The 277,431-nt window shown below is 40.4% G+C and overlaps 18 protein-coding genes, 1 long non-coding RNA gene, 5 other non-coding genes and 9 pseudogenes across 24 annotated transcripts, besides 68 other annotated features; 18 read left to right on the top strand and 15 right to left on the bottom strand.

Moving 5' to 3' along the window:
- Positions 16,451-17,650: an enhancer, noted in NCBI's record as "BRD4-independent group 4 enhancer chr6:27982765-27983964 (GRCh37/hg19 assembly coordinates)". NCBI's record gives its function as "activates an origin of replication core promoter dependent on BRD2, P300/CBP, MED14 and CDK7 cofactors, and independent of BRD4, by STARR-seq in HCT116 cells {active_cell/tissue: HCT116}" and the evidence as "EXISTENCE:reporter gene assay evidence [ECO:0000049][PMID:35650434]".
- Positions 16,860-17,069, bottom strand: LOC124901506 (small nucleolar RNA U3). Its single transcript, XR_007059937.1, has one exon. It is a non-coding gene; the product is annotated as a small nucleolar RNA U3 (small nucleolar RNA).
- IQCB2P (IQ motif containing B2 pseudogene) lies at positions 19,735-22,086 on the bottom strand (annotated as a pseudogene).
- Positions 24,294-24,363: an enhancer, noted in NCBI's record as "active region_24340". NCBI's record gives its function as "activates an Ori minimal core promoter by ATAC-STARR-seq in GM12878 lymphoblastoid cells {active_cell/tissue: GM12878}" and the evidence as "EXISTENCE:reporter gene assay evidence [ECO:0000049][PMID:35858748]".
- OR2W4P (olfactory receptor family 2 subfamily W member 4 pseudogene) lies at positions 54,564-55,486 on the bottom strand (annotated as a pseudogene).
- Positions 65,581-65,739: a silencer, noted in NCBI's record as "fragment chr6:27934676-27934834 (GRCh37/hg19 assembly coordinates)". NCBI's record gives its function as "represses an EF-1alpha promoter that drives an FKBP-Casp9 reporter gene in an ReSE screen in HepG2 liver carcinoma cells {active_cell/tissue: HepG2}" and the evidence as "EXISTENCE:reporter gene assay evidence [ECO:0000049][PMID:32094911]".
- On the bottom strand, positions 67,105-67,509 carry RPLP2P1 (ribosomal protein lateral stalk subunit P2 pseudogene 1; annotated as a pseudogene).
- On the bottom strand, positions 74,455-75,396 carry OR2B6 (olfactory receptor family 2 subfamily B member 6). Its single transcript, NM_012367.1, has one exon. It carries the CDS (start codon positions 75,394-75,396, stop codon positions 74,455-74,457), a length of 942 nt encoding a protein of 313 aa, NP_036499.1.
- On the bottom strand, positions 94,236-95,233 carry OR2W6P (olfactory receptor family 2 subfamily W member 6 pseudogene; annotated as a pseudogene).
- On the top strand, positions 120,241-121,452 carry OR2B2 (olfactory receptor family 2 subfamily B member 2). Its single transcript, NM_033057.2, has one exon. The coding sequence runs from the start codon at positions 120,318-120,320 to the stop codon at positions 121,389-121,391; it is 1,074 nt and encodes a 357-aa protein (NP_149046.2). The 5' UTR covers positions 120,241-120,317; the 3' UTR covers positions 121,392-121,452.
- Positions 129,235-130,307: a transcriptional cis regulatory region, noted in NCBI's record as "candidate enhancer chr6.1315 targeted for multiplex CRISPR interference". NCBI's record gives its function as "positively regulates OR2B6 gene expression with high confidence in K562 cells {active_cell/tissue: K562}" and the evidence as "EXISTENCE:mutant phenotype evidence [ECO:0000015][PMID:30612741]".
- Positions 129,659-129,729, top strand: TRG-GCC2-3 (tRNA-Gly (anticodon GCC) 2-3). Its single transcript has one exon. It is a non-coding gene; the product is annotated as a tRNA-Gly (tRNA).
- Positions 130,073-130,144, top strand: TRX-CAT1-7 (tRNA-iMet (anticodon CAT) 1-7). The gene has a single exon. It is a non-coding gene; the product is annotated as a tRNA-Met (tRNA).
- Positions 130,533-130,791: a transcriptional cis regulatory region, noted in NCBI's record as "candidate enhancer chr6.1314 targeted for multiplex CRISPR interference". NCBI's record gives its function as "positively regulates H2BC11 and H2BC12 gene expression in K562 cells {active_cell/tissue: K562}" and the evidence as "EXISTENCE:mutant phenotype evidence [ECO:0000015][PMID:30612741]".
- On the top strand, positions 135,072-135,131 carry RNU7-26P (RNA, U7 small nuclear 26 pseudogene; annotated as a pseudogene).
- Positions 136,829-137,113: a transcriptional cis regulatory region, noted in NCBI's record as "candidate enhancer chr6.1313 targeted for multiplex CRISPR interference". NCBI's record gives its function as "positively regulates OR2B6 gene expression with high confidence in K562 cells {active_cell/tissue: K562}" and the evidence as "EXISTENCE:mutant phenotype evidence [ECO:0000015][PMID:30612741]".
- Positions 137,517-137,566: an enhancer, noted in NCBI's record as "active region_24339". NCBI's record gives its function as "activates an Ori minimal core promoter by ATAC-STARR-seq in GM12878 lymphoblastoid cells {active_cell/tissue: GM12878}" and the evidence as "EXISTENCE:reporter gene assay evidence [ECO:0000049][PMID:35858748]".
- Positions 138,449-138,588: an enhancer, noted in NCBI's record as "active region_24338". NCBI's record gives its function as "activates an Ori minimal core promoter by ATAC-STARR-seq in GM12878 lymphoblastoid cells {active_cell/tissue: GM12878}" and the evidence as "EXISTENCE:reporter gene assay evidence [ECO:0000049][PMID:35858748]".
- Positions 138,746-139,212, bottom strand: H2BC17 (H2B clustered histone 17). Its single transcript, NM_003527.4, has one exon. It carries the CDS (start codon positions 139,172-139,174, stop codon positions 138,794-138,796), a length of 381 nt encoding a protein of 126 aa, NP_003518.2. The 5' UTR covers positions 139,175-139,212; the 3' UTR covers positions 138,746-138,793.
- Positions 138,979-139,218: an enhancer, noted in NCBI's record as "active region_24337". NCBI's record gives its function as "activates an Ori minimal core promoter by ATAC-STARR-seq in GM12878 lymphoblastoid cells {active_cell/tissue: GM12878}" and the evidence as "EXISTENCE:reporter gene assay evidence [ECO:0000049][PMID:35858748]".
- Positions 139,239-139,782: an enhancer, noted in NCBI's record as "NANOG-H3K27ac-H3K4me1 hESC enhancer chr6:27860633-27861176 (GRCh37/hg19 assembly coordinates)". NCBI's record gives its function as "activates a minimal SCP1, AML or CMV promoter by ChIP-STARR-seq in primed H9 embryonic stem cells {active_cell/tissue: H9 hESC(primed)}" and the evidence as "EXISTENCE:reporter gene assay evidence [ECO:0000049][PMID:30033119]".
- On the top strand, positions 139,452-139,938 carry H2AC17 (H2A clustered histone 17). The gene has a single exon (NM_003514.2). It carries the CDS (start codon positions 139,488-139,490, stop codon positions 139,878-139,880), a length of 393 nt encoding a protein of 130 aa, NP_003505.1. The 5' UTR covers positions 139,452-139,487; the 3' UTR covers positions 139,881-139,938.
- Positions 139,783-140,326: an enhancer, noted in NCBI's record as "NANOG-H3K27ac-H3K4me1 hESC enhancer chr6:27860089-27860632 (GRCh37/hg19 assembly coordinates)". NCBI's record gives its function as "activates a minimal SCP1, AML or CMV promoter by ChIP-STARR-seq in primed H9 embryonic stem cells {active_cell/tissue: H9 hESC(primed)}" and the evidence as "EXISTENCE:reporter gene assay evidence [ECO:0000049][PMID:30033119]".
- Positions 140,129-140,178: an enhancer, noted in NCBI's record as "active region_24336". NCBI's record gives its function as "activates an Ori minimal core promoter by ATAC-STARR-seq in GM12878 lymphoblastoid cells {active_cell/tissue: GM12878}" and the evidence as "EXISTENCE:reporter gene assay evidence [ECO:0000049][PMID:35858748]".
- Positions 141,575-142,219: an enhancer, noted in NCBI's record as "H3K27ac hESC enhancer chr6:27858196-27858840 (GRCh37/hg19 assembly coordinates)". NCBI's record gives its function as "activates a minimal SCP1, AML or CMV promoter by ChIP-STARR-seq in primed H9 embryonic stem cells {active_cell/tissue: H9 hESC(primed)}" and the evidence as "EXISTENCE:reporter gene assay evidence [ECO:0000049][PMID:30033119]".
- On the top strand, positions 141,811-142,322 carry H3C12 (H3 clustered histone 12). The gene has a single exon (NM_003535.3). It carries the CDS (start codon positions 141,845-141,847, stop codon positions 142,253-142,255), a length of 411 nt encoding a protein of 136 aa, NP_003526.1. The 5' UTR covers positions 141,811-141,844; the 3' UTR covers positions 142,256-142,322.
- Positions 141,839-142,058: an enhancer, noted in NCBI's record as "active region_24335". NCBI's record gives its function as "activates an Ori minimal core promoter by ATAC-STARR-seq in GM12878 lymphoblastoid cells {active_cell/tissue: GM12878}" and the evidence as "EXISTENCE:reporter gene assay evidence [ECO:0000049][PMID:35858748]".
- Positions 142,220-142,864: an enhancer, noted in NCBI's record as "H3K27ac hESC enhancer chr6:27857551-27858195 (GRCh37/hg19 assembly coordinates)". NCBI's record gives its function as "activates a minimal SCP1, AML or CMV promoter by ChIP-STARR-seq in primed H9 embryonic stem cells {active_cell/tissue: H9 hESC(primed)}" and the evidence as "EXISTENCE:reporter gene assay evidence [ECO:0000049][PMID:30033119]".
- Positions 142,279-142,578: an enhancer, noted in NCBI's record as "active region_24334". NCBI's record gives its function as "activates an Ori minimal core promoter by ATAC-STARR-seq in GM12878 lymphoblastoid cells {active_cell/tissue: GM12878}" and the evidence as "EXISTENCE:reporter gene assay evidence [ECO:0000049][PMID:35858748]".
- Positions 142,865-143,509: an enhancer, noted in NCBI's record as "H3K27ac hESC enhancer chr6:27856906-27857550 (GRCh37/hg19 assembly coordinates)". NCBI's record gives its function as "activates a minimal SCP1, AML or CMV promoter by ChIP-STARR-seq in primed H9 embryonic stem cells {active_cell/tissue: H9 hESC(primed)}" and the evidence as "EXISTENCE:reporter gene assay evidence [ECO:0000049][PMID:30033119]".
- Positions 153,819-154,043, top strand: HCG13P (HLA complex group 13 pseudogene; annotated as a pseudogene).
- Positions 158,823-158,872: an enhancer, noted in NCBI's record as "active region_24333". NCBI's record gives its function as "activates an Ori minimal core promoter by ATAC-STARR-seq in GM12878 lymphoblastoid cells {active_cell/tissue: GM12878}" and the evidence as "EXISTENCE:reporter gene assay evidence [ECO:0000049][PMID:35858748]".
- Positions 158,904-159,541: an enhancer, noted in NCBI's record as "H3K27ac hESC enhancer chr6:27840874-27841511 (GRCh37/hg19 assembly coordinates)". NCBI's record gives its function as "activates a minimal SCP1, AML or CMV promoter by ChIP-STARR-seq in naive H9 embryonic stem cells {active_cell/tissue: H9 hESC(naive)}" and the evidence as "EXISTENCE:reporter gene assay evidence [ECO:0000049][PMID:30033119]".
- Positions 158,953-159,122: an enhancer, noted in NCBI's record as "active region_24332". NCBI's record gives its function as "activates an Ori minimal core promoter by ATAC-STARR-seq in GM12878 lymphoblastoid cells {active_cell/tissue: GM12878}" and the evidence as "EXISTENCE:reporter gene assay evidence [ECO:0000049][PMID:35858748]".
- On the top strand, positions 159,103-159,489 carry H4C13 (H4 clustered histone 13). The gene has a single exon (NM_003546.3). The coding sequence runs from the start codon at positions 159,127-159,129 to the stop codon at positions 159,436-159,438; it is 312 nt and encodes a 103-aa protein (NP_003537.1). The 5' UTR covers positions 159,103-159,126; the 3' UTR covers positions 159,439-159,489.
- Positions 159,423-159,472: an enhancer, noted in NCBI's record as "active region_24331". NCBI's record gives its function as "activates an Ori minimal core promoter by ATAC-STARR-seq in GM12878 lymphoblastoid cells {active_cell/tissue: GM12878}" and the evidence as "EXISTENCE:reporter gene assay evidence [ECO:0000049][PMID:35858748]".
- Positions 160,291-160,792, top strand: H3C11 (H3 clustered histone 11). The gene has a single exon (NM_003533.3). It carries the CDS (start codon positions 160,322-160,324, stop codon positions 160,730-160,732), a length of 411 nt encoding a protein of 136 aa, NP_003524.1. The 5' UTR covers positions 160,291-160,321; the 3' UTR covers positions 160,733-160,792.
- Positions 161,457-162,094: an enhancer, noted in NCBI's record as "NANOG-H3K27ac-H3K4me1 hESC enhancer chr6:27838321-27838958 (GRCh37/hg19 assembly coordinates)". NCBI's record gives its function as "activates a minimal SCP1, AML or CMV promoter by ChIP-STARR-seq in primed H9 embryonic stem cells {active_cell/tissue: H9 hESC(primed)}" and the evidence as "EXISTENCE:reporter gene assay evidence [ECO:0000049][PMID:30033119]".
- Positions 162,095-162,734: an enhancer, noted in NCBI's record as "NANOG-H3K27ac-H3K4me1 hESC enhancer chr6:27837681-27838320 (GRCh37/hg19 assembly coordinates)". NCBI's record gives its function as "activates a minimal SCP1, AML or CMV promoter by ChIP-STARR-seq in primed H9 embryonic stem cells {active_cell/tissue: H9 hESC(primed)}" and the evidence as "EXISTENCE:reporter gene assay evidence [ECO:0000049][PMID:30033119]".
- Positions 164,790-164,859: an enhancer, noted in NCBI's record as "active region_24330". NCBI's record gives its function as "activates an Ori minimal core promoter by ATAC-STARR-seq in GM12878 lymphoblastoid cells {active_cell/tissue: GM12878}" and the evidence as "EXISTENCE:reporter gene assay evidence [ECO:0000049][PMID:35858748]".
- On the top strand, positions 165,049-165,845 carry H1-5 (H1.5 linker histone, cluster member). The gene has a single exon (NM_005322.3). The coding sequence runs from the start codon at positions 165,108-165,110 to the stop codon at positions 165,786-165,788; it is 681 nt and encodes a 226-aa protein (NP_005313.1). The 5' UTR covers positions 165,049-165,107; the 3' UTR covers positions 165,789-165,845.
- Positions 165,120-165,229: an enhancer, noted in NCBI's record as "active region_24329". NCBI's record gives its function as "activates an Ori minimal core promoter by ATAC-STARR-seq in GM12878 lymphoblastoid cells {active_cell/tissue: GM12878}" and the evidence as "EXISTENCE:reporter gene assay evidence [ECO:0000049][PMID:35858748]".
- Positions 166,781-167,302: an enhancer, noted in NCBI's record as "NANOG-H3K27ac-H3K4me1 hESC enhancer chr6:27833113-27833634 (GRCh37/hg19 assembly coordinates)". NCBI's record gives its function as "activates a minimal SCP1, AML or CMV promoter by ChIP-STARR-seq in naive H9 embryonic stem cells {active_cell/tissue: H9 hESC(naive)}" and the evidence as "EXISTENCE:reporter gene assay evidence [ECO:0000049][PMID:30033119]".
- Positions 166,800-166,849: an enhancer, noted in NCBI's record as "active region_24328". NCBI's record gives its function as "activates an Ori minimal core promoter by ATAC-STARR-seq in GM12878 lymphoblastoid cells {active_cell/tissue: GM12878}" and the evidence as "EXISTENCE:reporter gene assay evidence [ECO:0000049][PMID:35858748]".
- On the bottom strand, positions 166,839-167,320 carry H2AC16 (H2A clustered histone 16). Its single transcript, NM_003511.3, has one exon. It carries the CDS (start codon positions 167,280-167,282, stop codon positions 166,890-166,892), a length of 393 nt encoding a protein of 130 aa, NP_003502.1. The 5' UTR covers positions 167,283-167,320; the 3' UTR covers positions 166,839-166,889.
- Positions 167,140-167,229: an enhancer, noted in NCBI's record as "active region_24327". NCBI's record gives its function as "activates an Ori minimal core promoter by ATAC-STARR-seq in GM12878 lymphoblastoid cells {active_cell/tissue: GM12878}" and the evidence as "EXISTENCE:reporter gene assay evidence [ECO:0000049][PMID:35858748]".
- Positions 167,500-167,569: an enhancer, noted in NCBI's record as "active region_24326". NCBI's record gives its function as "activates an Ori minimal core promoter by ATAC-STARR-seq in GM12878 lymphoblastoid cells {active_cell/tissue: GM12878}" and the evidence as "EXISTENCE:reporter gene assay evidence [ECO:0000049][PMID:35858748]".
- Positions 167,630-167,699: an enhancer, noted in NCBI's record as "active region_24325". NCBI's record gives its function as "activates an Ori minimal core promoter by ATAC-STARR-seq in GM12878 lymphoblastoid cells {active_cell/tissue: GM12878}" and the evidence as "EXISTENCE:reporter gene assay evidence [ECO:0000049][PMID:35858748]".
- On the top strand, positions 168,236-168,575 carry H2BC16P (H2B clustered histone 16, pseudogene; annotated as a pseudogene).
- Positions 168,360-168,539: an enhancer, noted in NCBI's record as "active region_24324". NCBI's record gives its function as "activates an Ori minimal core promoter by ATAC-STARR-seq in GM12878 lymphoblastoid cells {active_cell/tissue: GM12878}" and the evidence as "EXISTENCE:reporter gene assay evidence [ECO:0000049][PMID:35858748]".
- Positions 192,787-192,986: an enhancer, noted in NCBI's record as "active region_24323". NCBI's record gives its function as "activates an Ori minimal core promoter by ATAC-STARR-seq in GM12878 lymphoblastoid cells {active_cell/tissue: GM12878}" and the evidence as "EXISTENCE:reporter gene assay evidence [ECO:0000049][PMID:35858748]".
- H2BC15 (H2B clustered histone 15) lies at positions 193,527-194,068 on the bottom strand. Its single transcript, NM_003520.4, has one exon. It carries the CDS (start codon positions 193,973-193,975, stop codon positions 193,595-193,597), a length of 381 nt encoding a protein of 126 aa, NP_003511.1. The 5' UTR covers positions 193,976-194,068; the 3' UTR covers positions 193,527-193,594.
- Positions 193,817-194,026: an enhancer, noted in NCBI's record as "active region_24322". NCBI's record gives its function as "activates an Ori minimal core promoter by ATAC-STARR-seq in GM12878 lymphoblastoid cells {active_cell/tissue: GM12878}" and the evidence as "EXISTENCE:reporter gene assay evidence [ECO:0000049][PMID:35858748]".
- On the top strand, positions 194,262-194,757 carry H2AC15 (H2A clustered histone 15). The gene has a single exon (NM_003510.3). It carries the CDS (start codon positions 194,298-194,300, stop codon positions 194,688-194,690), a length of 393 nt encoding a protein of 130 aa, NP_003501.1. The 5' UTR covers positions 194,262-194,297; the 3' UTR covers positions 194,691-194,757.
- Positions 194,357-194,446: an enhancer, noted in NCBI's record as "active region_24321". NCBI's record gives its function as "activates an Ori minimal core promoter by ATAC-STARR-seq in GM12878 lymphoblastoid cells {active_cell/tissue: GM12878}" and the evidence as "EXISTENCE:reporter gene assay evidence [ECO:0000049][PMID:35858748]".
- Positions 194,517-194,626: an enhancer, noted in NCBI's record as "active region_24320". NCBI's record gives its function as "activates an Ori minimal core promoter by ATAC-STARR-seq in GM12878 lymphoblastoid cells {active_cell/tissue: GM12878}" and the evidence as "EXISTENCE:reporter gene assay evidence [ECO:0000049][PMID:35858748]".
- Positions 194,897-194,946: an enhancer, noted in NCBI's record as "active region_24319". NCBI's record gives its function as "activates an Ori minimal core promoter by ATAC-STARR-seq in GM12878 lymphoblastoid cells {active_cell/tissue: GM12878}" and the evidence as "EXISTENCE:reporter gene assay evidence [ECO:0000049][PMID:35858748]".
- Positions 195,017-195,106: an enhancer, noted in NCBI's record as "active region_24318". NCBI's record gives its function as "activates an Ori minimal core promoter by ATAC-STARR-seq in GM12878 lymphoblastoid cells {active_cell/tissue: GM12878}" and the evidence as "EXISTENCE:reporter gene assay evidence [ECO:0000049][PMID:35858748]".
- Positions 195,195-196,132: an enhancer, noted in NCBI's record as "H3K27ac hESC enhancer chr6:27804283-27805220 (GRCh37/hg19 assembly coordinates)". NCBI's record gives its function as "activates a minimal SCP1, AML or CMV promoter by ChIP-STARR-seq in primed H9 embryonic stem cells {active_cell/tissue: H9 hESC(primed)}" and the evidence as "EXISTENCE:reporter gene assay evidence [ECO:0000049][PMID:30033119]".
- Positions 195,727-195,776: an enhancer, noted in NCBI's record as "active region_24317". NCBI's record gives its function as "activates an Ori minimal core promoter by ATAC-STARR-seq in GM12878 lymphoblastoid cells {active_cell/tissue: GM12878}" and the evidence as "EXISTENCE:reporter gene assay evidence [ECO:0000049][PMID:35858748]".
- Positions 200,768-201,593: an enhancer, noted in NCBI's record as "NANOG-H3K27ac-H3K4me1 hESC enhancer chr6:27798822-27799647 (GRCh37/hg19 assembly coordinates)". NCBI's record gives its function as "activates a minimal SCP1, AML or CMV promoter by ChIP-STARR-seq in naive H9 embryonic stem cells {active_cell/tissue: H9 hESC(naive)}" and the evidence as "EXISTENCE:reporter gene assay evidence [ECO:0000049][PMID:30033119]".
- Positions 200,768-201,626: a biological region, named in NCBI's record as "NANOG-H3K27ac-H3K4me1 hESC enhancer GRCh37_chr6:27798822-27799647".
- Positions 201,077-201,463, top strand: H4C12 (H4 clustered histone 12). The gene has a single exon (NM_003541.3). It carries the CDS (start codon positions 201,110-201,112, stop codon positions 201,419-201,421), a length of 312 nt encoding a protein of 103 aa, NP_003532.1. The 5' UTR covers positions 201,077-201,109; the 3' UTR covers positions 201,422-201,463.
- Positions 201,517-201,626: an enhancer, noted in NCBI's record as "active region_24316". NCBI's record gives its function as "activates an Ori minimal core promoter by ATAC-STARR-seq in GM12878 lymphoblastoid cells {active_cell/tissue: GM12878}" and the evidence as "EXISTENCE:reporter gene assay evidence [ECO:0000049][PMID:35858748]".
- Positions 203,897-204,538: an enhancer, noted in NCBI's record as "H3K27ac-H3K4me1 hESC enhancer chr6:27795877-27796518 (GRCh37/hg19 assembly coordinates)". NCBI's record gives its function as "activates a minimal SCP1, AML or CMV promoter by ChIP-STARR-seq in primed H9 embryonic stem cells {active_cell/tissue: H9 hESC(primed)}" and the evidence as "EXISTENCE:reporter gene assay evidence [ECO:0000049][PMID:30033119]".
- Positions 205,823-206,466: an enhancer, noted in NCBI's record as "NANOG-H3K27ac hESC enhancer chr6:27793949-27794592 (GRCh37/hg19 assembly coordinates)". NCBI's record gives its function as "activates a minimal SCP1, AML or CMV promoter by ChIP-STARR-seq in naive H9 embryonic stem cells {active_cell/tissue: H9 hESC(naive)}" and the evidence as "EXISTENCE:reporter gene assay evidence [ECO:0000049][PMID:30033119]".
- Positions 206,467-207,108: an enhancer, noted in NCBI's record as "NANOG-H3K27ac hESC enhancer chr6:27793307-27793948 (GRCh37/hg19 assembly coordinates)". NCBI's record gives its function as "activates a minimal SCP1, AML or CMV promoter by ChIP-STARR-seq in naive and primed H9 embryonic stem cells {active_cell/tissue: H9 hESC(naive and primed)}" and the evidence as "EXISTENCE:reporter gene assay evidence [ECO:0000049][PMID:30033119]".
- Positions 207,751-208,392: an enhancer, noted in NCBI's record as "NANOG-H3K27ac-H3K4me1 hESC enhancer chr6:27792023-27792664 (GRCh37/hg19 assembly coordinates)". NCBI's record gives its function as "activates a minimal SCP1, AML or CMV promoter by ChIP-STARR-seq in naive H9 embryonic stem cells {active_cell/tissue: H9 hESC(naive)}" and the evidence as "EXISTENCE:reporter gene assay evidence [ECO:0000049][PMID:30033119]".
- Positions 208,157-208,545, bottom strand: H4C11 (H4 clustered histone 11). The gene has a single exon (NM_021968.4). It carries the CDS (start codon positions 208,510-208,512, stop codon positions 208,201-208,203), a length of 312 nt encoding a protein of 103 aa, NP_068803.1. The 5' UTR covers positions 208,513-208,545; the 3' UTR covers positions 208,157-208,200.
- Positions 208,686-208,825: an enhancer, noted in NCBI's record as "active region_24315". NCBI's record gives its function as "activates an Ori minimal core promoter by ATAC-STARR-seq in GM12878 lymphoblastoid cells {active_cell/tissue: GM12878}" and the evidence as "EXISTENCE:reporter gene assay evidence [ECO:0000049][PMID:35858748]".
- Positions 216,957-217,006: an enhancer, noted in NCBI's record as "active region_24314". NCBI's record gives its function as "activates an Ori minimal core promoter by ATAC-STARR-seq in GM12878 lymphoblastoid cells {active_cell/tissue: GM12878}" and the evidence as "EXISTENCE:reporter gene assay evidence [ECO:0000049][PMID:35858748]".
- Positions 217,097-217,156: an enhancer, noted in NCBI's record as "active region_24313". NCBI's record gives its function as "activates an Ori minimal core promoter by ATAC-STARR-seq in GM12878 lymphoblastoid cells {active_cell/tissue: GM12878}" and the evidence as "EXISTENCE:reporter gene assay evidence [ECO:0000049][PMID:35858748]".
- On the bottom strand, positions 217,148-217,615 carry H2BC14 (H2B clustered histone 14). Its single transcript, NM_003521.3, has one exon. It carries the CDS (start codon positions 217,591-217,593, stop codon positions 217,213-217,215), a length of 381 nt encoding a protein of 126 aa, NP_003512.1. The 5' UTR covers positions 217,594-217,615; the 3' UTR covers positions 217,148-217,212.
- Positions 217,267-217,386: an enhancer, noted in NCBI's record as "active region_24312". NCBI's record gives its function as "activates an Ori minimal core promoter by ATAC-STARR-seq in GM12878 lymphoblastoid cells {active_cell/tissue: GM12878}" and the evidence as "EXISTENCE:reporter gene assay evidence [ECO:0000049][PMID:35858748]".
- A 244-nt stretch (positions 217,616-217,859) lies between the features above and the next one.
- H2AC14 (H2A clustered histone 14) lies at positions 217,860-218,335 on the top strand. The gene has a single exon (NM_021066.3). It carries the CDS (start codon positions 217,897-217,899, stop codon positions 218,281-218,283), a length of 387 nt encoding a protein of 128 aa, NP_066544.1. The 5' UTR covers positions 217,860-217,896; the 3' UTR covers positions 218,284-218,335.
- Positions 218,077-218,226: an enhancer, noted in NCBI's record as "active region_24311". NCBI's record gives its function as "activates an Ori minimal core promoter by ATAC-STARR-seq in GM12878 lymphoblastoid cells {active_cell/tissue: GM12878}" and the evidence as "EXISTENCE:reporter gene assay evidence [ECO:0000049][PMID:35858748]".
- Positions 221,577-222,248: an enhancer, noted in NCBI's record as "H3K27ac hESC enhancer chr6:27778167-27778838 (GRCh37/hg19 assembly coordinates)". NCBI's record gives its function as "activates a minimal SCP1, AML or CMV promoter by ChIP-STARR-seq in primed H9 embryonic stem cells {active_cell/tissue: H9 hESC(primed)}" and the evidence as "EXISTENCE:reporter gene assay evidence [ECO:0000049][PMID:30033119]".
- H3C10 (H3 clustered histone 10) lies at positions 222,101-222,586 on the bottom strand. The gene has a single exon (NM_003536.3). It carries the CDS (start codon positions 222,561-222,563, stop codon positions 222,153-222,155), a length of 411 nt encoding a protein of 136 aa, NP_003527.1. The 5' UTR covers positions 222,564-222,586; the 3' UTR covers positions 222,101-222,152.
- Positions 222,249-222,920: an enhancer, noted in NCBI's record as "H3K27ac hESC enhancer chr6:27777495-27778166 (GRCh37/hg19 assembly coordinates)". NCBI's record gives its function as "activates a minimal SCP1, AML or CMV promoter by ChIP-STARR-seq in primed H9 embryonic stem cells {active_cell/tissue: H9 hESC(primed)}" and the evidence as "EXISTENCE:reporter gene assay evidence [ECO:0000049][PMID:30033119]".
- Positions 222,343-222,632: an enhancer, noted in NCBI's record as "active region_24310". NCBI's record gives its function as "activates an Ori minimal core promoter by ATAC-STARR-seq in GM12878 lymphoblastoid cells {active_cell/tissue: GM12878}" and the evidence as "EXISTENCE:reporter gene assay evidence [ECO:0000049][PMID:35858748]".
- Positions 223,604-224,202: an enhancer, noted in NCBI's record as "NANOG-H3K27ac-H3K4me1 hESC enhancer chr6:27776213-27776811 (GRCh37/hg19 assembly coordinates)". NCBI's record gives its function as "activates a minimal SCP1, AML or CMV promoter by ChIP-STARR-seq in primed H9 embryonic stem cells {active_cell/tissue: H9 hESC(primed)}" and the evidence as "EXISTENCE:reporter gene assay evidence [ECO:0000049][PMID:30033119]".
- Positions 223,604-224,320: a biological region, named in NCBI's record as "NANOG-H3K27ac-H3K4me1 hESC enhancer GRCh37_chr6:27776213-27776811".
- H2AC13 (H2A clustered histone 13) lies at positions 223,970-224,464 on the bottom strand. Its single transcript, NM_003509.3, has one exon. The coding sequence runs from the start codon at positions 224,425-224,427 to the stop codon at positions 224,035-224,037; it is 393 nt and encodes a 130-aa protein (NP_003500.1). The 5' UTR covers positions 224,428-224,464; the 3' UTR covers positions 223,970-224,034.
- Positions 224,121-224,320: an enhancer, noted in NCBI's record as "active region_24309". NCBI's record gives its function as "activates an Ori minimal core promoter by ATAC-STARR-seq in GM12878 lymphoblastoid cells {active_cell/tissue: GM12878}" and the evidence as "EXISTENCE:reporter gene assay evidence [ECO:0000049][PMID:35858748]".
- Positions 224,661-224,890: an enhancer, noted in NCBI's record as "active region_24308". NCBI's record gives its function as "activates an Ori minimal core promoter by ATAC-STARR-seq in GM12878 lymphoblastoid cells {active_cell/tissue: GM12878}" and the evidence as "EXISTENCE:reporter gene assay evidence [ECO:0000049][PMID:35858748]".
- Positions 224,661-225,402: a biological region, named in NCBI's record as "NANOG-H3K27ac-H3K4me1 hESC enhancer GRCh37_chr6:27775013-27775612".
- On the top strand, positions 224,708-225,158 carry H2BC13 (H2B clustered histone 13). Its single transcript, NM_003519.4, has one exon. The coding sequence runs from the start codon at positions 224,731-224,733 to the stop codon at positions 225,109-225,111; it is 381 nt and encodes a 126-aa protein (NP_003510.1). The 5' UTR covers positions 224,708-224,730; the 3' UTR covers positions 225,112-225,158.
- Positions 224,803-225,402: an enhancer, noted in NCBI's record as "NANOG-H3K27ac-H3K4me1 hESC enhancer chr6:27775013-27775612 (GRCh37/hg19 assembly coordinates)". NCBI's record gives its function as "activates a minimal SCP1, AML or CMV promoter by ChIP-STARR-seq in primed H9 embryonic stem cells {active_cell/tissue: H9 hESC(primed)}" and the evidence as "EXISTENCE:reporter gene assay evidence [ECO:0000049][PMID:30033119]".
- Positions 225,141-225,240: an enhancer, noted in NCBI's record as "active region_24307". NCBI's record gives its function as "activates an Ori minimal core promoter by ATAC-STARR-seq in GM12878 lymphoblastoid cells {active_cell/tissue: GM12878}" and the evidence as "EXISTENCE:reporter gene assay evidence [ECO:0000049][PMID:35858748]".
- Positions 225,300-225,470, bottom strand: H4C10P (H4 clustered histone 10, pseudogene; annotated as a pseudogene).
- Positions 225,403-226,003: an enhancer, noted in NCBI's record as "NANOG-H3K27ac-H3K4me1 hESC enhancer chr6:27774412-27775012 (GRCh37/hg19 assembly coordinates)". NCBI's record gives its function as "activates a minimal SCP1, AML or CMV promoter by ChIP-STARR-seq in primed H9 embryonic stem cells {active_cell/tissue: H9 hESC(primed)}" and the evidence as "EXISTENCE:reporter gene assay evidence [ECO:0000049][PMID:30033119]".
- On the top strand, positions 236,705-236,776 carry TRQ-TTG3-3 (tRNA-Gln (anticodon TTG) 3-3). The gene has a single exon. It is a non-coding gene; the product is annotated as a tRNA-Gln (tRNA).
- Positions 239,561-239,630: an enhancer, noted in NCBI's record as "active region_24306". NCBI's record gives its function as "activates an Ori minimal core promoter by ATAC-STARR-seq in GM12878 lymphoblastoid cells {active_cell/tissue: GM12878}" and the evidence as "EXISTENCE:reporter gene assay evidence [ECO:0000049][PMID:35858748]".
- Positions 239,861-239,940: a silencer, noted in NCBI's record as "silent region_17041". NCBI's record gives its function as "represses an Ori minimal core promoter by ATAC-STARR-seq in GM12878 lymphoblastoid cells {active_cell/tissue: GM12878}" and the evidence as "EXISTENCE:reporter gene assay evidence [ECO:0000049][PMID:35858748]".
- Positions 241,163-241,332: a silencer, noted in NCBI's record as "silent region_17040". NCBI's record gives its function as "represses an Ori minimal core promoter by ATAC-STARR-seq in GM12878 lymphoblastoid cells {active_cell/tissue: GM12878}" and the evidence as "EXISTENCE:reporter gene assay evidence [ECO:0000049][PMID:35858748]".
- TRQ-CTG6-1 (tRNA-Gln (anticodon CTG) 6-1) lies at positions 241,210-241,281 on the top strand. Its single transcript has one exon. It is a non-coding gene; the product is annotated as a tRNA-Gln (tRNA).
- RSL24D1P1 (ribosomal L24 domain containing 1 pseudogene 1) lies at positions 251,480-252,154 on the top strand (annotated as a pseudogene).
- Positions 254,695-254,754: a silencer, noted in NCBI's record as "silent region_17039". NCBI's record gives its function as "represses an Ori minimal core promoter by ATAC-STARR-seq in GM12878 lymphoblastoid cells {active_cell/tissue: GM12878}" and the evidence as "EXISTENCE:reporter gene assay evidence [ECO:0000049][PMID:35858748]".
- Positions 260,979-261,618: an enhancer, noted in NCBI's record as "OCT4-NANOG hESC enhancer chr6:27738798-27739437 (GRCh37/hg19 assembly coordinates)". NCBI's record gives its function as "activates a minimal SCP1, AML or CMV promoter by ChIP-STARR-seq in naive and primed H9 embryonic stem cells {active_cell/tissue: H9 hESC(naive and primed)}" and the evidence as "EXISTENCE:reporter gene assay evidence [ECO:0000049][PMID:30033119]".
- Positions 261,619-262,259: an enhancer, noted in NCBI's record as "OCT4-NANOG hESC enhancer chr6:27738157-27738797 (GRCh37/hg19 assembly coordinates)". NCBI's record gives its function as "activates a minimal SCP1, AML or CMV promoter by ChIP-STARR-seq in naive and primed H9 embryonic stem cells {active_cell/tissue: H9 hESC(naive and primed)}" and the evidence as "EXISTENCE:reporter gene assay evidence [ECO:0000049][PMID:30033119]".
- LOC100131289 (uncharacterized) lies at positions 269,450-270,893 on the bottom strand. Its single transcript, NR_038929.1, has 3 exons — positions 270,796-270,893; positions 270,274-270,335; positions 269,450-270,117 (listed from the first exon to the last, which is right to left on the bottom strand). It is a non-coding gene; the product is annotated as an uncharacterized LOC100131289 (long non-coding RNA).
- Positions 270,894-277,431: the final 6,538 nt, after the last annotated feature.

Below are 277,431 nucleotides of genomic sequence, written 5' to 3'. Positions count from 1 at the left end.
ATATTTCAAACTGGTAGATCAATTCAAAAGTCATTCCTTTGAATGTGTCAAAGACACTAAAATCAGATAATTTAAAACACTCAAAGATAAATTTATGACCTGTTCTGTAATAGGATGTTTCTCAACACCTTAAGTTAATAAAGATGCTTCCTGTACTCTACCTACAAATATGGTGCTTGATTCAGAAGATCTTAGCTCATTATTCTATTAATATTTATCATCTTGTTAAAAAACAATTTCATTACCTCACAGGGTTGATGTGAAGTTACAGCTTTCAGTGTAACCCCTTTCCTGGGTACATAAAGATCTTTATAACTCTATCAGTTACCGCCTTAACTAGTTATTGTAACTAGTTTCTACTATAACTAGCGTTCTTTTCTGGCCATGTAAGTGTAAAACAGATCCAGGAGAGGCAGATGAAAGTGAAGGAGCTACATCATCTTTCCATTTCCACCTCTACATCAAGGTCTCACGTGTATTGATATATTTACACACCATTATATATATTTGTAAAGTGCCTTGTGCTTGATAAACCATGTTACAGGTATCAGAGATTATTATAATAATTTAAATAGGAAAGACAGCTCTGTGTCATACATGATCAAGAGGAGAATCTTTTTCATGCTATTTTGAATATTATCAGTGTTATTAGCAAAAACTAGCAATTTTAGCCAGTTTAAATTCATTATAGCTGTTTAGATGGCCCAAGAAAAAAACTTTTGACTGCAAGTTAAACTCCAGTGATTCTCAAAGGGCTCAGCTGATAAAATGTTGACACAGCCTTATTTCAGATAAGATTATCATTTTTGAAATGAAAATTACTGAAAATATTTACATTGATGAATAATTTCATATTTAACAAATATTTATAGAGCTCCTATTATATGACAAACACTGTATTACATGCTAGAGATATAATAACTACTAAACTAGGTAGTAATTGATCTCATTGATTTCTAGTGTAGTGAGAGAAAGGCATTCACCAAAACTCACGAAAACGAATGTATGACTATCAACATCACTGAGCCCTTACTTAGTGCTGAAGACTGTGCTAAGTGCTTTCTTCAACTGCTTTATTTAATCCTCATACTTGAATTTGGAGGATATAGGCATTAAGTAACTTACCAACAAATATTCAGCTAGGAAGTTATAGATGCGCAATTTGAACCTAGGCCTGTTTGACTCTTAATCCAAGTTTCTAAACACGATGGGACTAAAACAGAAAGATAACGTATTAACCCATGAACCCAATCTCTGCCATTGCATTCAGTTAAAGTAAATTGAGTGCTTCAAGTTCTTTAATCGCTGGTATGGTTCCAATGGAAGGAAACATCAAAGAGGTGTAGGGAAGATAAATCAAGTGAAGAAAATGTCTCCAAAACTCAGTTTTCTAAGCAAATGAAAGATATATCCATTCTTTCAAAAGTTTCTGGATTTTAGAGGGATGATGATTCACATCCCAGGTGGGATGGAGAGGACTGGTGTGAGATTTCATCACCCTACTTAAAATGGTGCAAATTTAAAACTTATTAATTGTTTATTTCTGGAATTTTCTACTTAATATTTTCAGACCAGGGTTGACCACAGGTAACTGAAACCGCAGAAAGAGAAACTGTGGATAAGGGGGGACTGCTGTACAGGCATACCTGGGAGATATTTTGGTTTCAGTTCCAGATAATTGCAATAAAACAAATATCATAATGAGGTGAGTCACACCATTTTTGGCTTCCCCAGTGCATATGAAAACAAAGTTACACTATATTGTAGTCTATTACATGTGCAATAGCAAAAAAAAAACCTTAATTAAAAATACTTTATTGCTACAAAATGCTAACAATCATCTAAGCCTTCAGAAAGTTGTAATCTTTTTGCTGTTGGAGGGTCTAGCATATGATGTTATTTGATAGCATTTTACCCATTTTGAAAGCAGAACTTCTTTCAAAATTTGATTCAATTCTCTCAAATTCTGCTGCTTATCAACTAAGTTTATGTAATATTCTTAATTTTTTTTGTCATTTCAATAACATTCCAGCATCTTCACTAGGAGTAGATTTCATCTCAAGAAACCACTTTCTTTGCTCATCCCTAAGAAGCAATTCCTCATTTGTTCAAGTTTTATCATGAGAATGTAGCAATTTAGTCATATCTTCAAGGCACCACTTCTAATTCTGGTTCTCTTGCTATTTCTACCACATCTGCAGTTACTTCCTCCACTGAAGTCTTGAAGTAAACCATGAGTGTTGGAATCAGCTTCTTCCAAATTCCTGTTAATGATGATATTTTGACCTCCTCCAATGAATCACAAATATCCTTAATGGCATCAAGAATGGTGAATGGTGAAGCTTTTCAATCTACTTTGCCCGGATCCATCAGAGGAATCACTGTCTTTGGCAGCTATAGCCTTATGAAATGTATTTCTTAAATAAGAAGACTTTAAAGTTAAAATTACCTCTTGATCCATGGGCTGTAGAATGGATATTGTGTTAACAGGCATGAAAACAACATTAATCTCCTTGTATATCTCCATCAGAGCTCTTGGGTGACCAGATGCATTGTCAATGAGCAGTAACATTTTGAAAGGAATCTTTTTTTCCTGAGCAGCAGGTCTCAACAGCGGGCTTAAAATATTTGGTAAACCATACTGTAAACAGATGTGCTGTCATCCCCAGACTTTGTTGTGTTATTTCTAGAGCACAGGCAGAGTTGATTTAGTATAATTTTTAAGGGACTTAGGATATTTGGAATGCTACATGAGCAATGGGTTCAACTCAAAGTCACCATCTGCATTATCCCCCAACAAGAGAGTCACCCTGTTCTTTGAAGCTTTGAGGCCAGGCACTGACTTCTACACTCTGGCTATGAAAGTCCTAGATGGCATCTTCTTCCAATAGAAGGCTGTTTTTTCTACATTGAAAACCTGTTGTTCAGTGTAGCTACCTTAATCAATTATCTTAGCTAGATCTTCTGGAAAACTTGCTGCAGCTTCTACATTAGCACTTACCTTGTGGTTTTATGTTATGGAGACACCTTCTTTCCTTAAACGTCATGAACCGATCTCTGCCAGTTTCAAACTTTCCTTCTGCAGCTTCCTCACCTCTTTCAGGCTTTACAGAATTGATGAGAGTTAAAGCCTTACTCTGGATTAGGCTTTGGTTTAAGGGAATATTGTGGCTAGTTAGATCTTCTATCCAGATCACTCAAACTTTCGATCAGCAATGAGGCTGTTTCACTTTCTTGTCACGTATGTGTTTAGTAGTGTAGCACTTTTAATTTCCTTCAAGAACTTTTCCTTTGTGTTTACAGCTTGGTTAACTGGTGCAAGAGGCCTAGCTTTAGGCCTGTGTTGGCTTTTGACATGCCTTCCCCATTAAACTTAATCATTTCTAGCTTTTTTTTAAACTTATTTATTTATTTTTATTATTTTATTTTATTATTATTATACTTTAAGTTTTAGGGTACCTGTGCACAACATGCAGGTTTGTTTCATATGTATACATGTGCCATGTTGGTGTGCTGCACCCATTAACTCGTCATTTAGCATTAGGTATATCTCCTAATGCTATCTCTCCCCTCTCCCCTCACCCCACAACAGTCCCCGATGTGTGATGTTCCCCTTCCTGTGTCCATGTGTTCTCATTGTTCAGTTCCCACCTATGCGTGAGAACATGCGGTGTTTGGTTTTTTGTCCTTGCGATAGTTTGCATTTCCAGCTTTTGATTTAAAGTGAGAGATATGTAACTCTTCCTTTCACTTGAACACTTAGAGACCATTTTAGGATTATTAACCAGCCTAATTTCAACATTTTTGTGTCTTAAGGAATACAGAGGCCCAAGAAGAGGGACAGAAATTGAGGAATGGCCAGTTGGTAAAGCAGTCAGAACACACAAAACATTTATCAATTAAGTTAGCTGTCTTAATATAGATGCAGTTTGTGCCCCAAAATATGGTGTCCCAAAACAATTCCAATAGTAACGTCAGAGATTACTGATCACAATCACTTATCTGAGATATAATCACAGATCACCATAGCAGATATAATAATAATGAAAAACTATGAAACATTGTGAGAATTACTAAAATGTGACACAGAGACACGACGTGAGCACATGCTGCTGGAAAAATGGTACTGATAGACTTGCTCGACAGAGTGTTGCCACAGACCTTCAATTTGTAAATAATGCAATATCTGCAAAGTACAATAAAGTAAAGCACAATAAATCAAGGTGTGCCTGTATGAATTAAAACAATTATTGAAAGGATTATAATTAAAATTATTAGAAGAATGGTGTGACATAATGTATAACCCATAACCAATGAGTAAAAATTATTTAAACATGTAAAAACTCTGTATGCAATTTGCAAATATTTTAAATCAATAATTACAGGCAGAATATATATTATGTGCAATAGAGCACTGTATGTAGCAGATATTATTGTTCACTCCTACTCTTTCCTTGCTTGCTGAACATCAATTTTCTTAGGTGTCAGGTGGGTGGAAATGTCTTCAGACACATGGGAAGAACCATGCTTTTTTCTACACCAGTTTTGCTAATCTGATTCCTTCTTTATCAGGGATAAGGTTTAGAGAAGTTAGAGAATTAAGATCAATTTTGACAAAGAAAGAGTTAACTGCTGGCAAAAGCTTGGAGGTGTACAATAGGAGGAGAGGTTAAAGGAAAGCAAAAGAGACAAGAAATAGTTCTAAATGTGGTAAAACAAAGTAGAGAAGTTTGAATATATCATAAAAGTTACACAATCAACAGAAGAATGACAATAATAATAAGATAGCTGGTAGTCAGAGCACTATCAACAAATACTGGAATTGGTAGATCAAGAAATCAAGATATAAGAAAATATTTAGAATTATTAAAATAAACTAAAATAGAAAGTTAAAAATTTTATCACTGCGGTGTGCATTTTAGTGTTGAAAGGTACTATATAAAATTATTTTTTCTGGCTGGGCATGGTGGCTCACGCCTGTAATCCTAGCACTTTGGGAGGCCGAGGCAGGAGGATCACTTGAGGTCAGGAGTTCGAGACCAGTCTGGCCAACATGGTAAAACCCCATCTCTATTAAAAATACAAAAAAAAATTAGGTGGGTGTGGTGGCAGGTGCCTGTAATCCCAGCTACTCGGGAGGCTGAGGCAGGAGAATCGCTTGAACCTGGGAGGCAGAGGTTGCAGTGAGCCGAGATTGCTCCACTGCACTCCAGCCTGGACGACAAGAGTGAAACTCCATCTCAAAAAAAAAAATTATTTTTTCTTTTTATTACAGACCTTTCTGTACTTAATGTTGCTTTAACTTTTGCATGTATTACTTTGATAAAAATATGCATTATAATAATGAAACAATCTAGTTTCTTAGAAAAACATATATATAGGATGTATATTTCTATATATATATACAAAATGTACAGCTTAAAGCAATATATTATAATAATTGTTGCAAAATGCAAACATACATTTTTCAAATCAAATGTGGTTTCAGGTCATGGCTCTACCCTTACCAGGTATATGACCTTATTCAACATATTTAACTGCTGTGTTCTCAGTCTTCTTATCTGTGAAATAGGCATGGTAAAGTAAATATCTTATAGGACTATCATAAGAATTAAATTATGTATGTAATTACATTGAAGAGTATATTACATAGCAACAATGTAATAAAGATTATTTTGTTTCTATTCCATTATTTTTTTTTATTGTTTTATTTTTTATTTTTTATTTTATTATTATTCTACTTTAAGTTTTAGGGTACATGTGCACAATGTGCAGTTTAGTTACATATGTATATATGTGCCATGCTGGTGTGCTGCACCCATTAACTCGTCATTTAGCATTAGGTATATCTTCTAATGCTATCCCTCCCCCCTCCCCCCACCCCACAACAGTCCCTAGAGTGTGATGTTCCCCTTCCTGTGTCCATGTGTTCTCGTTGTTCAATTCCCACCTATGAGTGAGAACATGCGGTGTTTGGGTTTTTGTCCTTGCGATAGTTTACTGAGAATGATATTTCCAATTTCATCCATGTCCCTACAAAGGACATGAACTCATCATTTTTTTGTGGCTGCATAGTATTCCGTGGTGTATATGTGCCACATTTTTTTAATCCAGTCTATCATTGTTGGACATTTGGGTTGGTTCCAAGTCTTTGCTATTGTGAATAATGCCGCAATAAACATACGTGTGCATGTGTCTTTATAGCAGCATGATTTATAGTCCTTTGGGTATATACCCAGTAATGGGATGGCTGGGTCAAATGGCATTTCTAGTTCTAGATCCCTGAGGAATCGCCACACTGACTTCCACAATGGTTGAACTAGTTTACAGTCCCACCAACAGTGTAAAAGTGTTCCTATTTCTCCACATCCTCTCCAGCACCTGTTGTTTCCTGACTTTTTAATGATTGCCATTCTAACTGGTGTGAGATGGTATCTCATTGTGGTTTTGATTTGCATTTCTCTGATGGCCAGTGATGGTGAGCATTTTTTCATGTGTCTTTTGGCTGCATAAATGTCTTCTTTTGAGAAGTGTCTGTTCATGTCCTTTGCCCACTTTTTGATGGGGTTGTTTGTTTTTTTCTTGTAAATTTGTTTGAGTTCATTGTAGATTCTGGATATTAGCCCTTTGTCAGATGAGTAGGTTGCGAAAATTTTCTCCCATTTTGTAGGTTGCCTGTTCACTCTGATGGTAGTTTCTTTTGCTGTGCAGAAGCTCTTTAGTTTAATTAGATCTCATTTGTCAATTTTGGCTTTTGTTGCCATTGCTTTTGGTGTTTTAGACATGAAGTCCTTGCCCATGCCTATGTCCTGAATGGTACTGCCTAGGTTTTCTTCTAGGGTTTTTATGGTTTTAGGTCTAAGTTTAAGTCTTTAATTCATCTTGAATTAATTTTTGTATAAGGTGTAAGGAAGGGATCCAGTTTCAGCTTTCTACATATGGCTAGCCAGTTTCCCCAGCACCATTTATTAAATAGGGAATCCTTTCCCCATTGCTTATTTTTCTCAGGTTTGTCAAAGATCAGATAGTTGTAGATATGCAGCATTATTTCTGAGGGCTCTGTTCTGTTCCATTGATCTATATCTCTGTTTTGGTGCCAGTACCATGCTGTTTTGGTTACTGTAGCCTTGTAGTATAGTTTGAAGTCAGGTAGTGTGATGCCTCCAGCTTTGTTCTTTTGGCTTAGGATTGACTTGGCAATGTGGGCTCTTTTTTGGTTCCATATGAACTTTAAAGTACTTTTTTCCAATTCTGTGAAGAAAGTCATTGGTAGCTTGATGGGGATGGCATTGAATCTATAAATTACCTTGGGCAGTATGGCCATTTTCATGATATTGATTCTTCTTACCCATGAGCATGGAATGTTCTTCCATTTGTTTGTATCCTCTTTTATTTCATTGAGCAGTGGTTTGTAGTTCTCCTTGAAGAGGTCCTTCACGTCCCTTGTAAGTTAGATTCCTAGGTATTTTATTCTCTTTGAAATAATTGTGAATGGGAGTTTGCTCATGATTTGGCTCTCTGTTTGTCTGTTGTTGGTGTATAAGAATGCTTGTGATTTTTGTACATTGATTTTGTATCCTGAGACTTTGCTGAAGTTGCTTATCAACTTAAGGAGATTTTGGGCTGAGACAATGGGGTTTTCTAGATATACAATCATGTCATCTGCAAACAGGGACAATTTGACGTCCTCTTTCCTAATTGAATACCCTTTATTTCCTTCTCCTGCCTAATTGCCCTGGCCAGAACTTCCAACACTATGTTGAATAGGAGTGGTGAGAGAGGGCATCCCTGTCTTGTGCCAGTTTTCAAAGGGAATGCTTCCAGTTATTGCCCATTCAGCATGATATTGGCTGTGGGTTTGTCATAGATAGCTCTTATTATTTTGAGATACGTCCCATCAATACCTAATTTATTGAGAGATTTTAGCATGAAGGGTTGTTGAATTTTGTCAAAGGCCTTTTCTGCATCTATTGAGATAATCATGTGGTTTTTGTCTTTGGTTCTGTTTATATGCTGGATTACATTTATTGATTTGCGTATATTGAACCAGCCTTCCATCCTGGGGATGAAGCCCACTTGATCATGGTGGATAAGGTTTTTGATGTGCTGCTGGATTCGGTTTGCCAGTATTTTATTGAGGATTTTTGCATCAATGTTCATCAAGGATATTGGTCTAAAATTCTTTTTTTCGGTTGTGTCTCTGCCTGGCTTTGGTATCAGGATGATGCTGGCCTCATAAAATGAGTTAGGGAGGATTCCCTCTTTTTCTATTGATTGGAATAGTTTCAGAAGGAATGGTACCAGCTCCTCCTTATACCTCTGGTAGAATTCAGCTGTGAATCCATCTGGTCCTGGACTCTTTTTGGTTGGTAAGCTATTGATTATTGCCACAATTTCAGAGCCTGTTATTGGTCTATTCAGAGATTCAACTTCTTCCTGGTTTAGTCTTGGGAGGGTGTATGTGTCGAGGAATTTATCCATTTCTTCTAGATTTTCTAGTTTACTTGTGTAGAGGTGTTTGTAGTATTCTCTGATGGTAGTTTGTATTTCTGTGGGATTGGTGGTGATATCCCCTTTATCATTTTTTATTGCGTCTATTTGATTCTTCTCTCTTTTCTTCTTTATTAGTCTTGCTAGCGGTCTATCAATTTTGTTGATCCTTTCAAAAAACAAGCTCCTGGATTCATTAATTTTTTGAAGGGTTTTTTGTGTCTCTATTTCCTTCAGTTCTGCTCTGATTTTAGTTATTTCTTGCCTTCTGCTAGCTTTTGAATGTGTTTGCTCTTGCTTTTCTAATTCTTTTAATTGTGATGTTAGGGTGTCAATTTTGGATCTTTCCTGCTTTCTCTTGTGGGCATTTAGTGCTATAAATTTCCGTCTACACACTGCTTTGAATGTGTTCCAGAGATTCTGGTATGTTGTGTCTTTGTTCTCGTTGGTTTCAAAGAACATCTTTATTTCTGCCTTCATTTCGTTATGTACCCAGTAGTCATTCAGGAGCAGGTTGTTCAGTTTCCATGTAGTTGAGTGGTTTTGAGTGAGTTTCTTAATACTGAGTTCTAGTTTGATTGCACTGTGGTCTGAGAGATAGTTTGTTATAATTTCTGTTCTTTTACATGTGCTGAGGAGAGCTTTACTTCGAACTATGTGGTCAATTTTGGAATAGGTGTGGTGTGGTGCTGAAAAAAATGTATATTCTGTTGATTTGGGGTGGAGAATTCTGTAGATGTCTATTAGGTCCACTTGGTGCAGAGCTGAGTTGAATTCCTGGGTATCCTTGTTAACTTTCTGTCTCGTTGATCTGTCTAATGTTGACAGTGGGGTGTTAAAGTCTCCCATTATTATTGTGTGGGAGTCTAAGTCTCTTTGTAGGTCACTAAGGACTTGCTTTATGAATCTGGATGCTCCTGTATTGGGTGCACATGTATTTAGGATAGTTAATTCTTCTTGTTGAATTGATACCTTTACCATTATGTAATGGCCTTCTTTGTCTCTTTTGATCTTTGTTGGTTTAAAATCTGTTTTATCAGAGGCTAGGATTGCAACCCCTGCCTTTTTTTGTTTTCCATTTGCTTGGTAGATCTTCCTCCATCCTTTTATTTTGAGCCTATGTGTGTCTCTGCACATGAGATGGGTTTCCTGAATACAGCACACTGATGGGTCTTGACTCTTTATCCAATTTGCCAGTCTGTGTCTTTTAATTGAAGCATTTAGTCCATTTACATTTAAAGTTAATATTGTTATGTGTGAATTTGATCCTGTCATTATGATGTTAGCTGGTTATTTTGCTTGTTAGTTGATGCAGTTTCTTCCTAGCCTCAATGGTCTTTACAATTTGGCCTGATTTTGCAGTGGCTGATACCGGTTTTTCCTTTCCATGTTTAGTGCTTCCTTCAGGAGCTCTTTTAGGGCAGGCCTGGTGGTGACAAAATCTCTCAGCATTTGCTTGTCTGTAAAGTATTTTATTTCTCCTTCACTTATGAAGTTTAGTTGGCTCAATATGAAATTCTGGGTTGAAAATTCTTTTCTTTAAGAATGTTGAATATTGGCCCCCACTCTCTTTTGGCTTGCAGAGTTTCTGCCGAGAGATCTGCTGTTAGTCTGATGGGCTTCCCTTTGTGGGTAACCTGACCTTTCTCTCTGGCTGCCCTTAACATTTTTTCCTTCATTTCAACTTTGGTGAATCTGACAATTATGTGTCTTGGAGTTGCTCTTCTCGAGGAGTATCTTTGTGGCATTCTCTGTATTTCCTGAATCTGAATGTTGGCCTGCCTTGCTAGATTGGGGAAGTTCTCCTGGATAATATCCTGCAGAGTGTTTTCCAACTTGGTTCCATTCTCCCCGTCACTTTCAGGTACACCAATCAGACGTAGATTTGGTCTTTTCACATAGTCCCATATTTCTTGGAGGCTTTGTTCGTTTCTTTTTATTCTTTTTTCTCTAAACTTCCCTTCTCGCTTCATTTCATTCATTTCATCTTCCATCACTGATACCCTTTCTTCCAGTTGATCACATCGGCCCCTGAGGCCTCTGCATTCTTCATGTAGTTCTCGAGCCTTGGCTTTCAGCTCCATCGGCTCCTTTAAGCACTTCACTGTATTGGTTATTGTAGTTATACATTCATCTAAATTTTTTTCAAAGTTTTTAACTTCTTTGCCTTTGGTTTGAATTTCCTCCTGTAGCTCGGAGTAGTTTGATCGTCTGAAGCCTTCTTCTCTCAACTCGTCAAAGTCATTCTCCGTCCAGCTTTGTTCTGTTGCTGGTGAGGAACTGCATTCCTTTGGAGGAGGAGAGGCACTCTGCTTTTTAGAGTTTCCAGTTTTTCTGCTCTGTTTTTTCCCCATCTTTGTGGTTTTATCTACTTTTGGTCTTTGATGATGGTGATGTACAGATGGGTTTTTGGTGTGGATGTCTTTCTGTTTGTTAGTTTTCCTTCTAACAGACAGGACCCTCAGCTGTAGGTCTGTTGGAGTTTGCTAGAGGTCCACTCCAGACCCTGTTTGCCTGGGTAACAGCAGCGGTGGCTGCAGAACAGCGGATTTTCATGAACCACGAATGCTGCTGTCTGATCGTTCCTCTGGAAGTTTTGTCTCAGAGGAGTACCCGGCCGTATGAGGTGTCAGTCTGCCCCTACTGGGGGGTGCCTCCCAGTTAGGCTGCTCGGGGGTCAGGGGTCAGGGACCCACTTGATGAGGCAGTCTGCGTGTTCTCAGATCTCCAGCTGCGTGCTGGGAGAACCATTGCTCCCTTCAAAGCTGTCAGACAGGGACATTTAAGTCTGCAGAGGTTACTGCTGTCTTTTTGTTTGTCTGTGCCCTGCCCCCAGAGGTGGAACCTACAGAGGCAGTCTGGCCTCCTTGAGCTGTGGTGGTCTCCACCCAGTTTGAGCTTCCCGGCTGCTTTGTTTACCTAAGCAAGCTTGGGCAATGGCAGGCGCCCCTCCCCCAGCCTCGCTGCCGCCTTGCAGTTTGATCTCAGACTGCTGTGCTAGCAATCAGTGAGACTCCGTGGGCGTAGAACCCTCTGAGCCATGTGCGGGATATAATCTCCTGGTGCGCCGTTTTTTAAGCCCGTCAGAAAAGCGCAGTATTAGAGTGGGAGTGACCCGATTTTCTAGGTGCTGTCTGTCACCCCTTTCTTTGACTAGGAAAGGGAACTTCCTGACCCCTTGCACTTCCCGAATGAAGCAATGCGTCGCCCTGCTTTGGCTCGCGTACGGTGCGCTGCACCCACTGTCCTGCGCCCACTGTCTGGCACTCCCTAGTGAGATGAACCCGGTACCTCAGATGGAAATGCAGAGATCACCTGTCTTCTGCATCGCTCACGCTGGGAGCTGTAGACCAGAGCTGTTCCTATTCAGCCATATTGGCTGCCCCTCCATTATTTTTATTAAACTGTTTTCTTTTTTTGATTCCCCTGTTAACTCTTTCTGAACCCCAGAAAACATTTCAAGATTGAAATAGATAAAAGTATCAAATGCTGCCAATGTGTCATGTAAAGCAAATAACAGCATCAAATAACAGCTCAGATTGCTCAGCACAAACCTTGAAGGTTAATACTTCCCATACTTTGGACGCAATCCACTTCAAACATTGTTTTAAGTGATATTATCCTTTGCACTGGATTCAACTACCACTCATATGCTGATGATTACTAATCAATAGCTCTTACATTTTTATTCTGAAATACAGACCCGCACATTCAACTTTTTCTAAATATCTTTGTGTAAACAACAAGATAGTTGAGACAAGGGCAGTGCAGTGGTAAAATGCCCAGACTCTGCATCCTGGTTTTAGATTCCAGTGATGTTATTAAGTAACTAACAGACCTTGGATGAGTTAAACACCCTGTGCCTCAATTTTATCATTTGTAAAATAGGTATAATCGTTTTTAAAAGAGTTGTTTGGAGGGTTAATGAGTTAGTATTTGATATGCTTATATTTTGGTTAAGAAGACAGACATCAAACAAAATAAATGTATGTTTTTAATTTATTGAATTATTTACCAGAACTTTCTAAGTCTTTCAGGCAAATTGACTCTAGACATGCCCAGATATGTCCTAATCACAGGGCCAACAGTGCTTTGGTTCTCAATCAGACTGTTAAGGCAATGAGAAATTGTTAGGCTCAGGATACAAGTCAATTTTTAAAGAACTACTATGAAAATTTGGAGATGAAATAGGTTCTGATATTTGGTAACACGGGATGTACTGTGCTGATGGATAGCTCCAGGTTGATGATTCTTTCCCATCATCAGTCTGTCTCTATGTTCTCAGTTCTTGGGAAGGAAGTAAAGAATAATAGGCAAGGTAGCAAGACCTAGTCTCTAATAAAATAAATAAATAATTTAAAAATAAAAAAAGAACAATCAGTAAGTCCACTTTGGTCAGGCTGATCTTTGTTTGAACTAACGCTCAGCCCTGGTATGTAGATATGTGGTCTTAGGCAAGTTATACTAAATTAGTGTTTTTATCTGTCCAGTGGGGATGACAACAACAACGACAACATCCCTAAATGGGTGTAAAGATAAAGGAGTTAATTTAGAAGATGTTTATTAGTCTGAGAGTATTAATCACTCAAAGGTTGAATATTACACTCCTCATAAGTGTTCTTTGACATGTGTGGATCAAGAACTGCTGGGCTTTGAAGAAGGGTTACTTTATGGTGCTTACATGTGGCGTTCGTGGTGTTTATCTCTAGTCAACAGCTTCATCAAAGCAGTGTACTCGGACTAGAGCTGGGAAGTCCACTATGTCCTCTACATAAAGTGAGTTTTTGGCCCATTATTGTTAGGGATAAAGAAGTGAAGGGAAGGTGCTTCAAAAGTTCCTTCTGCCTTATCCTGTCTGTACTCTTATTGTCATATTTCTCCTGTCCCTATTATTGCCTGTCTTAATGCAATAAACTATACTGCTTGTCTCCCTAATTTTTAAATTTCTTTTTCATCAATAACCTCTTTATTTATAATTCCTTTGCCTTTTCTAAGCTAGTCTTTATTCAAAAGACTCTAATGGTTTAGTCAATTGCAGGTTCCCTGTTTGAACAGAATGAAAGATAGGGGAATATTTGGGAAGAAATAAAACGTGAGTGTCTACCACATAATTGACACTGTGCTAAATGCTGGGGGTAATCTGACAAACAAAGTATAGACAATCTTTGTCCTCACCGAGATTATAGACCAGTGTGTGATTCAGAGAATAAGGCAACTATATTGAAGATTATTATATCATGTGATTGGAAACTATGTAGATGTGGTCTGGGTACTTACCTGAAACCCAGAAGATGAGAGATGTGTTCTTGAAAGAAGTGGTACCTCAGATAAGAGCTTTATGATGAGAAGACTAGAAGCAAGAAAAAATGTGGCACATGGGAGAAATTTTAAAAACTCAGTACTATGCAGTGTGGTGAGGGAATGACATTCACTCTGACTAGTTAAGGAATAGGGACCAGAATATGCATGATCTTGTAGCTCATGTTAAGGAGTTTTGTCATTATGAAAAACAAACAAACAAAAAAGAAGTACTGAGTTATTTAAAGTAGATACATGAATGAATTTGGAATTTAGAACCTAACTCCAGCTGCAGCAAATTAGAAGAGAGTGATACTGGAAAATGAGAGACAAACAGGAGATGGCTGCAGTAATCTAGGAGAAAAGCAGTGGTGATCTGCTATGGTATGAGAGCTGTAATAAAGGCAAGTGTACAGATGAACAAGCCGGGCTAGAGGGAGAATTTGCGGCACTGGGAGATTTATCAGATAAGAGGCAGGAGAGTGGTGAGGCGGGGTCTGCAAGTTTGTGTCTGGCTGATTGCACAGATGTTTAATGAAGTAGATACACAGAAGGAAAAGGAGCATATTTGGGTTGATAGAGGTAATGAATTTGGGAGTCAAGTGAGTACAGGGAGTCTACAGGACCTCTCATAAACAGGTCTACTAGGCAGAAGGACATCTGTATCCTTTCTCACTTTTCAAGGCACGAATATTTAATTGCCACTGTGTGTGTGTTTGTGTGTGTGTGTGTGTGTGTGTGTGTAATTTGTGTATCTAGAAAGCAAAAGAAAACTTTAGAGAAATTTTAAATTTTTAAAAAAATTAAAATGATTAATCTATTTAGGCACAATAAGATCCATAGATTGTTATAAACGTTTAAGAAACAGTTCATTTTGCTAATTGGTTCAGTATTTTATGTTCCATTTGTTTAAGATTAGAGTCACTGGATACAAGGAAGTGCATGAATTATCAATCTGCTTAAGAAGTTTAAGAGAGTCAATTTGTTATCAAAACTGAGACTGATATAAAGAAATGGTGACATCAGTTCATGTTTAGAGATAAGAATAATGGCATCCAATACAATCAAGGACTTTTCCAATATCAATATAAAAACCTCCTTCCGCTTTAGCTTGAAGTGATGAAATCTTAACCAGATAGAAATTTTATCCAGTGTGATGAATTAGGGTTATTACTGATGCATTTTTGCAAATGTCTGAAAGACTTTGTCTTTTTAATAAAGTTTTCTTAAGGCTATGGCGTTTTCAGCCAAAGGAAATGTTTTGAAATAAATTGTATTCATACAATTTATATCAAAAACATGAATGTTCTACAAATAAGTTTTTAACAATACTAAGCATGGGCCCAAAAATGAAAGCTGAAGAATTTTAGTATAGCTTTATGTTTCTGACATAATAATTCACAACTGATGAATATAATATATAGGATTGTTGAAGTTTGGGTAGAAGTTCTGTGTGGGAATCCAGGAGTCTGAACTTTGACAGTCTGCAATTTTATAAGAATGAGTTTTTAGTACTTTATTTGTCTACATAAATTCTACTTCTATTATTATCTGGCTTGTTTCTATTATCAACTATATTTAAAGTTATGTTTCAGTCTAGTATTTCCTTTCTTATGTAATTGTCTTTATTCCCCTCTTTTTTCCTAGATATTTCAAACGAAGTATCTTCAAAGGAATACTTCAAAGAAAATATAGCCCTTATATTAAGTATAACTGTCAATCGTATTTTTATGGTTAATAGATAATAAAAACAATTTATTGTTAGAAAATACAGAAAAAGTTAAATAATTAAAATTGTACTTGCCTTTTCTTAAAGTATCCATGAGGAAATAGTGTCAGGACTTACTTCCGTTCTATTTCTTCATCTCTTAGTCTTCTTTTCTTACTTCTGAAGATTAGTTTTAGTATTAGGAGCTGGTCAGTGGTCTCTGTTCTTGAGAATATTTGCCCTTTTGTGACTTCACCTTGTAACTTGCTTCTGAACTTGCATAAATAATTCCTACAGGGAGGCCAGTCTGAAAGAGAGAGACCATTCACCAAACAAATGTGTAATTCACTACCACAATCCTGACTTCAGGACACTGTGACCCTCAACTTGTGTTAAGCTGAAACACAGTGGCAGGATTCCTGTTAAATTGGTACATTTTCCATTTGTGAAGTCATCCTGAAGTTCTTGATAGTCTTCGGCATACCCCACAGTAGGAGTCTGAGAATCTGATCTCAGACTCCTAAAGAACTATTCTGAAGTAATAAGGACAATTTATACTTTAACATTTCACAAAACATCTCAGATTGGAGAGCTAAAAATGTTTTATTCTCTTCACTGAAGCTTTCGGGAATATATGCTCCATTGAAGCAATTAGACAAATTTGCTTTTCTGTCCAGAAAGGAAGACCAGTGGGACATGTCTAAGAAAACTTCTAACATCTGCATTTCCCTTAGACTTTGAGTACACCTGCAGGGATGGGGGCAGACTTGTTTCATTTCAGGTAAGATGCTTATCTCCATTAGCTCATCTTTGAGGCTGAGGAGATTTAGCCAGTCCTGAAACCATTCCAAAAGATTTCATTTTGGTTTAGGTACCAGAAGGTTTTTTGTTTTTTAAATTCTATGATGATTTCAAACTTACAGAAGAGTTGTAAGAGTAGTACAGATAATTTTATTTTCCCTGAATCATTTAGGAGCAGTTTGCTCTATCACACCCAAATACCTTAGTGTATTTCCTACAAACAAAAAGATTATCCTACTTAACCATACAACCGTTAAAATAATGAAACTTACATTTACATATTACTATCATCTAGATTACACAGTCCATTCAAGGTTTTTAAAAATTTTTATTAATCTTAGTTTAATTTTACTTATTTTTGTTTTTTATTGAGACGAGGTTTCACTATGTTGCCCAGGTTAGTCTTGAACTCCTGGGCTTAAGTGATTCTTCCGCCTCTGCCTCCCAAAGTGTTGGGATTATAGGCGTAAGCCACTGTGCCCGGCCTCCATTCAAGTTTTAACACTTGTCCCAATAATTTTTGTTGTTGTTGTTGTTGTTTGTTTGTTTGTTTTAAACAGGAATCCCTCAGACTGGGTTCTCCCCCTCTTATTCTCCTAAAGGAAAAGAAGAATGATCATCAAAGGCAAATGGCAGTTGCTATGCAGCAACACCAAGAACTGGCTTCACGCTCCAGAGAAAATGCTGTGCCTCCTCCTGGTGGTTTCCGGTGCTCCACATGTTCAAAGAAATTACCCGGAAATGTAGAAATGATCCCTGAAAGTATAGTCTTCCAGTAATGTTTCTTTTAGCAAAAGGATCCAATCTAAGATCTCATGTGTTTTAGTTTTCTTCAATGTGGAAAAGTTCCTCAGTCTTTGCTTGACTTCCATGACTTTGATATTTTGAAGGGTACATGGTAGTTATTTTATAAAATGATCCGAATTTCTCAATTTGAAATTATTCAATATTTCCTTATGATTAGATAGAGGTTACACATCTTTGGCAGAAATGTCACAGAAATAAGCCTGTGTCCTCTTTGCATTGTATGGGGAAGACACATGTCAGTTTGGCCCATTACAAATGATGTGAACTTTGATCACTTGGTTAAGGTTTTTCCACTGAAAAGTATTCTTCTTTCTCATTGTAATTAATAAGTATTTTATAGGGCTATGAGATGTAAGTATCCCATTCCTCATTAAACTTGCCACACTTGTTTTAGTGTGGCAGCCCATTGATGTTTCTTGGCTGAATTAATTATGATTTTCTAATCCTATCGTTCTTTCTATAGTTATTAATTGGCATTCTACTCCAAGGAAAAATCAGTCTTCCTTCCTTCCTTCCTTCCTTCCTTCTTTCTGAATATATACGGGTTATAGTATATTAATATCATGATTTATTTTGATGCTCAACTTTCCCAAATTTGTACAGTGGGAATTCCTTTAACCTGGCTTTTATGTCCACTTTAAAGAAACATTTCATTTGGAAAAATTTTATATTCACAGAAGAGATGCAATATAGAACAGAGACTTCTCATATACTCTTTACCCAGCTTTTCTAATGTCAACATTTTACATAACCATGGCTCTTTGTCCTTTTCACATGTCCCAGTCATTCTTTGAACACTTCCTTACTTTTTAGTACAAGATATTTCAGGGCAAACTTATACTTCCCTTTTCCCACCTCTGGATCAGCCATTTCTCCAAAGGTCTATAACCCGTAGGGATCTGTAGCAATTGGACTCCATCTAGTTAAATCAAAATCCTTTTCCCAGTTTCCAGATATGAGCGAGGATCTAGAATAAGAGACCATGGAATGAAAGAAAGACCAGTTCCCACTGAAGAAGGACCTATAATACCACAGCATTCATATGAATCGAGACTTTGTTTGGTCTTTGGTAGCAATTTTCCCAGTTCTTCCGTACTTGGCACTGTAGTAATTTACCAGAATAACTACATATTGGGGAAAGAGGAATTCTCATATTTTCCAGGATTTTTGGATATGGGGGTCAAGATAGCATTGATGCCAGGAGACACAAAATGACATCGTGGACCCCCTATTAGAGTGAAGCCACTAGGACAATTGATAAATGAAGTTCTGGGGTAAGTCCATCCCCAAAGGGGGACTATATTAGATTTATATTGCAGCTATAACAAATTATCTCAAACTTAGTGAATTAAAACTCTACAAATTTATTAGAGTTCTGTAGGCCAAAAGTCTAACATGGATTTCACTGAGCTGAAATCTAGGTGTTGGAGGCTGCATTCCCTTCTGGATACTCTAGTGAAGGTTTTGTTTCCTTGCCTTTTCCATCTTCTGGAGGCTGTCTGCATTCTTTGGCTTATTGCCCCCTCTCCATCTTCAAAGCTAACAACGTCTGGCTCCTTCTTTCTCGAGATACATCTTTCTGACTTTTCTTCTGTCATTGCGTCTCTCTCTGACCACAACTGGGAAAGATTCTTGACCTTCAAGAACTCATGTGATTATCTTAGATAAGCCCATTTGGACAATTAAGACATTTTCCTCATCTCAGACTCTATATCCCTAGTCACATCTGCAAAGTCCCCTTTGTCATAAAAGAAACCATATTCACAGGTTCTAGTGACATCTTTGGGGGCACATCTTTGGAAACCATTATGCTTATCATAGAGTTCAGTGTGTCCACGGATGCACCCAGTGATCATTTTCCCAGCCCCGGTGAGTATACTGGGATGAATTTACTTAGTAGCTGGTAAAACTTTCACATTGGTTCTTGACCTGTTGACTACGGGACATTGTGGTATAAAAGGCTAAAAGGAAGCCGATTAAACTGCCCCTAATGTCTAGCCAAGATAGTACATCAGAATCAATACAACATCACAGGTGAAATGGCAGATGACTGTTACCCTTAAAGATTTTTAGGTAGGGGGATAGTTATTCTCATCGTATTCCCATTTCATTCAACAATCTGTCTCCTACAAAAATTAGATGGATTGTGATGGGAGATAATGGATTACTGCAAACTTCGCCAAATAGTAGCATCATTGCCACTGATGTGTGATACTATTTTTAATAAAACAGATCCACACAAACTCCTGTACTTACTATGCACTTATTGATCTTATTGAAAAGAATACTTCTTAAACCCCCATCAAAAAGAACAATCAGAAGCAGTTTGGGTTCACTTGGTATAAACAACAGTATACATTTACAATTTGTTTTAGGGCTATGTTAACTTTTTGGTCTTAAGCAATAGTAGAGTTTGACGAGAATTTGATCATCTGGAAATCCTGAAGAACACATCCTGTCACTATATTGATGACATTATATTAATTGGCCTCATGCACAGGAAGTGGCAACTATTCTAGATGCCCTTTAGAACATATGTACTGTAACATGTGGGAGATAAATTCCACAAGATACAGAGTTCTATCACATCAATAACTTTTTTTATATAGTCCTCATAGTTTAATAGAAAGAATGCATTTTTATATGTAGTTCCTTTTAGAAATAACAAAATAGAAAATGAATTTAACCATTGTTTTATAGAAAATAGGGAAATGTCCTTCAACTGAGCATTTCTTTTCCTCATATTAATAAAGTCTGCATCCACCTCCTACATTAATAGGAAATAGGAATTTCAGATAATAAATGTGAAAAGCTGAAATAATCCTGACAAATTTTTTCAAATCAATTGTTGAAAATATTTACTTAGAAAAAAATCTTTAGTTGGAAAACAGCAGAAACAAAAGAAAACTCACACTTCATGTAAACAACAGAACACTATGCTAAGTTTAGTTCTACAATAAAAGCCACACAAATCTGTGTGTGTGTGGCCAATGACAAGGATACAGAGAAAAGAAAAAGAAAATTTAGAGACAGGTAGAGTATAACTCTTTGCTTACTGCAAATCTTGTCTGGAGGAGAACCTCTGGAAAACAATAAGTTGAGATGGCCCTAGTCTACCAGCATGCCAGAGGCAGAACCAATATAATCTCCTAAAATATGAGATTTGTGTCAATTCTTAGGGTAACTCACTAGGTGGTTTGGTTACACCAATGAATAAAGTTTCTAATTCCACACTAAGCTCATCCTTTGGAACATCAATCTCATCTCCAGATTCTTCCCCAAGCTTCTTCAACCGGCGTGGGTTGTATATGCTTCAGGGTGGTGAGATGGGCCTGCTTGGCCTTGGCTGCCACAGGCCTGGATCTTAGGAAGAGCTCAGGTTCTTTCCCTTCTGCTTCCTTCAGACTTGGTGCCTTCATTAGCTGTTCAACGTTAGTGCTGATCTGTACCATCAGAGCTTCTCTGTGTTGCTGGGCTCACTCTTCCAGGGCCCTGCCCATAAAGTAGTGTTGCAGTCGTTCTTAAGCTCGGGCATGGGGCTCGCTACTGACCACATCTGACATTGGAGAGCCCGAATGTCTTCTGACATAGTCATCCGCTTGTTGCTTCAGTTCAGCTCGGCATGCATCAGTGAGTTCTTGGAGTCCTCACCAAGGAACAAATAGTTTCTGTTTCTTACGGCACTTTGCTAGGAATTTAAACACTGCTCTTTGAAGTATGACAGCTGCTTTATATTCTGTGAGAGACTGCCTCTGTTGGCAAAAATTTTTCCTTTCCCTGTACCCTCTCCAATGTTTCTGGATAATCAGTGCTGATTTCTCTTCCATTTCCCAATTGTGTTTCTCCACTTGACCTGGATGAACTACTTTGAGCATACTCAGCCACAATTCTTGGGAAAGTCTCATGGCTCTCTGTCTTTGAAGTTGCAATCACAATCTGAGGTCCTCTTCTTCCTTCTTCCTATTTATCTCCAGCAACATCTTTGCTCGTTTAGATCTGAAACTCCTCTGCAAAGCAATCACAGCAGATGGAAGCTTCTTTAATCTCTTTCTTGTCTGAAAACCCTTCCAATAGGCTTGAATCAAGCATGCTGCTTGATGTAGTTTCTGCTTTTCTACTTCCTGATAGACCGTTGGGCTTAAAAGGCCAATGAGCTGTCTAAGTTCTTGACTGAATTCTGTCCCAGTTTCCTGTTTACTTAGTAGACTTCTGAGTCCTTTGTAGCAGGCACTTTGTCTCAGTAAAATCAAAATTTCCTGATAGGATTCAGCCATCAACAGTAGGAGTTTTGCAGCAGTACTTCTTATGACTGGACTAGGAGTTGAAAAAAGCTTGAAAATAACTTCATCTAAAATTGAATGCACGGCTTTTCCTCCTGTTCTGAGTAAATCACCACTGTTGCTCTATAGTATATTCTGTAGCATCATCATGAGTGCTGATCCTATTTGGACATTGTCAACTTGCAGTAAGTGTAAGAAATGATCACTTTGTAGTACATTCTGAATAAGTTCAACATGGCCTCCCAAAAGCCAGAAGAGCCAATCAGTCACAATTTTTAGTAACTCATCTTTTTCTTCAGCCTTAGCTGCATTGATAAAACATGTTTGCCATTATCTCCCCAAAACTAGAAAATTTTCTGCAGCTGATGGAAGTAATTCATTGGAAAGTTCCTCTGCATCTTCTCCTGGCTCCAAGCCTGCACAGCAATGGCTTTTAACTTCAACAGTATAACAGGGACATTCCACTCAGGGCTTTTTGCAACTTCAGCAGCTAGAGATAAGATCCTTGGGTCTGCACCTGTTGGCTTCATTTCTCGTATTACCTGTTGCTGGGCCACCAGCTCGGTGCTTTGGGAATCATGTCTCCCTCGCGGCACCTTTTACTGCCTCCATGGATCATTCATCCTCACTTCACATTCTTCCACTAAAGAACCTGGCTCCCATGCCACACCACAGCGCCACAGTCTTCCCGGGGCAGCATGCCACATCAATAACATTTTTAAGAGTCCAGTGGTCTGGGGCAAATAGGTGGTCCAGATTCCTATGTCATTTACTTTTCATTCACCAATGCCTCTCTGTCAGCTTACACCAATAAACTTACGGGAGATTCGCTAGGACCACCTGAAATAGGAAGAAAAACACTGGCATGGTTAACAGATGACTAAGCTTGCTATGTTGGTGAGAGCCAAAAATGGAATGGTGCTGATATATATCTCCACTCAAGGGCATCCCAGAAAGACAGTGAGAAGAAATACTCTCAGAAGGCAGACTTTCAGTCAGCCCTTCTAGTCATCACCTTTAGGTATATAGTAAGTATATACATATGATCCTGGGCAGTGGTAAATGGGTTTGGCTGGTTTATCGTGGGCCTGGAAGGAGCAAGATTGAAAGTTTGAGGACCATGTTCACAGCTTAAAGTGAGAAAAAAAATCATAGGACAGATATTTCTCACCAAAAAAATACTTCACATAAATATAGACAGATTTGACATCTATCTTTTACCTCCTCTCTGTACATAAGTACATACACACTTGGCATATAATTTAAAAAGATTTAAAAGGATATAAAGTGAACAAGTAGATACCAAAAAGCATTCTATTAAATTTAACATTCACTAATGATTAGTACTATGAGTATAAGGTCTTTGAGGTAGGAACATACTCAGAGGCAAGGTACAAGAAAACCCATGTAGAGTGACTTAAACAATTAGATGTTTGTCTCATGTGCAAAGAAGTAGTCCAGGTTGAGGGGTCAACAATGTTATCTCTGGCCAGGCATGGTGGCTCACCCCTGTGACCCCAGAACTTTGGGAGGCCAAGGTGGGTTGATCACTTGAGGTCAGGAGTTCGAGACCAGCCTGACCAACATGGTGAAACCCCATCTCTACAAAAAATACAAAAATTAGCCCAGCATGGTGGCATGTGCCTGTAATCCCAGCTACCTGGGAGGCTGAAGCAGGAGAATCGCTTGAACTTGGGAGGCAGGGGTTGCAGTGAACTGAGATCGTGCCACTGCACTCCAGCCTAGGCAACAGAGTGAGACTCTGTCTTACAAAAACAAACAAACAAAAAAACCAATGTTACCACAGAACCCAAACTTTGTCTACATTTCTGCCCCTTTATCTGTGGATCATGCTTTCATCCTCAGGTGTGTCTCTTGTTTTTCAATAAGGTTTCAATAAGCTGGCTAATACTTCAGTCTCATGTGTGCTTCGCAGGTATGAAAAAAGATAAGCGAAGAAGAAATCAGTAAGAAATACTTGAGATAATAAAAACACTGACTTAAAAAATGTTATGATGATGTATCTAAAGAATCCTAAAAGTTTATCAAGCAAACTATTAGAACTAATGAGCATTTGCTAAAGTAAATAAACCAACACACAAAATAAGTAACAAACCTTTTTGTTGCTGTATACCAGATATGGTGAATTCTTATAATTTTATGTTGTCTTGACATCCATTCTAAATATAGGTTTAACTTTCTCATACCAAAAGCAGGGCTTAATCAATCTTGCACATTTTTCAGTTCTCCATCTCCTCCTAGTTCTTCAATGTGGCTGATCCAGAAATCTGTCATATATAATCACATCCTGGTGACCACCTCTGTATTGGATAGCAAGATTCAACCAACTTGACTTGACCCACTGATCACCACCCACGCCCCACATGGACTACTCAGACTTTCTGCATTGACCAATTCTCATTTACCTCTTGATGGAGCTCATGTGTGCTTGCTCCAAACCCACCAATTAGAACTCCCCACAGGAAATCTGTTTGGGTAATACTCTGGACCCCATTGAAGTCTTCAGCCCACAGATTTCTCACTCTCTCTTGCTTCTCACCTACTGGATGGCCCGCTTTCTGTTGGTCCTGTGAGGCATGCTGCCCTTTCCTCTCTGGGATCTGTAAGTAATAAAATGCTTCTTTTGTTTTATATGTTTTGTTGAGTTGCCTTTGCTGTGTCTTACCTGACCAACACACCTGAACTTAACTTCTTACTCAGCCAGAGCTCTCCTAGAGAGAGGGTCTCTTGGTTGAAATAAACTGGACACAGGTTAGATAAGAGCCATAGAGTCTCTGCCGGTATAAACAAGTGTCCTGTAAGAGGGACACGTGGTCATGGGTCAAATACATAGGCATTAGGCTGTCCACCAGAATAAAGAAGTATCCCATGAAAGGCACATTGTAAACATCTATGACCAAACTCCCTGGATCTCTGTCAGGGCAGAGCTAGAGTTTATAGCCACTCTCTTGAGAGAGACCTCAGGACTAAAATAGAAAGAAAAAAATACAACAGAAATAACGATTAGAAACTGAAAAAGGAAGTTCTATTAAGAAAAGTAAAAGTAATACAGAAAAATATCAACTTTAGCAAAGGCCTGAGTACTACAGAAATATATTCTTGGAAGAAAAGTTTCAGAGTTTAATTTCTTTCAAATGAATTTCTAAATTTATTTCCATCCCAATAAAACATCACCATAGGATTTTAAAATAAGCTCGACAAGCTAATTTTAAACTATAAATGGAAAATTAAATAAAAAATCATTGTAGGACATTTCAGCTGGGTGCGGTGGTTCACTTCTGTGATCCCAGCACTTTGGGAGGGCAAGGCAGGCAGATCACTTGAGGCCAGGAGTTCAATATCAGCCTGGCCAACATGGCAAAAACCCATCTCTACTAAAAATACAAAAAATTAGCTGGGTGTGGTGGTGCATGTCTGTAATCCCAGCTACTCAGGAGGCTGAGGCATGAGAATTACTTGAACTCACCCCAGGAGGCAGAGGTTGCAGTGAGTCAAGATCAGGCCACTCCACTCCAGCCTGGGCAACACAGCAAGACTGTCTCAAAAGAAAAAAGTAATTATTATAGGACACTTTAATAAACTCAAAAACCTTTTAATAATCTTTTAAATGTTAAATAGTTTTAAATTTATAGAAAAATTGTAAAAGTGGTACCAAGAGTTCCCATATTGCCCACATCCAGTTTCTCCTATTATTAACATCTTACATCATTATGGTACAGTTAGCATAATTAACAAACCAATACAAGTAATTATTATAAACTAAAGTCTGTATTTTATTCACATTTCCTTAGTCTTTAGCTAACGTCCTTTTTCAGTCTCAGGAGGCTGAGGCAGGAGAATCACTTGAACCCAGGATGCAGAGGTTGCAGTGAGCTGAGATCATGCCACTGCACTCTGGCCTGGGCAACAAGAGCAAAACTCCATCTCAGAAAAAAAAAAAGTGCTTTTTCTGCATCTATTGAGACAGTCATAGAGTTTTTTCTTTGCATTTGTTCATATGGCAAATTGCACTGACTTTTGAATGTTGAAACCACTTTACATTCTTGGGGTAAATCAAACTTGGTTGTGACATATCTTTTTATATATTGCTGAATTCAATTTGCTAATATTTTCTTTTCTTTTCTTTACTCTTTTTTCTTTTCTTGAGACGGAGTCTCGCTCTGTCACTCAGGCTGGAGTGCAATGGAGCGATGTCAGCTCACTGCAACCTCCGCCTCCCAGGTTCAAGCAATTCTCTTGTCTCAGCCTCCTGAGTAGCTGGGACTACAGCTACTGGGTGTGTATGCCACCACACCCACCTAATTTTTGTATTTTTAGTAGAGACGGGGTTTCACCATGTTGGCCAGGATGGTCTCAATCTCTTGACCTCGTGATCCGCCCACCTCGTCCTCCCAAAGTGCTGGGATTACAGGCCTGAGCCACTGCTAATATTTTCTTGAAAATTTTTACATCTGTGTTCATAAGAATATTGGTCTGTACTTTCCTTTACGCCCTTGTCTCACTTTGTGATTAGGGTAATCCTGACTTCATAAAACAAGTTTGGAAGTCTTTCTTTTATTTTCTGGGAAAGATTTTGTAGAATAGGTATTATCTCTTTCTTAAATGTTTGATAGAATGTGCCAGGGAAACCATCTGGCTCAGAGTTTTATTTTTTGGTTTGGAAGTTTTAAAAACAAACTCAATTTCTTTATAAATATGAGTACTAACGCTTTTTATTTTTTCTTGATTGACCTTTGGTCATTTGTTTCTTTAAAGTGATTGGTCTGTTTCATTTAAGCTGCCAAATTTATGGTTGTACTGAGTTGCATAGTATTTCCTAAAATTTTATGTTCACTTAGAACCTTCAAATGACCTTACTTGAAAACAGAGTACTTGCAGATGTAATTAGTTAAGTTAAAATGAGTTTGTATTGGATTAAGGTGAGCCCTAATAAAAAAAAAAACTGGTGCCCATATAAGAAGAGAAAACAGAGACAAAGACACAAACGGATGGAGAATGTTGTGTAAACATGGAGGCAGAGATCGATAGCAGTGCACCACTACAAGCCAAGGAATGCCAAGAATTGCTAGCAACTGTTAGTACCTTGAAGAGGCGAGGAAGGATTCTTCCCTATAGCTAGGAGGGAGCCTGGCCCTGCTGAAACCTTGACTTTAGACTTTTTGTCTCCAGATCTGTGAGAGAATATATTTATCCTGTTTTAAACTACCCAGTGATAATTTGTTAGTAGGAAACCAATACAATGGACATACAGGCATTCATAGCATTCCCTTATTATATTTTTTATATTTGCAATGTTTATGAGGTGAGGAGAGTTGCATTCACCAATGCCTTAAGGGTGACAGTGTTTGTTTGGCCCTCTCCCACAATTTAAGGCTCATTTATTCTGTATGAGAGTTGAGAGGGGACCATGTGGAGTTTCTTCCTTCTACAGCAGCTTGTCTTCCTGTCTCTGAACTGTCCCAATCTTTATTATGAGCCTGATGGAGTTTGTGGAGAAAATGTCTGTTAGAGCATAACCAGCAAAAGGGTCTGGCTGCTTGCCACTTGCAGAAACAAGCCAAAATAACGAAATATGATAAAGAAGAAGCAAGACTTTATTATCTGTGCCAGCAAGGGGAAGGACAGGAAAAAAATTCTACTCTTTGATTTTTGGAGGGATTGCAGGGGATTTTAAAGAAAGGGTTTGGAATGCAGAAGACACAGGGGGCTAGTGTAACTACTCAGTGGGTTCACCATGCCCACTGCCTAGACAGAGCCGATTTATCAAGACAGGGGAACTGCAATACAAAAAGAGTAATTCATTTGGAGCCAGCTGTGCGGAAGACCGTTGTTTTATTGTTACTCAAATCAGTCTCCCTGACTGATTTGAGCAGAGTTTTTAAGGATAATTTGGTGGGTAGGGGAGGCCAGTGAGTCAAGAGTGCTGATTGGTTGGGTCCGAGATGAAATCATAGGTAATTGAAGTTGTCCTCTTGCACTGAGTCAGTTCCTGGGTGGGGGCCACAAGATCACATGAGCCAGTTTATCCATCTGGGTGGTGCCAGCTGATCCATCAACTGCAGGGTCTGTAAAATATCTCAAGCACTGATCTCAGGAGCAGTTTAGGGAGGGTTAGAATCTTGTAGTCTCCAGCTGCATGACTCTAAACCATATTTCTAATCTTGTGGCTAATTTGTTAGTCCTACAAAGTCAGTTTAGTCCCCAGGCAAGAAGGAGGTTTGTTTTGTGAAAAGGCTGTTATTGTCTCTGTGTTAAACTATAAACTAAGTTCCTCCCAGTTAGTTCAGCCTATGCCCAGGAATAAACAAGAACAGCTTGGAGGTTAGAAGCAAGATAGAGTTAGTTAGGCCAGATCTCTTTCACTGTCTGTTACAATTTTGCAGTGGCAGTTTCACTAGGAGGTGCCCCATGACATGACTTGCTCTGATGGCTTATCTTGAATTATTGTTCCATCTGGTGAAGGGGCTGGTACCATCGTGGATTCTATTTATAACTGGCAGGTTATAAATTAATTGCAGTTAGTCTTGTAGTCAATCTTCAGCCAGGAGTGAATTCTGGCCTTGAAGTAATCTTTTGTTGGAGAGAGAATTCCGGAAGTGCCTGGTCCATATCAGGATCCGACCCTAAAGGTAATATATTTCCTTAAGCTTTGAAGGAAATATATGACCAGATAAGTGAGCATGGTGTGTGCTTAACCTACAGCTAGGTAAATAAATGTGCATAAGGCATGGGAGCACAGAATGGGAGAAGAAAGGGAGTGGAGGTTCACAGCACATTCTGAGGCTGTATTTCAAGATGGAAGGTAACACGTACGCAGCTTGTCTTAAAGTAATATCTTGAGATTGGGGAGAAAGGAGGAAAGAAAACAAAGTTTTAAAATGTGGTTTGAAGCCAAGTTGCTTGGTTACAAGAGTACTCGGACTCTCCCTATTTACTGCCTCCAGGTGAGACAGGAATAGCACTGGGTGGTTGCAGGAGGATGGAAAAACCTGAACAACTGCTAAAACAAGAACTAGGCAAAGAAACTACAGGATAACAGAAAACCCCAAATGAGGAGAGAAAAGAGCCAAAACCTTGGGTGGTGGAATAGCAATGCTGGATGGTCACAGGGGAAGCAGGAAAATATCAAGTAGTAATTTCACATAACAGCAAGAAAGGGGCTGTTCAAATTAGCTACAAGGATAAGGACATGGACGAGTCTTGGCTGATAAGACCCTAACAAACAGGATGGGGGCTAAGCTGCTTGAAACCAGCAGGGTCAACACTTGCTGGATTTCACCCATGCCCTACCCCCAGATCTAATTGTATGTTTATTACCATACGACATCACACACTCACTGGCATCCTGACAGGTTGGAGCATGCCCATATTTAGCATAACAATGGGTGGCACCTCAATTCTAAGAAATCTCCACCTTTTTCCTAGGTGACCTCATGATTATTCCACCTCCCAGTTAGAAGACCCCATAAAATTAGAAACCCAAACTCTGTTGTACATGACTCACTCTCTTGTACGCACTCTGCTACAGTGTGTCCTTTGCTTTGCAGTAAGAGCTTCTTGCCTTTCACTTCATTCTGGCTTGTCCCTGAATTTTTCTTGCATTGGAGTCAAGGACTTGGAACACTGTCTAGGGCTGGGGGTCTATCAGACCCCGGGGTCTGGGTCCAGCCTATGCTGAAGTCCAAGGGAGTGGGTGGATGAGCAGAAAGGACACTGGGGCGGGGCCATAGGCAGGTGAATGTGGTTTTATTCAACTCTCATCAACAGCTTTCTCACACTGTCTGCCCTGTCTCCACTGCTTGAGCCAGCAGCTCCCACATACAGCTGGCTGGGTGGCCTGCTCTCCCCTGCCTTCAGGGTCAGCAGCTTGACTCTCTCTCTGAGCACAAGTGAGCCGAGCTCTGTCCTGGCTCCTCTCTCTCCGTCTGCAAAGAGGGACAGCTCTGACTCTCTCTTTCTCTGAGCACCCACGCACCTGCACAGTGTCAACAGGGCAATTATACGTTTTATAGACAATAGTGGTGTAGAGCCAAGTGATGGCCTTCCCATGTTATGGTTACATGGCTATGATAACAAGTGGAGTTATACACCTGTGCTCTAAACTCACTGAGTCATGCAGGATGTAAATATCCTACCTCGGCCTATCTTTGACCAAAGCACAGCCATATTCCTTACACTCCAGCCCCAAGGCAAAGGGAGACATAGATTTTGGATGCACAGATTTGATACACAGGTTTGACACACATGCTTTGGGCACACAGGCCTGACACATAGGCTTTGGGCACGCAGGCCCAATATATATAATTCTCGATAAACTGCTCAGCTATTGGCGCAGATTACCATAGGTGTCACCCTCTTGGTGATTATTATTCACACTTCCCTGAGTTGAGCTCATTAGCTACTTTGCCCACACCTGGTTTCAAACCTTTGCCCACATCTGGTTTCAAACTAGACTGGACTGCACCAGCGGTCCAGGCATCAGTAGCACCCAGCTAGACCTAGCTGTGTACAATGCCCTATTAGGAATGGGGGGATGCCCTTCCTAACGGTGAAGTCTCAGGGTCTAGGGGTGCCTCAGGCCCCATGGCCTTATCTTGTATTAAGAGTATAGGCCCTAAGATCTCTTGTAACTCTGCTGCTAAGGGACTTGTACTCAGTGTACTTCACTGTTCTAAATAGGCGCTCCACTTCACTAAAGTGGATGTCTGTGCCGTCCCTGTCCAGGGTGGGGACTGTTACACATGAATGCACCCATCCCGCTACTGGGTAAATCATCTGCATGAAGACCGTAATCCATCCTACTATGCTCTCATGAGCCTGAAGGGCAGCATATGCAGTTACCAACTGCTTTCCCTATCCAAGGGGTGGTTATCCATGAACGCACCCATCCTACTATGACTAACTGCTCCTGTATGAGTAAACACAGGAGCTCAGCTCCCTTCCACAATTGGGACTAAAAGCTTACTGGTGTTTTCAAGCACTCTATGCACTGCTATAGGCCCTTGCTGAAACTATCTGTGGTTACATGTAACTCTAGTGTAAATGGGCACCCTTGGTTTACTACCTATAAGGGCTGTCTCAGCCTCATCATCCCAATCCCAGGAAAAAGGGGCACTGCCACTTTTAATCCTGCAAGAGAATTACAGGTTAACATAACATTACAAGACTATGACATAAAATGGGCTATGCAAATAGCCCTGTGGCAGCATGGTGAAATTCCATTGTCATCCTTCCCATGAGGGCAAAACTATTCCTGGCTCCCTGTGGACCGTCCCAGTTCCGTTGTCAAATGGTCCATTAAGTCTGTGACAGACAGCACAGCTGCCAAGCCGTGCAAAACGTCCACCCCTAGAATGTCCTCAGGCATGGGAGAGACACACACAGTGCGTAAGCAGAGAGCCAGGCTGACAATTCCAAGATGCAAAGACACAAGCTTCACTTTCACTGACCAGTCTTCATAGCCATTAATAAATGCAGCTCTGCCCAGAAACTTATCTGGGTTCAGTGACCAGTGGATTGCCAAGTTCACAGATGGCCTTTGGTTGTCCGGTGCCCGTGCCCGACCCCCGGCCCCCTTCCACCAAGCCAGACCCCTCGGCCAGTCTCTTATCAAACAGAAAAGGCTTTTCACTTCCGACGACTGCGGCAGGTACTCTTTGACCTGGAATGCTCGGGTCAGATTGGGTTGCGCAGCAACATCTTTCTCCCAGATGACTTGCACGAAGTCTGTACATGACTGCCGACATTACTTACTTAACTCCCGCAACTCAGCAGGGGTACAGGCACCATAGGAAGTGTCCTCCACCACAGTAGGGGGTCTCTGGGCCCACCCTTGGGGCCCAACAGCTGCTCATGCTCTACGCGAGCCTGCAATAGAGGTTCTTCTTCCTCCCTGCGCTGCGTCTCAAAAGGACTGGGCATGCACTGCCCGCAGCAGAGTCACAAACGCCCATCTGATTCTGCCGGTAAAGGCATGCTTCTTCTTGGTGCTGTGCACTACCAGGTGCTTCAGCGCCTTCTCCATGCTCACGGGAGACCCGTCCCGTGCCTCCCACGTTCCCTTTAGGGCCCATCCAAGCAACACCGCTGCCACTGGGCACCACAGCCCCTGCTGCAGCCACATAGTCGACCCGGGAGCCTCAGGGGCTAGAGACCCACTCACCTCATCCCATCCTCATCGCTAATTGTCAGATCCCGGGGTCCGGGTCCAACCCATGCTGAAGTCCGAGGGAGTGGGTGGATGAGCAGAAAGAACGCTCTGGGGGCGGTAGGCAGGTGAAGGTGATTTTATTCAGCAGAAGCTCTCATCAATAGCTTTCTCACACTGTCCACCCTGTGGACTGTTTGAGTTGGCAGCTCCCACATACAGCTGCGCGGCCTGCTCACCCCTGCCTTGAGAATCAGCCGCTTAACTCTCTCTCTGGGCACGAACAAGCCAAGCTGTGTCCTGGCTCCCCTCTGTCTGTCTGCAAAGACGGACAGTTCTGACTCTCTCTCTCTTTCTCTGGGCACCCACACGCCTGCACAGTGTCAACGAGGCAATTATACCTTTCACAGGCAATAATGGCATAGAGCCAAGTGATGGCCTTCCCATGTTATGGCTACATGGCTGTGATAACAAGTGGAGTTATAGGCCTGTGCTCTGAACTCGCTGAGTCACGCAGGATGTAAACATCCTAACTTGGCCTATTCTTGACCAAAGCACAGCCATGTTCCTTACTGGGTCTCACCAGCATCTGGAGACCCACCTAAGCCCTCTGGCAACACGGGAGCTTCATGCTGTCTTGACAGTGCACACACACCTAACCTCCACCAACTCACCAATCAGCCTAGCTGAACTTTTCTTATCAGTGTCATGTTGCATCTTTCCAAGATGAATCAGTGCTCCTGCCTCATTTCTCCCTGCAGGCCTGAGGGGTTCAAGGAAAGTTTTGAATTTGCTCTTCATCCAGATGTGTTTTTTTTTTTTCCTTATGAAATTGAGAGTGATGATCTTTCTAGCTCTTTAAGTCTCCAATCAGAATCCAAAAGTCAAGTCAGGATATTTTAAAACAGAATGTTGATAACGTGACTGGGTTGTTGCTAGCTATATTTAATAAGCTGCTATGAGAAACAAATATGCTTAGAAAAGCACTAGCTGATTCACAAATAGAAATTAGAGGGAATATAAAAAGCTCAGAAACTATAGGATTTGCATGATTGGAAAACGAAGCTGTTTATCATCATGTAAAGGACTTGCCTCAAGGCAAGCATCAAAGTCAGAGTAACGACATTAAGAAACAGCCCCAGGACAAAAAAGAAACAAAGATGTTACCCTCTATATTAGGTTTTCTGAAGGGACTGAGATGATGCTTACTTTTCATGTAGACATAATGGCTTACAGAAAGACTAAGAGTATAGTCTCACAGAAGCCTCATAAACATGAAGTACCTATAATAAAAAGAGAAATATCTCAAAAAGAACTGTAGGTGTAGCCTGTGGCTCTTGGCATTGGCTAGATTTATGTAATAAAAGTTCCACAAAGTTTATGAGAGCACTCTACTGGCAAACTCTCTACCAACTTGGAGTAAAAGAGACTATGAATATTTGATGTATGTATTTTAAAAACTTCTGTGAACCTACCTTTCTGCAGACAGGAAATAATATACCCAGAAGTCAGGGTATATTCACCCATGCCATCTACAAGTATAGCCAAGTAGAATAGTAGAAAAGAAAACAACTTGAAAAGGGCATTGCCAAGAACTGATTAGAAAAGTGGACCAGAGTGATACTCCCAGAGTGCAAAACAAAGATGGAATCAAGGAAAAATCCCTACCCAAAGTGGGGAGATTTGGAAATATTTGCCTGGAGTGATTTGAGAATTGCCCTAAACATGTGCAAGTATTAATGAAAGTATCCTTGTCTTTGTTTCGCTGTTGTTATAGTGGGTATTTGGAGAACAGTCTTTTTAGAGTTCATAGGACTCTTTATTAATGAAAATGCATCTAGATCTGATGTAGATTAGGAGATCCTTTACTTCAGATGTCCTCAATAGTAATGACACTTGCTGTCATTACAAAGGATGGGAAGTTTGGGGATTTTATAGATTTTATTTTTAAAAAATGTTTAATCTTTGTGACTACAAAGTAGTGATACAGAAGTGCTGGGAAGGGAAGAGTGAGGTCCCTTTAAATGATATGGAAGAGAGGAAGGGAAGTGCTGGGTAGAGGAGAGTGTGGTCCCTGGCTAGGGCTCTACCCTCACAGATCTAGATGAAGACAGGCATTTCCTGCCCAAATGTTGCATTTCCCAAGACCACCTTGGCCTGCCACGCCCCCATCCTGTGCCTATAAAAACCCAAGACCCTAGCAAGGTAGGTACAAAAGCGGCTGGACGTCATGGGGAACACATTGGCAGAAGACACAAGCAGCTGATCATAGAGAGGTCATCAACTGGTGGAACGATGCAGAGTTTGGCCGGAGGGGTGGGAGAAGAATCTGGTCACTGAGTGGCCCGACTCCAGAGGAAAACGCATCTCCCTTCTGGCTCCCCCATCTGCTGAGAGATACTTCTACTCAATAAAACCTTGCACTCATTCTCCAAGCCTGATTCTTCTGGTACACCAAGGCAAGAACCTGGAATACAGAAAGCCCTCTGTCCTTGTGATAAGGAAGGGGGTCTAACTGAGCTAACTCAAGCCACCTACAGATGGCTAAACTAAAAGAGCAAAAGCAAAAGAGCATCCTAACACATGCCCACTGGTGCTTCAGGAGCTGTAAACATTCACCCCTAGACACTGCCGTGGAGTGGAGCCCCACAGCCTGCCCATCTGTATGCTCCCCTAGAGGTTTGAGCAGCAGGACACTGAAGAAGTGAGCCACTTCCCCTGTCACACACCCTGTGAGGGGGCAAGAGAACTTTTCCCATTTCAGTAGGTGTATATATTTATAGGGTACATGAGATACAGAATTTGGGGGATTTGGGCATGGAGGTTAGTGTCTGCACATGAGAGAACTGAGAATAACTGTGACAAAATGAAAGACTGACAAATTCGTTTTCTTTTTTTCATTTGACCTTGCAATTCACTAGAAGTGGGGGAGGTTGTTTCCCTGCCACATTGATGTTGGACTTGATCATGTAACTTGCTTTAGCTAATGGAATTGTAGTAGATTCAATGCAAGTAGAGGTTTTAACTGTGCCTAGGTAACTTTTTTTTTTTTTGAGACAGAGTCTCACTCTGTCACTCAAGCTGGAGTGCAGTGGCGTGATCTTGGCTCATGGCAGCCTCTGTTTCCTGTATTCAAGAGATTCTCCTGCCTCAGCCTCCCAAGTAGCTGGGATTACCGGTGCCCATCATCATGCCAGGCTAATTTTTATATTTTTAGTATAGATGGGGTTTCACTATGTTGGCCAGGCTGGTCTTTAACTCCTGACTTTGGGTCATCTGCCCCCCTTGGCCTCCCAAAGTGCTGGTATTACAAGCATGAGCCACCATGCCCGACCTGCAATATAACTTTTATAATGATCGTGTAACCTTCAACCCTTTCTAAAGTCATCTTTTAATCTAATAGCTTTTGTTGTAGATTCTATCAAATTTTCTGTAAATGATAATGTGGTCAATGAATAAAAAGAGTTTTTCTTTTTAATATGAATGCTTTTTATTTTATTTTCTTTCCTACTAGACTAGCTAGAACTTCTAGTACAATGTTGAATTATAGTGGCAAGAGTAAACATAATTGCTTTTTTTCTGATTCCAGGAGAAAAGCATAGCTGTGGTTTTGTTTAGAAATTTTTTTTCCAGGTTGAGGAAGTACATTTTTATTCATAATTTGATCGTAGATGGATGTTGAATTTTGTGAAATGCATTTTTGCTTCTATTGAGATGATCATATAGTTAATTTTTTAATCTGTTAATCTAGTAAATTAGATTGGTTGGTTTTTAAATGTAAACCCACCTTTCATTCCTATGATAAATGCTACCTGGTCAGATTGTATTATTCTTTTTATTATGGGATTAAATTTGCTAAAATTTTGCTAAAAATTCTTGTATCTATGTTCATGAGTTATATTAGTCTGTAGTTTAATTTTCTTCCAGGGACTTTGTCTGGTTCTATCAGAATAGTGTTGGCCTCAAAGGATGCATTTGGAAGTATTTAATCTGCTTCACTTCCTGGAAGAGTTTATATAGAATTGATATTACTCTTTACTTAAACATGTAGTAGAATTCACCGGTGAGACTATCTGGTCCTGGAGTTTTCTTTGTGGGAAAGTTTTTAATTTCAAATTCAGGTTCCTTAACTGGTATTCAGATTTTCAATTTCTTCTTGAATAAGCCTTTGGTATTATGTACATTTCATGAAATTTTCCCATTCCATAGGTTGTTGAATTCATTGGCATAATTTGTAATAACTTTATTTAATACGATTATTTTATTATCCTTTTAGTATCTGTGGCATCTGTAGTGACATCACTTCTTCCATTCCTGATATTGGTAATTTGTATCTTTTCTTCCTGACTATTCTAGGTAGAAACTGCTTTTGGTTTTATTGGTTTTCTTTTTTGTTTTATGTTTGTTTGTTTTCTAACTGATTACTTTTTGTTATTTCTTTTGCTGTGTTCATTTTAGGTTTCTGTTTGCTCTTCTTTTCTAGTTTTGTTTTTCTTTTATTTTCTTTCTTGTTTTGAGACGGAGTCTCACTCTGTCACCCAGGCTGGAGTACCCTGGTGTGATCTTGGCTCATGGCAACCTCTGCCTCCCAGGTTCAAGCAATTCTTCTGCCTCAGCCTCCTGAATAACGGGGATTACAGGCACCAGCCACCACACCTGGCTTAATTTTGTATTTTTAGGAGAGACAGGGTTTCACTACGTTGGCCAGGTTGGTCTCAAACTCCTGACCTCAAGTGATCCACCCACCTCGGCCTCCCAAACTGCTGGGATTTCAGGTGTGAGACACCATGCCCAGCCCTTTTCTAGTTTCTTAAAGTGGAAGTTGAGGTTGTTGCTTTGTGATATTTCTTCATTTAAATTTAATATAATTATCAATATGCTTGCATTTGAATCTATCATCTTAGTTGTTATTTCCTATTTTTCATCTATTTTTTGTTCTCTTTTCCTGCCTCCTTTTGTATTAATGAATATTTTATGATTCTATTTTATCTTCTTTTAGTCTTATTAGCTCTACCCTCTTTGTTTCACTTTTTATTTTACAATATACATCTTTAACTTATCACAGTCTAACTTAAAACAATACAATTTCATCTACCTGTTATGCTAGATGAAATGTAAAAATTATTGTTTTATATTTTACTTCCACATATATACATCTTTAACTTATGCTATGGACTAAATGCTTGTCATTTAGTCAAGCATAAATGACAAAATTTACGAGTTGAAATCCTTACCCCCAATGTGATGATATTAGGAGATGGGGACTTTACGAGGTAATTATATCATGATTGTGGAGCAGTCATGAATGGGATTTGTGCCTTTATAAGAACAGAAATGACATGTTGCTCATCCTTTCTGTTCTCCACCATGTGAGGATACAACAAGAAGACAGTTGTCTGTAAATCTAGAAGAGGGCCCTCACCACAACCCAACTGTGCTGGCACCTGCATCTCAGACTTCCCAGACTCCAGAACTGTGAGAACTAATTTCTGTTGTTTGTACTACCCAGTCTGTGGTATTTTGTTGTATCAGCCCAAACTGGCTAAGATGACTTATCATGGTCTAAACTGCCTTTAACTGTTTCAGACAAAGTATTTCAAAGATATCCATTTTATTTGTAAGTAAGAAGTCTATAATTGAGGGAAGGCATTCTTTTCTTTTTCACAACAACGTATCTAGGCAGCTTGAGCTCTAGAGAGCCTTCTCCAGATATGACAGGTGACATACAGGTTTGCTCAAGGAATCCCTGTTTCTCTTTTTTACTTTCCAGTAAAAAAGAAAGCAACTTGCTTTAAAAAGCCACATTTAAAAAGATGTTCCCATGTTTTTATGACTTACCTCTAATTTCTTTGAAGTCATAATACGTTCCTAGGACTAATGGGTTAGAATTTACTTGAAATTTAACAATGTGTTCCTCTATAAGAAAATAGAACTCTCAGTTGCAGCTGAGTAAGCTTCTCTTTCCACAAGGGTGCAAATGCCTGAGTGTTCTAGATGTCTTGGATTTGTGTGGGTGCATGTACATCTCAAACATGAGAAGAAACCATATAAGTGCCTATGGCATGAGAAGTAGAACATTTTTCTAACATGGACAAGGGAAAATAAGCTTATACAATATAAAAAATTTTAAAGCAACGTGATTTAAAAAGACATTTCAAAAGATGTTCCCATGTTTTTATAACTTTCCTCAAATTTCTTTGGGGTCATATTGAATTCCTCCTTAATTTATTTTACTAGAGCACCATCCAACTTAGCATATGTTTTTCATTAGAACAACTGGATTCTTTTTGTAAACAAATGCTTCAATTGAAACTGCATGCAGTACGATTTTGATATCCTTCACATTTCCCAGAAAGTTTTATAGAACAAGAAAAAGTAAAAATTAGAAAGCAGAGCCTCCTTCTCTCATGTGTTTTATGTTTGGGGTAATGTGTGTATGGTCTTTTAAATAAAGTACTCACTTATGTTACCCAAATGCAGCTATTTCCTAAGCTCAAATTGTCTATTTGAACAGATAGGGAAGCCATTTAGACCAGTGATCCCAAACCTTTTTGGCACCAGGGACTGGTTTTGTGGAGACATTTTTTCCACGAATTGGTGGGGGTTTCAGGATGAAACTGTTCCACTTCAGATAATCAGGCGTTAGATTCTCACAAGGAGGATGCAACCTAGATTTCTCGCATGTGCAGTTCATAATAGGGTTCATGCTCCTAAGAGAATCTAATGCTGCCACTGATCTGACAGGAGGCAGAGCTCAGGCCATAATGCTAGCTCCTGCCACTCACCTCCTGCTGTGCAGCCCAGTTCCTAACAGGCCACGGACTGGTACTGGTCCATGGCCCAGGGGTTGGGGACCCCTGATTTAGACAATCAGGTGACTATGAGAATGGAATTGTAGAAGAGCTATCATTTTACTTTATATATTATCATTAGGTACACTTTAATTTGATAATTTTCACTTACGAACATAGATCAGGAAGAATTTCCGTGTCATCTTATCTACCATTTCTTTTTCTTTTTGCCCCTCACTTTACCTATTGGGGCAGAGCAGTGATTTTCTTAGTCAGTTTAAGCTGCACGTAATATATAATTTTTTTCAATAAAGCAGATATCTATGAAAAACAGACCCAAATTCCCAGAAGACATATTGATAAGAAGAAGCAATTAAGAGTATTTATTATAACATTGTTAGTATCCACAAAAGTTTAGACATATGGATGATTATATCAGAGATTAATTATCTGAGTAAGAATTAAGGACTTGAGGAAATTCAAAGTACACAACTCTTAAAATTCAACAATAAAAAAATGAACAGCCCAATTAAAAATGATCTGAACAGTCTGGGCACGGTGGCTCATGCCTGTAATCCCAGCACTTTGGGAGGCCGAGGCAGGTGGATCACCTGAGGTCAGGAGTTTGAGACCAGCTTGGCCAACATGGTGAAACCCCGTGTCTACTTAAAGTACAAAAATTAGCCGGGCATGGTGGTACGCATCTGTAATCCCAGCTATTTGGGAGGCTGAGGCAGGAGAATTGCTTGAACCTGGGAGGTGGAGGTTGCACTGAGCTAAGATCGCACCGTTGTGCTCTGGGGACCAGAGCGAGACTTCATCTCAAAGAAAAAAAAATATCTGAATGGATACCTCACCATACAAGATATATACATGGCAAACGAGCATGTGATAAGATGCTCAACATCATATATGATTAGAAAATTGCAAATTAAAACAATGAGATACAACTACACACCTATTAGAATGGTTAAAATCCAAAACACTGACAGCACAAACGAAGCCAATGATGCGGAGCAACAGTAACTCTCATTTAGTGCTGATGGAAATGCAAAATGGTACATCCACTTTGGAAGACTGTTTGACAGTTTTTTCTAAAACTAAACATATGCTTACCATGTGATCCAGCAGTCACACTCATTGGTATTTACCCAAATGAGTTAAGAACATGTCTACATACAAATCTGCACACAGATTTATAGAAGATTTATTCCTAATTGCTAAAATCTGGAAACAATCAAAAATTTTTTTAGTAGATGACTTGACAGATAAATTGTAGGATATCCAGACAATGGAATATTTCTTGCTAAAAAAGCTAGCTATCAAGCCATTAAAAATAGGGAGGAAACTTGAATGCAATGCATATTATTAAGTGAAAGAAGTCAATCTGAAAAGGGCTGCATACTTCATGATTCTAACTCTCTGACATTTTGAAAGAGTCAAAATGGTGAAGATAGTGGAAAGATCAGTGGTTTCCAGGGATTGGTGGGAGGGAAGGATGATTAGATAGAGCACAGAGAATTTTTACAGTAGTGAAACTATTGTGTACAATACTGTAAGAGGGTATAAATGCCATTATACATTTCTCAAAACCCATAGAATGCACAACACCAAGAGTGAACCCTAATGTAGACTACGGACTTTGGGTGATCATGATATATCAATATAAGTTTATTGATTATAAAAATTGACTACTCTGGTGGAGTATGTTGATAATGGAGGAAGCTATGCATGTATGGGGTGGGGGTATTTAGGAGCTCTGTAACTTTCACCCAATTTTGCTGTGAACTGCAAACTTCTTTAGAAAAAAAGTTATTAAAAATACCACTCTGGTGCAGGATATTGATAGTGAAGGAGTTTGTGTATGGAGAGGGTGGGAGAGACAGGGGGAATAGGGGAACTCTCAGTACTTTCTTAGTTCAGTGAATCTGAAACAGCTCTACAAAAATAGTCTATTTAAAAACTTGAATTTTTCATTTTAGAGTCTCCAAATGTGCATCAATCTATTATTAATTCTAATATGCTTCCAATAATCTCATCTGTTTCCTTTCATTTTTGAAGATTCCCTGCCAATCTTAGTATTCTCCTTGAAATATCCTTTATATCTTTATTCTTAACAGATAAACTAGAAGTTTGAGACTTGGAGTTAGTATAGTGTAAAACAAGATAAAGAATCATTTCTTGGTCTTGGGAGGAGTTGTTACCATCTTCAAGAGCATTTACACAATGATTCCATAGAAGATTGAATCTATAATGAAATGACACCTATGATGATGATGATGATACTGATTTCTCAGCTTGCTTCTAATTTAATTACTAGTATTCATTCTTAGTGCACCTCAATGTAGCCATAGCAGGTAAAATTACTGATAAGGCATATTAGGACATTTACATTGTATTAACACAAATACAGACATTTCTTCAATTGTAGCATCTAGAAAAACTGTTTTCAGCATAGCTAGCAACACATGGAGGGAATTATCCTGAAGGTTTTTTTTTTTCATACCTTGGGAATTTTAGGATGAGAGTATACATGATGACAAAAATGAATGAATTATCACTCAAGTATTAAAGTAAGATTAAGGAGGAGATATAGGTTCATGATTAACAAATATTACAAAGGATGGCATATAATTATAAAATAATTGTAGAAATTATATAGTGGCACATAACTACAGAGAGACAAGGAATTGAATGGTGAGTTCACGTAACTTGTGGTCCTATTAGGTCCCCACCAATCTGTCAGCATCTGATTTTTTTTTTTTTTTCCTGAGACTGGAGTTATTTTTCTCTTGTGACCCAGGCTGGAGTGCAATGGTATGAACTTGGCTCATTGCAACCTCCACCTCTTGGGTTCAAATGATTCTCCTGCCTCAGCCTCCTGAATAGCTGGGATGACAGGCATCCACCATCATGCCTGGCTAATTTTTGTACTTTTAGTAGAGATTGGGGTTTCATCATGTTGGCCAGGCTGGTCTTGAACTCCTGACCTCAGGTGATCCACCCGCCTTGGCCTCCCAAAGTGCTAGGATTACAGGTGTGAGCCACTGCACCTGGCCAGCATCTGATTTTGAAATAAAGATGTAGGAAGGATGAATTTCTTAACACTTCTTTCTCCTTCACTCTCAACATTTAATCTATCACCAAATTTAGTCAATTCTAATTATAAAATAGGTTCAATCCCTCTACTTCTATATTTCTTTGCTACCATACAAATATAAACCACTGTCATCTCTCTGTTTCCTATGATAGTCTTCTATCCATATATCAATTCTTTTTCCCTTACCGTCCATTCTTCACACTATAATTACAGTGTCATTTACAAATGCATTATTATCATGTTATCTGCTATAGACTGAATTGAATATTTGTATGCCCTAAAATTCATATGTTGAAATCCTAATCCCCAAGTGTTGGTATTAGGAGATGGGACTTTTGGGAAGTGATTAGGTCATCAAGGTGGAGCCCTCATTAGTTTGATTAATACCCCTGTAAAAGTGAACTGAGGGAAATTTCTTTCCCCCATACCATGTGAGGACATAAGAAGTCAGAAGTTTGCAACTCAGAAGAGGGCTCACGCCAGAACCCAACAATGGTGGCACCCTGATCTTACACCTCAGGCTTCCAGAACTGTGAAAAGTAAATTTCTGTTGTTTACAAGCCACCCAGTCTATGGTATTTTGTCATAGCAACCTGAACAGATTAAGACTTTATCCCTATGCATATAATATTTCAATGGCTTTTGTTATATTTAACATGTCCTTCATGGTCCTGTGTGATTTGGTTCCTATCTACTCCAGTCTCTTCTGTCTCCCCATTGCACCACATGCTGTCCTTGTCTAAATTCTTTGGCGTTTAAACCCTTTTCCCACCTCCTGTCCTTGAAATCTGTTATTCCCTAAAACTGTAAGTCATTCTCTCTCCACTCCTTTACCTGTATAATGACACTTTATCCTTTAGGTCACCACTTAATTCTCTTAATAGTGAAGTTCTCACTTAGCCCACATCTACATCTTACTGTGACACCTTATATTTTGTGGCTACAGTTCTTATACTGAGCACTTATCGACTTAGGAAGAGAAGTCACAGAAAGTCAGTGCTGGATTCAGATGGCTTGGATTAAAACCCAACTCTGCCACTTAGTTGTATGATTATAGATTTTTAACAGTTTTCTTATCTGTAAAAATAATGATAACTAGACCTAAATCATGTATTTTTATAAATATTAAATAATATATAAAGAACTTAAAACAGTTGTTGGCACTCATACATGTTCACAAGTATCACTATTGTTGGTGTCATGTCAAATTGAAATTGTGCTTTTATCTATGAATTTTGTTTATTGTCTTCTCCCACACTAGTCCAGTAATTCTAAGGAAGCAGAAGATATGTTAATTGCCTTCCAATATATTTTAAGTGGTGTCTAATAAATATTTGTTGAATTATATAATTACAATGAAAATCATGAAATCATTTGGGCTTTTTAAAGTGAGTTAATAACAACTTAACCTTGGAAACTTAAGTTCCAACAACTTAACTTTGGAAGATAATATTTATGAGTGGGTATGAGTGAAAAATTAGGGGCAATGAGAAGAATGAAAATTACTTGAGCTTTTCAAATACCCAAAAATTTATTCAATTGGGTAAAAAGTTATTAATAACACTATTTTCAGCTATTTCTGTTTATAAAGGATTAATATGATCAATACTTTTAAAGAGTATGCTGAGGACCAATTCTATTAGTTATACATGAGCATGATTATGTTGCCATTTCTGAAACTTAAGTGTAAAGGAGTTGTGATTAGGTATAATCTGAATTCAAAATATGAAATGTAGGGTTTTAAAAAATTCCCAGTTACTAAACTGATTATTTCTTACACTCAGAAACAAAGATGACATTTAAAGAGACACTGTTAAAACAGACACAGAAAAGAAATCACTATCTAATATAGGCTGAATATCAGACTGTTTGTGTGGTGAGAACCAAAGCCAACGTAGTTTCCTGTCCCTGAACTAAATGGACCAGACACAATTCCCAATCCCTCCTTTAAACAGTATGGAGACCAGCAATAGTAACTCAGCTGCTTGCTCCAAGAAATACCAATAGGTCACTTGTCAAGATTTTCTTCAAGACTTTTGCTTTGCTGTGCCCACCAGTCCAAAGCTATCAACTTATAAACACTGCCCAACACTAACAAGTTCCCTGTCTTGCCAAATTTACTTTATTATCACTTATCTTTTTCTCAAACCTTATAAATACTCTTCCCCAGTTTTACCATTTTGAGACACCATTAACAGTGTTAAGACAATATTTTCCCTTTCTGCAATAGGTCCAATAAATTCAGCTTTGATCAACAGGTTTATATGGTGATCTTTTGGGGATCTGAGAGTCAACAGTAGACACAGTGCAAGTTTTTTTGTGAACATACACATTCATTCTCATTCCTTTTGGGTAGATGCCTAGGAAATGAATTGTTGGGTTATAGGTAGGTATTTGTGGTATATTGTTAAGTAATGGTCTCCTTCCTAAATCCAGGTTGAATTATAGTTCCTTCACATATTGGCCACATCGATATCTTTGGCCAATGTGACATTAGCAAACATGACCTAAGCAGAGATTTAAGAAGTGCTTGTACATTGGGGCTTGCCCATTAGAAACACTGATGCCATGTAAAGAAGCCTGGGCTAGCTTGCTGAAGACATGCAGCTCAATCAATAACACTTACCAGATATTTGAGTGAAGCTATTTTAGAAAATCTGGTCCCAGTTGAGCTGTATTACTGTGGTGACACGAGTGATTCTGTGCAAGACTAGGGGAAGAACCACTTGGCTAAACTCAAACCGAGTTACTGACCCAGAGAATCATAAAGAAAGAATTATTAGGCTGGGTACAGTGGCTCACACCTGTAATCCCAGCACTTTGGGAGACCAAGGCAGGTGGATTGCTTGAGCTCAGGAGTTTGAAACCAGCCTGGGCAACATGGCGAGACCCTATCTTAAAAAAAATACACACACACATATATATATATATATATAGTTTTATGCTACTAAACTTTGATCTGGTTAGTTAAGGTGGCAATAGATAACTGATACAGTGTATGATTAACTTTATAAGAACTGCTGATCAGCTTTCCAAAATGGTTGTACCATTTTAATACTCCCATCTGCAATGTATGAGAGTTCAAGTTATTCCATATTTTCACCACCACTGGGTATTGTCAGCCTTTGTATTTTTAGCCATTTTGTTTACTGAGATCTTATTGTACTTAGAATTTGTATTTTTTTAAAAAAGTACTGAATTGAGTACCTTTTCATATGTTTATCAGCCACTTGGATTTCTTTTTGCAAAAGTTCTTCTAATTTTTGGCCCATTTAAAAAATTTTTGCTATTTTTCTTTTTTATTTATGCTGGAGTTCTTTACAGGTTCTAAATATGAGTCACTTAAAAATTAGATGTATGTATGATAAGTATTTTCTCTAGTACTCAGTGGCTTGCCCTTTGATGTTCTCAGCAGTGTCTTTGATTACAGAAAGTTTTAAATTTTGATGCATTCTCACTTACCATTTTCCCCCATATATTGTTAGTATCTTTTGTGCCCTGTTTAAGAAATCTTTGTCTATATTCTCTTTTCCAAGCTTGTGGTAGATTGTGTCATTGCACACATAATTCTCCCAATAATAGAAAGAATGTATTCTTTCTTTCCCCTTGAATATGGTCTGGCTGGCCTTAGTGACTCACTTGATTGACAGAATATAGTGAAAGTTACATGCTGGAATTATGGAGCCTTGGTCATAGGAAGCCTTCAAGATTCTGCCATGGTTTCTTGGAAGGAACACTCATGCTAGAGGAAACCAGACATCATGTTAGAAGTCTAACTCCCCTGAGACCACCATGGTGGAGAAAGAGTTGTCCCAGTAAGCACCCAGCTGTTCTAAGCATCTCAGATCAAGCATCAAATGTAAGTGAAAGCTAATCTTGGATGTTTTACTCCCAAAAGATGCTATGTGGAGAAGAAATGAAGCCCCAGACATTTGGCCCCAGATAAGCTGTAACAGCCATTTTTAGCCTTTCAAGCTATCTTAGCTGAGGCCCCAGATATCATGGAGCAGAAATGAGACATCTTTATTGTGTCATGTCCAAATTCCTAACTCATGCAATCATAACATAATAAATAGTTGCAATTTTTTCACCTCTAGAATTCGAGGTGATTTGTTATGCAGTAATGAATAATAAGAACAAAACTTCGTAGATTTATCTTTCACATTTAGTTTTATGACTCATCTCAATTTATTTTTTGTGAATAGTGTGAGGTAGGATTTTCTTCCCCTACATGGATATTCAGTTACACCAGCTCCATTTATTCAAAATTTTTCTTTTTCCATTAAAATGCTTTAGTAACATTTTAAAGAAATGGAGTGAGTATTTATGTTTAAATCTATTGATGGAGTTTATTCTGTTCCATTAACTTATTTTGTTTTATTCTGTTCCATTAACTTTTTCTTCTGAAAAATTTTGGCTCTTTAATCTGTTGCATTTTCATGTAAATATTGAAATCATTTTGTTAATTTCTATAAAAAATCTTGCTTGGATTTAGACTGGGATGCTATCAATAGGTCATTTTTGGAAAAAATGTATATCTTAAATGCAGAACTTCTAATAAAAATATGTTATATCTCTACATTTATTTAAATTGTCTTTAATTTTCTTATACATATTTGTTAGTTTTCAATGTAGAAATTTTTCACATCTTTCATTGAATATCAAACCAACATTTCATTACTAAGAAAAATACACCCCATGAAAAGATCATAGTACATAAATGAGAACTTCAGCTGGAGTGTTCCAGGATTAGACAACTTGACTATCAGGTATTTTAATCAAATATAAAATTAGCACCATCTGGACTGATCATTTGCAATGATTTTAAAGTTAGCTTTGAGCTCAATGTGTTGATTAGACCTCTAAGTCAGAAAATTTTATAAAGATATTGTTTGTTTACAGTATTAAAGGGTTTCTGCTCCAATTTGGTCAGGAATTTGGATAGCATATCTAAATAGATAGGTAATCAGTTCCTTTATGCCAGAGGTTTTCCTTCATCTGTGACTGACCATTATTTTTTTGAGAGTGGAGTACTAATATGATGATGGGATAATGGGACAAGTGCTGTGTGGACAGGACTTGCAACTTGTTGGGTTTTGCTGGAGATGGCTCTGGCTTGCCATTCTCTTCAGAGATCCGTAACCATCAGTGTCAATAGGCCTTTTGGTGGGCAGGGTATGGACAATTTACTCAAAGAAGAACCTTTCAAAGACTCTGGTGGGATTCATAAACAAGTCTGATAGTGGTCTCAAACCAGTGGGAGAACATGGATTAGGGGAGTCTCACAATTCAATATCTAGACTCTCATTCATTCCCTCATTTTCAGTGGATTACTCAACTGGACTAAGCTTGGGATTTCAGAGTCTGATTTCCTTTTTGTTCAACCTCACAGTGGAGAAGACTACATTTTTGCCAAAGTTTGGGGAGAATGATCACTTGGCTGGTGGAGTGAGGGGAGAAATGGGTGTTTATTTGTGTCTTACACAGACTTTCAAAATAATCTCTCCTGAGACTTACTTGCACCCTCACATTCAGAAATCGCTAAAGCCTCACAATCCAACCACTATCAAAGGTTATACAAAATAAATCAGCTTGCTTGTGTTCTTCCACTTTCCCCACTCTCCAGCTGGGTTATTTTCAGCTTAATTGGATCCACTAACCTGGTTTCCAGCTTCCCAAAAAGTTGCTGCTTGTGTCTCTCTTCTATGTAAAGGTGTAAAGCCTTAGACTAATACAAATAATGTTATTTTAAAAATATGTCATGAACACACGTGAACCCACCATCTGACAAGAGATTCTGAATGTTGGTAGTAACTTATATCTGCACGTAGGGTTCTTACCTTTCCATATCCCTGTTCTCTTTCACTGGAAAAAATGACTACCCTAAATTTTATGTTTATCATTCCCTTGTATTTAGTTTTATGACACATATTGGTAATCCTAAAAGTACATGGTTTAGTTCTATTTGTTTTTAACTTATAAACAGGCTAGTATATTACTTGTATCTTCTGAGAATTACTTTTTTTCTTAATATTGCTACTAGATTCATTCATATTAGTGTGTATAAGTGAAGTTCATTCATGTTGACCATTGTATGGGATTCCTCTTAAATATACCACATTTATTTATTAATATTAAAATATCAAGATTGTTATACATCAATCAATGATACATTTGTATCATATCAAAAGATTGTGCTTAATGAAATTTTATGCACTTAATAAAAGAAATAGAATTTTGAGAAAGAAGTAGTCAAAGTTTGAGTACAGGATAGGTGATTAAAGTTTGGAAAGTTTTTCTATCATTTTCTTGCCACTAAATTAAATAGTATGGCAATGTCTGCATGTAGGATTTGAAGTATGGCCTATAATTATCTACCCTTATCAATTCAGATTCATACAGTTACTAAAGCAGTAGGATCACTTTTCAGTTTAAGAAGGAAAAACCAGCGGTCCGTGGATCATTCTCTCACCCTCCCAACTCCCTCTGCTGCTGGGAAAAAGGGACTGTCTGGAACCATAAACTACAGCAATATATATATGCCATACTCCTGAAGATATTTAATGTGGTCTTGGGAAGAGATATAACAGAATTATTTAGTCAAAAAAGTAGAACAATCAAGAACCTGACAATCAAGAACACAATGAACTATGATGAAGGTAACCCAAGGGAGGCAACAAAGGTACTGGTGCTATGCTATCTTCAATAAGAAAGGTATTTCTGCAGTCATCACAATGACTAATTGAGGGAACTGAGTAGCAGGGAGTCTTATTAAGACTCCACAACCCAGGAGGTAACCAAATGGTCATGTCATATTTGTGTTATTTGCTTGAAGATGTCACCTAGGATCCAAATTCCTGGAAGTCACCTCCCTGAGCCAAACAAACAAGTGCCTCTGGCCCCTAGGCTCATCTCCAGTGATCCTGCATGTAGAGTGGATTATTAGTGGCATCACCTTTAATGCTGGTTACTCTATTCTCTGTTGAACCTGAGGGAAAATTAAGGTAGGGCTTATTGTGTCTCTCTTACAGGACTCATAGATCTGCTGTTTCCATCCCTCTCAAAGAGCTGATATCATACTAATAAAAGTGTAGTATGAGTTTTCAGAAGCCCAAAATATGCAGTTCTTCAAACAAAGGAAATACTTATTATTCCCCAAATAATTCAAGAGGTTTTTATGGTTCAAGTATTACTAATGACTAATTTTGTTTGATTGTATTCCTTCTACTAACAGAGAACCAGTTTTTCTGAAATTATCATATTGTAATATGATCATGTCAGAATGTTTGCTATCACCCGGAATTTATCATAGCTAGGCCCACAGAAGTTTTATGTTGAGATTTAAAACAGGAAAATTAAATTGTCATTTCTAATAATACTAATGAAGTTTATAGACTTAAGTATAGATTGAAAGTTGAAGCAACTTAACAATGCGGGTGAATATTTCTGGAACCATTTAGGGCAATTTAACCATTTGTTTAAAGTTGCAATGACTTAAGGAGGAAGAGTAAAAATCTGGGAGTTATTCCTGTTCAGTTGGAGGAAGCTGGTTGTTTCCTTAGTCTAATGATACATTCTGATAGGTGAGGCTGAGCAGTAGTACAACCAGGGTGGCAGTGGGTCTGCAGTCATCCCTCTGCCATTCCCAAATCCCACCTCAGGGGAGCCTGCCTCAATAGCTACCTGTTCTCAACCACATTTGCTTTCAGACACCTACATAGATTGTCGTGTCTTTTTACAGTTAAAGAAAATTTTTACATTGATGGCAATATAGTATTAATTACTATAAAAATAACCCCATGAAATTTATATAATAATTCAGATTTTGCAGCTAAATAACTCAGGAATGAGAGAAATTAGGTAGCTTGGGGAAAGATGTAAATTTAAATATGGCAGAGCTGGGATCCAACTCTAATGTTCAGTAACTAAAATATCTCTGCTCTTTCTTCTTCCACTCTTTTTTGAAATAAAATACATATTGTTGAAGACCAGAAAGGAAAAAGGAGGATGTTTTCTAAAACCTAGGGCTAAATCTAAATGTAAACAATAATTTTATCCACTGTAAAAAATTAATGACAAAAGTCTATCCACAGGAGAAAAGGTTTTTTTAAATTTCTGGGTCATTTTATAATTTCATGAAAACCAGTAGGCCGGGCGCGGTGGTTCACGCCGGTAATCCCAGCACTTTGAGAGGCTGAGGCTGGCGGATCGTCCAAGCTCAGAAGTTCGAGACCAGCCTGGGCAACATGGTGAAACCCCATCTCTACCAAAAAATACAAAAATTAGTTGGGCATAGTGGCATGCGCCTGTAGTCCCAGCTACTAAGAAGGCTGCGGTGGGAGAATCACTTGAGCCCAGGAGGCGGAGGTTACAGTGAGCTGAAATCATGCCATTGCACTCCAGCCTGGGCTACAGGAGTGAAATCCTGTCTCGAAAAATAATAATAACTTCATGAAAACCTGCATCTACCCTATGGAAAGATTATAACCTACAAATGAAGTATTGAGCTGGAGTGTTTAAGAATTAGTTTGATCACACATGTTTGAATTAACTAAGAGTTAACACCATCTGGACAGATCATTTTCAGTGATATGAAAGTTAGTTTTGGCCACAACATGTTGATTATACCTCTAACTCTGATTATACCTCTAAGTCAATTTTATAAAGATAAAATCTTGATAGTATTTGTTCTTGGTTTTAAAGAGTGTCTGCCTCAATATGCCCCAATGTATCCAAATAAATAGTTAATCACTCCCTTAATGCAATTAATTTGATCAGTCTAAAAAGAATTAGGGCCAGAGGTAACTTTTTATGTGGGACTCAAAATCCTACCAGTGTTACACATTACAAATATTTATGATTTGCAGACATAACACATTCATTGGCAAGTAAGTGCAATAAATTTACAAGTTATTTTGCCAAAATATGTCAAGTAACATTTTTTTCACTTGCACAAAAATAAATATATCATCTGTGCAATAGAAATATCTGACTGAAAATTTCAAAAATAATTTAACTTTTTTTAGGTTTCTTAGGCAAGCATATGTTTGATGTCACAGAATAATTAAATTTCCTCATTGTATTATTCCATGATAATCTTTACATGGGCTCTTTAGATAATATTTTTGAAGAATGTTCCCATAGTCTTATAACATAGAGGTATATATAGCAGAGACACTAGCTGAGGGCATTACAAATTATAGTCAACATAGATTTTTGTTTTTCAGAGAACCAATCAATTCTGGAATTTTAGAAACAGTTACTATACAAGGTGAAACAGAATTTTTTATTTTTCTTCATAATCATGAAGAAGAAGATATTGGCACTTTTAACAAGAAACCAGAAGAAAGAAGCTACTTTTTATACTTAAAAAGTAAATATTTCCTGGGCGCCATGGCTCACTCCTGTAATCTCAACACTTTGGGAGGCTGAGGCAGGCAGATTGCTTGAGCCCAGGAGTTTGAGACCAGCCTGGGCAACATGGTGAGACCCCATCTCTACAAAATATAGAAAAATTAGCTGTGCATAGTGGGGCACACCTGTAGTCCCAGCTACCAGGGAGGCTGAGGTGGGAGGATCACTTGAGCCCCAGTAAGTTGAGGCTGCAGTGAGCTGGATTGTGCCACTGCACTCCAGCCTGGGTGACAAAGTGAGACTGTCTCAAAAAAAGTAAATATTATTTAAATGTTCTTATCAGTTATAATTGTGATATTTATTTTTACACAGAGTGAATGTGAACAGCTATGTCTTTGTGGAGGTTTGTGAGCCGTCCTCTCTTCTCAAGCTGATAACTATTATTTTTAATAAGTCTCATAATGATGAGTGATATTCTCACATTTTGGATTTATTCATTTTAGTGACTATTTCCACAAAAATGATCTCCTCTTACAATAAAATACTCTAGTAGAAAGAGGTTTGAATTAGTTTATCCTTTTAAAAAAACTACTAAAGATACTAAGAACTTCTGAGATCCAACAGAAGAATTTCTTTGGCAATGCAGTACAGATGCAGTAGATAGTTCTGTTGTGAAAAATTCTGAACACATTTACAGGGAGTATATATACCATGAATAAAAGGGAGATCTTATAGGATCGACAATCTACAAAATTTATTTTAGAACTGATACATGGCACTCATTCCATATTCATATTTCTTCTGTTACACCTTTACAAATTATTTTAGTTGGATTTTAGGCCTCGAATAGCAAAACATTTTTTTTTATTCTCGGTCTTAAGAATACTGCCAATATGTTATTTCAAGACAAATACTCTGTAAAACACAGAATATGAAAAATGAACATGGCTTTTTAAGATATTAAATTACTATTGATGTCTTCTGAAACAAATACAAAAAGCAGAGAAGTAGAAGCTGTTTGGAAATCACCAAATCTATAACACGTATTATGGGGGCTTGTACATTTATCACAAGAATAGAAATTCTAGATGTCCCCTAACTTAAATCTCTGTAGCTTTAAAAAATGGTATATGCAACTCTGCACCAGAGACAAAAGTAAGTTCATTTAAAGCATTTTTTCCACCTGCTCATTGCAGTAACTTCATTAAAAGTAATTTCTATTTTCAGTGTAAAATTTGGTATTATGTAAATATAATCACTCCCACTGGCCTTCATAACTTTCCAGCACATCTATGAATTGCAAACATATATTTTCCCACTTATATTTACAGAAGCTTTTTTAAAAAATATTTTTGCTGGTTTTAATGTTTAACAATGGGAAATGGGTAACAAATAGGGAATAATGAACTTGAGACCATAAAGAAATTGCATGAGAGAAAACCATTTTAATGAGGGGAGAAATATCCTTCTTATGCCAATCCAAAGAGGATTGGATGCACTGTTGTCACATGCATGCCAACGCTGCACTGTTGTTGTAGACACAGCTGGGGGTGCATAATGACCATATAGCACAAAGGTTTTGCAGACTGCAGCATAGCAGGGATTTTAGCAGTAATTTTATATCTATATGAGAGCCAATTCACCTTTCTTCTGGAACTGAGAATGCTGCACTGTTGTTGTCATCAGATATTTCTATTGCACAGATGATATATTTATTTTTGTGCAAGTGAATAAAATGTTACTTGACATATTTTGGCAAAATAACTTGTAAATTTATTGCACTTACTTGCCAATGAATGTGTTATGTCTGCAAATCATAAATATTTGTAATGTGTAACATTGGTAGGATTTTGAGTCCCACATAAAAAGTTACCTCTGGCCCTAATTCTTTTTAGACTGACCAAATTAATTGCATTAAGGGAGTGATTACTTATTTATTTGGATACATTGGGGCATATTGAGGCAGACACTCTTTAAAACCAAGAACAAATACTATCAAGATTTTATCTTTATAAAATTGACTTAGAGGTATAATCAGAGTTAGAGGTATAATCAACATGTTGTGGCCAAAACTAACTTTCATATCACTGAAAATGATCTGTCCAGGTGGTGTTAACTCTTAGTTAATTCAAACGTGTGATCAAACTAATTCTTAACTAACTCTCAAACTAATTCTTAAACACTAATTCTTAGACTGTGGCAGAATTCATCATAATTTCTCTTGAGTTTATAATGCATATTTAAGAAAAAAAGTTTTTATTCCAAAAATATGGGGATGACTTTTGATACCCATGGTAAGAAATTCCTTAATGACTATTTTTTTCTCTTATTGTATAGTTTACATTGAATTAAGAAAGAAAAGTATAAAACTTTTGACAATAGCTTTAAACTGAGACATTATATTGTTATAGATTTATTTGTAATTTTGAAGAACAGAGACAGAATTAGATAGTGGCATCAATTAAAAAAGAAGAAATAATTTATGGAAGAAATAATTAATCAGTTAAAATTAATAATCACCCCAAGCTACTATTGATCACTTACTATCTGCAAGGCACTTTGATATCAACTTAATACCTGGAATGATGCTAAGAGAGATTAAGAAAATAAATAGCCCTACCATCAAGGAACTTACAATCTAGTAGGATACATGAGAAATACATAAGTATAATATGGAGTAGAAAACCTGTCATTTCAGTGTATAAAAATGCCATATGTTAAAAGGAGTGCTAGAACATTTTTAAATCAAAGATTCTCAGACAATTTTATAAGTATGTTGCATTGAGCTGACCACCAAAACATGGAAAAGATTTGGATGGGGAGTTTGCATGGGACAATGTGGAAATGGCTGATATTAATAAGTGGTGAGAATTCTCTCAGAGAGTCTATTAGCATATCCCTCATGCTTGAAGGATTGTACAAACTGATGAAACAAACAGCCTGGGGCTGATTATTGAGTGATCTATGCACCAACACTCTATAACAAAGACAATATTATTCAGTGGTTAACAGCAAAGGTTCAGGCATCATATACACCATTTGCAAATCCCACTTATTCTCTGTGTGACCCAGGTTAATTAAGAGGCTTGAGACTATATACTTAGTGTTGTAACATGAATAAGATACAGGATTTAACTTACAGGGAAAAATTTATGCTTCAGTGAAAAATTATGCATTGTCCAGATTCTAGAGGACATCCCTTTGAACAATCTGATTCTGATTCTGTGGCAGATATTTTACAATTTTGTAAATTATTAACTGATAGCAATGTAAAATAATTCTTGTCTATGACATACAAATTCAGTCCTGTTGGGTAGAGATTGAATTTACTTCCTTCTCCCACAGTGGAAGAAGCAAGTTTAGCCTCTATTTGCACATGCATTTCCACATTGATTTACTCCTTATAAATTTGTGCTTCTTTGACTTTTTTTTGAACCACTTATTACATCTGTGTGGGCCCCTCATTGATTGAGTTGAATAAAAATCTTTAACACATTTATTTTATATCTATATGAGAGTCATTTCACATTTCTTCTGGGACTTAATTCTTTTTACTAAATATTATTAGGCTAAGACTTATTCATATCAAGTGTAGCTATGGTTGATTCATATTGATTTTGGATATACTTCAGTGTATTTATTCATACTTTAAAAATCCAAGAATGTTTGATACATTGGCTAGATTTCTTATAAGCACAAAATAAATGTATTTGGAAAAGATATTTTGCCTAAGACTTCACAACTTATCATATTTCTCCAGTTCATTATTGCCTCCCCAAAACCTTCTTCAGTGCTCCTTTCACCTCCTTATTCCTTAAAGTATAGATGAGCAGATTCAACATAGGAGTCACCAGGTTGTAGAAGAGAGTGAGAAACTTGCCTTGGTCTTGGGAAGAACTGTTTCCTGGCTGCATATACATATAGATGATGCTCCCATAAAACAGGGAGACCACTGTGAGGTGAGAGCTACAGGTATGGAAGGCCTTCCATTGCCTGGCAGCTGACTTGATGCTTAGCACAGCTGCAGCAATGTAGCCGTAGGAGACAAGAATAAGAGTGAGGGGCAGTAGGACAATGAGAACGGCAAAAGCAAAAGCCAGCATTTCCACTGCACGAACATCCAAACAAGCCATCTTGATCAGTGCTGGCTTTCACAGAGGAAATGGTTAACTCGGCGGCGGCCACTTCTGGAGAGGGTCATTGTTAGTGGTGACATGACAACGGCATTGACCAGTCCACTCCCCCAGGCTGCAGCCATCAGTCCTAGACACAGCTGGAGGTGCATAATGACCAGATAGCGCAACGGTTTGCAGACTGCAGCATAGCTGTCATAGGCCATGACAGCCAGAAGGATGCACTCAATTCCCCTGACAGAAAGGAAAGAGAAAAGCTGGACAACACAGCCAGCACAGCTAATAGTCTTGTCAGGGCCCCAGAGGTTTACCAGCATTTGTGGGATGCAACTAGTACTGAAGCAGAGATCTAGAAAGGAAAGATTTGCCAGAAAGAAGTACATTGGGGTATGAAGTTGAGAGTCTAATATACACACAAGGATTATGGTTGAATTTCCCAGCACAGCCACTGAATACAGAATAAAATTTACTGTAAAGAGCACCATCTCCAGCTTGGGACGATCAGAGAAACCCACCAAGATAAAACCATACACTGAGCTGACATTGGATTTTTCCATTGCCTTCCTTTCACATCATCTGTATAGCTAGTAGGGACAAAATGAAGAATATTTAATCTGCAATATGTGAATACCATTGAATGTCAGGATTTGGGGGGGACATATAACTATCAAGCCTAACAACCCATTCAATAATTGTAGCATATCTTCTGCCCAGCTAGCTATATAAGCTGTTTATCATTTGTTCAAACACATAAGGCAAAGTGTTTCATTGTTGGGAAATTCTTATTTATAATCCTCTTTTTATTAAGTAGACATTTTCTCCCTATGATGCACAAGACAAACTATTTTAAATTTATTGAATACACATCAATCTAATACCTCTTCCTATTACATCATTAACTGTTTTTTTGTTTGTTTGTTTGTTTTTGAGACAGGGTCTTGCTCTGTAGCCCAGGCTGGTGTGCAATGATACAACCTCAGCTCACTGCAACCTCTGCCTCTCAGGTTCAAACAATCCTCCCACCTCAGCCTGCTGAGTAGCTGGGACTACAGGCGCACACCACCATGCCCGGCTAATTTTGTTCATGTTTTTGTAGAGATAAGGTCTCACTATCTTGCCCAGGCTGGTATCAAACTCCTGGCCTCAAGTGATCCTCTTGCCTTGGCCTCCCAAAGTGCTGAACTGAATGGATGTTGGCCAGGTGTGAGCCACTGCACCTGGCCAATATCCATTAACCTATTATAGGCATTTACTACATCTTGACTAAATTTTCTGTAGTCTAAGACATTCACTTTCCTTCAACTGTTCTTATAAACAAGGTTAGCAAATGTATTGTCACCTAATAGCTGTCTTCTACATGCCCTCAATGTTGACAATGACCTGAAAATGTGACACCATGGCTGAGCTCACTACTTGCATTTTTGAAAAACACAAGACACAGGGAAATTACTGCCCACCATGAGCTGAACTATTATGATCTAATTACTGTGGCATAAGTATGCATCTACTTTACAGTGTTAATGTTATCTTTTCACTTAGGTTATAACTGTATCTACTAAATATCACAGTTCTTTATTCCCGTGAAATACTTACTGTCAACTTTGATCTCTACAATTCATGTCTTTGTAAGCAAGAGAATTTTGCAACCAAGATTGCCAAAGTCAGGGAGCATATTCTGTCCATTAATAAAATGGCAATTTTGAATATATTTTATCTTCAGTTAGCCTTTTGCAAATGTTAAAAAACAATGTGATTAGCTTACAGAGGAGAGGTGCACGGCAATAGGGACGAGTAGAGACAAAGGGAAGGAGAATGTGGTAAATAAAAAGGAATTTAAAAAGCATCATTTAAAAACATAAATTTAAAAAATGACCCTAACATGGCTAAGAAGAATAAAGTCAGATCGATTCATAAAGACACACACTCATAACTGGGTTAAAGGATACTAGGATAAAAGTGAAATAACAGAGAAAAGGAGAAGTGTGAAAATAGCAGAACAGCAGGTACAATATGGGTGTGAAATATACCTCACACTACAATGCAATCTACAGAATTAAGGGCTGCTTCTAATTAGTATATTCAATTAGGAAATGAGAAAAAATAAATACAGAGTAGGACTTAAATTTTTATCACAGATATTTTGATTTTCAAATGAAAAACTTGTCTTTGGTGAAAACGTCTTGACATTGACGTTCTTATAGTAAATTTATTTTCCATAGTCAAATACAGTATACCAAAGTAAAAGAAAAATTTCCCTATTTTCTCTGGTCATTTAGGCTTACCTGGTTTCAACTTTCCCAAAGTATACAGGAAGAAGAAATGTTCATGTTATTTCCTCTGGCTTGGATTGTTATCTAGGATTTTGTGGAAGATTATGTGGTTAATAGAAATAGAAAGTAACAGTATGATTATGATACGAATGCACCAGAAATCATATGGAAGTGATTACAATGATCTCAACTTGTCAAGAAACAAGGTGACAAGCCCCAAACTCTCTTCTCTGCATTAGATTCTAGTTTTTTTCTGAAGATAAAAGAGGAACAAAGCCATGTGATTCCTTTTCTTACAATTTGATGTAAGTGATAGAGTAATGATGTTGCACTACTTCAGAAAAAGGTAAAATGGAGTAATTGCAATGGGGTAATTAAATTATGGAGAAAAGAGGCAATTGTAATAGAAAACAGTGTTCACATTCTTCCTCTGTCTACCTGCCATTTGGGACAAATACCTGGTGTTCACCAGGCTTTCTGGAGTTGTCAACCAAAGCTCCAAGACAAGGATGTCCTGCTGACTCCAGAAAATAACCAAGGCAGATTTGAAAGGTCTTATAGACCCAGATGGGGAAGAAAATGGAGGGCTTATTTCTTAGGATCAAAAGTGGTACCTGAAAGTTGGCACAACGTATTTTCTTGCAAAGATCATGGGGGTTGCATGCTCCTTTGGGTAATTAACTAGTGCTGCAGAAGGAAATAGAAGAGTAAATTCTTATGGGAAATCATGGAGTCATCAGGGAAATCATCAGATGATTGGGAATAAAAACTCTTAGGACCATTTTTAGGTTTTAGTCTGGGCCATAGCTGTTCATATCCTTAAAATTTGACTTTTTATTTCTATGGTAAAATATTTTTGGTGTTTGGTGGGGCAAAAAAATACATTTGGCAACATAGGGCAAATATGAACAATATTTGAACACTTCTTTGTCCAAAATTGAGATTTTGTCAGTTTTCTTAGGAAATAATATTAAAGTCTAATTTATTTATATTTGAATATAATTTTCAATTGAAAATTATATTAAATCCAAAGAGTTTTTTTTTTTGCCATTGTCACTTCATTTGTAACTTTTATTTACAGGTTCGATTGGTAAAGTTACTGGAATGTATGACATACAAAATAAACACATGAAATTTGGTTGACTGATGCTCAATAAATTATATTCAAACAAAAAACTGAAGTCACACTGATTACCCTTTGGAGAAGGTAAAATTGGCCCCCAAGAACCTCCAAAATGATAATATTGTCTCTAAGAGAAGTGAAGGATTAGAGAGATTTCTTTAGGAAGGCGCATAGCTTAAGAAGAAACATTGAGCACATTCATTGCTGTGAGAGATGAAAGCTTGCGTTTTCATCAAATCGATGTTATTTGAAACTCATGACTGACCCTAAAAAAATTATTTCGGGCCGGGCGCAGTGGCTCACGCCTGTAATCCCAGCACTTTGGGAGGCCAAGTTGGGCGGATCATGAGGTCAGGAGATTGAGACCATCCTGGCTAACACAGTGAAACCCCGTCTCTACTGAAAATACAAAAATTCGCCGGGCAAGGTGGCGGGTGCATGTAGTCCCAGCTACTCAGGAGGCGGAGGCAGGAGAATTGCTTGAACCTAGGAGGTGGAGGTTACAGTGAGCCGAGATCATGCCATTGCACTCCAGCCTGGGTGACAGAGAGAGACTCCGTCTCAAAAAAAAAAAAAAAAAATTTCAGAAGCAGAACATGTATATGTTATCTGGGTTTAAAATTGTATCATTTCATAATTGTTATCAAAATAGAGTGAAGTAAAAAGGAATGTAAGAATCAAGTATTATGGCCAATGAACAAATCACAATGGCTCAATACGTTTCCAGATGAATCCTGCTCTGTTTTTGAAAACAGAGAAAAATATTTACAACACATTTGTGGAACAGACAGCAAATATTTTTAGTGATCAAAGAACTTTTTCCAATTTGTAAGCTTTTTCAAATCAAAAGGATTAAGCTTACCTGGGCAAGGCAAATGGGTAAAGGATAGTGAGATACAATTTACTGAAATTGTAATGCATATGGTCGTAAAACATGTAATATTTTTTCAACCTAATGCATAATTAAATAAGTACAAATTAACACAACAATCAGTAATTATTTTTCTGGTGTCATGTTGCACATACTTTTCAGTTGGGTCATATTCAGTCTATGATAATAGAGAATGGCACTCTCATAAATTGTGTGTGAGAATGTAAATCAGTTTTAAATTTTTGGAGGATAGTTTTGCCAGATTTTTGGAAATTTGGTAAATGCACAAGTCTTTAACCCAATAATTCCACTTTCAGGAATTTATTATTAGAAATACTTACATAAGTGCAAAAAGATATATACATAGCACAGTTATATTGTGGATAAAAAAAGGGAACAGACTAAATGTTCATTGACTGAATAATGGTTAAGTATATGTACATTCATAAATAAAAAGTATAAAGTCACAGAAAAATGTGGTGTGTGCGTGTGTGTGTGTGCATGTGTGTGTATGTGTGTGTGCGCATGTGTGTGTATGTGTGTGTGTGTGTGTGTTGATACGGAAGCTAAACAAAAATATTTTAAACATATTTTGAGTGTATTACATAGTAAATATTTCAAATATATTTTTAAACATATTAAAACGTATTAGAGAGTAAATATAAATTGTTAAAGAATACTATATTAAAATTGAAATTATTAAAATATAGTTATATATTAAATAAAATACATTAACTTTTGAAAAATTGTGTTTCAAAATTTCAGCTATAATGCATCCCCATTTCTAAAATATTATAATTTACATGAATATGCCAAGATAACTGGATTTTGAAGGAAGTGGATTTTCAATTTATGCTTTTTATTCTTTCAAAAATTTTTTGTATTAAAAAATATTTTTAAATTGATGCATAATAATTGTACATATTTATGGTGTATAGTGTCATATTTTGCAATGTATGCATTATATAATGATCAAATCAGGGCATTTAGGCCGGGAGCAGTGGCTCGCGCCTGTAATCCCAGCACTTTGGGAGGCTGAGGTGCAGATCACGAAGTCAGAAGTTCAAGACCAGCCTGTCCAATATGGTGAAACCCCATCTCTACTAAAAAAATACAAAAATTAGCCAGGCATGGTGGCACGTGCCTGTAGTACCAGCTACTCAGGAGGCTGAGGCAGGAGAATCGCTTGAACCCAGGAGGTGGAGGTTGCAGTGAGCTGAGATCGCACCAATGCACTCTAGCCTGGGCGACAGAGTGAGACTCGTCTCAGGAAAAAAAAAAAAAAATCAGGGTATTTAGCATGCCATCACCTCATATATTTATCATTTCTTTGTGGTGAGAACATTCAAAATTCTCTCTTCTAGCTGTAGAAAAATATACATATTTTAATACATAATATAATGTTTTAGCATATAATATAGAGTAATATTTAATATAGAATATTTTGAAATCTACAATACGATCTTATTAACCGTAAGTCACCCTACTGTGCAAAAGAACATTAGAATTTACTACTCTATCTTATTGCAACTTTGTATCAATTGACTGAATTCTCCTCATACTCCCCTCTCCTGGTTAACTACTGGTTTCCAGGAGTTTCTGGTAACTAATATTCTACTCTTTATTCCTATGAGATAGACTTCTTTAGATTCCACATATGAGTGAAACGTGGTGTTTGTCTATCTGTGCCTGTTTATTTCACTTAATGCATGTCCTCGAAGTCCAACAAATGCATGTTATTTGTTGCCACAAATGACAGGATTTCATTTTTTATGACTGAATAGTATTCCATTGTGTATATATGCACAGTCCTTTATCCATTCATCCATTGATGAATACTTAGGTTGATGAGATATCTTGGCTATTGTGAACAGTGCTGCAATAAACATGGGAGTGAAGATATCTCTTAGACATACTGATTTTAATTTCTTTGGATACATAGGCAATAGTGGGATTGCTGGATCATATTTTAATTTAATCTAATTTAATTTGATTTAATTTAATTTTAATCTATTTTCATTTTTTGAGGAAGCTTCATACTGTTTTCAGTAATTGCTGTACTAATTATATTCTCACCAACAGTGTATAAGAGTTCCCCTTTCTCCACATCCATGCTAGCATTTGTTATTTGTTATTTTTTACATAGTAGCCATTCTAATTGGGGTGGGGGGATATCTCATTGTGGCTTCGATTTGCATTTCCACGATGATTAGTGATGTTGAGCATTTTTTCATTAAATCAGATAATAATAATTAATTATTATTATTACTAAGGAGTGGTTTGAGTTCCTTATACATTCTGGATATTAACCCCTTATCAGATGAATAGTTTGCAAATATTTTCTCCCATTCTATAGATTGTCTCTTTACTCTTTGGATTGTTTCCTTTGCTGTGCAGAGACTCTTTCGCTTGATGTAATCTCATTTGTTTGTTTTGGTATTCTGGGCTTTTGAGGTCTTATCCAAAGATCCTTGCCTACACCAATGTTATAAAGCATTTCCTCTATGCTTTCTTCTAGTAGTTTTGTCATCTTGGGTCTTACATTTAAATCTTGAGTCCATTCTGAGTTGATTTTTGTTATATGATGAAAAGATAGGGTCTATCTAGCTTCATTTTTCTGCATGTGGATATCCGGTTTTTCCAGCACCATTTATTAAAGAGACTGGCCTTTCCCCAGTGTGTGTTTTTGGCACATTTGTAGAAAACCAATTAGCTGTAATTGTGTAGATTTATTTCTGGGTTCTCTATTTTGTTCCATTGGTCTATATTAATTTTTAAGCCAGTACCATGCTGTTTTGGTTACTATAGCTTTGTAGTATATTTTGAAGTCAAGTGGTATGGTGCCACCAGGTTTATTCTTTTTTCTTTTATTCTTCTTGTTCAAAGACCGCAAAAGCACAGTTCAAAGTGGCTTTAGCTATTTGGGGTTTTTGTGTGTGTGTGTGTGGTTTCACATGCATTTAGGAATTATTTTTTCTATGTGAATCATATCATTAGTATTTTGATTGCATTGAATCTATAGATTGCTTTGGGTATCATAGACTTTTAAACAATGTTAATTCTTTCAATCCACAAACATGGATATCTTCCCATTTATTTGTGTACTTTTTAATATATTTCAACAATGTTTTATAGTTTTTATTGTAGTGATCTTTCACCTCCTTGGTTAAATTTATTCCTAGGTATCTTTTTTTTGTAGTGATTATAAATGAGATTGCTTTCTTGATTTTTTTCAGATAGTTTGCTATTGGCATATAGATACACTACTGATTTTTGGATGCTGATTTTGTATATTGCAACTTTACTGAATTAGTTTATTGGTTCTGACAGTTTTTTTGGTGGTGTCTTTAGGGTTTCTATATAAAAGGTCATGTCATCTGTGAACAGGGACAATTTGGCTTTCTCCTTTCCAATTTGTATGTCTTCTATTTCTTTGTCTTGCCTACTTGCTCTGATTAGCACTTCAGTACTATGTTGAATAAATGTGTTAAAAATGGGCATTCTTATATTTTTCCAAATCTTAGAGATGAAGCTTTCAACTTTTCCCTATTCAGTATGATGTTAGCTGTCAGCTTGTCATATATGGACTTTATTGTTTTGAGGTATGTTCCTTGTACACCTGGTTCAAGAGTTTTTATCATAAAGCCTGTTGAATTTTATCAAATGCCTTTTATTTGTCATGTAGTTTTTGTCCTTGATTCTGCTAACATGATATATCATGTTTATTGATTTGTGTATGTTGAACCATCCTTGCAACCCTAGGACAAATTTCACTTGATCATAGTGAATGATCTTTTTAATGTGCTATTGAATTTGGTTTGCTATATTTTTAAGAGTTTTTGTATCTATGTTCATTAGGGATATTGGCCTGGAGTTTTCTGGTTTTGTTGCATTTTGTCTGGTTTTTGGTATAAGAGTAACAATGGCCTTGTAGAATGAGTTTGGAAGAATTTCTTCCTCTTCAATTTCTAAAATACTATGATTTACATAAATATGCAAAGATAACGGGAGTTTCAAAGAAGTGAATTTTTAATTTTCCCTGTTTAGTCTTGTAAAAATAAAAAAGTTAACATATAACCATGTGAAAATGTAATATATAATTATGACTATATGTTACTTTAACATTTAAAAGGGTTAAATAAATTTTGGAAGTAAATTTTTAAAATTAAGCTTCAGTTTAATGTCATTTGTTTTTTCATGTTTTCTCTGTCTTCTAAGTAAAAAGAAAAGATACTCAACCCACTAACTCATTTAACAATTGACTTATTGTCCCTGATAGTTAAGGAGTTGAGAAAAGAAAGATGGAATTATAGATTGGAGAGACTAAAGAATGAGAAATATTTGGATTTATTGATAAAATAAGTTTTTCTTAGGCCATTTTTTTTCTGGTAAAATTGAAAGATGGCTACATTTACTCATGTGATTCTCTCTGCATAACTGAAAAATCTTAAGGGATTCTGAGTGATGACATCAATGGGTAATATTTAAAACTAGAGCAAGTGGGAAATTGATTTTCACCTTCTGCAGTTCTTTATAAAAGTTGGAAGGAAGAACAAGACCCTAGATATCTCATTGTAATAACTATTAGAATTAAGCTACCAACAGCAATGATCTTGTTTTCTCCATGTCCACAGGGATCCAGCTCTTGGGAGAGTAGAACTGATTAACATGTTCTTCCTATGCTGCATGCAACTATTAAAAAGTTTCAAATGACTTTTGTTATAATTCATAAAATAGAACACTCTCTGGGGTTATCTGCCTTAGAAGAGAAACAGTCAATTAATGACTGATTACAGTGGAGAGCTAAAGTGAGTCAGCTCCTGTCACTGTTGTCTTCCCTTTGCTTTACAGTTGCATCTTAGAGCTATTCAGCAGCCCTGGGGATTTACCCAATATTATTATTCACCCCATCAAATCTGAAACTTTCCCATTATAACTCAAATAATCATCCCCTCACTTCTGGATGGCATTTTGATGAGTAGAGATTTAGTGAGAGTATCTAGGAGAGCTATTCTCTATCACTGACTTTTTTGTTCTATGCTTATCCTTCAGGAATAATTCCCATAAAATCTTATAATGCAGAATGACTCTGGGATATGCAATATATTTCTATTCATTAAACATTTTCAGGCACTGTGAAAGACACTTGGGATGTAAATAAACGTTACATATGTTCCCTCAAGGATCTCACAATCCAGAGAAAGGTAAGAATGAGGAAATTACAATATTGTGTCACAATTACTATCTTATCCAAGACAGTGAAAAAGATGAACATTGGATTATTTATTCTATTATGTTTGTTAACTGCTTATTATTTTTCCATTCTTTGATATTTTCATTTCCATTAAGTATTGTGTTTACTGCTATATTCCCCTCTGTGTAATCCCTTCTATTAAGTATGAGTTAGTCTTATTGATGATGGCAGGAGGCAGATAGGTTCCTAGGTGGGAAGGGGCGGGTCTGCAGTGAGGCCCGACCTTCAAGCCAAGGATGGCCTGAAGCCTGGGGGTTGGGTTGCCAGTTCCAGATGGAGTCCAAGACATAGAGTAAGAACTTCCTTGATGCCTTTTGGACAATCAGGTGATGCTTTTTCCTGGCCCACCCATTGACCAATCAACGTGCACTTTCTCCATGGACCAATTCTCCTGCCCAGCATGTACTTCCTCCTTTTCGAGGACGGGCTCATAATAACCTTCCTGGGGTTATTCTGAGCCCATAAAAACCCCAGATTCAGTCCAACCCTGCCTGTGAATAGGAGCTACCCACTTCAGGTCTCTGCTGAGAACTGTTCTGTTGCTTAATAAAGCTCTTCTTCACCTTGCACACCCTCCAGTTGTCCACATAACCTCATTCTTCCTGGACACAGGTCAAGAACTCGAGACCCATGGAATGGCAGGCGTGAAAAGGGCTGTAACACTTCCCTGGCTGGCTCGCTAAGCTATGTGGGCAGTGACACACTCCTGTTTGTCAAACTGTGGGAGTGAAGCCTGGTGACTAGTGACTCTTCTGAGGGCCCAGACCTCGGGATTCCCCCTGCCAGAGCTGTAACACTATAGCCCTACCCACCTCCACTGGTGTGGGGTGGCTGCCCCATGCAATGGGAAGCAGCCGTGTGGCTGGGCCAGCCCAAGAGCTGTGGGCTGGAGTGGGGTGGTGGGACTGAACAAGCCGCAACACAACGGGCTGAAACCCACCCTGCATCCATTTACCAAGCTGCAGGTGGCGGGAAAGAGAGAGATGTAGCACGTGCTCCGCCCAACACCCCTTGGGGCTCTGACATTGTGGCATCGTCAAGTTTTCAGGCGCCACCGCATTCCCCTCGTCCAGGCCCGGTGCCTGCAGGGGAAGCTGCTTGCCGTATACCTGGTCCAGCCACAGCCTTGCATGGAGCCGGCACTAGGAGCTGCTTACTCCGCCACAGCAGACGGTGCGCCTGGCTGTGTACAGTGGCCAGACACCACGCTCACTCACACACCCTTCACTGCTCTGTGCCTGGCTCACCCTCGGCGGGCATGGGATCTGGGCCGGTAGTGCAAACCGAGTGCAGCCTGCTGAGCCAAGTGGGCAAAATTAGCCAAGTGGGCAAAATGAGCCCAGTGGGCATGAGCTAAACTCAAGCAGAGGCGCCAACGGCCACAGAGGTTTCTGGCTGGCGAAGTGACACCTGAAGGATCCTGTGACATTATTGACTCACTTCTAACAATTAGAACAAAGCAGAAGTGATGTGATGTCACTTCCAAGATGTTAGGTTCTAAAAAGACTGGCTTTCATGTTAGGTGCACTCTCTCTCACTCTTTCTGATGGATTACTCATGGTGGAGAAAGATAGCTTCCATGTCATGGAGCAGCCGTATGAATAGGCCTAAATGAGTAACCCTGCAAGTAGGTCTTCTGAGACCAGCCAACTGGTAGTGGGTGAGATTGGAAACCCCATTAAGACCTAAGATGCCTGTAGCTCCAGCCAACACTTTGTATCCTTGTGTGAGACCTACCCGGAGCCAGAGGACCCCACTAAGCTGTGCCTCGATTCCTAACCTAAAAGAAATGGTGAAGTAATAAACGTTTATTGTTTTAAGCTAGTAAGTTTCGGGGTGATTTGTTATGCAGTAATAGATAACTACCATACCATACTGTCAGGGGAAATTGACTCTGATCAGCAGGAAGAAGCAGGGCTGATTTTAGACAATAGGGCCGCAGAATCATTCATGTGGAGCACAGGAGATCTACTTGGCTACCTCCTGTGTTCCATCATAACTATGAATAGACAGGTGCAGCAACTTCAGACTGAAAAGGTCATGATTACCAAGGGTTCAGACCTTTAGAAATGAAGGTTTGGGTCACAATCCCAGGTCAGCAACCAAGACCCTTCAAGATGCTAGATGAGGGTGGGGGAGATTGGAATAGATAACTAGAAGATACCCTTGTGAATTTCCACTCAGAAAGAGAAGTCCATGAAGACCATGAGAGATCTGCTTCCCTAACATATGGGGAGAAAAATATCTATGTGGGTCATGGAATGAATTGCAGTGATCAGGAAATTGATGTACTCTTCTGCATCTCACAAGAAATAAATGAGACTTTCTGCCACTCCGCATCCTTGCTAGCAATTGGTATTGTCGATTTTTTAGATTTTAGTCCATTCTAATAAGAATGTAGTGGTATCTCCCTGTTTTCTGGTTTGCAATTTCCTAATAAAAAATGACATTGACTATCTTTTTACATGCTTATTTGCCATTTGCATGTCTTCTTTGTTAAGGTGTCAGTTCAGATATTTTGCCCATTTTTTAATTGGTTTACATGTTTTCTTATTGTTGAACTTTGGAGTTCTTTGTATATTTTGAATACAAAGCCTCTATTACACACACACACACACACACACACACACACACTGGTTTGTTTGTTTTTTTTTAATGTGAAAAGTCTTTGTTTGTAGGACACCAGGAATTTAATTGAACAGGCCAACTCTTCAGATGACTCCTCCTTCTTGTCATCTTTCTTCTGCAGCAGGGGTAGAACCAGCAGCAGGACCTGCAGAGCCCAGAGAAGCAGAGAGGGCCACAGCCCCACCAGCAGGCACACTGGCAAGCTCACCAATACCTTGGGCAATGATATCTTCAATATTTTTTCCATTCAGCTCACTGATAACCTTGTTTAGCCAGTCATCAGTTGCCTCCATGCCTACTCTGTCCAGGATCTTCTTAATGTCCTTGGCACTAAGGGAGGTGTTGCTCATGAGGGAAGGTAATAGGTAGGAAGTGAGATACACCATCTCAGTGGCAGTGGCAGTGGCAGTGGCAGAGGAGGGGCCTCATGGGTCATGGTATATATGTTTTGCAAATATTTTCTCCCGATCTGTGACTTGTCTTTTCTGGAACTTTGGAAATAAAGCTAAGGCACAGAACAAACAAACTTAAATGGTCTATCCAAGAGAAACTGCTGAATCTTAGTAAGCTAGTAGGGGTCTGTGATATTTTAACTTGGGGATCCCAAGCTCAGTGGCATCGTATTCAAACTCTGGCAGCCTTGCAGTCAGTAGAGAGGTTTGACCTCTTTTGGACCTCTGTTAAAAGAAGTAAAAGTCGTGTTCACTGAAAACTATAAAACATTGTAGAAAGAAATGAAAGATTTAAATAAATGGAAAGTCATCCCATGTTCATGGGTTGGAAAACAATATTATTAAGATGACAAAACTCCCCAAATTGATCTATAGATCCAATGCAATCTCTAACAAAATCACCGCTGGCTTTCTTGTTTTTTGTTTTGTTTTTTTGCAGAAATCAACAAGCTGATCTTAAAACTAATATAGAAATGCAAGAGACACAAAATAGTCAAAGCAATGTTAATAATGAAGGACAAAGTTGAAGGACTCACACTTCCTAATTTCCAAACTTACTACAAAACTACAGTTATAAAGAAAGCACGGTACAGGCATAAAAGTAAACATATGGATCAATGGAATAAATTGAGAGTCCAGAAATAAACTTTCAGATTTACGGTCAATGGATTTTTGACAAGGGTGCCAAGATAATTTATTGAGGAAATAATAGTCAGTTCAACAAATGATGCTGGGACAAGCATCAAATAGATATGCACATCTAAAAAGATGATGTTGGACTCCTTCCTCACACCATACATAAAAATTAACTCAAAATGGATCATAGACCTAAATGTATGTAGAGGCTGAACTATAAGACCCTAGAAGAAAACCCAGGTAAAAATTTTTATGGTCTTCATTTACACAGTGGTTTCTTAATACTTAAATTGGGCTTCATCACAATTTAAAAACTTTGTGCTTCAAGGAACACCATCAAGAAATTGAAAATACAGAATAGGAGAATATCTTTGCAAATTATATCTCCAACAAAGTACTTGTACCCAGAATATGTAAAGAACTTCTATATCTCAATAATAAAAAGACAAATAACTCAACTTAAAAAGTGGGCAAATGATTTGACTACACATTTCTCCAAAGAAGATATACAAATGGCCAATAAACACATGAAAAGATGTTCAATATCCCTAGTCATTAGGGAAATAAAAACAAAACCACAAGATAACTGCTTTGCAACCAACAGCGTGTCTATAATAAAGAAAAATGGCAATACCAAAGTGTTTTCAATAAAGTGGAAACTTAGTATCCTCTTACGTTGTTGGTGGGAATTAAAATAGAGTAGCTGCTTTGGAAAACATAGTGGCTGGGTGCAGTGGCTCACGTCTGTAATCCCAGCACTTTGGGAAGCCGAGGCAGGCAGATCACTTGAGGTCAGGAGTTTGAGACCAGCCTGGCCAACATGGCTAAACACAAAAATTATCCAGGCCTGGTGGCGGGTGCCTGTAATTCCAGCTACTCGGGAGGCTGAGGCAGGAGAATCGCTTGAACTCAGGAGGCAGAGCTTGCAGTGAGCTGAGATTGTGCCACTGTACTCCAGCCTGGGCAACAGAGTGAGACTCTGTTTAAAAAAAAAAAAAAAAAAAAAAAAACCTAAACATAGTGTTACTATATGGCCCAGCAATTTCACTCCTATGTAGAATATATAACCAACAGAAATGAAAACATATGTCTACACAAACTTACACTTAAATATTCATAGTGACATTACTCATAAAGACCAAAAAGTGGAAACAACTGAAATTTTCATCAACTGATGAATGGATAAACGAAATTAAGTATATCCATGCAATGGAATATTATTTGGCAATAAAAAAGAAGGAAGTACTGAAACATGTTACAACATGAATGGGCCTTGAAAACATTAGTTAAGTGAAAGGAGCCAGTCACAAAAGGCTGTATATTATATGACTCCATGTATATGAAATGTCTAGAATAGGCTAATGTATCCATATGAAAAGTAGATTAATGGTTGCCAATGGCTTGGGTTGGAAGTGAAGAGCAGGTGAAATGGAAAGTGACTGCGAAAGTACACAAGGTTTCTTTGGGGGATAATTATAATTTCTAAAATTCAACTGTGATGATGATTACAGAATTCTGTGACTGTACTTGAAAACCACTGAACTGTACTTCTTATTTTATTTATTTTCTGTTGAGAGAGGGTCTTGCTCTGTCACCCAGATTGGAGTGCAGTGGCGCAATCAGGGCTCACTGCAGCTTCCACCTTCCTGGACTCAAGTGATCCTCCCATCTCGGCCTCTCAAAGTGCTGGGATTACGGGCATGAGCCACCCCACCTGGCCTGAACTGTACTTTTGAATGAGTAAGTTTTATGGTATGTAAATTATATCCCAATAAATGTGTTAAAAATGAAACAAGCTTGAACCTGGCAGGGCCTGAACAGTACTTCTAAATGAGAAAGTTTTATGGTATGCAAATTATATCTCAATGAAGGTGTTAAAAATGAAATAAGCTTGAACTCAGCCTCCAGAGGTTGCAGTGAGCCCAGATTGCACCACTGCATTCCAGCCTGGGCAACAGAGTGAGACTCTGTCAAAAATAAAAAAGAAACAAAAAAGCTACAGATTAGGAGAAAATAATTGCTAAATATGTATCTGATAAAAGACTGTGTCTACAATATACAGAAAACTCTTGATAATAATAAGACAATTCATTTGATAAATGGGCAAAATATTTTAATGTATATTTTATAAAAGGAGCTATATAAATGGCTAATAAGTGCATGAAAATATGCTCAACATCGTTGGCCACTTAGACAATGCTAATTAAATACATAATGAGATATTGTTACATATACTCTAGAATGGCTATAATCCAAAAGGCTGAAAACATGTGTCAGTTAGGATGGGGAGAAATTAAAACCCTCATGTGTTGCTGGAGAAAATATAAAATGGTATAATCCTTTAGAAAACAGCTTAGTATTTTGTTAAAAATGTATATACATGGATTTGCCATACAACCTAGCATTTCTACTCCTAGATGTTTGCTCATGAAAAATGAAAATGTATCTATATAAAACATTGTCTATGCATTTTCATATAAACATTACTCAAAATAATCCGAACTGGAAACAATCATAAAGTACAACTGGTGAACAACTGTATAAATTTACTAAAAGTCATACAACAATAAAAAGCAAGTTAATGTTATGCTGCTTAATCAGAGGATAATAGGCTACATGGCTTCAGCCTATGAATGTCTACAGATAGCTATTCATCCTAATCTTTAACTAAACATTCCAAAACATCAGAACTTTTGGCTCTAGACAGTTATTTTGTTCCTAAGTTAAATTCCTTCTTTATTTATACTCACATACTCACAGAATCTCTGGGTTAGAAATCATCTTATCAGTTATGTAATCCAACCATCCTTCCAGTATTTGAATACCATATGAAATATTTCCACAAAGTGATATACTTGAATAACTGTTGCTAAGGACATTTTATTTTATTTTTTAAATTTTTATTTATTTATTTTTTTGAGACGGAGTCTTGCTCTTGTTGCCCACGCTGGAGTGCAATGGCATGATCTTGGGTCACTGCAACCTCTGCCTCCTGGGTTTAAGAGATTCTCCTGCCACAGCCTCCCGAGTAGCTGGGACTACAGGTGTGCACCACCATGCTCGGCTAATTTTTGTATTTTTAGTAGAGATGGGATTTCACCATGTTGTCCAGACTGGTCTCAAACTCCTGACCTCAAGTAATCTGCCTGCCTTGGCCTCCCAAAGTGCTGGGATAACAGGCCTGAGCCACTGTGCCTGGCCGGGAAATTTTATTATTCATGAAGCCAAATCATTCAATTTTTGTCTTCTACTGACTGTGAGCAAGTCCGTCCATACAACCAATATTGTCTCCACGTACTTCTTACAAGTTCTTTCTATTTTAGAAACCAACAAGTAAAGTCTAACTCCTTTTCTATGTGACATTTTCCCAAATTTTTCAATTTATCTGTCATTTCTTTTTCACATTTTGTTTCTCTGGACCTCAATGGAAATGGTTATCATGGATGCAATTTACCATAAAAACTCCCTATTAGGATAGGTATATCTGTTATAAGGATTATTATGAATTGAACTGAATTCAATAATCTACATGTGGTACCATGAATATATGTCCTTATTTCTATCTTTATAAGAGTCACTGCCAATCTTATAATTTCTACTATTACATAGAATATAACATGTAGTAAAAGCTTTTGCATTGATGTTCAATTTTATTTTTTATTTTTTTAGAGATGGGTCTTGTTATATTACCCAGGCTGGCCTTGACTCTTGGGCTCCAGTGATTCTCCTGCCTCAGCCTCCAAAATATGATGTTGTTTTATTCCCTAGATTTAGTTTACCATTGGTGGTTGGACCCGATTGCTCTTATATTTGAATATTTATGTCCTAATACAATAAAACCTCTCTTCTTGAGTAATTTCCATTAATCAACTTTTGAGTGAGCATATAGAAATAGATATGAACAAATAGAATTCTACTATTTTCTGGTTATTCTCTATGTCATAAAATAGATATCACAAAACACTTTATAAAAATTAACTTTATTAAAATGAGCTATGTGGAGAAATTATAGCCCTTGTGGACAGTTGGTGAGAATGAAAAATGATGCCACCATTACAGAAAACAGTATAGCAGTTTGTCAAAAAATTAAAAGTAGAATTACTGTATGATCTAGCAATTCCACTTTTGGGTATATACCCTAAATAACTGAAAGCAGGAATTCAGACAGATATTTATACACCGATATTCATGGCAGCATTATTCAACATAGCCAAAAGGTGAAAGCAACTCAAGTACCTATCAACTGATGAATAGATAAACCAAATGTGGTATATACATACAATAGAATATTATTCAGTCTTAAAAAGGGAAGAAATTCTGACACATGCTACAACATGGATGAACCTTAAAGACATTATGCTAAGTGAAATAACCCACAAAGCAAAAACACTCTATGATTTCATTCATATGAGGTATCTAGAGTATTCAAAATCATAGATGGAAAATAGAATAGTGGTTACCAGAGGCTGGTGGGGACAGAATATGGAATATGGGTAGTTATTGTTTAATGGGTACAGAGTTTTAGTTTCAGGAGATGAAAAAATTCTGGAGATTGACGCTCAATGTGAATGCACTTAATGCCACTGGCTGTACACTTAAAAATGGTTAAACTAGCAAATTTTATGTATATTTTACTACAAGTATAAAAAAAATCCAAAATACATTCTCCTTAAAATACAAACCACTTAAAAACTTAAAAGTGGTTTGTATTAGAAAAATAAATTTCTCAGAATTGCAAAAAAGGAGAGATAGTTTAATATGTCTTGTTCTATATGAATAATTAATATATTTTTTATATTCTCAAGGTAACTGATAATAGCTTAGTTACAGAAGTTACCAGTATAAAATTATACACCAGCACACCAATATAAATACTAGTTAAAAACCAAATCTACAATTATAAAATTAATTAAATCAATTAACCTCTCAATTTAAAAATTAACTATTTCAATTTCTGGAATTCTGTTTTCTCTTCTATGTCCTCATAATTCACCAAACTACACTGACATTGGCTTTGAGATACACATTTGTCTCCAGTAATCTGATCTGTCATTTATTTGGACCTTTAGCAATGAATTAATTTTCAGTGAGAAAATTATTGTCTTAAGCTTTAAATATACTTTATCAGTATTTTGCTTCCATGTATGTTTTTTATGATAATTATCCCTATTAGGAGAGAAAACTGAAGTCAGAACTTGGCAAACCAGATTTATTTCTCTGTTAACATTTTATTATGGCAAAAGTACATGGAGTTACTGTAGGTTTTCATAAGAAACATGATAAATATATTTTAAGCTATTGTATTTTCTACATGTATAATGCATTAGTAGAAGAAAACAATGGATAAAGAAGGGTAGCAAGGTTGTTAAATTATTATAATGTAAATGAATCACTCAACAATCAAAAGAATCAACTAATAATGTAAATGCATGCTACTTCCTCAGCACTATGATGACTTCTAAAGGTGTTGTGGTAAAATGTATGGTATAGTTTTTGTACCCTCAAGAATAAAATATAATTAGACTATTATTATGCAAGACAAAAGTACTAAACAAGAACTCTTTGGAAATCATTACATAATGTGCTATTTTGGAATCTAAGCTGTTAAGTGCTTTAGGGTTTAAGAGAACGGTAGATAATATTGATAGTTGGGAGAATTATGAAAAAAAATTCATGTAAAAGAAAATTAGCTGGACCTAATAAATATCTAGGGTTTGATTTGCAAAGGAAGTAAAAAGAATGCCTTCATTTAGTAGGAAAAACATGAGTACAGAAATATGGTAAGAAAATGGAAAATCTGGTTACAATTTTAGAATAAAAATTATTATAGATTTCCTTATGCTGATGCGGGAGTGGAAAATTTAAAATTAGAATTGTTAACCTCAGATCCAAATTTGAAGTGGTGGGGTTTGAGAGTTTCAGTGAGCCTCGTTTAACTAGTGTGTGTGTGTGTGTGTGTGTGTGTGTGTGTGTGTGATATTGGAGAAAGAACTTCTGGCTTTTCTACGGATCTAATTTACATTGAATTGTACAAGCATTGATGGGATGTTTGACAAACCTTGAAGATGTTGTGATTACAATTTTTGGTGAATTGGAAGGTCAATTCTGGGGGCTTGTTCAATGAAAACATTAAGGCAACAGAAGTAAATATAGCTCTTCATCAAGGAAATTTTATTTGAGGGAGTTTACATTGTTCTCTACAGTAACAACAAAAATAGGGCAACTTACAGAGAAGTTAGTAAGCTAAGTAAACATTTTGTCTTTAGCAAAGCTTATCATTTGCATATTTCTTATTTCTTGATTAAGAAGACTCTTGCAACCAACCTTTTAAAGCCTTCCTTTACCTCCTTGTTCCTAAGTGTATATATAAGGGGATTCAGCATGGGTGCAATGATTCCATAGAAGAGAGAAACCATCTTTCCTTGGTCCTTGGAGCTGGGCGAAGGTGGTTGCAGGTACACAGAGACGGCTGTACTATAAAAAAGAGACACCACAATTAGATGGGAACCACATGTCCCAAATGCTTTTTGTCGACCTTCAGCAGACTGTATCCTCAATACTGCTCGGACAATAAAAGCATATGATATAAGGATGAGTGTCAGGGGTATTAGATGGAAGAGCTCACTGACAAGGAATAGTTCAGCCTCATTTGCTGTTGTCTCAACACAAGATAACTTGAGCAGTGCAGGGACTTCACAGAGAAAGTGATCTATCACATAGGGGTCACAGAGTGGCAGCTGGAGAGTCAGGGTAGACAACCACACTGAGTTACTAAAACCAGTAACCCAGGATGCAGCTGCCAACTGGAGGCAGAGTCTCTGGTGCATGATAACTGAGTAATGGAGAGGCCGACAAATAGCTACAAACCTATCAAAGGACATGACGGCCAGGAGAAGATATTCAGTAGCCCCCAAGGCCAGAAATATGAAAAGCTGGGCTACACAGCCACGATAACTGATTACTTTCCTGATGCTGCATAAATTTACTAGCATTTGTGGGACTGTACATGTGGTGTAACAAAGATCCAGGAGTGATAGATTGGTAAGAAAAAAATACATGGGGGTATGAAGTTTGGTGTCCAGGCGTGACACTAGAATAATGGTCAGATTGCCAAAGATGGTCACAGTGTAAGAAATCAAGAAGACCACAAGGAGTGGAAACTCCAGCCAAGGTCGATCTGAGAAACCCAGCAGAATAAACTCCTGTATGATGCTGTCATTTACCCAATTCATGATTAATGTTTCAACTCTTGGTTTCCTGAAACAGAAAAATTCAGGAAGTCAATTAACACATATTTGTTAACTATTTCAGTTACTTATAGTCATTTTACTACCTGTTTGAAGATATTTACAGAATTGATATTGCTTGTTTTATTACATGAAAAATATACAGTTGAAAATGCTCATAATTACCAAAGTATTTCTAAAATTTAATCTTTCTATATCTGTATCATCACTGCAAAAGTGAAAGCTAAAATGTAAAAAGTAGATTCCTGATTTTAAACAACTTTCACAAAATTTCTTCTTTGATTTTTTGTCATTTGGTTAATTTTTGTAATACTGTCCACATAGATAGCTATTATTAGATTCGGTCATAATCTCTAACACATTTTTTTCACTCTAATTTCTCAATGTTAAGGAAACTGCCTTGTCATCTGAAACAAACAATTTGTTAGTTTCTTAAATTTTTTTTTATTTCAATAGGTTTTTGGGGAACAGGAGGTGTTTGGTTACATGAATAAGTTCTCTAGTGGTGATTTCTGAGATTTTGGTGCACCCACCACCTGAGCAGTGAACACTGTACCCAATGTGTAGTCTTTTATCCTTCAGCTCCCTCCTTCCCTTTCCCCCCAGTCCCCAAAGTCCATTGTGTCATTCCTCATAGCTTAGTTCCCACTTATGAATGGGAACATACGATGTGAAACAATTAAAATTATTTAGACCGCCTCAAAAACTATGCATATAGGCTGTAGCAAGCTATTAGACACATCTCAGGGAAACATCTTTTGCCTTCTAAGACCTTATCAAATTAGAATAAAAAGATATTAGTAGCATGGAATTTGGAGGCAGACAAGTCTGGGTCCATGTCCCTACTACATAAGTCATTAGTTACATCCTCCTGGGAATGTTTCTTACTCTTTGTGAGCTTCAAGCTCCTCACCTATAAAATGAGTATAATAATACCTTCCTGGGATAGTGGTACAAAGTGTAGACAAAAGGAACTGTAGTCATCTTCTGATGCTCAGAGAAAAATTATGTATGATTTTCAGAACTTTAAATGTCCTGGGGTTGCCAATAAAAAATGACTCTGTGAGGTAATATTTATCTTGTTCTCTCCACAACTCCAATACCATCAACTTTAACAACAGAGATAATAATAACTATCTGATGTGAAGTATAAATGTGATCTTTAATGTAAATTACCTGGTATAATGGCACACAGCAATGTGAATGAAAGTATCATATGACACAGGAACTCTGAGACATTCGGGGCAGAGGCTGTTCAGAGCCCTAAATTTGCTAAGTACTAATATAAGTCAATGCTACCAGTTAAAAATTTCCAAATCATCTATCTTGCTACCACCACCCTCTATTGTTTTATTATAATTTTGTTAGTGTAAAAATGTCAATTTAAGGATAGGATCATAAATTTTAAACTATTATTCAATATGTATTTCAATTTTGCTCACTTATTCTACAGTTCTCAGTATAAAATGGCAGGGAAAGCTTTTATAGCCTCTCAAATGAGTCCCTGCATATTATTGACAGCTGCATATTATTGACATGCTATGCAGCTGTCAATAAAATTAGGAATGTGGTATAGATATAAATTCAGATATAGATATACATGTACAAAAACATTCAAATCCTTAAGGAAAAAAACAAGTTTCTGAACATGTATTTAGCATGCTTCCATGTGTTTACATAAGGGAATATAATCATATTGGTCAGTATTCATATATGTATAAAATTACCTGGAAGTATACAGAAGTGTTAAAAGCTGTTACTTCTGGGGAATGGAAATGGAAAGAGGGAGAAAAATCAGATTTTGATATTTAACTTTATCCTTGCTTTTTCTAATTTTTAACAAATATAATGCTTTTTATTATTAATAAAGATTATTATGTATTATATAATAACTTTAAGTGAGGACATATTCATACTGTATGTTTTACTATAAAGACAAGCATTGCTTTAGACTTTATAACTGAAACAATCTTATATGAATTTAGACTTTTATCTCAACAAATTTTTAAAACAGGATCTACATTAATCTACATGGACATTTTCTAAAGACTGGAATGCAAGGGCATTGGGCATTCGGCATCTTATTGACAAAAAAAAATCAAAAAGAGTTGCCACTCATTATAGGAATTCTGAAAAGCAGAACAAATGGAATCCATAAAAAGAGATTTCACAAGTTCACAATTTCCTTGAATTAACAAGTGTTGGAAAATACCCTCAGTCTATATAATTAGGGTCACTGCATATCTCAGTTTGCACAGGACTGCGAGTTTACTCCTGCTGTTCTGACACAATTACTAATAGAACCCTTCAGTCTTCAAAAGAGTTCATGTTTGGGTGATAAGTTATAAGGTCTCTCTAGCTGTAATATTGGAGACTAAAATAATTTTCAAATTATTGTTCAAGAGATACCTCATCACTGAGGACACTGCATATGCTTTCTCCTTACTTGGGCCAGTGGCTTTCCCTGACCAGCCCTGTATCTGGCATTTCTCTGCTAGAATACAGCCAAAAACAAACTCTCCAAGAAGCCCTGACTAATGAAAATTCTAGAAGGGAGGAATTCAATTAACTTCTACTCTTTCTCACTGAGGTTCAGCAATTACAAAAGTATTAAATGCACTTCTGTTATAGGTAATGTCCATGATCCACAGCAGTGAGGGAAATTTTGCCCCAAATTTCTCCTGCATGAGAACAAAAGTACTGGGGAGACTGTAGTACAACTCATTCTTATATTCTGCTTTGCTAACTTTTGGGGCAAAATTTCCCCATCTTTCAAATATCCAGTAACCTCTTTACATATCCACTCTAAAAGAGAGAACTTTTGTTAAAAAGTTGAAAAATTGTCTGGGTGTGGTGGCTCACGCCTGTAATCCCAGCATTTTGGAAGGCTGAAGTGGGTGGATCACCTGAGGTCAGGAGTTCAAGACCAGCCTGGCCAACATGGTGAAACCCCTTCACTACTAAAAATACAAAAATTAGCTGGGCATGGTAGCACACACCTATAATCCCAGCTACTCAGGAGGCTGAGGCATGAGAATCACTTGAACCTGAGAGATGGAGGTTGCAGTGAGCTGAGATAGTGCCACTGCACTCCAGCCTGGGCAACAGAGTGAGACTCCATCTCAAAAAAAAAAAAAAAAGTTGAAATATTATCTTGCACACAGAAGTTTCAAGTAATTTGAATTGTTATTCTTATCACTATCATTGGATTGGAAGGACTTGTTAACAATGGAAACAAGTAGGAATCTTGTATCTCTGAAATCCTCGCAGATAGCATAACCAATTATTTACCTGATTACACCTGTGCTGATGGTGGTGCCCAGTCATGGCTGAGATCGCAAAAGGCTACACAATCTATTTCTCTGGTCCTGAATAGAATTCTGTTTACAGCATCTTCAGAGGATATCATTCTCATTTTGAGTTAACGAGCTTTCCTTTGGTCAACATAGGAACATATTTTCATAATGTGAGACAAAAGGGATCAGATTGCATAGCAACTATCTTACAACTGCAGGTAAGAAAAAGTGAGTATTGGGCCAGGCACAGTGGCTCCTGCCTGTAATCCCAGCGGGAAGCTGGGGCTGATTGCTTGAGTCTGGGAATTCCCAGCATTTTTGGGAAGCTGAGGCAGATCGCTTGAGTCCAGTCCAGCCTGGGCAACATGGCAAAACCCTGTCTCTACCAAAAATACAAAATTAGCTGAGTGTGGTGGCATGCGCCTGTAGTTTCAGCTACTCAGGAGGCTGATGTGGGAGGATTGTTTGAGCCCAGGAGGTTGAGGCTGCAGTGAGACATGATCGCACCACTGCACTCCAGCCTGGGCAACAGAGACCCTGTCTCAAAACAAAACATAACAAACAAAGCAAAAACAAAATTGAGTACTGTAAAAAGCAACAGTTGAAAAGGGTTATTTGGACCTTTAGAACTTTTATCTATACATAACTCAGGATATTTCAATTTTATTGTCTGAATAAATACAATCACCACCCGTTTGCTTGTATATTAGTTGGGATTGCATCCATCAGCTACATACTGAAGTTATTCAGTATATGGCTGACAGAGGATTCTGAATGACGAGGTTCAACAAAGTCCTGAAAACTTTATTTTAAGCTGTTTACTATGCAGTGAGCATTGAGATAAGAAATATGACAACAGCTGTAGTTTAGATGCTGCTACTAAGTCACTTCACTACTGGGCAAGTTACTCAATGGCTTTGGGAAGCAGTTTAATCTATGGTAACACCAGAGTTTTCTGTTTTCCATTCGACATAAAAATTGTTTGCTTCTAAGTTTTCTATAATTATCATACCTCTGAGAATGTATAAAAAGCTTTAAATATACTACAGTGAACCCCCATGTTCCTGCTGGAGTATAAGGATAAATACTAGGAGTAATTTTTCACACAACAGTGCAATTTGGCTTAGAATAGATGAAAAGTTTGCCAATATTTTTTGTCTGTTTCACAAAAGGTTAATTATTCAGGTAGAAATCTGAATTTAGAGGTTCAGAGAGATTATTTTCATAGGCTAGATTATTTTCATAGGCAGACAGAAGGTTCAAATCTAAGACTGCTCTGCTCTCAAGTTTTAATTTCCAGTAGAGATAACAAAACATTGCAAATAGCAGTATAAAACAAATAAATGGAATTAAGAAACTGGAGCCTTAGTCAAATTTTTCTGAGTGAGATAATCATAAACGTCCATAAGTGCTCAAAACACCCAAATTTTAGCAGGTTTTATATAATAAATTTCTTAAATGTGTTCTACATACCTCTATTTTAAGCATTAGTGATAGGATGATTTGTGTGTCCAAGAAGCTTTAAATTCAAATAGGATGAACTGGAGGCATGTGGATTCAATAACCTCTTCGTAAGCTATTAATTGTAAAAACTGATATGGTGAAGTTTGTTCATTTTTCCCTTGTTTCACGCTGTAAGTGGCAAATTATAAGATATCCATTCAGGATTAATTTAGAAAATATGAGAATAGGTACAAAGCATTACAGATGATCAGACATGTTTTTCTGATATTATATTACCAAGTATGAAGGTATTTATTGATCTTTCCAGAATTCTCCTCACCAGGTTTACAAAATAAATGAGAGGGATAGGAAACTATTTTTGAATGTCGGGTGTTCTCTGGCTTACAGGGGAAGATAACAACCCTCATGTGGTTTATGGTAATTGACCATGGTATCTGATGGGAAGAGAGAAGGAGGAGATCTCTGTGATGTGATACTTCATTTTAGTTTAGATTTGCTCCCTGATACCCTTTCTCTGGGGATTGTCTCCTCAATTGTTTCTGAGACAAAAGGGAACGACAGCAGGGACTAAAATACTTTATCAAATAAAGTCTGGATTTTGTGCCATTAAACTGAGTGTTCGTTTCCTTTTTACTAATCAAGTTCTGTCAAGCCACAGAAAACTGTCCATTTACTCTGAAATCCTGAGGTCAGTATCTATGCAATAAAATAGGCTTCCAGTTAATTTGATGTAGAAATATTTTTACCTTGATTTACATAAAGTAGTTTTCTTCATTATATATCCAAATAGGCTTCTTTTCTTTCATAGATTTTGAATTTCTAGCCTTAGTTGAAAAGCTCTTCGGGTCAATGTAATTTCCTAGATTTTTTTCCAAGATTAAAAAGAGATTTATATTTTTCTATAGTTTTTCTATACAGGATTTGTTTTTATACATTCTAATATATAGTTTCCTCAGCTTTCAAGGATGAGTAGATATGAGAAAATATATTTGTGGTTATGTAAAAGGTTGGTATCTACAATATAAATAGAGTTTTTATAAAGCCCAAGAAAAACACAAATAACACAATTGAAAAAATGCTAAATAATATGACCATATACATACTGTGAACTCAGAATAGCAAATCTATATAAGATTTTAAATTCCCAAATATTCAGACAAATATATTAAAGTAGTAATGATGAGTCACTTATCAGATTGAAAAAACAATGTAACTAGCAGTAACTCCTGAATGTTGCTGAAGGAAAAAACCTCTCATAAATTATGGTTAGAAATTCAAAGTGTCACTGACATTTTAGAAATAAATAGGGCAGTTAATCTTGAAAAAAATACTCTGTTCATCAACATAGCAATGGCATTCATGGAAATCTATCCTATGGAATAAAATATACTGGTACACAAATCGTAGAAACAATAATTTTTATTGTAGCAATGTTTGTGGTGGCCAAAGTAGAGAAAAAATTAGTTTCTCAATAGGAAATTGACTAGTAATTAACCTAATCCAGAAGTATTTGCCTGTGATGTTGCTGAGTGAGAAAATGAAGATGTAAAAAAGAATAAATAACATGATCTTAATTATATAAACAATGACTAAAACACTCTCAATATAACTGTATGTATTGTGCGCCTGCATGGAATTATACGAGAGTGAAGAAGAATAAAGAACACTTGTTAGCTCCTTCATGTGGGCAATCTGGAGCACAGAGGCTGATAGCTGTGAAGGGAGAAGGAAGGGGCATCAAGTAAACCAGGGAAAAAGACTAAGATGTAATCCACAAAAAATAATGTATAGCATTTAAAACCTTCCCAAACTAATAACAGTGCTTATCTCTGAAAGTAAGAGTGAGCGTGAGGGCGGGATTAGTCAGAGGAAAATGTTTATAATGTTGGATTTTCTTTTTTCTCATAAATGCTTACAATAGATAATTTAAATAAAGGCAATAGTATTTAAAGAAAAAAAAACAGAGGGCTAAACAAATAAGAAAATAAAGACAAATCTTTAGTTTGCAGAGTGAACCAAGGTAAATAAACTAAAAAAATTCAGTAGTCCTTAAAGTGAAAAATTAAGAAATAATGCTCAGTTATCAAAGGGACTGGAAACAGGGAAGAATCTGTAGTTTAATAATAATAGTATCAATGTTTACTATGCTTACAATGTCCTATAAAATTGCTACACTTTATCTTTATTTTTTTAATGTGGAAATGGAGGCTTAGAGAGGTTAAACAAACTTTCCAAAATTAACATAATTTGTTAGAAAGCCTAGATATACTATGAATCTACATTTTGGTTTAAGTTTAATTTCTCCTCTTTGACTAATGCTTAAGGATGATTCTTGCCAAACTCAACACTCCCCACTTACTCTAATTTCCCAGAGGACCACTTACTTGATTAGTAGTGAAAGATCTCTTGAAACAATATAACTATAATTTTGTGTATTAATTTCTGACCATCTAATCAATTACCTCTCCTTATATCAGAATGAAATAGGCTTGGCTACAGTAATATTTTAGTGACTAGCCTTGGGGGTTGGATCAGTCAGGCTTAGCTCTCAGGAAGAACTTTGTATATAAGAGGGAACTGAGCATTGAGAAAGACAGTTTTAATAGTACTTTAGGAAACACCAAGTATTAAATATTTGAGAGACTAAGTAAAAATTTAACATGTTCTGAAGCAAGGCTGATTTGCAGTATAAATTAAAGTAGGATACCCAAACCTCATTCTTAGTTTACATTTTCCCTTTTATGATGGGAAGGTCAGCAACATCATTATGTTTAGTATGTAGAAGCTCAGATAAAACTTGGAGCATTCTTGGATTAGATGGGTTTCCATGAACTGATATTATGACTCAACAAATTTTAATTACTGCCCCCAAAATTAGAGTGGGCATGATTCTGGAAGAATTCAGGCCTTTTCATAAATGTAATCTTGGTATCTTATACCTGTATATTGGGTATATGTAGAGTTCAGGCAGGGTCTAGCTAGGCCCCCAAAAGCAAGGATTCAAGAATGGAAGCTAGACACAAATGCATAGGAAAATTTGGAAAAGTGTGACATTGAGAACCTTACAGAACTTAGTGGTCTTAGAAATAGTATTCTAGTTTGTGAAAGCATAGGAATGTGTGAATGTTTTAGTGGGGGAGCTGAATAAATCCTTAGCAATATTTATCTCATTCTGATGCCCATATTTGGTTGAAATATACTTTATGTTATTCTTTGCACTGAATGTTTTGCAAAAATTATTGAGTGGAAATAAGTTCTTTCATGTATATATATGATGAATGCACTGTGGAAAGGAAAAGTAATGAGGTAGAACATAATGTTTTATATAAAATTCTGTCTTGCAAATTTGCTGAAAATTAGAATCAAATTCTATGTCAATAAGGCAGGTGAGCCAGTTGTATTTTCTGTAAAAGAAATTCTATAACAGCAGAAAAGGCTGAAGATGTTGGCTCACATTAAGAGGAAATGAGGGTGGTGTGGGGAGATGCTGAAATTCTACAATTATAAAAACCTTCCATACTGAAATTCATAAGAATAATGATTTTAAAACAGTGAATAGTAAGATCACGTGATAAGAGAAATATCTGGAGTAACCGAAGACAACAATAAGGTTTCCTTCAAAACAGGACAGTCAAATTAGTGATTCACTTAATTTGATGCTGCAATTATCAAAAAGAAGTTATTTGAGTACAAAGATAAAAGTGTTCTTTTGAGGCTTCCTTTTAAAAATACCTCCTGTAGTAAAATCTGTCATTTTTATTGTCACAAAATCTTGATCAAATTGTCTCCCCATTTCATTTTACTATTTATCTGTTGCTGATATGTATAGATACAATTGATTTTTGTGCATTGATCTGTTTTCCAGTGACCTTCATGAACGCATTTAATTAGTCTAATAGTTTCTTTGTAGACTCTTTTGCATTTGAACACACACAATCATGTCATTGGGAAAAAAATGATAATTATACTTCTTTCCATTTCTAGTGTATTTTATTTATTTTTCTTGTCTTATTACACAAGCTAGGACCATCAGTATAATGCCAAAAAGAAGTGATGATTGTGGGCCTCTGTGTCTCATTCAATACCTTATAGTTGTGTATGATGTCTGCTGCAGGTTTCTTGTAAGTATTCTTCATCAGCTTAAGTGAGTTTTCACTGTATTCCTAGTTTGCTAAGATTTAAATAGGGGTTTGATTTTATCAAATGCTTTGTCCAAATCTGTAGAGATTTGCCAAATTTTTTTAAAAAATTGATAAATAGTACGAAATGATTTTCAGATGTTACACCACTCTATCCTGCGATAAACAACACGAGTGCAATATGCTATACTTCTTGTATAACACTAGATAAAATTGGTTAACAAAATTGTTTAGGATTTTTATATCTAGGCTCACAAGAGATTGGTCCCTAGTTTTCCTTTCTTGCAATGTCCTTATCAGATTTGGTATTTAAATTATGGTGGCCCTACAAAAGGAGTCATAAATTGTATCTGCTATCTATTTTCAATATAATACTATGGAAGAAATAACCACAAAATCCCTGGGACATCCAAAAATACTTATTTTTGCTTAGAAGTCCCTGGTTTAGCTGAGTGGTTCAGCTCCTCAGGTCTCATTCATGTGTCTGTGGACAATACAGTTTGGCACAATAATTTTACTAGCCTTGGCTGAAGCATCAGTTGAGAAAGAAAACTGGGCTAAAATAGCTCTACTCAGTGTATGTCATTTTTCACTTTGCTATCCTGAGCATGTTCTCAAGATAAAATTGGAGAAGCATGAAAGAGAGTTGGAAGCAGGCAAAGCCTCTGGCATATTCTGTGGACCAAAGAAGTCACAAAACAATTCAGATTCAAGGGCTCAGGGAATAGACTTTACTTCTTGATGGGAGATGCTACAAAGTTACATTGTAAGTGGCATAAACACAGAGAGGGCTATAGAATTAGAAATATTTTTATAATCAATCTATCATAGTTAACAATCTTTTCATATAAGAAATATGCTTACTTCTTTCCAAGATCCCTAAAAGTCTGTCCAATCATGGCATCATGCTCAAAGTCCAGGATCCTATGACCAGCATTGCATTTGGATGCAGCTCCTCTTATCCGCAGACCCACTCTAATAGATACCACGGTGCTCCACCCAGATAACATCTTCAGGGCCAAGGTACTCATCCCCAAGGTCCTAAGATACTGATGACTGATGAATCATCCCTAGAAATTTCTTTGGCCATAGGGAAATGCCTTGGCCAAGGTTTTACCTCCTCCACAGTTTACAAAGACTCATCTTCTTTGCTTCTATTGGGAAAACTCTGAAAGGCCAGCCTAGCTCCTAAGCTCCCCATAAGATTTTCCGAGTTGCAGCCTCAGCTATAAATGCATTTTGGATACTCCTCCAACCTATTTACCAATAGGGAAGGTTTCCATCTCTGAGTGGGCCCCAGAACAGGAAAAGGCTCTTTAGAAATTCCAGACTGCAACATAATTATAGTATTCCACAACTCTAGGCATCATGTGAAGCCACAGGTTAAACTCCAATAGTAGAATTGTAGTGCAGACCCTTAGGGTTCTTAAAGTTATCTGAAATAGAGAACTATAAATGTTTGTAAAACCAGTTTATGGCATGCTATTAGGCACCTGTAGAGTTACAGAGTCTGACCACATGACGTCAAGTAACTATGAGGCAAGAACTGCCCATCATGAGCTGGGTTGCATCCAGATTCATCAAATCATAAGATTGGGTGGGCCGTTGGCAATGCAATATTAGATGGAAATGGTATATCCTGGACAGGGCACAAGCAAGGCTGGCAGTCTAAGTAAGCTTCATGAGCAGGTAGCCTGGTCTTATATGTCATCTTTTTTGCATTGGGACCTCTCCTTCAGTTCATTTCTATGTCTGTCTGTGGCAGAGATTGGGGGTGGCCAATAACTAGCCTGCAGTAGAGAAGAAAGCTCATACATAGCTCATAGATGAGCCAGCCCAATGTGTTAACAGGAGCTGAAAATGGATTGCTGTTACACTACAACACCACTCATGAGTGGTCCTAAAGACACTGGTGAGAAATCTTCCCAATGGGCAGAACTCTGGGAAGTGAACTTGGCCATCTATTTCTGTGTGTGAAAAAAGAAGTGACCCAAGAAAGAATATAATGGGAGGTACAAAATGGCCTGGCTGATTAATTAAGGAGCAAGAATGGAAGATCTGAGACCAATTTGTCTGAAACAGGGATATGTAGATGTTTACATGGAAGTTAGTATAAGTGCGAAGAACTTTGCATTGCACCTTAATGTCCATGAGGGAATATCCATTATGGAAGATGGACTCAACATCTGGGTAGTTGCCTAAGCTAGCTGGCATCAGCCAGCCTCTATCATTAACCATCCCAGTCCTGGCACAACGGAGTTGTAAATGCAGTAGTTCTGGTAAAAGAGATGGAGGCAATGTGTGGACCGAACATCACTGGCTCCCTCTTATCGAAACTGATCTAGCAAGTTGGTGACCAAATTGGAGACAAGTTTACCACCTTAGACCCTTTCCAAATCAGAAGAGGCAGCAATTTATTTTGAAAAGTATAGACAAGAATATGCTAGGTATGAGCCTATCTTTCTTGCCTATAAGGTTTCAACCTTCTTTACTATCTGGTGGTTTATACTAGAGTGGCATGAGATTTCATGTAACATTTTGTAAGGAATAATGCAGTGAAGAACTTTTCAGTGAAGAAAGTATGGCAGTGGGTAAATGATTATGACTGCATTGGTTGTGTCATATATTACACCACACAGAAGCTGCTATGGGATGCAAGGCTGGTTCAATATATGCAAATCAATAAATGTAGTCCAGCATATAAACAGAACCAAAGACAAAAACCACATGATTATCTCAATAGATGCAGAAAAGGCCTTTGACAAAATTCATCAACACTTCATGCTAAAAACTCTCAATAAATTAGGTATTGATGAGACGTATCTCAAAATAATAAGAGCTATCTATGACAAACCCACAGCCAATATCATACTGAATGGGCAAAAACTGGAAGCATTCCCTTTGAAAACTGGCACAAGACAGGGATGCCCTCTCTCACCACTCCTATTCAACATAGTGTTGGAAGTTCTGGCCAGGGCAATTAGGCAGGAGAAGGAAATAAAGAGTATTCAATTAGGAAAAGAGGAAGTCAAATTGTCCCTGTTTGCAGACGACATGATTGTATATCTAGAAAACCCCATTGTCTCAGCCCAAAATCTCCTTAAGCTGATAAGCAACTTCAGCAAAGTCTCAGGATACAAAATCAATGTACAAAAATCACAAGCATTCTTATACACCAATAACAGACAAACAGAGAGCCAAATCATGAGTGAACTCCCATTCACAATTGCTTCAAAGAGAATAAAATACCTAGGAATCCAACTTACAAGGGACGTGAAGGACCTCTTCAAGGAGAACTACAAACCACTGCTCAAGGAAATAAAAGAGGATACAAACAAATGGAAGAACATTCCATGCTCATGGGTAAGAAGAATCAATATTGTGAAAATGGCCATACTGCCCAAGGTAATTTATAGATTCAATGCCATCCCCATCAAGCTACCAATGACTTTCTTCACAGAATTGGAAAAAACTACTTTAAAGTTCTTATGGAACCAAAAAAGAGCCTGCATCGCCAAGTCAATCCTAAGCCAAAATAACAAAGCTGGAGGCATCATGCTACCTGACTTCAAACTATACTACAAGGCTACAGTAACCAAAACAGCATGGTACCGGCACCAAAACGGAGATATAGATCAATGGAACAGAACAGAGCCCTCAGAAATAACGCTGCATAGCTACAACTATCTGATCTTTGACAAACCTGAGAAAAACAAGCAATGGGGAAAGGATGATTCCCTATTTAATAAATGGTGCTGGGAAAACTGGCTAGCCATATGTAGAAAGCTGAAACTGGATCCCTTCCTTACACCTTATACAAAAACTAATTCAAGATGGATTAAAGACTTAAACGTTAGACCTAAAACCATAAAAACCCTAGAAGAAAACCTAGGCATTACCATTCAGGACATAGGCATGGGCAAGGACTTCATGTCTAAAACACCAAAAGCAATGGCAACAAAAGCCAAAATTGACAAATGGGATCTAATTAAACTCAAGAGCTTCTGCACAGCAAAAGAAACTACCATCAGAGTGAACAGGCAACCTACAAAACGGGAGAAAATTTTTGCAACCTACTCATCTGACAAAGGGCTAATATCCAGAATCTACAATGAACTCAAACAAATTTACAAGAAAAAAACAAACAACCCCATCAAAAAGTGGGCAAAGGATATGAACAGACGTAGATTTGGTCTTTTCACATAGTCCCATATTTCTTGGAGGCTTTGCTCATTTCTTTTCATTCTTTTTTCTCTAAACTTCCCTTCTCACTTCATTTCATTCATTTCATCTTCCATTGCTGATACCCTTTCTTCCAGTTGATCGCATCGGCTCCTGAGGCTTCTGCATTCTTCACGTAGTTCTCAAGCCTTGGTTTTCAGCTCCATCAGCTCCTTTAAGCACTTCTCTGTATTGGTTATTCTAGTTATACATTCTTCTAAATTTTTTTCAAAGTTTTCAACTTCTTTGCCTTTGGTTTGAATGTCCTCCCGTAGTTCAGAGTAATTTGATCGTTTGAAGCCTTCTTCTCTCAGCTAGTCAAAGTCATTCTCCCTCCAGCTTTGTTCCGTTCCTGGTGAGGAACTGCGTTCCTTTGGAGGAGGAGAGGCGCTCTGCTTTTTAGAGTTTCCAGTTTTTCTGTTCTGTTTTTTCCCCATCTTTGTGGTTTTATCTACTTTTGGTCTTTGATGATGGTGATGTACAGATGGGTTTTTGGTGTGGATGTCCTTTCTGTTTGTTAGTTTTCCTTCTAAGAGACAGGGCCCTCAGCTGCAGGTCTGTTGGAATACCCTGCCTTGTGAGGTGTCAGTGTGCCCCTGCTGGGGGGGTGCCTCCCAGTTAGGCTGCTCTGGGGTCAGGTGTCAGGGAACCACTTGAGGAGGCAGTCTGCCCGTTCTCAGATCTCCAGCTGCGTGGTGGGAGAACCACTGCTCTCTTCAAAGCTCAGATGGAAATGCAGAAATCACCTGTCTTCTGTGTCGCTCACGCTGGGAGCTGTAGACCCGAGCTGTTCCTATTCGGCCATCTTGGCTCCTCCTCCTTGGCTGTTGTTTTAATTGACTTCTCCCACAACTGGCAGCTCAGTTCAGCTCTTGCTGGCCATGAGAACTCCTGTTTCCACAGAGCTTCACTAAAAGAACATGCTAATATTTTTAATGCCAGTCTAATAAGTGAGAAATTGTATCTCAATATTGTTTTAATTTGTGCCTGTCTAATTATACATGCATTTAAATTTTTTCATATGGTGAGAATAATTTTTTGTCTGGTTTGTTGATTGCTTCACTTCTCCATTTTTCTATTTGATATTTGGCTCTTCTTCCTTCAATGGTTCTTTACATATTAGAGATATTAGCCCTTTGTGCTAGACATTGTGAATATTTTCTCCTATTTTTGTCTGTTGCATTTTGACTTCATTTACAATATTTTTGCCACTTTTTAAATGTGTAGACAAATTAGCCAATCATCAAGGGGAATTCATCCATTTCCTTTTGATACTTTTATGTTTTCAATTTTATCTAGATCCCCAATTCATCTGGGGTTTATTCTTGTATTGGGTGTAAGGAAAGGATCTTATGTTTTTTAATGATGATCTAGATGATCCTGCACCAATAAAAATAATTCTATTTTTACCTAGTTATTTCAGATACCATCTTTGTCATATACTGAATTGCCATATATATTTGGATCTAATTCTGGGCTTTTTATTCTATTCCACTGGTGTAGTCACGCACTAGTACCACGTTATTTTAACTATAGAGCTTCATGATAATGTTTGGAAGGGCCGGTGCTCCTTCATGGTTTTTACTTTTCAGTGTCTTCTTAGCTATTCTTTCATTTTTTGTTTTTCCATCTGAACTTATTATCAACTTATTTCAGGCTAATACTGTTCTAACGGTCTTTATCTCTACCATGTTTTATATATTGTGACAACACTATAAACATGTACATTGTGCTTACAACATGCCAGGAACCATTCTAAATGCTTTCATGTATTAACTCATTTAAACATCAAAATAGCCCTTGGAGAATGGCAATATTATTATTCACATTTTTAAATGAAGAAACTGAAGTATGGAGAAGTTAAATCTAAAGTAGAGATGGAATTCCAATTATTCAAGGAAGCCCATGTTCTTAAACACTTGGCCCTTCTCTCTGCGGATCTATATAACCTCAAAGCTAACTTTATTTTTGACATATATATATCAGATTTGGGGGAAGGCAGAGTGGCTTGGAGCAGCGTGATTTTTCCTTAGACTCTGTATGCCTGGCTCCAGGTGAGAACTCTCTGAGTGTTGATAGGCTGGAGCTGCATGCAATACCACACCAAAGGGTCAGGTGGAGACCATAAGGTAACTAGTGAAAAACCCTGAGGACAAACTTAAGATATTGACTTCCGATACCAGGCCTGACTGCTTATTATTGGATGGAGTGTATTATGATGATAGGAGTGGAATTAACTAGGAGGAGCTTATGAAATCACACATCATGTGAAGGGGGCTTTACAAATCTTTCTCCTAGGAATTGCATATACATGATTCCCATTTACAGCATGAAACTTCTAATCTCAATTGACCTACCAGTCACATATTAGACAGTTGATCACTCCTTCCTTCTGGAAACACTTTCTGCTCTTTCAGGATACACCTGGTCTTGATCTTCCTCCTGCTCACTCAACCCCTTTCTCTGGTTCTTCTTCATTTTCCTGAGATAAAAAATACTGTGCTCGCTACTTCCTTTGCTGGGATCACTCTCCCACAGATGTGCTTTCTTATCTCCATCAGGTCTTTGCTTGAACATACTTTCTAAGGTCTTCCCTGACTTCCTCCATTTGAAATTGCAGCCCTTCTGTAATTCCTTCCACCCTTCCCTGTTATACTTATCGTCATAACACTTACAAAGGTATTACTATCATGTTTCTCTTATTTGTCAGTTTTCTTTCTTCTCCACTAGAATGCAAACTCAATGCTATGATGATTTTTTTGTGGGTGTGTATTTTTGTGTATTTTGTTCCAGTACCTAGAACAATGCCTGGGGCGTAGTAGGTGCTTAATATATATTTGCTGAATGGATAAATGAGGAAGAAAACCTTGAAAATGGACAAAATATGAAATAGGTGAAAGTTGTCTTCATGGCTGTTGTACTACCCATCAAGACAACAAGATGGAAAGTGATGTGCTAATCTGATTAATAGGCACTTATTGAGCTGTCCTCTTATAGATCATAATTTAAAATCACAGTGAGTAGAAAAACACGCACAGAGGCATGTATGTAATATTTATTTCTCCTGGAGTTACTTTCAGCACCATGGCTAAGAGATATGCAATTGTGCACAGTGAGTAGGATCCTGATGCTCTTCTATCTGAACCTCCATCTGCTCTGTCTCTGTAAAAGACCAGACTGTAAGAATGAGTCATAGATTAGCAAAAGGAAGAACCTGTAGAGAATAAAAATGAAATGTTTCTGATACTTTTTTAAATTATGGGCAGTATTATGTGATTCCCATGAGAAGGCAGAACTATTAGAATATATTTGATTCATCCCACTTTATGCCTAAGTAAACTATATCAACTTTATAAACTATCCTACAAATTAAGTAAAAGGTGATGCTGGGCCATGAGGATGTTATTAAGGACATAGTGACATTTTCCCCTGAGACCTGACACTCATTATTCCCTAAAACCTATAATAATGGTTCTAAGTTTTTTAGAGGAGAGTGTAATTAACATAAAGCTTGTGGAGAAAAAATAAAATTTTGAAGAAAATGAGTCAGAAATTCCACAGGGTGCTTCCAAAATCAATGTATTTTTGAGATTTATACTGTTTTTTTAATCTTCTGTCCTACCTATTAATTCTAAAGTAATGCATGTCTAAACAGTATGGAGATTATAAAAAATTAATGTAATCATTGTTTTTAGAGAATGATTCTAAAAGGATTTTTATTTATTTAGAAATGTATAGTATATACATGCTAGTAAGACACATAAATTGTTTTCTAGTAGAAGAGATGGAAAATGCTAAGCTGTGGGTCTCCAAATTCTGTTGGCTGAATTGATCCCTTTGATAAACATTATCATGGACAAATATCATATTTCACTCCGTGTAATAAAGTAGGAAAAATCAAACATATTCTAATTTTTCTGCCTTTTTATGGAAATAACAGAATATCTTCCACAATCCAAATCAAACCAAAACCCCGTTCTCATAAACCCTAACTAATCTAAATAAAATATAATGTAATCCACCAGATAAAATATAAGAGTTAGGGCTCAAAAAGTGGTAAATATGCACATTATATCTGACAGTTACATATTTTGAGGAAAATACATTAGCTATGTGGTACATTTTCTAAGGCTTCTAGATTAACCTGACCTTTCTTAAAATTTTTGAGGGAGTTTAAATGAGAAATTGCTAGACCCATTTTGTATCCAGTTCCTAATGATGCTGCTGGCAATACTCCCAAATTTTGGAATCCCTTATTCATTTGCAGAAATTTTAACATAATAGATGTTTTCCCAAGTTTTGAGATAAGATTGATTCAAATGATATGTCAGATCTGAAGAAACATACTTACCTTTAAGGTGGACATCCATTATTTGACACGAACCATTCAAATCAATTTCCCTGATGACTATTGAGGTACTGCTATCATTAATGTAAATGTGAAGAAATCAACACTTGGGGAATAACCCAATCATAAAGATTCTAACAGTCCCCCAGAATTAATCTCATTTCTCTCTGCCTCTATTCAAGGTTATCCTGATAACATATGGGAAAAGTGGAGACGGAATTATCTTCAAACATTTTAATCAAAAAGACTCCTTAGCTTTCTTTTGCCATTAACAAGTAATAACAAGGATTGAGTAGTAACAAGAAATTCTTCCTTCCACATAAAGCAAACACCTCATGGTCTTGCTTTATCTCCTTTCTTCTTGATTCTCTATCATCTCAGAAAATCAAACATGAATGTCATTAAGCTCAATTATATAAATGATTCAAAATGTGCAGAATCCACGGTTGATTATGGTGTTGGATATACTAAAGCTGGATAATTAAACAATTTATTTTGGCTCTCATTCAAGCATTTGGCACTATAAAAGCATATTTGAACTTTCTAGAAAAAAATAAGTGCTTCTTCAGCAAGACTTCGAAGATCTTTCGTTTCATATATTGCTGAGGACCTACTAAGTCCTTCTAAGATCTTTCTTTTCATACATCGTTGAGGACCTATTAAATAACTGTGATAGAAACTGGTATGAGAACAAAAATGCCTAGTGTCTACATTCACGAACAATATTTTGGAGGCTTCTGGTGATGAATGCTTGATTTAGAAGGACTTGAAAGGAATACAAGTGATTGTCAACTCAGGAGGAATATTACATTTTTTACACTCTTGCTTTCTTTCTTTCTTTCCTCTTTCTTTCTTTCTTTCTTTCTTTCTTTCTTTCTTTCTTTCCTCTTTCTTCTCTCTCTCTCTCTCTCTCTCTCTCTCTCTCTGACAGGGTCTTGCTCTGTCACCCAGACTGAGTGCAGTGGCACAAACACGGCTCACTGTAGCTTCAAATTCCCAGGCTCAAGCAATCCTCCCACCTCAGCCTTCTGAGTAGCTGGGACTGTAGGCATGCACCACCATGCCTGGCTAACTTTTTAAATTTTTCGTACAGATGGGGGTCTCACTATGTTGCTCAGGCTAGTCTCAAACTCCTGGACTCAAGCAATACTCCCACCTCCCAAAGTGCTGGGATTACAGGCAGGAGCCACTGCTCCTAGCCCCTATTTTCTTGACCTAGCTAAACCATTGAATTCCCCCATCTCATTAAATGCCTCTTCAGCCTGCAATGCCAAAACATTCCTATATTTGCTAGGTCTAACAACATATATAGAAGATGGGTCAAAATACAATCCCAAAGTTTAATCACCCCTTACTATATTTCTGCACTCCCCTTCCCTAGCACCTTCTTCATGGCCTCTTTAACATCTTTGTTTCTTAGTGTATAGATCAGGGGGTTAACACTGGGAGTGACAATTGTGTAGAAAAGGGTAAGAAACTTGCCCTGGTCCTGGGAATAAGTATTTGCTGGCTGGAGGTACATGTATATGATTGTACCATAGAAGAGAGAGACAACAATTAGATGCGAGCTGCAAGTGTTGAAGGCTTTCTTTCGCCCAGCAGCTGACTTGATCCTAAGCACTGTTCCTCCAACGTAACCATAAGAAATGAGAATGAGGATGAGTGGTGCCAGGATGATAAAGATTGCCAGGGCAAAAGCCAGTGCCTCAAGCATCATGGTGTCTACACAGGCCATACCAATTAGTGCTGGCATCTCACAGAGAAAGTGGTCAACTCGTCTGTGCCCACAGCGGGGTAGCATCAATGTCTGGGGTGCCATTATGAGAGAATTGCCAAAGCCACTCAGCCATGCCACTGAAGCCAGCTGTCCACAGAGACGTGGGTGCATGATGATGGTGTAGTGCAGGGGTTTGCAGACTGCAGCATAGCGGTCATATGCCATGACAGCCAGGAGGACACACTCCACCCCTCCCAGGGCCAGGACAAAGTACAGCTGGATGGCACAACCCACATAGCTGATGGTCTTATCTGGACCCCAAAGGTTGTAGAGCATCTGAGGGATGGAACCTGTGGTGAAACACATGTCCAGGAATGAGAGGTTTGCCAAAAAGAAATACATTGGTGTGTGCAGCCGGGAATCCAGAGCTGAAAGCAAGACAATGGTCATGTTGCCAAGAAGAGTCAGCAGATAAAAGATGAGGACAACCACAAAGACGATCAGCTCTAGGTGGGGACGATCAGAGAAGCCCACCAGGATGAAGCCTTCGAAAGAACTTGTATTATCGTTTTCCACACCTGCAGCTACATATTACCTGTTGAGAGAAAGATGAATGCCTGTGAATAGCAGAGATATAGTCCTTCAAAATTGAATGATTTGTAAAATAGTAGAATGGAAACTTCCTTGGATATGTGGGATGCTTGACCCAAAATTTTAATAGGTATGGATTAAATCATTATTTGGTCTGAGGAGCACCCAGTATTTGGGAGAGTTCCTTTTTTTTTTTTTGGCTCCTGGCTGTGATGATTTACCAACATTTTGCATCACTTTTTTTCAATTGGGCAGGATGTAAAAAATTACTTTCAGAAGCTGAGGGAATTAACACTCAAAATTTTCCAACTTTTTTAAAAATGGAGAAGTAGTAAATTTTTCTAGCCATACATGACCCTTGGATAGACAAAGTGGATTGGTCCAGGCATGGTGGCAGTTTACGCCTGTAATCCTAGCACTTTGGGAGGGCAAGGCAGGTGGATTACTTGAGGTCAGGAGTTCAAAAGCAGCCTGGCCAACATGGTAAAACCCCATCTGTACTAAAAATACAAAAAAAAAAAAAAAAATTAGCCAGGTCTGGTGGCAGGCGCTTGTAATCCCAGCTACTTGGGAGGCTGAGGCAGGAGAATTGCTTGAACCTGGGAGGTGGAGGTTGCAGGGAGCTGAGATTGCACCACTGCACTCCAGCCTGGGTGACAGAGCCAGACACCATCTCAAAGAAAGAAAGAAAGAAATAGTGGTTTGTATCTTTGGATCAGAGAACCAGACTTGCTATTAGGTGAAATCTCATTCTAAATACTGTCTCATAAATACTGGAAAACCTAGAGTCATATCTAAATTCAACAAGGTGCAAGTGATCAAGCAAAATTTTAGGAAGAAGATTACTTCATTATTATTTATATCTACATCTCTGATCCTATTCATTTTATTTACTGGGCATGACTCTGACATAGATGTGTCAGACAAGACAGCAATGAAAAGCTTACATCATCACCTCAATATTCTCAGCCTATTCAAAACCTCTGTGACCAATTATGTTTTATACTACTGAGGTGTATTTAAAACCTGGGATTGGGTGACTTTTCGGATGTTGGGAATGCTTTTCCATACAGATAGAAAGACAGAAATAAGGCAATTCCCCAAACTCAATTCCAATGGAACTAATATTCCGCATTTTATTCTCACAAAGAATCCACTTCTGAGAAGCCTAATTGAATATTGTATTTAGCTGATTCTTATGATCTCATAGATCAAAAAGATTTCATTCTTTACATTTTTAATTATTTGGTGGTGATTTTACTTCTTAAGGTGAATGTACTATATAATGTTAATTAACTAAAGGCAGAGTCCCACTTACTAATATTTTTGAATATTTTTCTAACTAAGCAGTTAGTAAAAAGTAATAGCATTGTGACTCTTAAAAGGGAATCTTTTATATCTCTCGGGTACATACAGGCACAAAATAGGGTTCAAATCCACTGTTATAAGAATGCTTTGCCATAATTAAATCATGTTGTGACATGCGTTCCCAGCAACAGCTTTAAGATTTTATACGTTAAAACTTTGACACTTAATTTAAGTAACCATCTTTGCAGAAACACACACTCATACACAAATGTTGACACTGGAAATTAAAGGATTGTCAAAATCATCGCTCCAGAGGCTGCAACAAGTTTCTACAGTAGTGAAGGATGGATGTGATAATATCTAGCTGGATAAACAAATATTTGATTTGATAACTAAGAAGTAATACTTATAATCAAGCCAGCATTGTTAGTAAGGGCATTCCCTCCACCTCTCATAAAATGGGAATTTTAAAAGATGATGTTATATAATGGTTAAAGAAGAACATATAGGTACCTATAAATGAACTGGAAAGGTATATACCAAACTGATGATAGTGGACACCTCTGGAGAGAAAATTGGATTAAGGACTTGGACTTTCTCTTTATCTAAAATGTTTTATTTCTTTAAAAATATCTGGAAGAAAATATGACCATAAAGGAATAGCTATTAATTCTGAATATCGGAGTATACATGTTTTTTCTATTAGTCTTTGTAAATTTCTATGTTTTAAATATCTCAAAATGTTTTAAAAATATAAATTACAAGTTATTTAAATATTAATGTAACCAATATGTACCTCTTATGAGCTAAGGCACTAATGTTAACTGTGTAATAGAGTTTACCTCACTTCATTCTCAAAGAAGTCCCAGGAGGTCAGCAGTTTTATTTGTCAACATTAAGCTATTGAGAGTGATGAAATAACCTGCCGCAGATCACAGGGCTGGGTCATGGAGCCGACTAGATCCCCTGTGATTTCATTCCAAAGATCACTTCATCAATCACAATTTTCACTGCAGAGTTGAGCAGCGCAGTAATTATACTAAATCTGCATATAAAGAGACTAAATAAGTTGTAAAATTGGACTAAAACTCATGTCCTTTGACTTGTTGCACAAAGTTCAACATAAAAAGACTTATTGGTTGTAAATTGAATAAGGTAGGTAGGTAGCTGTCTTGGTATTACTGGCAAAGATGTAGAGAAACAAATCACATTTTTATTCAGAAAATGAGAAATACAGTCAAAATTTCCCTGCTAGGATGGGTTAACACTAAGTCACTGGGCACAGAAACTCTGCCAAAATAAGCCTAGGCCTGGCATCATCTGTACCTACTGGAAGAAAGTGCAAGGCGACTGTGATTGGCAGTGACTGTCTCATTCCATAGTTATCATAATCATCATTTTCCCTATGACTTGTATGTATGTGTATGAATGTTTATCGACCATAAAGTGGAATATAATAAACCCAAGTTGTTTTATTTTTTTTCTTCTTTCTCAAATCAACCAGGAATTACTCAACTAGGATTATCCTCATAAATTTTTCATTCCGATTCAAAGTGGTTAAGCCATCTGTTCACTGCCTTTCTCCTTATATGGTCATATCAATTCAGTTATTACTCTTCCTTATCGAGTCTTCCCTTTGTGAGGATTGCATTCCTGTGTTTATAGACTTTAAATAACTAATGTATAATTTCTTTATGTGCCAAGAATATTATTTTAAATGATATGTGTATGTCTATCCTTATTTGAATTCAATAGAATGGCTTCTAAACACAGTGACATGACAGTTTTCTCACAAGAGCCATACACATTAACTATTTAATTATAGTGAAGCAGCTGATCGATTCTGGCATTTAAATGTGTTACTATTGTTTTGGAAAACAAGACAAACTTGTTTTCTTGAGTGACTTCTGTAACAATGACCAGGTAATTTAAATGTCACAATATTTTTTAAAAATTGAAGCAAATAATACTCCAACACCAACTATTAGCTAATAAGCTTATAAAGAACCAGAATGGGGATTTACTGCTTAGATAGTTTGGAGGAATGGATTATCAAGTCCCAGGGTTAAGAAACATGTGGGCACACTTCATAGCTAGATAGGCTGCTCATTCTGTGCCAAATGGAAAATGAGGCAAATTCAAAGTCATAAGAAACCTAGAAGAACATTTTGTTTCTTTCATTGACTCTCCATGTTGGAGTTCAAAGTCCCAGTATCAATTCTTACCACTCAGTTTCTGAGAGCTCATTATTCAACATACTCTCATGCAATGCAGAACTACAGTTCATAATTTTATTCTTAAGATTTTCCAATACAATAGGTTCTACTTTCTAAATTAAGTTTTTGGTAAGAACTCCACTAATAAGCTCAAAGCTCTCGCTCTAGCCTCCTCCCAACATTAATGATATTACACCGCAATCTTTAAAATTTGACCAAATCTATGTAAATAAAGTGCATAGACAGTCAGACTGTGCGATATTGGCATAATACATTTAATTGTCCGTGATTTGGCCACAGCCTAAGGTTCTAGGGAAACTAGATCCTCGGGTAGTTTAGAGGTCTAGGTCACATTTCTTGCTATACCATTAACTTACCAAATTTGACTGCAACCTCAGAAACACCACGTCCGTGTTGCTTCTCTTTTTGGGACTTCACTTGGAAGTCCAAATGGGATGACCAAAGTGCAGACAAGGAGAGGAGAAAGATGACATTTAAGAAATCCAAAAGAATGGGAAAAAGACAAAGGGGTAACAGTACCTAGCAGAGCTAAATCTGAGTGAATGAAGAGAGAATGTTGATGAGCACACAATAGTTACACCACCTGAGGTACAGATATGAGGTACAGCCACATACTCCACCTCCCAGCCCCAGATAAGGAGCCAGATAAGGAGCAGCATGAGGGAAGCTGGGGGTTCTCCAATGTACACCCAGCACAAGAAACACTTATTAAAGATTCAAGTCTGAGAAGGAAGCTCTCCTTATAGGGTTCAGAGTTGATATGGGATTGGATACTTCCTTTTCTGATCACCCTATGGAGTAAAACTTCCTTTTCAAAAACTCCCATCACTAATTATCCCTAACAAGGTTTGGGGGATTGTGTGGCCTCAGAGGAAATATCACTCTTCCCAGCACACACAGACACACACATAGATGTGCACACACACACTGCAGATTCACCCAAGAGAGACAAGAGACAGCACCAAATCTTCAAGAGTCTATTTTCATCATCAAGACCAGTACATAGTAATAAGCATTAAGGTATCAAAAGTGGCCACCTTATACTTAGTTCAGAGCAGAACCTAGAGTTATGGAAAAGATGTACCAGGATATATGTGTGCTTTGGTTTCTTTTTGTGTTACATATCCTCTACCACTTGCTTGGTGCATGCAGTGCAAAGAAGTGCTATTATTAAAGTGCTTTTACCATTTTGTTTACTTAAGATGAATTTTCTATGCAATTTTAAGATCCTTAACAATAAAGTTTAACTTGAATGTTTTCTATTTAAAACAAATATAGGTATATCAAGAGGAGGGTGAATTAAAAAAAGAAAAAGACTGATTTTTGACATTTAAAATTAATATCAAAAACAGGCCAAAAATATTAAAACAATTTTATTTCAAAATTGCCAAATTCACTATAAAATTATTTCAAGAGAATTACTATCAATCTGACTGACAAATGACATCAGCTAAGTCAGAATAAATTAGCAAGTTTTGGTTTTTTAAAAAGGCAGTAAATAACAGTATGCAATTGTTTCAGATCAGTTGATTATCTGTTATAGTCATAAGGTAAACAATATAGAAACAACTGCATCTCAAAAGCATATGTTCTATATTTACCTATCAAAGACTTCTAAGGGAGATAAATTTTACATTTTACCTCCACAGTCAGAGGTTTTAATTGATGATACACATGAGATACAACATATAAATGCACTTTGTACATTTAAAATGTTATTTAAATTTTAATAATATGCTATGGTCTACTAACTTCAGTGACTATTTCCAGATACTTTTGTCAATAGAACAGAAAATGCCTGGTCATTACTATGTCAAATACTATGTTTTAAATATAAACATTATTAAAGTCATGTAATCTTAATACCACTAACTATACAAGTAGGGATAGAATATATTAGCTAGAAACAATGATAATATTATCATCTCCATTAATTTACAAACAAATGACATACAACTTTTTTTCTTTAAACAGAAATACTGAAACACATGGATGTGCAGTCAAAATTGATAAATATTAATTCTGTATGTCAACAAACTTCTTGGCATGGTCAGGTGACTATTCCTCCTGATAACTGCTTTCTATGCTTAGATTCACTTATTAGCTCGTATTACTATCTCTGAGCTAATATTTTCTCTTGGAAACTAGCAGAAAATACCTAGAGAATTTGATGCTTTCAAGAATTTCCTATCTGAGATAATGATTCCCTCTGAGAAGTGAAGGAGATGAGGTCCTTATGGGGCAGTTAACTCAAGAAGGGATATTAAGTTATTAAACAAAGAAGAAATTTAGAAGGAATATTTAAATTTATTTTTTGCCACTTCACTTCTACCCCTTTTATTCACTTTTGGCCCACCACCATTCCTAACTCATTACAAATACATTTAAACTTGTAACTGAAGGAACTATTATAGTCATGGAAAGCTACTTTCTGTGAAATAAAATAATACAATCAAAGGGTAATATGTGATGCAAGAAGGGCTTCCCAACGTGTTACCATATGACTTCACATTTTGTAATATGACATCATAGAATGTCTTCAGGAAAAGAAATGAAAGCTACATCAGTCATCTTTTCCATCAGATGCAATTACATTTAATTCAATCTTTTTTATTGCGATTTAATTATCATTGTAGACTTTGTGGAAGAACAGATTACTTATAATAGTTATATCACAAGTATTTATAAAATTTGATGTCAAATGTCCATTATTTCTTCAAACTTTATTTTTCAAACCTGCTCTTTTTGATTTTCATCCCTTTGTGATTTGTCCAGTCTACAAGTCTTGAAACACCACCATTTTCTTAAGTCATTGCTTTCCCTGAATGCTCACATTCAATAAGTTTCTAGGCCTACCTATAACATCTGTCTTTCATACCTCCAACTAACTCTTTTGTTTTTACTTCTCTTGTCCTAGCTCAGTAGCTCATTAATTCTTGCATGATTTGTTACACTAGGCTGTTCCTTTGTTAATCTCTAGTATCTTGCTATTTCAAACCATCTTTTGCTTTGCTACAAAAGGAGGCTTCCTAAAATATAGGCTTTGTTATGCCCATGCTTAAAGTCCTGAAGTGACACTGTCTAGAGAAATACATGTATATTCTTTAATATTGATGTGGTTCTGTACCAACTTCACATTACAACTCTATCTAAAGAGCGCCTGTTTGTTGCATGCTCCAAATGCATTAAACTACTGACCATTTTTCATAAAGAATAAGAATTTAAATCATCTCTGGAATAAAGAGAAAGAAGAATAGCCTTTGGAGAATGGCTCAAACTCCAGCTCAGAAACAATCACTGCAGGCTTGAAAATTAGGAAGGCTCATTTACTATCATTAGAGAGAAAAACTGCTTTGAATAGTTGTTGTGAAAGTTAAATAAGGTAAGAAACACTAAATATTTAGCATTGTCCCTGACATACAGTAGCTCTTTGATAATTATAATTACTCCTTTATCTCCTTCCTTATGATGGTCTTTCAGATGAGGATGTTCATCTTATAAAAATAATACTGAAAGAATCAAGGCCCAGGTGAAAAATTCTTCCTGTTGCACTTGGCTATTGATATGGTTTGGCTGTGTCCCGACCCAAATCTCATCTTGAATTCCCACGTGTTGTGGGAGGGACCCAGTGAGAGGTAACTGAATCATGGGGGCAGGTCTTTCCCGTGGTGTTCTTGTGATAGTGAATAAGTCTCATGAGATCTGATGGTTTTAAAAATGGAAGTTTTTCTCCACAAGCTCTCTTTTTGCCTGCCACCGTCCATGTAAGACATGACTTGCTCCTCCTTGCCTTCCACCATGATTGTAAGGCTTCCTCAGCCATGTGGAACTATAAGTCCATTAAACCTTTTTTTCTTCCCAGTCTCGGGTATGTCTGTATCAGCAGCATGAAAACAGACTAATACAGTAAATTGGTACCAGGAGAGTGGGATGCTGCTGAAAAGATACCTGAAAATGCAGAAGCAACATTGGAACTGGGTAACAGGCAGAGGTTGGAACAGTTTGGAGTGCTCAGAAGAAGATAGGAAAATGTGGGAAAGTTTGTAGCTCCCTACAGACTTGTTGAATAGCTTTGACCAAAATGCTGATGATGATATGGACAATGAAATCCAGGTTGTGGTGGTCTCAGATGGAGATGAGGAACTTGCTGGGAACTTGAGCAAAGGTGATTCTTGTTATGTTTTAGCAAAGAGACTGGCATCATTTTGCCCCTGCCCTAGAGATTTGTGGAACTTTGAACTTGAGAGAGATGATTTAGGGTATCTAGTGGAAGAAATTTCTAAGCAGCAAAGCATTGAAGAGGTGACTTGGGTGCTGTTAAAGGCATTCAGTTTCAAAAGGGAAGCAGAGCATAAAAATTTGGAAAATTTGCAGCCTGACAATGCAATAGAAAAGAATATCCCATTTTCTGAGGAAAAATTCAAGCCAGCTGCAGAAATTTGCATAAGTAACAAGGAGCCACATGTTAATCACCAAGACAATGGGGAAAATGTCCTTAGGGCATGTCAGAGAACTTTGCAGTAGCCCCTCCCATCATAGGCCTGGAGACCTAGGAGGAAAAAATAGTTTCATGGGCCAGGCCCAGGGTACCCGTGCTGTGTGCATTATAGGGACTTGGTGCCCTGTACACCAGCCACTCCAGCTGTGACTAAAAGGGGCCAATGTACAGCTTGGGCCATGGCTTCAGAGGGTGCAAGCCCCAAACCTTGGCAGCTTCCTTGTGGTGTTCAGCCTGTGGGTGGACAGAAGTCAAGAATTGAGGTTTGTGAACCTCTGCCTAGATTTCAGAGGATATATGGAAATGCCTGGATATCCAGGCAGAAGTTTGCTGCAGGGGAAAGGCTCTCATGGAGAACCTCTGCTAGGACAGTGTGGAAAGGAAATGTGGGGTTGGAGCCCCCACACAGAGTCCCTACTGGGGTACTGCCTAGCAGAGCTATGAGAAGAGAGTCACTGTCCTCCAGGCCCCAGAATGGTAGATCCACCAACAGCTTGCACTGTGTGACTGGAAAAGCCACAGACACTCAACACGAGCCCATGAAAGCAGCTAGGAGGGAGGCTGTACCCTGCAGAGCCACAAGGGTGGAGCTGCCCAAGACCAAGAGAACCCACCTCTTACATCAGCATGACCTGGATGAGAGACATGAATCAAAGAAGATCATTTTGGAGCTTTAAGATTTGACTGCCCCACTAAATTTTGGACTTGCCTGGGGCCTATAGCCCCTTTGTTTTGGCCAATTTCTCCCATTTGGAATGGCTGTATTTACACAATGCCTGTACCCACATTGTATCTAGGAAGTAACTAACTTGCTTTTGATTTTACAGGCTTATAAGTGGAAGGGACTTTCCTTATCTCAGATGAGACTTTGGACTGTGCACTTTTGAGTTAATGCTGAAATGAGTTAAGACTTCGGGGGACAGTTGGGAAGGCATGATTGGTTTTGAAATGTGAGGACATGAGATTTGGTAGGGGCCAGGGGCAGAATGATATAGTTTGACTATGTTTCTACCCAAATCTCATCTTGAATTCCCACATGTTGTGGGAGGGACCCAGTGGGAGGTAATTGAATCATGGGGGCAGGTCTTTCCTGTGCTGTTCTCATGATAATGAATAAGTCTCCTGAGATCGGATGGTTTTAAAAATGGGAGTTTTCCTGCATAAGCTCCCTTTTTGCCTGCCACCATCCATGTAAGATGTGACTTGCTCCTCCTTGCCTTCCACCATAATTGTGAGGCTTCCTCAGCCATGTGGAACTTTAAGTCCATTAAACCTTTTATTTTTTCCTTTTTTTTTTTCTTTTCTGTGGGATGGGACAGAGTCTCACACTGTCACCTGGGCTGGAGTGCAGTGGTGCAATCTCGGCTCACTGCAACCTCTGCCTCCCAGATTCAAGCGATTCTTCTGCCTCAGTCTCCAAAGTAGCTGGGATTATAGGTGCACGTCACCATGCTCAGCTAATTTTTATATTTTTAGTATAGACAGGGTTTTGCCATGTTGGCCAGGCTGGTCTCAAACTCCTGACCTCAAGTGATCCACCTGCCTGGGCCTCGCAAAATGCTGGGATTACAGGCGTGAGCCACTATACCCATTCTATACTACCTTTCATATAATGTACTATCTTACAGTTCTTTCATATAAGAAAGAAGGACATGTAATGAACTATCCACATATCTGCCCCTTTATACAAAAAGAAATACAGGAATGATAAACCAGAAACTAATGAGATTAGTTACCCACAGGGTTGGAGGAGGTGGTGATTTGGAATAGAGTATAAAAAAATGGGAGAATTAGTGGAATGGAAAGGCTGAGGGGGAGTGACACTTTTCTAAGTACATATAACATTTTGTGTGTTCTAACTTTTATAGCCATAGTAATGCTTCACATATTCCAATTTAAATAAATAACTAAAGTCAACCGGAATGGGAGGTACCCAAAAGAAATACAGAGAATAATAAATTAACCCACCTGTATTACAAATGAGCAACAAAACCAAGTTAAAGAGGGTAAGGAAGGAAAAAAAACTAACCTAATTAACTTTGGGAAAAAGAGTATCTTGACTATTTTGCTAAGGATAGACTCATCTAAGGATAAAAGCAAAAAGAACTGTACAGAAATATTGTACTCTAGTTAGTAAAATGGTTATTCCCAAGAGTGTGGATTAGCAATTCTAAAGCTATTTGTGTATTAGAATTGAGAAAATAAGTAAATATATTATGGATAATGAGAGCCAAATTTCCCACTGTTCAACAAAGAAGGTACAAATAAGGAATGGAGGGAGTTTATGCAAATACTATGTGGTATTTGGATTGGAATCAGAGGCATTAGTATGAACTGTGGTCACACACACACACATACACACACACAGCTAGGTATATAAATAAAAATGTATGTGTATGTATATGTCAGTATATATATATATATATATATATATATATACACACACACACACTCTATTTGTAAGCTCTGTTCACTGAGAGAGTCTGGAAGCAATAACAAATCAGTAGCAATGAACACACCTGGTGCCTAGAACTTGATTTCTAAATATATTTCCAGTAAAAGGAACCAAGGATCCTTAGAAAAATTAGTAATTCCAGGGCTGGGGAAGTAAAAGTCCAAGATGACCCTAGAACAGCTGGTGGTGACACAGAGTATAGAAGTTCTCAAATAGTGATGGGGCATGTTAAAAAGATACATGAGTCAACTTGAAGGAGCTCCCAAAGGCCAAATCTAGGACAATTTTAGCAGTAAATTAAATAATGATAGTATTGGGACTACAAACAATAGAATAAAACAAATACCCATAAGTCTATATGAGTTTAAATAAATGACTGAACAAATAACAAATGGGGGAAAAATAACAGCTCTTCTTTACAGTAGAATTCCAATTAATAAATGTAGAATTAGCAATAGAAATAGAAAATAGATGCTACAGAAATAATTGTTGCAGGCAAGAATCACTGATGAACATCAATATAAGTAGCAAAAATATGATGAGAAACAGAATATTTTCATAATCTCAAAATATTCCCTCTCAAGATAATTATTAATTTAAAAAGGAAAAATGGTAACTTTACAGTGGAGAAACCTAGAAGACATTATCTTAACCAAGTGTTCAAAGTTATCATCATAGTAATACAATAAAACATTGTGAATATCTTGATATGATGTACTAAAAGGGGCACCTCAGCATTCCTGTGACATTCTTGCCAAACATGTATAACCTCGATATATACCATAAGAAAACATCAGACAAACCCAAACTGAAGGTACTTCTATAAAATAATTGGCTAATAATCTTCCAAAGTTTCAAGGTCATGAAAGACAGACTGAGGAACTGTCCCAGGTTGGAGCAGGAGACTAAGGAGATACAGCAACTAAATGCAATGTGGGGTCCTGGATGAGATCCTGGAATAGTAAAAGGACATTTGTGAATGAGTTTGCATTTTTTTCTTTTTTTTGAGACGGAGTCTCATTCTGTTACCCAGGCTGGAGTGCAATGGCTTGATCTTGGCTCCCTGAAACCTCCACCTCCCAGTTTCAAGCGATTCTCCTGCTTCAGCCTCCTGAGTAGCTAGGATTACAGGGAGTGCACCGCTGCAACTGGCTAATTTTTGTGTTTTTGGTAGAGAACAGGGTTTCACCATGTTGGCCAGGCTGGTCTCGAACTCCTGATCTTGGGTGATCCTCCTGCCTCGGCCTCCCAAAGTGCTGGGATTACAGGTGTGAGCCTCTGTGGCTGGCCCAGTTTGCAAAATTTTAACAGTATTTTATCAATGGTAGTTTCCTGTGCTTTGATAATTATGCTATGATTATGTAAGATGTCTAGTTGAAGGGTATACATGAATTCTCTAAACTATTTTTGTTACTTTATTGTAAGTCTAAAATTATTTCAAAATAAAAACCTAACAATCAATAAAATACACTCAGAGCAATTCATTTGAAGAGCTTTGCACTTAAATATGCACAGATATATGTGTATATAGCTATATACATATATCTATAATCTATATTTCTTAAGACAATTAAGAATGTGAGGTGTCCTTTTATTTTACTTTATTTTATTTTTTTTAGCCATGAGCCTGAAGATCTGAATGTCCTGTTTTTAAAGCAGTAATTTAGGATTCTCTACCTTTCTATTTCCCTCAGTTGATCATTTTTTGCTAAAGAAGGCGTGGCTTTGCTGCAGAAATCTGGTAGCCTTTGCTAAGATACCTCTATCAAGGCATGTACGGCTTCCATATAGCATTCCAATCTGCTTCAGACAGATCAAGCACTTTTGAATTTTCTTGGGTATGATAGCTAAAAGCCTCAATTGCTCACCTATAGATGGACAGGTTCAAGATCTTTCTCTTGCTTTCAGTCACACACAAAGCTAACAGTCTCATGAGTTGATTCAGAAATAGATAGAAGCAGAACATTCAAATACAGTTAATTTCTTTCCAAAGTTGAAATTTAGCTCACTTAGTTTATTATATCCCTATGGCAGCTTTTACAAATTGCCACATACTTGGTGACTTAAAACATAAATGTACTAGCCTACAGTTTCGGAGATCAAAACATAAAAATCTATTTCAGTGGGCTAAAATCAAGGTGTCAGTGAGAGGCTGCCAGGTGTCAAGGTGGTCAAATAGGACAGCAAGCCAAACTGAAAGTGACAATCAATTAAAATTGCCACCTTATGAAGCTTATAATAATCTATTTCATTCGCCAGTCTCATTTTGTTTTATGCACAGGCTAAAGAGATAATGCAACTGGAGTTCAATACATCTTTCAAGTCTTTAACAGAAACATTATTCTCTGAAATCTCCCCAGAAGGGAGATTCTACTTGGTCAATTATTGAGTGTGGAGATTCATGGCAGTCAAATGATAAATACTGTTTTCACCTAAATTCATTTCATGTGGGCCCTGGGAGTCCATAAATCCAGTCTATGGTCATTTCCTCTGATTCAGGGTGTTCACCTTTTCCTTTGCTAGGCAGAGAGGAATTTATCCAGGAAACGCCGGAGGTGAGGCAGTACTCGGTTGCTATATTGGAAAGGCGTGGCAGATCTCTTTTTAGTCCTCTAGGGCTTTCGACTGAGAGACTAGTATATTTGCCAGGGTTCATTCTCTGGGTTAGTCATAAATTCTAAACTTTAATTCCTCAGTACCTTAAGACAGTTGAAAATTCAGCTGCGTTTTTCAGAGGTTTTTGACATAGCTTGTTAAATGTTCTTCCTTACACAAAAATGTTTCAAATGCCTAAGGGAAAACTGCCTTGTATCATGCTCTCAATTGATGCTGTGTGACTTTAGCTTTGCAAAAATAACAAATTTCTGGGCTTTTCCCGTTTATTCCCTATTAGTGGTCCCTTTACCAGCTTCATGCTTGCATCCAGAATCAGCAAATTCCACAGGGTATGGTGGCTCACGCCTGTAATCCAAGCTCTCAGGGAGGCAGAGGTGAGAGGACAGCTTGAGCCCAGGAGTTCGAGACCTACCTGGGCAATACAGTGAGACGCTGTTCTCCATAGAAAGTGTATATTGGGGGAAAAAACAAAAAACAAGTGTAACTCCCCCTCAGAATCAGCAAATTTCCCCAGAGAAAAAGCAACTTCAGCTCAACTTCATAGTTCTTCACTGCATGGAATAAGAACTTTTTTGGTTTTTTGCTTCAATGGTTCTGTGATCTGATATGCAAATTATTTTTATATTTATTTTCACTTTTCTAGCTCTTGAAGGATGATTAGGCTTCCAAAAACTATTCTTTTTTGCCTGAGAGAGGAATTCATAATCTGGGTTTGAGCTAAATTTGTAATAAACACTGCAGATTTTGCTGGTGTGGGTGGCTTCATAGGCAATGTCACAGATAGATTTACCATGAAACCAATGTAGCATAATTTCATAGCGTATCACATGCATAGGCCCCTTCCAAGACCCTGGGAGAGATCCTAGTAATGTGTTCATATAAACGTATGTTTATGTAAAATTTGGAAAAATATATTTTATCCTTAATTCATTAGGGGCACTCACTTTTCCATTCCAACTTCTCTCTATCATAGTTCTCATGTCAATTGACAATGAAATGGCCTTGAGAATTTTCATCATCTGGCTAGGAGAAAGTGTATTAGAGATATAATTATGGGGTTAAAGTCATGTATACAGATAGGTGAGTTGTTGTTAGCCCTCCTGGTGTAGGAATGGTTTCTAGGAATGCTCAGACTTTTGACACTGCCTGCTGACATTGCCAACTCAGCAGCATCATGATGTAATGCACAGAGCAGGAATATGAAGAGGCCTGATGATGTCAGTTGCCATGCTTCTGCACTGTGAAGGCAGTGGACAGCCATAACAAATCTCATAAACATTAAACTTTTTTGCTCATCAAAAGATACTATTAGTAAAATAAGTAGGCAAACCACAGACTGGGAGAAAATTACTTGCACATCTGACAAAGGACTTGTAACCAGAATATATATATAAAATCACTCTTACAAATAAATGATGAAAAGACAAACAATCCTATTTTTTAAATGAGCAAAAGGCTTAAATTGACACAAGAGAAGTTATATGGTCAATAAGCACATAAAATAGGGCTCACCATTATTAGCCAATAGTGGAATGCATGTTAAACCATAATGAGAAATATCTACGCACCCACTAGATTGGATAAAATTAAAAAGACTGACAACATCAAATGTTGGCAAAGATATGAAGCAACCAGAACTCTCAAACCGCAGTTGGTGTAAGTGTAAAATGGTATCTCTAGTTGGGAAATTATTTGGAAGATTCTAATATAGCAATTATACACTTTGATACCTACCCAAGAAGAAGGAAAACACAAGTCCACAATCGATATTATACAGGAATGTTCACACTAGCCCCATTAATAATAACCCCAAACAGGAAACAATAAAAATATTGATCAGCAAAAGAATTGATAAACAAATTATGGTGTATTAATACAATGTAATTATTCTTGGCAGTAAAAAGAAAAAAACTACTGATAGATGCAATAATGTGGATGAATTTCAAAAACATTATACTCAGTTGAAGAATCCAGAGAAAAAAGTTTACATAGTATACGACTTCATTCATAAGAAGTTCCAGTGGAGGGGAAGAGTGTGGTGCTCATACTGAGTACCCAACATGTGTGAAGATATCAGGACTCAAATGAGATGGCCTGCATGGTAGAGAGATTGATTACATACAGAGGACTGAGAAAATAAGCAAATATATTGAGAAGTTAGGTTTCTTCTAGAGAAAGAAGGTGTAAGTAGGGAAAGTAAGAATTGCATAAACCTAGAGAATTAGATTGAAATTGAAAGTATCACTGTGGACTCATGATATTTAATATATGTAGATGTGTGTGCATAGAAAGAGACACAGTGAGTCTGTGAGTATGTGTGGGTATAAAATAGTAATAAGCCCACCATGTTCCTAGATCAGGTTTCTAATTACCCTTCTCCACTGAAAGAAATTAGGGCTCTTTGGATAAACAGCTGATTTCAGGCACCTCTTGTGCTTAAAGTAAGAAAGTGCCTATAGAAACAAGGAAAAATGACAAAATGATATAGGAGCTGGCTTGCAGAGGTTCCCACTAGCCTAACGTGGGAAAACTTGAGCATAAAAATAAAGATAGCAATATATTACAACCAACTGAATTTAATTGAAATCCATTAGTCCATACTGCTTTAAAGTTGTAAGTAAGTCAGCATTTGGTAAAATATAAACTAATAAATACAGAGGAATGGTGGGATTAGAAAATCATCATCATTTCATAATCATTATAATAATTGATTCAGATAAGAATCAATGAAATGCTAAATCTGGGGGTAAAATTTCAATAACAAGTGTGATGTCTATACGGTTTCAAAGTAACTCTCTACAAGATACATCTCAGTTATAAATGCAAAATACTTATTAATTAATTTTATAGCAGACAAACTTAGCAGACACTTTATAAACCAGGTAATAAAAGTAAAAAAACTCAAATAATGAGACACATGGACATCAGATGCCTCTTAATATGATGAATGAGAAGATAACAGTATTTCTGTTTGTTGTATTCCTGCCAAAAATAAATAATGAAGAAAAGTCAAATGCCCCAAATTGAGAGACAACTTACTAAGTGACAGGCCAACATTCTTGAAAAATATTATGTCATGAAAGATGAGGAAAAGCTGAAGAACTGCTCCTGATGTAGGGAAACTGAAGAGACATCACAACTAAACAAAACACATAACTCTGAGTTGGATCCTAGACCAAAAGGAAAAGTTTGATTATAAAGGACACTCCTAAGGCAACTGACAAAATTTAAATGTGGTGTGTAGATTTGATGGCAGTATTGCAATAGTGTGAATTTCCTAATTGTGATGGTTATGCTGGAAATGGAGAATATTCTTGTTTGGAGGATATACACTCTGAAAACTTTAGGGGCTGTGGGCATCAGGTCCAAAACACACATAAAAGCTTCAAAAAATTCACACACGCACATGAACATATACATACATACAGGACTTGATTCTTTGTATTGAAGGCTTTGCTTTTTTGGATTTCTTATGGTGACATGGAATTAGTTGAGGAAATTATTGTTGGACTAGCCATGTTTGGAGAAAGCTTCAGCATTCCCTTTGATTTCTTAGAATACTACCCACTCTCTTTGGACTCCAGTACTAAGGGTTCATTTTAAACATTAGTAAAATTTGGTCCTTATCCCATCTCCATCACTCCTGGGAAAGTTATTATATCCAGTCTTTCATGCTTCTATAACATTTATCTGACAGAAAACACTTTGCCCACCTTGCTACTTACAGAATTTTGTTCTAATATTCGATATATTTTCTATTTTAAAATGCTAATAAGTAAATTTCTGAAAAATAAGTCCTAGTGGTAAGAAGGAAGGCATGAAAAAAAAAGAACAACAAAAATACAAAATACAAAAAAAAAAAAGAATAAAAGTAGAACAGCCATATTATGTCACCAGTTTCCTGACACATTCTATTTTAATCACCCTAAGCCTCAGTTTCTACATCTATAGCATGGAAATCGTGCATTGCTTTCTCAGACGGCACTTATGAGGACTGAGTGAGATAATCCTTTGAAAGGATGGCACATATCTGGCTAATAATAATAAATTCAGCAGATCCTTTTCCCTACTTCCAGAACTTGCATAAATGGACATCACTTCATAATTTCTAAGTTTAAGAACTTTTGAAATAATTACCATTTATGCATAATTGATTCGTTCTACAGAATATTTATATTTATTCATATTTTCTTGCTTCTTTGTTTACTTTCTTTTCAAACTATACTTTTGTTTATTTAAATTACAACCTCTTGGCCAGGCCCGGTGGCTCACACCAGTAATCCCAGCACTTTGAGAGGCCAAGGCAGGTGGATCACTTGAGGTCAGAAGTTCAAGACCAACCTGGCCAACATGGTGAAACCCCGTCTCTACTAAAAACACAAAAAAATTAGTCGGGCGTTGTGTTGCATGCCTGTAGTCCCAGCTATTCGGGAGGTTGAGGCAGGAGAATTGTGTGAACTCAGGAGGTGGAGATTGCAGTAAGCCAAGATCGCACCACTGCGCTCTATCTAGCCTGGGCAACAAAGCAAGACAACAAAGCTAGTCTCAATCAATCAATCAAACAATCAATCAATAAAACCTTTTTGAAAATATTGTAAAAAAACAAAATTCACATAGCAGTACAATTTTCCCCCTCACCATCCTCACCCTTATTCCTGGTCTTCTATTCAGCGGTAACCATTGCTGTTACATTTTTAAAAAATCAAATGTATGTGAAATCTTAATTTCTTTCTCTTTCCAGTTTTACTTCATGTTCCATCTACCTCTTTCTCTTCCTCACCCTCCTTCTCCTCCTGATACTGCTGTCTGCCTCTCTCCAAGTTACTCTTGTTAATTATCTAAGAAGTAGCCTTTCTTATTATTCTGGGAAAAAAAACAAAGGTATTTTGTTATGTAATCTCACACAGACACGCAATACAGAAAATCATATTTAGGGTGCCTTAAATAATTATTTTATAAAACTGGGACCATGTTTTGTACCTTTTTTGCTTCTTTATTTGCTCACCCAGCCATACCCCAGGAAAATATCTCCAAGCCATCTGTTAGACCTATAGTTCCTTATTTTAGATGGATGCATATTATTCTGTTCAGTGAATGTATTATTTAGAAAGTTATCTACCAAAAAACCACATTTTTCTCTATCTTTGGTCATTAAAATAACTCTACAATAAACGTCATTGCCCATGTGTCCTTAGGTACTGTTAGTTTCCTTTCCCTGGGAAAGATTCCCAGTAGTAACAGTGCTAGATTGACAATATATATAGTTTGTAAGCGACTATTGCCGTATTTCTCACCAGAAAGCCTATAACACTTTAAATATCCACCAGTAATCTGTGAGTAACTGTCTTCCTTCATCTACTTTAGCAATAAAATTCATTTATCCTTTTGTTTCTGATCTGGTGAAAGTGGGGAGCTTTATCATCATTAATATATCCTTCTTTCAGAAGGAGATGTTGAACTAAAAATATTTATCTTTCTATATTTGATAACTTGATCATATTTCCTTATATCTATTGATCATTTGAATGTGCTATTCTCTGAACTGCCTATGTGATTTATTTTCCTATTGAGCTATTTGTAGTATTTTTTCAAAATTGTTAGAAGTTTTTTCTATTTAATAGATACCAAATATTTTTTCTAGAATTATAAATGTATGTCTTCTAATTTTATTAATCTAGAAAAGAAATTTAAATGAATCTGCACATTACAGCATATAAAAAATAAAAGTATTATGTTTGGATTAAATACTCTACTATAAATAAACTTTAAACCAGGCAATTTAAGGGGCCAGATACAATTCTGAACTGAAGAAGACCTTAGAAACTAAGACTGAAAACTCAAAATCCATGAAAGAAAATATATACTAGATACACTGCTGTACATTAAGTTTTTTAAAAGCCATTTTATATAAAATATACCATAAATCAAATTAATACACTATTTTCTTGTGATAAATGGTAGCTTATTTTCTGATATAGAAATCGAAGGTTTGGGAACATGACCTCGGATTGCATCTTAGAGATTTTACATATGAAATAAAAAATTTCTTCCCTTGGGCTGGGTGTGGTGGCTCACACCTGTAATCCCAGCACTTTGGGAGGCCAAGGTGGGCGGATCACGAGGTCAGGAGATCGAGACCAGCCTGGCCAACATGGTGAAACCCTGTCTCTACTAAAAATACAAAAAATCAGCCAGGCATGGTGGCACACACCTGTAGTCCCAGCTACTTGGAAGGCTGAAGCAGAATTGCTTGAACCAGGGAGGCAGAGGTTGAGGTGAGCTGAGATCGTGCCATTGCACTCCAGCTTGGGCGACAGAGCGAGACTCTGTCTCAAAAAAAAAAAAAAAAATTATTCCCTTGGCATGTGCAGCAGCTGTGATTTAAAAAAATAATAATAATAAAAATAAAGAATTCTTTCCTGATAGAAGTAATTAATTGGCTTTAAAGAACTCATGAAATAGTTTACAGAAGAAAACTAACTCCAATTCAATAGCACAAAATTCCAGTTTTCTTTGATAAAGTATTTTAGTCCCCATTGTCATTCCTTTTGCATTAGAAAGTTGAGGATTCAGTCCCTAGAGAAAGGATTTTGCTTAGCAAATCAGTTTTAAAATAGGAACATCACTTCATAGAGATCTCCTCCCTCTCTCTTCCCACTGGGTATGCTATTAACTACTATAAACTGGGGGGGAAGAGTTTTGCAATTCAGTGATTGAGATTTCTGCTGGAGACCAAAACAAACACTAAAATCAATAGAGAAAATTCTTTTATCCATTTTGCAAAACTGACTCAACAGAGTCTCCCAAAATAGCAGTTGACACTCTAAATTCCAGGTGATGTGATGCTGCACACCACATTCCGGTTGTCTGCAATATTTCATCCTTATTCTCTAGTTAACTCTGAGTAGAGACTTCGTGACTTGCTGCATATTGAGTGGAATTAAAATAAGTCAAAAAACTTCATGAAATCAATTATACAACTAAGTGTATGAAGACGTTGTATCTGTGCACTTTAAATTAGTCCTATTTGAACTCAAGGCTTCTTAGACAAAAAAAAAAAAATTGATCTACCTCTAATGCTTAAAATGGAGGTAAGTAGAATACATTTCTAAAAATTATGAAATAAAATTACATTAAAATTTGAGTGTTCTAAGTAAGCACTCATGTTATAGTCTGTAATTCAAATCTCAGCAAAGACCAAATTATCTGCTGGAAAAATCTGACTTAGCTTCATCTTTTATGCGCTTTATTGTTATATATAATGTTATTTTGAGCATATTTGTAATCTCTATGGGAAATAAGAACTTTAGAGAAAGTCAGTCTTTTGTTCTAATCGTCAGTTTGCTGCTTACAAGACCTAGGACTTTGGGAAAGTAATTTCTTTGAGTATATAATTTCAGGTTTCTACCTACAAAATTAACCTTTTATAAACAGGAATTTTTTTATTTTACAAACTTCCTTGTACAATGTATCAGCTGTATGGAAAAAATGGTCCCATGATTCATTCTCATACTCCAGCAAAAAGATGGTATCTGGAAATCTATCTCACAGGGATATAAGAAACTTTGAGAAAACATAGAAGTAAACAGTTTTTATGCTGTGAGGAAAACAGCAACCTTATAATGTTACAGAAAATAAAACTGACGGCCAAAGCTATTAACTAACTCGCCCAATTATACAGTGACTTTGGATGGCAGATTTGGGACTAAAACTCTTGTTGCCTCTCTTGTCTCGATTTTTGTTCCACAGTGCAATTTAAAAAGATGCTTTGAAGACTCTGTTGAACCTCACCTTTTTTAATATTAAAAAATATGTGCACAACGCGCAGGTTTGTTACATATGTATACATGTGCCATGTTGGTGTGGGTGCAGCACACCAACATGGTACATGTATACATATGTAACAAACCTGCACGTTGTGCACATGTACCCTAAAACTTAAAGTATAATAATAATAAAATTAAAAATAACTAAAAAATTTAAAAATATATATATAATCAGAAAACTCAAGAGGAAGATGACAAACATAAGGTCAACCAATACACAGGTAAGAAAGGAGGTAAGGATGTGTATTCATCTAGGTAAGTATTCTAAACTAGGCGTTAAAACATTCTAAAGTGATCACAGATAAAAACTATAAAGATCCCCTCAGCAGCTTTCTAAAATTCTCTTCCATTAACTTCTGTTTTAATCCAATTGCTATGGTCTCTTTCTGATCTGCTAGATATCTCATATAATTCAAATGTTTTGTTTTGCTAGTCAATGGAATGTTCGCTATTCAAAATGAGAATAATTGTATCTGGAGATGCTGGCAATGTGATTTTATTGGAAAGCAGAGAAATCTACCACCTTTAAGACATTAGCCACAATTGCAAGCAATTGGAGCAGGTGTTAACAGGTAAGCACTCAGTAGCCTATTTGATATAATCTTAAAGATGCAGATAAGGACTTCCTAGTTTTGTTTTGTTTTGCTTTTTAGTTGTTAACAAACACTTTAATCCTAAAATTAGGGATATGAATCAGAATTTAAATTACATAAAATGTCTGAAATACAAAAGGATACCACAGCTATTTAAAGATACCCTTTTAAGAGTGGATAAATATTTGAGGTAACTGTGTGTTTAGAAGATGAGAAAGTATGCAAAGATAAGTAAGACAGAATATTAGAATCCAGTGCTCTGAAATCTCCGGCTTCCTCCCCTCACTGCTTTCTGGCTGCATTATTGTTATTCAGCTCCAGGGCTTCCTACTAGAGTGATAAATATTTCCCCCCTCCTTGTGCCCTTACTACAGAATGTGAGGGGATATTACATAACAGGATACACTAATATATTATATTGATGAGAAAGCAGTTTATTTATTTTGTAAGGACTGAATCTCAGAGTGAGGCAGTCAATTAATTTAAAAAGAGTCAACGGATTCTCTCCTTCTTCTATAATCCTCAGTGAGAGGGCTTTTTGGTAAGGCAGTCTTTTAGCTGATTTCTAAGGAGAAAAGTCAGACAGAGGGCCTGGTCTGACTTTATATATATATATAAAATTACTAGTAAGATACAAAATGCTCCTACAATCCATCCTTTAAAAAACTCTTTGTACATTCAGACTGAATTTTAAGGAATTATCAAGAGCTAAAAAAATTACATATCTTATAATATTTTCACCCTCATGGAGATCAAAGTCTTAACTAAAGCAATGTTTGTCTGAAAGTAGAATACAGAGAATAAATTGGTCAGCAGAGTCATTTGAAAAAAATATATTACAAAAGTAATGCCTGCTTATTAAAAATTTGAACAAAAAATAGGTAAATTTATAAGTAAAGTCTGCTTTACTCACCCCCATTTTGATTTCCTAGGAGTAATACTTTCTTCTATATTATTCAAGGTAGCTTTTAGTTTATATATTAGTATATATATTATACTAATATTATATTCTTTTTATAAACTGATGGAATCATGCTATACAAATGTTCAGTAACTTCCTTTTTTCACTTAAAAATACCTTTGAGTATCATTTCTTATCCACATCTATGACTACAAATCTCAAATTTCTTTTCAGGTGAGAGTCAAGGAGACATTTTTTAGGGAACTAGTGGTTCTAAAATAAGTAGAAAAATTAAAATTCACATTGCTAACATTTTGCCGAACATGAATGAAATTGAAAAACAAATATTCTGATATTGATAAAGTAATAAAATAATTAAGTGTCCCATTAAGATTTTGGGGGGGATGAATACATGTTTAGCTGGTAGAGTTGGCATATTAGTCCCTCCAGGAAATTTATGAGACTGAATAGCCTCTACTCAAAGCATCTCAGAGTTCCTGCAGAACTGTTGTACTGTCTCTGACACAGCTGTGCATCCATGTGCCAAGCACTCTGCTAGGCAATTTACACTAAAGATCACATTTATACTCACATCATACGCTTACTATGACCCCCTCTTGTTGGAGTTGATGTTTGCGGGTTAAGAAGGAAATCAGATGTTGAGTTTTAACAGGCATAGTCATTTCCATTAGTAACCCTAGGAAATTTAAAGTTCTAAAAATCATAAGTAATTCCTTTCTGAGCACCTCAGACCTTGGATCACTATAGTTCCTTTCATCCACTCTTCTCCATTTCTAAAGGTGTAAGTCTAGGGTAGGTGTGTGCGTTAATACCTCACATCATTTATACTTCACATCAAGACAACTTAGAAAAACATTACAGTAGTCCTTCCTTATCTGTGGTTTTGCTTTGCACAATTTCAGTTACCCACAGTCAACCATGGTCTGCAAATATTAAAAGGAAAATTACAGAAGTCAACAATTCATAAGTTTTAAATACATGCCATTCTGAATAGCCTGATGAAGTCTTGTGTTGTCCCACCCAGTCATGGGAATCATCCTTCTGTTTAGAGCAGGGGTGTCCAATCTTTTGGCTTCCCTGGGCCACATTGGAAGAAGAAGAATTGTCTTGGGTCTCACATAAAATACAGCAACACTAACAATAGCTGATGAGTTTTTTTTTAATCATCAGTGAATGTCATGATGTTTTAAGAAAGTTTACAAATTTGTGTTAGGCCACGTTCAAAGCCATCCTGGGCTGCGTTCAAAGCCATCCTGGGCTGCATGCAGCCCGTGGGCCTCAGGTTGGACAAGCTTGATTTAAAGCATCCACCTGCCTGTTAGTCACTGAGTAGCCATCTCGGTTATCAGATCGTCAGAACACAGAGGGGTGAGTACACTAGAATAAGGTGTTTTGAAGAGAAAAAAAGAGAGGGACACCACATTCACATAACATGTATTACAATAAATGGGGGTCTGGAGCTGTTATACTTGCTGCATTTTATTAATTATTGTTCTTAATCTCTTACTGTGCCTAATTTATAAATTAAACGTTATAGTTGTGTATGTATTAAAAAACATAGTATATATAGGGTTTGGTACTACCCACAGTTTCAGGTTTCTATCCACTGGTGGTCTTGGAATGTATCCCCCATGGATAAAGGGGGAACCACTGTATCATCTTCATTTTACAAATGAGAATTGTGGAGATCAAAGGGTTAGAAGCATTCCAATATAATGAATGTAACTAATTAGAGAGGGTAGGGATATGAGACCAGCCTGTCACCTTCAAATATCATATTACTAAGGAATCTATACAAATTCTATGAGCTTCTAGAACGAAAAGGATATGTCTCCTTAAATTGTGTCTGATAACTTACTAGATACTGTCTACATGGCTTTTTTGAGGGAAGGGGAATAATGGGAGGTGGCTTTAACTAATGTTAACTGATTTCTACAATCAGGGAATCTCGCTGGCCTTGAAGAGAAATTAGAATGAATTCAAATGACAGGAAACTGTATCTACATCTACCTCACAGTAGATATCTAGGTAGGAAGAATGAGAAAAATACATTTACAAACAGTAAAATATCAAAGGATACATTATGTGAATTTGGAAACTGAAAATATGGCTTAAGATTTTTGAAATTAGGCTGGGCACAGTGGCTCACGCCTGTAATCCCAGCACTTTGGGAGGCTGAGGTGGGCAGATCACCTGAGGTTGGGGTTTGAGACCAACCTGACCAACGTGGAGAAACCCCATCGCTACTAAAAATACAAAATTAGTCGGGGTGGTGGCACATGCCTGTGATCCCACCTACTGGGGAGGCTGAGGCAGGAGAATTGCTTGAACCTGGGAGGCGGAGGTTGCGGTGAGCCGAGATGGCGCCATTGCACTCCAGCCTGGGCAAAAGAGTGAAACTCTGCCTCAAAAAAAAAAAAAAAAAAAAAAAAAAAGATTCTTGAAATTCGATTCAATTTGCTAATATGCTGTTACAGATATATAAACACTTTTTAAATACTTGGATGGATAAATATTTATATTTTTATCAATACTTTTTTCACATTATTAATTGGATCAGTCTGTAATTTTATGTAAATTGATAGCAAAATGATTATAGCTGACAAAATCAGGAAGTGTGTTGTTAACTTCCTGACTTCTTATATTTCAGAGAACGAAGAGTTGAACCATTTAACATGAATTGGGTAAATAAGAGTGTCCCACAGGAGTTCATTCTGTTAGTTTTCTCAGATCAACCATGGCTAGAGATTCCACCCTTTGTGATGTTTCTGTTTTCCTATATCTTGACAATCTTTGGCAATCTGACAATAATTCTTGTGTCACATGTGGATTTCAAACTCCACACCCCTATGTACTTTTTTCTTAGCAATCTCTCACTCCTGGACCTTTGCTATACCACAAGTACAGTTCCACAAATGCTGGTAAACATATGCAACACCAGGAAAGTAATCAGTTATGGTGGCTGTGTGGCCCAGCTTTTCATTTTCCTGGCCTTGGGTTCCACAGAATGTCTTCTCCTGGCCGTCATGTGCTTTGATAGGTTTGTAGCTATTTGTCGGCCTCTCCATTACTCAATTATCATGCACCAGAGGCTCTGCTTCCAGTTGGCAGCTGCATCCTGGATTAGTGGCTTTAGCAATTCAGTATTACAGTCCACCTGGACACTTAAGATGCCACTGTGTGGTCACAAAGAAGTGGATCACTTCTTCTGTGAAGTCCCTGCTCTGCTCAAGTTGTCCTGTGTTGACACAACAGCAAATGAGGCTGAACTATTCTTCATCAGTGTGCTATTCCTTCTAATACCCGTGACACTCATCCTTATATCGTATGCTTTTATTGTCCAAGCAGTGTTGAGAATCCAGTCTGCTGAAGGTCAACGAAAGGCATTTGGGACATGTGGCTCCCATCTAATTGTGGTGTCACTTTTTTATGGTACAGCTATCTCCATGTACCTGCAACCACCTTCACCCAGCTCCAAAGACCGGGGAAAGATGGTTTCTCTCTTCTGTGGAATCATTGCACCCATGCTGAATCCCCTTATATATACACTTAGGAACAAAGAGGTAAAGGAAGCCTTTAAAAGGTTGGTTGCAAAGAGTCTTCTTAATCAAGAAATAAGAAATATGCAAATGATAAGCTTTGCTAAAGACACAGTGCTTACTTACCTTACTAACTTCTCCGCAAGTTGTCCTATTTTTGTCATTACTATAGAAAACTATTGTAATCTCCCTCAAAGAAAATTTCCTTGACAAAAAGCTATATTTGTTTCTGTTGCCTAAACATTTTCATTGAACAAGCCCCCAGAATTGGCCTTCCAATGCACCAAAAACTGTAATCACAACATTTTCAAGGGTTGTCACACTTTACATCAATGTTTGTACAATTCAGTGTAAACTAGACCTTTCTGATCCAGAAATCATCTCTTCAGTAATACACACACGCACACACACATACATACATACACACACACACATAGAAACAAAGATGTAAAGGGAGCTTTTGAGAGGTTGCTTGCAAGGGTGTTAATAAAAAAAAAAGGAATTCTCAAATTATAGGCCTTTTAAAGACTTCAATTTTACATAGCTTATAATTTAATTCTCTCCAAATTGCTTTATTATTACTATTCTTAGAAAAACTATTATAGTGATCTTCAAATAAAATGTCGACAGAGAACTATATCTGTTTTCTACTGCCTAAATATATTCATTGCACAAGTCTTAAGAACTGATCTTTTATGAACTCTCAAAATAGCATAGCCTTGAAATCTTTAAGGTCTCAAACATCTTAGCACTAGTCTGTATACATCGGGAAGAGACTTAGACTTCTCTGAAACCAGAATAAAAGCCAGAAACAAAACATTTTGATACATATACACATGTCCTCATCCTTACACACACACACACACACACACACACACACACAAACTCCATGGCACAAATTATTTTTCAGACAATTGTAGATCTAACAGAAGTATCCAAAACCTTGTCTTAATTTTCTCTATAAGTTTAACAGCCCTAGCTTAAATTTTAACACTATTCGCACATCAACACAATACTAAAATCCACAACAATTCTGCACTCCCCAGTTTTACTTAGATCTTCTGTTGTTTCTGTACTTCCCACTTCTAAGTTGAAGTGTCCTATTCCATCTATCAAATAAAGTTGTAGCTACATTTTAGACTGAAATCGAATGCCTGCTTTTGACCTTTTAAAATGATTCCTCTACTGTATATATTATCTCTCTCCTTTTAACCTCGAAAGCACTTATAGGGGCCGGGCGCGGTGGCTTATGCCTGTAATCCTAGCACTTTGGGAGGCCGAGGCAGGCGGATTGCCTGAGGTTAGGAGTTCAAGACCAGCCTGGGCAACAATGGTGAAACCCTGTCTCTACTAAAATACAAAAATTAGCCAGGCATGACCGCGTGCGCCTGTAGTCCCAGCTACTTGGGAGGCTGAGGCAGGAGAATCGCTTGAACCCAGGAGGCGGAGGTTGCGGTGAGCTGAGGTCACGCCATTGCACTCCAGCCTGGGCAACAGAGCGAGACTCCATCTCAAAAAAAAAAAAAAAGAAAGCACTTACAGGTTAAGTCATTAAAAAAGCACATTATATAATGATGTCCACAGCTTGTTTAATGCACATTTCTTGTACAAAAAGAAATGCTTATTAATTTCATGTTAGTTCCCTTGAGGTAGCATAGATCATAATTTCAACTTCTTCCATATGGCCTTCAGAGCCCATAAAAGTGCTAAAGAAAATAAACACTATAAGTTTGTTATTTCGTTGACTTTGTGAGTTACGCTATAATTATATTAACTGCTTCTTCATTATTATTCTTTTTCCAATTTTTTCCTTTATCAAATATGTCATAAAAGTATAAAATGCAATAACTAAGAAATACAATTAGAATGTTTTACTTGAAAACCTTACAGTAACAACATAAATTTCAGCATAATTCTAACCCAACATGGTGGATCTTAAAACTTTAACTTGCATCAGAATCATCTGTAGAGCTTTTAAAATTCAGATTGGTGGGGGTCACCTACCCCCAGACCTTCCAATGTAGTAAGTCTGGGGTGGGGCCTGATAATTTGCATTTCTACAAATTTCCAGGTAACACTTATGTTGCCTGTCAGGAGACCACACTTTAGGAACAGCTGTGCTAACAGTTAAAATAAATAAAGTTATGTTGCTTGTTGAGTTTCTATCCTTTATTTTTAGAAATGAGTTATAACTTAAAGGAAAAATAGGAGCAAAACACTAATAGAGTATATTGAAATATGAGGGGACATTCCTTAATAAAAATGCATTCATATCTTAAAGTCCAACTAAATGATATACCAGATTTCCAGAGACAAATTTTGATGTCAGCTCAAAGGCAATGTCAGGGTCCTTTAAAGAATTATGAGAAAATAGTAGAGAAACCAGAGTGATGGAGATTGAAGTATTTTACATTTTTTAAAATGAGCCATCAATTGATCTAATAAATTGCATATTGGTAAGTTCTAAAGCCATATGACAAAATTTTATGTATATTTTGCCATCAGTTACTTGTGACTATATACATATATATTCTGGCTTCATTTAGAACGACAATTACTAAACTATTTTATAGAGGTATGTATAATAATTTTTTTTTTTTTTTTAGATGGAGTCTCACTCTGTCACCCAGGCTGGAGTATGGTGGCGCGATTTTAGTTCACTGCAACCTTCGCCTCCTGGGTTCAAGCAATTCTCCTGCCTCAGCCTATGGAAAGTAGCTGGGATTACAGGCAAGTACCACCAAGCCTGGCTAATTTTTGTGTTTTTGGTAGAGACAGGGTTTCATCATGTTGGCCAGGCTCGTCTTGAACTCCTGACCTCAGGGGTTCCACCTGCCTTGGCCTCCCAAAGTGCTGGGATTACAGGCGTGAGCCACTGCACCCAGCCTACAATTCTTGATTTCTGTTTTCTTTTTTTTAAATCCAATTTTTATTTTAGATTCGGGGGTACATTTGCAGGTTTGTTACCTGGGTATATTTTGTGATAGTGAGGTTTTGGGTATGATTGATCTTGTCACCCAGGTACTCAGCACAGTACCAACAGTTAGATTTTCAACTCTTGTCCCCCACCCTGCCTACCCACTCTAGTAGTCCCTAGTGTCTACTGTTGCCATCTTTATGTCCATGAGTACCCAATGGTTAGCTCCCACTTATAAGTGAGAACATATGGTATTTGGTTTTCTATTCCTGTGTTAATTAACTTAGGTTAATGGCCTGTAGCTGCATGTTGCTGCAAATGACATGATTTTTTCTTTATGACTCATAGTATTCTGTGGTATATATGTATACCACGTATATCTTTATCTAATTCACTGTTGGTGGGCACCTAGGTTCATTCCATGTCTCTGCTACTGTGAATAGTGCTGTGATAAACACATGAGTTCATGTGCTTTTTTGGTAGGATTTGTTTTCCTTTGGATATATACCCAGTAATGGAATTGCTGAGTGGAACAGTTTTAAGTTGTTTGAGAAATCCCCAAACTGCTTTCCACAATGGCTGAACTAATTTACTTTCCCACCAACAGTGTATAAGTATTCGCTTTTCTCCACAGCCTTGCCAGCATCTGTTGTTTCTTGACTTTTTAATAATAGCCATTCCAACTGGTGTGAGATAATATCTCACTGTGGTTTTGATTTGCATTTCTCTGGTGATTAGTGATGATTAACATTTTTTCATATGTTTGTTGGCTGCTTGTATGTCTTCTTTCAAGAGGTGTCTGTTCATTTCTTTTGCCCATTTTTAATGGGTGTTATTTGCTTTTTGCTTGTTCAATTGTTTAAGTTCCTTAGAGATTCTGGACATTATGCCTTTGTTGGATGCATAGTTTGCAAATATTTTCTCCAATCCTGTAGGTTGTCTGTTTACTCTGTTGGCAGTTTCTTTTGCTATGCAGAAGCTCTTTAGTTTAATTAGGTCCCAGTTGTCAATTTTTGTATTTGTTGCAATTGCTTTTGAGGACTTAGTCATAAATTATTTCCCAAGGCCCATGTTCAGAATGGTGTTTCCCAGGTTTTCTCTTCTTCGATTCTTGTAGTTTGAGGTCCTACATTTAAAACTTGCATCCATCTTTAGTTAATCTTTGTGGTGACACATAAGGGTCCAGTTTCATCAGTTTCATTCTTCTGTATATGGCTAGCCAGCTATTCCAGCATGACTTATTAAATAGGAAGTCCTTTCTCCATTGCTTATTTTTGTCAATGATCAGATGGCTATATGTTTGTGACTTTATTTCTGAGTTCTCTATTCTGTTCCATTGGTCTATGTGTCTCTTTTTGTACCAGTACCACGTTGTTTTGGTTACTGTAGCCTTATAGGATAGTTTGAAGTCGGGTAATGTGATGACTCTAACTTTGTTCTTTTTTCTTAGGATTGCTTTGGGCAGTGGGGCGTTTTTTTGGTTCCATATGCATTTTAGAATAGTTTTTCTACTTCTGTGAAAAATGATGTTCGTAGTTTGGTAGGAATAGCACTGAATCTGTAGATTGCTTTGTGTGATATGACCGTTTTAACAACATTGACTCTTCCAATCCATGAGCATGGAATGTTTTTCCATTTGTTTGTGTCATCTATTATTTCTTCAGCAGTGTTTTGTAGTTCTTCTAATAGAGAATTTTTTTTTTTTTTTGCACAGAGTCTCGCTCTGTCGTCCAGGCTGGGGTGCAGTGGTGCGATCCCGGCTCACTGACTGCACCCGGCTCACTGCAAGCTCCGCCTCCTGGGTTCACGTCATTCTCCTGCCTCAGCCTCCAGAGTAACTGGGACTACAGGCGCCTGCCATCACGCCCGGCTAATTTTTTTGTATTTTTAGTGGAGGCAGGGTTTCACCGTGTTAGCCAGGATGATCTCAATCTCAATCTCCTAACCTCGTGATCCGCCCACCTCGGCCTCCCAAAGTGCTGGGATTACAGGCGTGAGCCACTGCGACCGGCCTAATAGAGGTCTTTCACCTCCTTCATTAGATGTCTTCCTGGGTAATTTTGTGTGTGTGTAGCTATTGTACATGGGATTGCCTTCTTGATTTGGCTTCAGATTGAACATTATTTCTGTATAGAAATGCTACTAATTTTTGCATGTAAATGGATCCTGAAACTTTACTGAAGTAGTTTATCAGTTCCAGGAGACTTTGGGCAAAGTCTTCAGGGTTTCTAGGGATAGAATTACATCCTCAGTGAACAGAGATAGTTGCACTTCTTTTTCTATTTGGATGTGTTTTACTTCTTTCTCTCGCCTGATTGCTCTGGCTAGGACTTCCATAAATCTTGATTTCCGAATAGAATTTGCAAACAATTCTTATTCTACTTCCGTACAATATGGAGCAATAATGACCAAAATGTGAAAGCAGTTCCATTTGTCCCTATCTTTTTGTAAAACCTCACTCAGAAGGTGATTAATAAAACACTATCACCATGAAAATATTATTATTATAAGACTTAAATGTTTTATCCTACTAGAATATGCACTTATAAATAACTTGCATGAATTTAAAGAGAACAGACTTCATAAGTTAAAAATGACACTAAACTTTGGGAAAGTAATAATTCCAAAGAAGTCAGAAATAAAATTAAAAACTAAAAGCAATAAATAAAAGGATGAAATTTCACGTAAATCAAGACAAACACATTTACTTCAATTATATACTACATAATAGTATTAATAGAAATATGATTGGCAGTGAATCCCATACCAGCTAAGACATATGGATAATAAAACATGTAGATTATTGGCTTTAGTTTGAGGATTTATATTTTAAGAGATACATTATAAAACTAAAATGCCTACACAAAATAATGACTAGAGAATTGAAAAATCAGAACATCATGCCTCTTGAAGAATTATTGAAGGCATTGATTTTTTCAATGCTGGGTAGAAAATGCTTTGTCAAATCATGAAGCAGTAGCTTTCTTCAGCTATTTAAAGGGAAATCATGTGCATAGCTTAGTTTGTTTCATAAAGGTTATAAATTCTACTAATGCATAAAAATTAAAAAGTAGATCTGAGCATGATATAAGGACACACACACACACAAATAGATGTTATACCATGATGAAATAGCTGACCATTTCTGGCAATGAGGGAAAATAGAATTCTATATAAAATAGAGATTGAATTAAACAATCTACCTAATGTCTTTCCTTTTTAAATTCTGTTTTAGGAATTTCCTTTTGTGAAATAACATTTGTGATAACAATTTCTGTTAATGACCAAAGAAACAAAAGCAGCAGAGAAAATGATAGATATAACTAAACCTTTGGAATAATGTCATGTAAAAGAAATTGAGTTGATTCCAAGGAAAGAACTGGATGGAAGCTATTCTGATTTAGCATACAGAAGTCAACGCTAGAAAACATGAAATGGCTTGAATGGGTAAATATCTGTGGAGATGATTTTCAAATATGAGAAGCAGCCCAAGGGAAGTTGGACTGCGTGACTTATAAGATCCCTTTCAAGATCCCTTTCCATCCAAAAAGTGTATGGCTCTGTCAACTACAATATAGGAGAAATTTGGTTAGATTTTAAAAAAACTTCCTGAAGATAAAAAATGGGGTATAATGGAATATTTAAATAAAGGATACAATGAAGTAATCAACTGTATCAGTTTCCTAGGGCTTTCATAACCAATTGCCATGTGCTTGACGGCTTAAAACAATAGAAAGTTATTATCTCACAGTTCTGGAAGCCAGAAGTCTGAAATCAAGGTACTAGCAAGGCCATGTTCTCTCTGGAGGGTGGTGGGTGGGTGGGCAGACGAGGTGTGGTGGTGGTGATGAACTTGTTTCTGCTTTTTTTGGTTTCTAGTGACTATGGGCATGCCCTGCTCGTCCCTGTCTTGTGGCCACATCACTCTCAGCTCTGGCTTCATTTTCATCTCTTTCTTTTCTGTGTGAGCCTCAGTCAAATCCCTCTTTACCTGTCTCTTACAGGGATTCATGATGGCATTTAGAATTCACTCAGATAATCTAGAATAAATCCCTCCTCCCAAGATTCTTAATCACATCTTTCTCCATATAAGGTAACATTTGCAGATTCCAGTGATTATCACGTAGACATATCTTTTGGGAAGGGCCATCATTCATGGTACTGCATCATCTGTATCACTTAGGGCTATATAGTCCATCATCTTCCAAAGAAAAGAGCATAAAATTTACTTTTGAAGGATCAGATTTTTTAAATTTTAGATTCTTAAGGAAATTAGCAGGAATCCAACTTTATTCCTACTTGTAGTATAATTACTATCTATCATGAGAATTTGTAAACTGTATACATTTTCCTGTTTAAAACAACAAACACATAGATTATATCATTTTTCAGTACATACACTGAGTTGACCACAGGGCAAAAATTGGTGAAAAAATAAAATCTTTTTTGCAGATATAAGAGATCGATATAGTTTTTTAAAAGGTGCATAAGTATTAGCACCATATGGATAGTGGAATTATTAGGAAGATAATACCGTCTGTCTCTCTGTGTATAATTTAAATATAGACACAAAATACACTGTCATATTTATCGTATTTTACTTTTCTAAATTATTTACATTGAGTAACAATCATATTCCCATAAATATGTCACAGGTTTTTTCTTTAAACATCATTTCCAGTACCAAAATGTGTCCCACATTATGCTCCAACAAAAAGACACGGATCATCAGACTGATAAAAAAGCAAGGCCCACTATATGCTGTCTATAAGAAAGGTGCTTTAAATATAAGGACATTCGCCGGGCATGGTGGCTCACGCCTGTAATCCCAGCACTTTGGGAGGCTGAGGTGGGTGGATCACTTGAGGTCTGGAGTTTGAGACCAGCCTGGCCAACATGGGGAAACTCCGTCTCTACTAAAAATATGAAAATTAGCAGGACACGGTAGCAGCACACCTGTAATCCCAGCTACTTGGAAGGCTGAGGCACTAGAATCGCTTGAACCCGGGAGGCGGAGGTTGCAGTGAGCCATGAAACGTGCTACTGCACTCCAGCCTGGGTGACAGAGGGAGACTCTGTTTCAAAAAATATATAAAATAAAATAAAATAAAATACATATGTGTGTGTGTATGTGTATATAAATGTATATATAATGACACACATAAGTAAATAGTAAAAGGTTGGAAAAGGTAGCCACAATAATATTAATCAAAAGAATTGGCTATATTATTATATATAGTCAGAGCAGGCGCCCGCGACCCGCGGGGCGGAGGTGCTGGCCCAGCCAGAGCAGTCCAACCTCGCCGCAGAGACCGTGCGGGAGCCGGGCCGCCCACACGTGGGCCAGCCTCCAGTGTTGCAGGAGACGCTTTGAAGTTACAGTGAAAGGGATTTTTTTCTTCCTGAAAAGAAGGGAAGAAGGCTCTATTAAGAGGCTCTATTCAATAAGAACGGAAAGCCACCTAAATATCTTTTTGAAAACACAGCCTATGGTATTAGTTGGATTCCTGAAAGACGACAAAGCCTTCCTAGAGACGACAAGGCTTCTTTTGTACGCGAGGCATTGGTGGTTCAGTGGTAGAATTCTCGCCTGCCACGCGGGAGGCCCGGGTTCGATTCCCGGCCAATGCAACGATGACGTTTTATTCTTGAAAACTACGTATTCTATTTCAGAAGGTGGATATTTTCCCTATGCCTTTTTTGCCTTACCCTTACATTTTGACTACATGATAAAGCAGGCAGGCCAGCGACATGCTGTTTTCTTACAGAAACATCGAGGGTTTTTTTTGCTTTCATAATGTTTGATACCAATACACGCTGAACTCATCCTCATGTTTGCAGCATAAATAGAACTAGTGGCCCTTGGTGGGGTGTGGAAATCAGATTTGTTTAACCATACCAAAAAACCAGAATCCCCACCAAGTTTTGAGGAAAACATCATAAAGAATTCACTGCAAATATCACTACCGTATAGAGCAGAGTGGCGCAGCGGAAGCGTGCTGGGCCCATAACCCAGAGGTCGATGGATCGAAACCATCCTCTGCTATTTTTTTTTTTTTCTTTTTCTAAAAAGATACTTACGACTTACTCTCACCAACCTTCCTTCCCTTGCCAGCTCACTCAAAGGAAAAGTGACAGCAAATGGAAGTATTCACATGCCTTTGAGGAGAAAATCAGGAAGCAGCTTTCAGTTAAGAAATTAGAGGTACCCCATCTTAAAGAGCAGGAATTGATACTAAGTCCATGAGCTGAAATATCTCCACCTCAGCATACTACCAGTTTGTAAACTATAATTTAGTTTAGAGTTCCAAGTTTACAGGTAGCTAATTTTTAGAGATTCAGTTAAAGAGAACTGGAAGTATTTATTTTATTTTTATTATTTTATATTATATTATATTTTATATTTTATTTGAGACGGGGCCTCACTCTGTCACTCAGGCTGGAGTGCAAGTGGTGCGATCATAGCTCACTGCAACTTCGAACTTGTGGGCTTAAGCAGCCTTCTGAGTAGCTGGAGCTACCGGTGCTCCCCACCTAGCCCAGCTGAATTTTTTTCTTTTTTTTTTTTTTGGAGAGATGTGGGGTGGGAGGAAGGTGTCTCACTTTTTTTGCCCAGTCTGGTCTCAAACTCCTGCGCTCAGATGATTATCCTGCCCTGGCCTCCCAAAGTATTGGGATTATAGGCGTGAACCCTCTCGCCAGACCGTGAAGTTATTTTGAATAACAACTCTTCCAAAAAATGTCTTGCTCCTAGTCTGTTTTCTTCCTTAGCACTTATTACTATGCAGCATATTGTGTCTTTATTGATTTAGTATTTTCTCTCTCATGGGAAGTAAATTTACAAGGACAGATTTTTGTGTTTTGGCATTGTGGTTGCCATCATACCTAGAACAAGTCCTGGCACATCTTAGATACTGGTGAGTTGGTAAATATTAGTTAATAGCCACAATTTCCAATTCACCAAACCGAAACATCAGTATTCCTCATTACTCACGATCTTATTTCACCTTTTAAAAAAGTATAGAACAGTTCAAAAGTGACCACATGGATTTGATCTATTATTTAACATCATGACATGTAAACTACAAGTCTCTTTTATATTTAGAGAAAAGAGGAAAACACTCATGAAATTTAAGTATTCTTCAACTCCATCCCCAGACCTGTTATCGACTTTCTCAGGTCAAGTCTATTATGACTTTGATGTTCATCTGTCCCATTTCATTTTCACTCTTGCTTATATATAGGCCCATGGCAATACAATTTTTTTTCTGAGACGGTCTTGCTCTGTCGCCCAGGCTGGAGTGCCATGGCACCATCTCAGCTCACTGCAACCTCCACTTCCTGGGTTCAAGCAATTCTCCTGCCTCAGCCTCCTAAGTAGATGGGATTACAGGTGAGCACCACCACTCCCAGCTAATTTTTTTTATTCTTAGTAAGGACGGGGTTTCACCATGTTGGCCAGGGTGGTCTCAAACTCCAACACTGTTCTCAATAAGAAACTTTCTAATCACACAGATAATCAGAGGCACATGTGATTTATCTAAAAGAAAAAAAAAAAGCCAAGAAAAATGGAACTCTACTTTCTATTTTCTCCTGGATCCTATTTAAGAAATGAATTTTCAGTTTGTTCTTGGATATTGTGACTGCAGACAGAGCCTCCTTGCAAAGTAGTGAATTCAATTTACCTCCTAATCTTGTACAAGGCTGCCATTCTTCTTTCTGTATATAGTTTCCTATTAGCAAGCACGAAACTGAAAAGAGAGCAGCTATATAGAGATAGTCATTTTGTAAAGACAGACACTTTGGGGCCTGAGAGCACACTGTCACTGTATTGTGAAAGTTGTCAGAATCAAAATGTAATCACTAATGTTAAGAAAACTCTGACAAATAGATCCCAGGAAGGCCATGAGGAGTGGGTTTTTATATTTGTATGTCTGATCATAAAAACTATCACAAAACATTGTAAAAACCTCAACCTTGTATAAAGGCCCTTGCAAATTTACACAAAAATATTTTTATAAGGACATCCATCCAGTAACTGTCTGTCTAACCTTGAACTGGTGTTACCTTTGTTATTGATCTTGTCGATGAAAAGAGTCAAACCCTGTAAAATATTTGAAGAGATTTATTCTGAGCCAAATATGACCATGACCTGTGACACACCCCTCAGGAGGTCCTAAGAACACGTGCCCAAGGTGGTCGGGGCGCAGCTTGGTTTTATACATTTTAGGGAGGCAGGAGACATCAATCAAATACATTTAAGAAATACATTGGTTTGGTCCAGAAAGGCAGGACGCCGAGGCGGGGCAGGAGTATTGGGTGGGGGGTCAGGGTGGGGTGCTTCCACGCTACAGGTGAATTTAAACGTTTTCTGGTTGACAATTGGTTGAATTTGTCTAAAGACCTGGGATTGATAGAAAGGGAGTGTTCAGGTTAAGAACCTGAGACCAAGTTCTTTTGAAGTCTTAACAGTGGCTGCCCTTAGAGACAATAGATGATAACAAATGTTTCCTACTCAGATCTTAGTTAATCTCTTTAGGATTGGGAGGGTCTGGAAGAAAAAGATCTAGCTATGTTAATAGAGATTCTTTACAGACACAAATTTTCCCACACACAAAAAAACAATTTTGCAGGGCCATTTCAAAATATGGCAAAGAAACATGTTTTTTGGTGTAAAATATTTTGATTTTCTTCCTTGTCTCATAATGTTTTATGCCAGAGTCAGGTTGGAAAGTAAGTCATGATATATAGGGTTAAATAAAACCCATCTGATGAGAATTTATGATTTGTAGGGTATGACTCCCCAGACCCCTTAGATGGGAATTTGGGCAAGATAAAAATCAGAGTTTAGTCCTCAATCTTTATAGTCAAGGATAATTCTTTCTAAACAATTATGTAAATAATTGATTTTTTAACCTTGTCTTTTTTACCTTCTTATATACTCAACTTGTTTACTCTGGCATGCATATTCCCATTACAATGCTCTATTCCCCCAAAATATATTTTCTTTTAGAGAGCCTCCCTCTGTTATTTACGTTGGCAGTGTAGAACTACTTTTTCCATGATTGAAACAAATCTTATCATATGTCACATTTGTTAGTGATAGCTTCATGTGATCCATATGGATGAGATCTATTTTCAGAAGCCAACTATTTCTTCTGGAAGAGACTTTGGAAATCACTTTTAGTTGAGGAAAAAGAGACCAGGAAGAACAGACAATCCAGTAAATTACATAAAATGAGGTGATGGCAGCCAGGGTGAGTAGTGGATAGAACTTAAACTTTCTAATTCCTCAAATTATTAATCCTCAGTTGCCCATTTTATTCTTTTGGATGCCAACTAAAGAGATTTTCAAACCTCAGAATTTCTTAGACACACCTGGAGACTCCTTGTGTGGGAGACTATTTCTCTGGCCAAGAACTGGTCAGGTTTGGAGGAAAAGGGTACTGAGACTAGCTTTCCTCTCTCCCCACCTCCTTTCCACATTCATCACCGGAATCATTCAGCATTTTATCAACTCTTTATAACTTAAATTCTTTCTCTATTTAAATACAGGAGTAAGGAGAAAGGGGAGTTGGAGCGACCTAGGAAGGGTACTATAATGAAAACAGGAATGGACTTTCAGAATAGATAGTGGCCTATCTGGAGGAGGAGCCAATTTCTAGTCTTTTCTCAGTTCCAATTCTGTTGCTGTTAAACTTCCCAAGATAGATAAAAATTCCTAGGAAGAATTTTCATGATTAATTGACTTCTTTCTCCTGGAGAATCTGCATTTAGTCAAATAAAGGAGATTGAGAAAAAGCCCCTCTCTGTGCATTTGCTATTTCCCAAATAACTTTAGTGGGAAGTAATCAGCATAACAATGCGGCATACTTTGGGATGATATTTCCTGGACTCCTTCAGTATACATTATAGAGGCAAGAGGCCAGGCACGGTGGCTCACACATGAAAATCCCAGCTTTCAGAGGCCAAGGTGGGTGGATCACTTGAGTCCAGGAGTTCCAGACCAGCCTGGCCAACATGGTGAAACCCCTTCTATGAAAAGCACAAAAATTATCTGGGCATGGTGGTGCATACCTGTGGTCCCAGCTACTTGGGAGGCTGAGACATGAGGCTTAAGCTTGGGAGGTGGAGATTGCAGTGAGCCGGGATCATGCCACTGCATTCCAGCCTCAGCAACAGAGTGAAGGCAAAAAAAGGAAAAGAAAGAAAAACTCCTTGAATTACATTACACAGTAAAGGAAAGCTTCCCCTTCACCCTCTGAAGGTTTGCTGAAAATCACTGACTAAAGGCAGATGAATAGAAGAAAAAAAAATTATTTGATCACAGTTGTACGTGACATGGGAGCCCTTCAAAATGAAGGCCTAAAGATACAGGGGAAATTGTCCATTGTTTTTAAGGTTCTATAAAGTATGGACAGCCTTGTAGAAATGAATGGACATGAAGGGTAGGATCTAATGATAGTAAACAGAGTAGGGAAACCCAGCAAGGCCTGTCTGTCCAGATTCTTCTTGGCCTCTCTGAGCAGCATTCCTTCCTTCTGGGTATGGGGCAGGTCCCTCTCTGGAATAGGGGTCTTATGACCTACAGTCAAACAAGGTAGGGCAGATAATTTCTGACCATAAATGGCCAGTTTTCATACAAAAAGCCTTGGGGAATAGGGTGGGTGAGGGGAGCTAGAGTAATATTTGTAGGTTTTACGGCTGGCTTTGGGGAAAAAGGATTCTGGTTTTTATGACCTGCCTTGGGGAAGAGAGATTCTAGTTTCTGTGGCTAACCTTGAGGGAGAATGATAGATCAGAGACGGAAGGGCAGGAGGTCAGGGAAAAGCTTCTGCTTCTGAGGCTGCTGCTGAGGCCTTCATTTTGGGTTATAGTTTCTGAGCCCCAACAATATATCAAAACATCACACTCTGTCAAAAATGTATACAATTATGATTTGTCAATTAAGAATAATATTAATAATAAAAAATAGTGTTACAGCTCTTTTAGAATTTGTCTAGCAGGCCTTCTGGTTTTTGCTGGGAAGTCCCCACCCCCACAAAGAATAACATTAATAAAAAAGTAAGAAAATGTAACATAAATAGAAAAGAACTGGCTTATTTACCCAGGTAACTACTCAATCCACAATGAACAACTCCAAATACCTTTCACCACTTTTACCTCATAGCTGTGAGAACTGAATTTTTTGTTTTTTCTTTTAGTTCACTGTATCTGTTTACTTAACTAGCAGAAAATAACTCTTCAATGCCTGATGTATGTGAGGCCTGATGCTTTATCCAGAGGGGCCAAGTGAGGAATGAATTATTTTCAGCTGAGAATTTAGAAAGTTGGGAAGGCCGGGGCATTTGATCTGGGCCCTGATGGCAGAAAGAGCAGCTTGGTGAAAAGCTTGTCATGGATACAGGAGTCTTTGTTAATGTCCAGAGATCTCAACTTCAAGGATGAAGGGCTTCATGAGATCTCTACTTTAGAGGTGAAGGACTTGATGAAGTCAACAGACATTTTTTTTTAATAGTCTGTACCATGATATATATATTTTATTAGCTCTCAGTATTGAAAATTTATAATATTTCACATTAAGCTGCATATACTCTTGAAAAATTGGAAGTCACACTGTCCTTGTGCTTGCATTGCTAGAAGGGAGAAATCAGTGAAATCAAATTGCACAGGTTTTGTCTTCAGTTCTCAAGTTACCACTGGTCCTGTTAGTTTCCATATTAGTTGGCATTTATCAATATGCTTGTGCTATGGTTGTTCTTACAGCAGAATTAAGAAAACAGTGAAATATATCTTGGTCAAGTATCTCTATCAAAACTGGAAAAATGAAATATGCCAGAAGTCTGGGTGTTTCAAGAAAAATAGCAAATAGCACCTCTCTTTATAGAGATAAGGCGTGCTTTTTAATATCCAGCTGTTTTTGCTCTAATGTGCTGGGCCTTTGTTAGCAACTGACTTTTAACTTCTGGTTTAAGGAATATCATAACTGTCACCTTATCTGCAAATTAAGCTAAATGTAGATATTTTATAAAGGAGAACTTGGAATAGAAAGTCGGGATGAAAGCATGGAAAATGGTCTTAAGTGCTGTTATGGACTTCATTGTGTTCCCCCAAAACAGACCAGGTGCAGTGGCTCGCGCCTGTAATCCCAGAACTTTGGGAGTCCAAGACCAGCCTGGACAACATGGTGAAACCCTGTCTGTACTAAAAACACAAAAATTAGCTGGGCGCTGTGGCAGGTGCCTGTCTGTAGTTCAGCTACTCAGGAGGTTGAGGAAGAAGAATCACTTGAACCCAGGAGGTGGAAGTTGCAGTGAGCCGAGATTGCGCCACTGCACTCCAGCCTGGGCGACAGAGTGAGACTCTGTCTCAAAAAACAAAACAAAAGAAAACAACTTCATGTCGAAGTCCCAGCCCTCAGTGTGGTTGGTATTTGAAGACAGGGCCTTTAAACAGATAATTAAGGTTAAATTGAGTTGTAAGTGTGGGGACTTAATCTAATAGAACTAGAAAGCACGATCGTATTATTATTTATTTTAGGGTATAAAGCATTTTGGCTTTTTTTATTTGTTTATTTCTTTTGGACAGCTCTGACCAGATCACAAAGCTCAACAGGACTTTCTCCTTTACCCACTCCTCGCTCTTCCTATTAACTCCCCCGCCCCCCTCCCGCTCCCTTTTAACCTCCGCACTAACAACTCTTGAAGAAACTTGAATCCTGCAATTAAAAGGAGTGAAAAATGGAAACCCTGCCCTAGCCCACTGACTCAGTAGAAAGTTAAGAAGAAAGCATTTTAACTGGGGCTGGAAAACACAACGCCTTGAACTTGTGCTTTTGCTTTTTTGCCACAAGATGGCAGGAGAAGGCCACACGTACTCTCTCACCCACTCGGAGGATAATCACCCCTCAGATGTTCTCTCAAGGACGCGGGATGGGCAGGGAGAAACGAATCTCGAAAAAGAGAGCGAAGAGGAATGAAAGGAGGGGGCAAATGTGATGCCAAGTTAAAGAACATGATGAAATCAGGGGACTGCTCTCCAAGTAACTTAGCTTGTCGATAAGCTCTGTCGCCAAGCCCGAGGCACCAAACTTTAATGACAAGGTACGGGGACTGGGGAAGAGAACATTTTAGGGAAGTGAACGGCAAATCCTACAATGTATTTTGAACGACCCACTAACCAATTGGCATAATTCGGGGCTGTTTGTCACCTGTGACAGAGACGAGACTATTCGTCCGAGATAGCCTTCCACCCATAGCTGCAAAGGAAGTGACGTCAGGAAAATAAAGGAAAAGTTAAGGGGTGATTTTAAAGCCTGGAGTGGAATTGTGGAGGGGCTTGCTATTTTGCTGCTAAAGATTTACAATAGAAGTAATTTATTGAAGAGGGGATAACGCAGTGGCAGAGGATGCAATGCTATGAGAATTCAGGCACTGTTGAGAAGAGGGGATCATGCCTTGAAAAGTCTCCACTCCCTTGTACTCGCACGCTCTTGGTTTACCTCCTATTTCTGTGATCTCTTCTGGGGTCCGCTTCTCTTTAAACGCGGGGTTCTCCAACTTCTATCTCAGGATTCCTAATCATGGACTTTAAAATCCCAGCCTGAACGCTGCCCCCGCCCCAGCTAATCCTGGCACACCTCCCTCCCCAAGGCCAACTGATTAACATTGCAAAAAAGCGGCTTTCCCAAGTTGCCAGGTTCTTTGTTCAACATTTTATCCTAAAGGAGCTTCCTTAGCCTTTAATGTTTCCCGTCCCGCTTTGACACCAATAATTTCAACCCACCCTAACATATCTGCAGCGATGCCAGACGAGATGCCTATTCTCTAAAGTGTATGGAAAATGGACACCGGTAAGTCAATGTCACCCAGGATCCGTACAACTGCAGTAAGAGGGACGGTTAATTCACAGCTTCCAGCTCTTGGCGCCAGAGTCCGATGCACTCCTGCAGATAACGGTCATTTCCATTCCGGGAGAACCTCTTCGAAAAACAACCCGGATGAGACTATCTGGCAAATTGCAGCCCTTGGCGGGCTTTTCAAATAGAGCGTTGACCAATCAAAGAAGGGGGACGTTACAGGCACTGAAAGAATAACCCGGCCGCGCGCGATGGCTCACGCCTGATATCCCAACATTTTGGGAGGCCGAGATGGGTGGATCACGAAGTCAGGAGTTCGAGACTAGCCTGGTCAAGACGGTAAAACTCCGTCTCTACTAAAAATGCAATAATTAGTCGGGCACGGTGGCGGGCGCCTGTAATCCCAGCTACTTAGGAGGCCGAAGCAGAATTGGTTGAACCCGGGAGACGGAGCTTACAGTGAGCCGAGATCGCGGCACTGCACTCTATCCTGGGCGACAGAGCCAAGACTCCATTTAAAAAAAAAAAAAAAAAACAACACAAAAGGAAAGAGTAACCGAAAACCGAAAGCAAACTTGTAATTATAGCTTAAAGCACAACTGCAAGCCTTTTTCCCCAAGGGTATCTAAGAACCCAAGCTAAATTTGTCTGATGGAGCGTCTATACTCACACGCAAAAAGCCTAGGGAGCTTAGCTTACCTTTTCCCGCCGTCTTCCCTCCTAATGGAGGCCGGCCGGAGTCCACCCAAAAGACTACAAGCAAAATGCACAGGCTCTTTCTCTGGAAGCGTGAGTGGCTCTGAAAAGAGCCTTTGGATTGCTGGCAGCTGCGAGAGCTCACTTGGAGCTGGTGTACTTGGTGACGGCCTTTGTGCCCTCGGACACGGCGTGCTTGGCCAGCTCCCCGGGCAGCAGCAGGCGCACGGCCGTCTGGATCTCCCTGGAGGTGATGGTCGAGCGCTTGTTGTAATGCGCCAGGCGGGAAGCCTCGCCAGCGATGCGCTCAAAGATGTCATTGACGAAGGAGTTCATGATGCCCATGGCCTTCGATGAGATGCCGGTGTCGGGGTGGACTTGCTTCAGCACCTTGTACACGTAGATAGAGTAACTCTCTTTGCGGCTGCGCTTGCGCTTCTTGCCGTCCTTTTTCTGGGCCTTGGTTACGGCTTTCTTGGAGCCCTTTTTGGGGGCAGGAGCAGATTTAGCCGGGTCGGGCATGGCGGAGGAGAGTGAAAGAGCACTCAAATAACAAGAATGAGGACAAGCTGGGTTATGCCCTATTTATTTACAAGTCTATATGCAGATGAGATTGAGAAATTCTTCTGTCTGATTGGAAGTTACTCAGATGACGTTAATATCAATATAGTCCAATCAAAACACGTATATTCAGAAAGCTCATTTGCATTAAGAGGAAGCTGCAAGCTTAGCCAATGGCCCAGCTTCTTTTTCGCGCCCAGCAGCTGCTATAAAATGCGCGTCCCTGTAGGTTCCTTTCACTCACTTTCTGACTTAGGCCACAGGTCGTTTTACCATGTCTGGACGTGGCAAGCAGGGCGGCAAGGCTCGCGCCAAGGCCAAAACCCGCTCCTCTAGAGCTGGGCTCCAATTTCCTGTAGGACGAGTGCACCGCCTGCTCCGCAAGGGCAACTACGCTGAGCGGGTCGGGGCCGGCGCGCCGGTTTACCTGGCGGCGGTGCTGGAGTACCTAACTGCCGAGATCCTGGAGCTGGCGGGCAACGCAGCCCGCGACAACAAAAAGACCCGCATCATCCCGCGCCACTTGCAGCTGGCCATCCGCAACGACGAGGAGCTCAACAAGCTGCTTGGTAAAGTTACCATCGCTCAGGGCGGTGTTCTGCCTAACATCCAGGCCGTACTGCTCCCCAAGAAGACTGAGAGCCACCACAAAGCTAAGGGCAAGTAAGGGCTGAACTTTAAAAATGTAAACTTACAAGACAAAAGGCTCTTTTCAGAGCCACCCACCATTTCTACGGAAGAACTGAGCACTCTGTTCTCCAAACCTATCAGAAATTTGTGGCCGAGTTCAAGCACTGAGGCCATTACTTTCCTATTGGGTAAAATAAAAGTATTGAATCAGGCCTAGTAAATACTATCCAACTGCTACCTTATAACATGAAGGAACCTCCTTAATTGTCCCCTCCCCACAAACTGTCCTGGGTCTTTAAAAAACTTGGGGCCGGGCGCGGTGGTTTATGCGTCCTTAGCATTTTGGGAAACTGAGGCAGGTGGGTGGGGAGGGGAGAAATCTCTAGGGACCTGGAGTTCGAGACCACCCTGATAACGAGACCCCTGCCTCTTAAAAAAAAAATGACTGGGCGCGGTGGCTCACGCCTGTAATCCCAGCACTTTGGGAGGCCGAGGAGGGTGTATCACAAGGTCAAGAGATCGAGACCACCCAGGCAAACATGGTGAAACCCTGTCCCTACTAAAAACACAAAAATTAGCCGGGCGTGGTGGCGAGCGCTACTAAGGAGACAGGCAGGAGAATCGCTTGAACCCAGGAGGCAGAGGTTGCAGTGAGCCGAGATCACGCCACTGCACTCCAGCCTGGGCGACAGAGCGAGACTCCATCTAAAAAAAAGAAAGAAAAAAAATACCAGGCGCGAGGCCCTCGCCTGTATTTGGCGGACTGACAGCAGAAGGAACACTTGAGTCCCAGGAATTTGAGATTTCAGTGAGCCATGACCTCGCCACTGCACTCCAGCCTGGGTGACAAAGCGAGACCCCGTCTCAAAAAAAGAAAAACAAAACCCAAACAAAAGTATTTCTGGTGATCATTTGCTCCTGTGAATATAATAAATGTTAAACTAACCTTTTTGTTGTCTTTATGGGTCTTTATCAATACCAGAACCTGGTAGTTCTTTGATCAACTAAAATCTCCATCCTAATAAAATGCTGTTGTCAGAACTACCCAGATTCACTGGCAAAAATCTAATCACTGACCCAAACCTGTAATTCCGCGCATGCTAATGAAATTAAGCAATAATTTACATAATTAATCCAATCAGCCATTGGATTGCATTAAACTCAGTTAATGAAGAGGTCAGATACCATTTATTGGTATCATTTAGTCAAGCACCTATCAAACTCCTTCCCCACACCACACTGGACAAAACTAAAGTTTTGGTGTTTTAGAGAATGTGCCAGCCTAAGTTTAAATTGTTTTTGTTCTGGGTCTTGGTACAGTCATTAAAAGATTTAATTAAGCAGTTACAAAACGGAACTACTTTTTGGAAATACTAGCAAATACGTTGTTCTACTGTATGTATTTTTACACGATCCGAAATAGGAAAAATGACCCATTGGAAATGAGTTTAAGACTACGACTGACCTACACAAATTCTAGGTCAGATTATCTTTTCATTGGGGGAATCTTAACATGATTGGTTGAAAACAATAAATAAAAGTGGCGCGGAGGACGAGCGCAGTGGCTCACGCCTGTAATCTAAGCACTTTGGAAGTCCGAGGCAGGCGGATAACTTGAGATCAGGAGTTTGAGACCAGCCTGGCCAACATGGTGAAACCCCTTCTCTGCTAAAAAAAAATTAGCCGGGCGTCGTGGCAAGTGCCTGTAGTCCCAGCTACTCCGGAGGCTGAGGCAGAATCGCTTGAACCCGGGAGGCGGAGGTTGCAGTGAGCTGAGATCGCGCCACCACACTCCAGCCTAGGCGACAGAATTAGAAGCCGTCAGGTAAAAAAAAAAAAAAAAAAAAAAAAGTGGCAGGAACCAAATGAAGATAGTATTAACAACCAACCAGGTTTTTCCTACAACAGTTCTGACCAATCAGGATCAGATCATCGTTATAAATTCTGGTAGAAGCCACTGCTCATTCAGCTGCTTGCTTTCAGAGCATAGCTTTCTCAACTATGGCCCGGACGAAGCAGACAGCTCGCAAGTCTACCGGCGGCAAGGCACCGCGGAAGCAGCTGGCCACCAAGGCAGCGCGCAAAAGCGCTCCAGCGACTGGCGGTGTGAAGAAGCCCCACCGCTACAGGCCAGGCACCGTGGCCTTGCGTGAGATCCGCCGTTATCAGAAGTCGACTGAGCTGCTCATCCGCAAACTGCCATTTCAGCGCCTGGTGCGAGAAATCGCGCAGGATTTCAAAACCGACCTTCGTTTCCAGAGCTCGGCGGTGATGGCGCTGCAAGAGGCGTGCGAGGCCTATCTGGTGGGTCTCTTTGAAGACACCAACCTCTGTGCTATTCACGCCAAGCGTGTCACTATTATGCCTAAGGACATCCAGCTTGCGCGTCGTATCCGTGGCGAGCGAGCATAATCCCCTGCTCTATCTTGGGTTTCTTAATTGCTTCCAAGCTTCCAAAGGCTCTTTTCAGAGCCACTTACATTCTCACTGAGGATAGCTGTCACACCATTGGTCGACTGTCTTAAATCAACTTTAAAGCAGGGATAAACTGGCGGAAAGTCGTCAAGGGTTGTTCATTCTGATTCCTTGCAGTGTCCTTTGTCTTCTAAGACGGTCCTTTTCACTTGTCCTCTGTGACCCATCTCACAAGGGTCTCACTTTCTCCGAGGAAAGTCAGCAAATCTATATCCAAGGTCAATCCGCTTCAAGGGGAAAGCCAAAGTCCTTCCTGCACATGCTGTCCTTTGGGGATAGCATCTCCAGAACCCCATAACTAACAATTAGATTACAGGTTAAATGAGATGCCATTTTTAACTGAAACGGGCACTGCCCTTGGGTCCCCTGGAAGCTTGCTGAAAATCACGGACATGAGGCCGGTTGATTTAGCACATAGACACGGGAGACTTCAAAATGAGGACCCACCCACCAATGAGATACAGAAGTTTATATATCACCTTGAGATTATAGAAAGAGTGCAAGCTTGGAACCTGGGAAAACAGATTATAGGAGGGAGAAAGGAAGAGACTTGGCTAGCAAGGGGGGCGGGTCTTGTTATGTAGATGAAAACACATAGCTAGTAGTCCTCAGAAAAAATAGATGGTAAATGTCTCTTGTCAGGGTGGGCGTGGTGGCTCATGCCCTCCACTTTGGGAGGCAGTGGAAGGAGGATTCCCTGAGCCCAGGAGTTTGAGATCAGCCTGGGTAACAGCAAAATCCTGTCTCTACGAAAAACAAATAAAAAGAAAGGTGGGTGTTGCAGCGCACAACTGTAGTTCTAGCTGCTCAGAAGGCTGAGGCAGGAAGATTGCCTGAGCCCACGAGTTCAAGGATGCAGTGAACTATGATTGCACAATTGCACTCCAGCCTGGGTGACAGAGCAAGACAGTCTCTTAAAAAATAAAAATAAAAAAGGATCAGACTCTCAGTTAATCTCTCCTAGATCCAGGAAAGGACTAGAAAGGGAAAGCCTGGCAACAAATGGAAATTTCCCCCACAAAAGACTGATTTGCAGGGCCTCATCGGTCTCCGGGCCCTGAGGCAGCCATTTCAAAATAGGGCAAAGAAATATCTTTTGGGGTAAAATATTTTTATTTCCTTCACTTTACTTTCCTCAAGAGACTGCTTTAAAGGTTAAATGCAGTAATATATTCTAGGGCCTTGGACAGTGCCCCAGAAAACACATTAGGTACACAAAAAATATTTATTGAACCTGATTTTATCTCTGAATCTTAGTTTGGAGTGGCTCTTGTGGGAGACTAAAATATGCCACCCCGAAGTATACTTTGTCATATTTCAAGATGGCTATTCAGAGAAACTGCAGAAATAGGAATAGCTCTGAAAAGCTCTTTTTTGTAAAAGAATTGTATACCTATCAAGGAAATCTACATTAGTAAACAGTGGATGCAAGTACTGGCTTTCTCTGAGGCTCCCTTTCCTGCCTAAAGAGGAATCTAAGACTGACTCAAAGGAGAGAAAACTACTTTGTCACAGGCTGTCAGCTATTCTGCGATTACCTGAGAGACTTTATCTACATAACAAGAAAACCTTTGCCTTTCCTCCCCTGGTGCCTTTGCCCTTCCTCCTTCACCCTCCTACAACATGTGTCACCACCTCCTCCAAACCCCCAGAAGTCTCAAGACCTTTTTTCTTTCTGTAGTCTCAGAATGGCATAAAAACGTCAATTATTTGGCCCTTCTGAGAGAGAAATAATATAGGGTGGTCACAAGAGAATAGAAGATTCCATGCAGTAGTTTCACATGACTAGCAAAAAGGAAACTGTTGAAATAGCTGCACAAACTAGGAGCCAAAGAGACCCTGAAAACCGAAATGTTTGCCAAGCTGGCTAAGTCCTACTTGACCCAACATGGCACTGGATTTGACCTAGCTTTCACCTGGGACCTTATTATACACTTATTAACATACAAATCAGACATCCACCAACACCATGACAGTTCCGAGAACACCCATATTTCATGGAAAAATGGATGGCACCACAGTTCTGAGAAATTGTCACCCTTTTCCAGAAATCTTCATGGATATTCCACCCCTTGGTTAAGGAAACCCATAAAGTTAGAAGCCCCAATCACTCCTGGGCAAGACTGACTCTCTTGAGTAAGCCTGCACTTCCCTTCCTTGAGCATGTATTTTTCACTTTGCAATAAACCTCTGTACTTTTTCTGACTTGTCCTTGGATTCTTTCTGGCAGCAGTGGCAAAGGCCTGGACACTGGCTGGGATCAACATCCTAATGGCATTTGGGTACCTCCCCTAGCCCACCGGTATCATTTCTTGGAGTACTGTATTTTGTGAGGCTCCTGTGCATATGCAGGTAATAAATTTGTATGCCTTTTTTTTTTTTCCTGTTTATCTTTCTACTGTTGGTTAATTCCAGAGACTCAAATTATTGAAACTTCAGAAATCAAAGCAGAAGTTTAAAATGACCTTCACCCTCAGAAATGGGGAAATACACCTAAATTCTCTGATAAGATTGGATTGAGAAGTCACACTGGTCAAGATTTGGGAAATAATCCAGTTTGATCAGTAACACAGAAACAAATCACTTTAATGATGTCACTTCTGCTAATGGCCAGTCTTTCTTATTTTTTATTTTATATTTATTTATTTTTATGATTTCGGTTAGCTTCTGCTTCATAAAGCAACATTTTCCAATCTTGTGTTCCAAAACAGGAAACATTTCTGTTTAGGAGGCAGAAAAGATGAGAATAAATGCTTAAGAACCACTCCTTCCTCCCCAGAAGTGTTGAAGCCCTGAAAGGGTATAAAACAAGACAGCAAGCAAAGTCACCGAAAATATAAATAAAACTTCTTTTTTTTTTTTTTTTTTTTTGAGACAGAGTCTTGCTCTATCACCCAGGCTGGAGTGCAGTGGCACAATCTCAGCTCATTGCAAGCTACGCCTCCTGGGTTCACGCCATTCTCCTGCCTCAGCCTCCCGAGTTGCAGGCGCCCGCCACCATGCCCGGCTAATTTTTTTGTATTTTTAGTAGAGGCAGGGTTTCACCATGTTAGCCAGGATGGTCTCGATCTCCTGACCTCGTGATCTCCCCGCCTCGGCCTCCCAAAGCGCTGGGATTACAGGCGTGAGCCACTGCGCCCAGCCTATAAATAAAACTTCTGTAGATTTCCACTCAAACGGAATCTGCTACAAAAACTGTTTCCCAAAAATATGGTTCTCAATATGAAAGAGATTCTAGGCCTGACCCGGTGGCTCAGGCAAGTAATCCCAGCACTTTCGGACGCCAAGGTGAGTGGATCACCTGAGGTCAGGAGTTTGAGACCAGCCTAGCCAACAGGACGACAAAACCCTGTCTCTACTAAAAATACAAAAATGAGCCGGATGGGGTGACACACACCTGTAATCCCAGCTACTCAGGAGGCTGAGGCGAGAGAATCGCTTGAACCCACGAGGCAGAGGTTGCAGTGAGCCAAGATTGCACCATTGCACTCCAGCCTGGGCAGAGGTTGCAGTGAGCCAAGATTTTACCACTGCACTCCAGCCTGGGCAACAGAGTGAGACTCCGCTTCAAAAAAAAAAAAAAGATTCTAAAATGTAAAAAACATGTTTTTCTATATATCTGCTGATAATAATAAGGTTTGTTATCTGCACAAGACTAGAAATACTGAATTTTCTCAGACAGAAACTAGTACAAGCTACATTAAAATTTTAATCTACATAAGTAGTGTAGAGAAACAAGAGAAAAACTTCCCCTTTGCCCTCTGAAGTTTCACTGAGAAATCATCTCACAAAGTGAAGATTAATAAGAGAAATGGCAAATGAATTTATGATGTATACATGGGAGAGAATCACTGAGTGATCATCCAATATCCCAGTAAGGCCCAAATACTTATATAGCCTTATTTCAGAAGGGAGAGGAAAGATGGGAAATATAGGTAATTTTGTTTACGGGCAATAAATAATTAGTAGGGAGAATAAATGGCTCGGAGAACAGAGATTAATTGTAAATAATTCTCTTGGGAAATTGACCTAATCGCCCCCCAAAGGCCACATTTAATATCACCACATTGGAGACTAGGCTTCAACACTGAATTTTGTGAGGACACAAACTTTCAGTTTATAGCACTGGGTATAACTTAGTGTTGGATGGGAGATGGAGAAACACTCTCATGTGGTGGTTTACTGATGGTGGCTTTGCAAAAGACATTTTGGAGAACCATTCCTTCTGTGCCCAGGCCTATGCTCCAAGAAAACTCTCCTATAGACCCATATGAGGACATATCAAGAATATTCATCAAAGTGATATTTGTAATAACATGAAAGTAGAGGTAATTTAAGTGAATGAATAAGTAAAATATAGTGGATGAATACTAACAAATGCTCTCTTTTCTGAGGTCAAGATATAAGCAAACGTCAAAAACAAGAGCTGAACTCAAGACCCCATCAACCTTACTGTTGCCACTCAATTCATACTGTAAAAGAAAAGGGCTGGGCGCGGTGGCTCACGCTTGTGAGCCCAGCACTTCGGGAGGCAGAGGCAGGCAGATCACGAGGTCAAGAGATGGAGGCCACCCTGGCCAACATGGTGAAACCCCGTCTCTACTAAAAATACAAAAAATTAGCTGCGCATGGTGGCGCGCGCCTGTATACTCGGGCTGAGGCAGGAGAATCGCTTGAACCAGAGGGGTGGAGGTTGCAGTGAGTCGAGACTGTGCCATTGCACTCTAGCCTAGTGACAGTGAGACTCCATCTCAAAAATAAAAAATAAATAAATAAAATTTGAGGGACTTCTAAATTTATTATGCCAAAGGGGAACTTAAGCCCTGAAGACTGATTCATGTAGCATATTTTCAATTCTGCTTCTCAGATTATAGTTTAACTCTTTTCCTCATTGTTCTTGTTCTGTAAATGTCTAGCAGAGATCAGACGTCCCCACTTCCAATCACTGATCTTAGTTGTGCATTATCTGCCTCCTTCACTGTCCTTTACCTAACTCAGACCAGATGATGCTCAAGACCTAATGACAGTTACATCTTCTTGAGGCTCAGAAACTAATAACCAAAAATATTGTGGGTTGACATGCTGAACTGAAGAAGCTTCAAGTTCTCTCTGACCATGCCTTCCAAAATCTCTAAATCCTCTATCTCAAAGCACTGGATGAAGTTGTTCTCTGAAGTTCTTTTATCTGCCTAATGTCCCAGCCCACCAACGAGAACAATTGTTTTTTATTCTCTTCCCTGTAATCTCATTACCTATTATAGAAAAAAAATATCAAGAATGTAACCATTGACCGGGCGCGGTGGCTTACGCCTGTAATCCCAGCACTTTGGGAGGCCGAGGTGGGCGGATCACCTGAGGTCGGGAGTTCAAGACAAGCCTGACCAACATGGAGAAACCCCGTCCCTACTAAAAATACAAAAAATTAGCTGGGCGTGGTGGCGCATGCCTGTAATCTCAGCTACTCATGAGGCTGAGGAAGGAAAATCGCTTGAACCCGGGAGGCAGAGGTTGTGGTGAGCCGAGATTGCGCCATTGCACTCCAGCCTGGGTGACAAGAGTGAAACTCCGACTCAAAAAAAAAAAAAAAAAAAAAAGTAACCATACCTGAACAGACCCTTTCACAAGATAATGTTGTCTCCCAGGAGCATTCAAATTCCAAAGAGAACTATTTACAAGTTAATCTCTTTTCCCCAGTCCACTCATTCTACCTAGTAATCATTTATTGCTCCTCAACAGAATCCCTCTTCTCACAACCCGCCGGTAACTTGTTTAGCTATGACCCAAGCCCTCATTCTTTCTGTAACCTTTTTCTAGCTTAAGAATGTTTGTGGCTGGGCGCGGTGGCTCACGCCTGTAATCCCAGCACTTTGGGAGGCCGAGGCGGGTGGATCACGAGGTCAGGAGATCGAGACCATCCTGGCTAATACGGTGAAACCTCGTCTCTACTAAAAATACAAAAAATTAGCCTGGCGTGGTGGCAGGCGCCTATAGTCCCAGCTACTCGGGAGGCTGAGGCAGGAGAATGGCGTCAACCCGGGAGGTGGAGTTTGCAGTGAGCCGAGATCGCGCCACTGCACTCCAGCCTGGGTGACAGAGCGAGACTGTGTCTCAAAAAAAAAAAAAAAAAAAAAAAAAAAGAATGTTTGTAGGCTGGGTGCGGTGGCTCACGCCTGTAATCCCAGCACTTTGGGAGACCGAGGCGGGTGGATCACGAGGTCAGGAGATCGAGACCATCCTGGTTAACACGGTGAAACCCTGTCTCTACTAAAAATTACAAAAAATTAGCTGGGCGTGGTGGCGGGTGCCTGTAGTCCCAGCTATTCCGGAGGCTGAGGCAGGAGAATGGCGTGAACCTGGGAGGTGGAGCTTGCAGTGAGCCAAGATCGCGCCACTGCACTCCAGCCTGGGCAACAAAGCGAGACTCCATCTAAAAAAAAAAAAACAAGAAGAATGTTTGTAAACCTTTGTACACTGTTGGGAAGTGGGTAAATACTCTGTAGTTGTTTCCCATGTGCATGTTAACACATTTGTAAGGCTTTTCTCTTATAAATCTGCCTTTTGTGGTAAAACGTTGTAAATGACTACAGGACACCAGGGAAGACCCCTTATCTCTTCACTATTGATTCTTATTATAGATGAACTTCCCTGTTTTCTCTCTTACACAAAGACTTCGTCACTATCATATTGTATAAGATGGAATTTTAAATATACTCTTTTAAATGTGAAAGAAAATAAAAACAAGCTGTAACTAATCAAATTGTACCTCGTAAGCCACCTTTGTACAGAAACTTAAAATTCTATTAAATGTCTTTGTTTTCTATCTATATAAGCAAGATCTTTAGTTTTATCTTTGGAGCTCTGATTGATTCCATTGATCCTGGAGTCTGTTTTCCAAATGGCTATTTCCAGCTTTCCTTTGAATAAACTTAAAAAAAAAATTCTTCTTAATAGAGACAGGGGTCTTGCTATGTTGCCCAGGCTGGTAGGCTGGTCTGAACTCCTGGGCTCAAGCGATCCTCCTGTTAAAGAAAGGCTTCCCAATACAGACCCCAAGAGAGGGTTCTTGGATCTCTTGCAAGAAAAAATTCAGGACAAGTCCACAGTGCAAAGTGAAAGCAAGTTTATTAAGAAAGTAAAGGAATAAAAGAATGGCTACTCCATAGAGCAGCCCTGAGGGCTGCTGCTTGCCCATTTTTATGGTTATTTCTTGATGATATGCTAAACAAGAGGTGGATTATTCATGCCTCCCCTCTTTAGACCATATAGGGTAACTTTCTGACGTTACCATGGCATTTGTAAATTGTCATGACCCTAGTGGGAGTGCAGCAGTGAGGACGACCAGAGGTCACTCTCATCACCATTTTGGTTTTGGCTGGCTCCTTTACTGCAATCTGCTTTATTAGCAAGGTCTTTATGGCCTGTATTTTGTGCTGACTTCCTATCTCATGCTGTGACTTAAAATGCTTTAACCGTCTAGGAATGCAGCCCAGGAGGTTTCAGCCTTATTTTACCAGCTCCTATTTAAGATGGTGTTGTTCTGGTTCACACGCCTCTGACATTCCCGCCTTTGCCTTCCAATGTGATGGGATTACAGGTGTGAGCCACCACGCCCAGCCAAATAAATTCTTTACAACTAAATTCTGACCCTTTCAATGATAGGTTGAAAGACTTTCAGGAGAAACTAAGAGGTTTCCTGATAAAGAGTTTTGCAAGTCAGTTTTAAAACCATAAGCACTCGGCCAGACGCGGTGGCTCGCGCCTGTAATTCTAGCACTTTGGGTGGGTTGACTGAGCTCAGGAGTTCGAGACCAGCCTGGGCAAAACGGTGAAACCCCGTCTCTACTAAAAATACAAAAAATTAGCAGAGTGTGGCGGCCTGCGACTGTAGTCCCAGCTACTCGGGAGGCTGAGGCAGAATTGCTTGAACCTGGGAGGCGGAGGTTGCAGTGAGCAGACATCGCGCCACTGCACTCTAGCCTGCGTAACAGAGCGAGACTCCGTCTCCAAAAAACCAAAGCCATAAGCACTCAAAGAATATGGAACATATGGCATAGTAAACGTCAGGCAAGAGGGCGGAGGGCGGTCTCGGTGGCTCACGCCTGAGATCCCCGCACGTTGGGAGGCTGAGGCAGGTGGATCACCTGAGGTCGGGAGTAGGAGTCCAGCCTGACCAACACGGAGAAACCACGTCTCTACTGAAAATACAAAATTAGCCAGGCACGGTGGCGCATACCTGTAATCCCAGCTACTCCGGAGGCTGAAGCAGGAGAATCCCTTGAGATCCACCATTGCACTGGAGCCTAGGCAACAAGAGCAAAATCTGTCTCAAATAATAATAATAATAATAATAATAATAATAATAATAATAATAATAAAAGGGCACGGTAAGACAAAGAGAAATCAAGAAGGGCAGTGGATTCGGTATCTTCAAAGTTCTTTAATTGGTCTTTTTGTTTTGCTTTTTTAGAGACAGGGTCTCACTCTGTCATCCACGCTGAAGTGCAGTGGTGCCATTGTAGCTCACTGACACGTCGAAGTCCTGGGCTCAAGTAATACTACCCCCTCAGCCTCTGGAGTTGCTGGGACTATAAGCCAAATCACCGTACCTGGCATCTTAATTGGTCTTAATACCACGTGGGGGTATTATAAGCTTAAAGATGCAGGCAGGGCGCTTTGGCTCATGCTTGTAAACCCAGCACTTTGGGAGGACGAGGTGGGCTGATCACTTGAGGTCAGGAGCTGGAGGCCAGCTTGGCCAACGTGGTGAAACCCCGTCTCTACCAAAAAATAAAAAAATTAGCCGAGCATGGTGGTGCGCGTCCCAGCTACTTGGGAGGCTGAGGCAGGAGAATCGCTTGAACCCAGGAGGCGGATGTTGCAGTGAGCCGTAGACCACACCACTGCCCTCCAGCCTGGGCAACAGTGAGACCCTGTTTCAAAAAACAAAACAAAAACAAAACAAAAAACAAAAAAAAACACTTAAAGATGCTTTGAGGATGAGAGCAGAGATGGTGATTTCTCTGAGGCAGGGCCAAGGAAGAAGGAAAACTTCATGTTTCCATGTCTCATGTTTAAGTTTCTGACCTGGCAAAGGCCAATGAAGTAGAATGCAAGATTTCAGAGAATAAATTAATGGAGAGGAAAAGACTGAATAGCAAATGGTGTTTTGTTTTGTTTGAGACAGCGTCTTACTGTGTTTTATATATATATATATATGTGTGTGTGTGTGTGTCTTTGTGTGTGTGGTGTGTTTATGTGTGTGTATGGGGGACAGAAGAAGTGAGAACTAGAAGTACTAATAAACAATTTGTGGATGAAGACCAAAGAGGGGGAAAAAGCCATGTAAAACACAACCTATCAATCAACCAATTCTAAAGCCTTAAGAAAAACAAACAAAACTGGGTGTCAATGAGATAAATAGGTGGCATATCAGATGGAAATTTTTAACTATATTAAAAAGGATTGAGGCCAACACTGCAACCACCTTTGCAAAATTATGACAGTGAAAGAGATCTATCTTAATCAACTCCATCTTGCTTCTAACCTCATGGCTGTCCTTGTTCATTCCTGGGCATAGGCTGAACTAACTTTGGGAGAAACATAGTTTATAGTAAGCCCAGCACTTTGGGAGGCCTAGGCAGGTGGATCACGAGGTCAGGAGTTCAAGACCAGCCTGGCCAAGATGGTGAAATCCCGTCTTTGGTAAAACTACAAAAATTAGCCAGATGCGGTGGCAGGCGCCTGTAATCCCAGCTACTCGGGAGGCTGAGGCAGGAGAATCACATGAACCTGGGCGGCAGAGTTTGCAGAGAGCCGAGATCGCGCCACTCCACTCCAGCCTGGGTGACAGAGTGAGACTCCGTCTCAAAAAACAAAAAACCAAAGACCATAACAGCCCTTTCCCAGAGAAGACCTCCTTCTTGCTTGGGGACTAGACACAAACATGAGCCACAAGATTAGAAATTATGGTTTAGGAGACACGCAGCTGGAGGCTACAATATTCAGACCCTCCCTAAACTGCTTTTAAGATCAGCACTTGAGATGTTTTGCAGACCCTGCACTTGATGAATCAGCTGGCACCACCCAGATCGATAAAGTGGTTCATCTGATCTTGCAGTCCCCACCTAGGAACCGACTCAGTGCCAGAAGACAGCTTCGACTCCCTATGCTTTCATCCCTGACCAGTCAGGACTCCTGGCTCACTGGCTTCTCCCCATCCACCAAGTTACCCTTAAAAATTGTACTTCTGTTCCAAAGGCTGGGAAGAACTAAGCTGCCCCAGCTCCTCCCATTTCTTGGGCAGGGCTCTTTCCTGTTGTGTGTTCCTCCAGGGCCTGTCCTGTACCGAGCTCTGTCTGTTCCAGCCTTCATCCTTCCTGGCTGTTGCTTTTCCTCTTAAGGGCCTTAGAACTCTTGCTCTTCCTGGGCTGTGGGGGAATGAGTGTTCTTGCCATTTGCCAGCCTAATGCGCATGGTTTCTGCCCCTGATAACAGGAGTGAGTGAGCCCCTCAGACCTGCACTCTGGGTGTCTCCTGCTTTCAAAGGTTCTTAATAGTGAATGCTTTAAAATTAAAGTCACCACAAAATGGAAGTTTTCCCAGGGTGGAAAACAAGAGGAAGTGCTGCTGTAATTGGGAGCACAAGGGGCCTCCCAAAAAGGAGCCCCACCTCAGCATCACTGCCTTATTTGTGGCCTCCGTGGGGTGAGTGGGGTTCTCTCCTCCCTCCCTCCCTCCTCCTGGGGTGGGAGGGCGCTCCTATTCCCATCTTTGTGTTCCCTGGAGGCAGGTATCACAAAACATTTGTGAATTGCTTTAGGTGCAGGGACACCACCCACTCAGGACTTTTCCCCATCATCCCTTCCATTGCCACACCCTAGATCCAGCCTCAGGAACTAATAAGTTTTGAGAAAAGCAGGCGGTAGAGCAGCAGCTTGGTGCTCTCAGCGGTGGCTGGCTGGCATTTTTCTCTAGCATTGTGGTGCCACCTTCCCTCCTTGTCCCAAGGTTATAAGGCCTTGTCTTTCTCTTTGGAATCATAAAGTGGAACAGAGTCCCCAGAACTCGTGTGGCCATTTCCGCCAGCATCACTCCCCGGTGCCTGTGGGGTCCCGGTGTACCTAATGGGAGAACGATCCCATGTGCTAGCCAGAAATATACCGTCTCTTGAAGGAAAGCAGGAGCTCAGACTTTTAGAGCCAGCTGTGGCTTCGGACCCAAGGCCTGACCTAGGCTGCTATCCTAATATTGCAGAAGGGGCCTCTCTTCCAAGCCCCACCCTAAGGGTTAGCCCTTGGCCAAATCTTTTGCCATCTGGTCCCAGCTAGGCTTTTCTGACTAAATAAGCAATAACAGGGTCTAAGCTGACTGAGTTGCAAGGACCCTTTCCACCCTCCCTTGGATCTCCATGTTTTTCCAGATGGAGGAAGAGCATGTGCCACCCCCTGTCCTAACAGGCTTGTCCAAGTGCTTGGTGTGGGACCCAAGACCAAAGCCCAGGATGGCTTGGTGGGAGTGTCCCTGCTGCATCTGCATGAAGCCCCTGCTTTCTAGGCCTCACTCCCATCAGAACCCTGCCTGCCCACCTGCAACTCCCCCACAGCAATGCCATTCCCACTTGCCCCAGAGAAGCTACTCAGCCAAACCTAGCCAGGGTCTGTTCATGTAGACCAGAGCCAGCCTAGTCATTATTTGCTGTCGGGTTTCCAGTTTCACTGTGTGTTAGGGCGAGGGATGATTGTAAAATTTGCTCCTCAAAGGAATCAGGCCAGACTCAATTTTGGAGGGCAAGACAGGGAGGAGGCCGCTTCATCCCAGACTCTCTTCTAGGGCTTCCCACCATCAGCCCCTCCCACTTGAGACTGGTCTTCAGGAGGCAATAGGCCACCATGCCTGGTCAGCATCAATTCAAGCCATGCCAGGAATCTGCCTACCTGCCAGGTTCAGTTCCTTTAAGGTGCCTCTTAAGGGACACACTGTGTCTCTCTGATTGGGCTTCTAAATCAAAAGCCTGATGTTCGTGTCCCTCTCATAGGGGGAGCTTTGGATACAGGACCAGTTTGGAAAAGGGTCAGGTAAGGGTTTCCACTCTGCACATTGTAGAGGGGACGCTCGGTAGCCCATGGGTCCCTTACTAAAGAGGTTGAGTGAATTTGCCTTCAGTTAACCTGGGACCTTCTGTTTAGCTTCCTTCTGCTTCCCAAAGATTTTAAGCATTTTGTAAATGTATAAACTCACCTCTGGCAACAGTGGCCCAGATGCTGCTTTGTGCTATGTAAAGGCAGTCTTTCCCTGGGAAATGGATGCTATTCTATTCTGCTGCCCCTACCTGTTCCTGAGGCTTCATTTAGAAAGAAAATACCCTCAGAAGGCTGTCTGGCACCCAGTGTCCTAGCCAGGCCAAATATATGAGAAAGGTAAGTCCATTTTCCCCTTCAGGTCCTCAGTGGATGACTTAACCACTGCTGTCCCTTGGTCCCTTTTTCCTAAACAGGGGTTTAGTTCTGTCTTTTTATCCTTTTTTCTAAATGCTGGTAAATATCTACATTCAGCCAGGAAGAGGAGGCCAGAGGTCGGGCCAGCTGCCCCATTCTTTTAACGTTGTAGGGCCTGCCCCTGGAGTGGACCTTCCTCTTTGGGCCTCGTCAGCTTTTTTGCTTATCATATTCCATTTTGTGCCACTTTCCCCCTTCAAGATGCCATTTGGAGGGTAGGGGATCTGCTTTCCACTGTGAGTGGGCTATGAGATTCTGACTACCTTGCTTACAGATTCATGGTTTGATAAATTTGTTGCATTCAAAAACTTGTAATGCAGGACGCCATTAAGTGTCTGTTTAAATTTTTGGATTATTTATATTACTTACAATTAATTAATAAAAGTGGGTTTAAAAAACCTAAAAAAAAAAAATTGTACTCCCCGGGCAACCCCCTCGGATCCCCTTCCATGCTGTGGAAGCTTTGTCCTTTCGCTCTTCACAATAAACCTTGCTACCGCTAAAAAACAAAACTGTACTCCCCGAATGCCTGGCTCTGCGTGAGTTACTCTTTCTCTATTCCAATTCCCCTGTCTTGATAAATCGGCTCTGTCTAGGCAGGGGCAAACTTGGCGGTTAAAATACTCTAAAGTAAGGACATTAAGAAACTGTCAGAGACAACTGCAGATCAGCAAGCATCCCTCAGAACATCGAAAAGATAAGCACACTTCATTCATTCATTTGCTTAAGCATAGAAAGAATTATATGGAAATGAAAACATTGGCAACATTTCTCTTGGAAAAGTAAAAGTTTTTTTTTTTTTTAATTTTGAGACGGAGTCTCGCTCTGTCGGCCAGGCTGGAGTGCACTGGCGCGATCTCGGCTCACTGCAACCTCCGCCTCCAGGGTTCAAGCGATTCTCCTGCCTCAGCCACCAGAATAGATGGGACTACAGGTGCGTGCCACCATGCCCGGCTAATTTTTTTGTATTTTTAGTAGAGACAGGGTTTCACTCTGTTAGCCAGGATGGTATCAATCTCCTGACCTGGTGATCTGCCTGCCTCAGCCTCCCAAAGTGCTGGGATTACAGGCGTGAGCCACCGCACCTGGCCAGGAAAAGTAAATCTTTTAAATCTCTTTTTAAAATATCTTTTTAATTTCTATTATTTATTTCTTTTGTTTTCTTTTTTCCTAGTCAATCTTGAAGCATGGTAGAAGTACAACTTTTTTTTTTTTTTTTTTTTTTTTTTTTTTTTTTTTTTTTTTTTTAGACAGCTTCTTGCTCTGTCACTCAGGCTGGAGTGCAATGGTGCAATATTGGCTCACTGTAACCTCTGCATCCTGGGTTCAACTGATTCTTGTGCCTCAACCTCGCGAGTAACTGAGGTTACAAGCACAGGCCACCATGCCCAGTTAATTTTTTGTGTTTTAGTAGAGACGAGGTTTCATCATGTTGGGCAGGCTAGTCTCACTCTCCTGGCCTCAAGAGATCCACCTGCCTAGGGCAGTACCACTCTTTTTTAACGTGACGAGAATACACAATTTATCCCGATTAAACAACAAGGATATACTGAGCAACTGTCATTTCAATTAACATTATCATGTGAGGAAAACAAAAAGGAGTCATTTAAAAAGTACTTAATTTAAATGAAACAAACTTTCTTTCTTTTTTTTTTTTTTTTTTTTTTTGAGACGGAGTCTCGCTCTGTCGCCCAGGCTGGAGTGCAGTGGCGGGATCTCGGCTCACTGCAAGCTCCGCCTCCCGGGTTCACGCCATTCTCCTGCCTCAGCCTCCCAAGTAGCTGGGACTACAGGCACCCGCCACTACGCCCGGCTAATTTTTTTGTATTTTTAGTAGAGACGGGGTTTCACCGTTTTAGCTGGGATGGTCTCGATCTCCTGACCTCGTGATCCGCCCGCCTCGGCCTCCCAAAGTGCTGGGATTACAGGCGTGAGCCACCGCGCCCGGCCACAAACTTTCTTTTTAAATTAAAAAATCTATTTGTTTGCATGCTGGTAGGAGAAGAGAACTAACAAAGTATCTGATTTAACGATTTAACATAGAAAATTTAGTAGGGACCGGATGTGGTGGCTCACACCTGTAATCCCAGCACGTCGGAAGGCCGAGGTAGGTGGATTGCTTGAGCCCAGGGGTTTGAGACCAGCCTGGACAACATGGTGGAACCCCATCTCTACAAGAAGTACAAAAATTAGCCGGGAATGGGTGGTGGCTCACACCTGTAGTCCCAGGATCTGGGGAGGCTGAGGTGGGAAGATCGCACTCCAGCCTTGGTGACAGACCAAGAGCCTGCCTCAAAAAAAAAAAAAAAAAAAAAAAAAAAAAATTTACACCTCTGAAAAACACAGATGTCAATGCTGTAGGGTACAGAAGTTGTGAGACCATAAGGGTCACAGCCTGAACTAATAACAAAAAAGAGGTTAATCGCCGGGCGCGATGGCTCACGCTTGTAATCCCACCACTTTGGGTGGCCGAGGCGGGTGGATCACCAGGTCAGGAGATAGGGACCATCCAGGCTAACACGCTGAAACCCCGTCTCTACTACAAATACAAAAAATAAGGCCGGGAGCAGTGGCTCGCGCCTGTAATCCCAGCACTTTGGGAGGCCGAAGTGGGCGGATCACGTGAGGTCAGGAGTTCGAGACCAGCCTGGCCAAAACGGCAAAACCCCGTCTCTACTAAAAATACAAAAATTAGCCGAGCGTAGTGGCGGGTGCCTTTAATCCCAGCTACTTAGGAGGCTAAGGCTGAAGAATCGCTTGAATCCGGGAGGCGGAGAATCGCTTGAACCCGTGAGGGGGAGATTGCAGTGAGCAGAGAACTCACCATTGCACTCCAGCCTGGGGTGACAAGACCAAAACTCTGTCAAAAAAAAAAAAAAAAAAAAAAAAAAAAGGAAAAAGAGGCCAGCCTAGCTCAGTGAGAAACTGATTAACTATTACAACATGAGTATGTAATGTTTTGCACATACAGTAATCATAGAGTAGTTCATAATGTACTTGCAGAGACTGATTTTTAGAATAAAATTAGATATTTGCTAAAGAGGTAAATAATCATACACATTTGAAATATAAAAGGTAAACATTACTGAGAAACGAAATCTGATAGCTGGAAGGCAGGGCAAGGCAGAGCCAGCCTAGGTCAGGAAGGTCACACAACATTTATTTGAAACTTTTTTTTGAGACGGACTCTTACTTTGTTGCCCAGGCTGGAGTGCATGGAGTGCAGGGGCTCGATCTTGGCTCACTGCAACCTCCGCCTTCTGCGTTCAAGCGATTTTCTTGCCTCAACCTCCTGAGTAGCTGGGATTATGGGCGCCCTCCACCACGCCAGGCCAATTTTCTTTATTTTTAGTAGAGAAGGGGTTTCGCCATCTTAGCCAGGCTGGTCTCGAACTCCTGACCTTGTGATCCACATGCATCGGCCTCCCTTCTGGCTGGGATTACAGGCGTGAGCCACCGCGTCCGGCCATTTGAAACTCTTTTTCTTGGAATAAAGTCATCCTCGGTCTTTTCCTCCTGCACTTTATTTGTAAATGTAAAAGACAGGGTTTCTGGGCACAGCTGATTTCCTAGTTCAACAGAAAAGAGGAACATGAGGGAGCTCAAGCGGCACCTTCACAATTCTAAGGAAATACAGGGTAAAAGCCACCTTTCTTTCTCAAACAGCTTCCTGAAGTGTTTCTAGGTGGAATGAGGAAAAAAAAATAGAAAGTTCTTGCCCCAAAAATGTGGTTGGCGAGGGAGAGAAAGGAACAGAAAGGACAGCTACAGAAAGAGTAAAATATAAGGAAAAGAATAGAGAACCAAATTTGAGAAAGGTGAGGAATCCCACCTTGGAGCTATCATCAGGCGTCGTCTTTTGCAGTCAGCCACTCCATAGGCTGATCACTTCGAGTTTGTACGGAAGCAGTTTCTACACGCTATTTCACAAATGCCCGAAACGACTGTGATTACCCCTCTAGAGATGGCGCCATTTGATTCCAGCAGCCACAAAGCACTAGAACAATCGATGCTAAGAGGTGACAGGAAAAACAGGCTGCAAAGACCCAGACAATGGAATGCAGCGGTGGTCAGCCTAAAACACTGTAGAAGGGCAAGATGAGCTGAGTAATTTTTAACTGGGCATCATTTTTAGAAACTGGAGTTTAAGTACCCCCTTTTCCATTTTTTCCTGAAGTCGTGGGCAGGGCGCAAGGTCTGTGAATCGGCCGACCGGATGCAGCTGGTGTGGAGAGTTCCCAATCAGGTCCGATTTATTACTATATAAAGTACTGCTGCGAGGCTTGCCGTGTTGCATTTTGTTTAGTACAAGACATGTCTGGGCGCGGCAAAGGCGGGAAGGGTCTGGGCAAAGGAGGCGCTAAGCGCCACCGCAAAGTTCTGCGCGACAACATTCAGGGCATCACCAAGCCCGCCATCCGACGCCTGGCACGGCGTGGAGGCGTTAAGCGCATCTCAGGCCTTATATACGAGGAGACACGCGGAGTTCTTAAAGTGTTTTTGGAGAATGTAATCCGCGATGCAGTTACCTACACGGAGCACGCCAAACGCAAGACAGTCACAGCCATGGACGTGGTTTACGCGCTCAAGCGCCAGGGCCGCACCCTGTATGGCTTTGGCGGCTGAGTGTTTTACTTACTTACACGGTTCCTCAAAGGCCCTTCTCAGGGCCACCCATGAAGTCTGTGAAAGAGCTGTAGACTAAAGATAGTTAATTTCTTAAGAACACTTAAACGTATGGCAGTTTTGGCAAATTAGCGATTCCACATAAGCAGTCGCTGAAGTTTGAGGTTCGGTGCCCCTTTCAGCATTACTTAGTGGTTAAAAGTGCCGGCTTCTCTGATACACGGCCAAATCTATAACGCCTCTCTGGTTTTTGCAAAAGTCATAATGAAACAGCCGGTCTCATTTATCTTGTATCGATTACTTTACCGCTACCAATGCGAGGGCTGTGTAACTATGACACTGTGGTCCGCAACGCCCAAAATGTTTTAATATCGCCCTTTACAGAAAAAGTCGGCCAACTTCTAAAACATTAAGTACGTTTAAATTTGAGAAATACTGGCATACCACAACGCTCGAATTTCATATCCCCTTCAATGCCTCCATTTACAAATTTACTCTAGTTTCACTTTTCCTTTACGTTCTTTAACTTTTTGTCAAATCAGTAATGACACCTCGTAATTAAAATAGTGCAAGGCAAGTTTAGATTTATCAAGCTTATATTTAAACAGGATTTTGATGCATGAAAAATCCTAGACTTTTGGGGGATTTTTTTTTGTTTCCGTTTTTGTTTTTCTTTAGCTAGCAAAACCATTTTACGTTTCTTGACCCAAAACAGAGGCGGAATGTCTCCCTTTCACTAGCAGATTAAACTGGGAGCCAATTCCGTGTGTGAGACGTGGCATGGCACAGTCTACTGTCCAATCAGAACGCGAGGGCAGCTATAAATACCGGGATGATCAGTTTTTTTCTCTCATTTGTGTTGAGTAGGTACGTCTACTTAGCCATGGCACGAACAAAGCAAACAGCTCGCAAGTCCACCGGCGGCAAAGCGCCGCGCAAGCAGCTGGCCACCAAGGCGGCTCGCAAGAGCGCTCCGGCCACCGGTGGCGTCAAGAAGCCCCACCGCTACCGCCCCGGCACCGTGGCCCTGCGCGAGATCCGCCGCTACCAGAAGTCGACCGAGCTGCTAATCCGGAAGCTACCTTTTCAGCGCTTGGTACGGGAGATCGCACAGGACTTTAAGACCGATCTGCGCTTCCAGAGCTCGGCGGTGATGGCGCTGCAGGAGGCTTGCGAGGCCTACCTGGTGGGGCTATTTGAGGATACCAACCTGTGCGCCATTCACGCCAAACGCGTCACTATTATGCCTAAAGACATCCAGCTTGCGCGCCGCATCCGAGGGGAGAGGGCATAAATATTCCTATCAGCCCAAGAAGTCTGTCCAACCCCAAAAGGCTCTTTTCAGAGCCCCTCAATTGTCACCAAAAGGAAGCTGTAGCTTTTGAGACGTGTCTTAGCTCCATGTTAAATACAAGCTGTGGACAAAACGTGGTAGTGGCCCAACACACTATAATGCAGGAGTCAGGTCACAGGCTGTTGGTATGCTAAATCAATTTCACATACAGAACCTGTTCCTACTGATAAGGATTATCACTCAAAAAAGACATGTCATGGGGTCAATTTTACAGATGAAGTTTAGTTTTGAAAAGTATTCCTGTTTTTATCCTTGAGGAATGTGTCTCCTGCGTATCTACCTGCCCCTACTGAAGGGAACAAGTAGCACAATGAGTGTCCACAGGCTCTGGTGAGGCCGAGGCAGGCGGATCACAAGGTCAGGAGATCAAGACCATCCTGGCTAACACGGTGAAACCCCCCTGTCCACTAAAAAAAAGACTGCCGGCCGTGGTGGCACGCGCCTGTAGTCCCAGCTACTCGGGAGGCTGAGGCAGGAGGATCGCTTGAACCTGGCAGGCAGAGGTTGCAGTGAGCCGAGATCGCGCCACTGCCCTCCAGCCTGGGCTACAGAGCGAGACTCCGCCTCAAAAATACAAAAAACAACAGGCTCTAAAAACTACACACATGAGAGTGGAACAATAGACAATAAGGACTCAGAAGGGAGGAAAGAATGAATGATAAGTTACTTAATTGGTACAATGTAAGCTATTTAGCTCTTGTATAGCCCATGTAACTTGACCACCTTGGAGCATATGCACATAACAAAGTTGCCATCGTACCCCATGCAAGTAACAGTTTTGACAAAAAGCTCGACACTTTTGTTCTGTTTCAATGTAATGTTTAGCAAGCCATGTGTTAGGTAGTGGGCCTCTGAGGAGGGATACTTTAACCTACTGCATGCTGTCATCTATGAAATGAACTTCTAGCTCTAAGTGGACCTTAAAAAATATTTTCCTGTCATTTCACCATATGCTTGTCATAGACTGTGGAGTTGGATTTTCATGAGATTTTTTCTTTCTTTTTTTTTTTCAGAGAGAATCAGTCTGGGTATTAAACTTCAAGTGGTATTTTAAAGCTCTTCCTGGTTTCTAACCAAACTTTTCCATTATTTCCAGCTGTTTTAGAGTTTCCTCATGTGCTCTACATATGTGACTATCATGACCTCATTTTGCTCTTAAACTTTTTGAAGCACACATCTTGACCTAGGAGATATCTGGCAGAGATGTGAAGGCAATTTTTCTCCCTAGTGCTCTCAGCCAGCTCAGCCTCATATCTGTGCCTTCCTTTCTCATATTGGATTCACTCTTGCAAAGAGGCATGTATCCCAGCAACTGGTGCAGCGGTGTCCGATCTTTTGTCTTCCCTGGGCCACGTTGGAAGAAGAATTGTCTTGGGCCACACCTAAAATACAGGATCACTAAAGATAGCTGACGAAAGAAAACAAAGGAAGGAAGGAAGGAAGGGAGGAAGGAAGGAAAAAGGAAGGGCGCAGTGGCTCACATCTGTAATCCCAGCACTTTGCATTTTGGGAGGCCGATGCGGGCGAATCACGAGGTCAGGAGTTCCAGACCAGCCTGGCCAACATGGTGAAGCCACGTCTCTACTAAAAATACAAAAAATTAGCTGGGCATAGTGGCAGGCGCCTGTAGTCCCAGCTCCTTGGGAGGCTGAGGTTGCAGTGAGCCGAGATCACGCTACTGCACTCCAGTCCTGGTGACAGAGTGAGACTCTGTCTCAAAAAAAAAAAAAAAAAAAAAAAAGGAAGGAAGGGAAAGAAAGAAAAGTCTGTGCATAATTTTTGTGATATCCACCATCACAGATGAACAAAAAAGTCCTCACATTCAAAGGGTTGGATACAGGTATAAAGTTTTTGGAAACTTAAGATTTGATTCAGAAAAACAAACAACAAAAAAACACTTTTGATCCATGGGGCCAGAAGCCTCTTCCCACAATTAACTTAGAGCTCTTTTAGTGGCTGTTTGCTAGGTGTAGGAACAACTTGACACTGCCTCTTCCAAGCTTTGAAGATAGTTCTCTTCTCACCTCTTCAAGGATTTTCCCTCCATAATAGAGCTGAGGCCATGTTTCTAGGTTTAAAATTTAGAGCTGCCACTTCATAGCTGTATAACCTTTGACAAGTTATTAATTCTCTATCTGGGCCTCATCTTGTATAGCTGTAAATGTAGCAAATTAATAGAAACCTGTAGAACATATTTAAGATTACTTCCTGTCAGGTAGTAAATGCTGAATGAGTGTCAGCTCTTATTGTTATACCCTGGCTCCATTACACATGGAGTTTTGGGGTTTTTTTCTCCTGGACCTTCTAAGTTTTGTGTTTGGAACAGTGGAAAGTGCTTGGTTAGATCATTTGCTCATGAAGATCTCCTTTTCTTTAGTTCTCAATTTGCATTGTTCGGTAAGAGGCCTATACAATATCTGTGTCTCTGTGGAGAAATTTATAACACAGCAAAAGGGCTAGGTAATAAATAGCTTAGGGTTTAAAGGCCATATATAGTCTCTGTCACACACTCTTTAGTTTTTAGTTAGTTTGCTTTTTCGAGACAGGATCTTGCTCCATTGCCCTGGCTGGAGTGCAGTGCTGCTATCATTGCTCACTGCAGCCTTGACACCCTGAATTCAAGTGATCCTCCCACCTCAGCCTCCCGAGTAGCTGAGACTACAGGCATGTGCCACCACATCCAGCAAAATGTTTTGTATTTTTATTAAAGATGGGGTTTTACCAAGTTGCCCAAGCTGGTCTCCAACTCCTGAGCTCAAGCAACCCACCTATCCCAGTGTCCCCAAGTGCTGAGATTACAGACATGAACCACCGTGCCCAGCCTTTGTTTTTGTTTTTTTTTTTTTTAACAATACTTTTAAAACATAAAGACACTTCTTAGCTTGAGGGCCATACAGAAAAAAGCCATTGTCCAGATTTGGCCATAGTCTGCCAACTTCTCCAGGAGTTCTTAGAAGATGAAGTGCATTGGCTACTTTAAATTTTCTTGCACAGCATTTCAAGAATGAGAAATAAGTGACTGTTGATTTCATTAGGAATCCAAATCATCATTTGATCATTTTTATCATCCAGGCATCCTGTCCAATCCCCTCCACCTCCCATAAATTGTAAACTTCATTTATTTCAACCTCAGTGTATTTGCCTATGTTTTCCTGAGTTCCTCTGAACCTCTATAATGTGAAGTCGCTCAATATCCAATCCAACCTTTTCACAGTCAATAGCCAGATATTCTTCTAAAATATTAGCGCTAAAACACACAAAAATACCCATATTGATGTATCCTGGCTGCTCATAGAAGAGAGTATTCCTGATGGTGCAGCTTGTTAAATGTGGGTGGAGATTCAGGGGGAGCAGTGAGAACATTTCGAAAACCTGACAGTGTCCTGGGCCACCTAAACAGTTTGTGCATTTGAGGATCACTGGGAGCTCTTGAATAATTTTCCACAAGTTTGAGTTTTCTCTAAACTGAATTATCTATATTATTTTTCTTCCCCTTTTTTAATGGATTTGCCCAGGAACTAAAAAGAGAAAACACTCTAATTAGAAAACATAACACATTTAAGTTTGAATGTGAATCTGAGTAGTTAGATCCTTAAGTCAAAGCGATTTGTATTACTGGTGCTGCAATGCAGAAGAAGTCACTCTGACTGTGGAACTCTTCCAAGCTGCAAAATCCCATTCTGTAAAGACATTAGCACATGGAAACTCCTAGGACACAGAACCAGTTTGTAAAGTCAAGTCTATGTGGTTAAGTTGGGGCTGTAGGCAACCAGCTGTCCTGTGCCTGTGTTACTTGCTACAGTTAGAAACAAACTTCATGCCCAAACCAAGGAACCCAGTGTCTTTTCTCTTGCAAAAATCAAAGCATGAACTCATGGGCAAATTTTTAAAAATAACTTTCACTGGATACTTAGTAGAAATTTATCGCGACACGCTACTAACTAACATGATGCCCTCAGCCCAATGGATTCTTATGAAAAGCTGAAGGGATTTTTTAAAATATCTTTCATCAATTGCACAAGATTCTTGAAAACACAAACAAGTATGTGAACCTGGAGGCTGTTTTCCTCCTTTGGAGCTTCAAAGTGCCAAATTCTGTACCATTGTTTTAAGCATTTAATCAAATTTTGAGGACTAACAAACACAATTTGGGAGTCCAACCGCGAGCGGCGGCGGCCAGAGGGCGGTGGATTGGACGCTCCACCAATCACAGGGCAGCGCCGGCTTATATAAGCCCGGGGCCCGAGCATAGCAGCAACGCAAAACCTGCTCTTTAGATTTCGAGCTTATTCTCTTCTAGCAGTTTCTTGCCACCATGTCGGAAACCGCTCCTGCCGAGACAGCCACCCCAGCGCCGGTGGAGAAATCCCCGGCTAAGAAGAAGGCAACTAAGAAGGCTGCCGGCGCCGGCGCTGCTAAGCGCAAAGCGACGGGGCCCCCAGTCTCAGAGCTGATCACCAAGGCTGTGGCTGCTTCTAAGGAGCGCAATGGCCTTTCTTTGGCAGCCCTTAAGAAGGCCTTAGCGGCCGGTGGCTACGACGTGGAGAAGAATAACAGCCGCATTAAGCTGGGCCTCAAGAGCTTGGTGAGCAAGGGCACCCTGGTGCAGACCAAGGGCACTGGTGCTTCTGGCTCCTTTAAACTCAACAAGAAGGCGGCCTCCGGGGAAGCCAAGCCCAAAGCCAAGAAGGCAGGCGCCGCTAAAGCTAAGAAGCCCGCGGGGGCCACGCCTAAGAAGGCCAAGAAGGCTGCAGGGGCGAAAAAGGCAGTGAAGAAGACTCCGAAGAAGGCGAAGAAGCCCGCGGCGGCTGGCGTCAAAAAGGTGGCGAAGAGCCCTAAGAAGGCCAAGGCCGCTGCCAAACCGAAAAAGGCAACCAAGAGTCCTGCCAAGCCCAAGGCAGTTAAGCCGAAGGCGGCAAAGCCCAAAGCCGCTAAGCCCAAAGCAGCAAAACCTAAAGCTGCAAAGGCCAAGAAGGCGGCTGCCAAAAAGAAGTAGGAAGCTGGCGTGTGAAAACCGCAACAAAGCCCCAAAGGCTCTTTTCAGAGCCACCCAGAGACCTCTAAAAAATGGCTGTGCACAACATGTTAGATCAGGCAGCAAGATTCCTTGCATTCGAAAAATCTCGGGCAGTTCTCCCTCAACCCTAATCGAGTAACGCAAGGCAAGCAAGAGTCCAGGGTGTTGGTTGGACTCCCCACGTAGTTTACCCATGCAGTCTGTTATTAGAGTATGAATTCCAGCCGTTGGTTTTTGTTAAGTTGGTGTCAAGCTTTTTGTCAGACGCCTAGCTACAAAGAAGCTTCTTATATTTTAAAAAGCCCGCTCTATAATCTGATTGGCCAGTTTTTGTTCCATCATCTGTATGTGGTTTTTCCGCGTTTAAGCCATTTAGGCACCAGCTACTTCGGCGTCACTAATGTGTTCGGCATTAATATAATATGCTATCAACGCACAAGACAATATAGTAGCAAGTTTCAAGATGGGGTCTCTATTACATGCCAATTTGATATGACCGTGTCATTCTGTACTGGATTATTTTTTTTTCCTCAAGTCAGGTTCTCGCTGTCACCCAGGCTGGCGTGCAGTGGCGTGGTCTCGGCTCACTACAGCCTCAGCCTCCCCGGCTCAAGGGATCGTCCCACTTCAGCCTCTGTGAAGTGCTAGGACTAAAGGCGTGCACCACCCCGGTCGGCTAATTTTTGTATCCGCTATGATGCCCAGGCAGATCTCGAATTCATGAGCTCCAGCGATCTTCCCGCCTCAGCTTCCAAAAGTGCTGGGATTACAGGCGTGAGCCACTGAGCCTGGCTCTGGATTTTTTTTTATTGGTTCTAGTTCATATAACACGAGATGAATAAACACAGCGAACATTCTTGTAAGCCCTACATTAAATAACTAGTTCACATTCTGACTTAAACATGTCACCTGAATCCTGTAAGGTTTTTCCTAAAAGTCATTCCTAAGCTCTAGATGAAAAATGCTTTATCTTTTCATAACAAACGTTCCAAATGTTTAACCAGTGGCCCAGCTCTCCCGCAGAAATAGTAGGTGGCTCTGAAAAGAGCCGTTGTATTGGAAAGTGATTCTATGGAGACATTATTTGCCTTTGGCCTTGTGGTGACTCTCGGTCTTCTTGGGCAGTAGCACAGCCTGGATGTTGGGCAGGACACCACCCTGAGCGATGGTTACTTTGCCCAGCAGCTTGTTGAGCTCCTCGTCGTTGCGGATGGCCAGCTGCAAGTGGCGCGGGATAATGCGGGTCTTCTTGTTGTCGCGGGCGGCGTTGCCCGCCAGCTCCAGGATCTCGGCAGTCAGGTACTCCAGCACCGCCGCCAGGTACACCGGCGCGCCGGCCCCGACCCGCTCAGCATAGTTGCCCTTGCGGAGCAGTCGGTGCACTCGGCCCACGGGGAACTGGAGACCGGCACGAGAAGAGCGGGTCTTGGCTTTGGCGCGAGCTTTGCCTCCCTGCTTGCCGCGTCCCGACATGACGAAGAAACGATAAATGGAGGAACTGAGAACAGCCGAGAGAAGTTCACCAGAGCTCCACTACTTATAGTCAATACTGGGCGCGAAAATAAAGCTGTGCCATTGGCTCAAATTACAGTTTTATTTCAACCAATGGAATCGCTGTTATGAAACATGCTTCTTTGGATTGGACAAACGTGTATATGACGTCATCTAGAATCGCCACCAGTCCTACACACTATTTTATTAATCACCTCATTTGCATAAGAATTCGTGAACAGGACGTTACAACACACAGCTTTTTCTTCTTCTTCTTTTTTTGTTTTTTTAAGACAGGGTCTCCCTCTCGCCCGGGCTGGAGTGCGGTGGTACGATCTCCGGTCGCTGCAACGTCCGCTCCTGGGTTCAAGTGATTCTCCTGCCTCGGCCTCCTGAGTAGCTGAGATTACAAGCGTCAGCCACCATAGCCCGGCTAATTTTTGTATTTTTTAGTAGAGACAGGGTTTCACCATATTGGTCATCCTGGTCTCAAACCCCTGAGCTCAGGTGAGCCACCTGCCTCAACCTCCCAAAATGCTGGGATTAAAGGCGTGAGCCACAGCGCCCGGCGACTTTTTTTTTTTTTTTTTTTTTTTTTTTCCCTTGAGACAGGGTCTGGCTTTGCCGCCCAGGTTGGAGAGCAGTGGCGCGATCGTGGCTCACCGCAACCTCCGCCTTCCTGGCCGAAGCGATCCTCCTCCCTGAGCCTCCCCAGTAGCTGGGGTTACAGGAGTGCATCACGCGCCCAGCTAATTTTTTACATTTGTTTGAAGAGTCATGGTTTCGCCATGTTGTTCAGGCTGCTCTCGAACTCCTGACCTCAAGTGATCCGCCCGCCTCCGCCTCCCAAAGTACTGGAATTACAGGCGTGCGCCGCCGCGCCCGGCCGCTTTTTCCTATTCCTTGTACCCTTTCTGCAGTTAAACTACAACACGCCTGACCCCACCAAGTCGGCCACAGCCCCGAAAAAGGGTTCCAAGAAGACTATTACTAAGGCAAGAAGCGAAAGCGCAGCCGCAAGGAGAGCTGCTCCGTGTACTTGTACAAGGTGCTGAAGCAGGTCCACCAACACCGGCATCTCGTCCAAAGCAATGGGGATCTTGAACACCTTCGTTATGCCATCTTCGAGCGTATTGCGGGCGAGGCTTCCCGCCTGGCGCGTTACAACAAGCGTTCGACCATCACCTCCAGGGAGATCCAGACGGCTGTTCGCCTGTCACGCATGCTGTGTCCGAGAGCACCAAAGCCGTAACCAAGCACACCAGCTCCAAGTGAGCTCCTTGCTGGTTCGTCCACTTGGAACCCCACTAGGTTCTTCCTGACTCACACTCCACTAGGTTCTTCCTGACCCACACCCTAAGGACTCTTTTCAGAGATATTCACACTTCCTAAATAGAACTGACGCTCGTTTATCCCTAGTTTTGAAATGTTCAGTTAGCTTTAACCTAAAGCCTTTCATAAATGCTTCTTAATTTATGCAAAAGATACATTGTGGCCTTATGATATTTCCAATATTATCTGCTACTAAGTATTTTATGTTACAAACGTCAAATACACAAAACGGGAGTTTTATTGTGCGAATTTCACTTATCCAGGCTCAATTTCAACACCGAGAATCCCCTGTTGAGTTATTGTCTAGAAAACCAAGTATTTAAAGTAAAAGTCCTATCAACCTCTACTGAAATATCACTGGACGTTTTGCAGGTTACACCACAATTTTCAGGCCACCTGGTAGGATACTCAGTGACTACCATGTAATCCAGGTGGCATTCTCTTTCAATTTTTCTTTTATAACATGAAAGCAGGGAATGTGCTTTCTTGCCTAATTTGCACAAAATGACCTAAAGGTGTTGAGATTAAAATGGAGAAAGAGGAAGGAAAGAAATTAGAACCAATTTATATTACCTCTTCCCACCAGTTAGAAATGAGGTTTGGATCCTTCCTTGCTAATCCAGATGCCATGCTGGCAGATGGAATTTTTCTACTAATTACTTTTTTCTACATTTGTCCTAAGTAGACCAAAGTACTCCACGCTTCTCCCCACTTTCACACCTGTCCTATGAAGTTCCTCTAATTTAAGATGTAAATTGATTATGCTTCATGTTTTCCTCACCTTTAATGTCTCATCATTATAAGGAATGGCATTTGTTTACCATAATTTTAATATGATCAAATTTTTTCTTGGTTAAGAGTTTAGAATGTAGGTCAGTTTCTTTTCTGAGTCAGCTCCACATTTCATCTCACTCTATATTCTCCTTACTGTTTTTTTCTGTAATAAGGGGGAAATTCTAAACAAAAAGGCAATCTTTTTGAAATGTGAAAGTGGGAGAGTCATGAGAAGGCCTTTTCTCCAAGAGAGAAGTGCAGTCTCCCAGTTTTTAGGCTGGGAAAGCCATTTTGCCTTTTCCAGGAATCAGTGTGGAAATACAAGTCCCAATTGTTCTACAGACTGTCAGATACCAGGATCATGAAACCTAACACCTTTGTTGTTTTTCTAGGTATTAGTCAATCTTTTCTCATCAAAAAGCTGGAGGCCTTAGAAGGGCCTATGTGAATGAAAAGCACAAAATCTAGGCTGAATTTATGAGCTCAGAGAGCCAAGGACAGTTAAGGCGCCAAGGACAGTTAAGCAGCCAAGTCTGCAGACAAAGCTAGTGACTGTCTTCTCTCCAACTTCCAAAATGTTGCTAGAAACATTTACAGAAGTCTATTGCTAGGCCAACGCTGTGGCTCATGCCTGTAATCCCAGCCTGTTGGGAAGCCAAGGTGGGCAGATCACTTAAGGTCAGGAGTTCAAGACCAGCCTGGCCAACATGGTGAAACCTCGTCTCTACTAAAAATACAAAAACATTAGCCAGGCCTGGTGGGCATGCGCCTGTAATCCCAGCAACTCGGGAGGCTGAGGCACGATAATCACTTGAACCTGGGAGGTGGAGGTTGCAGTCGGCCAAGATGACACCACTCTACTCCAGCCTGGGCAACAGAACAAGACTCCAACTAAAAAAAAAAAAAAAAAAAAAAAAGAGAAAGAAGAAGTCTATTGCTTTACTAGATCCACCCACATTATTCAATCTGAAATTAGTACTGTTACTGATACAGTCAAGGAATGAAATAATATTAGGCTCACAAAGTACAATTATTATTCCCTGAAATGTTTCTTATAGCTGTCCTCCATTTCTGTAGTCACTGTTGGTTCACCATTCAAATTCTGTCCACACTTTGAGGCCAATCCCAAGTCTTACTTCCCCTGAAACCTTTTTTATGTCTTAAAATTTGCATTGTTTTTCTGTCTTGAAGCTTCTCTAGAGTTCCTTCCTGTTTGAACCATTCCCACACATATACACCCTGCCTATGAGCAAGCAGAGACCTTCTTGTCTTTCCTGTATCTTTATAATTTCAGTTCCTTTAGAACCAATAATCTCAGAAATACAATTTGTTTCTACATAGTCTTCTATTTGTCTTTAATATTTTTGTTTTGTAATCCATTTTTTTCTTTTTTTTAATTTTTGGTAATCTATTTTTAACCCACATTACCTGTCTTCTCTTTTATGGTTGGCCTATGGGACTTACACTGGTACTCAGTGTTGAAATTAGGAGACCAACTCCTAAAACAAATGACCACTTCAGGAGGTCAAGATTTTGGTTTCTTTGACACCCAGCTTCTATATTTGTAAGTTGGAGATAACAGCAATTCATAGTCATGTGACCATTGTAAGGATCAGTGAGAATACTTTGTGAATTATGATTATACACATATTTCATATATATTAAAGAGGAATCTTATATATTTATTCAGCATTTGAAAGGCTTAGGGCACCCTCGCCTATCTATCAAACTGAATCACAAAGCTCCGCCCATGCAGTGCTGCTTTCCAGTTCTTTTTTTACTTTCAGTAGATACTTTTTGAGCACATGCTGTGTGCCAGAAACTCTTCTAGACCAGAAATATTATAGTGAACTAAACAGACAAAAAGTTATGCACTCACAGTTTATTTTCTAATAAGGGAACAAAAAATATATATCTTTTATGATGTAAGATAATATTAAATGTTGGGGAGGAAAATAAAGCAGAAAAGAAAGATAGGCTTTGTATTTCTTATTTTAAATAACATAATTACAGAATGTTCATCAAGAAGGTGAAATTTTTAAAAAGATGAGGAGATGAGGGAGTGGGCCTTTGGGGATTGTAGGCAGAATAAAAAATGAATAAGTAAAGAGGCCCTGAGGTGTTTGTGGGAAGGAGAGATACTTGGTATTAGTCAAGGAACAGCAAAGTGGTCAATGTGGCTGGAACAGAGGGAACAAGGAGAAAAGTCGCTGGAAGTGGAGTAACAGAAATGGGGAAGCAGCTTCAAGAATGTGTAGGAACTTATATGACACTATAGTATCTTTGGATAGTATTGTCCTATATTTCAAATTTTTAATAGCTGTAGAAAGCTGTGGGTTTTGTGTGACCAGCTGTACTCATCTTAACCCCCTGATCCTGGACTTTAAAGGGACAACATGCAAGGCACTCCACATGTGTCATTACTTCTTTGTTCAACTTCTCAGAAAGGACATAAGGAAGGAAAACCTCCCAGGGTGAGTCAGGGTATGAAGAATCCCAAATAAGTGCCAGACCCTTCCCTAAAGATATGGGAACTCAAAGTCTTTCACTCTCAGCAGTTGCCTTTTTTTCCCCCAGAATAGTACTCTTTCCCCACAGCTTCCTGAACTAAACAAATGCTGGTGGGAGAATCACGAATTTTGAATGTGTGTCCAGTTTGGGAGCATCAGAAACACCACAAACATGGGCCTGTGACAAATAAGACTGTTTCAAACATTTAAAGCCATGCCCACCATGTGATACATGTCCCTACTTCTGAATTTCAGTGTTCTGCAACTTCTTATTTCTACCTGTCTCAGAGCAAGACAGCGAAATCTCTCATATTTCCTTGTGTAGTACATTATCCACATAATTAGGTAATAATCAAATGGCCCTTTCAATTATACATCAGTTTTTTTTTGTTTGTTTTTTTGTTGTTGTTTGTTTGTTTGAGATGGAGTTTAGCTCTTGTTGCCGAGGCTGAAGTGCAATGGCGCAATCTCGGCTCATTGCAACCTCTGCCTCCCGGGTTCAAGCGATTCTCCTGCCTCAGCCTCCAAAGTAGCTGGGATTATAGGCAAGCGCCACCACGCCTAGCTAATTTCGTATTTTTAATCGAAACAGGGCTTCTCCATGTTGGTCAGGCTGGTCTTGAGAACTTCCGACCTCAGCTGGTCCACCTGCCTCGACCTCCCAAAGTGCTGGTATTACAGGCGTGAGCCACCGCACCTGGCCGCATCTGGTATATTTGAAACTCCCCGGGTGATATTATGCCTGTAAGGGCTGAGAGACACATTTTTCAGTGTGTACTGTGGAAACAGCCTAAAAGATGGCATCTGATATTTGCATCTTTGGGTAGCCCTTTCCACATTGCACCAGGGTTGGTCAACAGAATATGGCAGAAGTGATGGTATGTCACTTCCAATATTAGATAAAAGATTTCCATCTTGATCATTGCCCATCTCTCTTGGATCACTCACTCTAGAGGAAGGAAGCCAGCCCTTATTAAGAGTAGCCCTCTAGAGATGTGTGGGAAGAAAATGAATCCTCTAGCCAACAGTGACATAAGGGAACCTCTTCTTGCAACTTGGAAGCTACAGTCCCAGTCAAGCTTTTAGGTAATCACAGTCGTTGACTGAAACCTCATGAGAGACAGACAGTGAGTAAAAACCATCTAGCTAAGCTGCTCCCAGATTCCTGACCCTCAGATAGCTCTGAGAGGTAATAACTCTTGAACAAAGGTAATAACTCTTGAATAAAGGTTGAACCTTGTCATAGCTCTTCCAAAAAATTTCCCCAAATTATAGCATTCCAGAATATTTACCCTTTCTGAATTCGTATAGCAGTTACAGTTAATATTACAGCATAATTTATATTTCATATAACATAAATAGACTTATAATTTATAAAGATAATGTAAAATACTGTAGTCTTTAGCGTCATGGGGAATTGGTTCCTCTAGCATGCCAAAAGCCCTGGATGTTCAAATCCCTTGTATAAAATGGTGTAGTATTTGCATATAACCTACATATATCTTCCCTATATTTTAAATCATCTCTAGATTACGTATAATACTTAAAACATGCAAATAATATATAAATAGTTGTTATATTGTGGTTTTTTCATATCACTTTTTTATTGTTGTTATTTTTGATGTTTTCCCCTAAATATTTGGATCCTTGGTTGGTTGAAACCATGGAAGCAGAATGCACATATACAGAAGGCTGGATGTATAACCATAGTATCTTTTGCCATTTCCGGTTTTATGACATTGGTTATATTATTTTATGTAGTATTGTTCAAACTTCAGTTACGTGAGTAGCACTTTAAAATTTTTTTTCTTTTTCCTGTATTTGGATACAAGCTACACTATGTAGAAAATGAAATCAATTTATTTTAAAAGCTTTACATCACTATTCTAGTGGAAAATTTCTACTTCTGATAATAAAGAGAAGGTAACTATAAAACAGCATAAAATAAAACAATAATATTCAATTATAGTTATATGCTCTTTGCTATCTACTACTTGGAGCCTAAAAACTGCTCTTTGTTATAAAATTGAAAAATAAAAAAGAGAGAGAGGAAAGATTAACAAGTGTTAGAGAGGCCTTAAACATCGACTAGCACCAAATTGACACTTTTCCAGTCAGTTAATCAGAAAGATTTAAAGAGAATAGAAAAGAGAATGATATTCTTATTCTCTGTTCCAACATTTAAAAAAGCAAAGTTCATAAACTACTTATAAACATTTTCCACAACTCTAGTGGTACTTGATACAGATCTGAGAAAACACTGGTTTCACTAATGTATTATTTATTTGAGCCACTATTGTATGCCCAACTCAGGAAATATAAAAATATATGACCTGGAGAAGCTTACATTGTGGTGGAACATTTACAAAATTATACTTACTTTTATTTCTCAAGCTTATTTTGTTGAAAGGAAAAGTAAATTGTAATGACTGTTTCACAGTAACTTTCATATATACACCTCATCCAGGTTCCAAGAACATGCTTGGAAGCAGGGACATCATCTCATAAAGTCCTTGTAAGAAAAGTGGGATTTTATTATTATCTCCATTTTGCAGACAATCAAGAGAATTACACACTCATTGAGGTATTTAAGTTACCAGGCTAGCAAATATGGAGTAGGATATCAATCTCCAAGGGGCTCCCAGGGCTATGCTCCTTCCCTCTGTTTAGGCAGCTTGGTAGGTTCTTCACTAATGTGGAATATCAGAACAACCTGCTTCAGTGCGACATCCACTTTTTCTATTTTCAATATTTTGTTATTCACATATTTATCTTGCTTATTTCCCTGTACATCTGAAAATTCTTGATTTAGTTTGCTCTAATACTCTGTTAGGGACTCCTGAATGTCAGAATTTACATTATGGCTCTGCATTTAATGATCTGCCCACAAGGATTAAACCATATGATACTTAAATCTTGCTTTTGCCATATTGGGGAAAAAATAACATTAGTCATCAGCTGCCATTTACTGAGTGTGTACTATCTTCTAGATATTATGCATTACTTAATTTATTTTTCCAGGCCTGGGAGGTAAGTGCTAGTGGTATCTATGATCTACAGATAAGGAGACAAAGGATTGGACCTGTAGCATTATATTGTATTAATGTATTGACTGCTGTATTAGTTTGCTAGGACTGCCATAACAAGGTACCACAGAGTGGGTGGCTTAAACAACAGAAATTAATTTTTTCACAGTTCTGGAGGCTGGAAGTCTGAGATCAAGGTGTTGGTTTCTTTGTTTTTTGAGACATAGCAGTGTTGGTTTCTTCTTCTTCTTCTCCTTCTCCTTCCTTCTTCTCCTCTTCTTCTCCTCCTTTTCCTACTCCTCCTCCTTTCTTCTCTCTCTCCTTAGCTTGTAGATGGCATCTTCTCCCTGTGTCTCCAGGTCATATTTCCTCTGTGCATGTCTGTGTTCAAATTTCCTCTTCTTATTTTGTAGTTTTTAAATTTTTTTTAAGAGACGGAGTCTTGAACTCCTGGTCTCAAGCTATCCTCCCACCTCACCATTCCAGAGTATTGGGATTACAGGCCTGACTCACCATGCCTGGCCCCAAATTTCCTCTTCTTAAAAGGAAACCAGGGCCGGGCGCGGTGGCTCACGCCTGTAATCCCAGCACTTTGGGAGGCCGAGGCGGGTGGATCATGAGGTCAGGAGATCGAGACCATCCTGGCTAACAAGGTGAAACCCCGTCTCTACTAAAAATACAAAAAATTAGCCGGGCACGGTGGCGGCCGCCTGTAGTCCCAGCTACTCGGGAGGCTGAGGCAGGAGAATGGCGTGAACCCGCGAAGCGGAGCTTGCAGTGAGCCGAGATTGCGCCACTGCAGTCCGCAGTCCGGCCTGGGCGACAGAGCGAGACTCCGTCTCAAAAAAAAAAAAAAAAAAAAAAAGGAAACCAGTCATACTGGATTAGGGCCTACTCTAATTACCTCGTTTTCATTTAATTGCCTCTTTAAAGACTCTATCAACACGCGGTGGCTCACGCCTGTAATCCCAACACTTTGGGAGGCCGAGGCGGGTGGATCACGAAGTCGGGAGATTGAGACCATCCTGGCTAACACGACGAAACCCCGTCTCTACTAAAAATACAAAAAATTAGCCGGGCATGGTGGCGGGCGCCTGTAGTCCCAGCTACTTGGGAGGCTGAGGCAGGAGAATGGCGTGAACCCAGGAGGTGGAGCTTGCAGTGAGCCGAGATTGCGCCACTGCACTCCAGCCTGGGCGACAAAGTAAGACTCCGTCTCAAAAAAAAAAAAAAAAAAAAAAAAAGACTCTATCAACAATTACGGCTACATTCTGAGGTACTGGGGATTAGGAGTTCATTTATTGGGGATGGGGAGGCACACAATTTAGCCCTTAATAACTGCCTTCCTACATGGACAACAGTCCACAAGAGTCAGAGATGGGTGACTCCCTTCTTTGGGCTAGGCCTAAGTTTGGTTATTTGATAATAAGCAATAAGGCAGACAAAAACAAAACAAAACAAAAACTAAGAATGAGGATATGTTAATGTTTAAACTGCTACATTTTTAAAAAATTTATTGCAAATAATTAAACATTTATGTCTTTTCCACAATGAGATTTTTCAGCTCTTTACTTGGGCAGATCTAACCTGCCCACCCTCCAGGAGGGTGAGCAAAGGGGTTCTTTCTACTGGGGCTACTACTTTAGACAGAGAGTGCTCATAATTCCCTATCTAAAGTTACTTCATGTTACTTCATCACTGCTTTCAAGACAGCAATAATGGTCAGCTGCAAGTTGGCAGACATTTTAGACAAATGACATAGAGGGCGTCTGCAGGCATTATGTGACCTATAAGTTGCAATTTTTCAATAGTCTCTTTTGAAAAAGTTTCATACAGATTTTAATGTGTCTTAATTTCAGTACAATACTCAATAGGCAGACTGCTATACATGCTTGTTTCCCACAGGAAAGGCAAAAGTTATTGTGTGATGATGATATGGTGAAATTGCTTGATCCTCCCTCACAAAGAGAATTTGTCCAGTGTTCTCTAAGAACAGATTTTTATTTGCCTTTTATCCTAAAATTTGGAAACAAAAGGGAGAAAAACATTTTTTTAGGTCTAGAATGACATCTTATTTGCACTATTAAAACAAAACAAATACAAATGGCTAATTCTCATTTGTTTGTAAGTATTTTATTTGATGGTACAAAAGATCATGGAATCTATCCTTTCTACAGTGAAGGCCACCCACCACCACAAGATTCATAGACTGACTCTGTCACTGATTCTCTAGGTGATATACTGAAAATGCTCCCTTTCTCTGTCCATCAATTTTTTCACCCATAAAATAGGCATAGGATGATAGCAGCCTCAAAAGGTTAGTGCAGGCCATCACCTTCATACATAAAATGGACTGAGATTCCCAGTTTGAGGAGTTGAACTTTTTTCTCACAGTGAATGGTATATATTTTTCAATATTTCTTAATTCCATCAATTATTATTATTATTATTATTATTTTTGAGACAGAGTCTCATTCTGCCACCCAGGCTGGAGTGCAATGGCACGATCTCGGCTCATTGCAACCTCCACCCCCTGGTTCAAGCGATTCTCCTGCCTCAGCCTCCCGAATAGCTGGGATTACAGGCGCCCGCCACCATGCCCGGCTAATTTTTGTATTTTTAGTAGAGACAGGGTTTTGCCATGTTGGCCAGTCTAGTCTCCAACTCCTGACCTCAGGTGATCCGCCTGCCTTGGCTTCCCAAAGTGCTGGGATTACAGGCATGAGCTACCACGCCTGGCCAATTCCATCAAATTACAACAGAAAAATCAAAGTCATGCCTTGTGCCTTGTAGAAGTCTGTGCTCCATGGGTGTGACCACTGCCAAAGTACAACACCAGGACAGAAAGAAGCAACAATTGCATTAAAAGACATGAAGGTAGCTGAAAGGGAGAAGCATCCCTTAGAAAGGCAGGATGGTCTTCAGGGATTGGATCCAGCAAAAATAGATTGCAGAATTACCCGAGGACAGAAGTGGTGAAGCCATTTCATTGCAGATGTCACTTAGTTCTCTGATGGCTTGAGAAGGATCATCTTAATGTGAAAAGTGGTGGCTATAGATAGTTCTGAAAAACAAGGCAGAAGTGAAAGTTCTTTCTGAAGTGAAAGATGTGATTGAACAGATGAGAGGTTTGATTAAAATGTCCCAGATGGTAAAGTGAATATATTTTGATGGTTCAATATTAAGCTCTTTGGTGACAAAAATATAGTCAAGATGAATTGCCTAGCCTTCAAGAGATTTGATTCAAATATGACATGTAGTTTCTAAGGTACCTACTATTTCTTTTACCACTAGCCTAGCCTTCAAGAGATTTGATTCCAATATGACATGCACTTTTTAAGGTACTTGCTATTTCTTCTACCAATAAGGTAGTGCAATTAATGTCTGTATTTTTATTTTAGACTTCACAGACACTTGAACTATAAAAGTCATTGATTTAAATTTTGAAACATGATTTCTTGATCCAACAATACATTGTTTAATCTTTTCCTCTAGTTCTATGGCTAAGTATTTATTTATATTTAATTTAGCAACTCACTTCTTTGGTGGTGATACACAACTGAACCAACATGGCAACTAATTTCCTAACTTAAACATCGTTAGTGAGAATTTGAATTATTTATATGGGAAACCCATCCCTGGACCAGAGAGTATGACGGCACTGATCTATATCATTTTATACAACTGCATTTTGAAGATTTTAAGAATTGGAAGCCCTATGATAATTTAGTTATTGATATTTTTAAAACATGTTAACAAATACTATACCATTGATTCTATTTTTAGTAATTATTTTCAGTAATGGTAGACCAGACATCTTAGATCAACCCTCATGCTAACTAGAAAACAATCTGATTGGAACTGTAGGGGAGGGAAGACTCCCTCTGCCCTCTGAGGGTTTGATAATTAAGTGTATGAAATAAATTGACAGCAGGCAGATTAATAAGAGAAAGATATAAAAATTTATTTTGTGGCCGGGCGTGGTGGCTCACGCCTGTAATCCCAGCACTTTGGGAGGCCAAGGCGGGCGGATCACGAGGTCAGGAGATCGAGACCATCCTAGCTAACACAGTGAAACCCCATCGGTACTGAAAACACAAAAAAATTAGCCGGGCATGGTGGCGGGCGCCTGTAGTCCCAGCTACTCAGGAGGCTGGGGCAGGAGAATGGCCTAAACCCCGGAGGCGGAGCTTGCAGTGAGCCGAGATCGCGCCACTGCACTCCAGCCTGGGAGACGCGGCAAGACTCCGTCTCGAAAAAAAAAAATTTTATTTTGTGCATGGAGGTATCACATGAAAAATAAGTGAATGCCCCCCAAGCCCAGTGAGATCTAGAAGCTTATATACTGTCTTCATAGGGAAGACAGGAAGGGGGATGTAGGCAATGTAGGGGAGAGGAAATTATTTTTGGGAAAGATGAATGGGCCCTCCAAAGAACAGGTGACTGTCTGTGACAAAGTTTATCTTGCATAGTATCAACTTCCAGTCTCCTCTCCTGTGATACGAGTTAATCTTCCCTAGAATACATATATATATGCTTATAATAAACAACAGAAGGATATATCATAACATTTAAAATTATTACTCTAAGGTAAGAGAGGCTATTAGGATGAAGGAGAAAGATTTCTTTGGATATAATTTGATTTGACCTTGGGACTATGTAAAAATATTTTATGTAACGGTAGAAACAAATATTAAAAAGTCCAATCCCTAGACATCAACAGCAAAATGAAGTTAATATTCCCTAAGAATACATACATATATGCTTATAATAAACAACAGAAGGATATATCATAACCTTTAAAATTATTACTCTAAGGCAAGAGAGGCTATTAGCATGAAGGAGAAAGATTTCTTTGGATATAATTTGATTTGACCTTGGGACTATGTAAAAATATTTTATGTAATGATAGAACCAAACATTAAAAAGTCCAATCCTAGACATCAACAGCAAAACAAAGTAAATGGATCTGTATATCTAGATCATAACATAAGTGTGCAGGAAGGGATACTCCAAATACTTTGAAAAATAGTCATTTGAACACAAATGAACATTACTAGTGTGGTATATACCCTAAGGCAGCAGTTCTTGAACCTTCTGGTCTCATGACCCACTTACACTCTTAAAAAGTAATGAAGTGATGCAGATGATAATTTGAGGATGCCTTGGGAATTAGAGTTCGGATGCCAGCAATGACAGTCATTAAAATAAAATATGTTCTCCTTAAATAATATTTCAGTGAACAAAACACCAAGGAGTTTTCCAGGGAGCTCTCTTTTGAACCTTGATCTATAGCATATTAGGTGGTGGAGCTTTGCAATCCAAAGAATTTGTGTTTCTGTAGGTTATAACTATTGACATTTACCGTATTATATAGTAAAACAAAAAAATTTGGTTAATTCATTTAAAAATAACAGTAATAAACCCATTTTATGTTAGCATACATATTTTATGAAAAATAGCTATTTTTTAAAATAAAAAGAGTGACACTGTTTTACAATTTTGCAAATCTCTCTAATGCCTTGTTTAATAAAAGAAAGCTGAATTCTTCTTTCTGCATTCAATCTCTTGCAATATAAATGTCATCTGAAAATAATAATGAAAAAGAAAAATTAGTGTCAGAATTAGTATGAAATAATATTAGCCCACAGACCCACTACAAGGGCCTCAGGGGTCCCCAGACCACATTTTGAAATTAACTGCAATTGTTGCCATTATAGAAATCACTGTCCTTAGGACAAAAAAAAAAGCAAACATTTTTTGAAAATTATTTTCTTAGTAACAATATTGTTGGTGACACTGGTGGGGATGGCTATGGCAGAAGCTGATGCAGATGATAATTTGAGAATGCCTTGGGAATTAGAGTTTGGATTCCCAGCAATGACAGCCACTAAGATGAAATAAGCTCTCCTAACATAACATTTCAGTGAACAAAGCACCAAGGAGTTTTCCAGGGAGCTCTCTTTTGAACCTTGTTCTACAGCTTGGTGGGAGGTGGAGTTTTCCCCAAGGTAAATACAATAGAACCTTACAAATGGAAGGATGGGACCCTCCTGGAGAGCATGATGCTCATCTCAGAGATGTAGGGCACAATGACCTAGGAGAAGACAAATCCTAGAACACAGTGTAAGCTTCTTATTCAGCTCATCATACTGTTTGTTCCAATTGATTATCATCATGGATTGCTGGCATTTTACATGCTGAATCTATTCCAATTGACAACTGTAAGTGTTCTGTTTAACTAAAATTCTCAAGTTAGCCATACTAATTATTAGTGGGGATTCTTTCAGGCTTTCTTGCCTCTCTCCTGCCCTAACTTACTTTTTATTGCTTCTCCAGACATCTGAGATTATCCTCACCTTCCGTCAGCATGATGTCCTACACTCATTAGGATTTCCTATTCCCCAAAACTTGTAATTGGATCCTCTTCAAGAACGTTGGGTTCTTGACTAGAAACTAAAAATATCTACACTACGGTTTACGTTACATTGTTTTCTGTGTGCACTGATGCACCTGGTTGACTTATGGGACTTTTAGATGATATTTAGTGACAGATTTAAAACACTGACTTTTTTTCTTTTATTTCCTCCTCTCTCACATATCAAAGAACACTGTTTTTAGAGGATGAGTGCATGTTACTCCTTTCACTGAATGTCCTTTATCCTTCCTAAAAAGTTTTCCTTTTTAAATCTAACTCACTTTTCTTCACGATCAAAAAGCTTCATTCTTCTCTGTCATAAAAACAATTCCCTTACCAAGGTTAATTTACTATATTGTGGGTTAATTTAAATAACGTGTTTAAAGAACAATATTATTTAAAATTTTAGAACGCACACAATGGACTTTTATCCACGTATTATTAAAGTCACAGTAGTGACTTTAACATTCTACATTGAGCTTTTAGGACAACTAATATACTCCACAGCTAATAAATGCATGTAGTTACCGTGGGTTTTTTTTGTACTTTATAATTCTAAATGATGCCTCCCAGTTTTTATTATGTGTATAGCAGTTGTTTGAAAAGAAAATGAAATGGAATTTTAATTTTCTAACACTCTTACTCCAAGAGAACAACAAAATTACAAAGGTATCATTGATGTTCAGTTTATTATTATTCCATTAACTCCGTTAAATATAATATGAATAATAAATTGAGTGTATGTATGTGTAAAGTGTGTCATTTGGCTCACAGAATATGTAGCTAAACCATCAAAAGATTGGACCTATCTGTATTCTCCACCTTGCTGCTGAGATGAGCTTCATGAGCATACAATAATGTGGCCACATATAAATACCTTAATATACACAGAATTTGTTGATAATCTACAGTTTATTTTCAAGATGTCGATTTAAAATGCTGGAAAAAGTAATTAAATTATGATCAAGCTACAAAGCATTAAAATTAATATCTAGAATTATTTTTTAAAGTCCAGTGTAATATTTACAATGCTATCTCCAAAATTTTAGTGCAATTATTTATATAGTTCAATATTCTTGAAACACCATTTCACAAGAACCAACTAGTAAACGATACTAGTATACTTGGGCTATAATGTATTTTAGGTGCAACTCCACATATATATTCACTTCACATGCACAAACTTCTAATATTAATTAAGGTAATTGAGATGTAAATTTACAGGTTTTTTTTCTTTGAAAAGTGCAGAGACTTTAGAAGTTATAATTACCGGACATCCTAGTCCTATGTAAAACTTGAATTTCTGCATGAATAGGCCATGTCTATACTCTCAGTTTTATATTCTGTATTAATTCTACTATTAAAGCAAACATGATATAAAACATAGCCTTAAGAAATTAAAACACACACAAAAAAATCCCTTAATATATTAATGGATACTTTTCTTCATTCTAAGCATCTGAAGAAATCCTCTGGGAAATAGTTTGTATCTATGTTTTAGTATAACATATTAAACTAAAATTATTATTTGTAAAGTAGTGTCTAATATAATATGGCTTCCAGAAAGATATAGTCCATACCTATTTAGCTTTGAATGCGAGGCTTTAAGCAAAAATTCAAAGTGCCTCTCCTTTCCATATCTCAAGACCACAGCCTGAAAGACTTTTAATGGGCAACCACTAGTTTTTATCTTGGGAATATTGCAAATTAAACAAATTAGGTCACCAATATGTACCTTCATATGCAATTTGAACAAAAGGGAAATACCGCAGTAAGTGGTTAATTGGTCAAATAGTGTATTTTTTTGTTCTTGAGTAACAAGATGTTTTTCAGAAGTTTAGTAGCTAAATAGATAAGAAATACATAAACAACTATATATTGCCCCCCCCCTTTTTTTTTTTTTAAGACAGAATTTTGCTCTTGTGGCCCAGGCTGGAGTGCAATGGCACGATCTCAGCTCACTGCAACCTCTGCCTCCCGGGTTCAAGTGATTCTCCTGCCCAGCCTCCCGAGTAGCTGGGGTTACAGGTATGCGCCACCACACCTGGCAAATTTTGTATTTTTAGTAGAGATGGGGTTTCTCCATGTTGGTCAAGCTGGTCTCGAACTCCCGATCTCAGGTGATCCGCCCGCCTTGGCCTCCCAAAGTGCTGCGATTACAGGTGTGAGCCACTGTGTCTAGCCTATATTGCCTTTTAATTCTTGTTTTTTACAATGATGGCAATCCATAATGTTATTCAATTGTTGTTTAATCCTTTCATAAGAATGTTATTCTAGTTTTTCTGGTAATTAAAAAGACAGCTCTGGAAACTTCCGTAGACTTACCTATAAATCTGTTATTGTTTTGATTTCATATCACTTTTAAAGATTGTGTACATTTTGTTTTGTTTTTTTAAGTAATGTGGTCCAGCTAGTCACCCAGGCTGAAATGCAGTGGGGCCATCCTAGCTTACTGCAGCCTTGAACTTCTGGGCTCAAGCTATCTTCCTACTCCAGCCTCCCAAGTAGCTGGGACTATAGACATGAGGCACCTCTCCTAGCTTCACTTTTAAAGGTTTTAAAATCTAATCTTTCTCTGGTTTTAGCTTGCTTAATACAAAATTCAATTATGTTCTATAGGAAAAATTTCCTCTACTTTGGGATCTTGGCAGTGATCCTCCTAGAAATGGTGATGGGCAAAACAAAAGGCTTTTGATTTTGTTGAAATGTGTTTGATAGGCTACATTAAAGCCACAGCACAAAGAAACCTTGTAGAGCAAAGGAATAAAGAAATTATTGATGAAACTCTGAATCCTGGAAGGAAACTCAAAGATCATCTTACTAAACCCTACCTTTATTTACATTTGAAGGAATGGAAACCAAGAAGTATTTGTGAAAAACATGCTGTCACGCCAGAACCCAGATCTCTGGGATTCCTGTCCAATGTGTGTGTGTGTGTGTGTGTGTGTGTGTGTGTGTGTGTGTTTGAGAGAGAGAGACAGTGTGAGAGTAGGAGAAAAAGCAGGAGGAGGGGAAGGCGAAAAGGGAGAGAGAAAGCACAATTCTCTCATTCCATATATGTATTGAGTGCCTACTATATGTCAGGGATACACCAATAAATGATATGGATTGTAACACATATTTACTTTTGTAAATGAGCAATTCTATTATAAAAGATAAATATGCTTTTAGTTAGTAAAATGTAGGCAAAAATGCTTAAGATGTTTTAAGTAGACATAAGTAGTTAGTAAAAAGAGCATATGTTGTTAAATATAGATATAAGGGATGGAAGGGTCAAAAGATACCTAATGTTCCTGATGCACAAAATATACAAAAGGAGCCACACATTCAGAATTCACAGATATATGAGACATCGAAGCACTGACTCATTATTCATGAGGCCTTGAGTCAGCCACAAATTGGAGACACCATAAGTTCTCTACTTTAGGAACAAAAATAAAATCCATGGCTATTCAACCAACTAATTGGTTGGGTCCAGGCATATATATCTCTGTGTCTATCCTACAGGCTGATTGAGCGATGTAAAAGAGATCAGATATACGGAAACTGCTCACACTTGAGTCAGATAGTGTGGTTCTTCCAATTCACTTACACACTAAACCATTAACTTGCTCTTCTTTTTCCCCTTGCTGCTTGCTATGTTTTTTAATGAAGCTGTGATTTGAGCATTTCACTGCATAGTCTGCAAACCTATTTGTGCTGTGTCCTCTGGGAGAGCTTGCATGGGACTATACTTGGAGCCTACCAGGGCATCAAGGTAATTTCTCACATGGTACCAATAAGGACCCTCTATCATAACAAAAATGTGGAACAGTCACCTTTAGACAGCAACTTGCAGGAAGTGAGGGAAAAATGATGGAGGTGTGTTCCAGTCAGAGGTAAAATAACGTAGAGGGGCTCACAGGGACACAATGCTCAGCAGTTTGAGGAACATCAACGGGGCCAGGGTAGCTAGAGTAGAGGAAACAAGTAAGACAGCCCTAGGAGATGAGGCCAAATACATCACTGGGGCCAGAGTATGCAAAACTTCATAGGGCAAGGTAAGGGCTTTGGAAGTTTCTGAGTCAAGGAGCAGGTGATCTGACCGAAACTTTTAGAAGGCTATCAGGATGCTGAGGGGAGCACAGACTGGAGAGGCACAGAGATAGGAGCAGGTACACCAGGTAGAAGCTATGTAATAACCAGGAGAGAGGAGGTGGGTGCAGAGTAGGTCAGCACTGGCAATGGAAAGTAAAGGGCTCCCAGTATGGATTACTTATCCCTAGATTACTGCCAAAGGAGTCTTCTTTCCTAGTCTTATTACTCTGTTCATTTCTGCCCAATTAAAACCTCCAAATGTCACTTTTTTTCTTGTTAAAAACACTTTTCTTTTCTTTTTTTTTTTCTTTTTTTGAGACGAATCTCGCTCTGTTGCCCAGGCTGGAGTGCAGTGGCACAATCTCGGCTCACTGCAAGTTCCGCCTCCCGGGTTCACGCCATTCTCCTGCCTCAGCCTCCCGAGTAGCTGGGACTACAGGCACCCACCACCATACCTGGCTAATTTTTTGTATTTTTAGTAGAGACAGGGTTTCACTGTGTTAGTCAGGATGGTCTCGATCTCCTGACCTCATGATCCGCCCGCCTCGGCCTCCCAAAGCATTGGGATTACAGGGGTGAGCCACCGCGCCCAGCAAAGACACTTTTCAAAACAATGCTTTCCTTTCCACACACATAAATCTAAACTAATCAGCCTGGGCATTGTGTTTCTTGAGCCCTGGAAGATGGTATCTGTTTTGTTGAAGAATTTGCCCATTCTGTCCCATCTCTCTGACTTAGGACACACCACACTAAATCCTGATATATAAATTGTATATATCATTAAGACTTCTTTAGTTGTCCTTTAGGATGTATGTCCTTTAGGACAGTGACCATGTTCTTTTGTATTGACTGTTTCTCCAAGGACACATTCAATGATAATCAATGTGGAGGACTTCCGAGATAATGACCCTTTGCCATCACAGGCTGTCTACCTCTTCTCAGCATTAAGACCCTCTGCTTATTCACATGCCCACAGCTCTCGAGGGAAGAAAAGAAGTCTAGAAATACCCAACCAGGCGCATGGACAAATTGGCCTACGTAGGCCTTCCTCCATGCCTCCCCTTCCCCCAAACCCACATTTATTTTCATTCCTTTCCTTCTAGTCTGGCACAACATGTCAGTAAAAAGGACACAAGACTAGAAAGCAAATTCTGAGATTTGGAGCATCTGTCTCAGAATAAGCAGTTGCAATATGCCTTATCTTTCCCAGAATATGTTCTTGCTCCACATCTAACAATAAAGTTCCAAGAAGGGGAATTCGTCAACATCTCTCTGACTGATTTAACAAGGTGAAGACATATCTGTTTAAGAGGTATTGCTGGTAGCCAGACGAGAGAAGCTATTGAGACATCTGCAGTGAGGTACCTGTTGCAAAGCCCCACCGAGAAGGTGGCTGCGGGGAACTCATTCCTTCTTTGGGATCAGCATGGTTCTGTATTACATTTTTAGAAGAGCTGAGTTTCCATGTGTTCTTAAGGTCTAGGATGTATACAGGAGCTCCAGTATCACAGTGGACCCCACAGAAGTGGCCAACTACTTACATTTCAATATCCTTCTCTGCTTTTTTGTTTATCAGACCAAAGCTGAATGTGAATCTGATGGCTGCTGCTTTAGTTCAAAGCCAATGGAGTGCTATACCTACAGAAGCAGAACTTTAATAAACTGGCCTGAGCAATAGCAAATGGGGAGGACTTCTGAATTAACGACCCTTTGCCATCACAGGCTGTCCACTTCTTCTCGGTAATAAGACCCTCTGCTTATTCACATGTCCACAGGTAACCTCTAGAGGGAAGAAAAGAAGTTTAGAGATAGCCAACCAGGTGCATGGACAAATTGGCCTACCTAGGGCAGATGCCTCAAGTATTTTTCTTCTGCAACTGATTATCAGCACTGCAGACTATTTCTGAGGACATTCTGGCATTATTAGAAGCCCTCCAGCCACTCTCAGCTTTGACATGTCCTCTATGTAGTTTCTGCAATGAAAGTAATTAATGTCATGGTTCTCGTAGAGCAGTACTGGTTCTTACGGAGCATTCTGGAAATTAAATAAGTTGGGTTTTTATTGTTGTTGTTGCTGGTTTTTTTTTTTTCTTTTTTGCTGTCCTGGTGATTGGGAAAGGGCACACTACTGACATTTAGGGAAGGACCAGGGATGCTAGATATCCTGTGAAGAAGCCTCAACTCATGCATGACTTCCAGGTATCTCAAAATCAATCTGAAGATGAAAAACCTGATTATTTGAGGCTAAAACAGAATTCCTTTTACACATAAGCATGAAATGTCTGTGTGTGTGCATAGTTTAATGTGCACTGAATTTTCCAAGAATGCAATCACTTTACAAATTAAGAGAAGACTGTATTTTATTGTGTTCAAATGTCACTCAGCATTACTGGCCTTTTCAAAAAGAAAAAAATCACATTACTGAGAGTAATGTCCCTTGTGGTATTTGAGTTACCTGAGTCAGTTGGTTTGGTCCTTGTTGCATTCAGGATAGTCCCATACAGAGCTGGAACATCCAACTACTTCATTTTGTTTTCTAGTATAGGGCCCAAGCATTTATAGGTTGAAAGTATCATCTTTATTGTTAAAATACCATCCCTTATTTAGCTTTTAAATCATATTAAGTTGCTTTAGCAATTTTTGAAAAATTAAGTTAAATAGTATTACCTAAGAATTTAATTACAGGCTGTAAAAAGGACCATAAAAATATTAGACATAAAAAGGGAGCCTAGGCCTGACAGGTGTGAGAACCACTGCTTTTTATATATTCTCATTTGTAAGCCCTGTTTAATGAGCTACACAAGCACCAACCTCACAGAGGGTCGATAAATACAGGTCACAACCCTCACTGCTACTCCAAATGGTTGCACCAGGACCTGACTATATGATTTCAAAGCCTGAGTTGCTGCCCTTGTGCCTTGGGATTTTAAGGCTCTTCCCAAATTAATATGCTTAGAATCCCAGTGTTTTCTTACAGCTTTTCTCAATTTCTCCATCAAAAATAATTCCTTTTCTCTAGTATAATTACAGAACTATGGCTGAGGCACTTCTTTTATTTTTCCTTGTATCAGTGGGAATTCTTACTGTCAGGGGATGAGGTTATTTGTTCTCACAGTCTATCCCCATTGTTCTTTCCATTTTCTGACCCTCAATAAAACCTTGCTAAGTTTCATCACTCACATTTACCAACCCCCTAGAGATACTTACGTGCGTGTTCAACTTTGGAAATTGATAGAAATTTTTTTTTCCTTCCTAGATGGAATCTTGCTCTGTCACCCAGGCTGGAGTGCAGTGGCGCAATCTTGGCTCACTGCAACCTCCACCTCCCGGGTTCAAGCAATTCTCCTGCCTCAGCCTCCCGAGTAGCTGGGATTACAGGTGCACACTACCATGCCTGGCTAATTTTTGTATTTTTTGTAGAGATGGGGTTTCACCATGTTGGCCAGGCTGGTGTTGAACTCTTGACCTCAGGTGATCCACCCACCTCAGCCTCCCACAGTGCTGGGATTACAGGCATGAGCCGGCACACCTGGACAGACATTTTTATCATTATTCCAGTATGGAAACATTTTCTCCTGTTTTTTAGTACCACGCATCTGCTTTACCTCATGCAGTCTCCCAACCTTTATGATTTGGTGACAGTATCAGAAAAGGAGAGGCTCTGAAACACAAGTTAAAAGGAATTGGGAAATGAATAAATTGGCCATCTGCAGAAGTAACAGATATTTGAGATGGTTTAGAAATGAATGGATGATTAAATTCACACCATGTTTTCCACATCACGTAATAGGAAATGGACCTCAGATAAGTTGTGATCACATTAATTTAACATGCCCTTTATCAGGCAATGTTTGCTGTAATGAAATAAACAAAAAAAAAATAAAAATAAAAATAAATAAAAAAGGAGCATGTCCAGTACTACGTCATAACTGAAGAATGGTAGACTGCATGAAATCTAGAAATGAGTGAAAAAGAATTAGGCTTTGTCAGTATGTTTCTTGCAATCTCCATGGAAGGGAGTGCTCTGTTTCCAATGAGGAAAATATAAATTTTTCTAGTCTGGCCAAAGACCATTTATTCAGGTAAATAGTTGTTTTTTCAAGACATAGCTGTAAAAAAAAAAAAAAAAAAAAGTCCTTTAGGACCAGATTCTCTCATATAATTCTATGTTCCAATCTGTTCCTTTTTGCCCTACAAATTGTTCTTCAGAAAAAAAAATATATATATATATATAGACATATATATATAGACATATATATAGACATATATATATATACATACACAAAAAGTTATTTGGGGCAAAACATGAATCATGTGCTTTCTTGAAGCTACCATATAAAAGTTCCAGTGTAAAGCACTAACATGACAACCTGGTTTGGATTAGCTCTAATCAATTCCCCAAGGCTCATTAGCAATGTCATAAATTAATCAAGATTGTTTCAGCAACAGAGGGTACCATGCTTGGCTATCAGGTGCAAATAACTTAAAAGATCTATCTTTGAGTCCTTATTTCTCTTTATCTCTCTGTTTTAGAAATTTTAACTTCTTAATAACTGAGAGTAATGGGCCTGATATGTGAACTTTGTAAAGAAGTGTTCAATTTTTTTCTGAATGCTTCTCTCCATTCTCCACACAGATTTTAGCCACCGCACACACAATATTCTTCTAGACATCTTCTTCCCTGCTGACAATTCCAGGTTATTCAAGTAGTCCCTGATGGCCCAAACTTCATATAGACATATAGATGCAGAAATATAGACATCTATCTATATTCTCTGTATGTTTAATAAGGAGTCACTTCACTATTCTTTATTCTGGCCTGGAGAATGTGTTTAGGTATCTTAATCCTTCCAAATCCCCTTCTCACTTTCTCTTCTGGATTTTAACTACAGATTCCTCCATTCCATAAAACAAACCAATATCAGAATTTCCTGCTGATTATCTGTATTAATGGAGAGGCTCAAAGGCACCTGTGCTATGAAAAGTTGTGATGAAAAAACTCAAATGTATGATGAATTTACTGTTCTCAAGTATTTTGGTGTGAAATGGTGGGAGGAGAGGAGATACATAAATGCAAAAAGTATAATCTCTGTTCTAACAGAGAGAGGAGTATACACACATACACATACATAACATATATACAAAATACATATATACATACACACACACAGCCTCCAGAGAGATGTTACAAAGATTTTGTGGGAAGTTAAGTAGAGATTATAAGAGCTAGAGGAGCTAAAGGAAGACAGAGCTCAGCTAGGCTCTAATAGAGAGGGCTTCAGAGAGTGAGACTTGTGTGAACTTTGGAGGATAAGTTAGGATTTAGATAGATGGAGAAGCAGGGAGAAAGAACATTTAATTAAATGGATTTCATGAAGTCTGAATTGTATCAATTCTGTGCCAAATGCAGATTCAATACATCAAATAATGTAAAGAAACCAACTGTAATGAAGCACCATCAAGATCCTCCAAGCACTTCCTGGGAATCAGGATTTTTGGTCTAGGGTCTTTAGTCTACAGATTGAGAAGCAAGGGTACCTGGAGATTGGTTGCTGACTCTTAATTTTAGCCAAATCTTGAGCTTTCTGAATCCATGGGCCTTCTTAATGCTCTCTGTGAATCTTCTTTTTCTCTTCCTTAAGAGAGGAGAAGGAATGAATAATATTTAGAAAATGAATAATATTTACAGGAACACTATTAAGTTTGAGTTTCTCACCTGTAAGTTTTCCTTTATGACAAACTATGTGATGCTTGTAACTTGTTTTTACACAGGGGGTTTTTTCCTATTATATTTTCCAGTATAGTATTTGATACATAAGTTTAATACATGTAACATATATTTAAAGTGTAAATCAGGCTGGGCATGGTGGCTCATGCCTGTAATACTAGCACTTTGGGAGGCCGAGGAGGGTGGATCATGAGGTCAGGAGTTCAAGACCAGCCTGGCCAACATGGTGAAACCCCATCTCTACTAAAGATACAAAAAATTAGCTGGGTGTGGTGGCGGGCTCCTGTAAACCCAGCTACTCGGGAGGCTGAGGCAGGAGAATTGCTTAAACCTGGGAGGCGAGGGTTGTAATGAGCCGAGATCGCGCCATTGCACTCCAGCCTGGGCGAAACGGTGAGACTCTATCTCAAAAAAATAAAAATAAAAATAAAGTTTAAATCAAATTATATCAAAACCCATGATAAAACATCTAACCCAAAACTGGAATATTGACGACAACTTGTATTTACCTCTGTGTTTTTCCCCATCCCATGTCTTGCCTTTATCGCTAAGATAGCCAGTGCCAGGTATTTTAAAAACTCTCTTAAAAGTTTTCATTATCACGCACTTGTGTATACTTATTCTGTATAAGCGCTTCTATATACACTTCAACAATGTATAATTTGGTTTTATTTTCATTTTATTTATTTATTTATTTATTTATTTATTTATTTATTTATTTATTTATTTTAAGAGGTAGGGTCTCACCATACTGCCCAGGCTGGTCTTGAACTCCTGAGCTTAAGCAAACCTCCCATCTCAGCCTCCCAAAGTGCTAGGATTACAGGCATGAGCCACCATGCCCAGCCATGGTTTTACTTCTGAGTTTAAAAAAAATGTTATTATATATGAACCTTCTGAGACTTACATTTCTAAAATTCAACCAGGTACTGTGTGTACCTCAATAAATGCATTATTTTGACCATGAACATGTAGTTGCCTCTAGTATTTTTATCTATTAAAAATGGCATTTTTTCCATTCTCATATGTCTCCTGTTGCATGTGTGCAAAATATTCTTTCATGTAAACAGCTAGGAATCGAATGGTTGGGTCACTGGAGTACACTTACTGGATAAAAAATATTATCAAAAACCTTCAGCAAATACAATTTGATGTGGAAGAGTTCCCACACTGATTCTTGGCAAAGACCAAAATACTTTTAAATATGCCACTCCTAAGTGTTTAAAATGAAGACACTCATTTTGATTTCCTGAGTTGGGGGTGGGGGAAAACAATGGAGAACAGCCCTTCTCCTCCTCTATTTTTTTTTCTTTTAACATTTCTTCCAATTACTAGAGATACAGTAAACGCAAGTGACACAGACAAGAAAACATGGAGCAGACCCTAACAGAAAAAGTAGGGAATAGAAACTATGTTCATAAATAGGAATTCCACACAAGAGAATTATGGGAATGAGTAAGACAGCAAGATTCCTCCAAAAAACCTGCACTGCCAAGAATTTTCCCAACTAGAACACTCACCAGAGAAAACGGTGGCCAAGTTTCAAACTGCCCTCGCAGTGTCGGGATTGGCCATTGACATCAACTCAGCCCGATTGACGTGTACGGTGCTGTAAACTGGGTTCAAACTTTTTTCTACTGCCTTTCTATCTTAATATTTAGCAAATCCAAACTGGGGACAAGGGAGGAGAAACAGCACCACTCTCAAAACAAACAAGTCGATTTGTACGTTTGTGTGTGTGCCAACTGCTTCATTACTAAAGTACACATGAAGTTTAGGGACAGAGCGCCGGAAGCACTGTGGATATTTTACCAGTGACACTTAAGTATTATATTTTCTTTGGGGTCAACAGGAACTGAATTTTCCCTTTACTAGGTTTGTCTGATGATAAACCTCATCCTTCTTCAGATATAAAATTGTCTCAAGCGTTGCTGCAACATGCAGTACACTGCAGTGCTAATTAATTTCTTTTCTTTTTCTTTCTTTTTTGAGACAGAGTTTCGCTCTTACTGCCCAGGCTGGGGTGCAATGGCCCGATCTCGGCTCACTGCAACCTCCATCTGCCGGGTTCAAGCGATTCTCCTGCCTCAGCTTCCCGGGTAGCTGGGATTACAGGCGTCCGCCACCACGCCCAGCTATTTTTTTGTACTTTTAGTAGAGACGGGTTTCACCATGTTGGCTAGGCTCGTCTCGAACTTCTAACCTCAGGTGAGCCACCCGCTTCGGTTTCCCGAACCGGGATTAGAGGCTTGAGCCAAAATTAGTTTCTAACAAGGCTAAAGGAATCTTGGAAATCGTCTTTGTAGCAAGTAAGAAATACCTGCTGTAAGAACAGTGAGTGCCAGTTCTCTTTGGGAAGACTGAGTGGCTCTGAAAAGAGCCTTTGGGGTGTGGGCCGAGACTGACCGAACGTTCCGCGGTGGGCGGGCTCACTTGGAACTGGTGTACTTGGTGACGGCCTTGGTGCCCTCCGACACCGCGTGCTTGGCCAGCTCCCCTGGCAGCAGCAGGCGCACGGCCGTCTGGATCTCCCTGGAGGTGATGGTCGAGCGCTTGTTGTAATGCGCCAGGCGGGAAGCCTCGCCGGCGATGCGCTCGAAGATGTCATTGACGAAGGAGTTCATGATGCCCATGGCCTTGGACGAGATACCGGTGTCGGGGTGGACCTGCTTCAGCACCTTGTACACGTACACGGAGTAGCTCTCCTTGCGGCTGCGCTTGCGCTTCTTGCCGTCCTTCTTCTGGGCCTTTGTCACTGCCTTCTTGGAGCCTTTCTTCGGGGCAGGAGCGGACTTTGAGGGCTCGGGCATGACTGGGAGTAACTGCCGGAAAATTGGAGGAAAAAAACAGGAAGACGGTAGCTCTGTCAACCTACCGCTTATTCACTGCTTCTTAACGCAAGTGGGGTAGAGAATGAAGTTGTGCGTTTAACCAGTGGTGAGTCCTGGAAACGTATATTAACTTTGTCCAATCAAAATAAGTGTTTTTCAAAACCGCAATCCCATTGGTTAAAGCGAAACTGTAATGTTAGCCAATAGCACAGCTTAGTTTTCGTGCCTCTGTTGACTATAAGTAGCGGAGCTTTAGCGTTACGTCAGTCTCAGGAACGTTACTGATTGAATTTTTTACGTCATGTCGGGACGTGGCAAGCAGGGCGGCAAAGCTCGCGCCAAGGCTAAGACCCGTTCTTCAAGGGCGGGTCTTCAGTTCCCAGTGGGCCGAGTGCACCGACTGCTCCGCAAGGGCAACTACGCTGAGCGGGTCGGTGCCGGAGCGCCGGTGTACCTGGCGGCGGTGTTGGAGTACCTAACCGCCGAGATCCTGGAACTGGCTGGCAACGCGGCCCGCGACAACAAGAAGACCCGCATCATCCCGCGCCACTTGCAGCTGGCCATCCGCAACGACGAGGAGCTCAACAAGCTGCTTGGTAAAGTGACCATCGCCCAGGGTGGTGTCCTGCCCAATATCCAGGCCGTGCTGCTGCCTAAGAAAACTGAGAGCCACCACAAGGCCAAGGGCAAGTAGCGGGGCTGGAGCAGTTCATTACTCATACCTCGGTCCAAACCAAAAAGGTTCTTTTCAGAGCCACCTACTTTTTCACCAAGTAGAGCTGTGTTCAGTTTTATCTGATAGTCGAGTCATTTTGCAATGGCACTGGAATGCTGTATGGAGATGAAGCAAAACTAAACGGCTTTTACACCACATTGTTTTGAGATAGAAAGTAGACATTGAAATGTTTACGGTACATCAAGAAATTTAGGCGCGGCAGCTCGCGCCTGCAATACAGCTGAAACAATAAGAAAAGTGAGGCAAGAGAATAACAAAGGGAGCTGAAAGTTAGAGGGCAGAATAAGTAAAAGCAAAGGGCAGAAGTAAGGTAGATGGGCGGGTGAACAAGAAGCGAGATAACAAGCAGTGAACCTTTTGCAGCCGAAACAAAAGAGATAATGTGAGCAAGGACCTCGTGGCCGGCAAGATCTGGAACAAACCAGTTTAAGAGGCAGCTCTTCAGAGATGGGCATGCGTATTAGAGAGGAAAAGTATCCTTAACAAAAGCCCGTATGATAATCAGCTACTTAAGGTTCATGCATATGGGCTACATATCATGCATATATTTAAGATTATAAGATAGAGGCACAAGCCACAGAGGACAAAGTAAGCAACAAACCTATCAATAAAAGGGCAGATGCTGGCTATAGATTAGGCAGCACTGGGAACAGAAAACATACACACACGCACGCACACACATAAAATGACTCAAACTACAGCAAGCTGACGCTGATCTCACCTCGCAGAGGTCAGTCCGCTCTCTCCCACCCCCGAGAGTGTAATACTCTGTTTACTAAACTTTTGCTGCTTTGCTTTGCTATCTGTGTGTGTGTCGTCCAATTTCTACCGGGCACCAAGAGCCTGGAACTGTTTGGCACCATCCGGTAAACAGAACCGCTTTGGGAAGCCGAGGCGGAAGGACCGCTAGAGCCTTGGAGTTCGAAGCCAGCCTGATCTTTACAAAAGTAAAATAACTAACCGTGCCTGGCGTCTCATAGCCTGTAGTCCTAGCTACTCGGGAGGCTGAGACCAGAAGGATCACTTGAGCCCAGGAGTTCGAGGCTGCAATGAGCTATGATTGCACCACTGCAGTCCAGCTTGTGTGACAGAGCAAGAGTGTTTCAAATGAACCTAGTGTCAGATATTTACTTTCTGTATTACAGAGGACTGAAAGCTAGCTAAATAATACTTTTCAGTGTACCTGGGTTCCAGAGATAAAATTGGTAAACTAACCTTTGCTCCTTACTTGGGCTTTTAGTTTATACTTCATAAGACCATGGAAGCAAAATTTAGGTATCTGACCCTTCTGCACAATTTAGGACCCCGTGTGTGTTTGGCCTACCTATTCGAGTTCAATTGAATCTTTCTGAGCATCTATGGTGTGCCAGGCACTCTCCTAAATGGGAATACAATATTAATCCAGATACATAAAGTCTCTATCCAAAAGGAGCTTCAAGTTGGCTTGGGCAAAGAATACATGTCATAATGGACTGTTTATATAAATGATGGGAAAGGGTTGGGGTTAGGGTGTGAGATTACTTTAGAACGTGTTATTTAAAAACAGTATGAATGAAGGACATTGTAAGTCAGGTTTTTTATTATATCATGGTCATATACTCCTGTTCCTGTCAGTTTTTCCTGCTTCCTTTCTTTCACCAAGATCACTCCTTTCCTTCTCAGATCACCAAGTCCTCCTAGCTATAGAGAGGGCCTTCTATTCCTCTCCACCTAAACTTATATAAGCTACTGTTTTCCTCATACAGACATGTTAATGAAAATGAATTTCTACAGGATCTCCAGTCCATTGAAATACATTAATTTTTGAGTCTCTTCACACATTTTTATTTCCTAGATTTAAGTCTTGATTGCAATCACATACAACTAGTATTTCTTGGAATAAAACAGCAATCACAAAAATCATAAATATCACATTGTTTAAAAAAATTTATTATTTGATGTTGAGGACTCCATCCTGATTTCAATGAATTAATTCATTTGTTCCCTTTTAAAATGTCATCTGTGTTATTTATGTGTATAAATTTTCAATAATTGTTTCTCAATATAGAGTAAATGATACAGCTCCATAGAAGGCCTGTAAGATTTTTGAAATTAAAATAAGTTTTTAAATAAAATATGCTGTTATGATCATTGAAGTTGATAATAAAATTATTCCATTGATTCTGTTTCTCCCAAGAACCACCATTTAATCATGAAAGCTAGCTAAGTAATATTTTTCAGAGTTCGTGAGTTCCAGAAGTAAAATTCTTTAAGCTAAACAGCTTGTAAAGTAACTTTTGCTTTATAATTATTATAATTTTGGGTGTTATTTATGCAAACTCAAATCAATGTACTCATAATCAAAACATTGACATGCAAACTTATGTATTAAGCAAAATAAAATATACAAGTGTGATATATCATTGTTTATAATTCCACATACACATGTAAAGGAAAATGGAGGAGCTGTTAAATGAGTAGCTTCACAGTAAGTAAACTAGAGGAGGCAACCTAAAGATCAGAGAGATCCAAGGGGCAAGGAGCAATTAGGAACATTTATAGTGCCTTATCACTTCATGGTATTATATCATCTGTGAAATATTGAATTAAATGAATGTCCTTACTGATTTGATGCCCTCTGAAGGTTTGTTGAAAAATCAGACATGAGGTAGATTAATAGAAAAAAAGGCAGACAAATTTACAATGTGCATGGGGAGAATCAGTGATTGCCCACCCCAGAACGTGGTTCAGAAGTTTATATACCATCCTTGAAAAACAGTTTGAGGGAGGGAGAAGAGGAATTCATTTGAGGGGATTACTAGGAAGAATGAATGGATCAGGGAAAAGAAATTAAACTTGTACCTTATCTTGTGAAATGAGCTGTTCGGGTGTGATTACATTCGTCTTACAGGGACTCATTTTTGGTGAGTCCAGATAACAGGAAGACAAAGGTTGGGGAGTGGGAGAAGGTCAAAGAGACTTTGAGGCTTCTGCAGTTCAGCTTGTCACCATGCCATAGTTTGGGGTATTGGTTTCTGAGCCCCGACATTGACAATATGTACTAAAAATAAATATTTGTTATTTAAATTAACTACTTAATGTGTTATACATAATTAGATAAATTGATGTATTAACATATTTAAAGTATAATATAAACAAAATATTTGTAAATTAGTTGTAAAGAAAAAAATTACGTATATTAAATAGAGGTTGGCTTTCTGCTTAATATTTTACATACATTATCTCCATTGTTTTATTTTTTTAATTTTTTTTATTTTTTAGATGAAGGTCTTGTGATGTTGCCCAGGCTGATCTCTGACTCCTGAGCTTGCACAATCCTCCCACTCCTGAACACATGCAATCCCCCCACCTCAGCCTCCAGAGTAGCTGGGACTACAGGCAGGCTACTGAGACTGGCCTCCATTAATTCTTACAGTACCTCAAAGAGGTAAATACTGTAGGGGCTAAGGGAAGTTTCATAGAAAATCAACTGACAAAAGACAGAATAATGGGAGAAATGGCACAGAAATTTAATAATGTGCACGAGGGAGAATTACAAAGTGATTACCCCAGTCCCTAAAGGAGTACAGAAGCTTATGTAACTTTTTTCATAGGGGAAGGAGGAGATGGGAAAGGTAGACAATTCCTTTGAGGGGCAATAAAGGCTTGTTATGGAAAATAAATGGGCCACAGAAAGAAATTAGCTTGTAAATGATTGTCTTCATAATTTATTTATTTATTTTGAGATGGGGTCTTAATCCGTCTCCCAGGCTGTCACCCAGGCTGGAGTGCAGTGGCACAGTCTCCACTCACTGCAACCTCCACCTCTGGGATTCAAGTGATCCTCCTACCTCAGGCTCCCTAGTAGCTGCGACCACAGGCATGCACCACTACAACTGGCTAATTTTTTTTTTTTTCAGACAGAGTTTCACTCTTGTTGCCCAGGTTGGAGTGCAATGGTGCAATCTCGGCTCACTGCAACCTCCGCCTCCCAGGTTCAAGTGATTCTCCTGCCTCAGCCTCCCAAGTAGCTGGGATTACAGGCATGTGACACCACCTGGCTAATTTTTTGTATATTTTGTAGAGACAGGGATTCGCCATGTTGGCCAGGCTGGTCTCGAACTCCTGAGCTCAAGGGATCCACCTGCCTCGACCTCCCACAGTGCTGGGATTAGTGGGAGGAGCCACAGCACCTAGTATGTCTTGGTAATTTAAATGAGACCGAGAGGCAGACATTATCTTGAAAAATCCATATTCAGTATTCTTTTCTGCAATAATGAAATAACAGGGAGGGGATAGAAGGCAATTGTTACTTCTGGTAAGAAATTTTCTTGGTCCGATTAGGAAATGTCAGAGTCCCTTCGCATGTATGGGAAAGAAGACGAAGTTAGAGGGGCTTTGATTCTGAAGCTTATTTCTGAGGCCTTTCAATGTTCAAAAGCGCTCAGCATGCCCAAGAACCACATTTTGGGGAATCATTCTGCACCCCAACAGTACCGTCACTATCCTATTCTAACTTTGTAGATGAGCAAAGATTTAAAAAGAATAAACAAGTCACCTCGTGTCTGATCGGTAACAAGTCAGCTCGAGTCTGAAAGGTAAACATTTAATCTAAAACCAAAGTTTTCTATTTCCAGAGTTTCAACTCTTAACTACTTTCTAAACAAAGAATTGAATACTAAGAGATTATATTAGAATAGTTATAGGAGTTTTATAATTTTCATTGATGTTAAAATAATTTCAGAGTGGCCGAGCGCAGTGGCTCAAGCCTGTAATCCCAGCACATTGGGAGGCCGAGGCATATGGATCACGAGGTCGGGAGTTGGAGACTAGCCTGGCCAACATGGTGAAACCCCGTCTCTACTAAAGATACAAAAAAATTAGCCGGGCGTGGTGGTGAGTGCCTGTAATCCCAGCTACTCAGGGGAGGCTGAGGTGGGAGAATCGCTTGAACCCGGGAGGTGGAGGTTGCAGTGAGCCAAGATTGGGCCATTGCACTCCAGCCTGAGCGAAAGGGCGAGACTCCGTCTCCACAAAAAAAAAAAAAAAAAAAAAAATTCAGAGTATAACCCTGTATTTATTAATAAGAAAGAAAATCAAATATACGGAATCAAAGTTGCTCCATAATGGTTGATAACAAATCTTTAGTTGGGTCATATAAAAGTGTCTTTTTAAAAACCTACAAGCGTCCAAGCGAAGCGGCTCACGCCTGTAATCCCAGCACTTTGGGAGGCTGAGGCGGGCGGATCACGATGTCAAGAGATCAAGAGCATCCTGTCCAACATGGTGAAACTTGTTCTTTACTAAAAATACAAAAAATTAGCTGGGCGTGGTGGCGCATGCCTGTAGTCCGCGCTAATCCGGAGGTTGAGGCATGAGAATCGCTTGAACCCGGGAGGTGGAGGTTGCAGTGAGCCGAGATTGCACCACTGCCCTCCGGCCTGACGACAGAGCGAGACTCCTTCCAAAAAAAAAAAAAAACCCCACACACAAAACCTACAAACACCAATTTTCTAGTTATAAGAGCTTGTTTTAAGGATTTTAATTCTATTCCAATTAAGTCCTAAAGCTAATGCAATTATCAAAATCTCGAAGAGATTTTATTCAAACTTCACAAAAGGTCTCTAAAGTTGTCCAGAAACCTTGGTGAAACAGATTAGGAAATTTGGAAAGGAAATAATGCGGAGACCCGTAGTACCAAATCATGAGACCTCTAATACAATTTTAAATATTAATGTAATAAAATTTAAATTTTGGTGTAATAAAATCATAAATTTCAATATTGGTCCCAAGTATAGAGAAAAAGTACATTTATGTTGAATGTGGAAAACATTATTTTTAAAATACAGCCGATTAAAAAATTGCTGGGGAACTGATTATAACTATTGATAATTCCTAAGAAACATAGACACCAAAACATCACTTTTATCTCTTTAATAGAAATTGGTTAAATTATAATCAATATAAGGAGGTTACAAAACTCCATATACAACACTGTATACATTTTCTTGGAAAAATATGTGCAACTGCTCTGCAAAATACATGATTAACTAGCCTGTGTGATGGGATAACATTGTAGTTTCTTAATTTCTTGTCCTTTCTTGTATTTCCCACAGTATTGATGTATATCTTCTGCGTTCAAAAGCAATTTTTTAAAGCCTCATAACGTGGTAACAAAATACTATGCACGTTACAAAATTCAGAACACGGAAACAAGAAGCTCGCTTTTTTTTTCCCCCTATTTCGGTTTGGCCCTTTAGATTTCCCCTCCCCCACCGGGGCGGGACTTCCCGCCGACTTCTTTCAGGTTCTCAGTTCGGTCCGCCAACTGTCGTATAAAGGCGCTGCCTCAGGCCAGAGTCCTCACAAAGCGTTGGGTGAGACTCCTCTTGCTCGTCATGTCTGGCCGCGGCAAAGGCGGGAAGGGTCTTGGCAAAGGCGGCGCTAAGCGCCACCGTAAAGTACTGCGCGACAATATCCAGGGCATCACCAAGCCGGCCATCCGGCGCCTTGCTCGCCGCGGCGGCGTGAAGCGCATCTCCGGCCTCATCTACGAGGAGACTCGCGGGGTGCTGAAGGTGTTCCTGGAGAACGTGATCCGGGACGCCGTGACCTATACAGAGCACGCCAAGCGCAAGACGGTCACCGCCATGGATGTGGTCTACGCGCTCAAGCGCCAGGGCCGCACCCTCTACGGTTTCGGTGGTTGAGCGTCCCTTTCTATCAACAAAAGGCCCTTTTTAGGGCCCCCACTTTCTCAGCTGAGGAGCCGTGATGCTTGTTTGCCCAGTTTCTCTTTACCATTTGTTCGCGCCTGCTGAGTTTGTGCTGCTATCGGAGCATGCGTCTCTAGTCGCTGTAAGTAGGCATCAGTCACTAATCGCTCTCCAGTAAATAAAATACCCAACACAACTTGTTTCAGGTGCTCCAGAGCTTACTGACATGGGCCGTCGCGCAGACTGTAGTGCAGTGTCATCATGGCTCACTGTAGCCTCCCGATTAGCCGGAACCTCGCGCCCACCACCACGCAAGGCTAATTATTTTTCCAAAGACCGGGTCTCCGTGTGTTTCCCAGGCTAGTTTCGATATCCTGGCCTCAATCCCCTCGCCTATGCCTAATGTTGGTATTACAGTAGTGAGCCACCACGCCTGGCCACGATACTGTTGAGGTTTTAGGGTTAGTTACATTTAAGGGGCAATTTTCGCAGTGTAGTGGGGAGGAAAGTCAAGCAGTTATAGGTTTCTGGCGCTGTGAATCCAACTGCTGAACATAGCAAGAACTTATTATGCAACAACCTTTAATCAGTGGACCGTAAATAAGTTTAGTTTATCGGTTTTGGCCCAATTCTTGAGAAAGGTGAGAATTTGAATCCTTGAGTAGAAATACGTAGCTTATCAGTACAACAAAGTGATCACAACAAAGACTAACTTATCCTTTGTTACTTAACGTGGGCAGAGCTTTACCGCTGAGAATTCCTCAGCCTTTGAGTGTTCTCTTATTTACAACTGAAGTTGATAAGATGGTATTAAAAGTGAGATTCCTAGTAAGTAAACTTAAAGGCCTGAAGGACCAGTGATTAATGGGAAGTGCTAATAAGTCATATTTGAGGTTATCCAACCCGAGATTCTGATTTAATTGGTTTAAGGATACTATCACCTTGTGGGTTAGATTTGAAAAATAATAATTGCTTTAAGGAAGGAACCTGTTGGTATTTAAACAAAAAACTTTCCTTCCTGATTCTTACATGCCGTCACTTAGACAAATCTCTGGTCTACATGGCTGGATCTCTTTCTGCTAGTTAAATTCTGTGCTACCCTGTGAAAAAGAACTGAGATTAATAAAACGGTAGTGAGAACACAGGGAAAGATAAAAATCATAGCAAGCCCATCCAGTCATGCTGTAGTCATCCTCACAAGGATAGGGAAGGATCTTGTCCTTCATTTATCACCCAAAGTGTGAGTACAAACTTTAAAAACATATGATACTATAGGAATAATGAAGATGTCTCCATTTGCAAAAATTGTGTGAAAAAATGCACTTGACACAGGTATTTCCTATGATTTCATAATAGACAAAGGTTTAATTACACAACTCCTGGCTGAATCTAGAGTACTAAAATGTGGCTGTTAGAAAAGGTTGCTCTCTGGGCCCGATGCAGTAGCTCATGCCTGTAATCCCAGCACTTTGGGAGGCCAAGGCTGGCAGACAGCTTTAGGCCAGGAGTTGGAGACCATTCTGGCCTATGTGTTGAAACCCCGTCTCTACTAGGAATACAAAAAATTAGCCGGGCGTGGTGGCACACACCTGTAATCCCAGTTACTTGAGAGGCTGAGGCTGAGAATCGCTTAAACCTGGGACACAGAGGTTCCAGTAAGCCGAGATCACACCTCTGCCCTCCAGCCTGGGTGACAGAGTGTCGCCAAACAAAACAAAACAAAACAAAAAAAAAGATTGCTCTTACCCAGGGATGATGGTCAGATGCAATTACAGGTTATGAATTTGGCATAAAAGTAATGCTAAGTGTTTCACACTGCACTTACTGTTGTCAGTGTTCTAAGTGTTTTTTATTTACCAATTCATTTACACTTGTTTGTCTTTTTTTTCAGGTCTCCAACTCCTGGGCTCAAGCTGTCCTCCCACTTCTGCCTCCCCAAAAGCTGAGATTACAGGCGTGAGCCACCCGGCCCTACTCATTTAATCCTTACAACAACCCTTAGAGCTGGGAACTATTTTTATCATCATCACATAATTGTTTACAAAAATAAATCGAGGCTTAGAGAGCATATGCACCTCAACCCAAGATCCCACAAGTAGAATATTATTGTTACAGATTTGGTTGCAAATAATCTGCTTCTTATGATTGTGCTTTAAATTTTTCACCGTGTCACATCACTTTGGTGGTGTAAAATTATAAAACAACATTTAAGTCTTAACTTTAAAAATGTGTTTTTGGCCTGGTGCGATGGCTCATGCCCATAATCCTAGCACTTGGGGAGGATGAGGCAGTCAGATTGCTTAAGGCCAGGACTTTGAGACCAGCCTGGACAACATGGTGAGGCAATTTCTCTACTAAAAATACTCAAAAATTAGCTGGGCCTGGTGGCCTGCGTATATAATCTCAGCTACTTGGGAGGCTGAGGCACGAAAACCCAGGAGGCAGAGGTTGCAGTGAGCCGAGATCCTGCCACTGCTCTCCAGCCTGGGTGACAGACTAAGGCTCTGTCTCAAAAAAAAAATATATATATATATATACATATATATATATATTTATATGTATAGACATACATAGTTAAAATATATATATTATTTTTTACATCTTAAAGAGAAACATTATTTATATGCAAAAAATTTTATTTAGGCCCACTTAGCAATTCCAGATCTGACAACTTTTGAGGATTTAAAATTGTTTTTCGCCCTCTCCCTCTCCCTCTCCCCATGGTCTCCCTCTCCCTCTCTTTCCACGGTCTCCCTCTCATGCCGAGCCAAAGCTGGACTATACTGCTGCCATCTCGGCTCACTGCAACCTCCCTGCCTGATTCTCCTGCCTCAGCCTGCGGAGTGCCTGCAATTGCAGGCGCGCGCCGCCACGCCTGACTGGTTTTCGTATTTTTTTGGTGGAGACGGGGTTTCGCTGTGTTGGCCGGGCTGGTCTCCAGCTCCTAACCGCGAGTGATCCGCCAGCCTCGGCCTCCCGAGGTGCCGGGATTGCAGACGGAGTCTGGTTCACTCAGTGCTCAATGGCGCCCAGGCTGGAGTGCAGTGGCGTGATCTCCGCTCGCTACAACCTCCACCTCCCAGCCGCCTGCCTTGGCCTCCCAAAGTGCCGAGATTGCAGCCTCTGCCCGGCCGCCACCCCGTCTGGGAAGTGAGGAGCGTCTCTGCCTGGCCGCCCATCGTCTGGGATGTGAGGAGCCCCTCTGCCTGGCTGCCCAGTCTGGAAAGTGAGGAGCGTCTCTGCCCGGCCGCCATCCCATCTGGGAAGTGAGGAGCGCCTCTTCCCGGCCGCCATCACATCTAGGAAGTGAGGAGCGTCTCTGCCCGGCCGCCCATCGTCTGGGATGTGGGGAGCGCCTCTGCCCCGCCGCCCTGTCTGGGATGTGAGGAGCGCCTCTGCCCGGCCGCCATCCCGTCTGGGAGGTGAGGAGCGTCTCTGCCCGGCCGCCCCGTCTGAGAAGTGAGGAGACCCTCCGCCGGGCAGCCGCCCCGTATGAGAAGTGAGGAGCCTCTCTGCCCGGCAGCCGCCCCGTCTGAGAAGTGAGGAGCCTCTCCACCCGGCAGCCACCCCGTCTGGGAAGTAAGGAGCGTCTCCGCCCGGCAGCCACCCCGTCCTGGAGGGAGGTGGGGGGGTCAGCCCCCCGCCAGGCCAGCCGCCCCGTCCGGGAGGGAGGTGGGGGCGTCAGCCCCCCGCCCGGCCAGCCGTCCCGTCCGGGAGGGAGGTGGGGGGGTCAGCCCCCCGCCCGGCCAGACGCCCCGTCCGGGAGGTGAGGGGCGCCTCTGCCCGGCCGCCCCTACTGGGAAGTGAGGAGCCCCTCTGCCCAGCCAGCCGCCCCGTCCGGGAGGGAGGTGGGGGGATCAGCCCCCCCGCCCGGCCAGCCGCCCAGTCCGGGAGGGAGGTGGGGGGGTCAGCCCCCCGCCCGGCCAGCTGCCCCGTCCGGGAGGTGAGGGTCGCCTCTGCCCGGCCGCCCCTACTGGGAAGTGAGGAGCCCCTCTGCCCAGCCAGCCGCCCCGTCCGGGAGGGAGGTGGGGGGAATCAGCCCCCCGCCCGGCCAGCCGCCCCGTCCGGGAGGGAGGTGGGGGGGTCAGCCCCCCGCCCGGCCAGCCGTCCCGTCCGGGAGGGAGGTGGGGGGGTCAGCCCCCCGCCCGGCCAGCCGCCCCGTCCGGGAGGTGAGGGGCGCCTCTGCCCGGCCGCCCCTACTGGGAAGTGAGGAGCCCCTCTGCCCGGCCAGCCGCCCCATCCGGGAGGGAGGTGGGGGGGTCAGCCCCCAACCCGGCCAGCCGCCCCGTCCGGGAGGGAGGTGGGGGGGTCAGCCCCCCGCCCGGCCAGCCGCCCCGTCCGGGAGGTGAGGGGCGCCTCTGCCCGGCCGCCCCTACTGGGAAGTGAGGAGCCCCTCTGCCCGGCCGGCCGCCCCGTCCGGGGGGGAGGTGGGGGGGTCAGCCCCCCGCCCGGCCAGCCGCCCCATCCGGGCCGTGAGGGGTGCCTCTGCCCGGCCACGGCCCCGTCTGGGAGGTGTGCCCAGCAGCTCATTGAGAACGGGCCAGGATGACAATGGCGGCTTTGTGGAATAGAGAGGGGAGAAAGGTGGGGAAAAGATTGAGAAATCGGATGGTTGCCGTGTCTGTGTAGAAGGAGGTAGACATGGGAGACTTTTCATTTTGTTCTGTACTAAGAGAAGTTCTTCTGCCTTGGGATCCTGTTGATCTGTGACCTTACCCCCAACCCTGTGCTCTCTGAAACATGTGCTGTGTCAAACTCAGGGTTAAATGGATTAAGGGCGGTGCAAGATGTGCTTTGTTAAACAGATGCTTGAAGGCAGCATGCTCCTTAAGCGTCATCACCACTCCCTAATCTCAAGTACCCAGGGACACAAACACTGCAGAAGGCCACAGGGACCTCTGCCTAGGAAAGCCAGGTATTGTCCAAGGTTTCTCCCCATGTGATAGTCTGAAATATGGCCTCTTGGGAAGGGAAAGACCTGACCGTCCCCCAGCCCGACACCTGTAAAGGGTCTGTGCTGAGGAGGATTAGTATAAGAGGAAGGCATGCCTCTTGCAGTTGAGACAAGAGCAAGGCAACTGTCTCCTGTCCGTCCCTGGGCAATGGAATGTCTCGGTATAAAACCCGATTGTACGTTCCATCTACTGAGATGGGGAAAAACCGCCTATCTCACCTATCACCGCCTATCACCACTCCCCAATCTCAAGTACCCAGGGACACAAACGCTGCGGAAGGCCGCAGGGTCCTCTGCCTAGGAAAACCAGAGACCTTTGTTCACTTGTTTATCTGCTGACCTTCCCTCCACTATTGTCCTATGACCCTGCCAAATCCCCCTCTGTGAGAAACACCCAAGAATGATCAATAAAATAAATAAATAAATAAATAAATAATTGTTTTTCATGTAAAATACAATTTTTTTCCCTTAACAAAAATTCAAATTAAAAAAAAAGTATGATTACAATTCCTTTGTGGTAATTACTTGGACTACAGAGTTTTGTACTTTTGCTTCAACTGAATCAATGCGACTATTATTGTCCTTCCAGATCTTTTGATGTCACCAATGACACATCCATCATTTTCATCATCATAACAATAAGTGACTGAACCTCACCAAAAAGAAAACAAAAAATAGCTTTTACTCACTAGATTCCATTTATGAATTTAAACTCAAATCAAGTGTCCAATGCCAGATGAATGGATAAGGAAAATGGGGCATATATACAATGAAATACTACTCAGCCTTAAAATAAATCTTGTCATTTCTTATAGATGAAACTGGAGACCATTATGCAAAGTAAAACAAACTAGGCACAGAAAAACAAAAACTGCGTGATCTCACTTACATGAGGAATCTAAAAATGTTGAACTGAGTAAAATTGTCATTGCCAGAGAACAAGGATGGAGGTAACAATGGGACTCGGGAGGTATAAATACTGGAGATCTACTTTAAAGCATGGTGATAATAGTTAATGTACTTGATACTGGAAAATTGCTGATAGGCCTTAAATGTTCTCACCACAGAAAGTGAGGTGGATGTTAAGCTCGATGTAATCATTACACAATGAATATATGTCAGATCAGATTGTACATGTAAGTTGTCATACCTTAATGAGGGTGGAGGAAAGTAAAAAATTATCTTAAAATTCTTTAAGAGGTCGCACTTTGAGAGGCCAAGGCGGGCGGATCGCGAGGTCAGGAGATCGAGACCATCCTGGCCAACATAGTGAAACCCCATCTCTACTAATACAAAAATTAGCTGGGTGTAGTGGCGCAAAACTGTAATCCCAGCTACTCGGCAGGCTGAGGCAGGAGAATCGCTTGAACCCAGGAGGCGGAAGTTGCAGTGAGCCGAGATCGCGCCGCTGCACTCCAACTCGCAGACAAAGACGAAACAAAAAAAACCCACAAATACTTGTGGATTTGGAGGCTTTTCAAAAACGATTTCCGATTACCACTGTCAAGCTCACTACGGGGGTTACATAAACGTTTCTGGTACTGCACATTCTGTGTACGAGTATTTTCTCCATTACGTAAACAAGCTTACGAATTTTGAGCAAGTTTAGACATTACATCTCGTAATTAGTCCTGCCTACAGTGACCCCGGGTGAATGGCCACACGTGTGCCGCTGTGTTCAAAAAACTGTTCCCCCCAGAACTGACTCAGAACCAAGCAAAATTCCGTACCTACCAAAACCACTCCTCAGTGTTACCACTCTTCAGCTGAGAAAGTAGGGTGGCCCTGAAAAGGGCCTTTTATTGATAGAAAGGGACGCTCAACCACCGAAACCGTAGAGGGTGCGGCCCTGGCGCTTGAGCGCGTAGACCACATCCATGGCGGTGACCGTCTTGCGCTTGGCGTGCTCTGTATAGGTCACGGCGTCCCGGATCACGTTCTCCAGGAACACCTTCAGCACCCCGCGAGTCTCCTCGTAGATGAGGCCGGAGATGCGCTTCACGCCGCCGCGGCGAGCAAGGCGCCGGATGGCCGGCTTGGTGATGCCCTGGATATTGTCGCGCAGTACTTTACGGTGGCGCTTAGCGCCGCCTTTGCCAAGACCCTTCCCGCCTTTGCCGCGGCCAGACATGACGAGCAAGAGGAGTCTCACCCAACGCTTTGTGAGGCCTCTGGCCTGAGGCAGCGCCTTTATACGACAGTTGGCGGACCGAACTGAGAACCTGAAAGAAGTCGGCGGGAAGTCCCGCCCCGGTGGGGGAGGGGAAATCTAAAGGGCCAAACCGAAATAGGGGGGAAAAAAAAGCGAGCTTCTTGTTTCCGTGTTCTGAATTTTGTAATGTGCAAAGTATTCTGTTACCACGTTATGAGGCTTTAAAAAATTGCTTTTGAACGCAGAAGATATACATCAATACTGTGGGGAATACAAAAAAGTGACCGGGCTCGGTGGCTGACGTCTGTGATCCCACCATTTTAGGAGGCCGAGATGGGAGTGTACCTGGGCGTCAGGAGTTTGAGATCTGCGTGAGCAAAATAGCGAGACCCCATCTCTACCAAGACAACAATTAAATTAAATTAAAACATTAGTCCAGCATGATAGCGCTTACACTTTAGGAGACACTCTTTTTTTTAAATATATTAAAAAAAAAAACCAGTACAGTAACAACAGCCTGTTATCCCATCTTCCCATCACACAAAGAGCTCTACTGCTAGCTAATAAGATAATTTGGTGAGCAGATAAATGCACATTTTTTCCCACAAAATGTATGCAGTATATGGCATTTTACAACTTCGCGTTGTTTTAATCAATTTCCCTTATTTAAAAAGTTTACAAAAGTGATTTTAATGTCTTTATTATTTCTTCTCCTGAATTCTGCCTGCTACAGTGTTAACCAATTCCCTAGGAATTTATTAATCAACCAGATTTTTTAAATAATTCATCTTTTCCCTGCGGATTAAGTACCACCTTTAACATTATACATACTCGGAACTATTACCAAAATTCTATTCTGTCTATAATTTAATCAAGGTGGTTTGCCAAAGGGAATCTATGTTCACGGTTAAAAGCTTAGAAAATTCACATTAGGAAAAATTTTAAAAGCAGTAATTTATATCTGCTTAATATTCCATCATAAGAATTTTCTAGGTCCACTTTCACAGTATTTCTAGTACTTAGCAATAATGTGCTAATTTTCTTTTCCTAATTTAAAGGAGAACTGTACAAAATTTACTTCCTGAGGAAAATGTAGAATTGAAGCGCTTTGTCACAAAGGATGCAGATTTTAAGGTATTTTGATAACTGTTACTACATTTTCCTCAAAAGTTTTATTCCATTCACTTTTGCCAGCAGTAACTGCTGTGTATGTTTACCAGCATTGAGTATTATGGTTTTTAAATTCTATGTTACATTCAGAATTTACTTTTAGTTTTGTTGATTGAGTCTTGAGTTAATGAACTAGTTACCCAGCAAGATTTATTGATTTGTTTATAAGTAATAAATTGTCATCTTTAATATAAGCTTGTTTAGGCCGGGCGCGCTGGCTCATGCCTGTAATCCCAGCACTTAGGGAGGCTGAGGCAGGCAGGTCACTTAAAGTCAGGACTTCGAGACCAACCTGGCCAACATGGTGAAACCCCGTCTTTACTAAAAATACAAAAATTAACTGGGCGTGGTGTCACATACCTGTAATATTAGCTACTCAGGAGGGTGAGGCAGGAGAATCTCTTGAACCTGGGAAGCGGCGCTTACATTGAGCCGAAATCACACCACAGCACTCCAGGCTAGACAACTGAGTGAGACTCCATCTCAAAAAAAAAGAAAAGAAAAGAAAAGAAAAAAACAATAAGAAACCTAAAAATTTTATTTTTTCGTGTAAAAACTGGCCACAAAGAAATTATTTGACTTACCTTGTTTGACTGTAAGTCGTAGGACCTCCGTTCCAGAGAGGGCCCTGCCCCATATACAAAAGAAATACTACACAGAGCGCCCAAGAAGAATCTAGACAGGCCTGGCTGGGTTTCCCCACTCAGTCTCTTAGCATTAGATCATACACATTATGTCCAGTCATATTTCTACATAGCTGTCCATACTTTGTTGAACCTAAGCATAAAAATGGACAATTTCCCCTGTATCTTTAGGTCTTCATTCTGAAGGCTTCTGCGTACATGTTAAATAAATGTGTATGCCTTTTCTTCTATTAATCTGCCTCTTGACAGTGATTTTCAGTGAAGCTTCAGAGTACATAGGGGAAGCTTTCCCTGTGCCCCAACAAGTTCAATCATATGGTCAATGATTCAATCAATCCTGCCTATATAATAAAACCCTCATAAAAGCTCTGGATACCAAGGTCAGGGAGTTTATTGGTTTGTGAACACATAGATATCCTAGGGAGGTGACTCCTGGTTCCACATAGAGATGGCACAGAAGCTTTGCTTTCAGGACCCTTCCAAGCCTTGCCCTATGCGTCTCTTCATCTGACTGGTCCTGATTTGTATTCTTTATGATAAAACTATAATCATAAGGACAGCACTTTCTATATTCTATGAGTCATTCTAGCATATTATTGAACATGAAGGGGTAGTGGGAATCCCTGGATTTGAAGCCAGTTGCTCAGAAGAGCAAGTGGCCTGGGAACCCCACTTGCAGCTGGCGTCTGAAGTTGGGACAGTCTTGTTGGGAAATGTGCCCTTTAACTGGTGAGGTCCAGCTAACTCCAAATAATCAGTGCCTGAATTGAATTGAAGTACATCAGTTGGTGTCCAAATAACTAGAAAGAAATTCATGTACGTAGTTAAAAATTTAGGAAATTCAGATTAGGCAAACTGAAAAAATATCTATAAATCACAGTCCGAAGATTATTCTATTAACTTTATGATACCTATCTATTGCAGTAGTCGTCTTTTCATATATTTAATATTTTTTACATGCATGGATACACTGTGGAATTCTTTTAACTCTAAAGAAAGTGTAATCTTGACACAATTTAAAATGTAATTTCTTTGTTTTTTAGTGTTTCCATGTAAATATTTACTTTGGAGAATAGTGAGTTCAGCCTCTGCAATCAAACAAACCTAGACTGAAATTGTGGCTTCGTTGCAGATACTTTTGCTGTTTTTGTCTTAATTTCCTCATCTTTTTAATGAGAGTAAAGGCAATCAGAGTTACTCCACAGGATACTTTAGGAAATAATGGAGATAATTGAGAAAAATGGCTAGACTAGCTTAGTAGATCTCACTAGTCACATATAGAAAATTTATATTTACTGTTTATTAATATTTTATTGATATTCAATTACTTAACTTTTTGTATATATTTAAATTCACATTTATGCTATTTGCACTAGTCCAAATAAAGTACTTAACAATTTTTATGTCATTTAAATTTCTAATATATTTGAATAAATGCTTAGAGTTTTATGTTTTGATATAACTTCTAAACAGCTATTAGAATATATTAATAGCTAAAATAAAAATCAAATATAATCAAATGAAGGCTTTTTTTTTTTTTTTTTTTTTTTGAGACAGAGTCTCGCTCTGTCGCCCAGGCTGGTGTGCAGTGGCTTGATCTCAGCTCACTGCAACCTCCACCTCCCTGGTGTAAGCGATTTTCCTGCCTCAGCCTCCTAAGTAGCCATGCCACCAGGCCCGGCTAATTTTTTGGATTTTTAGTAGAGGTGGTGTTTCACCATGTTGGTCAGGCTGCTCTCAAACTCCTGACCTCGTGATCCACCCACCTCGGCTTCCCAAAGTGCTGGGATTACAGGCATGAACCACCGAGGCTGGCTGAAGACTCTTTTTGAGGCCTGTTCTTCATTTCACACTTCAAACATCATCACAATATCAATAAAGAGAATATGTTTATACATACAGTTAAAATGAAGACATACATAGTAAACAGATTTAAGATATGAAAGAAAAACATTGGAAAACCAAGAAGATACCTAAGAGAGTAGAAAGTTTGTCAAAGTTTGTCGTTAATTTTGTCAGGAAAACCTGGTTTTCCTGGAAGCCTCATGTAGGGGAGGAAAAAAATATTTTCCCTCTACACTTCTGAGTTCTCAGCTAGAGCCCTTGTGACAAAAGACAGATTAAGAAGAGAAAAACAAACAAGTTTATTAACATGGGTACAGCACATGTCTCATGTGAGTGTACCCAGAAATGAGTAACTAAAAAATGTGACTTAAAACTCCAGTTTATATACAGCATCTTTAATAAGATCAATAAGTTTTTAGAGAAATTAGAAGACAAAGGAAAAGGATTTTGAGTTTTTAGGAGTGACAAATTGTGGGAAGGCAAATATATACGAAATTAATGGTAGATAAAGGCTGGTTAGTAAAGTTGTTATGCAGATTGCTCTGGTGCCCTCTCCAGGCTGATGAGAGTCTGATGTTGTCTCTGGTGATTAATTTTTGCCCTTTCTGGTAGAGAGGGGAGGAGAGACACCTCCGTACATTTATGTCCTGCTTTTAGGCAAATAGGGAGAGGGCAGAGAGTTTTCTTGTATCTGCTTCTTCTTAGTTGCCCTCAACTCAAATATTCTTTATGTCAATGTGGCATATTTTGGGGTGGTGTGTCTTGCCACCCTTCACTCAAAAACAGCTAATCTCTACCCAAAAAGAGAATCCTGGCTGGGCGCGGTGGCTCACGCCTGTAATCCCAGTACTTTGGGAGGCCGAGGCGGGTGGATCACGAGGTCAGGAGATTGAGACCATCCTGACTAACACGGTGAAACCCCATCTCTACTAAAAACACAAAAAATTAGCCGGGCATGGTGGCGGGCCCCTGTAGTCCCAGCTACTCGGGAGGCTGAGGAAGGAGAATGGCGTGAACTCGGGAGGTGGAGCTTGCAATGAGCCGAAATCATGCCACTGCACTCCAGTCTGGTTGACAGAGCAAGATTCCATCTCAAAAAAAAAAAAAAAAAAAAAAGAGACAGAGAATCCTTCCCCTAAAAGGAGACCCTAAGTATCGGCCCTTACCCCTTGCCTAGTGTGCCTGCCTTTATTCAAAATGTGAGACTCAAAACTTATTCGAATGTTACTCTTTTATTGTCTCACAATAAATCCAAGCCCATAACCATTTCTTGTAGGAATTAGTCTTTTTGAGACACTTCACAGTACTCACAAGCCTAAAGACAGAAAACTAGATTTTTTTTTCTTTTCAAAGAATTTAACCCTTGCTTAATAATAATCAGCTGTGACATTTGGATTTAAGTGTGAAGTTACTAACAAACATAGCACTCCTAGGTAGAATCCACCCAACCATGACCATGAACCTCCAAGTCATAGCTTGAATGTACCCATTGCATTGAACGGCCTCTACTTTTTTCCCAAAAGCCCAAATGCCTCTGTGCTATTTCTGTCTCATTTAAATTTAAGCTTCTTGGCCAGGTGCAGTGGCTCACGCCTGTAATCCTAGCAGTTTGGGAAGTCGAGGCAGGCAGATCACTTGAGGTCAGGAGTTTGAAACCAGGCTGGTCAACATGGTGAAACCCTGTCTCTACTAAAAATACAAAAAAAATTAGCTGGGTATGGTGGCAGGCACCTGTAATCTCAGCTACTCGGGAAGCTGAGGCAAGAGAATTGCTTGAACCCAGGAGGCGGAGGTTGCAGTGAGCCAAGATCATACCACTGCACTCCAGCCTGGGCAACACAGCAAGACTTTGTCTCAAAAATTAATTAATTAATTAATTAAAGCTTTTTTTTTGTTTTTATATCCATTTTTTTTATTTCCTTCATAAAGATGTACATTATATTACATTGACACATTATATTCACCTTATTTTGTAGGGTCACCATTGACCTAGGCACTATAGGGGGAAAAAAAATGAAACCCAGTCTGCACTCCACATGACTTGTAAAAACAAGATATAGTCATCAACACCTCCAATATTGGCTTACACAATAGGCTATAACAGTGGGTTAGAGTTCTCCAAGTGCATGGGGAAAGTAAAATCAATTAGTGTATGGGTAAAACAACTCAATAAAGAACTTTTAAATATTGTTTTGCTAAGTATTCTGTGACCAAAATGTGAATTTTATCTCTTCTAAAATGACTGTACATACATATAAAGATTGTGTCGACCCCAAAATTCTGTTTTGTTCTATTAAAAATTAAAAATAGGGGCAGGGCACAGTGGCTCACACCTGTAATTCCAACATTTTGGAAGGCCAAGGCAGGAGGATCACTTGAGCACAGAAGTTTGAGAACAGCCTAGGCAACATGGTGAAACACTGTCTCCACCAAAAAAGATACAAAGATTAGCCCAGGGTGGTGGCCTGTGCCTGTAGTCCCAGCAACCCAGGAGGCTGAGGTGGGAGGATTGTTTGAGCTTGGGGAAGCCAAGGTGCAGTGAGCCATGATTGTGCCACTGCACTCCAGCCTGGGCAACAGAGTGAGACCTTGTCTCAAAAATAATAATCATAAACAATTTTGCCAAGATTTCTGGATAGTATTTTCCTAATTTTTTTTTTTCTTTTAGATGTAGTCTTGCTCTGTCACCAGGCTGGAGTGCGGTGGTGTGATCTCAGCGCACTGCAACCTCTGCCTCCTGGATTCAAGCAATTCTCCTGCCTCAGCCTCCCAAGAAGCTGGGATTACAGGCGCATACCACCACACCCTGGTAATCTTTGTATTTTTGTAGAGATGAGGTTTCACCATGTTAGCCAGGATAGTCTCAAACTTCTCACCTCAAGTAATCTGCCTGCCTTGGCCTCCCAAATTTCTGGGATTACAGGCATGAGCCACCGCACTCAGCCTAATTTTTTAAAAAAATCTTTTGAGCTTTAATTTGTTTCTAACATGATACTCCTGTATCAAGAATAGATGCTTCATCTAATGAGATTGTATTGTTCGGGCTCAGAAACCGATTCCCCAAAATATGGAGCTTTGACATACTGAACTGAAGAAGAGTACTCAAGGTCTTTCGGACCTTCCCCCTATTCCTCTCTCTCATTTCTCTATCTGAAAGCAGAGAATGAAGTTGTTCTCTGAAATTCCCTTATCTCTCTAAAGTATAGACCTGCCAAAGAAGAAAACAATTACCTCTGGTCTCTTCTCTGAGTTTTCATTAACTGAAAACTCATATCGCAAGAAGACTGAAGTCTGTCAACACACGGAGACAAACCTTTGCCACAAATCATTGTCTGGTCTGTGGGCCAAACAGACTTTGTCCTAGGCTGTTATGTTATTCAAGCCTATTGAATTCCCCTAAAAATCACTTAATACCCCTGTAAAATCATCCACACTTCCCCAACTCCCTTTTCCCTGAGAAGAAGGGTATGTAATCATCTGTATTCTATTGCATGGGGCGTGGGGGGGAGGGGGAGGGAGTAATCACTGATTCTCCCCCATGCACATTAATAAATTTGTATGCCTTTTCTCCTATTAATCTGCCTTTTGTGAGTTGACTTTTCACCAAACCTTCAGAGGACAAAGGGGAAGTTTTCCTTTGGATTCTACAGTTTCAATAGACAACCAAAAGTTAAAGTTAAAGTTGGGAATTATTTAAATATGCTTCACTCTTTGAATGTATTATTCTTACTTAATCTATTAACATGTATATGTCTTTGCTAACGTTTTGATAATTTATTGAATGGAATCCTAAATTGGAAATTCCTAGCATAAATCACACATATGTTAGAAAGTATTTTTCAGGTTGGGTTTCTTTAAAGAAGTGTGAGGATTCAAAGGCTCTGGAAAAGCAATCTCAGTGCAGATGCCTTTTGAATCCTTCCAGGTATCTGAGTTTTCTCACAATTTTAAAAATTGATTTAAACATAACTAGAATATTTCTGGCAATTTAACTGTAACACATCTACAGAACACTCACTAGGTATTCACAGTGATATTAAGAGCAATTATTTTTTCCAGTTCATTTTCTTTGATTTACCTGATTTTTTTTGAGACAGAGTCTTGCTCTGTTGCCCAGGTTAGTGCAGTGGCGCGATCACGACTCGGTTCACTGCAACCTCTGCCTCCCGGGTTCAAGCGATTCTCCTGCCTCAGCCTCCCGAGAAGCTGGTGTTACAGGCACGTGCCACTGCACCCGTTTAATTTTTTGTATTTTTAGTACAGACGGGGTTTCACCACGTTGGCCAGGCTAGTCTCAAACTCCTGATCTCAAGTGATCCGCCCGCCTCTGACTCCCAGAGTGCTGGGATTACAGGCGTGAGCCACCACGCCTGGACTAACCCTCCACATATTTATTTATGACTTTACCTATAACTTCTGCTTCCCTAAAATGTACAAAACAGTTGCATTCTGACTGCCTCAGAACCACTTTCTCATGGTCTCGGGGGATTGTGTCTTCCCTAAGCCACGGTCACTCATAGTTGCTAATAATCCTCTTTAAAATATTTTGGGCCGGGCGCAGTGGCTCACACCTGTGATCCCAACACTGGGAGGCCGAGGCAAGTGGACCACCTAAGGTCAGGAGTTCGATACCAGTCTGGCCAACGTGGTGAAACCCCGTATCTACTAAAAATACAAAAAGTAGCAGGGCCTGGTGCCACATGCCTGTGGTCCCACCTACTCGAGAGGCTGAGGCAGAAGAATCGCTTGAACCCGGAAGGTGGAGATTGCAGTGAACCGAGATCGTGCCATTGCACTCCAGGGTGGGCAACAAAGTGAGACTACACCTCAAAAACAACAACAAAAAACAAAAAAAAACCCACATATACAAGTACATTTATATGTACGAAGCGAGTCCCAAAGGGTACCTAATGGGAGACAAACTTAACAGTGAACTGGCTCTTTCTTGAGAAACGTGGACGGCTCTGAAAAGAGCCTTTGGGGTGTGGGTCACGGCGGAACTGTTACTGCAGCGAGAGGCTCACTTGGAGCTGGTATACTTGGTGACGGCCTTGGTGCCCTCGGACACGGCGTGCTTGGCCAATTCCCCGGGTAGCAGTAGGCGCACGGCCGTCTGGATCTCCCTCGAAGTGATGGTCGAGCGCTTGTTGTAATGCGCCAGGCGTGACGCTTCTCCGGCGATACGCTCAAAGATGTCGTTGACGAAGGAGTTCATGATTCCCATAGCCTTGGAAGAGATGCCGGTGTCGGGGTGGACCTGCTTCAGCACCTTGTACACATACACAGAGTAGCTCTCCTTGCGGCTGCGTTTGCGCTTCTTTCCATCCTTCTTCTGAGCCTTGTTAATGGCCTTCTTGGAGCCTTTTTTAGGGACTGGAGCAGATTTGACTGGTTCAGGCATGGTGGAAAACAAAATAAAAGACAACCTTAGGGCTGTTTCGTCCTCTTTATTTAAATGTTATTATGCAAATTAGGAGTAGAATAGGTCAGTGCTGATTGGTGATTATCCGTGGATGACGTCAGATGCCAGTTTTGCCCAATCAAAATAGGTATCCTGCATACTCGAGTCCTATTGGTCTAAATAAAAATAAAACGTAAGCCAATCGCACAGCTTCCTTTTCGCGCCCAGTAGAGGCTATAAAATGTACGTTTTTCCAATTTCATTTCAGTCTTTCTTGACCGTAAAGGTAATAGACCTTTTGCCATGTCTGGGCGTGGTAAGCAGGGAGGCAAAGCTCGCGCCAAGGCCAAGACCCGCTCTTCTCGGGCCGGGCTTCAGTTTCCCGTAGGCCGAGTGCATCGCCTGCTCCGCAAAGGCAACTATGCGGAGCGGGTCGGTGCTGGAGCGCCGGTGTACCTGGCGGCGGTGCTGGAGTACCTGACCGCCGAGATCCTGGAGCTGGCTGGCAACGCGGCCCGCGACAACAAGAAGACTCGCATCATCCCGCGTCACCTCCAGCTGGCCATCCGCAACGATGAGGAGCTCAACAAGCTTCTGGGCAAAGTCACCATCGCACAGGGTGGCGTCCTGCCCAACATCCAGGCCGTGCTGCTGCCAAAGAAAACTGAGAGCCACCACAAGACTAAGTAAAGACCGAGTTGAAAAGCGCATAAAAACAAAGGCTCTTTTCAGAGCCACTTCAACAATCATAAAAAGATGACACGAGTCCGTTTTCAGCTGCTTCACCACTACACAGTACACTCATGATGTTTCGGTGTTAATCTTTAACCTGTTTACATTGCCTGAATTTCAAGGTTTTTTTTTTTTTTTTTTTTCTTAATGTAGATACTAACAAGGTACGTTTGCTAACACGTGTTTTCAGGGGTTTTACCTTGGTGGCCAGGCTGGTCTCTGACTCGACCTCAGGTAATCCACCCGCCTAGGCCTCCCAAAGTGCTGGGATTACAGGCGTGAGCCACTGCGCCAGGCCAGTTTGTGGTATCTTGAAGGCATTTTACTGGGACACAACTTTGACAAAAGTCAAAGCCTCTTACTGGGAGTTACATAGTAGGTACTGGTGGGTTTTATTTATGATTCTGGGAAACTCACTGGGCTGTAAGGAATATAGTATAGTATTCGGTTTTTAATATGCTTACTAGAAAAAGTATATGGATTGCTACTAGACAGTGTGTTTCTCTACAGTTTCACAGTCTCTAGATTGAAAACTGAGGGTAGAGTCCTCAGCCCTATTTCCTGGCCTCTAGGAAAGGAGCTGCTCAATGGGTATATTTAAACAAAACCAGACAGTTTTATGTTTACCAATGTATACATTGGTCATGTTTTGTTTTCTATTTTTAATTTTTGCACTTACAAGAGTTTGGAATAAAAAAAAATTGGCCTTAGAAGTTTTCTAATTAAGGGTCTTTCAAACATATACATGTTCGGCAGTGACCCAATAATTACATGTATTTATGTTAGTGTACTGCTGAAATCACATGTTAATAATAGTTAACTTCATTGTATGTGTTCTGATATTTTTCTGTTTAATTCTGTATGTAATTAACCTTTTTGTACCTGGGTGTTATGTTACAAATGTATCCTGTAAACACTTACAATTAGTAAGTGAGTTAAATACTTAGTAACTGCTGGATAAGTAGATGGCCAAGCATAGTAGTCCAAGCTGGTGATGTTCGATGGTAAGGTTGGTTCTGAATACTTATTGATTCCAAGAGCACTAGTGGGTGAATACCTACACTCAGAAAAAAATATCTCTTCTGAGAAAAGCCAAAGGCTATTTTGAGAATAGTGAGGTCAGTTCCTCATGTTATCTTTTTTTTTTTTTTTTTTTTTTTTTGAGACAGGGTCTCGCTTTGTCACCCAGGCTGGAGGACAGTGGTACGATCTCGGCTCATTGCAACCTCCAACTTCTGGACACAAGCGATTCTCCCAACGCAGCCTCCTGAGTATCTGGGACCACAGGCACACGCCACCACGTTTGGCTAATTTTATTTTTTGGAGAGATGGGGTTTCGCCACATTGCCCAGGCTGGTTTCCAACTCCTGGACTCAAGCGATCCACCTGCCTCGGCCTCCCAAAGTGCTTGGATTACAGGCATGAGCCACCGCGCCCGGCCTGTTGTCCATATTTCTGTATGGGCATATCAAGGTCCTTTTATTTTGGGCCTTGAAAAGGATTGTTATGCCACTTATGAGTTTTGCCATCTCAGGAAATTCAGACACAAGAATTATGTCCTTTTTTTTAAATTTATTTATTTTTTGTTTGTTTTGTGTTTTTGAGATGGAATCTCCCTCTGTTGCCCAGGCTGAACTGCAGTGGCGTGATCTCGGCTCACAGCAACCTCCACCTCCCGAGTTCAAGCGATTCTCCTGCCTCAGCCACCAGAGTAGCTGGGACTACAGGCACATGCCACCACACCTGGCTAAATTTTTTGTATTTTTAGTAAAGACGGGGTTTTACCATGTTGGTCAGGCTGGTCATGAACTCCTGACAAATGAGCTGAGTTGGATGGTTACCAGACTATTGTAATTCAGTACATGGAGTGTTTTGAAAAGACATAGAGTATTCATTTCCACATAACTAGAACTACTCACTGTCCCTTAAATAAATAATTCCTCATGTAATTATAACTGGAAATTTAACTGGGAGTATCTTGGCTGCATATCTCCAGGAGAGGATGCCCTACCCAGCCAGCAAGAGTATTGATTAGTACATACCAGGCAGTCTCTGTGTGAGCCCTTCCTGATTTATTACTAGCTCTTAGTTTCCCAGCACAGAAAGAAGGAATGCACTATTTACACACTCAACAATATCCATCGGTTTAGCAGTTGGGCCCCTAAGTGTCCTAGAGGCACTGCTTCCCTCCAAAATAGTGTATCTTCCTTTCCAGAAGAAAGCTAATTTCTGAGAGGGGAAAAACTCTATTTTGTTTTGCTTACGGTGTTGATTCCAATTAAAAGTATTAAAGCATTATTTTAATTTGTAAAATATTAATCATAAATTATTTATCTTTCTAAATTCCATATATGTGGAAATAATGAAATCATGAACCCACACACAAGAAAATGAGGATGAGCAGATTGTGAATGTTGCAGTAGTGATCTTGATATCAAATTTCCAAAAAAGTGTATTAAGAATGTAACCAATTCTAATAACTGAAGATACATAAATAGCCAACTGAAACAAGATAGAGAATTAAAACTGCTTTTTAAAACTCAGTGTAAAAATACTATGATCTTTCCACTTACATCCTTCACAGGTTAAGCTAAGGAGAGACAGAGATGATAACACACATACACAAGCCAATTTGCCAGGGAAAATCTTGAATACTTATAAGAATGCTAGAGAGCTCACAGAAGAAGTTATAGAAATCTAGCATTCTGAATACAAGAATGGATGAGGTAAGGGCTTTCCTGGCCCACAAGAAGCTGATTTGAGCATATCTACCAAGCTGATGTATTTCTTTCATTTGAGATTTTCCATGTGGGTATGTCTCCTTACTATTATATACCCATGCATTCATTCATTTATCCAACAAATACTGATCAAAAGCTCCTACGTTACTGGAGATATGCGAGTAAACAAAAGTTCCTCCTCTCATGAGCCTGTATTTTAGAACACACAAGCAATACATCAGCAAACTCTGGTACAGCATATAGTGACAAATTCTAGGGTGAAAAAAATAGGTGGGGATTATACAGATTTTATTTAGTCATACAAAGCCTCATTGAGAAAGTAACATTTAAGCAAAGACTCAAGTATTTTATCCTGTGCTCAAAAAAACTACCACAGGCTTACCTACAAGGCAGTCTTATTTTGAATACTCCTGACAGTTCAGAGTTTTAGCCACTGTCAGCAGAAGTCAGAGAAAACACTTTCTCTCCCACACGTATTTTTACATGGGGCTTCAAAGGGAATGTTCTCTGGCGGGCTTTCTCCAGAAGACTTTTAAACCTCAAACCATCTGTCATTAACTACATTTAAGTGGTTTAAGCAGGCCCAAAATCCGGCTTGAAAAAATTCAAAGAAAACTTAACACTGCTTAGGAACGGGGGGCGGGGAGAGAACGTTTCACTTTAGCCAGCATGAGCTACATTAACCTGAATTTTTCCAACTTCAGTACAACCTTAGTTTTATTTCTGGCGTGTTGGCAAGAAATATACACACACCACAGTACAGGTTAGCAGAAAATTAGAAGCACCATCCGGTCAAAACCGGGCTGCGGAGATGGGAGAGCAATACACGAAGGAACTTTTGGCTACACTCAATGCTTACGGAAAAATGCCGGACATTATTAGATGTTAAGACTCCCAAAATTAGCATTCAAAAAGGGATAGGCTGAGTCTTACGAAACAGATTGTATAACGTCTGGAAATGGGCCCTATCTACTACAGGCAAAACAAGTACCAGGAAGAATTCCTGAGAGAAACAGATCTTTTCAGCGCGCATGTGGGTGGCTCTGAAAAGAGCCTTTGGGTATGTAATCAGTGAGTCCTTGAGACTCAAGCCCTCTCGCCGCGGATACGACGTGCGAGCTGGATGTCCTTGGGCATGATAGTCACCCGCTTGGCGTGGATGGCGCACAGGTTGGTGTCCTCAAAGAGCCCCACCAGGTAGGCCTCGCATGCCTCTTGCAGCGCCATCACCGCGGAGCTCTGGAAGCGCAAGTCGGTCTTGAAGTCCTGCGCGATCTCACGCACCAGACGCTGAAAAGGCAGCTTTCTGATCAGCAGCTCGGTGGACTTCTGGTAGCGGCGAATCTCGCGGAGAGCCACTGTACCAGGCCGATAGCGATGGGGCTTCTTGACACCGCCGGTGGCCGGAGCGCTCTTCCGAGCCGCCTTGGTGGCCAGCTGCTTGCGCGGAGCCTTGCCGCCGGTGGACTTGCGAGCAGTCTGCTTCGTACGCGCCATGCCTTCAGAGCTAGATTCACTTCAGGAGAAAGAGAAAGCTAGCCGCTTATTTATAGTGAGAGTCTGAAGCTGATTGGACAAAAGTATGCTGAAGGCCTACCCAACAGTAACCGGATTGGCGAAGGACTCAAATTTTTGTTGTTCACCTATTCCTCTGACAGACTTAGCAGTTCATGGTCTCCATATTTTATTTTCTATTTTCGCTATACAGTTGTTCACTATACTAGCGATTTCCAGTGGAAATGAGAGCAATATAAGTAATTTACACTTATCTAGGAGAACATTGTAACAAAACAAGGAAAAATTAATTTTTAATATTTTGCTTAATCCAATATAGCCAACATATTTCAATGTTATCGAAATTAAAATTGTTAGGTATTTTACACTTTTTGGCACTGACTTTTCCAAATGCAATGTGTATTTTATATAAAATTCATGCTATGGAATTTCCAATGATCACTATCCACAATTGGCTAGTGGCTGCAATACTGGACAGGACAGCCTTATACACCTGTCCCCTCAATTTTCTATCTTTTGACCACTTAAATTTAAAAAACTTCTATTTTTATAACCAAGAAAAGCTGGTTCGCATGTGAGAAATTCAAGGCCAAAAAATGTCAAAGAAACAACTTTATGTGAACTTTTCACTTTTAGATTAAAGTAATTCCATTGCAGCTTATTTTTCCAATACTCTAGAAATGTAATTCATTTTCTTTTAAGAATCTATTCCATTCGTACATCCAGATCTGATTCAGATTAAAAACATCAAGTCAGATATTTTAAAAGTGGAATTTACCATGCTGAAACAAATTAAGTCATCTCTGTACTAAGAAATCAATTTGTGTGGCTGGGGGTGGGAAAGCTCGGGAAATTTTAATTTCAATGAATTTTCAGAAAATGCTTCAAAGAGAACTACCTGGCACCATAAGTAACTGTTCTAATTAGTCTAATAATTATTCTCAACTCAATCATTAATGTTCAAATGCAATTAATTATACAGATTCGAGAGATATTTCTCAGAAATGAAGAATCCAAGTCGTTGATCTAGATTTGGATTGAACGTCGAATGCCCGGTTTGTTATTTACCAAGACCCAGAAAACATCTGGCCCCAAAGCAGACATGTTTGCTTCAACAGACTAAAAGTAAAACCCGACGGTGAACCATACAGAATTCAACATACTTGGATAATGCCAGCTTAGGAAAAACTAAATTTTCTTCCACTAAGCTTAAGATGAAGGCGTGTTTAATACTTTTAATGTTATCCAGGCTTTTTATAAAGCTAACGAGATTGTCACTACCTAACCAAGACACCGAAGACTGATCTACGTAACCTTTGGAGTGGTTTAGAAGTAGGCAAAGACGAGAAATTACATTAAACATAGTGCTCAGTTCTTCCACAAAATTGTAGGTGGCTCTGAAAAGAGCCTTTGGTTCCTTTGGGATTGAGTTGCTGCAAACTAATCCAGGCTTCTACTTGCCCTTCGCCTTGTGGTGGCTCTCGGTCTTCTTGGGCAGTAGCACGGCCTGGATGTTGGGCAGGACGCCACCCTGTGCGATGGTGACTTTGCCCAGAAGCTTGTTGAGCTCCTCATCGTTGCGGATGGCCAGCTGGAGGTGACGCGGGATGATGCGAGTCTTCTTGTTGTCGCGGGCCGCGTTGCCAGCCAGCTCCAGGATCTCGGCGGTCAGGTACTCCAGCACCGCCGCCAGGTACACCGGCGCTCCAGCACCGACCCGCTCCGCATAGTTGCCTTTGCGGAGCAGGCGATGCACTCGGCCTACGGGAAACTGAAGCCCGGCCCGAGAAGAGCGGGTCTTGGCCTTGGCGCGAGCTTTGCCTCCCTGCTTGCCACGCCCAGACATGGCAAAAGGCCTATTATCTATACGGTCAAGAAAGACTGAAGTGAAACTAGAAAAACGTACATTTTATAGCCTCTACTGGGCGCGAAAAGGAAGCTGTGCGATTGGCTTACGTTTTATTTTTATTTAGACCAATAGGACTCGATTATGCAGGATACCTATTTTGATTGGGCAAAACTGGCATCTGTCGTCATCCACGGATAATTACCAATCAGCAGAGACCTTCCCACTACCTCGGCCGCATAAACTATTATATAAAAAGAGGAGACCGACTTCTTGTTTTGGTTTTGCCACTATTGTTTCATTATGCCCGAGCTGGCCAAGTCTGCTCCCGCCCCGAAGAAGGGCTCCAAGAAGGCGGTGACCAAGGCCCAGAAGAAGGATGGCAAGAAGCGCAAGCGCAGCCGCAAGGAGAGCTACTCCGTGTACGTGTACAAGGTGCTGAAGCAGGTCCACCCCGACACCGGCATCTCTTCTAAGGCCATGGGAATCATGAACTCCTTCGTCAACGACATCTTCGAGCGCATCGCAAGCGAGGCTTCCCGCCTGGCGCACTACAACAAGCGCTCGACCATCACCTCCAGGGAGATCCAGACCGCCGTGCGCCTGCTGCTTCCGGGGGAGCTGGCCAAGCACGCGGTGTCGGAGGGCACCAAGGCCGTCACCAAGTACACCAGCTCCAAGTAAATTCTCAAGCTCTTGTCCAACCCAAAGGCTCTTTTCAGAGCCACTCACTATTATCTAAAGAAGAGCTGGTTCGCTCTTCCTATCACTGGGGGGCGAGGGGTCATAAATCATTTTGATCTATCCACTAAATTAATCTAGCTCTTTGAAAGCCATTTAAGGTGAAATGTACATGAGGTACGTGCATATAGCTACCAACACCATAGAGGGTCCGACCTTTGCGCTTGAGGGCATAAACTAAGTCCTTAGCAGGGACTGCTTTGCGCTTTGCTCGTTCCGTGTAAGTCAGTCAAGCGCATCCGGGATCACGTTATCCGGAAATTCCTTGAGCATCCACGGGTTTCTAAAAAGATGAGACCAGAATGCGTTTGACACCGCCAGGCCAGGCTCCAGGTGGTGGGTCTGGTGATGTCTGGATGTTGCACAGCAACTTGCGGTGGCGCCCCCTTTACCCAATCCTTTCCCTCACTTGCGCAACCAGACATGATTTTAAGGCACGACAAAAGACCCGAGGTAAAAACCAAAAACAGCACTAGGAAAACAAGGCTGGCGTTTTTAATCTTTCCGACTAAACTGGAAACTAGAGGGGTGGGCGCGGTGGCTCATGCCTGTAATCCCAGCACTTTGGGAGGTGGAGGCGGGCGGATCCCTTGAGCCCAGGAGTTCGCAACCAGCCTGGGCAACATAGCAAAACCCCGTCTCTGCAAAAAGCACAAAAATTAGCCAGGAGTGGTGGCGCGCCCCTGTTGTCCCAGCTACTTAGGGGGCTGATGTAGGAGGATGGCTTGAGCCTGGTAGGCGGAGTTTACAGTGAGCTGAGATCGCACCACTGCACTCCAGCCTGGGTGATAAAGCCAGGCCTTGTCTCAAAAAAAAAAGTGGGAGATCAGTAAAAGTTAACACCTTGCCTTCTCCTAATTGTCAATGCCTGCTAGCAAAAGATGCCAGAGTAGATTTTTAAAAGTTTTTCTTGTTTTCACCCAAACCCAACTGTTTTTCGTATACTATTTACCATCCAATTTACTAACATTTATTAAGCATCTACTATTCACCATAGGCCAGTCATAGTATTCTGCTATAGGAATGGAAAATCCTGAATAAGCCTCCCAGACCTTAATTCTCAATCATTGCTGGTGGCCCCACAAATTGGTAGTGCTTTCATAAAGGAAAATTTGGTAATACCTGTCAAAATTTTAAAATGCACCTATCTTTACATCAGAAATTTCACCCCTAGGAATTTACTATTTTTGAAAATATGCAAAATAATATATGCAGGGGTTTCCAGCAGCACTGTTTGTAGTATAAGACTGAAGCAATTTGACTGATTAGCAATAAATTACAGTACATCATTCTATCTAGTAAAAAATAAGAAGGCTCTTTTTCATAATTATTTACTGCTTATCATGTGCCAGATAATGTCCTAAAAAGCTCTCTACATATGTTAAATCATTTAGCTTTCATAACAACTTTGTGAAAAATTACTATTTTTATACCTGTTTTACAGATCATAAAATGGGGGTTCAGAGAGCTCGAGTAAATTGCCTAAAGTGTGAAATTGTACAGTGGGAAAGTTGTCAATCAAAATGAAATCACTAATGTTAAGAAAATCCTGACACAGAGCCAAGAAAAGCCATAAAGAGAAAGTTCTCACGCTTGTATGCCTAATAACAAAAACTATCACAAAAGATGGTAAGAGCCACAACCATAAACACAGGCCATCAAAACCTTACACACACAAAAAATACTTCTACAAGACCATTTGTCCAACAACTGCCTTCCCAACCTTGGACTGGCATCGCCCTTGTTATTGTAACCCTCCTTATTTTTTTCTTTAAAAACCTTTGTCTTCCTTTACCTCCTTGAATACACATGTACTTTATAGCATATGGATTCCCATTACAATGCTTTATTCCCAAATAAATGTATTTGTCTTTAGAGAGCCTCTATGTTTGTTACTTAGGTTGGTAACAGGTAATGAGTAGTGAAAACATGATTCAAAACCAGAATCTGGTTTCAGAATCCCTATTTATAACCAGTGTATACTATACGGCTTCTCCAGGTGCTAATAATGGGATGATTTCCAAAATTTGCTGTCAAATGCAATAAAAGCAAGATACAGGATAATGTGCAGTAGAATTTTGTGTGTGTTTGTGTGTGTGTATAAATGTAAAATATTTTTGGAAGGATACTGGATAAATTGCTATCAGTGGTGGCCTCTGAGGAAAGAGAAAGTTGGATGTCCTACAGACAGGGATGGATGGAGGATCTTTTCATTGTAACTTCTTATGGTCTTTGAATTTTGAATCCTATGTGTGTATTGTCCATCCATAAAAAAAAATAGCGTAAAGAATCACTTCACTTGATTATCAGTAAAACACACATTATAAGATGATAAATGCTGCAGTAGAGATATGAATAAAAAGCCTAAGGAGCACAGAATAAATAATATTATGGGTGGGAGTGGGAAGAGTGCCAAATAGCATTCTGGGCAATAAGAAAATGGGTGTCACCTTCAAAAACGCAGAAATATTGTGGTGTGGCTAAAGTCAGGGGTAGGCAGAAGGGAGCACCCACGGGGCTGAGCAAGTAGTCTGTGACTATGCTACACCAGTGGCCTCCTTCTGTATCACGGCAGGCTTCTCAAAATGAGGACTTCAGGATAAAACAACTAGATATAATCTGAGAAGGACTTACTAAGTGAGATTCTGAAATATTTTACACATAATTCCAGATGCCAATTTAACACTATTTATTTAAATGTTACTTAAATAACATTTATTTAAATGAGCAGACTCTGAAGTTATTTGTTAATCTAGCAGTCATAGAGTTTTCTTTGTTGGTCAGACCATGTGGGAGAAAAAGCAAAAGAAAGTACTATTAGTCTCTTTTAGACTCTTACAAGTATTTGTCACCAGTTAAAAAGAGATATGTCAAATAGAGCATTGTTTTTTGTTTTGTTTTGTTTTTTTGAGACGGAGTCTCACTCTTGTTGCCCAGGCTGGAGTGCAATAGCGTGATCTGGGTTCATTGCAAGCTCCGCGGGGTTCAAGCAATTCTCCTGCCTCAGCCTCCTGAGTAGCTGTGATTACAGGCACGCCCCACCACGCCCGGCTAATTTTTGTACTTTTAGTAGAGACAGGGTTTCGTCATGTTGGCCAGGCTGGTCTTGAACTCCTGACCTCAGGTGATCTGCCCGCCTCAGCCTCCCAAAGTGCTGGGATTACAGGCGTGAGCCACGGCGCCCGGCCCAAATAGAGCATTGTTACCGTCACAATATATAACTAAATAAGCCAATGAATCAAAATTGCACACTGAATAGATATATATCTATGGGATATTCAACTGTGTCTAATATTTGGACATTTTAGAAAATGCTTTTCAAGTTAAGTGATGCTCTGCAATTATCTTAACTTACAACAAACTATTTGGTGGCAGTTTTGGATACTGGTACTACTATGATCTGAATGGTTACCCTCCAAATATTTATGTTGAAAACAAAAACAAGAAACAAATACTTGTGTTGAAGCATAATCCCCATTATGGTGGTATTAAGAGGTGGGGCCTTTGGGAGGTGAATAGGTCATAAGGATGGCGTCCTCATGAATGGGATTAGTACCCCTATAAAAGAGGGAGCTTGTTCACCCCCTGTACCATACGAAGTTGCAGCAAGAAGATGCTATCTATGAAGCAGAGAGTGAGCCTCATTAGACATAGAATATGGTGTCTCCTTGATCTTAGACTTCCTAGCCTTTAGAACTGTAAGAAGTAAAATCCTGTTATTTGTTAGTCACCTAGTTTAGTGTATTTTCTTATAGCGGCCCAAAGAAACTAAGATGCAAAACTCCATATTGAACAGGAGAGAGAAAATCTAACACATCAGATCACATCCTTTGACTGTCTTTGTGAAGGAGAATTGTAATTCCGTAGCTTCAAGGAAGAGAGACCATGCCCTTACATCTGTGTGTGTGTGTGTGTGTGTGTGTGTGTGTGTGTGTGTGTGTGAATGATTTTGTTAATTAGGATTTTATAGGGCCAAGCGCGGTGGCTCCTGCCTGTAATCCCAGCACTTTGGGAGGCCGAGGTGGGCAGATCACCTGAGATTAGGAGTCTGAGACCAGCCTGACCAACATGGGGAAACCCCGTCTCTACTTAAAATACAAAATTAGCTGGGCGTGGGGGCGCATGCCTGTAATCCCAGCTACTCGGGAGGCTAAGTCAGGAAAATCGCTTGAACCAGGGAGGTGGAGGTTGCGGTGAGCCGAGATGGCGCCATCGCACTCCAGCCTGGGCAACAAGAGCGAAAGTCCGTCTCAAAAAAAAAAAAATGTATAGCCAGGCGCGGTGGCTCATGCCTGTATTCCCAGCACTTTGGGAGGCCGAGGCAGGCGGATCACTTGAGGCTAGGAGTTCGAGACCGCCCTGCTCAACACAACATGGTAAAACCCCGTCTCTACTAAAAGTTTTTTTAAAATTAGGCAGGCATGGTGGCTCGCGCCTATAATCCCGGCTACTCGGGAGGCTGAGGCAGGAGAATCGCTTGAATCCGGGAGGTGGAGGTTGCAGTGAGCCGAGATCGAGCCACTGTACTCTAGCCTGGGCGACAGAGTGAGATCCTGTCTCAAAAAAAAAAAAAAAATTATTTGCAAGGCCATGTTCTAAAATTTTATTAGTAGGTATTAAATTATAAGAAGGAGTAGGCCTGAATGGATATTTGACATGAAGAAATATAAAAAGACTGGAAGAGGATTTTATTTCATAACAGGAGAATAAGAGAGCATACGTATCCTTCAACAGGGCTTTATTGTCTACCCTCTAGGTGATACTTCTCTCAAATGAACATTTTGGCTTATTGTCAGGAATAAGGGTATTTTTTTGTTTTTGTTATTTTCATGCTTAACGTAGGTACAGTCCTCAACTTCTTTCATAAAAGCTTTTTTCTAAATTGATTTTTTTTCATTACAACCTCATGTTCCCTTATAAGAACTTACTCTTCAGCCTGTCTCAGAACATATTTACAAGATATGAGCTATAATTGAATAATCATAGCATTTAAGGCTAGAAAACCTTAAGCAACGTCAGTTCATTTGTGCTGCTATAACGGAATATCTGAGTGAGTAATTTATAAAGGAATTTATTTTTCTCCCAGTTCTGGAGGCTGGGAGTACAAGATTCAGGTCCTAGAAGATTCCATGGCTGCTGAAGGCCAGGTCTCTGCTTCCAAATTGGCACCTTGAGTCCTGTGTCTTTGGGGGAAGGTTGTGGGGAGTAACACTATGTCTTCCTATGGCAGGACAAAAAGGGATGAACTCCCTTCCTCTGTCAAGCCCTTTTATAACAGCATTAATTCATTCCTGAAAGCAGAGCCCTCATGACTTAAACATTTTCCAAAAGACTCTACCTCCCAACCTTGTTGCACTGGGGCTTAAGTTTCCAACACATTAATTTTGGGGGACACATTTGTACCATACCAAAGAAGGTCCTGCAAACCTGACATTCTCCCCTAGCCTGCCTTCCTCTGCAATGTTTCCATGAGTGTCGGTTGTTATAACCTGGATGTACTGATGGAATGCTTCAGGTGGGAATTTTATTTATTTATTTATTCATTCATTCATTCATTCATTTATTTGAGACGAAGTCTCGCTGTCACCCAGGCTGGAGTGCAGTGGTGCAATCTCTGCTCACTGCAACCTCTGCCTCCCACGTTCAAGCGATTCTCATGCCTCAGCCTCCCAAGTAGCTGGGACTACAGGTGCACACCACCGCACCCAGCTAATATTTGTATTTTTAGTAGAGACGGGGTTTCACCATGTTGGCCAGGCTGATCTCAAACTCCTGAGCTCAGGTGATCCGCCCACCTCGGCCTCCCAAAGTGCTGGGAGTACAGGCGTGAGCCATTGCACCAGGCCTTTTCAAGCAGAGATTTTATTGGGATGCTTGCATCTGAAGGATATATTCACAATAACAAAACTTATAAGAAAATAGTAAAGCTAGAACTCATTGTGTTAATTATAGTGGAAGATGTGCCTGGACTTAGAACTGACCACAAATTGTTAATCAGAAATTGCTTTAGTAAGTAACAAATCAAAGTAAATGAAACAGCCTGGTTACTAAGGAATAGTTTCATAATTTTGAATGGGATTAAAACTTGTCTCTCTTACTGTTGGTGGAATCCTGTCTTAAACAGCCACACAGGCAATCTAGCATGAACTAATAGTCCTTCCTTGGTTGGTTTTGGGCTGCAACTCATTGATAATCATCATGCTTAGTTTGCCTTTGTTCCAATTCCAAGCAGGCCAACCACTTTCCCATGTACATATTGTAACCACCCAAGGGGTTAACCTTGCCCGCTGCCTAGACAGAGCTGATTCATCAAGACAGGGGAATTGCAATAGAGAAAGAGTAATTCACACAGAGCTGGCTGTGCAGGAGACTGGAGTTTTATTACTCAAATCAGTTTCCCTGGGCATTTGGGGAGCAGAGTTTTTAAGGATAACTTGGTGGATGGGGGGAAGCCAGTGAGCCAGGAGTGCTGAATGGTCAGAGATTAAATCATAGGGAGTTGAAGCTCTCTTCTTGTGCTGAGTCAGTTCCTGGGTGGGGGCTACAGGATCAGATGAGCCAGTTAATAGATCTGGGTGGTGCTATCTGACCCATCTTGAGTGCAGCGTCTGCAAAATATCTCAAGCACTGATCTTAGGAGCAGTTAGGGAGGGTTAGAATCTTGTAGCCTCCAGCTGCCATAATTTTTAATCTTGTGGCTAATGTTAGTCCTACAAAGGCAATCCAGTCCCAAGGCAAGAAGGAGGTCTGCTTTGGGAAAGGGCTGTTACCATCTTTGTTTAAACTATAAACTACAAACTAAGTTTCTCCCTAAATTAGTTCAGCCTACACCCAGGAATGAACAAGGATGGCTTGGAGGTTAGAAGCAAGACGGAGTTGGTTAAATTCCATCTCTTTCTCTGTCTCAGTCATAATTTTGCAAAGGTGGCTTCAATATCTGTCATTAAATTGCTGGAATGTTACTTTATTTTGCATTTGACTATTTTTTTTTTAAATTTTTATTTGAGATGAAGTCTCGTTCTGTCGCCCAGGCTGGAGTGCAGTGGCACGATCTCTGCTCACCACAACCTCCACCTCCCAGGTTCAAGCGATTCTCCTGCCTCAGCCTCCCGAGTAGCTGGGATTACAGGCGCGTGCCACTGCACCTGGCTAATTTTTTGTGTTTTTAGTAGAGATGGAGTTTCACCATGTTGGCCAGGCTGGTCTTGAACTCCTGACCTCAGTTAATCTGCCCGCCTCGGCCTCCCAAAGTGCTAGGATTACAGGCGTGAGCCACTGTGCCTGGCCCGATTATTTAATATCTGAGAAACATAAGAGGCTAAGAAAAGCTTTGAAAGAATGTCATCTATTTTATTTATGCTTATATTATGGCCAGGTTATATTTCTTTTTCTTTTTTTTTTTTTTTTGAGATGGAGTCTCACTCTGTTGCCCTGGAGTGCAATGGTGTGATCTCAGCTCACTGCAACCTCCACCTCCCGGGTTCAAGGGATTCTCCTACTTCAGCCTCCCAAGTAGCTGGGATTACAGGCACGTACCACCACGCCCGCCTAATTTTTTAAAAGTTTTTAGTAGAGACAGGGTTTCTCCATGTTGGCCAGGCTGGTCCCGAACTCCTGACCTCAGGTGATCCACCTGCCTCGGCCTCCCACATTGATGGGGTTACAGGCATGAGTCACCGTGCCTGGCCAACCAGGTTATATTTCTATAGCCTCTCCAAATTCTGGGAACGAACCCCACTTGAGGCCTACAACACTAAATTCCCACATCCCCAAAAGATGTACTCAAATATTGGAGCAGTTAGCACAGTCCAGACTATCAAATGTGTTGACCTGAAATCTATTTTCTGTATGGACAAGAAGACTACAGACTGAGAATTTTAATAGAAGATATTGCCATTCATAAGAATTGTGCTGCAGGAAGGAAAAGAGACGAGAAAACCTACAAGCTTAACCAAGAAAATGGATCTAACCTTCCATTCAGTGGCCCCCAGATCTTCCTGTTCCTTTCCATGCAATGAACAAACATAGGAGCTAGAACCTGGTTCCTTGGTGTAAAACAAACAAACAAACAAAAAAACAACAAAAAAAAAACAGCCAAAACTGAGGATCTAAGGTCATCTTGACCTTTGTGAGATCACCACAAAGAAACAAATGCCATTTTGTCCACTGTGTGATCACAAACAAGTCAGTGACACTCATTATACCAGTTTCCTTAACAGCAAAATAGGGGTGAAAATCAGCCTCATTTTATCAGGAAGTTGTATGATTGAATAAGACAATGAATAAGATATATGTAGGACAGGCATGGTGGCTCATGCCCGTAATCCCAGTACTTTGGGAGGCCGAGGTGGGCAGATCACTTGAGGTCAGGAGTTCAGGACCAGCCTGGCCAACATGGTGAAACCTCGTCTCTACTAAAATTACAAAAATTAGCTGGGCATGGTGGCACATGCCTGTAATCCCAGCTACTCAGAAGGCTAAGGCAGGAGAATCACTTGAACCCGGGAGGCAGAGGTTGCAGTGAGCCAAGACTGCGCCACTGAACTCCAGCCTGGGAAACAGAGCGAGGCTCTGTCTCAAACAAACAAACAAACAAACAAAAAAGACATATGTAACAGGGAAATAATTATCACCATGCATTAAGAGGAAAAGAATAATATAGAAATTACTGCAAATTATATTTATAAGTGAGGAAAATCACTCAGAGCCAGTAATTTTACCTCTATATGACCCCATCAGCCAGCTTAAAGGAAATTAACTTACTTAACCAAAAAAACATTTATTGAGCACTTAATATATGAGAGACAATATATTAGCATTGAGAATACACGCTGAAAATAGCCTGCTAAAATTCCTGTTCTTATGGTACTTTGAGGTGGGATTAAATTCCATAACATGTCATCACCTTGATAAGTGGTTTAGATAAAAATACAGCAGGAAAGGGGATAGGGAGCTGGAGATTGCATTTTTAAGGAGGGCATACAAATGAGGTCTCATTGAACTGTCATTGGCATAAACTGGTGAGAGAGTATATTGCTACCTGGGGGAAGCTGTTTGGGGCAGAAGGAACTATGAGTGCAAAGTACCAGAGGCAGGCTCTGCTTAGCATGTTCTGGGAACAGCAGGTTAGGCCATAGTGGTGGGAGCAAAGACAGCCATGGGGTGGGTAAGAAGTTTTGAGCTTCATCGTTCACCTTCTTGGCTCTTAGCCCAAAATGATTCCTACATAGAGCCTCAAAAACCTGCACATTTTCTAAATAGCTGCTGAAAAAATGCACCACAAAATAAAAAAGAGAAAATGGCTCTGCCCCTGCTAAGATCTAGATCTAGGAAAGCAAATGATATTCTTGTACAATGATGCATAAAGGGATAAATTCTAATAAAGGAGTATTGGTCTCAGCTGTACCCCATCACCAAGACCAGTGCATTAAATGCAATACTGAGTGAATGATACCCAACAAATGTCTTATTATTGCTTCATATAATAACAGTACATAGCACATAGAGGGTATCTTTGGGGGAATTTTCTTTAATCATCTACTTAAAGTTTTTTACTTTTCCGCATTTTATCCCACTCTTTCAGACTCCCAGGCCAACAATTTTGTAAACACCATTTTTGAAGATACATAACAAAGGAAACATGAACACTGATATTCACTAAGGCATTATTTATGGTGGCAAAAAATTTGAGACAGGCTTTTTGGGCAACACTGAGAGAGTAGTGTGAACCTAAAGTATCTGAAACAGGTCTCAATCAATTTAGAAAGTTTATTTTGCCAAGGTTAAGGACGTGTCCATGACACAGCTCAGGGGCTCCTGATGACATGTGCCCGAGGTGGTAGGGGCACAGCTTGGTTTTATACAGGGAGACATGAGACTTCAATCAATATGTTAAGATGTACATTGGTTCAGTCTGGAAAGGGACAACTCAAAATGTGGGGTAGGGGGAAGGTTCCAGGTCATAGGTAGATAAGAGACAAAAGGTTGCATTCTTTTGAGTCTCTGATTAGCCTTTCCCTTAATACACAATTTACATGTGAGGATGGATAGAGAAATAATTACTTATTCCTTAGTCCACTTAGTGAATCTGCATTTTTACATAAACAATAGGGCAGAAGAAGCAATCAGATATGCATTTGTCTCAGGTGAACAGAGGGATGACTTTCTGTCCTGCCTCTGTGAAGATAAGCTATCAACTTACATTGCCAGGGTGAAATTCAACAGAACTGTTTTAGGGTAAAGATCTTGAGGTCCACAAAGAATTTCCTTGTGGGCAAATTGTGAGGGAGGTATGTAGCTTTACGCTTTTTTTTTTTTTGTCTTTTTTTTTTTTTTCCTTTTTCTGGAGAACGGGGTCTCGTTATATTGCCCAGCAGGTCTCGAACTCCTGGGCTCAAGCTATCCTCCCGCCTCTTGCCTCCCTGAGAGCTGGGATTACAGGCGTGAGCCACCACGCCCGGCCTGAGGTATGTAGCTTTAAATAAAATAAAATAAAATAAAATAAAATAAAATAAAATAAAATAAAATAAAATAAAATAAAATAAAATAAAATAAAACTTTGTAACTATCTTATTTAGGAGTAAAATGGGAGGCAGCTTTGCTTGTCACAGTTCCCAGCTTGACTTTTCCCTTTATGTTAGTGATTTGGGGTCCTGATATTTATTTTCTTTTCACTGTAGATAGATACAATTCCTGTTTCTGGAGTTTTTCTGGTTATTATTACTGCATAACAAGCTAGCCCCAAACTTGATGGCATAAAACAAGCATATTATTATATTCATGGATTCTGTGGTCAGGAAATAGGACAGAGCACAGCAGGGATTGCTACCTCTGCTCCAAGATGTCTAGAGCATCAGGTGTAAACTCACCAGCTTAGGGTGATTCTTGGGATAACCGCTGAAGGCTGGGATCATTTGGAAGCCTCTTCACTCGCATAGCTGGTAAATGATGCTGGCTGTGGCATGGGACTACCAGCCAGAGCATCTACATGTGTGGCCTGAGCTACTTAACAGTATGGTGGCTTCAGAGTGGTCAGACTTGTCATAGAGTAGCTCAAGATTCTGAAGGTGAGTCTCTCAGGACATCCAACCAGAAACTGTGACTTCCCATTTCAGAATAAAAGTCAAAATCCTAACAAGGTCCTACACAGCATTGTAATTGTATGTGAGAGGATGATTCAGTGGGAGAGTACAAACAAGGATGGAAGCACGGATTTTACTATTAGAAAAGGCCCCAGAAAACCTAGATGAAAGATCCAAGGTCGTTTTGCAAAAATTGTGCACTCCTATGGTTAATTCTTTATGCAGTATTGTCCTGAGCATTGCAAGATTCCCAGTATCTCTGGTTCTGACCTGTGAAAGCCAGTTGTGCCCCAGTCATTGAAACAAGCAAAACACCCAGGCATTTCCAAAATACTCCTGTAGAGGGCAGTACAGTTTTGTTTAAAAACCCATTATTTCATACTTAGCAGTTAAGAGCTAGTGACTCAGGGATAAATATTTGTCAGAAGAAAAACTTCATAAGCAGGCTTATAGGTGGCCCCATGGTGTAATGGTTAGCACTCTGGACTTTGAATCCAGCGATCCGAGTTCAAATCTCGGTGGGACCTTCTTGGCTCTTTTTTTTTTTTTTTTCCCACTTCTGCCAGTTATCTTGTCTCTTAAAACTAGAGTGATTCCTTGTAATCCAGTCCACCATACATCATAGTATCTTCTTAGCAGTAGTATCTATGTCAGTCCTCAGAAGTGTGAGACCACCTGTGGAAGCAAAGCCCATGTGCACAATCAACACTACCAGGAACAACTCCCTAATTCTGTAACCTGTTCCCAGACACAGATGGGACAGAGGCGCCTGTCTGAAATGTCTCCCCATGTCTTGATTCCTAGAAAGGCATGTATGTGTGCATAATAGAGAAATGCCTGTTTTTAAAAGAATGACCACATTACTCTATCTCTGGGAAAAAAAAGTATCTAACATGAGAAGTGATAAATATCTGATTTGAGGTTAACAAACTTGTAGTGGTACTGTTGTCCCTCCAGGCTTCACTCTCCATGGAACACTTTCAGTGAGGATGGGATTCAAGCCCACACATGAAAAGTGTACTGGATTAGCAAATGGTCAGGCTACCTCATCCTATCCTGGTTGCAAATTTCTCAAGTTCTTTCTTAGACTTATTTTTGGTAAAGCCTCTGCACTTTGATTAAGTTGATAGGCATGGTACTGTCAAACTGCTGGCAGCAGCTCATCAGCACACAGGCCTTGCTGTCGTCTTAGAGACTCTCACACAAGTCCTTTCCCTTTTGCTTGAGATAGATTTTTTGCATTTTAGTGATTGCTACCCTAACTTGCACACAACTCCAGCCTCATCCATCACCATTCCTGCCACACACAGAGCCCAAAATTAGCTTTTAGTCACCGGCCATGGTAAAATTATTTCTATTCTTTGTTTTTTCCCTCTCTTCTCATTTTCTACTTGCAACACATTTTTGTTCTCCCCTCTACCCTCACGTTATGAGAGCTAGTTCTTTTACTCATTCTTCAAATATTAACTTAGACCTTCCAGACCTTCTTACTGAGGCCTTCACTGGGCTCCCTTTATAGGAGCTTAGATGCCCCATCTATGTCTCCTCAACACCCTCAATCTCCTTCTCACACCACCTCATAATTTAATTCTCATTTAATAAGCTCTCCCTCTTACTCTAGACAGCAAGTTCTCCTAGGGGAGAGACCAGTACTGTGGTCTTTTTCACCTTTCATTTTTCAGTTTCATTTTGCCTGGCTCATGTTCGTTCAAAAATACTTGCTGAGTGCATAAACTTTTATCTAATGTGATTTGATTAACCTGGAATCCAGGGTAGCCTGTCTCCATTTGGTTGCACATCTTTCTGCTCTGCTTCTTCACAAGTTTCTTTTCACTCTTTTTCCTTCACTGATCCCAAGTCTACATTCACTCTATGAACAAGTCTTCACCCAAGACTGGAGCAGAAGTCTCCCTGGGGATGAATTTCAATTATGACAGTATCTTAATGAGGGCTTTCAGTTAATAGCTAAAATAGGGATGGGAGGTATGTGATTAGATCACTATATTTTCACATTTTTGGAAGAGAATTCACCTTGGAAGAAAGGTTCCTTTCACTACATTCTTGGCTGGTGGTCCAGAAGTCCATATATGCCTAGTTTGGGTACTTATCGGTTGTAGGGAGCCCAGGGCCTGACACCAGCCTAGCCTCTGGAAGGTAGTAACTAAACATTCTGGATTAAATTGAAGATTTTTAATTGCTACCTATAAGCAAAGATTTAAGCTAATAAATCCTGTGTCCTTTCTGAGAATACAGGGAGGAGACGGTAACCTCTGAACCCAGCACTTACTCTCACCATGGTCAATAGAATTTCAACTTGCTGCTCTCATCACAGTTGGCCTGAGAGTGAGAGTCTGAGAAGGCTATAGGAGATAGCCCAGGAAAAGCACAGATGTATTCTTTATGCTAACCCAGAAGTCGCTGCTCAAGACACAGGCACCGTTCTACACGTGGTGCACTTCTTTTTTTTTTAACCTATCAGGTACCCCACATGGTCAAGAACATTAGGGCGGGGTGCAGTGGCTCACACCTGTAATCCCAACATTTTGGGAGGCCAAGGCCAGTGGATCACTTGAGGTCAGGAGTTCGAGACCAGCCTGGCCAACATGATGAAACCCTGTCTCTACTAAAAATACAAAAATTAGCTGGGTGTGGTAGCTGTAATTCCAGCTACTTGGGAGGCTGGGGCACAAGAATTGCTTGAATCCAGGAGACGGAGGTTGCAGTGCAGTGAGCCGAGATCGTGCCACTGCACTCCAGCCTGGGTGACAGAGGGAGATTGTCTCAAAAAAAAAAAAAGGAACTATTTTCCTCTTTGGCATTGGAAAATGTGATTGAACTAGTATATTCATGTCTGGCTGGTTATGTCCAGGGACAAGAAATCTATGGGGCTTTCTCCACTCAGGTTTGAAATCATCCTCTTTGTAAGCACTTTTTTTTTTTTTTTTTTTAAGGAACTTTTCTTGTCTCCACCACGGCTTGAAAATTTGGAATCTCCCTTGGAGGATTTTTATCCTCTCTCCTGAGAGTTTCCTGCCACCTCTGTGCAAACAGGACTGTCCTTGACCATCCTCGACCTAAAGGAAATCATGTATACAGTGGTCCATTTCCAAGACAAAGTGCCTTAAATCGTCTTAGGTAAGCAAATTATAGAAGAAACAGGATACACTAGGCCCCTGCTTGGATAGCGATGCCTGCTTATCGGCTCGCCTCTCTTTCCCCGCCTCTTAGTCGCCCTCACCCGAACCAAAGTTCAGTCTAAGATGAAAGTTTACTAGCCTGCAACATTGCTCGTTTTGTCTGTTCTTATCAGCCTGCCCAGCTACTTAGGTCATAAGTCAAATACTTAAAGAGCCCCCGAGCTAACTAGGATTGCAATGCATTGTGGGCTGCAACAAAATGCAGCAAGACAACCCTAAAGAAACACCTAAAGCCTCTAACCAACAATCAATAGGCGACATCCGGGAAGGTTGTGACCCCATAGTACTCACCCTGTGAGGAACCCGGGGAGGGACCTGCGCACCACGGGATAAATCGGTTGTTCAAAGTGTGCTGGGTGTGCCCGCTCATCAGACAACCGATCTTGCAAGATCGTCGTTAAACTCTCACTTTTGCTGTTCTCCGGGTCTCTGAGTCCATTCTTTGGGTTTGGACGGTGAATTTGTTTCTCATAGACCTAGTCTAAGATTGAGGAACACTCCCAACCCAGCTTTCCAGAAAACACTGAATTTAAAGATTTTGCCTAATGACAGCCAGTTGCAAAAATTCCGTTGCAAAGAAATCCAGCAGGAATCCTGATAAAAAGAAGCCTGTATTTGCAGGGAGAGTTACTGGGTTGTGGTTTTCTTGTTTGTTTGGCGTTGGGAACTGTTGTCATCCACAAGAGGGAGCATGCGGTCCTCGAAGACCACTTCCAGAGTGTCGGTGTGTCCGTTTAAAAATCTGAAATCCCGGAAACCAACCCCAACCTGCAAACTGTTACATTCAATTTGCACTAAGCACGCTGTCCATGAACAGGCGTCGAATCTAGGTTAAACTACTTGGAGCAGAGCTGCATTCCTCTCTACCACAAGGAAATTGCTGAAGCGCTCGCTTCTAAATGTGTACTGAATATCGTGGCGCTCCTACTCAGCTAAAAGCCACCAGGAGGCGTTTATAAAGATGCTAGGGTAGGGCCGACTGAGAACATCCCCAGAGACCCATCGCAGCAATCAGCTGTGGTGTAGGGGGTGGATTTTCACAGTATGGGCTCCTGTGTATGTGCGAAAAAGGGGGTATGAGAAGCAGGGATGAGGAATCTTTTTTGTGTCCGTTTGGGAGTCTCCCCTGCGCATATTTCCCGTTGGTGAGCCGGCAGTAGGAAGCCCGTGGGGCCGCGCGCTATCCCGGGAAACTCCCGAGGGGCATTCCTTTTCCCCTTCCCTTCGCCCCCTCAGTTGAGCTCCCAGGAATGCTGGGATTTTCCTCCAGTCTTGTCTTGCAAGTTCACTTATTTCAGTTTTCCGTAAACACCAACGTCTCCTCTGCAACTTGGGAAAATCTTTCCACGCACGTCCTCAAACGCGCCATACACCACCCCTAATAAACGACGTTTTTTTGTGAAAGCAATAGGATCTGATCACAAAGCAGAATAAAAGATCTCAGGTCTCTCACAGGCTCCTCACCTGTAAAATAAAGACAATAGTTCGCATCTCACCAGGTTACTGTGAGCGTTCCATGAGGTAACAATACAGAACACTAGTCACAAAACCTGGCACACGATAAGGGCTCGGTTTTGTTCGACGACTTCACTTTTTTTCCAGTGAAGAAACAGAAGCCCGAGGGGGCACCAAGTTTCTGAACCCCCTGGAAGGAAAGGTCTGGGGTGCGAAGGGTGGGGTGTGCTGACATTGGAAAACCACATCAGACTTTAGAAAGGAAGAACTAGGTCATGAAAGAATTCAGGGAAAATCGCTAAGAACTTGGCCCCATGGTGTAATGGTCAGCACTCTGGACTCTGAATCCAGCGATCCGAGTTCAAATCTCGGTGGGACCCAGTCTGCTGTTTCAAGTTTCAGTCGTATGACTTCTCTGTGATATAAAGGCAATCATGCAATTTCTACACACCTTTCTCATTCCATCCTGGAGCTTTTATTCACAAACACACGAGTTAAATGGTGTGTGGGAAGATTTATCCCTTTTGTTAAATGATGTATTTTCTTTTTTTTTTTTTGTAAGGCATTATAAATGATATATTTTCAACACAATTTTATTTTTTATATATTTATAAGTACTTATCAAATATTATATACTTAATTTTTATTGATTACATAATACCACCATTAAATTTAAAAACAACTAAAGCCAGAGGAAAAACACTTAAAATACAGATAATTACTGGTAGGGGCTAAAAATTATATATCAATTTTAAATCTGTTTCAGAATGCTATGATGGAGTGATCAGTCAGTCATAGCCTTTAAGCATAAACGTGTAATATAGTGGGCTTAAAATTCTATGGAAGATATGGAATAGAAATATCTTTTAAAGATAGAAAAAGAATTTATGCACGTTTTCAACTGTTAAATATAATTATGCTAAGTATATTTTTAAAGAATCCTAGTACATGCCAGGTTGTTAGCTTTTAGGTTCCAATACACAAATTTCACTGAGTCATTAGACACTTCTAATTTGTATTTCATCATATGCTGGCAATTACATTCTTTAGAATGATTTAAATTTGTAAAGAAACATTTTAGAACACCACTGGAAAACAATGTGTGAAAGCACAAAAATATTTTTACAATTCTTAAAGATTCCAAGGGATTAAAATAGCTTAAAGACAGTGTTTTGATGAAAATAATATCGTAATAGGACAAAGCAACTCCCTTGTCATCTCATGCTCAGACTCTTTCGTTTCTATTTTTCAAGTACATTTTTTTCTGTAAATTTCCTATTTGTGTACATTTGATTTAAGATGGTTTGTATTTTTATTATGATTTTGAAGGCATTCATAGAAGCATATTTTTATTAATCCATTCTTGCTCAAATATGTCTTGTGTAACAGTTTCCAAGTCAATATTTTTTTCTTCTGAGTTATCTTATTAATTTCCTCTGCATGTGTTGTTGTTTTATGTTTTGTATTTAAATCAGTAATCTATCTGAAACTTAATTTCTTACACACTTGAGAGGTCTACCTTTGTTTTCCTTCATAGGTAAAGTTAGCTGTGCCATCACAATTTATTTTAAAATCACCTTTAGGCCGGGCGCGGTGACTCAAGCCTATAATCTCAGCTCTTTGGGAGGCCGAGGCGGGCGGATCACGAGGTCAGTACATGGAGACCATCCTGGCTAACACGGTGAAACACCGTCTTTACTAAAAATAAAAAAAAATTAGCCGGGTGCGGTGGCACGCACCTGTAATCCCAGCTACTCGGGAGGCTGAGGCAGGAGAATCGCTTGAACCCGGGAGCCGAAGGCTGCAGTGAGCCAAGATCTTGCCAATGCACTGCAGCCTGGGATCTTTTGATTAGTTTTTAAAATTCATTTTATATCCCGAAAGCATTCTTCCTCTACGGTATTCAACATTTTCAGGCACGTGGGAATAAAGAGATAAAGAGATAGAGGTTGAAGACTCAAATATTCCATTTTGTAGTTTCCAGCTTCTGGTAAAGAACTAAGAACCCATTAGGCTGTTGATGAGCTTACATGTGAACCAGTAGTCTGGAGTGCAGAAACCCCAGGAGTCGGATTCCAATGCTTTGGCCCAGTGGTTAGTTACCTTACTCATAATGAAGATGTTGGTGCCATTAAGCACAGCAGAGTTTCCTTGGGAACCCTGCAGGCTTTGAAGAGATCCAGAAAACAACAATAGGTCACAAACAGACCTTGGTGACGTTGGCATTCATTTGAGATATTTGGAATATGTCCCAAAGTTGGGCCAAGCTAAAAGATAAAAATTTTCTTAAAAGAAAAACAGATATTTGGAAATATGATAAAGCTCAAGTTTGTATAACAAAGGTTAATTTTGAAAAGAATGGTTAATTTGAAAACAAGGGTTAATCTCTCAATGGCATCTTTTGATTTTCATGATCCACACCTCAAGGGCAGTCTGGCCTTCCTATTTTTCTCTTTCCTTATCCCACTATTCCCTTTTCCTTCTCTATTTCTTCCATTAGCTCTGTTTTGTTTTCTTTATTTCCTTTTCTGCCCATGCACAAAGTAAACCAATGATAAAATATTGTCACTGTGCTCTTTTTAAGATATATTGAGGACTACATTTAAGGTTTGAAACTGTCAGAAGCACTAGAATCACAGCAAGCTTGTTTATAACTTGTAGCTAAATACCTAAAGATTAAATGGCAGTTTCAAATCCTAAAGTTACATGGATGTGTTTATACTATGCATGAATCTAAGAATTTGTGTGGGTAAATTTCATTCTAAGCAGTGATACATCTGAAAGGATGACAATAAGTACAATTAATCAATTAGTGACACCCATTGCTTTCACTACCGTGTTTTTTAAAAAAATTTTCAGCCAGAGCCAAAGCTGAACGCTACTAATTTTATAATTATGCACAGTTATCAGACAAGTTTGTTTGTTTGAGACAGAGTCTCGCTCTGTCACCAGGCTGGAGTGCAGTGGCTCGATCTCTGCTCACTGCAACCTCCGCCTCCCGGGTTCAAGCGATTCTCCTGCCACAGACTCCCGAGTAGCTGGGACTACAGATGCGTGCCCCCACGCCCAGCTAATTTTTGTATTTTTAGTAGAAATGGGGTTTCACCATATTGGCCAGGATAGTCTCGATCTCTTGACCTCGTGATCGGCCCGCCTCGGCCTCCCAAAGCGCTGGGACTACAGGCGTGAGCCACCGCACCCGGCCCAAGTTTTATAAATCTTGATGCCATTTGAAAACCTATATGATTGTGAGGCCAGGAGCAGTGGCTCATGCCCTAACACTTTGGGAGGTTGAGGCAGGTGGATCACCTCAGCTCAGGAATTCGAGACCAGCCTGGGCTACATGGCAAAACCCTGTCTCTGCCAAAATACAAAAATTAGCCAGGCGTGGTGGCAGGCACCTGTAATCCCATCTACTCAGGAGGCTGAGACAGGAGGATAGCTTGAGCCCGAGAGGCCGAGGTTGCAGTGAGCCAAGATCGCACCACTGCGCTCCAGCCTGGGCAACAGAGTGAGAATCTGTCAAAAAAAAAAAAAAAAAAAAAGGAAACCTATATGATTCTGATTGAGAAAACAATCTCACAGAAACAATTTGACAAGATAATTCCTCTAACTTTACAATGAATGGCAAGAAAATGCAGCAGAAAAAATTATCACCGACGGCCGGACGCGGTGGCTCACGCCTGTAATCCCAGCACTTTAGGAGGCTAAGGGGGGGCGGATCACGAGATCAGGAGATCGAGACCATCCTGGCTAACACGGTGAAACCCCCGTCTCTACTAAAAATACAAAAAATTAGCCTGGCGTGGTGGCGGAAGCCTGTAGTCCCAGCTACTCCGGAGGCTAAGGCAGGAGAATGGGGTGAACCCGGGAGGCGGAACTTGCAGTGAGCCGAGCTCGCGCCACTGCACCCCAGCCTGGGTGACAGAGCGAGACTCCGTCTCAAAAAAAAAAAAAAAAATTATCACCGAGCTCAATCAAAGTAACTTTACTTGGGACTGCTGTTTCAACAGGATTAGTAATTTGCTAATCAGTTTTCTAGTTCCTAAATTCCTTTTGCTTATAAGCATTCAAATGAAATTGACACCACCATAACTGGTTTTCAAAAGCATTTAGGTCTTTTGAGGTTGCATCATGGTTTACATTTAATTATAAGCTGATTTATTTCCTAAAGAGAGAGTTTTTTCTGATTTTCTATTACCTCTGCTTTCTCATTAAAAACTAAAAGTAAAACCTGGATGCTGGGGAATGTAGTTCATTTGTAAGAAGGCTCACTGCCTCGTGAACTCAGATGGTTAGCAGCAAAAACAAAACAAAACAAAACAAAAATGGTCCCTGCAGAATTCAGACTTTCTGCGTGAAGTTTGCCCCAAATAGAAACACACACTTGAGAAAGTCTTTGATTTTAGCCTCATCAGAACAGCACAGGTGAGAATGTGCTTCCGTCATTGAGTTTCTCCGCCAAACAAACCCAGAACGAGGGTGGCTAAGAATTGTTCATGACTTGCAAGCACGGAGGCAGGAGAGAGAGTGAATTTCTCCTCCTGAAATTCCAAACTGTAAAACCCTGGAGGTGGCAAGGGAATGATCCTAACAAATGGGAAGATTTCAGACTTTTATGGGGAGACCTCATTATATTTCTCGTCTAAAACTAACAAGACACGAAAAATCTTTTCCAACACCAAAGGTGAAAATCATCCCAGCTGGTGTGACCTGGGGAAGTAAAGGTCAGTTTCCCAAATGCAGCGCATGTGAGAACGCATGACCTGCAATGTGACAATGACAGCTTTTCAGAGAGATGTCTACTTGCACTACCAGGGCCTTGCACCCCCCAGCCCCTGGCCAGACTTTCCCTTGAGCAAAGCAGCGATGTGGACAGCAGAACGTAGTCTTTCTGAGAAGTGGAAAGGAGTCAGGATTACTGAGAGGACAAGCTCTCCTTTGTGAAGCCTTGGGAATGAAATGGCTGGTGAATGGAAAACAGGTTCCTTGTAAGTCTTTGCTTACTATGGGTGAGGCCTCAAAATGTTCCATTCATTTCCACAAACTTTTGATAACTCCTCCAGGTGCTGGTCACTGAAGCAGATGAGGCCTCTGCAAATAACGACTAAATGTATACAACTAAATATAGAATCGCACGTGTGGATCTCTTTCTCCAGAGGACACTGGCCAAAAATCATGTGAACGAGAACCTTTTTCCATCGTGAATTCAATCCTTACCATGCAAACAGGTTCCCATCTTTCAGTGACTCCACAAGCTCTTCTATTTTAATCATGGTTAAACACGTGCCCTTTAAAAGCAAGCAGGGTTGGGATTAGTGAAGAAGGAAGAATGGAGAGAAGAAATTTGGGAACAACCAGTGCAGACAGCCTTGGGACAAAATGTAAAACTGAGCCATCCTGGGTTCTGGTGAAGATCATAACTAGGTGAAAGTCTTACCCCCAGCAAAGTGTTGATGAACTCTTATCCTGATCTAGGCACTGTGTTAAGCAATGGGGACTCTAAAGGGAACAAGATCTCAAGACTGGTCCCTGCACTGGGATAGCTTGCTGGAGGGTAAGAGAGAGACATTAAAAAGAAACTAAAACGTGTGGTGTTATGATGAGGGCAGTTTGGGTGCTGAGAAATTATAGATGGAGGCAGCTAAGCTGAGATAATGGAAGCCAGAGAAGCCTCATTAAAGTCAAGTTGAGATCGGAGGAATGAGAACTGAACTAAAGCAAATAAAGTGAGGGCAGAGGAGAGGGCTAAAGAGTGTTGTGGGAGGTGGAGTTTGGGCAGAAAAAAAATTCACCATAGCTCATGCTTGGAAGTCAAGTGTGAGAACTGACGGTGGAGATGCAGCAGGTTAAGGGAGCATCATCAAAGTATAAAGTGTTCCCTGGCTTCCCCACTTATTTACTAGTCTGCACACAACATTCTATTTTAAGCAAGAGTCCTCCCTTTTCTCCATTTTACTTAAATGTCTATCATTGATATGGACTCATGGAATCTTTTCTCCCCAGTGATTTATAACTCATTATTGTCCTTAATTATATTGATGTTCAACTTTACCCATATTTAATTAGGGAGAGCCCCTTTTTGGGAACATAGCCTCTTGCCTTGCAGGAGTAAAGCCATCTTGAAGTAAAACAATCATAATGACTAATATTTGACTCCTGCATACCAAGGTATTCTGCAGCAAGGTCAAAAACAATGTATGTAGCATGAATAACCCCTCATAAAATTGCTTATCTAACTTCCCCAGTGGCCATGGGTTTTGCGAGACAGTCTGAGGTGTAATCAGCTGTTCATATTTTACCCTAAAAGCTTGCTATAGAAAGGATACTTTCTGCAGGGTGAGTGCAGGGATCCACCCTCTCGGGCTGCAGCCCAAGATGTGGTTTCTGTTTGTAAGTCTTTATTAAATGTTTCTTTCTGAGAAACTGGATTTGTCAAACTTTGTTTGGCCTCTCATCTCCCTGGGACTTTGGAGGTTGCTTTGCCTGTACCTGCTCATAGTGGAAAACCATTCGAGTGGCCTCTGGATCCTTGTAGCTTGCTACTATCATTTTTTTTTTTTATTTTAATGAGACGGAGTCTCACTCTGTCGCCAGGCTGGAGTGCAGTGGTGCCATCTTGGCTCACTACAATCTCCACCTCCCTGGTTCAAGGGATTCTCCTGCCTCAGCCTCCCGATTAGCTGGGATTACAGGCGCATGCCACCACTCCCAGCTAATTTTTCTTGTATTTTTAGTTGAGATGGGTTTTCACCACGTTGACCAGGATGGTCACGATCTCCTGACCTTGTGATCCGCCTGCCTCGGCCCCCCAAAGTGCCACAATCATTCTTTTGAACATGTTCTTATTTTCTGCATAACAAGTTGTTCCAGACTTAATTTGCATCTACCCTGCCCCAGCCCAAAATTCAGCCATTTCTCAGTACTTTCCTGATTTCTTTCAGTGGGGAAGAGTATTAGAGAGGAATATCCGGGGGCATAGTGTACTAACTGCTTCTATGATATTTGCTTCTTGGTCCTTTTAATGGAAACACCTAGGAAATACATGTGCATGTATACACATATAATCATATATACTTACACATGTGCATGTGCATATATACACATATGCGCATGTATTCATGCCCATACAAATACATATACATATTTTAGAAATCATGAGCTCGGCTTGGTGAGGTGGCTTACGCCTTTAATCTCAGCACTTTGGGAAGCCAAGGCAGATGGATCACCTGAGCTCAGGAGCTCGAAACCAGGCTGGGCAACACGGTGAAACCTCGCCTCTACTAAAATACAAAAAATTAGGTGAGCATGGTGGCATGTGCCTGTAATTCCAGCTACTCGGGAGGCTGAGGCAGGAGAATCGCTTGAACCTGGGAGGCGGGGGTTGCAGTGAGCCGAGATCACGCCACTGCACTCCAGCCTGGGGGACAGAGACCCTGTCTCCAAAAAAAAATAAAATGATAATAAAATAATAAAAAATAATAAAAAATAAAAAAAATCATGAGCTCACACCCATACCTCCCATTTCAATCCATTCATCTCTTCAGGATTCTTTCTTATATTCTCCCATTCTATATTTGTATGTGTCCCTTTTTCCACATTGAGACCCCTAATTCCAACAAGATTAGCATATTTACTCACCTGCTGTATCATATAATACACATACAATAGTTTTGGAATTGCTTTGCCCATCTACTAACAAAAACTATCCATTAAAAGAGGTTCAGTAGGTGATTGTAACAACTAACCAAATAAATAAATAGAGTTAAAGATTTGTTTGCATTTCTCCATACACACACCCCTGTCTCCTTACCATCCTCACTCTCTTGGCCAAAGAGTGAAGGTGTACTGTCAAATGCCCTGTCCACAAATTATGTTATTTTCCTTTCCATGTAGTCGTACTATGGAATAAAATTGAGTTCATTTGCTTTAACTTGCTTTCAACCTTAGTTTTCTCCACTACCCATCCTTACTTAACAGTTTTTGAAAATGTAGGTTGGCCGGGCACGGTGGCTCATGCCTGTAATTGCAGCACTTTGGGAGGCTGAGGTGGGTGGATCACCTGAGGTCAGGAGTTCAAGACCAGCCTGGCCAATATGGTGACACCTCATCTGTATTAAAAATACAAAAACTAGCCAGGTAAGGTGGCACGTGCCTGTAATCCCAGCTGCTCGGGAGGCTGAGGCAAGAGAATCATTTGAACCTGAGAGGCGGAGATTGCAGTGAGCCCATATCGCTCCACTGCACTCCAGTGTGGGTGACGCAGTCAGACTCTGTCTCAAAAAAAAGAAAAAAAAAAAGGTAAAGCATTCACACGCTTTCAAAAGTTAAAGGTCTAACAAAAGGTAAACTCAGAGAAGTGGCCTCCCATATCCCTTGCACTCCATTTCCCCCAAGTCTCTTACCACCAACACCATTTTAGGTAACTGTTAACGGTGGAGGGTGTGCAGGTTCTGGCGTCTTAAACGAAGAATTGGACAAAACTCACAAACAAAGCAATGAAGGAATTAAGGGTTTTATTGAAAATGAAAGTACACTCCACAGTGTGGGAGTGGACCTGAACCTAGGGGCTCAAAGGCCCCGTTACAGAATTTTCAGGAGTTTAACCCCTAGAGAATTCTTATTTGTTACTTCGGAAGCCCTATATAAACAGACAGGATGAGGTAAAGTTACAAAGTCATTTACAGCATATGCCCTATGGAGAGGATATTTCCTTTTATAGCTGAAGTATGAATTGGCCTTATGTTCCCTGCCTCCAGACCTTATTTTCCTGTCTCATTTCCTCCCTGAGAGATGTGATCCCCATAAATCTTTATGGGAGGCAGAGGGACTGATGGTCTTTTTTCTGTAACTGCTTCATGCTACCTTGGGGCGTAGTCCCTACCTATTGTGGATCATGGAACTCTCTCCCTGTTCTGTCTAGTGAAGGCAAGGTAGCTTCTTGATGGCCAGGGGTGGTGTCTTCACATGGAGGTGGCTGGAACCTTTGTTTCATGATCATCTGAAGCTTGATGATTTCTAAGCAAGAGGAAATGAATTTGGTTAAAAGATTTAATGGGAACTTCGGGGGTGGATACCTATGCTCTCAGAAATGTTTGTTATAGAGGTTTGCAGGAGAAAAAACAAAACCTGGTTTGTTCTAGAAATCTATGTGTTTCCTTAAAGTCTTAGCAGAAGTGACTCCCTTTTGGTTTGGTTTGGTTTGTTGGGGCCTAGTGCATAAGCCTAGTCCGAAACAATGGCCTTCCAGAATTTTGTTAAAAAAATTTCCCCTTTTTGGTCAGGTTCTCAGGTGAGAGTGTAACCAAAACTTAGGGCCTTAGTGCTGCTCTCAGTTACCATCATTTTGGGCTTCTGGTCTCAGCACATCATTCATAGGTTAAGGGGTCCTCATGGTTGCACATTTCCTTCAGCTCTTGTTATTCCAGCTGAAGAAAGACCATTTGACATTCTGGAGATGGCTACATGCAAGCATTTAAAACCTTCGAGGGAATGCAGTGCACCAGGGAGACTATTATTATGACTATTGGGAGGATGATACCAAGAGTTTGGAGTGTGCTCCTTACCCAAGGTCCCCATAAACCAAACCTCTTAAAATCAAATAGATCAAAGGATCAGCTAGATAAAGAATTTACTCACTTGACTTAGCAATTTCTTTGTCAATCCTCTACCACTGAATTTCTGTAATCTTCATTTGACGTATTTTTCCATAGGCCACAAGTGCCAGCAGCTGCACAGATACTTCTCTGTTTAGCCAATTCTATCATAACTTTCACAAGGTAATTTAGAGTCTATTGTGTAACTATAGCCTTTACAGTAGAATTTGCTATAGAACCTATTGTGAGGGATATATTTCTAATCATTGCTTCTTTTTCTTTAAACCATGGAAAAAGGACCTAACAAATGATGCCTTTTTAGAAGAGTGAAGGCCTTCTGGCAATGTTCTCTTTAACCCATGATGTGGGTTAAGAGGAGTGAACCAATGTTTTGTTTTTGATTATGAGGCAAAGCATGTACCTTTAAAGTTTCTTACCTACATTGGGCCTTCATCTTTTATCTATCAAAGTATAAGTTTACCCATTTAAAAAGCTGGTTACAAACTCCTTCGCAAGTAAGAGTATACACCATAAGTGCACATAACAGACACCTTTTCCACTTCTATTTTTTTGTAGAGGCATAAGCAACAAAAAATATTCGAAGATAAGTTTCACGACAGTAGAAGTCTTAATCTGTGAACGTGAGAAAAGCTGTTCATAGTAAGGATGCCATTCTCCTCTTGGGAGAAATTTCTTTGGTTAATTTTACCTTAAGGGTTCCAGTGGGCACACAGCTCCAAGAGCTTGGAGGGACCCTTCTCAGTTGTGAGATTATGAACTCAAAGTTCAAGATCCCAAAGTTTTGTTGTAGTGTGAATGGCAAGAACAGTCTTTCTCTGATGCTTCTAGAAGATTCAAATCATAAAAAGCTTTCTTTGCCTGTTGAAAATACACTGTAGTAATCTACTGTTATAACATCAGCCCTCTTGCATAGGAAACCTTTTATACAACCAGAAAACATGCACTGAAAATAACAAATGAGCTCTCAAGCTTGGTGTTTGCTTGGTGGGGACCCACGTGGGTTCAACATGTGTATTGAGAAGTGTTATTTCTGTTCAGGGCCCATCTACCCTGGTCACGGCATGATGTTCGTCCACAACAATTGCAAGTTGTTCAGATTTTGTAAATCTAAATGTCATAAAAACTTTTAAAAGAAGTGCAGTCCTCGCAAAGCTAGGTGGATCAAAGCATTCCAGAATGCAGCTGGTAAAGAGCTTACAGTGGATAATTCATTTGAATTTGAAAAACGTAGAAATGAACCTATCAAATACCAGCGAGAGCTATGGAATAAAACTATTGATGCAATGAAGCAAATTGAAGAAATCAAACAGAAATGCCAAGCTAAATTTATAATGAACAGACTGAATAAAAATAAAGAGCTACAGAAAGTTCAGGATATCAAAGAAGTCAAGCAAAACATCCATCTTATTCAAGCCCCTCTTGCAGGCAAAGAGAAGCAGCTGGAAGAGAAAATGGTACAGCAGTTACAAGAGCATGTAGGCATGGAAAACACATCTTAAAAATCTCTGTAACCATTTCTTTTATGTACATTTGAAAATGTCCTTTACAGACTTGGAACTGCTAAATTATTAGTTTATTTTTTACATAAGGTCACTTAAATGAAAAGTGATTAAAACATATCTTTCCTACATTGACATCTGCAAAACATCAGATATTACGAATGTTAGATTGCATCTCAGTGTTAAATCTTCACTGATAGATGTACGTATGTAAATCATGAAAATTCTACTTCTAACTATAGAAGTGAATTGTGGATGTAAAATGGTTATGCTATTTGGATAATGGCACTAGGCAGCATTTGTATAACAACTAATGGCAAAAATTCATGGCTAGTGATGTATAAAATAAAATATTCTTTGCAATAAAATATTCCGTTTATTAACGTTACAGAAGGGGGGATACAACAAGGAACTAACAATTTGTATAACAGTGTCAAATGTTATTTTGATTTTAGTATTTCCTGTTTTGGTTTATTTGTATCTTAGAAGAGCACAATGACATTGTTTGATGAAGCCTAATTATTCTGGACTGTTTTGACCTGGTTTAACCCTTCTGATAGGTAGTTGTGGATATTGGGGATGAGAACTGAATAATCTTTGCCTGGAGTGACACTACACTCTAGAATTTCCATTTTGGAGAATACTCAGTTCTAACTTGTGACTGCTGGTAGAACAAACTTTATTTTTCTAGCCTAGCAATGTTCTAGAAGCAGAGGAATCCCAGTGCCTTTTAAAAGTTATTATATGGTTTTCTTTTAAAAAGCTCCTGTTTTTGGAAAGTAGAATTTATGAGTATAACATCTGTTCATTATTTGCACATAAAATGAAACCATTTAAAAAGAAAAAATAAACAGAAAAAGAAAATAACAAATGAATAAAATTCCTTTATAAAATGTTTAAATGGGCGACCACGTGACCAAACATATCTGAAGCTTTGTTTTCCCAGGAATATGGCATCAAGCATTGGTTATAAACTATTTTAAACAATTTCAGTATTAGCTGGTTTAACATGAAATTATTTTCTTGATATTTAATTAAGTTTTTGTTTTACTTGGGTTAGTAGCTTTATACAAGAAAATTTGGTTGTTTCTGCAGTTTACAATAACTTAACATAACTATAATTAATAGCTTATACTATTTTAGAAATCCCATACAATTTTGAAATATATATTAGTATTATTCACAAAAATATAGCCTAAAGAAGATTGAGCATCATTTTGGCAATCCCATGTACCTAAACGTGTCAAATAATCCTGTTTACCTGTCTTTTCTGGACACTTCAGGGGCCCGCTGAAGTATTCAAAAAGCCAGGTGCCAGGGAAGAGATTTTTGAAACCGATGTTTGATTTTGGGAATTCCAGATTGCTATAAGTTATTTATTTTGCCAAAACGATGACTCAGAAATTTTAAAGAAGCAAAGACCTTTTATAACCCTTTTGTATTTAGTCAACATGTTCACACAGAGAACCTCTTCCGTTAAAAAAAAAAAAAGTAAAACATTCACATGCTTTCAAAAGTTAAAGGTATAACAAAAGGTAAACTCAGAGAAGTGGCGTCCCATGTCCCTTACACTCCATTTCCCCCAAGTCTCTTACCACCATTTTAGGTAGCCAGATTCACTGTTTTCTGGTTTATCTTCACTATGTTTTCTTTTCAGAAAGAAAAACAGGTATGTGTATGTTTTCTTAATTCCCCTTCCTTCTTGAAAAAAGGTAGCCTACTATAATATTCATCTGCACTTTCTTTACTTAACACTATCTCCTAGAAATTATATCTTTTTTGTAGCCCCATAGCGCTTCCTCTTTGAGTCCATGTTACAGTTTATTCAACCAATCTCTTATGCCTGGACATTTAAAGTTAGTTAAAATGCTTCTAGAAGGTAAGCAGACAAAATAAAGATTATTGGTCTTCTGAGTTTGCCCATGGAATTCTGATTCACAAAATGCTTTAAATGTACCCCTATGTTTTCTACCATTTACATTTTTTAAAAAAATCTATCCAAGTAGAATCAACCATTTTACACTTAACTTCATTGTTGCTTCTCTTTCTCATAACATTCCATGTGTCTAGTTTCTGTAAGTATGGAAGGAGGAGGGTATAAATGATGTCTTTTGGCCATCGTAACAGATAGCTTTAGAGAAGAATTCACAGTACACGAAATGAATTTAATAAATCATGCATAGAGATGAACAAAAGAGCAAAAGAAGCAGGAGGCTCCCGTAGAAGCAAAAAGACAATAACGATTTACAATAACCAATGGTCTCAGGCAAAAGTCAGTAACAGTGTTTTGCCTTCGAGTGCAAGAAAATATAAAATTATATTCAACCTCAGTGTATTTTCTATTCACTGGAAGATAGGTAATTTGTTGGAAGTAAACATGAGAATTGTCACCTCCTCTTCCCAAGTAAGATATGCCTTTCCAAATAAGATATGAGTAAGAAAGGAGTTACGCAAACATTTGGAGAAAGGAGAAGGAACATGCTGAAGACATATCTAAAAGTGAGATACAGCCTCTGAAAGGACTTTTAAGAGAGAGAGAGCGAGAGAGAGAGAGAGATATAATATATATAATATATATTTAGAGGCCATCTTCTCCCCACAACTGTGGAAGGTAATTCCTCAAGAAGGGGGGGGGGAAAAAAAAAAAAAAAAGCACCCTTCTTTAGCAGAGGATGGTTTAGATCCATCGACCTCTGGGTTATGGGCCCAGCACGCTTCCGCTGCGCCACTCTGCTAACGGAAAACACGCTTCTACTCTTCTTATTTATCATGCAGGTGATCAGCCATTTTGTTGTTGTTGTTGTTGTTGTTGTTACACTGTTTTGCCTCTTTCTGTTTTTCTTTCACTGTTTCTTTCCCGGTTTTTCTTTTTTCCTCTTGGCCTCTTAAGATCAGCTCACTCTAGAACCAGTTGATTCCAACAATCCCCTTCAAGTTGCGAGTTGCCCTTTCCAAATCTACCAAACATGCTTCAAAACCTGACATTTCTTTCTTTAAGAGCTGCTTTGGGCTCAGGAGCAGAAACAGGAGAAAAGTCAAGCAAAGCCCTCAGAAGCCCTTAGAGAGAATCGAGGAAGGCATTAAGTCAGACTACTCTCCTTAGAGAGAAAGTATATTAGCCAGTTCGCTTGTTTCCTGTCCCCAATAAAATTTCTTTCCCAACACTAGAAGTATTTTTGCGTATTGACCTAGAAGTATTTTTGCATATTGACCTAACGCCTTTTGCAGCTTTCCGGGCGCCTGGTGTACCCACGCAGCCCCACCTTATCCCCACCCCTATCCCTGCCGTTGAATTCATAAAAAGGGGCTTCCTACCCTAACCCTTTGGTGTTATGTCTGCGGACAGCTTTCACTTTCAGCGAATGTGGGCTTTCCCAGCCAAGGGCCCAAACAGAGACCTTTGATACTCCTTCATCCTGTGCTATGTCAAGAAAGTCCCTTCTGAAACTTTTATTTTGCTCTTTTCACCAACTTGCTTTTCCCGTTTTCTCAGAGTTTCTCTGTCTTCAGGAAAGCCTTGTGTTTCCAGTTCCAGGTCAGGCATAGGATTGGTGGCCATTACTCTCCACCAATTTCATTTACGTTTTCTTTCTTTTTTTTTTTTTTTCCTTTTCTAAAAAGACAGGGTGAGACACTGAGGCAGATATACTGGGGTTAGGAAGATATCCCAGAATAAGAGCATGAGAAAGCAGGCTGGAATGGTTCATGTGGACAAGATGAGTCCTAAGCAAAACTGAACCAGGTCCCACCAGGACCTGACGTGGGGCCACTAGATTTGGAGCCATGGGTATTAACTATCACAGCAGGGAGCCCCAACCCCTGGGCCACTGACCCGGTACTGGTCAGTGGTAGTGGCAGCCTGTTAGAAACCGGACCACACAGCAGAAGGTGAGCAGCAGGAGAGCCAGTGAAGCTTCATCTGTATTTATAGCTGCTCCCCATCACTCTCATTACCGCCTGAACTCCACCTCCTGTCAGATCATCTGAGGCATTAGATTCTTATAGGAGTTCTAACCCAATTGTAAACTGCCCATTTGAGGGATCTATGTTGCCCACTCTTTATGAGAATCTAATGCCTGATGATCTGTCACTGTTTCCCATAACCTCCTGATGGGACCATCTAGTTGTAGGAAAACAAGCTCAGGGCTCCGTCTGATTCTACATTATGGTGAGTTGTATAATTATTATATATCACAATGTAATAATAGAAATAAAGTGCACAATAAATGTAATGCATTTGAATCATCCTGAAACCATTCCCCTCTCCCCCAACCCCTGTCCATGGAAAAACTGTCTTCCATGAAACCAGTCCCTGGTGCCAAAAAGGTCTGGGACCGAGGCATCACAGCACTGAATTGCTGCTTACACTACAGGTGTTGCCAGAGGGCTCAGAAGGGTTTCCAGAAGCCAGTGAGACCCCAGCCCCAGCCCCAGCCAGTTTCCAGGTTCTTGACACCTTCGTAAGAAAGAATTCAGGGAGGAGTCAGAATGAAGCCAAAGGCAAGAAGCTTTTATTGCTAAGCAAAAGTACACACTTAGGGAAGTGTGGGTGAGCTCATGAGAATGAGTCGTGCCCAACAGAGTTTGAGTTTTCTATTTTTATGGGCTCTTGTAATTAGAGGGTGGACTAATCATGAGGTTTTCTGGGGGAAAGGCGAAGGTTTCATAAAATTGAGATGCCACCCATTTTTATATTAAATATGGGCGTACTCGATCTGTCAGGGCGCTGGTGGGTGTGTAATTTCGTATGGTAATTAGCATATAATTAGGTCTTGGGTAGGGCATGGGTCAAATCCAGCGCCATGTTGGACCCAGACGGTTTCAGACAGCTTAGCCACCATCCTGTTTGTTAGGGTCTTATCAGCCCAAGTTCTTTCTTGTCCTTGTAGCTAATTTTAACAGCTCCTTTTTTGCTGTTATGTGAAATTACTGCTTGATGTTTCTCCTATGACTACCCAGCATTCCTATCAAATAGAGATGAGATTTATCACCTTCCTTGTTCCCCTGGCCCTCTCACTCCACTAGCATGAACCCTTCAGTGACTCAGGTGCCTGATCTCAGCCTCTTTCAGAAAATAATCTGAGTGGAAAAACATTTTTATAGCCGCAAGCCAGGACTCCTCCCCTCCCCTCCACCAAATGCCCTATTTTCCTCTCAAAGGGGTTTAGGTCTGTGTTGCATGGGCCTTCTCTGTGGGGAAAAGCAAGAGAGATCAGATTGTTACTGTGTCTGTGTAGAAAGAAGTAGACATAGGAGACTCCATTTTGTTCTGTACTAAGACAAATTCTTCTGCCTTGAGATTCTGTTAATCTATGAACTTACTCCCAACCCCGTGCTCTCTGAAACATGTGCTGTGTCAAACTCAGGGTTAAATGGATTAAGGGCGGTGCAAGATGTGCTTTGTTAAACAGATGCTTGAAGGCAGCATGCTCGTTAAGCGTCATCACCACTCCCTAATCTCAAGTACCCAGGGACACAAACACTGCAGAAGGCCGCAGGGACCTCTGCCTAGGAAAGCCAGGTATTGTCCAAGGTTTCTCCCCATGTGATAGTCTGAAATATGGCCTCTTGGGAAGGGAAAGACCTGACCGTCCCCCAGCCCGACACCTGTAAAGGGTCTGTGCTGAGGAGGATTAGTATAAGAGGAAGGCATGCCTCTTGCAGTTGAGACAAGAGCAAGGCATCTGTCTCCTGTCCGTCCCTGGGCAATGGAATGTCTCGGTATAAAACCCGATTGTACGTTCCATCTACTGAGATAGGGAAAAACCGCGTTAGGGCTGGAGGTGGGACATGCGGGCAGCAATACTGCTTTGTAAAGCATTGAGATGTTTATGTGTATGCATATCTAAAAGCACAGCACTTAATCCTTTACCTTGTCTATGATGCAAAGACCTTTGTTCACGTGTTTGTCTGCTGACCCTCTCCCCACAATTGTCTTGTGACCCTGACACATCCCCCTCTCGGAGAAACACCCACGAATGATCAATAAATACTAAGGGAACTCAGAGGCTGGTGGGATCCTCCATATGCTGAACGCTGGTCCCCCGGGTCCCCTTATTTCTTTCTCTATACTTTGTCTCTGTGTCTTTTTCTTTTCCAAGTCTCTCGTTCCACCTTACGAGAAACACCCACAGGTGTGGAGGGGCAACCCACCCCTTCATTCTCTCTTCACTAGAAAACCAGTGAGGAAGTGGAAGGAGGAGACTGAGCACCTGCCATGTAATATGCAGTGGTGTACCTCACTTAATGTGCAGCAGGAAGAGCCGCAGACAAAACCCCTCAGACACCGAGTTAAAGAAGGAAGGGGTTTATTTGGCCTGGAGCATCGGCAAGACTTCTGTCTCAAGAACCGAGCTCCCTGAGTGAGCAATTCCTGTCCCTTTTAAGGGCTCACAACTCTAAGGGGGTCCACATGAGAGGGTCGTGATCAACTGAGCAAGCAGGGGGTGCATGTTTGGGGGCTGCATGCACCAGTAATCAGAACGGAACAGAACAGGACAGGGATTTTTACAATGCTTTTCCATACAATGTCTGGAAACTATAGATAACATAACCAGTGTTAGGTCAGGGGTTAATCTTTAACTACCAGGCCCAGGGCGTGGCGCCGGGCTGTCTGCCTGTGGATTTCATTTCTGCTTTTTAGTTTTTACTTCTTCTTTCTTTGGAGGCAGAAATCGGGCATAAGACAATATGAGGGGTGGTCTCCTCCCTCATTCGCTCACCTCATTAAAAGTGATGAGGCTGTCTTTGTCTTACAGATGAGAAGACTGAGGCATAAATCTGTGACCCTTCACCTGTATGTTTCAATTTCATGTCTATGTTTATCAGGATGCTTTTTTGTTTGTTTGTTTTTGCAGAGGGTGGGGAACAGGGTCTTGCTCTGTCACCTAGGCTGCAGTGCAGTGGCACGATCATAACTCACTATAACCTTGACCTCCTGGGCTTAAGTGATCCTCCTACCTCAGCCTCCCCAGTAACTAGGACTACAGGCCCACACCACCACACCTGGCTAATTTTTTTATTATTATTTTTTGTGGAGATGAGGTCTCGCTAGGCATGAGCCACGAGACCTATTCCTCGTTTTTGAAAGGTAAAGGATCCGACACTTTAGAAGAAAGGTAAAGGAGGAATTTTTAGAGAAACCAGTTCAAGAGAAGCTGTTAATGGTACTTACAGGAAACATAAGTGTTTGAACGACAAGGCTGGAAAAGAATTAATGCACCATGGGACAATTATCATAACGAGAGTGGTAAGGAGATGGAATGGAGAGTTGGGGGGAAGGAGAAATCAGCAGTTTCCCAGATCTGGAATTACAACAGGGCCCCAAGTTCCCATCCCACCATCAGGAAAGATACCTGGTGAGAACCTCAAATAGACCTGCTGATGTTTCTTCAACACTGCCTTGCACGTCCCTTTCCTCGTGTTCATGTGGGGACCTGCAGGTCATTAAACTACAAATCAGTCTTACCTGCTTCATGAGGAGCTTTTTCCCAAGAGACATTTAGCAAAGAGCTTGGGCGATATCCTTAGCGCTGTAGTGGTGGACAGAGCTTTCCTCCGAGCAGTCTCATGGGCAGAGCTTTCCTCCAAGCAGTCGGAGAGCTTTCCTAAGCTCCTAACAGCTCCTAAAGGAGCTGTTAAAATTAGCTACAAGGACAAGGAAGAGCTTGGGCTGATAAGACCCTAATAAACAGGATGAGGGCTAAGCTGTCTGAAACCGTCTGAGTCCAACGTGGCGCTGGATTTGACCCATGCCCTACCCAAGACCTAATTATATGCTAATTACCAAACGAAATTACACACCTTCAGAGAGCTTTCCTCTGACTGCTTGGAGGAAGCTCTGCCCACCACAAATGCAACGAGTAACCCTGGCACCCAGTTGCGTTTCCGCGGCTTGCTAAAGGCCTGCTCTCCAAGGCTGCCAGGCCTTGCTGAGTTTGCACAAAGAAACGCGGCCCGCGGTAGCAGGCGTCCGGCTTCCTGGGGCGCGCCGCCTGGTGGAGACTGCGGGGAAGGAGCCACAGGAGCTGGTAACTCGACAGCTGATTCTTGTTTGCTGAAAAGGTGCTTTGAAAAGTGACTCTCACGTTAGCCTTTGGTTGCTGCTCTTCTTACACATCACGAGTAAGGCCCTCCTCCCCTCAGCGAAGACTCTACAAATCAAGAGGCCAGGATGAGGTTGGTTAAGGATTGGTTAGTGTCTGCATGACGGGTATAGGCCAGGAGGGAGGCTGAAAATGCACTGCGGGTCTATGGTCATACCACTCTGAACGCGCCCGATCTCGTCTGAAAATGCACCGCGGGAGATTCACAACTGTCAATACGTGGGACAGGATTGTAGCCGGCAGGTTCGAACCTATGCAGACAGGCTTAATTATATTTTCATCACCTTAAGCATCCAGAGGCTGCACCACATTGTCAGCTAATCACTTCATGTTGTGTTGTCTTGCCGGTTGTATCTGTTTTAAAGCTAAGTAAATTTAGGGATGGGGGTTGTTGTGGACTGAACTGTGTCCATCAAAATTCCTGTGCCAAACCCCTAATCTCAACGTGACTGTATTTGGAGATAGGGCATTTAAGGAGGTAATTAAGGTTGAATGAGGTCAAAACGGTGAGACCCCAATCCAAAAGGATGGGAGGGGGGAGACGGAGGAAGGAGCCTACTCTAATGACCTCATTTTAATTTAATCACCCCTATAAAGACTCTGTCACCAAACATGTTCACATTCTGATATATTGGGGGTTAGAACTTCAACATACGAATTTATGGGGGGCAGGGCAGGGGTACACACAGTTTAGCCCATCACAAACGTATACACTTTAAGGATTGTTATATCTTCCTGAAGAATTGACCCTTTTATTATTATATAATGCCACTCTTTATTCCTGGTAATTTTCCTTGCTCTGAAGTCTACATTGTCTGAAATTAAAATTACTCCAAGCTTTCTTTTGACTAATGTTAGCATAATATGCCTTTTTCCATGCCCCATTACACTGTGGCTTGTGTTTCCCTAATCATGTAGCTGAAAGTCCCACAACCCAAGATCCCTCTCCAGGAATCAATGTGCAGTTCTGAAAGATATGCACGCCTCCCACTGTTCCTTCATAGTGAATGACCATAATAAACACCAGTGCAGCAGCCTAAGTTGTGTACCGTCAGGTCATCCACCTCCAGAGAAAAGAACCAAAGCCCTTAGTACATGGCACTGGCTGAGCTCCCATGCAAAAGCCACTTCCACTTTGCTAACCACACAAGTGAGCCAGCTTAAAAGTGGATTCCCCAGCTGACACCCTGTGGAGAAAAGACCAGCCGACTCTGCCCAAACTGCAAATCGGGGAGCAAAATGAAGTTATTATTGTTTTAAGCCACTATGGTCTTGGTGGTTTGTAATGCAGCAATATATAAATGGAGAAATAAAAAACAATAGTGAGAGGGCAACATTTTTTCCATCCTTTTTGGGGGTAGGGGAATTAAGTACTCAGTTTCAAATATGCTCAAGTAGAGATGTTTGAGTAGGATAATAGGATATTGCAATGCCTAACCTTGTATTTACTAAACCTATTTTTTGGATTTTCCCTTTTTGTCTCTTTAATTACCTAGCCTTGTTTCCCATATGAATAGACTCTCACTTAGCTGGGAAAGCCAGAGGAACTCCATCTGGCCCCTTGATTTACAAGACATTAAGGGGTCCTTACCCAACCCGCTTCCTCAAGCAGTTAACCTGTGTAAGCAGATCCTCAGCATTTCAAAGGAGCCCAATTAACTGACAAGGTACTGGAACAATGTATGAAGTTCCCAGGATTTTGCTCAAAAAAGATAACAACATAAAGCCTTGAGTCTGTGTCCGGCATAGCATCCATATCTAACTCTTATGAAGGATTTAGAGCCCCGCACCTGGTTCCGTTGCTTTTTTTGTAACCATTTGTCTTTTAAATTGTTTATTTCTCTGTAACTATTTGTTTTTTTTGATTCTTGCATGTTTCTACTTCTGTAGAATTATTGCATTTGAGCTCCCCTCCCCTTCCTAAACCAAGGTATAAAAATAAATCGAGCCCCTTCCTCGGGCCAGGAGAATTTTGGAGCGTCAAGCCCTCTCTTGGCCGCCGGCTTAAATAAAGGACTCTTAATTCGTCTCAAAGTGTGGTGTTTTCTCTAACTCGCTTGGGTATAACAATATAAGGAATAGCTTCAGGCAAGTTCTGCAGCTATGAGAGGAGATAGTATAAAACTGAAAGGCCAATAAGGAATTATATTGAGGTATTATATAGGAAACTGAGAGGGGCTAAAGGGCCAAGACAAACACTTGAAAAATGGCTTTTTTTTTTTTTTTTGAGACAGAGTCTCGCTCTGTCGCCCAGGCTGGAGTGCAATGGGGCTAATTTTTGTATTTTTAATACAGATGGGGTTTCACTACATTGGCTAGGCTGGTCTCAAACTCCTGACCTCGTGATCTGCCCGCCTCAGCCTCCCAAACCTGGGATTACAGGCATGAGCCACCGTGCCCAGCCCTGAAAAATGGCATCCTTTATTTTTTATTTTATTTATGTTTGTTTATTTATTTATTTATTTGAGATGGAGTATGCTGTGTCGCCCAGGCTGGAGTGCAGTGGCGCGATCTCTGCTCACTGCAAGCTCCACCTCCTGGGTTCACACCATTCTCCTGCCTCAGCCTCCCGAGTAGCTGGGACTACAGGCACCTGCTACCAGCCCTGCTAATTTTTTTTTTTTTTTCTATTTTTAGTAGAGACGAGGTTTCACCATGTTAGCCAGGATGGTCTCGATCTCCTGACCTTGTGATCCGCCCACCTCGGCCTCCCAAAGTGCTGGGATTACAGGAATGAGCCACCGCGCCTGGCCAAAAATGGCATCTTTTAAAGCTTGGGGTTGGCCTCACAGGTGGGAATTTATAAGGAGAAAAGGGTTTGGTGTTATTGATGCCACGGGAAGTGTTTTAGGAAGTGTAAATATCAAGAAGGGAAGTAAAATGAAGACCAAAGGATATCAAATGGATTCAAAAATGAGGTCATTAGCAAAAATCATCACTATGTGGACCATCAGGAATGGAGCCAGAATGTTTCCACCCGCTGCATCCTGGGCTAGAGTCTTATCAATTGCTTGAGTCAGGTGAGACAGCACATACTCACACACCACAAGTTATATAAATCAGTTTATTACTTACAGATAGGCAGAAAGAGACAACAGAAGACTAAGATTCATAACAAGCTAGTCCCCCAAGGCTTAAGAAAGTTTCTGGGGAGGATGGAGTCTCAACTGTACATTCCCCACTATACTGCAGCTAGAATCCCTGAAAGGTAGCCCACTGTGGGTTATATACCTGAGTAGCAATGGAATGCACTGGGCAAAGGTTTGAAGGACATCCTTGTAAAGGAGACAGGAACAAAGTAAGCACTGTCCAGGACAGTTCTTCCCTATCTCAGTATATTGCATTTCCAGCACATCCTACAGTATTCTGAGAACTACAGACAAGGAGAGGGGAGGAACTGGATCACTGGCAGGGCACTTCTCATCCAAGTAATGAAAGGAGTGTGGTGCATCCAAATACCAGCTCTCTATGGCTTTGTTATTTGTGGTTGTGATATTTTGCCACCTTAAACCAATTAAACTAAAACAGGGCACCTTCAGCTCCCTCCAATGTGATGGGTATCAGATCCTCACATGGTAAGCCAGGGTTGGAGTTCTGTTAGTGTACACTGTGCCATTAGAAATGCTGGCATACTTGACCACTGGCAGGACATGGAGTCACTCTGGTTGTTCACAGATTGAGGTCCAGGATGGCAATCCAACTTTTCACCAGGTTTCCCACAGCGGGCACAGCTTGAGAAAGGCTAACAAAGGCATTATGCTTCCAGGCCTCTGCTGCCATGCTCCACAGAAAGAACAAAGTGACAGATTGGTGCCTCACTCCCCATCCCCAGAACACTGCCAGCCAAACTGTGAGTAACTCAGCCCATTGGGCACTGTGACCTCCTCCACTGTCAGTGATAATGTCCCCTGTTTTCATGTTGACAGTGGCTGCAGCCCATTTTACCCCTCAAGGCTTCAGCTTTGCTGAGCTATCTGTGAACTAGCAGAAGATGTCAGAGTCTGCATCCTGTAATCATGGTCCCCATTTGGCTATGGGGATTCCTAGGTGGTGTAGGCACCATTCCACCTGCCAGAGAGCTGGCCATTTTTACTTGTAGCTTGCTTACTACCTCTTCTCCTAATCAGGCTCAGTCTTGAATATACTACTTCCATCTGATGATGCCTCTTTGCTAGGCTAACCCCGTTCTAATATCTAGGCTGCCTGTTAACCCAGGACAAGATGGGGACTTGTGGTTGGAGTACAACCTTAGTGTACTGGGTCAGCCTTTCAGTTTCCACTAAGGTCCAATAAGCTAAAAACTGCTTTTCAAAAGGGGTGTAGGGAGTGGTTAATCCAGAACCCTAAAGGCCTTTAAACCCCAGTGGCCTCTTCTTTTTGCCAAAGGCTGCAGTCTGCATCATTTCCTAACACAGAGACTTGTCATTCAAATGGAGAGGTGTGCTCTAACTGCCCCAGGGCCATGGCCTGCCTAATGGCTTGTTGTAAAACCTAGAGTGCCTCATCCTCCCTGGGCCCTCAATGCAAAGTAGCAGCTTTCCTAGGTATCTGGTGGAGTGAAGCCAACAGAATGAACAGGTAAGGTATGTGTTGTTTCCAATACCCAAAAAGTCCACCAGTCAGGTGTTGGGCCTCCTTTTTCATAGTCGGCCAGTTAATGGTAACAGATTTTGATGGGCAGATCTGGAATCTAGTACTGAGCTCTAGCCCAGGTAGATCCTAAAAAGGTCACCAGTTTGGCTGATCCCAGGACTGTTAGGGTTAACTTCCCAGTCTGCTTGTCACGTCCCTGTGACCATCAAGTCCAAGGCCTCTTGTGTGATCGGATCATCAAGGGCCACAATAAGGATGTCACCTATGTAATGAATGCACATGACCACTTTAGGCAAAAGCACAGTGGCGAAATCCCATCCTACCCACTGGTGGCATATGGCAGGTGAGTTCAAATACTCCTGTGGCAGCACTGTAAATGTATATTGTATACTTTGCCATGTGAATACAAATTGATCTCTGCCCTTATCCCTCAAAGGGATTGAGAAGAATCCATTAGCCAGATCAATAACTGCATCATACCATTGGTTGGAAGCCTCCATGATGTGTTCAATTACTGTGGTGATATCTGGGCCACGAGTGTCAATAGGTCTACTACAGCATTTAGCTCTCAATAGTTAATTGTCAGACTCCAGGCTCCACTGGCTTTCTTAACAGGCTAAACCAGACTGTTAAAAGTGGAACCGGTTGCCCGCACACTTCTGCTTGAACTGAATATTGGATGAGGAGTGTGATGTCCTTCTTTCCCTCAGGGATATTATATTGTCTTTATTGTACCCTCTTCTAAGGTTTGGGGTGACATGGTGGTGCTTGCCTCTGGACTTACCTTACTGTGATGGCTAAAATGTTTCTTTTAGTTGGGGCATAGCCCAGTAAGCACCATGAAGTTGTGCACTGCATTAGGTCAATCCCTATAATACGCTCAGCCAATGGAAACCCAACCACCAGCCTGTCATAGCTGCTAAATGGCCACACTCATAAGTGAGAAAGCACCTCCCTACCTAGCATTTCCTTAATTCTCCACCCTACAAAATTCCAGAATCCACCTGGAATTCATGCCATTCTTCAGGGCCAGGAACTACAGTGGCTTGGGCCTCAGTGTCTAGCAGTTCCATGTAAATTAAAATCTGCCTCCATGTCCACTCTAACAGGTACATAATGCCTCCAGTCTCAGGGCAGGGTCAGAGGGCCAGGCTGAGGCCAGTGGAGACCTTGGTTCCACACCTGTTTCAGTTTAAAAAGGTGTGGGTACAGAGAACTTGTGTTAGGGCCAGGGAAGATGACTCTCCCAGAGAGGCTAAAGGGGGTGCCAATGTTTCCACTTGTCTATAGACTTCCCTTTCCCAGTACTCCTCCTGCATGGTTGGCACCTGTTGATTCTGTGAACTGCAAGGGCCTCCCTCTGATTGGTTCTGATAGCATGTATCAGATGGGGGGAGGCCATCAATCTCTTATTTAGGAACCCCCTGCTGCGTCAGTCAGATCCACAGTCTGTGGAGTGGGGGCACTTGGAGGCTGCCCCACTACCAGCCCTTGGATTGCCCCCTCCCAAGTTAGCCTTTTGTATTTAATTGTCAGATTAAATTTGTCAAATTTGACCCCCATTCTGCTGCCAGGCTAGCAGAGTACGATACAGCTTTTCGATGGCCTTGCCAAAGGCTATTCCAAGGGGAAGAAATAAAATCAATTGATTATGCCAGGGCCAAGGGCCCTGCTCTATGAAGTCATCAATATTGCATCTAAACAGTATTGTATCATCCAATTCCCCCTTCTGGAGGTTGGATAGCCATGAGCCCGGGGCCACCCTGCACAAGGCTGTGCCAGCCTCATGTCCTGACTGCCAAGGGCACAATGGAAGCTTAGGCAAACCACCCTGGATGGGAAAAGAGCCTAGAATGCTAGACACCAACCAAATAAGTAAAGATTCCAGCTTGTGGGCGTGGTGATCTACACCTGTAGCTTGTTGGATCACCCTGAACATCTGCTGCAACACTGGGTTGTGAGCCAATCTACCCAGGCTGTGCCATTCTTTTCATGACAGCAGAATGTTCTGTCACTCCTCATCAACTACCTGAGATAGCCAAGAAAACATGTCTTCTCTTGGTTTTTGCCCATAGCTGTCCTTGAGATCACTAATTTGTCTTTCTGTGAAGGAGAGCATTTTGATGGTTTCTTGCTGAGCTACCCCAACATTCTTGCACTGCTGGGTAAAGACGGGCTGCATCATGCACATTTATTCCTTCTTAAGTGCCTCAGAGACTTTTCTTATAACCTCTTGGGTGTCTTAGCGTCTGAGTGTCCATTTCCCAAGATCTCCATCCTGGGGAATGAGCAATCACATATGTGTCCCAAAGCTAGGGGACAGAGTTTCACACTCCTCTGTTTCCACATTCCTTTCTCTCTGCCTCAATCCATGCAGCCAGCTCATTCACATCTGTGGGGAGGTGACATATGTCCCACTTATCATTCCTCCTTCCCCATAAAACATCCTGCAGCATGTCTGGCTCCTGCACCCCCAGACTGACCTCTCTTCCCTGGACTGGGTACTGAAGGACATTGCCCCTCCCTCTTAGCCCATAAGTCATGGTTCTGTCAGACCAGACTGTGCTGCTATACCAATTTTATGAAGCAGGATCACTAATTACCAATCCCAAAGGAGAACTCTCACTGAGGGAAGAATAGCAAAAATCATTACTATGCTAACCACCAGGAATCAGAACATTTCCACCCACAGCATCCTGGGCTGCAGTTTTACTATTTGCCTCAGTCAGATGAGACAGAATACATTCACATGCCACAAGTTATATGAATCAGGTTTATTGTTCACAGATAGGCAGTAAGAGACAACAGAAGCCTAAGATGCACAGCAAGCCAGTCCCCCAAGGTTCAAGAAAACTGTCAGGGTGGATGGAGTCTCCACTGCATGGTCCTCATTTGTACCACAGCTAAGGGACCCTGAAAGGTAACCCACCCTGGGTTATATACCTCAGGGGCAACAGGATATGCTGGGCAAAGCTTTGAAGGACATCTTTTTAGGGAAGGCAATCCAGGGCCCTATCTCAGCTTCTGTCCCCTTGGTCTCCAATGCCAGGAGTGAGGACGCAGAAGGGACTCCATGGGGAAGGAGAGATTGGGGAGGCAATTTCTCCTCTCCCCACCCTCTTTCTCACCCCTTGTACATTAAACTGCTCTTTGCCCCCATGCTGGGGGGCACTTGGAGGCATTCTCCGGGAAAGAGTTTTTAGCTTGAACTTTAAAGACCTGAGTGGATCAGAAAGAAGGACCCTGTACTTCTGTCCTTAATCAGATGAGGGCCAGGCAAGTGAGAACCTTATATTCAGGCATGGCCTGGAGGACCGAACCCACGGAATGATAATGGCGCAAAGTACCACGAAATAGCGTAGGAAAAGTCTCTCTGACTGCACCCTGGGGTTTCATTTCTGCAAACAGATGACTGGGCCCCTGTTCATCCCCAACCTCACTGGGAGATTAGGCCTAAGAGGAGGGTATAACACCACTTGCACATGTCCTTGTTGACAGCTCTCACATACTGGAGCAGCTGCGAGTCAATGGGTGTCTGATTTCTGAATATGATTTATCCAAATTCACTCACATTTCAGATGTGGATTTATTTTCCAAGGGAATGTTGAGATTGCCACCATTAAAGGAAACTCAGTTACTTGCCTAAAGTGACAAAGACCTTCTTGACCCAACTCTAGTCAGCCTCCTTTATAAGTACTGAAAGCCCAGACCTTGGGTTTTTTCTTTGGTTCACTTATTCTAGTTTTAGCAAGAATCCTGCTAAGTTTAATGAAAATTCTCCACCCTTGGTCTGATCACCCTCGATATTTTACCAAATTCCTTATGTCTCACCTTGATATCTTATTACCCTGGCCTCCTGGTCTGTCTTTTGTGTGTGTGTGTGTGTGTGTGTGTGTGTGTGTGTGTGCGCGCGCGCGCGCGTGCGTGTTGTTGATTGTTTGTTTGGTTTTGAGACGGAGTTTTGCTCTTGTTGCCCAGGCTGGAGTGCAATGGAGCAATCTCAGCTCACCGCAACCTCTGCCTCCCAGGTTCAAGCGACTCTCCTGCCTCAGCCTCTCGAGGAGCTGGGATTACAGGCATGCGCCACCACGCCTGGCTAATTTTGTATTTTTAGTAGAGACGCGGGTTCTCCATGTTGGTCAGGCTGGTTTCGAACTCACGACCTCAAGTGATCCACCCACCTCGGCCTCCCAAAGTGCTGGGATTACAGGCGTGAGCCACCGAGCCCGGCCTTCCTGGCCTGTCTTTAGCAAAAAAAAAAAAAAAAAAAAAAAAAAAAAAAAAAAAAAAAAAAAAAATTATATATATACTGTTACATCAGTTTAGCAAAGAACTACCCTACTTCTTAGTAATTTTTCAGCCATTAACCCCCGCGCTGATCCTTTGCTGTAAAGCTCCACTTGTTCTTTTGTATTTGGAGTTGAGCCCAATCTCCCCTACTGCAAAACTCCATTATAGTAGTCCCCTTGAATAAAATCTGCCTTACCATGTTTAGCTAGTGTCATGAATAATTTTTTCTTTAACTAAAAAACACAACAGAACAGCACAAATCAATACTAATAAATGAAAAAACACTAAAGAAAAAAGGTATAATCTAATTGGCTTACAGTAATGGATAGTTGAAATAATATGAATTGATGGCATATAACCAATTAGTAATAAAAAGTAAATTAATTTTATTTCAGATATGCTCTAAATTCCAAAAAAAGCATAGGAGAAGGAAGAGACTTCTTATCTGGATACAAATATTTTAATGTAACCAAATAACTAAATTTTATAAAACAAGTATGAAATTTAACCTAATTTATGAGTAAAAACATATGCCAAAAAGAGTAAACTGGGATGCATCAATCTCCTGAGAATTTGAGACACAAATAGTTTTAAACACATATGAAAATGGGTACTTCTAATAACAAATAAGTAATAAAGGAATGTGACTTTTAGAAATAAGTCCATTTAAATACCATCTGTGAACAATAAATTCTTCAAACTCTTTCAGAGCTGCCGGTGGCTGGAGCCCTGTCCTCCGAATGGATGAGAGGCAGCTACCCGCCAAGGCTTCAGGTGACATCACAAGAAATGGCGCGGATCCTTATTGCCCTGTGCCTTGGCTTCCGCATCAGCGAACTCCGCCTTCGGTCTTCCAGGCGGCCCGTACTGCTTAGTCGGTAGCAGTGGCCCCACCAGCCCAGCCCCACAGTCCCTGGGTCTCCAGTCTTTCGCTCCTAACAACCCTATCTGCGCTGTGGCGCTCGGGCCCAACTCCTCACCCGGATGCAGTGGGTTAGGGGTTGGGGGAACAGACTGACTTGAGCTCGGAGTCCTGAGCCCACACCTTCCAGGCCAGGGTCAGTCCAAGGCAGTCCAAGTTTGGAGATCCAGTCCCTTCTCCGTTTCCAGATCTGCGAAATTCAGTAAAGCTATACCCAGGTGACCAGTACGGGCCACGCTGCACTGAGAATGCAGAGAATCATGAGAGCCACTCTCCTTCCTCGCGCCCAGATCCCAACAGCCACCAGAACACTGCGGATCCCACTCTCTGCTCCCCAACGAGTTACCTTGGCAAGTCAAGACCCCAGCCATTGTCGTCACCAGGGGAGAGAGGCAGAGGGAGATTTGGCTACAAAAAAAAAAGAAGACAATGTGATCTTGAATCAGGATGCTACGCTGGTGACTTTGAAAACGGGAGGAGGAGGCCGGGCGCGGTGCCTCACGCCTGTAATCCCAGCACTTTGGGAGGCCGAGGCGGGCTGATCACGAGGTCAGGAGATCGAGACCATCCTGGCTAGTACGGTGAAACCCCGTCTTTACTAAAAGTACAAAAAATTAGCCGAGCGTGGTGGCGGGTGCCTGTAATCCCAGCTACGGGAGGCTGAGGCAGGAGAATGGCGTGAACCCGGGAGGCGGAGCTTGCAGTGAGCCGAGATGGCGCCACTGCACTCCAGCCTGGGTGACAGAGCGAGACTCTGTCTCAAAAAAAAAAAAAAGAAAAAAAAGAAAAGAAAAGAAAAGAAAAGAAAAGAAAAGAAAGAAAGAAAATGGGAGGGGGAGCTATGAGCCAAGGAATGTCCCTGTAGAACCTGGGAAGGCCAAGGAAAGCTGCTTCTCCTCTGGTGCTTCTGGAGGGTGTCAGACACCCTGTTTGACATTTTCATTTTGGTCCACCGAAACTGATTGCAGATTTCTGACCCCTAGACCTGTAAGGGAATAAAGACATATTGTTTTAAGCACCAGACCTGGGTTTAAGAGAGCTTGAGTTGAGTTTAGTGAAACAAATTACCCAAGCTGAAGTAGAGAGCGAGAGAGGGAGAGAGAGAGACCCATAAGGAGATATTTCTGCCCAGTTTCCATTTCGCGTGGGTGGCACACGTGACAACCACTGCATTACAAAAACCACCGTTCACCCAGGAGCTATCTTTAAAATTTAAAATGGACATTTCCTGAATGGCTCACGTTCAGTATTGTGAAATTATTGTTTCTTTTAGAGCATTTTCATATTTGTGGCCCTTTTTTTCTTTCCTTATATATTCCATTCACCAAAACCAACAATACCCAAAATCCATGATTCAAGACCAAGGAAGGCTTTCGCCCAGTGACCCACATCCTCATAAATACCATGTCATCATGTCAGGAAATTTCAGGCAGAATAAGGAGGAATTTTATTTCAAGACCATTGTCCATACTGTGCTATGCCTTTTTCTGTATCCTTCCAACACACCCAAACATTAACCTCTTGATTACAGAAAAAAAGACTTTTTAGAAACCAGGACCCCAAGGGAGGGGCTTTGGCGACATTTAGCATTTTCTGTCAAGGAAACGCTTTGCCATAAGAAACTGTGGAGTGAGGTGGGGTCAGGGGGCCACCTGTGACCAATTATCTTCCTGGCCAGCAAGAGGGCAGGGGACTGAGTGTAATCAGGTGTCTTCCAAGAGGTGGCAAGTGTGCCAATCAGATAATTTAACTTAGTTTCTTCCCCTCTTCACACAATTTGCCACCATTCCCTCTGGCATTAGTCATTCAGCTACTGCCTCACCCACTGTATTTTGTGTAACTCTGTAATTTTAATTTTGGTATTGTACTATACATCCTGATATACATTTTGTTTCTTAGATTTTACTTTGCACTGAAAAATCCACCTGTTTTTGGTATACATGTACCTCTGCTTCATTAGTTGTGACTCCTGCAGAGCATGAAACTTCACACAAACTTGTATTCACTGCAGTACTTACTCATTCTGGTGATGGACATGCAGGTTGCCCCAACTCTCTGCTGCCTGAAATTGCTGCAATGACTGGATTCTATGAAGCCACTACAGAGCTAAGCTGGAATTTCACTGATAGACATTCGTAGAAGTGGGATTGCTGGGTACTCATCAAAAAGGCTATACAGAAATAAACACTTGTTTAATGCCCATACCGTGAAATCTAAGACCTAGATTGTTAAGATTAAGATCTTACCTTTATTTCATGTAGAAATTCATACTTGTAAGATTTTTAGTATGACAAATCAAAACACAGGAAGTACACCTAACTCACACTGGTCTCAGAAAAATTCCCAGGGGAAAGTGCCTTGAGGTAAAGCTAAAATAATGAGTAAACTTATGGTAAAGAACGAAGGATTTGGGAGAATCATCCAATTGAATGAAAATTAGACAGCATGAAATGTCCTCCCATAGTAATTGAATCCATCAGCAGTGACCTAAACCTGTGAATCCAGAGAGCTTACATGGCTCTGTCACTCCCACAACCCTCAGAGCCTGATTTCAGCCCTTTGGGGAGAGTTTTGATTGGCTCTAGGGCTTTCTAAGGGATGCAGGATAAATTACCTGACTTTAACACCTTCTCTGTGGATTTTTCTGGGCCAAATCCACAGAAGTGAAACACTAGAAACTTCCTTCTTCAGTTCTTTGAATTCAGTTTTAAGATCAGTGATATTTTTCTGTGAGGAAGCTGCCTCTCTTTTTAGTTAGACAGAGGTACAAGGCAGGAAAAGACTTTTTCTTTTCCCTTTTTTTCTGTTTCCTTAAAACACACAAGATTGAGCTCAGGCATTCTCTTTATCAAACTCTTCCTGTAGCTGAAAGAGGGTCTGGCTGATTGTCACTTGTAGAAAAAAGCCAAAAGAACAAGAATGAGGCCGGGCGTGGTGGCTCATGCCTGTAATCCCAGGACTTTGGGAGGCCGAGGCGGACGGATCACGAGGTCAGGAGTTTGAGACCAGCCTCGCCTATATGGTGAAACCCCGTCTCTACTAAAAATACAAAAATTAGCTGGGTGTGCTGGCGTGCGCCTGTACTCCCAGCTACTCAGGAGGCTCAGGCAGAAGAATCGCTTGAACCCAGGAGGCAGGGCTGCAGTGAGCTGAGATCGTGCCACTGCACTCCAGCCTGGGCAACAGAGTGAGACTCCATCTCAAAAAAAAAAAAAAAAAAAAGAAAAAAAAAGGAATGAGGTGTAATTAAAAATAGAGTAAGTTTTATTATCCATGCTAGCAATGGGGAGAGTGGCTGGCCAAAATTTGCCACTCTCCAATTTCTGGAGAGAGGCCAAGCATTTCAAGGAGAGGAGCTTGTAATGCAGAGGGGCAAGAGGCAGGAGGTGCCCAGTGGGTGTCTCATTCTGATGGCTTATCTTGAATTATTGTTTCACCTGGTGAAGGGGCCAGTGACATTGTAGGCCCAATCAAGTTACAAATTAATGACAGTCAATCTTGCAGATAATCTCTAGCCAAGAGTGAATATTGTCCTTGAATTAATCTCCTACTGGAGAGAGAATTCTGGAGATGTCTGGTCTGCATCAGGATTCAGCCCCTGAAGCTTCTAAGGAAATATATGACCAGATAAGTGGGCATGGTATGAGCTTAACAAGCATCCAGGTAAATAAATGAGCATAAGGCATGGGGGCATAAGATGCGAAAGGGAAGGCAGTTTTAATGCCCATTCCAAGGCAGTAATTGACGACAAAAGAAAGCACATCTGCAGTTTGTCTCAAAGCTATGTCTAGAAACTGGGGAGAAAGAAGAAAAGAAACAAAGTTTTTAAAACGTGGTTTGAAGCTAAGCTGCTTGGTTACCTTCCAACCTTCTGCAAGATTTTGCTGTTTTTTGTTATTATTAAAACAAGTAATAGGCCAGGCGCAGTGGCTCACACTTGTAATCCCAGCACTGTGGGAGGCTGAGTCAGGCAGATCACTGGAACTCAGGAGTTCGGAGGGGGAAAAAAACCAAGCCTGCGCGCTCTGAGCCCCACCCCCCATTCCCCATGGTGTCTGAGTAGGCTCCCAGGGCGAGCAGGATCCCTCCTCACAGGCGAGACTGGCTTCCTTGGAAAACCAATAGTCGGACTTGCGAGTTTTCCTCCAAGATAATTTTCTCAGGGACTTCTAAATGTGGTGCTGTACGCCTATGGTCCTAGCTACTTGGCAGGCTGAAGTCGAAGGATTGCTTGAGCCCTGGAGGTCTAAGCTGTAGTGAGCCGAGATCGCGGCCACTGCACTCCAGCTTGGGTGACAGAGCAAGACTCTGTCAAAACAAACAAACAAAACACACACACACACACAATGTAAACCAGGAATAGAAGGAAACTTCCTCAACTTGATAATGCCCAATTATGAAAAACATACAACTAATATCATTCTCAACAGCGAAAGACTGAAAATTTTTCTCCTACAATCAGGAATAATGGGTGCCCACTTTCACCATGTTATTCAGCACAGTATTGGCAAGGAAAAAGTAAAATTATCTATGTTCACAGATAACATGACTTTTTTTTGAGAGAGAGATGGGATCTCTCTTTGTCACCCAGGCTGGGATGCAGCAGAGCAATTATGCCTCACTGAAGCCTCGACTTCCCTGGTTCAAGCGATTACCCTGCCTCATCCTCCGGAGTAACTGGGACCACAGGCGCCTGCCACCATGCCCGGCTAATAAAAAAAATTTTAGAGACTAGGGTCTCGCTATGTTGCCCGTGTTGCCCAGGCTGGTCTCGAACTCCTGGGCTCAGGCGATCCTCCTACCTTGGCCTCCCAAAGTGCTGGGATTACAGGTGTGAGCCACCAAGCCTGGCCGTGACATGATTTTTATATATAGAAAACCCTGAAAATTACACACACACACTCAAACACACACACACACAAACTGTTACAGCAAATAAAGAAATTTAGCAAAATAAGGATAAACAACCACATGAGTTCCAGCAGAGAGCGCGGTGGGAAGCGGAGCGCGGCCAGCTGCTCTGGGGCCCTGCAGACCCTCTGGTCTTGGACCTGAGGAGGAGACGGGGGCCCGGCCCCGCGGCGGCCTCTGCTCTGCAGGCTCCCAGAGTCCTTGCTGTGTCTCCCACCGGCCAGGCCCAGGCCTGAGGCAGCGTCGAACCTCTCTTCACTTCCCACCTCGGTGACCTGGTGGCCCTCTGGTCTTCCAGAAAACCCTGCCGGGCCTAGACTAAGCCCCCGCTGGCCGCCAGGACGCAGCGCCTTTGTGTGGCGGCGGGTGTCGGGGGCGGGAAGAATCGCGCGGAAGCTGCCGGGGTGTGCAGGGACCGGGAAGGCGGAGCTAGGGATGCAGGTTCGGTCGCCTCTTTAGGCCACTGCGCCACGCAGATTGGGTCCAGAAGGTGCCGTTAAGTTTCTTCCCAGAAACTGTCAAGGTGCTGGTATGTTTCTTGCCCTTGCACTTTTAGTGTACTAAAATCAACGGCCAAACTCTACTCTTTATAGCAATCAAAGTATTCACCCATGCGCCCAATTTCTTTGCAAATGCCAAGCAAGAAAACCTCAGGTAGATGGAGGGAGCAGATAATTTGACTTTTTTTTTCTTTAATTTCACTATAGTGTCCTCCTCCACACATACAAGGATGAAGTTTTGTTTTTTAAGATGAAACAAATTTGTCATTAATGAAAGGATTGTCAAAATCTTCCCAAAGGTCCTCAGCTTCTGAATCACCTGGAAGCTTCTAAAAATTAAGACTTGTGGGCCATACCAGAGACCCTCTGCACTAGAAGGGGGTATGGCAAGGAATCTTAGGAATAGTCCACCTGGAGAATCACTAGCGTAAGTTCTGGGCCTCACATTCCCTCAGAAGAGTCCCATGAACCTGTGGTCAGCAGCTTAGGGCTGGTCTTCTTTACTGATCTGAGGGACAATGGGAAGCTTAGGACTCCCTGCATGGCATCTCTCCCGCCCAGGGGAGAACAGCTCAACAAATTTCCTCATTAACTACAAAGTTAAATGGAAGCATATGCTATGAAAATGCCACAAAAAGCTGTTGCTAGATGAAAATGTCTAAATTTGCTTTAAATTATCATGGGGGCTTGGCAGAGGGAGGAGAGACTAATTGTTGAAGTAGGATCATGGAAATAAGGAGGTCCATAATATTCTCTATAATCTTTTTTTGTCATAAACAGGGGTTTATAAAACTACCTAGTATAGCATGGTGGTCAAGAACACCAGTTCTGGAGACAAACACACCTGGTGGTGTCCTTTCCTAGCTAGCATAACCTCAGCACATTGTTCAAGCCTTAACTTGCTCAAATGTAAACCCGAAATGACAGGGATAGATCTTGACTCAGGAGGCTTGACAAGGCTAAAAGTAATACTAAAAATAAAAGCAGTAACTACTTCTGTAAGTTGAGCACTGTCTGAAACACTTCAGGGAGTTTTTCTTAATTGAGTTTATGATAATTCTATGAGGTACACACTGTATCCATATCCATTTTACCAGCACAGACAGAGTCATGAAGAAGCCAAATAGCTTGCCTGAAACCCTACATATGATGAGAAAGTGGCAGAGGAAGGAATTGTACTCAGATATTTTGGCTCCAAAGATCCCTGCCAGATCTGCCCTGCCAGTTCATAAGGACTAAGAAGATGCCTCCTCTCTATACTACCATCCAAATGCTTCGCAATCTGTACGTCTGTTGCTCCACTTTTTGCTTATGGCATATTGGCTGCTCATGTTCCTCTTTCTTCTCCTTGAGAGTTAGGATTGTGTAATCTTGTCCTGCATGCCTCTGGTACTCCTAGTGACAACATAGGGTCACAATTGTCTGGCACATTGTTTGTAGCTCAATAATTTATTTTTCTTTTTAAAAAAATTTGAAATGGGGATCTCGCAATGTTGCCCAGGCTGTCTCGAACTCATGGCTCAAGTGATCATCCCGCCTAAGCCTCCCAAAGTGCTAGAATTACAGGCATGAGCCACTGTGCCCAGCCAATAATTTATTTTAATTAATATGAAATAAATGTGTTTACAACAATTTTTTTTAAATTAGAGATGGAGTCTCCCTATATTGCCCAGGCTGGAGGGCAGTGGCTTTTCACAGACACAATCATTGCACATGCAACCTCAAACTCCTGGGCTCAAGTGATCTTCCTGATTTACTTCGTCTCCAGAGTAACTAGAACTACAGGTACACCACTATGTCCAGTTTAACAATATTTTTTATCTTTTTTCTTTCTTTTTTTCTTTAACAATATTTTTAATGATCATTGTTGCTGCTAATCTGGTCTTGATTTGTTAATTGGGAAATACAGTCTAATTTGTTAATTGGGAATTACAGTCTTTCTTTCAGTTGTTACCCACAGCATTCCAATTATTCATGATCCAGCTACTACCAGCTCACATGATCTCAAGGTGAGAAGGGGCTCTCTGTTCCTGGCACCCATGGAAGAAAGAATACTAAGTAGAGGAAAAAGTAAGCACAGACTTTCTCCAGAC

This window comes from Homo sapiens, chromosome 6 (assembly GCF_000001405.40).
Source record: "Homo sapiens chromosome 6, GRCh38.p14 Primary Assembly".
Taxonomy (NCBI): domain Eukaryota; kingdom Metazoa; phylum Chordata; class Mammalia; order Primates; family Hominidae; genus Homo; species Homo sapiens.
The sequence above is the reverse complement of the archived record's forward strand: the minus strand, read 5'-3'. Positions and strand labels throughout refer to the sequence as shown.

Excerpts from the sequence above, each read along its gene's own strand:
- H3C12 (NM_003535.3), top strand. The coding sequence starts at position 141,845 with ATGGCCCGGACGAAGCAGACAGCTCGCAAGTCTACCGGCGGCAAGGCA.
- H2AC14 (NM_021066.3), top strand. The coding sequence starts at position 217,897 with ATGTCTGGGCGTGGTAAGCAGGGAGGCAAAGCTCGCGCCAAGGCCAAG.
- H4C12 (NM_003541.3), top strand. The coding sequence starts at position 201,110 with ATGTCTGGCCGCGGCAAAGGCGGGAAGGGTCTTGGCAAAGGCGGCGCT.
- H2BC14 (NM_003521.3), bottom strand. The coding sequence starts at position 217,593 with ATGCCTGAACCAGTCAAATCTGCTCCAGTCCCTAAAAAAGGCTCCAAG.
- H2BC13 (NM_003519.4), top strand. The coding sequence starts at position 224,731 with ATGCCCGAGCTGGCCAAGTCTGCTCCCGCCCCGAAGAAGGGCTCCAAG.
- OR2B6 (NM_012367.1), bottom strand. The coding sequence starts at position 75,396 with ATGAATTGGGTAAATGACAGCATCATACAGGAGTTTATTCTGCTGGGT.
- H1-5 (NM_005322.3), top strand. The coding sequence starts at position 165,108 with ATGTCGGAAACCGCTCCTGCCGAGACAGCCACCCCAGCGCCGGTGGAG.
- H2AC16 (NM_003511.3), bottom strand. The coding sequence starts at position 167,282 with ATGTCGGGACGCGGCAAGCAGGGAGGCAAAGCTCGCGCCAAAGCCAAG.
- H2BC17 (NM_003527.4), bottom strand. The coding sequence starts at position 139,174 with ATGCCCGACCCGGCTAAATCTGCTCCTGCCCCCAAAAAGGGCTCCAAG.
- H3C11 (NM_003533.3), top strand. The coding sequence starts at position 160,322 with ATGGCACGAACAAAGCAAACAGCTCGCAAGTCCACCGGCGGCAAAGCG.
- H4C11 (NM_021968.4), bottom strand. The coding sequence starts at position 208,512 with ATGTCTGGCCGCGGCAAAGGCGGGAAGGGTCTTGGCAAAGGCGGCGCT.
- H2AC17 (NM_003514.2), top strand. The coding sequence starts at position 139,488 with ATGTCTGGACGTGGCAAGCAGGGCGGCAAGGCTCGCGCCAAGGCCAAA.
- H4C13 (NM_003546.3), top strand. The coding sequence starts at position 159,127 with ATGTCTGGGCGCGGCAAAGGCGGGAAGGGTCTGGGCAAAGGAGGCGCT.
- OR2B2 (NM_033057.2), top strand. The coding sequence starts at position 120,318 with ATGAATTGGGTAAATAAGAGTGTCCCACAGGAGTTCATTCTGTTAGTT.
- H2AC15 (NM_003510.3), top strand. The coding sequence starts at position 194,298 with ATGTCGGGACGTGGCAAGCAGGGCGGCAAAGCTCGCGCCAAGGCTAAG.
- H3C10 (NM_003536.3), bottom strand. The coding sequence starts at position 222,563 with ATGGCGCGTACGAAGCAGACTGCTCGCAAGTCCACCGGCGGCAAGGCT.
- H2BC15 (NM_003520.4), bottom strand. The coding sequence starts at position 193,975 with ATGCCCGAGCCCTCAAAGTCCGCTCCTGCCCCGAAGAAAGGCTCCAAG.
- H2AC13 (NM_003509.3), bottom strand. The coding sequence starts at position 224,427 with ATGTCTGGGCGTGGCAAGCAGGGAGGCAAAGCTCGCGCCAAGGCCAAG.